This window comes from Meriones unguiculatus, chromosome 20 (genome assembly GCF_030254825.1).
Source record: "Meriones unguiculatus strain TT.TT164.6M chromosome 20, Bangor_MerUng_6.1, whole genome shotgun sequence".
NCBI lineage: Eukaryota > Metazoa > Chordata > Mammalia > Rodentia > Muridae > Meriones > Meriones unguiculatus.
Window position 1 is genome coordinate 46,768,632 of NC_083367.1, and position 288,358 is coordinate 47,056,989.

General features: G+C 44.8%; 3 protein-coding genes and 2 long non-coding RNA genes across 9 annotated transcripts; 1 reads left to right on the forward strand and 4 right to left on the reverse strand.

Annotated features, from left to right (window-relative positions):
* Nucleotides 1-9,550: 9,550 nt before the first annotated feature.
* On the reverse strand, nucleotides 9,551-160,332 carry Afg1l (AFG1 like ATPase). 3 transcript variants are annotated; one of them, XM_060373466.1, is made up of 13 exons: nucleotides 160,024-160,332; nucleotides 136,847-137,070; nucleotides 124,299-124,350; nucleotides 117,066-117,167; nucleotides 115,369-115,499; nucleotides 104,643-104,742; nucleotides 91,395-91,453; nucleotides 65,254-65,336; nucleotides 43,827-43,897; nucleotides 43,470-43,570; nucleotides 15,781-15,921; nucleotides 12,538-12,651; nucleotides 9,551-10,404 (listed from the first exon to the last, which is right to left on the reverse strand). In XM_060373466.1, the coding sequence occupies exons 1-13, from the start codon at nucleotides 160,160-160,162 to the stop codon at nucleotides 10,258-10,260; spliced, it is 1,464 nt and encodes a 487-aa protein (XP_060229449.1). In that variant the 5' UTR covers nucleotides 160,163-160,332; the 3' UTR covers nucleotides 9,551-10,257. The 3 variants fall into 3 exon arrangements, with proteins under 3 accessions (XP_060229449.1, XP_060229451.1, XP_060229450.1); XM_060373468.1 differs by lacking the exons at nucleotides 124,299-124,350; nucleotides 160,024-160,332 and having other exon boundaries at nucleotides 136,847-136,979; XM_060373467.1 differs by lacking the exons at nucleotides 124,299-124,350; nucleotides 136,847-137,070; nucleotides 160,024-160,332 and adding an exon at nucleotides 121,914-122,037.
* On the reverse strand, nucleotides 48,921-54,594 carry LOC132649533 (uncharacterized). The gene is made up of 2 exons (XR_009588020.1): nucleotides 49,537-54,594; nucleotides 48,921-49,206 (listed from the first exon to the last, which is right to left on the reverse strand). It is a non-coding gene; the product is annotated as an uncharacterized LOC132649533 (long non-coding RNA).
* Nucleotides 160,333-182,425: 22,093 nt separating the features above from the next.
* LOC132649584 (uncharacterized) lies at nucleotides 182,426-185,225 on the reverse strand. The gene is made up of 2 exons (XR_009588087.1): nucleotides 183,999-185,225; nucleotides 182,426-183,066 (listed from the first exon to the last, which is right to left on the reverse strand). It is a non-coding gene; the product is annotated as an uncharacterized LOC132649584 (long non-coding RNA).
* A 19-nt stretch (nucleotides 185,226-185,244) lies between these two features.
* Snx3 (sorting nexin 3) lies at nucleotides 185,245-223,081 on the forward strand. 2 transcript variants are annotated; one of them, XM_021644374.2, is made up of 4 exons: nucleotides 185,245-185,700; nucleotides 213,306-213,401; nucleotides 220,174-220,298; nucleotides 222,367-223,081. In XM_021644374.2, exons 1-4 carry the CDS (start codon nucleotides 185,539-185,541, stop codon nucleotides 222,470-222,472), a joined length of 489 nt encoding a protein of 162 aa, XP_021500049.1. In that variant the 5' UTR covers nucleotides 185,245-185,538; the 3' UTR covers nucleotides 222,473-223,081. The 2 variants fall into 2 exon arrangements, with proteins under 2 accessions (XP_021500049.1, XP_021500050.1); XM_021644375.2 differs by lacking the exon at nucleotides 220,174-220,298 and having other exon boundaries at nucleotides 185,276-185,700.
* A 19,780-nt stretch (nucleotides 223,082-242,861) lies between these two features.
* Nucleotides 242,862-264,228, reverse strand: Nr2e1 (nuclear receptor subfamily 2 group E member 1). Of its 2 annotated transcripts, XM_021644368.2 has the most exons (9): nucleotides 263,503-263,631; nucleotides 258,887-259,032; nucleotides 255,314-255,401; nucleotides 253,719-253,954; nucleotides 252,403-252,549; nucleotides 249,327-249,423; nucleotides 248,788-248,937; nucleotides 248,447-248,552; nucleotides 242,862-243,903 (listed from the first exon to the last, which is right to left on the reverse strand). In XM_021644368.2, the coding sequence occupies exons 1-9, from the start codon at nucleotides 263,525-263,527 to the stop codon at nucleotides 243,741-243,743; spliced, it is 1,158 nt and encodes a 385-aa protein (XP_021500043.2). In that variant the 5' UTR covers nucleotides 263,528-263,631; the 3' UTR covers nucleotides 242,862-243,740. The 2 variants fall into 2 exon arrangements, with proteins under 2 accessions (XP_021500043.2, XP_060229184.1); XM_060373201.1 differs by lacking the exons at nucleotides 242,862-243,903; nucleotides 248,447-248,552; nucleotides 248,788-248,937; nucleotides 249,327-249,423 and having other exon boundaries at nucleotides 252,409-252,549; nucleotides 263,503-264,228.
* Nucleotides 264,229-288,358: the final 24,130 nt, after the last annotated feature.

Below are 288,358 nucleotides of genomic sequence, written 5' to 3' on the forward strand. Positions count from 1 at the left end.
GGAAGGGAGCTTTGAAGGTGCGCATGGGTCACGGTACTGAAGGGTTTGTTGCTTTGTTTACCTTTAGAGACCTGGGTGTTTCCCTTCCCCTTTACCAAATGCCTGGCAAAGCTTCGGTTTGTAGTTTTCCACACTTCAATCCTTATGCCTTAATAAGCAGTGAGTGAAATCATGCCACCCTCTCCCCCGTCCCTGAGCCGTACCCTGCAGCCTTCCCGCTGAACTGAGAGGCCGCAAGCTCTTTGCCTCATTAAGACAGGTGACACCAGTTGGGGTCCGGGATATTTTGGAGAGAATAGGAGTGAAAACAAGCCCCCAAACCACACAATTCATTTTTTCTTGAACCGAACGATCCATCTGGTTGGCCAAATTCCGCTGCACTTGCACTCCTGCCGTGGGTTTGGAGTTTCCCTCCAAACGTATCCGTATCCGTATCCGTATCCGGAAAAGGAGCATGGCTTCAGTGACTCCTCCAGTGTTCTGTGAGAGGCCGGGCTGCATGTTCACCATTCAGTTGCAAACGTCAAGACAGTAGCAGGTGTGGGCCGCTGTCCCTAGGAAAGCTGCTCCTCCTGTCTGCCTGAAACTAGGTGTTGTTCTTGACCTATGGTGGCCTTGTTTCGTTGATTGGCTGAACGAAGTCTGCCTCTTTGACAGGGAGGGGTTGTGGGCAGAGGTGGGAAACACACCAGAAACAGTCTGGAGAGGGCGTCAAACTTCCTGCCTCGTTCTTGCCCCGACTGTAGTGTCTTGTCGTTTTAGTGTCTATGTATTCATTGCCGGTGGAAGGAGACATAATTGCTTTAATGTTTATTTTGTGTGCTTTGACTTTGCTCGCCTATCCACTTTATAAACTTTTTCTTTGTAGATTCTCTGGAATCTTATCCTAAGGTAATCACGGTATTTGAAAATATCAAGTTCTTCCTTTCTGGTCTGTTTTCCCTATTTACTATATTTCCTTTTTACTCTCCCTTCTGCGCGCAGAACGTCGAGAAGTCTGGAAAGTGCGGGTCCTCTCCTTTCTGATCTTAGAGTGCTATCATCAGCTATCACCCCCCACACACACACACACAGACCCCCCACAACCCCATCCACCCCCATCCCTGTGAGGAGAATAGCTACAGGCTTGCTTTCTTGTTTTAGTTGTCCTTTTTAAAGGTTCCTATCTCTTTTTTTTTTCCGTATTATTTGTGCTACGTGTTTGTGTGTATGTGAGTGTGTGTATGTGTGTGTGTGTAGGTGTGTGTGTTGTGTATGTTGTGTATGTGTGTGTGTAGGTGTGTGTGGTAGGTATGTATGTGTGTAGGTGTGTGTGTTATGTGTGTGTGAGTATGTAGGTATGTGTGTTGTGTGTGTGTGTGTGTATGTGTGGTTTCTGGAGATTGGGCCAAGAATGCTCTCTACCACCGAGAAACATGCCCAGCCCCAGAATATCCCTTTCATGAATGTATATTGAATCTTGAATTCTTCTTACGTATACATTGATTGGATTGTGCAAAACTTCTTTAACCTTAATTCTGCAGGTTACACTAATTATTTTTCAAACACTGAATTAGTTTTGCACACTGGCAACTTTTTTCTTGGCTGAGGTACCTAACTTTTTTTTACATGGCCCAGTCTAGCTTCCAACTTGTGATCCTCCTGCCTCAGCTTGGTGGTAAGATTATTAGAATGCCATCACTACACATGGGTTGTAACTCTGCTATATGTTGCTGGTTACATTTGCTAGGATTTTGTTTACAGTTTTGTGTTTACATCCATGAGGTACATTAACCTTTAGGGCTTTTTGTTTGTGTGCTATAGCTGCTGGTTTCGATGCCAGAGTAACTCCAGCTTGATGAGAATAGGGAAGTGCCCCTCCACTTCTGTTTCCTGAAAGAGAAGGTGCTGACCATGGCAGACTTCTCCAGGGAAATTGGCTGGGCCTGAAGACTTCTTTTCCAGAGAGTTTTAATTTACTGGTTCTGATCTGCTTTCTTGACTCTCTCTGCTATATGGTGTGAGTCGCAAGTCTGTGTTTTCCAAGCAATTGGCCCACTTCATTGAAGTTGTCAAATGTCAGATGAGGTCCATCTGGGGAGACTGAAGGGAGCCGTCCTTCTGTCGTTGTGTGGGATTTTTTGCCAGTGGTGCCTGACAGCATTTTTGTCTGCATATCAGACCTCGTGGTAATATGTCCAAATCTGCTAAGAACGTCCTCAGTTTCTCTCATTTTCAAAACCTGTCACCCTCACAAGGGCCTGATTTTAGAACACAGTTGTCAGTAGCAGAGCTGTGAGCACTTGTGTGGGAAAGCCAGCAAGTCGGAGCAGGTTAAGTTTCCTTTTCATGGCCTGTTTACTTCTGAAGAAAAGCACCAACTTCTTTAAGTCCAAACATACTTTGAAGCCTTTTGTGACGAGCAACTGAATACTTTAACAGGAAGCCTATGGCTCGCCTTTCCCTTGCAAATGCTCCACAGACTCTGTGACTTAAAGGTCTTGCCTGTATTGAATGACCATGCTGGTGACAAAACCATAGCATGAACCGACGCCTTGCTAGCTGGGGGCACAAACAAAGGTCAGGCCCCAGCACGGTGGGGACACATTTCCCTGGGGGTGAAGCTGTCAGACCACACCGTCTGACAACAGACCTAAAGAACGCCATGATGTTGGGGGGAAAAATTAATAAAACTGTGTGGAACAATCTTTATTTAGAAATACATCATGAGACTAAATGGAGTTTCATGTGCTTTCTTCTCCCTGCCCAGGGACCACCAAGTGCCTGTAGCATGCCCCAGCCGCTGCCCACCCTGGCACTTTCAGTGTGCCGCTGTGCTCCCCATTTGAAGGTACAGGTTCCCAGGCTCATCCATCACTGAGGTGCCTGCATTTGGAATGCAGGTACCCTAGATTCTCATCCCAGATGTACTGAGTTGGAGGACAAGGAATTAAATAACGAATTAGCCTTAACCGATCACCCAGCAAAAAGCACCCATGGCCAGCACTACTGCTTGATGGTCGATGCTAGGAGGGCCACTGCAAAGAAGCCGGGCTGTCACTCAGCTGTCATTGTGAGAGGCACATGCTTAACCCAGGTTCTCTGGGTCCAAAAAGCAAAGTAGCCCTCTCTGCAAAAATGAGGAAACCAAGTCACCAAGTCTCTAGGAGCTGAGGCCCAGACTGGTATCCCCAGCCCTAACTCAGATCTTTCTCCCACTTGCAAAACTGGAGAGGCAGCATCTTACACTCTTGCCATTGATCCCTCGAGACAGGCTCTCACTCTGCAGTCCCTGCTGGCCTGCAACCCAGCACACAGAGCAGGCTGGCCTCAGACCTGGGGGGGGGGTCCTCCTGCCTAATCCCCCTCTCCTCTAGTACAGGCATTTGGGCATTTGCCATCACATCTAGTCAACTGCAGCTCTTTCAATGGAGCAGGTACAGGCTATGGGGACAGAAAAGGTTTGGGGACCCTTCTCCACACCCACAACCTTGAAATATCATCTCCATCCTTGGAAAGAGACTGAGATGGATGTGGGAGATGGCATCTGAGGACAGGGCAGAGCCTAGGAAGGGAAGGCTCTTCCCGATATATCGTCAAGGAGGATTCGGCCCCTAAGAACCATGCCTTGCCCTTCTCCAAGCTAGTCACACTGGCTGTAGCAGAAAGGTGGGCCTGGCTGGCCTGGTTGGCCTGGCTGGCCTCAGAGCACCCTGAAGCCTCTAACTTGTGCTATGACAACAAGGAAGGCACTGTCCTTCCCTCTCTTTCACTGGTAACTCCATGGCCCTCCCAAACTGTGCCACAGGCAAGCCTTCCCATTCTGTCTTCAAGTCTGAACAGGAGACACTGAAGTGGGTGTGGCTATGCCAGGGCCTTAGCTCAGGCAAACACTGGGCCTGTTTTGTCCTAAGCTCAATATTGTCTTAGTATTGCTTGTTGCTTATTTTTGTGTTGTAAAATCTGATTATGTCAGTGCTATAAAAGTATAAGCAATTATTTTTTAATTCTACAGACTATGTTATTCTAATCAACAGAAATCAGCCGATACTTCTTTAGCAAATAAACTTAATATTCTGCATGCTACGGAGTTTGGTTAAAAATATGATAGGTTATTAGAGCAAAATGAGGGGTACATTTTGATGACAGCAGCAGTTTTTACACTCTGCACTCTGAATTTTGGATTTTAAAAGGGAATTGTTAAGTCTGAAGGACAAGTCACATCTGACTTCTCTTTAAACATTCAGAAAAATAATATTCTAGTCATTTCCCCCACCCCTTTTTCTGAGTTTCCAGGAGCAACTGGCCATTTCTCTTGGCACCAAGCGAGCACTGTGGTATACTAAACTCAACTCTCATTTAATAAGGGGGGGAGGGGCTTAGCACCTCTTCTCCCAACAGGGTCCATCCCCGTCCTTCCTCCTGTGATTCCTGCTGACTCGAGAACCCTTCACATGAATATGTAAGTCACTCTTGATGCTTACTGTATTATATGTCTGTGTGTCCTGAGGAGTCTGTGAGTCCATCTTGGACAGAGGGTTTCTCTTATGCACATGGATGTGTCTCTGCTTGGCACTTTGAGAAAGAGTGTATAAAAATAAATAATGGTGAGCGAATGCATGAGTGGGTTAGTGAGTATTTGTATACTGCTGTTAAGGACTTCATTGATATATATTCACATATCAGATTCAGTGGTCCTTGTCAATCTGTGGGCGATTTCGACCCCCCCTTCTCTGTTCACATGTGTAGAACAAACACGCTGAGCTCCAAGGGTGCCATGGTTTCTCCACTGAAGGGCCCAGTTCGCCAGATCTCAGCTTCTTTGAGTGTCTTTGGCTGTTTGTCTTTTCTTCATTCCCTCTCAGCCTCCGGTCAGGTCAAGTCCCTGCGGCTGTGCTGGCTTTGATAGCAGACAGCGCAGAACTGGAGGTGGGAGTCAGGGCAGAGATGCGTTTGGAGGACTAATTGGTCTCAGACGGACTTTGTATCTCTAGGACTCAAGAAAGAGTGTGAAGTGGCTGGAGAAATGGCAGCAGTTAAGAGCTCTTGCTGCTCTTGCAGAGGCCTCAGGTTCTATTCCCAGCACCCACGGGGTCCTTGCCTCCAGGAGGAAGAGACACAGGCACACGGAGGTACCAGAGAGGCCTTGAGATAGCTTTGTGTGTTTGTGACCCATGAGTACAGCGGTGGTTGGCGATCACTTGAAAAACACTCCACAATCAGGTACTCAGAGTTAAGGAGTCCAGGCTGCAGATTGGATGTGCCATCACCAGACAGCCCCATCCTGCCGAATGTCAGGGTCCCACAAGGAGCATTAAAAAACATGGGTGCTGGGTGCCCACTCTCCCAAGATGCCTGACTCTCTGGAGGTGGCCCTAGCCTGGGAATAAGCAGTAATGAGATTTCCTAGACTTTCCCCTGTCAGTTCATGCATGACCACAGGATGGTGCTCTCTTCATGGGAAATGCCTGAAATCCACCACCAGAGCAACAGCTTTTGTATTCAACTGAACTAAAAGAATGCATTTGGGAGGGTTGTAGTCCCCATCTCTCCTTAGTCTTGTCTGGTTACAGGAGGGGGCATTTCAGGTTCCAAATCCCCTGTCACTAGTAGTGTTAGCTAGGGTCATCCTCGCTAGGGTCATCCTCCTAGATTCCTGGGAGTTTCCCTTGTCCGAGATTTCTGCCTCATCCCACCCTCACACACCAATTTCAGTTCTCTCTCCCTCAGTCCTCCCCACAATTGATCCCTCCCATTTCCCTCCCCATGCCCTCTCCCATCCAGGTCCCTCCCTCCATCTACCTCCGAAGTCTGTTTTATTTCCCCTTCTGAGTGAGATTCAAGCACCTTCTCTTGGGCACTCCTTTTACTCCTTTGGGTAGTGCTGGGGTCTCAACCCAAGACTTCACATGCCAGTCAAGGCTCTACCACTCAGCCACACCCCAGTCCCAAAGCTTAGCTTTTGCTTTTCACATTTTGTAAAATAATTTTTTTTTAATTTGTTCTGTGGATCGTAGCATGACTGTCCTGTAATTTATGGCTCATATCTACTTACTTATGAGTACATACCATGTGTGTCTCTCTGGGCCTGGATTACCCTCACTCAGGATGAAAACCTTCAATCCAAAATTTACCCTGCCTACAAGATGCACAGGGATAAAGATGGAGCAGAGATTGAGGGAATGGCCAACCAATGACTGGCCTAACTTGAGGCCCACCCCATGACAGAAAGCCAACCCCTAGCACTATTAATGATACTCTGCTATCTTTGCAGACTTGAGCCTAGCATAACTGTCCTCTGAGAGGCCTCACCCAGCAGCTGATGGAAACAGATGCAGAGAGCCACAGCCAAACTTCAGGTGGAGCTTGAGGAGGTATCTTGTAGAAGAGGAGGAGGAAGGATTGAAGGAGCCAGGGAGGTCAAGGACACCACAAGAAAACCTACAGAATCCACTAACTTGGGCCTTTAGGGGCTCACAGAGACTGACCCACCAATCAAAGAGCATGTATGGAATGGACATAGGCTCCCTACACATATGTAACAGATGCACAGCTTGGTTTTCATGTGGGTCCCCTCACAACAGAAGCAGGGGGTGGGGAAGGGGAGGGGAGTGGGAGGGACTTGGAGGAGAAGAGGAGGGGAAGCTGTGATCCAAATGTTAATTAATTAATGAAAAAGTAAAAAGACTGGATTTGGATTTCAGGACATCCCTCCAGCATCTCAGCGGAGTCCTCTGTCCTTGGTGTACAGCCCTGTGGTCGTTGTTCCGCTGTAAGAAACCACTGGGGTGGGCTGTGTCTTCAGTTTCGAACTCCTCAAAGATAATAATGCACAAGAGCCTCAGACTGGGCATTTCTGATCATGATTGTTACCACCTTATCCAGCCAAGCCTCTACCAGCTGCCAGGAGCATTCTATTGCTTTCTTTAAAACAGTCCTTTGAAAGAAAATTGAGGCAAAGAGCATCGATGTGTTCCAGGTTCCACAGTGAAAACTGGCAGAAGAGAGCTTCCTTCCAGAATCCGTCTGCCCACCCAGCAACCCACCCATCCACCCATCCATCCATCCACCCACCCACCAACCCACCCATGCATCCATGCATCCATCCACCCACCAACCTACCCATCCACCCACCCATGCATCCATCCATCCGTCCATCTATCCATCCATGTATCTGTATGTACATGTAGACAGTTACACCACATTTAACTTTCAGAAGCCCTAATTTAGACTTCTTTTTCACATGCTTGGCTATTCTACTCATCTATCTGTTTGACATAAAAATATTAATATCTAAAATAGAACGATGCAGACAGATTATTAAATGACAAACAGCCTTAAAGAATGTATTTACATTGACAGGGTTGACTACTCTCCTGAACAGTTGATTTTTACATCATTTGGGGGTTCATAGTTTTTCTTTTCTGAAGAGGGATTAAGAGGGTCTATTAATTTTTTTTATTATGTGCATTGTGTGTGGTGAGTACAGGCATGGGTGTGACAGTCAGGACAACAGTGAGAAACCGGTTCTCTCCTTCAACTGCAGGTCCCAGGGGTTGAACTCACATTGTCAAGATTGGGCAGCAAGCCCTTTGTCTTCTGAGCCATCTTACTGGCCCAAAGTTTAAGATTCTCTTTTTCAAAGTGGGTAAGTGCCTTGAACTCACTGGCACAGGAGACAACTTCCTGAACAGAACACCAACAGCACAGGCTCTAAGAGCAATAATATTTATTTACTGATTAATAAATGGGACCTCATGAAACTGAAAAGCTTCTGTAAAGCAAAGGACACTGTCACCAGAACAAAACGACAGCCTACAGATTGGGAAAGGATCTTCACCAACCCTATATCTGACAGAGGACTAATATCCAGTATATATAAAGAACTAAAGAAGTTAAATAGCAAAAAATCAAGTAATCCAATTAAAAAAATGGAGTGCAGAGCTAAACAGAGATTTCTCAATAGAGGAATATCGAATGGCAGAGAAACACTTAAAGAAATGCTCAACCTCATTAGCCATCAGGGAAATGAAAATCAAAATAACCCTAAGATTTCACCTTATACCCATTAGAATGGCCAAGATCAAAAACTCAAGAGACAACACATGCTGGAGAGGTTGTGGAGAAAGGGGAACACTCCTCCATTGCTGGTGGGAATGTAAACTTGTACAACCACTCTGGAAATCAATCTGGCACTTTCTCAGACAACTAGGAATAGCGCTTCCTCAAGATCCAGCTATACCACTCCTAGGGATATACCCAAAAGAGTCTCAAGTACACAATAAGGATATTTGCTCAACCATGTTTGTAGCAGCCTTATTTGTAATAGCCAGAAGCTGGAAACAGCCCAGATGCCCCTCAGTGGAGGAATGGATGCACAAATTGTAGTATATCTACACAGTGGAATATTATTCAGCAATAAAAAACAAGGAAATCATGACATTTGCAGGTAAATGGTGGGATCTGGAAAAGATCATTCTGAGTGAGCTATCCCAGAAGCAGAAAGATGCACATGGTATATACTCACTCATATAGGCATATAATATAGGATAAACCTACTAAAATCTGTACACCTAAAGAAACTAATCAAGAGGGAGGACTCTTGCTAAAATGTTCAATTCCTATCCAGAAAGGCAAAGAGGATGGACATCAGAAGAAGGAGAAAAGTCAGGAGCCTGCCACAGAGGGCCTCTGAAAGGCTCTGCCCTGCAGACTATCAAAGCAGATGCTGAGACTTAAGGGCAGAGTGCAGAGACACTTAGGAAAGGAGTAGGAAGCAGCAAGATCTGGAGAGGACAGGAACTCCACAAGGAGAGCAACAGAACCAAAAAATCTGAGCACAGGGGTCTTTCCTGAGACTGATACTCTAACCAAGGACTATTCATGGAGATAACCTAAGACCCCTGCACAGATGTAGCCCATGGCAGTTCAGAATCCAAATGGGTTCCATTGTAATAGGAACAGGGACTGTCTTTGACATGAACTGATTGGCCTGCTCTTTAATTACCTCCCCCTGAGGGAGAAGCAGCATTACCAGGCCACAGAAGAAGACAATGCAGCCACTCCTGATGAGACTTAATTGAGTAGGATCAGAAGGAAGGAAAAGAAGACCTCCCCTATCAGTGAACTTGGGGAGGGGCATGCATGCAGAGAGTGGAGGAAGGGAGGGATTGGGACGGGAGGAGGGAGGGAACCACAAGGGGGATACAAAGTGAATAAAGTGTAATTAATAAAGAACTTAAAAAAAGATTCTCTTTCTCTTCTAAAAACAAGACTTATTATTTTTTAAATTTATATATATGTATGTTTGTCTATGTGGGTATATGGGCGTGTACACGTGGGTACACTGGAGGTTGGAAGAGGGTGTCGGGTCCCTTGGAGTTGGAGTTACAGGTGGTTTTGAGCTACTCAATGTGGGTGCTAAGACTAAACTCTGGTGCTTTGTGAGACCAGCAAGCATTCTTAACTGCTGAGCCATCTCCCCAGCCCTTTAAAGAACTGCAGCCCAGATTCCTTTGGTGATAAAACTTAACAAAGACAGGTTTTACTTAAATGAGTCAGACAAGTGCAGTGAAGGAGAAATCAGCTTTTATTTGCAGATTTGTCATGTGTCCTTCGTGTTTCCTACGAGGTCCAAGTTCCCGACTCAGCATCAAAGGTGTGAGTGACTGCAGTGAGGGATGTGGGTGAGCAGAGTAAGGGTGCCAGGTGATGGGGGTAGCCCACACTCCTGCTGGTGTGTGGCTGCTGCTCTGCAGCCGCCAGCACCTGGTACCTGCCCTCCTTGGCTCTCAGAGGGAGACCTGGCTGTGAGCTGGAACTTCACACTTGCTCCTTGCCTGATGGTTTTGTAATCCGTGTCCTCATGGGATCGGGTGCTGCCTGCTGAGCTGTGTCTATGGGTTAGACACAGGCAGAAATGAGGAGGCCAACGTAAAATGCTTTCCCCTTCAGTTTAAATGCCCAGAAAGCTTCCTTTCTTTTAAACTGAAATGTGGGATTCCACCTGCTTCTTATAGCAAATATATTTCTAAGGCATGACTCTGTGCAGCCGAGCCCAGAGATGCCCAGGCACCCTGTGTTCACTGTGTTTATGTTCAAGGCTCAGTCAGGAGCCGACACGTCAGGTTTTGCAGTAATCTTCAGGAGTGATGATTCCACTTTATGATGCAGAAATGAGTCCAAATAAACAGGCAAAGTGCATAAAAGGACAAAGTGCATAATTGATGATGAGGAGATGCTGCTGCCAATCTCACAGTGCCATCTCCCTGCCTTTTTTCATTCATGTGACTGTGACAATTCCTTCTTGCTTCTGTCCCCTTCAATCCAGTACTGCTCCGTCTGCATCTCTGTGAGCCGGGAAATCGTGCGGTGAAACGCGAAGATTTCCTCCTCTCCCGTAAACATGGAGAGCCCTGCTGAGTCCTGTGAGCAGAACAGACAGACAAAAGCCAGCCCCAGTGAAAACCATTTCTCTGAGGAAGACCTGCACACCAAATCCAGGTTTAAGAAAACCTCCAGGCTTAATGAGTTAGATAATATATTTTTTTCATGTATAATCTCTTCAATGGGACTAAAGTGCCAACCGATCAAAGCAATAGGTAATCAAGAGAACCAGAAGGAAAAGAAAAATATCAGATCAAAGCTGAAATAGAGAATCCAAGCACAGAATGTTCTGCTCAGAATGGAAGTTCTCTGCAAATTCTAAAGGAACATGCTAGAAAGAAATCTCTCCTCAAAAGCAGCTAATGGCAAAAATGATAGTTTTGCCAGACATGGTGACTCACTCTGTAATCCCAGAACCCCACAGGCTAAGACAGGAAGATTGTAAGTTCAGAGCAATACCTTGTCTTAAAAACCCCAAAAAAGAGAAAAAGAAAGTTAGGAAGCTCCTGAGGACCAGGCCTTAGGAGCCTTTTCTAGACCGAGTGACTGAAAGGCTCTGTGGGTCCCGGCTCTGAAGAACCTTCCTGAGACATGACGTTGCAAAGACTAGAGCTGCTTTTGGTCTTCAGGTCCCCTTGCTGAGGGGTATGTTGGGGTGCTCTTCCCTGTGAGGCCAGTCAGCTCCCTGGGCCTGGGGATAGTAACACAGGCGTATGGTCATGAGAACAGCTTTGGGTCTTCCTGTCTCTCCTTGGGAGCTTGCTCTTTAGTTCTTTCAGACCCTAATCCCATCTTCCCCACTGGGTCGCCGTGACTCTAGGACTCTGAGGTCACATTCCTTGGTTTCTCCGTGAGGGGCCGAGCACACTTGGGCCTATGTCTGAACCGTGACTCCTGCAGAAACTTTGGAGCCTCTGATGAGAAACTATTTGACTGACTAGCCCCTGAGTACAGTCCTTGAAATCCTCGAAGGCAGTGACAGTACTTAGGTGCTGCTCTTTGAGAGGCAGCATGGCTGTGCTCCCACATGGGGAGTTTAAGCAGTTACTCCCACACTACCACAGTCTAAATGTTTGTGACCTTCCAAAACATCCATATCGAAACCTTGACCCTCAGAGGTGTGGCCTCAGGGGACACAGCCTTAGAGAGTTAGTTACGTCTTGAGAGTGGGGTACTCAAGAACAGATACAGTGTCTTCATGAAAGAAGGCCCAGGGAGATCCATCCTTCCTCCCACCACATGACAAGACAACATGATCTCAGCTCGAACTGTGAGAAACAGTGTCCATGTTGGATGAGCTGTACCTTACAGTATTTGCTACAGTGTTAAAGAGAAGGACTCACAAAGTAATCATGTTTCCAAAGTTTACTGTTAAAGCATTATTGCTTTCCCCCAAACTTCAACAAGAATTTACTGTTGGGCCTAGAAGAATTCTTGGGGTTGGTGTTAGCAATTAAATATTTTGAGATTTAATTATTTTTTATTTTTATTTTACGTGTATGGGTGTCTTGCTGAATGTATATCTATGCATAGTTCATGGAAGCCTGAAAGGACATCAGATCTCCTGGAACTAGAGTTACAGACAGTTAGCTGCCCTGTATGTATGTGTGTGTGTGTGTGGGGGGGGGGGGTGCTGAGAATTGTACCCAGGTCTTCTGGAAGAACAGTCAGTTGACAATTTAACTTTTGACAGGTCAGTGGTTGATAGCTGATTAATATATCCCATAATGCTTTCACAGAGGAAGATAATCCTTACGTCTGGGATGAATCCAGAGACCATACTCCAGAACATATCAGTCCGTTTTCTCCAGAGCATCCCTGAGCCTGGCCCCAGAGGTTTGCTCAATAAAAATGTTTGCCTAATGAAAAGTCTGGGAATGAAGCGCGGTTTCTTTTTCAGGCTGGGGACTTGCTGGGCACCCTAGGGACTCTGTTTCTGCTATGTGAAAATGAAGCATTGGCCTACACACTCAACAGGGCCTCCAAGATGAGACTCTAAATGTTGCTGATACAGAGACAAAACCTGCTAGAGAGCACCAACTCCATGGGTTGTGGACATTGTATTCTACAAAATGTAGAATACATTTCTACATCTACAAAATGTAGCATGTATCAGACCCCAAGCTATCAAGCTGTTTTATAATAAAATGAAATTAAGTTAATATCACCTACCTGGCTCAGCCCCAAATCGTCCATCAATATTCTGTTTTGCTCTAGCTCACTTTCATGATGCTGATGGAAAAATAAGCGTGAGATCGGAGCCGACGCGCAGCAAATGATGCGTACCTGCACCAGGAAAAGAGCAGACGGTGGGACTCCACTCACGTTGCAAGAGAAGTCTCCCAGGAGATAAAACCTTGGGTCTCTGCCTTTAAAATCCCTGTGCGTTTTCCTAGTAGTCTGTAATTGAGTGAGGTTTGAAAACCACGTAGCATTTTTCAATGCATTTCCACACAGCTTAGACCGCGCTATGAAGCAAACAGCAGGGAACCCCAAGCCCGCAGCCAGCTCAGTCTGTACCCCCTGGTCCTACTCCAGCACTCTTGCCTTTACTGGTTTGATTTGGATGTCCACAGCCCCTCCAAAACTCACGCTGAAACACTTTCAGCGCAAGACTGTTAAGGGGCGGGGCCTCTGGGGTCATGATGGTTCCACAAAGGGCTCTCAGAACCCTTTTCTCTTTTTAAGGCTCATTTTCAATTATGGATGCCTGTGTGTGGGATGGCAGAAGAGGGTGTCGGATGCCCCTGGAGCTGGAGTTAGAGGCAGCGCTAAGTGCCCCTGGCATGGTTGAGGGTTCTCTGAAAGAGCAGACCTCCCCATTAACCATGGAGCCACCTCTCCAGACCTTTTTTCTATTAGCATCCTGCCAGGACACTCTTCAAAGGGCTTTTTATCAAATTCCTTTCACCATCTCAGTGTTCAGTGAGTGTGTAGACACAATCATAGCTTGAAAACAGTTTATATCCTTTTTTTAAAAATTTACTTTATGTACACTGGTGTTTTGTCAGGTCCCCTGGAAGTTACAGACAGGTGTGAGCTGCCATGTGGGTGCTGGGAATTGAACCCAGGTCCTCTGGAAGAGCAGCCAGTGTTCTCAGCCGCTGAGCGGCTCTCCAGCCCCCAGTTTGTATCTTTTACATATTTTATGTTCATTAGTTTAGAAACAAATCGTACTTGTTCTTCATGCCATTTTGTTCTCTCAGGCAGCTGTAGCCCAGGCTGTTCCCCAACTCATTACACTTTTGCCTCTTTGTCCCATGCACCAGGATTACAGGCATGTACGCCATGCCCAGCCCCAAACACATCCCTCCTGATGGTTAGAAACCCCAGATCTGTTGTGAGCCTTTCAAAATTCATCCTTCAAGTAAATATATCAACACTTTAAAACAACGTGTTTTCTTTAGGGACTAGCATTCCCATTTTATTTTAATAAATCCTTTCAATCACAAATGACACTTTCTTCATTACTTAAATGGAAATGTCCTATTTCACAAATCTTCATGAATACATTCGAGAATAATGTCTGCTTAATGCTCTCAATTTCTGAAATAAGATAATTTTGACTATACTTTCAACGAGAGGAAAAAATCTCTAAATGTGTGGCTCAGTTAGGATAATGTCAGGGGTTGAGAGTGCCATCACACACTGCCAGGTGAAGCTTTTATCCCTTTAAACGAGGGAAGAGGTGGGCGAGGACTGGGTGAGAGGCTGAGCAATGGGGGGCAGACTTTCTTCAACCTGAGCCCTGACCCTCCAACGCCACCTCCATGTTTTGGATGCCTTTGACTCGTAGAAAACAGCCCCCAGCCTGCTGGAGGGCACCGGTGGGTGGAGACCCACCGTGAGAATAGGGCAGGGCCTGCCGTTGGTGAGCCTGGAGCCTCAGCCCCCTGACGTCACAGTCTGCTTCTCCTGACCCCCTGCTCATCTGGCTTTCCTGAGCTGCTTTCACCAGAGCCCGCAGGCAGGCTGTCTTTCATGGCTAGCTGCACTCTTCCTGCCCTGTGCTGGAGCCAGTCTTCCATCCCTTGAACATTCATGAGGAACAGGCATGAACCTCCAGGCCCCACGCCTGGTACCATTTGCTAGGGTGGGGGTGGAGGGCTCTGGAATCTTGATTTTAAGTGGCCCTGATGGGTCTGATGCAACCAGACCACAGAGGACTTCAACTATTCCTGGATGCCAAGGCTCATAGTTCTCTTTCTGAACTGGAGACTGAACATTGTCCCCACAGACATGGGATTCATGCTGCTTGGACCCCGGGCCCTAGGCTCCATGATGGCAACCACTGCATCTCAACTGCCATTGACTCTCAGCTTAGCATCCTGCTCAGAATCACAGAGGTCATTGGATAAGTATGTGAAACATTAAACTCTCACATCTCTTCCTTGCCTCCTTCCCTATAATAATCCTTCAATATTACAATTACTGCTTAATTTTGAGCAAAGACCAGAAAGGGAAATTTTGAGTAGGTTTTTTTTTTTTTTTTTTTTTTTTTTTTTTTTTTTTTGTACTGTAGGTCTCTTTTTAGGGCGGACACTGTGAAGAGGGCTTGCCTAGGCTGTAACACTGCCTCCCCCACTAGATTTTTTTTTTTTTTGAGACATTGTTTCTCTGTGTAGCCTTGGCTGTGCTTTGTGGACCAGGCTGGCCTTGAACTCACAGAGATCCCCCTGCCTCTGCCTCTGCCTCCCTGATTGCTTGGACTATAGGCATGCACCACCCAACCCAGACCCACCTCATTCTTAGGACTTTATACAGTCACTTCATCCTCACAAAATCATACAAGTATTACTATTACCCTCCATTTCTACAGAAGGAACAGAAAGCTCAGAGGCTGAGCTAGTCTCCGGGACAGACAGCCTGGCACCAGGGCCTGCTCCTTGACCACTAGGCTATATTGTCTTCTGTGGGCAGGCAATGGCTCTGCACTGCCTGCTAAGACACAGGGATCAAAAACAGAGCAGCACGGTGTCTCTCCCTACTCAGTTCCTGGGTGGCAGCGGGGGGGGGGGCATTATAGGGAGCATTTCAACAAGGCAAAGGTGCAACCATTTGTTCAGATAGCACATGAGCACTGAACACTTGGTCTGCTACGCGAAATCTACTTGTGGGCACTGATGTAGCAGCCGAGTGGTTTGTGCTGGAGCCTGATACTAACTGTGGCTGCTTCTACCAGGAAGTCCAGAGCATTCAGCCTGGGCCAAAGGTTGTTTTAAGTATTTTACATGGATCAACTTATGTAGTCCACACAACAGCCATCTGGGGGTAGATACTGTTATCCCCTGTTTACAGATGGGGAAACAAAGGCACAGAGCAGAAAAGGAATTAGCACAGCCAGGGTGCCAACCCAGGTCATCTGACTTCACAGTCTACCGTGTTTGGTTCTGTGAGAGGAGAGTTCATCCTTACCTTGAAGTCATAGAAGTTGTCAATGAGAGTTATGAATCTTCGTGCCTGGGTCCGCTTTGCCAGCGAAAATTGTGGAATGTTTCGTATAAATACCGTATCAAAATTCTTTGATAATTCCAAATAGTCGCTTGCTCCAAGTGGCTGTAATTAAAACAAAGAAAAGGGTGTTGTTTTCTCTGGATTCATTTAATTTGAATACTTGTCACAGAGTGCTTTAGAGGGTAGCTTTGGGGTGACTGGACCGATGGCGCAGTTTTTGAGAGCTGCGTAAGGACACAGGCAGTGCAAAACAAATGGCTAGAAGGGACCCTTGCTGTTCCTCAGCCTGCCCTGGCTGGAGTCTCCATCCCCAGATCTTGTGCCCACCCCTGGCTGAGCCAGGACACTCTCTTCAGCCATGGAGGGGTTCCAGGCTTTGAGTGGGTGCATTTCCGGTTTAACCCTGATGCTCTTCCACGGGCCCCTCCTGCCGAGAAGAGCTAACTCTGCCTGCTCTGGATGCTACTTACTAACTGGGCATTTGGAGTACAGTATGTGGTCCTTCTGCTCCTCAGCTGTACCTTCTAGAAAATGGCCATTCATTTCTGCCTCACGGAATTAGGAGGTTGGGTGAAATACCACTTGGCACAGCAGCTGGGGCACGCCTCAGAGTCTACCTGTCTCCGTGTCTTCCTTGCCACCCTGGGCTCACATCCTTTGAAACTGTCAGCCACGACAGAGCCTCCTCTCTTCAGCTTACCTCTGTCTCGTAGTTTGTCACAGCTGTGAGAAGTGACCGACACAGAGAGAAGACAACAAAGAATGGACCTGGTGCATGGAAGGAATGCGCTAGGAAGGCTCTACCCAGGAAGGCTCTGCCCAGCTTGGGAAGCTCTTCTGGGGTGCTGCTGATGACCCATCGTTGTGGCTGCTTTTGAGAATAGGGTCTATGTCGACTAGGCTGGCTGGGAACTCACTATCCAGCTCAGGATGCCTTGAAACTCAGTGGTCCTCCTGCCTCAGCCTCCAGAGTGTGAGGACTGAAGGTATGCACCACTCTGGAAGGCTTGCCCATTTTCACGATTACTATTTTGAGCTCAAGTGATTTACTTGAGGCCAAATGAGTCCAGTGTGTGGAGAAATGTCGTTTCTAATGGGAACTACCCCTGCCTGCACCCCAAACCACAGTGCAGCCTTGTGCATTTGCTTGACATTGGAGTCACAGCAGGGTCCTTGGGAGGGCACGGGATCACCACTTAGGGGAAAAGAGTGCCCAGAAGGGACAGGGAAGGTGGGGGGAGGCCAAAGTGTGCTAGTGTAAGCAAGGATGGGATTCACAGCCCTGCTGCTCTTTCGGAATCAGTCAGGACCGCCTCATCTTCTGTAAATCAGAAAGCATATGCAAAAAAGAAAAAAAAAAAGTAAAGCCTCATGCTTGGTACGTGGTTTTTATAATCAGGCTGGTGCTTTGTGCGTGGATGTGATTTTTATCAGTGCAAACACACGCCCAGGGAAAGCATTAGCAGGGGTGCGCTGGAGCGCTGAAGGCAAGTGGAAATCAGAATTGTGCCCACTCAGCTGTTTCACAAATTACACACCTTTGTCAGTAGGTTCTGCGCTTGCCATTATACTAGCAAATACCCCCCTCCCTCGTATCAGAAAAACGATTATGAGCTTGCTCACATAAAGAAAATACAGCATAAAATAGGAGTGCTCTCCTTGACAAACAACAGTCACTGGGGAAAGCTGAAGTTGCTCTTTAATGCGTCTAGCCGGGGATGACGAAAATGTTCGAGAGAAGGATGCTGATGGCTGCAGGACAATGGGTCCTTGCTAAATTCTATTGAACCACCCCATGGCTACAATGGTAAAGTCAATGTTCTGTTTTATTTTACCACTTTAAAACCCCATGTCAGGCCATAGACATAGAAGATTTCTTTCTTCTTCACAAACACCAGAAAGAATAAAATGTATTAATTGGTGAAGACTTTTCCAAAATAAGCTCCAATGAAATGAATTTAAAATATAAAGGGGAAACTTGTGGGCTGGGGTGGAGCTCAGTTGGTGGAGCGAGGGCCTCACGTGGGAAAAGTCCTGAATTCCATCACAGTACTTGTTAAACCAGCGTGGTGCACATCTGGACCCCAGCACTTGGGAGGCGGAGGGAGGAGGATCAAGAAACGCTCATCTGGAGTTACAAATCAACTGAAGTCAGCCTCAAACACTTCAGACAAAAAAAAAAAAAAAAAATTAAGAAAATGAAAAAAGTCCAGGTGTGGCGGCACACACCTTTAATCCCAGTACTGGGAGGCTGAGACAGGTGGATCTCTGTGAGTTCAAGGCCAGCCTGGTCTACAGAGTGAGTTCCGGGACAACCAGGGCTACATAGAGAAACCCTCTCTTTAAAATAAAAAAGGAAATAAAGTGGGCTTTTTATTGGTAAATACTTTTTGTAGTGGCTTTGTTGTCTATAAAGTAGCACCCAAATGAAAATTCAGGACTGATGTGGTGAGCTACATGGGTGCTTATTAATTTGAAGGGCTATGTCTCATCTGCCAAGACAGTTGAGGGGCAGATGTTGGCTCCGTTCCTCGAGTCAGGCAGCCTTGAACAGATCATTCTGCAGTTTGCTTTTCACGGTGAAGGAGATTCTTTCTAGCAGGCCTGTCCTGAGGATTCAACATATGTTTGTTTTTTGAGATAGTGTCTCTCTGTGTAGCCTTGGCTGTCCCGGACTCTTTTGTAGACCAGGCTGGCCTTGAACTCACAGACATCCTCCTGCCTCTGCCTCCTGAGTGCTGGGATTACAGGAGTGTGCCTTGGTGGCTGGCTGGGTTCGACATCTTGACTGCTCAGGGAATGCTGGCTGCTTACGGATTCACTGAAGAGGGTCCAGGGAGCAAGACTTAGCTCCACATTCAGTGTAGAGGGTACCCAGTAACAATCTAGCAACCCTTTCATGGGTGATGAGGTCAGGTAGCCTCCGTGAGAACCGCTGCACAGACCCAGTCTGTCCTCCAGGAGGAGACGCTGCTCCGCCAGCTCTTCCTACCACGCTCTGTAGTCTCCGCCCATGAAGTCACATGTGGGTGACAGCCTCTACAGCAGGAGCGGAGGAGCCTAGGCCCATACTGTGTTGGCCCTAATCAGTACACAGGATGTAGGAAGTGCTTAATATCTATGAAATGAATCAGTAAGGAGAGAGACTGACAAGCCAGCCAGGGGTCAAACACACACACACACACACACACACACACACACACACACACACACACGCTGTGTTAGCCCTAATCTTGTTTCCAAACAAAGTGAGTCTTTGTTGTATATCCTAGTACACACATAGGCAAAGTCTAGAAAGAGAAAGATACAAATGTTAAAAGTGATTATCTTTGGGTAATAGAGTAAAATATGAATTTTGTTTCTTTGTTATCTTTTATTATCCCTGTTCTGAACTTGTGTAACTTTTAATAGAAAAGCATGATTTTCTTAAAAAGTGGAGATAATTTTTATAATAAGCATTCATATCTCTCTCATCTATGTCATATGGTAATGTTTTTCTTTTTTTCTGTTTTTTTTCTCCCCCTCCCTTTGTTAATTTTCTTAATCAATGGATGAAAAACTTTTTTTCAAGGACATTTCAAAAGAAAAGAAAGCATGTCCCAACTCCCAAATTGTTAGATGCATTATTTCACCTTCAAATAGGAAAACTATAAAAGGGAATTTCTAAATTATTACATATATATTATTAAACAGCCATGTTTGCCAGGATAATTATGAAATAAAAACAAATTCTATATTCAACATTCAAACGGTAAACGCTTTTGCTGTTTTATGAGAGCCTACCTCATTCTTTCTTGTTTTCTATCCCAACCTTTAAAATCACAGTCAAAACCAAGAGCTGACCATTTTTCTGCACTCAGACTTGCAGCCCTGTAATGGGACACACTGTGTGTATCTGTTGGTGGTATCATGTTTGAGTCCTTAAAAATGAAAAAAAAAAAAAAAGTTGTTTCAAAGCTCTTGAAACCCAGTGTCTCTTAGATTTCTAACGCTAATTAAAATGCTTTTATTTTTATATTAAAGAAAAGAAAGTATAAGTGAGCACATTTTTTTTTTCTTTCCAGTTGGCAGAAGGAAAGGGAACTGACATTTGAGATGATGCTGCCTTGAGTTTAGAGTTACATTCAACTAGCACCACCAGGATAAGAGAGAGTGGCAGGGTTCCCGGTAGTCAGCCCTCACGGCCCAGCATCTCATGGCTTCCAGGGACTGGACCCAGCTGCTCAGTTTGGTAGCAAATGCCTCTTTCCGTTAATCTGTCTTGCTTAACCCTCCCTCTACTGAGTTCTTAATTTGGTTCAGTTTTGGGTTATTGCATTTTGCAGTTCTAGAATTTCTACTAGGATTTTGTGTGGGTATGTGTGTGATGGGGGCTCTCTATGTAGCCCACACTGGCCTAGAAATTGTATCCTCCTGTCTCAGCCTCCCAAGAGCTGGATTACAGGTCTTTATCACCATGCTCAGATTCCAACTTCTTTTTCTTCTTCTTATTGCATTGAGATCTCTCTTTTCTTTTCATTTTTACTTTTCAGTTTTCTCTGAACTAGGTGAGAGCTCTCTCTCCCTCCCTCTCTTTTTCTGAGTCAGGGTTTCTCTGTATAACAGATCCTGGGCTGTCTTGGACTTGTTCTGTAGAACAGGTTGGCCTCATACTCACAGAGATCCTCCTGTTTCTGCCTCCCTAGTGCTGGGACTAAAGGCTTCCACCACGCCTCAGGATTTAAAGCTCCTAAATCCTTTCTAAAATTTCCAAATCCAGCTTTTCATTGTCCTAAAATGCTCCTGCATATGTAAGCCTAGCAGCTTGAGCTCCACTGTCTGTGGAGTCCCAGGTTTCATGGTCCTGCCAGCCCTCACTCACTGTTCTTTCCCCTCATGTTTGGTCACCTTGTGCTACTAATTGATACTGGGGGGGAAAAACTTGTAGAATAATGTAATCAAAGCTCAAAGCTGAGTGTCTTCTGAGGACCAGCTCACACTTCTGCTGACACCCATGGCACAGCTGAACTGCCATGGCATGACTCTCTCAAGTGAAGATGCTCCCCACCCCACCCAAAGCGGGGCAGTTAGTGAGCGAGGTCTCTTGACAGCTGTGTTCTCTCATCTCTGTCCCATCAGGCTGGGAGGCTCTCAAAAGCAAGCTTAGCTCACCTCAATTTAAACAGATTAACAGCAGCATCGACACTTTGTTCTTCCTGCACGTGTTCATGAACCATGCTCCCTGGCCCGGCTGGGAGGCAGGTCTGGTGGTGTGATCAAATTCCAGCCAGCAGAAGGGAGAGCTTCTGTGACCACCACAGCTCTGGCCCGGAAACACAAAGGGCCCACACGCCTTCACTCACCTGCTGGCTGAATAGAAAAGACTCTAACGACTTAAAGCCAGGTAGAGGACTCACAGGAAGATGGCAAAGTCACAATCTGTGAGGGACAGGATGGGCCAGCTTCAGGAAATGCATGTCGATTTCTTAATTCTTGGGTATTAGCTGTTCCAGTAGTAGTCTATCCTAATATTTCTTTCATTAGGTGTCTCCAAGTTCTAACCGGCAGAGGACAAAACTTCTATTGTTAGGACAAAACTTCCTAATGTTCTCCTTTCTTTTCTTTTTCTGTAGCTCATAGTGGGCTCGAACTCACTATGTAGTTGAAGCTGAACTCATGCTCCTCCTGCCTCCATCTCCACACTCCGGGTTTAAAAGAGTGCACACCATGCCTGGGTTATGCATTGCTGGAGGAACCCAGGGCCCGTGCACGCTAGGTAACTCTTCGCCAGTGAACTGCAGCGAACGTCTATTGGTATGAACACAGACCCTTGTTCTTGGGTATTTCTCCCCTGGAGTCTCCCAACTCCTGAGGATTCTTTTCCATTTTTCCTTAAGATATCAATACCCACTCTTCCAAGAGGGAGGAGGAAAATCAAAATTTCTCTTCAGGGCAGCGCACACACCTGTAATCCTGATTACTCCGTGGCCAAGGCAGGAGAACCACTTGAACCACCATAGGTTTGAGACTAGCCTTAGTGCAAGCCCTTGCCTCAAAATTTTTCCCTCTTTTTCTTTGGATTATCACTTAAAGAACATTTATTAGAAGTTGCATTTAGCTATGTCCAGGCTGAGGTCAATCTTAAAAGGTACTGTTTGCAGAGACAAGTTTCTCTCTGCAGAGTTGAGAGGATTTAACTTGGGACATTTTATCCAGATTCAACATTTTATGTATTTTAAAACAGATCTGTGAACTTATTTTCTTTTCTATTATAGTTTTGTTCTCATATTTTATTCAATTTTTGACTACATGTAAATATATATGCAACATATTATGAATATATTCACCCATTACCATCTTTTGTTCCCCTACTCCTACAGACCCCTTTCTTCTTAAAGTCCCTCCCAACACACACATACACACACAATGTCACTATGCAGCTCTGGTGAGTTGGAATTTGCTCTGTCAATCAGGCTGGCCTCAAACTCTCAGAGATCCTCTTGTTTCTGCCTCCCGGGTGTTGGGATTAAAGGCAGCCACCACGCCTGGCTCCCTCATAATCTTTTTTCATGATATAACATACAGAAATTAGATGTTTTCACTGAGCCAAATGTTGATGAGGGCAGTGCAGCCCACTCAAATGGCATCATTTTTATGTACGCCAACTCTCAGTGAGACTACAACAACGCTGCCGCTTGATCCTTGCCTGGAAGCCCTCAAATGTATTAATTAAAAACCTCCCAGAAAATTGTGAGGGAAAACATCTGACATGTTTTTGGAGAGATGAAGGATGCCTAGGTGGGGTGGTCTGAGCATGGAAACGGCCACAGGTGTTCTTCCTGCTTGTCTATACCTACTCTGGATTGTGACCATCCACCTGTCTTACTAAGTCATGAAGTAGATCTGTCCATTTTTTAACCTGGGTGGGCTTTGTAATCCACGGTACTAGAAAGCAGCAGCAGCCAAGACAGTTTCCAGTTCTAAGCTTAGGTCTCAGCACCTAAGGTTTTACAGACCTAGGTCAACGGCTGCTGAAGCGGGGCTCACAGAAAGGGCTGACTGTCTAGATGAGAAAGCGCCCTGGACCAGCATAAAGCTGGCAGGCCCCCAAACAGACAAGAGTCCAACTCAGATCAGCAAAACTGCAGATGCCAAAGCTAGCCCAGCAGAGGCCAAAAGAACATCCCAGCTGACCAGGACACTGCAGAGCAGGAATAAATGCTTATTGTTTTCATCCACTGAGTTTGGGGGTGATTGATTATCCAGCAATAGCTAACGAGGGAGCACTACTACAGAATTCTATATTCCCGTTGTTAACAAGATCAGCACAAGCAGAAAATATTATCTAGATATTTTAGTTCTACAGCACTGCGAAGGACATGAGAGTATAAATTCTGTGATTTAGTTGATGCCATTTACTTCTGAATTGACTTCAAATTTTTTATGCTATAGTATAGATTTTATTTCCAAAAACAAAGGTTATGATTTACTACACACAGGAGTCAGTGAAAAGAAGCTAGAGAATTATGAAGCATCCTTCTAGGATGCAGGAAGACTTAGAAATGACCGACTAAACAGCAGAGAGTCGAAAGGAAAGAACAGAATGACATGAAGAGAGCATTAGGGGAGATCAGGAATGACTGGTATTTGAAAAGCACTCCAGTGGAAATATGAATGTAGGATTTGAATTGACAATTCACAGAACAAAAAAGAAATCTAAGCGCAGTGTAAGGGCCACTAGACAAGTGAGGCAAGGTCGCTGCACACTCAGGGTCCATAACTGCTGAAGAAAGACAAATCATGCCGACAGGACATGTGTCACACATGTTTTGCGAAGGAAAGTAAACTGCCACCCCATGTACACATGCGTGTAGCCAGGCCCCCATCCCACTGTGGAGGAAGCCTGTTCACTCATCCCAGAAAACAATGTGGTGGATTAAGTGAAGAGCCCTTTCCAAGGTGTAAACCTGACCCAGCCACCACATCTCTAGAAAACAGGGCAGATCCAGCAAAAGGGTAGCGCTGTGTCACCAAATGCAACCGTGACATCTGATGGGCGACGCGAGTTAGTAACGAGACACAGGGACGGGACGGCTGCCAACAGTCACAGGGCTCACGAAAAATATTACACGATACGGAAACACACTTAGGATAAAAAACTGAGTGAAAAAAGCACACTGCAGGCTTCTGATTGTGTTAAGATGTTCGTTTTGTTCAAATATGAAAGTAGGAAAGAAGACATTAGTGAAAAGGGGTCAATCACTACCTGCAAATAGAGTAAGACTTATGTTTGAAAAGCTGCACTTAAAAACTATATATTACAAAAGTAAAATGCATTGTGACAAAAAAATAAACAGGATAATATTAAGCAACGCTAAGTATCTTTACTAATTTCTGTTTATAATTTTAACACTGTGTGTGCGTATGCGTGCATGTGTGTGTGCGGGTACATATGTGCATGTGTCTACACACCCACATGAAAGTCAGAAGACAGCTTGTGGGGCAGGTTCTCTACCTTTTCATGGGTCCCAGGATTAGTCCAGGCTCACACAGAGCCTTTGCCTGCTAACCCACCTCAGCAGCCCGAATCTTTACTAATTCTGAATGAAGAATATTATTTATTTGTCATTCATTTTCAGCTATTTAGTCCCCTGTGTATCTCCTAATACTAAAGTCAGTGTGTAAAATATCCGACACAAATGCAAACACAATCACACACCACATGATTTTTTTTTTTTTTTTTTTGTCAACAGCAGAACCTATCCAACAGTGGTTCATGACTTTATAAAGGAGCGGAAAAATCCCTCTAGCTTAGTAGCTTTTCTGTACCCCTCCCACATTTCTACACAAACACTCACTGCGGTGCCTCAAGCACCGGGCATCAATGCAGTGGAACACTGGCAGCTCAGGAACAATAGGGTCTCCCGTAGAGCCTGTGTTTTAGTGAGCACATTCTATAACATTCACTTGACAAAACGGCTTAACGCAGCGTCTCTCAGAGCCTGTACAGACATCAGGAGTGTGTGACCGCCACCTTTACTGTATCACTGCACAAGCCTGGGAGGCTTGGAGGGTCACTATGTCTTACCCACTTTAGTCCCTAGCACAAAGGAACAAAGGTGCCTATCATATTTAAGTCACAGACACAAACACCGTCAGCAAGACTTCTTCCAGCTGTGCATGGTGGCACACGTCAGTCATCTTGGCAGTAGAGGCCAGGGGATCAGGAGTTCAAGGTCACCTTTCGATACATAGTCGGTTTGAGGACAGCCTGGGTTAGGTGAGATCCTGTGTATATATATATATAATATGTATTATATATATATATATATATACACACACACACACAAATAAAAGACTTCTAAATTAATTACAACTTGGATGAAGAATAATATTAAATTCTATAAGAACTCTGAAAGTTTACTGACCTTTTGACCATAGTAACAGAAAACTGACTTGCATACACAGCTATCATGGCAGCTGCAAATACTTATGCTTTTATTTTGCATTAGCTCATCCTCCTGTGTAAGTCAGCCATAGCATATGATACTTTCTGAAGCTGTAATTGATATTGTGAATTCATGCATTGTGCCCTATGAATAATTAAAGCACATGATTACTTCTGAGTACTAAATGGCACTTTAGTTAGTACCATCCTTGAGTATGTTATTCAAGTAGCATTATCTACAGCGAATTCTTCTGATAGATAATGATGACATTCTCCGTCTTTCTACCTGAGCAATTAAAAAGTTTAATAGTCTTTGATGCGGCTAGTTATCTGAATAATTTTCTAGACAGGAACAATTAAAATCCACTTATTCGATGGTTTGTGAATTCTCCACTATTGTCTCCAACTCTTTGTTTCTGTGGAAACCTGATGGAAACTTAAGGAACTTTAAATCTATAATGAGTTTGCGAAGAGCGTTTGTTTTCCTTAATTACCGGCAGTATACAGCTGCATTATACGTAGCGGTTTCTCTGGCAAAACTTTGAGGAATAAAGAGCTCGTTCGCTGTCTTTCTCCTGTGTGAGAAAGAGCACAGCTGCCTGCTTCCGACCCTGGTGCCAGGAATGGGGACCTCCCCCATGCCCCTGCCGGTGTGGAGTGCCCCGCCCCCAGGCCGCCATCTGCCCGACAGTAAGCAGCCGTCCACTTCGGCTTCTGCCCGGGGGTTCCTTTTCCCTGGCCTTGCTATGAAGCTTGTTCTAGACCATCACTTCAGCTCAAGTAGGATGATTACCCTTTCGAGCTATGTCCAGATTATACCATCCTAAGAGTCCCTCTTCGTCTCTAGAGCCTTTTCTTTGTAAATCCCTTGCGGTGGTCCCGAGAGCAGCTCGTTCAACAACTGTGTAGCATGTTGCAGGAATGGCAGGACCTCGTTCCTAAAGTACCCCAGGAACAAATGTTGGATGCGAGGAAGACTGAATGTGCCCTTCTCAAAACAAACCAGACATACCGTATGAGTTAGTGTTAAGCAGCTTAGAGTTGTCGAACTGCAAATTTGTGATTAGAAAACAACAATGAAATGTGTTATTGAAGTAATTTCCCCAAGAGTCAAACTGGAGAAATCTCAGGAAGATGAGGCCCACAAGACCCGGTTGGGGAATACCTCACGAATTCCATCCAAAGGTGTTCCTGGGAGTGCTGAGGAAAACTCGTCCTCCTTGAATGACATTTCAAGGTCAGGAGGCAAGTTCTGCCAAGTGTGCCAGACCTATCCCCTTTAGCGCTTAAGCGGTCCTCCTGGGAGGCATCTTTTAACGGTAGGCTTGTAGACACAATGACTAGACAAAGCAGCAAGGCTGCTAAGTCAGAGACACCTCCCCTCCCTGCACTAGCCTTGCATAATGAAGAACTCTCCCACCTCTGCAGGAGCCTAGTTTCTGGAGATTCTGCAACTGACAACCCCCTCAGGACACAAGTCGCACCAGTGAGCGCCACCAAGAGGCTCCCGCGCGTGACAAGTTTAGTTGGGGGGGGGGGGGGCAACTTCAGCTTAGCTGAGGGGGAGGGAGTAGGAAGTGCCAGTGGCTGGCAGTTAAGCATTTAACTTGCACAGCCTGTAGCAGGGAGGGAAAGTAGGATATGGGGCTCATTAGGAGCAGCACTGGAGGACCATGAAGAAGGGGCTGGAGAGCTGGCTCAGCCGCAGGGCGCTTGCCGCCCTTCCCAGGGACCTGAATTCAAGTTTTTGGTGCTCATAGGAGGTGGTGCACAACCAGCTCTAACTCCAGCTCCAGGATATCTGATGCCCTCTTCTGGCCTCCTGCACACATGTGGCATACACTCACACAGATACGCATAAATAATACTTTTTCAAATACTCTTTGAAAAAGGAATGTGAAGAAATAGGAAACTGTTATCACTGCACCCATAACTACTATGAGTCTATACTAGGAGTATCACACACACACACACACACACAAATACACACGCATATATATCACATACAAATACAAACACTAGTACAACCAAAGATAATACATAAAAACTGCAGAAGCAGCCCCATGGGGTGGGCTATGGGGAAAACCTAGGATCGAGGACATCAGACTCCAGTTTCTTAAACAGTCACTGACCAGGATGGGGTATCCAGGTGCTTCACACACATCTGAAATGCAGAGGGAGGCGAGAGCTGCCCTCCTTGAAAATGTAATAAGCTGGGTTCACGCATACAACAGAACAAAGATGGTGGGTGGGGTACATGGCTCAGAGACTGCTCAAACCCTCCTCAAGCTAGAATGTCCTGCCCGGCTTCTTACGAAGCTTGAGTTTTCAGCTGCGGTATGAGGCAGCCTAGAATCCATGAGAAACATGGCTGCCTCTTCAGTTCATACATAAGGCTGGGGAGGAAGGGCCTTCCCAGATGCTGGCTCAGCGTGCCCTGGAAGCGGCCTCCCCTGGGAAGCTGTGCAGCCTGCTAGCTCTCCTGGTCTTAGGTTTATGGGTTAGGGTGTTTCCTTTCATTTTGTCAGAAGCCACCAGAACACTTTGGATCACTAGAGATTCTGTTCCTCGTGGCTCCCTGGTTCTTCAGGCCAACACTGTAAGCAAACCCACTTCTAGAGAAATGGGAGCATGTTAAATGTGCTGACCACTCAGCATTTTAAATCTGTGCTCCCACAGCCAGGAACCCAAATAAAAAGGTTTGGTTTGGTTTTGGTTTTGGTTGGTCATTTATTGCCCCCCCCCAAAGACAACATCTATGTATGTGACTGCTTCTACTATTATTCCACTGGCATGTGGGGGAATAATAGGAGAGTGGGATGTGGTGACAGGGACAAATCTAGGGCCTGGTACTTGCTAAACACATGTTCTAGCTTAGAGTTCTACCCCAGGCCTCATTGGCTAGTTGCTATGATGGCCTGGGCCGAGCTGGGGGTTACAGGAACATGCTTGCAATGCTCTACCACCCAGCAACATCTCCAGTTTAAGGGTGATGGTCTAAGGGCAGTTTAGCATGACCCTCATGAGAATTACCTCTTTAAGGCAATAAAGAACTATCATAGCTGCAGACGCAACTAGTTTTCTGGAAAAATATGAATCTGGATATTAGCAACTAAGCAGATGCCACACACAAAAAAAATAATAATACTGGAAAGGGGAAGAAAAACAGCCCAAGTGGTGCTAGAATTATTTCACAACCTTGTTTATTAAAATAACACTTTAACAATCTTCCTCCCCCCCTTTTTTTTTACATTCAGGAAGATATTTCATTAGCTGCCTCACACAGAGGACAATGGTTTCTGGCTACAGCAGATGAGAAAATGTACCCTGAAATGTTCCCATTCGCCCTGTTTTGTTTTTAAGTCAGGGTGCCGGCCAGACACCCACAGGGCAGCAGTGAAGTAACTGACCACCGCACGGCCCTGCCCAAGAGATAAGTCAGTACCTGCAGAGTAGCCACTTACATAACTGATCATCCCTCAGCAGGGGGCAGCATTTTCTGCGTCTGTGAGACGGAGGCGGAAACTGTAAATGTATCCAGCATCGAGATCTTTCCAGACATTAGGAAGAAAACTCACAGGGTGCAAGATCAGCAGCAGTGGGGTTGCTCAGGCTTGCCAACAGTGAGGGGAGCCACTGCTGCTCCTCTGGGAATCGGGGCTAAGTGGCAAGGACAGTGACATTAAAGTGCGTGGTGGTGGTGGTGGTGGTGGGGACTGAGGGAGGTTAAGGCAGCAAAAGGCTTTAGACAATGAAGAACTTATTTTAAATTCCAGGATTCTAACATCTGAACTCAGCAGAGCTGCGCAAATGCAGAAAGAATTCTCCTTCCTCCTGTTTTGTTTGTAACTAGGTGGTGTGGGGTTTGCTGTTGTTTTTGTTTGTTTGGTTTCCTTTGAGAGGGTCCACTGGGCACAACTGAATCCTCTTAGGCTTGCATACTTGAAAAGTGCAATCAGAACTGGAAATGAAGTGGATGTCTAAGAGTTATTATTCTTCCTTCCATTCTTCTGCTTCCTACGTCATGGAAGTACTGGGGAAAGATGTCCATTCATTTGAGCAAGGCTGAATGCCTCTCCATGCCAATGAGTGCACAAAGAGCCAAACCCTTCAAACCATGAATAACACTCTGGATAGAATTACTTGCTTCATCTTCTTGCTGGAGACAACCTTGAATTATCTGCAGCCCAAATTTTATCAAAAGATAAACATCCCCGGAAAGCCTGGACAGCCTTACCCTACCCAGTCTCTGACACCCAACACGTTTTCTGGCTCAAGAGATGTTCCGTGACACTAATGATGCTGCTTTGACCTCACAGCTCCCGCTTTGTGAGGGGTAAGTTAACGGAGGGGGGAAGCCCACCCAGGCCAAGGACAGCACTAGTCCATGGCTGGGGTCTGGGCTAAGTCACAGGAAGCCTGAGAATCTGCCTTCCTGCTGGGCTCACAGTCACCTGCCACCAAGCCTGTTTTTTTTTTTTTTTTTTTTTTTTTTTTTTTTTATGTATACAATGTGTGTTTGCATGTACACCTGCATGCCAGAAAAGGGCACTAGATCTCATTATAGGTGGTTGTGAGCCACCATGTAGTTGCTGGGAATTGAACTCATGACTTCTGGAAGAGTAACCTCTGAGCCAGCTCTCCAGCCCCAAGCCTGGGGTTTTTTAAGTGAGTGCTGAGAGTCAAAAAGATTCATGCTCTTGGCTGAGCTGCCTTCCTCATCCCACCTAGCTTTCAAGACTACATGTTGCTTTCTTTCTTTCTCTTTTCTTTTTGCTGTTGTTTTGTTTCTGTCTTTGGGACAGAATCTAGTGAGGCCCTGTGTAGCCCTGGCTGACTTGGAACTTGCTACGTAGACCATAGGATCCTTCAACCTCTGCCTTATGAGTGCTGGGACCACAGGCTAACTGCAGCAGACTGACCTATTGGTAATTTTCCTGAAATTTTAAATCTAGCATTAAGCATGTATCTTCTAAGGGTTTAGGTCTCTGAGTGTGCGTGAGTGTGTGTGTGCGCACCTGCGGGGGGCACACATCTCTGAGAGTGCGCACATGTGTACATGCACACACGTGGGGGTCAGAGATTGATTTTTGGCATCTTCTTCAGTCACTCTCACTGGGCTAGTCAGTCTCTTGGTGAGCCCGGGAGTCTGGCTGGCTAGCTTGTCCCGTGTCTTCTCCTCCACTGCACTAGGCCCTAGGTCTAAACTATTTTAAGGTTAACTGTTATTTTTAATTACACGTATGAGCAAGAGTGGGAGTGGGTTTAGAGTGTGTACATTGAGTGCAGTTGCGCTTGCGAGCCAAAAGGGTGTGCCAGAGCCCCTGAAGCTGGAGACAGGGGGCTGCCTGATGTGGGTGCTGGGGACTGAGCTAGGGTCCTAAGCAAGCACTCTTTTTTTTTTTTTTTAAATTTTCTTCAGTGCTGGCTCTTAACTGCCACCTCCAAATTCCAGGTCTAGATTTTTTAACTGTAGAATTTCCATTTGTTTCTGTTTCATATTTTCAATTTCTCTTTTAAGATTTCATATTTTTTACTCATTACTACTAGTGTATTTTCCCTTATACTTTCGAACATTCATCTAAAACTTGCCTCCCCCCTTTGTAGATAACTCTGGTTGGCCTGACACCTCCTATGTAGACCAGGGTGGTCTTGAGTTCACTAAAATCTGCTTGCCTCAAGTTACTTCCAAATGTTGTGGAGGGCTGGCGAGATGGCTGACAGGGTAGAGACCCGACTGGCAAACCCAACAGGCTGAGTTCGGGGACCCATGTGGTGGAAAGAGAAGGCTCACACCATTGTCCTCCAATCTCCACACACGTCATGCCATGCAGCCAAACTCTCCCTACTGGTAAATAAGTGAAATTAAAATTTTTCGCCTGTAATTCCAACATTTGTATTATTTCAGGGTAGCTCTCTGTGGCTCCCCTATCTTCTGAAAATCAGGCATTTTCTGGTGCCTGCCTACTTACCTAGGGATTTGGGGTTGTATGGCATGTGGCACACTTGGACTTATTAGATATGCTGCTATAGTTCAACTTTCCATTTTAGCAGGTAACTGGTTTAGGTAGTCTCAGACCTTCCTCCCTCCCTCCCTCCCTTCCTTCCTCTTTTTCTTTCTTTCTTCCTTCCTTCCTCCCTCTCTTTCTCTTTCTCTTTCTTTCCCTCCCTCCCTCCCTTCTTCCCTTCCTTCCTTCTTTCTTTCACGGTTTTTCGAGACGGGGTTTCTCCGTATAGCCTTGGCTATCCTAGATCAGATCTATAGACCAGGCTGGCCCAAAACTGCCTGCCCTCTGCCTCCCCGAGTGCTGGGATTAAAATGTGTATTCCACCCCCCCACCCCCCATTCAAGCTTTTGCCTTTGCTATGCATGTATAGTTCACAGGCTAGCCTAAGATTTGAGCATTGTCTATAAGAAAATTTTCCAGGCTATTCCTTTGAGATTTTTTTTTTCTCCTTTTCTAGATTGTCCGCTGCTGTGGTCACTAACTTGCTCCACTCTGGCGCCTCAAAACATGAACCCGGCTGGACTCTATTGAATTTTAGGTACAAACTGTATTTTAGAGACAAACTGTGTTCAGGCAAAAACTACACATATGAAAACCTCAGCACATCGATCCTGCACCCCAATTTCTCTGTGCCCTTGACTGGCCATGCCCTTTGGCCAGTTTTTTTGTTTTTGTTTTTTATAGACTTATTTATTTATTATTTATACAGCACACCAGCAGAGGGCACCAGATCTCACTATACATGGTTGTGAGCCACCATGTGGTTGGTGGGAATAGAGCTCAGGACCTTCGGAAGAAGAGCCAGTGTTTTTAACCTTTGAGCCATCTCTCCAGCCCAGGCCAGTTGTTCTTATGATCTTTGTCCAGGACTTAAAATGTGGTCAGGACATGGGCTGAATGAACAGAAGCTATCCCTTCGCCATGGAAGTATGGCAGCCTCCTGGCTCCAGGGTCCTCTCTATCAACACTGCCATTTCCAGCTGTCCTCCCAGCAACATAAAACCTTGGAGGGAGAAGTCATGGAGGATGAGCATTTCCTTTTATACCCACCCTGCACCGTCATCTCCAACTCTGCAACGCTCAGGGCAGGGCTCCTCCACCGCACACAGCGCTCTGCGCCTGCGCATCCTGTGGGGCTAACCTTAATCTGCTCAGTCGGCTGCCTTACGCACTCACCACATTTTCTTTTCTGAATTAAGACTGTGGAAGAGTGGAGACTGACTCTCTTCCTCCTGTACTGTGCCCAGAATCAAGCCAGCCTTCCATCACACACTCAGCAAATACTTGCTGATGGTTATGGGGGAAATTCAGACGCTGTAAGGGCAGACTCTGTCTGTTAGCTGGCATAAGGCAACGCAAACAGTATCACGCATGATGGCTGCGGTGGCCCAGGCTTCCCGAGAGAGAGACCTTCCCAGGAGGCAGTCTCTGGCGAAAGCTGCATCTCTTTGGGGGACTGCAGAGCTTGAAAAACCGTCCTGAAACTCTTGGGCTCGGAGATCCATGAGGACGTAGACAGACTCTAAGAGCCAGAGGTGGTGTGGGACTCCAATTTGGGGGCTCACTTCTCTCCTTTCAGCATTAGGTCCCAGGAACTGCTCAGGTCACTACGGTTGGCAGAAAGAGCTTCTGCCCACTGAGACGGTTCACTGGCTCTTAAAAAAAAACTTCCTGATACTTCTTTGTGTGTTCCTGATAACAAAAGCGTATGGTCACAAAAGCACTAAGGGAACAGTTGCTGACCCTTGGATGAATAAAATAATCTTGAGGTGGAAATCTTACCTACCATTCCATTCAAAAACTTAAATTAGTACAGTGGTGTGGTTTTACGACGTATGTTTGAGCATGGGCACACAGGCTGAGTTGTGGGCGTGCTCTGGCACGAATGGAATCAGAGGAAACCATTCAGAAGCTGGTTCTCTCCTTCTTCCGTAGGTTTCAAAGACTGAACCGAGCTCTTCAGGGTTGCATGGCAAATGCTTTCAGCAACTAAGCCATCTCACTGACCCTTAGACAGATTTCCTTTTAAAAAGACTTATCTTTATGTTATTGGTCTCAGTATTTTTCTGCATATCTATACATATATTATGCCTAGTGCCTACAGAGGCCAGAAAAAGACATCAGATTCCTAGAACTAGGATTACAGATATTTTTGAGGGTCCATATGGGTCCTGGGAACCCAACCCAGGTCACCTATCAAAGAGCAGAAAGTGCTCTTAACTGCTGAACCATCTCTCCAACCACCCTTAGATATATTTTTTATTAATATTAAGATACAAATCAAGTAATCTATGACCCTAAAACATGTGACATTTTTGTAATTCCTATAACATTATAATTAATTGATAGGATTTTTTTCCCTCAAAATATTCTATTTGGTTCAACATCTTCACTGTTATTTTAGGAAACAAAACAATATATTTTAACAATTGCTAAACTTTTTCCCCTAACATGTATTTTCAAAGTAATAAAACATCTAATAGCATATGCCTTATTGAAAAATCTAATTGGCAATATGCTAAATGATTTCCAGTGAACTGATCTAAAGTGCAGAGAAGGTACCTCAAATCATGTTCTCTATAGTAACAAAGATTTTTTTAATTAAAAAAATTAAAAATTGATAAAATATGAGGACTTGTATCTGCTCCCAGATTTGATCTACAGAATAATTTTTATCTCTGAGACAAAGGACACCTTGGAAGTGTGCTGCTCTGGGCACTCTTCCTTCTCCCCCTGAGACCCGCCGGATCAATCCCTGGGGTCCTCCACCACACAGGGACTGGGCCAGCTTTTAAATTAGTCAAAACAGCATGACCTCAAGTGTCCTGTTACGAAAGGAAACAAGACTGTTTTCTCTCAAAGAAGCGCTAGCAGCTGAGTTTGAGAAGTCCACAGCTTGCAGAGGTTACAGTCTATAGCCTGGCTGGAGAGGTGACTCCTTGGCTTGGAGCCCTGGCTGCTCTTGCAGAGGACCTGGTGTGGTCCCAAGCACCCACACATGGCTCACAACCACCTGTATTCCAGGAAACCTGAAACCCTCTTCTAGCCTCCAGAGGTACCAGGCATGTGCACGGTACAAGTGTGTACAAATGTACATGCAGGCAAAACACTCAGACACATAAAATAAAATAGATTAATAAAGTATTTCAGGCTACAGCCATAAACAGCAGCCACAAAGGAGCCAATCAAGTTTGGAAACAGAGGCAGGGGCAAAAGGTCCTGCCTATGGATATGCCACCCTGCAGAAATGTTTCCAAAGAAAGAACAGAGGAATATGTTTTTCTTCTTTCCTTCTGATTCTTCCCCATTTCCCCTCTCATCATAGACATGACCACTGTGACTTTATATCCAGAAAGTTTTCAAAGTTCTAATCCAGTGTCTCTTCCATGATTGTATCTCTAAGTCTTTTTTTTAACCTTTCAAAATAGTAAAACATATTTTAAAAAATTGTCAACAAACTGTAACCTAATACAGATTTTTCTTAGAAGACATAAATCAGTCAACAATTAGGAAAAAACCTACAACCTTACAGAGAATTATTTTCTCCTTATGCCCACAATTTCATAATGAAATAAAATACTAAGTTATTTGTGTGCATTTTGTCTTTTTAAATCAAACTATGGTTTAGGCCAACTGTGAGAATTTCTTCCAAAACCCTTTTCATTCTCAGAAGCCACGCGGATAACAGGTGACATTTACAGCTAACTCAACATGCCCTCCATTTCTTTCTGCAGGATAAAGTGTATCCCCAAAGTCATGCTGCGGGACAATGGAGGCCGTGGTTCCAGGAGATGTACACTGGCAAACAAGTGAGAGAGGCAGAAAAGGTGCCTTCTAACGCCACACCCACCCTCCTGACAGAGCTGACGAGGGTCGCAGCAGGAAAGACAGAGAGCACTGGGTCCAGAGTCCCACAAAGGCAGACCAGTGTCCCGCTAGGGTCTCTGTGATGTCTCTTTGGGCTTACCTGCTGCCTCCGCTTCAGGAAGGTTGGCTAGCTGCCTTTTTTAGAACACAGCTTTGTCAGGAGTCAGCATAGGTAAGAAACAAGGAATTCCTCAAGAATGGTCTTGCTGCTGGGAAGAGAAAAGGCCACAGGGATTCCTGGCCTGCCTCAGCCTGCTGATTAATGCCCCCATCCTAATGCTAATTACCACTGGGGCATCCAAAGACTACCAGCAGCAGCCTTGGCCAAACAGCATAGATAAAAGCTATTCATCGCTTCGCATTTCCTGACAGTGTGCCAAGAGAGCATACAAACCAGAAGCAGTTCCCAACCAGTGGTTTCATTAGGAATAAAAGCGAATAAAGCATGAAATAGAGTGAGGGTTCCATTCAAGGATTCTCTAGAAGATCCCATTTGGTAAGACTTGTAGTTTAACAATGCATAAGCTAATATGATTTAATTGAGACTAACAGACAGATGAAGGCCAACCCATGAATCTGATTCTGACAGACGGCTGCTATTCCTTGACCACTAAAGGCAAGAGAGTAAGAGGAAGAGAAGGAGGGAGGGAGGGAGAATAGGAGGGAGAAAGGGAGGAAGGGGGAGAGAGAGAGAGGGAGGGAAGGAAGGAGAGAGATAAAAAAAGAGAAAGAAAGAGAAAGAGAGAGAGAAAGGACAGGAAGGTGGTGGTGATTATCCACAAACAGCCATGCTTATTGCACCAGCTGATGTATTTTTTGCCCAGACTTTCTGCAAACACACCTGGCCACCTGTCATTTTAAACCACAAATAATGATGTGCTCCTGAAAACAGTTACCTGTGGATGCAGTTATTAGTTGAGGAACCAATTTTCTGCAGGTGTAAAAATTACATTTTTCAAAAGGAAAACTCAGGAATAGCCAGTTTACCCATTAAGTCTTTAGAATTTTCAGCTTTGGCTTGCTTTCTCTGAAAATGATTCTTTCATTTTGGGGTCATAAAAAATCAACTATAATGCAAGCAGATCTTGGGTGCTATGGTTCCAGGCCCTCTGTTCTTAAGGATAACCCGAGAACCCCAGGAGCTTTTTTTTCACGTGGGTTCTCACGCCTAAGCTTTGTTATTAATATATTAGAAATTCAAATGGAGGAAAATTCAAATTGTATAAATCCATTGGAATCCACAATGGTAAAACAAAACAAACAGAAAAACATTATATTAAGCTCATAACATTTAAAAACTAGTTACATTTCCCAAAATGAGAGAAATTTCATGATAAGAGTGACACTTTCATATTTGAAAAAAATCTCTAAGATGTTTTCTAGTAATCTCTTATTAGAAAATGGCTAGATTCTCATCTGTTTCTACACTTGCTCCATTGCCAAGTGAGCAGTTTTGGCGGAAGTACTTAGGGCCACTTGGTTAGATGGCTCAGTGGTCGGAAAGATACTTTTAATAGACTTTCCAGATAATTACAAGATTATTCTTTGATGCTACAAATGCGGCAGAAAGTTCTTTCTGAAGAGGGAATGCTAAGGACTTAGGGAAAGGACAACCTGTGTGTGGGAGATCTGAGCAGCACTAGGACGGGCAGGTGTGATGACGGCCTCCAGGGGGACTTGTTGAGCAGTGGTGACAGCACAGACCCTTGCGGTGATGAAACAGAAGCACCATTTGGTCCATCAGTCCTGTGTAACCATGAGAAAAACATCATTCTGTCTATCAACTGCCTACCTGGGGCTCCTCAAAACTGTCAAGATCGTCAAAAATAAGGAAAGTCTCAGAAACCGTGACAGTTAGGAACTAAGAAGATGGTAGCTTAAGATGTCAGTGGCACCCTAGAACAGAGAAAGGACATTAGGCTAAAATAAGAAAGTGTGGATAAAGTAGAAACTTAATAATACTGTATCAGAGCTCAGGAGTTAGATGTACAGACTAGCAAAATGATAACAAAATAAAAAAATGTATCCAACATTTGTTCATTAAATGTAGCAAATGTATTAATAGAAGAGTTAATAATAAAGGGAACTAGATTTGGGAACAGATGTAAACTCTGATCTCAGTTTTTCTTTTTCTTCCTCCTCTTTCCTTCCCTTCTTTTCTTTTTTCAGCTTTCTGAGACAATATTGCACTGGAGGCCAGGCTGACCTAGAACTCACTGTGTAGTCTAAACCCACCCCAAACTCACAGTGATCCTCCTGCCACAGCCTCCTAAGTGCTAGGAGCACAGGTATGAGCCGCTACTTTTTTCTCTGAACCTAAACTAGCCTAAAATGTCATCTATTTAACTTTTTCAAAGAAGTTGATAAAAGGTAGGTTTTTAAAGGTTAGTTGTTCAGTGGGAACTGAAACAGTTCTTGTGTGCATGTGCATGTGTGTGTATTTATAAAATTGCATTTATATGTCTCACACATGTGTGGAGGCTGGGAACAGCCTCTGGAGTTAGCTCTCTCTTTCCACTTTGGGAATCTGGGAAATTGAATCAGGTCACAAGGCTGCTGGCTAACTGCTGGGCCATCATGATTAGCCATGGCCCCAACTTTTTGAGGAAGAGTACACTATGTAGCCCAAGCTAGCCCCAGACCCCCAGTCCTCCTGCTCTAGCCTCCCAGATGCTGGGATTTCAGGCACGTGCCACCATACCCAGCTTATACTTTTTGAATTATTATTTTCCATTAGTCTTTCTGCATTTTTCTTCTGTCATGGTTTAATTTTACAACAATATGCACTGGTTACTGGGAAATGTTCTTTTTTTTTTGTTTTTTTTTTTTTTCAATAAACTAGACCATCCAAATGCTGAAATGTTTAATTATACAATTACCAAAACATTTAGCCAGACATGGTAGCAGACACCTGTGATCTCAGACTTCGGCAGGCTGAACAGGAGGACAAGGAGTTCAAGGCCAGCCAAGTCACAGAGACACACTGTTTGAGCCCCATTTTCCCTCCCCAAACTCCTGAAATCTTGCATTTGTTGATATCAATATCAGCCTCACTAGAAAAAAAAAATGTTCAAAAACTGGGAAGCTGTTGGGATCATGATGGCAGAGATAAGTGCCAAAATTTTAACTTTTACTCATTTGCTCAAATTGCATCACTGGTAACAAATATTGCTCATTGTTTTACTTAAAATGACAGTTTCTACTCATTTCCAAGAAATGTCTGTCAAACACTGTGAGGAAATGTCTGCCAAGCTGAATAACTGCATTCTGTCAGTCAGTCTTCTATGTGAGAACTGGTAGTCTCTGAGGGAGAGGAAAAAGAAAAAGCCACGAGCTTTCCCTCAAGACGGCCATGGTATTTGGTACATGAGAGTTGTCTCATAAAGTTCACCTCTCATTTCCTCACACACAAAAAAAATATTAAGCGTAGATGTTCTCAAAGTCGAAACTTAACAAAATCAATCATTTTGACTGCCCCGTGGAGACTCAGCTTAGGTGAGGCTCTTTCTGCTTGGTGTTTACTTCTGTGAGTGCCCTGCCATGGACAACACAGATGTCCTGGCGCCGCTGTCTTCATTCAGCGGGTTATACTCGTCACTCTTCTCACTCCGGCACTGGAAATCTCACCCAGGGAGAAGAGCAGTGGCCTAGTGTTTGCACAGTGCATGCACCTAGCTCTCAGGACTCCTGACGGCTCACAGGTACCCCACAGGCCTCTGCTTCCTCAGTGCATATCACTGACATAAATAACCAGTAGACATGCGCACCTCCGGATCCAGAAAGCGCAGCGCATCTCTGGCTTCACTTTTCTTTGGGGCAGCTGTGACAAGAAGGGAATGGCAGGAACACAGTCCCCAAAACACACTCCCCACCCTGCCCTCCAGCGTCCTCTAAGAAGGCATTTTCCCTATCAACAGGGACAGAAAGCAGCAATATTTGTATGAAGGGCCTCTCGTTCATGACTGGAGGCATCTTCACCTAACTAGCTTCCTGCTCTATCAACATCTCTTAGCTTACCTCAGATGTGGAAATGTGCAAAAAATCTGAGTGGACTTTGTGGCAGAATTTGAACTCTATTCGTGAACTGAGGCAGAATCTGCCCAGATATTCCCAGGCATAAGGGAGGGGCAAAGGATACAGCATCTAGCTCCCAAACCAGTACGGAGTTCAAGTCCTCCTTTTGCCAGCACTAGCTGCATGACCTGAGGAAAGTTACTCAACATCTAAATGCCTCCATTTCTCCATCTGTAAAATGGGACAACAGCGCCTACCTACCATGTATTAAATAAACTAACACAAAGAATGTGCAGAATGAGGCCTCCTGCATGACTCTGTTTGCTATTATTTTTACAGGGGTGCGAGGGATCTCCATATTTGGCCTTCTGAGCATGACAGTGCTGAATCAGACTTGAGAAGAGAGAGAATGCTGGAGATAGCAAGAAATTAGATGTTGATATCTGCCGGGTTACAGATGAGAGAATACGCTTGGAACTGGGAGGAGAGAGAAATGCAGAGGGTGGGAATGCCCTGGGCTTTCGTGGTGTACTTATAGAGTGTCAAGGACTTCAAGTTTAAACCTTCTAACCTCTGACAGTCACTACCCACCTAAAAGTCTATAAAAGTATTATCTCCCCCCCCCATGGCTAAAAACGAATCATTAGGATGTCAACCGTTTGCTCCTTGCAAGGTGGCATTCTCGCGATGAGGTCAGTAGAGGTAGCTGAATGTGTCTCGGGCCTTCCGGAAACCAGCTTCTGTAAGCCAAAGCCGGAACCCAACCCCCAGATGTTTACTCAAATACCTGGGTTGGATGTGCTGTTTTTATCTTTACTGAGTATCTTTTGGCAGCTACATAGTCTGGCTCATAAGATCATCATAACTAATTAAGAGTTTTAGACTAAATCTGAAGTTGAATGATTTCAAGGATCCTCTTCATGCAACTATTCAGGCTCTGAATTGCCACAATTATAAGGCTGCAAAGAAATGCAAAATCACCATAATAAGAAAATAGTAGCAAGGAACTGGCCACTTGAAAATTTAGCCCTTCCTCAGACCTCCTCCACAGTGAGCTTAACCTCTGAGGCGCTAACCATATCCCTCAGCCAATGTCTTGTCTGATGCACAAAATATCTCGGCTACAATGGAATAAATGACAAACTTACCCATGCATGTAACTGGCAAGTGAAGCCTCTATTATTAACTAGAGCGAGGAAAAACTTGATAGGCGTAATGACATCACAGACACTCCAAACAGAAACAACTGGAATGTTCATGCATTAAAAAGACACCAAGAAATACATGAAATCCTGGAATGCTTTATAGAAAGGGTTTCCCATGCCGATTGACCCACCAAGTCAGGAAGTGAAGGGTACACATTTATTGCTCTAGAATTTTGAAAAGACAGCTATGCCAAAAATAAATGGAAATCTTGTTATTGTTGATTCTGAGAGTTTTATTCAGTCCAAATTTTTGCCAAATATAAGTGAGTTATGCCGGTATTATTTTCATTTTTCAATATTAAGTCCCCTCAAACCCACTGCGCAGGAAAAAGACTGTAAGGGATTTTGGATTCTAAATGGCGTCTTTCTGAATCCAAGTGTCTGGAACTCATGAGCCTAGTAAAGAAAAAGCCTCTTAGGATCTGCTCGGTGAGGGGGCCTGGCCTCCTCCAGGACGCTGTAGCCCCGCCTCCTTGCTGGCTATTCCCTCCCCCAACCCCCCGCAGCGAGAGGAGGAGAGGCACTATTGACAAAAGAGGTTTTAGCAAAGACAGTAAAGCTTAACTGCAAGTCCAGGTAGATTTCTGTGCTGTGCACACAGGGAATTGTGACCTAAGACGGATGTGCTGGTAGAAGCAGGAAGAGCTGTGCCAGCCACCGTGGGGTCAGGGGCTGAGTCTCCATTAGAGGCTCTAATTAGCCCTAATGGCATTTCTTCTAAAGTGCTGAACAACTGCAGCTTGGACTCTTGCTTTAAAGGTGACAGATTCTTGCCTGCCAGCAGTTAAGTCAGAGGCTTTTAAATAGCAGAGAAACACTTAAAGAAATGCTCAACGCCCTTAGTCATCAGGGAAATGCAAATCAAAATGACCCTGAGATTTCACCTTACACCCATCAGAATGACTAAGATCAAAAACTCAAGTGACAACACATGCTGGAGAGGTTGTGGAGAAAGGGGAACCCTCCTCCACTGCTGGTGGGAATGTAAACTTGTACAACCACTTTGGAAATCAATCTGGTGCTTTCTCAGACAATTAGGAATAGTGCTTCCTCAAGATCAGTTATACTACTCCTAGGCATATATCCAAAATATGCTCAAGTACACAACAAGAACATTTTGCTCAACCATGTTCATAGCAGCTTTATTTGTAATAGCCAGAATCTGGAAACAACCCAGATGTCCCTCAACTGAGGAATGGATACATAAATTGTGGTACATTTACACAATGGAATACTACTCAGCAATTAAAAACAAGGAAATCATGAAATTTGCAGGCAAATGGTGGGAACTAGAAAAGATCATCCTGAGTGAGGTATCCCAGAAGCAGAAAGAGACACATGGTATATACTCACTTATAAGTGGATATTATACATAAAATATAAGATAATCATACTAAAATCTCTACACCTAAAGAAGCTAAGCAAGAAGGAGGACCCTGGGTAAGATGCTCAATCTGCATTCAGGAAGGCAAATGGGATGGACATCAGAAGAGAGTGAAAACAAGGAACAAAACAGAAGGCTACCACAGAGGGCCTCTGAAAGACTCTACCCAGCAAGGTATCAAAGCAGATATTGGGACTCATAGCCAAACCTTGGACAGAGTGCTGGGAATCTTATGAAAGAAGGAGGAGATAGAAAGACCTGGAGGGGACAGGAGCTCCACAAGGAGAACAACAGAACCAAAAAATCTAGGCCCAGGGATCTTTTTTGAGACTGATACTCCAATCAAGGACCATGCATGGAAATCACCTAGAACCCCTGCACAGATGTAGCCCATAGCAGCTCAGTGTCCAAGTGGGTTCCCTAGTAATGAGAACAGGAGCTGTCTCTGACATGAACTCAGTAGCTGGAGCTGGCTTTTTGATCACTCCCCCCCAAAGGGGGTGCAGCCTTGCCAGATCACAGAGGAAGACAATGCAGCCAGTCCTGATAAGACCTGATAGGCTAGGGTCAGAGAGAAGGGGAGGAGGACCTCCCCTATCAGTGGACTAGGGGAGGGGCATAGGGGGAGAAGAGAGAGGGAGAGTGGGATTGGGAGGGGAAGAGGGAGGGGACTACAGCTGGGATACAAAGTGAATAAATTGTAATAAAAAATTAAAAAAAGAAACATAGTCATTTAACACTGAGCTGGAATAAATGAAAAGGTTCTTCTCTTTGCTTCAAAACAGCTTTTCTTTGGTTAGCTAAAAGTGAGAGATCGGAGCCCAGGGATGATGCCCATCTGGGAACTCTGGGTAAAGTTACTTGACATTCTCAAGATTTAAACTGGGTAAATGCCATTACATATTCTGCTGGGCACTGAGAAGTCCCAAACTTTGAAAAGACAAAATTCATATCTATAGTGGATCTGTAGTCAAAGACATTCTAGTGTATGGGTGTGTGGGGCTGGGGGCGGTGTGTGTGCGTGCGTGCGTGTCATCTGTGAGATAAATTATCTACAGTATAATACCAATGTCACAGTTGAGAAGTTAACGTTCTTTCACCCGGCCCAAACAGCTCAGATGGCTCAGCAGCTGAACAAGAACGTGAAGAAAGGTGAGACTTCACGCCACACTTCCTTAGGTTACAGTAACACTGCTGAGCTTCCTTTCCCCACACACTAATCTCACATCATTGCTTTTTCTCCTTGTAAAACAGAAAATCACCCCATTTATGCACTTATTCCAGGTATTCGTGCACAGGCTAGAAGGTAACTTATGAACTTATGGGAGTAGTTCTCGTCTTCCCCCATACGGGACCAGGGGCTCGAACTCAGGTGGTCAGGCTTGCCTGCAAGTGTCCTCACCCACTGTGTGACCTCGCCAGCCCTCACGTCTTGTTTTTCTTACTTCCCTCCCATGTGACTTTTACAAAAGAGCCATGACACTTATTTTTCTTCTGCTTCCAGCAACAGTAGACAGTTGTCTCTCCATTTCTAACTTTTCTTGAAAGCCCTTCAGAGAACAGAGTTTATGCCAGTACCTATGAAATTTGCTTGGCAAATAGAAGAACATTTTTTTCTTATTGGGATGTTTATCTCAGCTCTGACTATGGATGGTGTTTTGAAATCTGAAACTGGACGAGGGGGAAATGTGAAGAGTTTTGACATGTGAAAAGGCCAATGAGTCTGGCCAGGCCTGGACACTCACCCTCTCACACAGCTCTTCAAATGTGCAGTCGGCAATGGTTCCACAGGCTTTATTCAGCCGCAGCTCTCTGCCTTGCACTTTTAGAATCCTTGGTCTAGTTACTATGGGAACATGAACAAAGACTCAATCTTGTCTGGATAATTACTATAAAATTCATCTCTTACAGATAGGAAATGCATAGCTTGATGAATAATAGCACATGATTCAACACATAAATTAGACAAAATGCTGATACAATGACTGCCACTTGAGTGTGGCATCAACCCATAGACAGCAATGGAACTTATTAATTGGTCAGTGGAGATTGGGCATTGTGTTCTAAATGTATTCTCTTTCAAGAGAAATTAACTTACGTACAATCATTTTGTTTCTGAGCCAGCTCATCAAACAACTTATCCATGACAGCCTCCGCATCAGCTTCACTTGTGCTACAGTGAAAAGAATAATAGAATATGAAATTAATAACACTTGAAGCCAACATCAAACAGCTGCCTGAGCCTGCTTAGCTTTTTGCCCGTAAAGAGGGAGAACGGGGTGTTATGCTCTAAATACAAACATTAGATTTAGAATACACTTAAAAGCAGAGAATATTAACTCTCAGGTAGACGATCCTGCCTTATTTGCATACATTGAAAGACTTCTGAGCTTCTAGATGTTTCCAGTAATGAGAAGGATCCAGGCAGAATAAATCCATTAATACTATGTGTACACAATGAGAAGAAAGCCCCTGTCTCTCTCCTGCATGCAAAACAAGAGCAGAGAGGCAAGGCAGTCGAGCATCCAGCAAGCATCCTTTGAAATCTCCACGGAGAGGGTACACGTGAAATTAAATATTGAGGGTGTTTTCAGAACAAGAAAAACCCGAGTCAAAGCTACTGGCTGAGAAGAGCGAGCACTCAGAATTAAATTACTAGCTTCCAGCTACAAGCCGCATCTGCACATCGGAAATGCTACAACACCTGTATACAGCTGAAGACATATAGGACAGACTTCTGTCAGGAGAAGGACAATTAAAGACCACAGTTTCTCTCACAAGTGTCCTTGTTGGAAATCGCCCCCCACCCCCTTCTGTGATGCCTCCAATCGCAGCAGCTATGGGGTGAGTCCTGTCGCACAATCTTTTGTATTCTAATTAGAAATCACCATATGGTTTAAGGAGCTCACATATAGAAATGTGATAGTGCTATGGCCTCTTTTCTTCTCACTTTTTTTTTTTCAAAGAAGGGTTGATAAATTAACAGTCAATAGAAGAAAATAACTGGTAGAAGAAAGGCCATTCAAAAAAAAATTTTTTTTTCAAGTGAAAAACCTAAGTTTCCTCCAATCCTTCATACAAACTTACACAAGATGACCTGCCAATATGCTTAGTTTTGACACAAATCAATCTTAACTAATTGTGGAAGTAACTGGCATCCGCTTTAATAGTGTCTTACTGAAAATTAGTCATTAAGACTAAGTTTAAACTAAACAGACTCTTCCTTAGCACATTGCTGGCATTTAACTTATAACCATGGAATTCCTCAACTGTGGCGAATGCAGCAGCTCAGTCCCCACGAAGGGGCCACCCACCTTCCCGGGCCTCAAAAATACTATTTGCCATGGTTGATTCCAGAGGGAATGCTACCTATAAGACCTTTAAATTACGCCGCATTAAAATAACTAAATGACATGACAGAAAGAATGAGTTAGAGAGATAACCATCCAAATTAAATATATATGTATATACATTACACTTGCATTGCATGTGGAGGCCAGATAAAAACTTGTGGGAGCTGAGCTTTCTCTTCTTACTGTGTGGGTTCTCAAGGTCAATCCGGGTCACAGGGCTCAGCAGCGCTTTTATCAGCTCGGCAAAGCAAATTAAATGTATCAAAAAACCACAAAGTCAATGTAAATGTCAGTGTCACAACGATTACATGGATGTTTGGATGTCATCTTGGAATTCATTTAGAACAATTTCTATCATGCAGTGGTGATACACACACACACACACACACACACACACACACACAGAGTCTTTTCGAGAAGTGGTGTATGTGTGCATGCTTGTGTGTGTGTATAGGTATGCAGTGCCTGGATGCTAGAGTTTGACATCAGATGTCCTCCTCAGTTGCTCCCCAGTTGGCTAGAATAATTGATCATGAACTCCAGGGCTCCCTGTCTGGGCCCCCAGCACCGCCCCCTCTAACACTGGATTATGTAAGTGACTCTGCACCTGGCTTTCATGTGCGTGCTGGGGATCCGAACTCAGGGCCTCATGCATGGAAAGTGCTTTACCAGCTGAGCCATCTCCCCAGACCTGATTAAAAAAAAGAAAAAGAAAAAGAAAAGTCACAGTACATAGCCCAGGCTGACCTTGAACTTACCTTCCTCCTGCTTCAGCCTCTAGAGTACCTGGTTAATGACCTACTTAAGATTGGTACAAAGTCCCAATTTACTTCTAATATCAGAGATCAGACCTCTACTCTTGCCTGATGCATCTAAAACAAAAAGGGGGAACCGTTGAGAGCTGCGGAATGCTATGCCTTAAAGATGGAGCTGGTTTCTGCCTTCTACCTTCCCGATAGTGAGTGCTCTCTGTCACAAACAATTCCACATTTGGCTAAGGCTGAGGATCTGGCTTGCTTCCATGTATGTGGACCTATCTGCATTGCCCACGTGGCACGCCTGGGTTGGCTACCCAGAGGCTATTTAAGCTGTGGGCTGGCTTTCCCCAGGGTCCGAGGATTGTTCAAGGTTTCTGAATAAACTGCATTGAAAAAAAAAAAAAAAAAGTAAAAAAAAAAAAAAAAAAGATTTATTTTATTTTATTTATTTTCACCCGTGTATATGGGGAGGCACACGTGTGCCACAGTGTGCATGTGGAGGTCAAAGGGCGGCCTTGGGGAGTCAGCTTGCCGTGGGCTCTGGGAATTACACTCAGGCCATCAGGCTTTTGCAGCAATGCTTTTCCTCACTGAGCCATCTCACTGGTCCTAATGACATACTTGTCAAGGCATACAGACAGAGCAAGCAGAATTGGGGCACAGTTCATTAGCATAGTACCTGTCTCGCAGGGCAAAAACCTGGGTTTAATCACCAGCATCTCAGACACACACATGTATGTACACACACGCACACACATGTATGTATACACACACACACACACACGCACACACACACACGAGAGTCAATTTCTTCATAACAAGGTTAGTATTTCATGTTGCATTTTATTTTGGTGTTTTGAGGGTCCTGCCACGTAGCCCATGCTGACCTATAACTTGCAATCTTCCTGCCTCTGTCTCCTGAGTGCTAAATCAGAGAACTGTACACAGTTCATACCCAGCTCTTTCACAGTTCATACAAAGCTCTTTTTACTTTAATATTGTCTCATAGGAATTGTTACCTACCACAAAAAGATACTCTCAAGTTCCAAATTAGAAGACGGTATTAGAGCTAAGTGCTCCAAAAGCAAAGCATTTTAAACAGTGGCCTGTGTGACACATGACCGTTACCATCTCCGCTAACATGCACTTGGCCATGGGAATAAGTTTTAGTGCTACAGAGGACGGGACCCTCATCTCCATACTGTCTTAAAAGCATGTAGAGTGGGTGGCTACGGCACGTTTTGGTGGTTTTCGACCTAACTGGATTGGTATAAAATAAAGGAGAGCAGGAAAGGAATTCTTACCATAAACAGACATCCCCACATTCCATAACAGATAACTGCCAGGAAGCCATTATTTCTATGTATATTATCATGCATGGACATAGGATATGTATGTGCAGGCATGAGTGGACCATGGAGCACACATGGACGACAGGGAACAGCTCTGTGGATCTGTTCTTTCCTCCCACCTTCACATGGATTTAGGGATCAAAGACTGGTTGGTCATCATGCCTGCCTTGCAAGTGCTTTACCCACTGAGCCATCTTGCCAGTCTGGATTAACTTTTTAAAAGATGAACATTAGAAAAATAGAGGAGCCGGGCAGTGGTGGCATACACCTTTAGTCCCATCACTTAGGGAGTTCTCTGTGAGTTCGAGGCCAGCCTGATCTACAGAGCAAGTTCCCCACAGCCAAAGCTACACAGAGAAACCCTGTCTCTAAACAAACAAAACAAACACCACCAACAACAAAAACTATAAAACAATCAAGCAAAATGAAGAGAAAAAAAAAATCAATTACCTGTTTATATTAGTTGAAAAGGCTCAGTTACCGATGGTCCATTTCCAAATCAAATTTAAACAGCTTGGGAGTATGTCTCGCACTTGCGACCAAAACCTTAGATGATTCTAAACTTCGCAGTGCACCTCGAGCGGAACAGGGAAAGCTATCTTTTGCTGGACCACTCCGTGGGGGTGAGCTTCCGCACTCCGCTCTCGCCTCACCATGGAGGGTGTTCTCAGAGACTCAGAACTATGTCACTTAGCTAGTCCAATGCAAAGACATAAAGAAGGCATGGCCAAAGTGGGAGTACTACGGCAATATTTATATAAAAATTTATTCCCATCTAAAAACCCCACAGAACTGTCAAGGACTCTAAGAAGCTATATAGAGAGATGGCTCAATTGGTAAAGAGCCCATCGTTCCTTCTTACCAAGTAATCAACACAAAGAAAAAGCATGCCAAGTGTGGCATTGCAGGCCTGTAATCCCAGCCCTTGGAAGCTGAGGCACGATGATGGCACTCAGGTTGGGACAGGAAATGGCCCTTGAGGACTCACTATTGGGGTATGCTGCCAGCTGCGGGGCCTCTGATGAGCACATGGACTTCATGGATGGATTAATGCATCAGTGGATTCAAAATAGGACAGGGAGTGAGAGCTGTGTTAGGATGTGGGCTTGGCTGGCCCCACCAAGTGGCTCCCACCACCACGCTTTTCTGTTTTATTCTATGGCTAAAAGCAGAAGACTCAAGAACAATGGATAGAAGCCTTCAAAACCACGGCACAAAAATAGGTCTCTCCTCCTTTCAATCATTTCTTCTGGGTATTTGGTCACAGCAAGGTGACGTCCGAGCAGCTCAGTGACTGTGCTGATGGGGTGACTGTGCTGAGAGGTGGCCTGGCCGACTGATCCATTCCTGAAGTCAGAGTTGCCGGGACAGAATCACTCTCGAGATGTCTGTGGGGCTGGGAGCCTGGTGCTGGTGTGCTAGGATCTCTTTGGATCAGGCAACAAAGAGAGAGCTCAAGGTTGAACCTGGTTAGTCTGTAACCCTTCCCCCTGCCCACAGTGGACCCCTCCTCCAGCTAGACTGTAGAAAGTGGTACAGTGTACAGTCAGCATAGCACTTCCTGAAGCCTCGTCAGCCTCCCAGCAGCCAACACTGGGACCAGACACATGAGCTCCCAGGGACATTTTACACTCAGCCTACTCCATCCATAGGTAATGCTTACAAAATAGTAATGGCTAGCTTCTGGAAGAAGCTACTCTGTGACAAAAAAATGAAAGGAGCCGAAACAGTCAGTCAGTGATGAGGAATTTTATTAACTACAGTTAGGCCCATTTACCAGCAGTTTGGGCTTCTGTTGCTGACTTGTTCATTTTCGCATCTCACAAAGTTGACAGGGCTGCTAGCTCCCCGCTCCCAAAAGGTGCCAGCAAGACTCTAATAACTGAGCCCAGCTCTTACAGCAGCACTCATCTTCCCCAAGCTATAATGTCTTCACAAAGAGGGGAAGGGGTCAGGAGTCACCTGCCTCGGTGGCCAGCAATTCCCTTTCCTTCTTCTCTCGAGAGCTGGTTATATTCCCTAAAGACAAGATGACGGGGAGGAAGCTTTGTTAAAGTAATTACTTGGAAAGAAGGCAGTAGGTCACTGCAAGAAGGCCTTGAGAGTTTAAATACTCACATCCTTTTGAGTTCACTCTCTCTGTTTCCTACTTGTGTTTCAAGATGTGAGCTCTTAGATGCTGCTCCAGCCAGCCACTGTCCTTCCCATGGACTCTAACCCTCTGGAACTATAAGCCCAAATAAATTCCTTCTCTCTAAGTTGTCTTGGCTATGGTGTTCTATCACAGCAATGGGAAAGTGGTATAGTATACAGTCAGCGTAGCAGATACTAGCAGAATTCATACTATACCTGGCAACTGGCAGTGCACAAAACGGTCCACACCTTCTCCAGCCTCACTAACGCCCACAATTCTGCAACTCCTTATCCACTGTGATGATTATGGTGCATGCATTATAAATTACGTCAATAGCAGTCGCTTCATATTATTTTTAGGTATGAGTAGAACATAAAGTAATATATAATTAAATTAATGAAATAGTTAAGCCATAACTAGTTTCTGTTTTCAGAAATATTCTCTTAATAAAATATCATGATTATAATAATGTAAAATTACATTTCAAAACATCTAAGATTCCCCTACTGTTTTTTAAGATTGATTTTTACTTTATGTATATGGATGTTCTACAGGAACAGCAATGACTTTATCGCAGTTCTGAGGTGAAACCACTTAAAGGGATAGTAACACTAACTTTCACTAAAACTCTTTATTCAGAAATACAGCCATACCCCTGCAGCTCTAATGAAGGACCAGGATTTGCTAGGCTTTTGACTGGTTAGTTTGGGGGTTTGTTAAGATTTAGTTTTTATCATTTTTATTGATATATGTGTGTGCTGGAGACACAGAATGCTACACTTGTAAAAATGCTCACAGAGGTCAGAAGAGGGCATTGAACCATTTAGAGCTGGAGTTACAGGCTGCTGTGAGCCACCCAATATGGAGGCTGGGAACCAAACTAGGGTTCTCTGGAAGGAGAGCAAATGCTCTTCAACACTGAGGCATTTCTCCAGACTCTCATAAGTGCTTTAAACAAACCTTTATGAATATATGTTATACCGTGTCTTTCCCTTAAAGACCTTGTAACAAAAGAATAGTTAGGTTATGTGAAGTAGGAGACTGTGGTCAATCTCCATGACAAAAGAGCTCAGCCTCAGAACAGACTAGTCAAGAGGTTTGGGGGGTTGGAGAGGTGGCTCAGCATCTATGCAAAAACATGAGTGTAGTGGCATACATCTGTAATCCCAAAGAAGACATGATGGTCCTTGGGGCTAACTGTAGTTAATAAAATTCCCCATCACTGACTGTCTGTTTCAGCTCCTTTCATTTTTGTGTTTATAGAAGAAGAAGAAGAAAGAAGAAGAAAAAGAAAGAGGAGGAGGAGGAGGAGGAGGAGGAGGAGGAGTGAGACCAAAGAGGCGTGTGACATGGACTTCTGGCCCTTGTGTGCACCTGTACAAACACATGTATATACACACATATACACACCTAACCATATACCCCCCAAATGAGCTTCTGAGTTTTCTCTTGGAGCTACAAAAATATTTGTGTCACACATCAATGAAGCAAACATCCCATTCAGTTTTATGCAGTTCCATTTCAATCATAAAGAGGCATAGCCTGAAGGACGGGGGGTAGCCTTAAAATGACCGGAGACAAGGGGACTGGATCCAACACTGTGAATGGCGCTCCCCTTCCTCTCCCGAGGAAGCAGGAATGAGGGGTGTCACTTAGTGGTAGAGTGGGAGAGCATGCACAAGTCCCTGGTTTGATCCCCAGCTCTGCAAGAATTTAACTGACTTGCTTCAGTTCCCTGGAGACAGCTGGACTCTGGGTAATGGCTCATGGCACGACACCACTATATACTAGGCCTTTGTGTAGATAAGATTCAAGAAAAGAAAGTCTGTCCACAACTAATCAAAAGTTGACACAGAAAGAGCATTAGGGTCGCTTCGGATTTGAGGCAAAGTCACTCTTTTCCAAAGCTGCCTGCCTCCCCTGAGGGTTGAGGCAGCCAGAGCGCAGCACAGCCTCCTTTTCATCTGCTCGGCAATGCCCTGAAACCCAGCCATCTAGTCACCTTTGTTCCTCTCAGGAACTGTGCTGAGGAGCAGCCTTCTATTTTCTGTTGAGCAGTACCCTGTGTCTTTAAGTCAGAAAAGCCCTGGAATCAACCACTGTTTAGCTGCCAGGAAATCTGGCACCAACTCCCACCGGAGTCCTGAGTACAGTACCTGGATTAAAAGCCTGATTGCTTTGGAAGTATGAGAATTGCCATTTATCTTTCCCACATTAAATCAGTAAACATAAAAGAAAATAATCAGTTATTCCAATTTTGAAAAAAAAAATTTACAGCTGAAATCAGGCATTCAACGTAAAACTTAGCCTTAAAGAAACAGAACATGTCGAAAAAGAGCTTATTATTGCTGGACCATTTGAAATTCTCAACAAAAATTCCCAAACACTTGGAGGTTGCTGGAAGAGGGTCACGCATGAATTTAAATGGAAATTAATTTTTTCAAGAACCTCCCACTTCATTAGGCCTGACTCAAGGGGACAGAATGCTAACCACACTTTGCTCCTTTGTCCCCTTTCAAAAATCAACAGCTTGTTAAGGTATCAACAAGTAGAATGGGACTAGCTTTCTCAGTCCCTCTCTCTCTGTGTTCTCTATGCCAGAGAGCCAAAGTCGATTTGACAGAGAAATTTCTCCTTCCTCTTGGGGTTTTTTGCCAAACTTTCCTGGCAGAGAGTCCTCGCACTCTCCTGATTCCCCCTGCATTCATGCTGTATGGCTCTTTGTCCTCACACCAAACATAATCTGGGGCTGGAGGCAGGTCTAAAATTAAGTTGGTTTATACTCGCCTTAATATAAAACAGACTTGGTTGCATTTCAAATCCTGTAGGTGTGTTTTACATAACGGAATCAGTTGTTCAAATGGATTTTTATCCGACTATTTATCTTCTCAATCATGCAAAGGCTTAATTGACTGCTTAAAGATCCATTTCAATCTCCACTTTCCCACCCTTCTCAATCACCTGGTGAATAATTTACCTGGTTCCATTAATCTTGACCTGTACATAATGCAGAGAGTAGGATCTCCTCTCATATTACAGAGCTTCACTCCTCTCAGCTCCACATAAAATGTCTACTGACTTTCTGCGTTGCATTTCCTTAAAAAAAGTCAGTACCTGAACATTCAGAATAGCAGTTTGATACATTTTTTTTTTAAAAATCCTTTTTGTATAATTTCAGAAAGGCGGTACGAACAAAAGATTTTGGAACAATGAAGATAAAAGAGCAGTTGAATAATGAGGGAAAATGCAGGGGAGTTTTAAGAGCATTTTTAAAAGGTCCATGGTAAGTAACTGAGGACCCAGGACTCCTGCCAGATCAGTTTTTCTTACACTGCAGACTGACTTTCAGTTCAAAGTGTGATCTATTTGAAGATGAAATAACAAGCAGATAAGAATGCTAAGCAAACCTGAGCTGGGCATGGTAGCTCACGCCTATGATCCCAAGATACAAGAGGCTGAAGCAGGCAGATATCGTGAGTTCAAAGGCAGCCTAGGCTATAGAGTGAGCCCCAGGCTGAGCAATACCCTGTCTTAAAAGCAGGGATGGGGGAGACAGCGCTAAGAAAATGGAAAAACTGCAGGCACATGAGCTGCTCACATGCGTATGCCAACACAATAGTGCCTACAACTGGGTACTTCTGCCAGTGTGGTGAAGCTGGGGATGATGGGCCAGCCGTACTCTGTGACAGCAAGCCCAAGTGTCCTGGGGTGTGGAATGCCACTGTCACATGCAGTTCAGTAGAGAAAGGAAAGAACTGTGCTGAGCACATTGGTATGGCTGCTCTGAAAGTCTGTCTGAGAGGGACAGCTTTACTGAGGCATTTTTTAGGTGGTATTTCAAACAGTTCTGCACATTTGGTTATTAATTCCTCATTCAGTAGCCCTTGAGTTAATGTGTGATTAATTACTACTTAAGTGTACATCCAAATTACGTCAAACAGAATACTTCTGTGGTTTTTAACAGCTAAAAACTTGAAAAACACTTTGTGTGATTACATCCTTCAGGATATAAAGCAGGAAGCTGCTATTTGTAATATACAGCTATACAATCGAAACGTAGACTGTATGCTTTATATACACTTACAAAGTATAGCAGGAAATCAGGAGTGAAAGACGTGGTGTTACTATCAAATAGAATGTACCATAAGATAATAAAATGAGCAATTCTAATCGGAAAGTCTAGATTTCAGCTTAGGGGTGTTCAATTATAAACTTTACACAAGCATTCCAAAACCACAACAAAACACAGACTCCAGAATCTGAAATACATCTAAGCATCTTTGGTTAAGGGGCATTCAGCCTGTACGGTGAACATACGCAATCTCACAAATGAGCTAGCCTAGCTGAAATGGATGATCTCCTAGAAAGACACAATACTGAAACTGCCTCAAGAAAAGGGGATGGGGAAGACAAGGAGGTCCCCACGCTTGCTCTGAGACCAGCATTACATGCTGTTAAAACCAGACTAAAATATCATTACCGTTTGGAGCTGAAGCATCCTCCCAAAACACCCTCTGTTAAACTTACGTTAAGGGCGTGGTCCCCAGCTTGCAGCACTATTAGGAGGTGAAGGGCCTTAGGGGCGGGCCCTAATAGAAAGCAGTTAGGTAAGAGGGAGTACCTTTGAATAAGACATGGAGACACTGACACCCTTGCGTCCTCCTTCCTGTACTCTTCCTTTCTACTGTCCAGCTGCCTTTCTCCACAGCACTCCCAGCCACACTGTCCAGCCTTGCTGGATGCTGGTCCAAGGGAGTGAGTGTCACTACCACAAAGATGGAAACCTATGCAACAATGGGCCGAAATAGGAATCTCCTCCTGCTAAGGAGCTTAACTCAGATGCTCTGCTCAGGGATGGAAAGCTGGTGGGTATGACAATATTTATTCCAGAAATGCAAGGCTAATCTAAAATCTAAAAATCAATTAGTAACATAAAGTGTGTTAATATAACAATGGACCCAAATCACACAATTATCTTAGTAAAAACAGAAAATGCATTTCACAGAATCTAACATGACAAAAATGTTCAACAAACCAAAAAAAAAAGAATATTATTAACTGGTAACAGACATCTATGAAAACCCAGAGACAATGGCATAATTAATGGTAAAACTGAAGTTGTCCCTATAAGGCCGGAACAAGATAGGGCTTGCTCTCTCTCCTCTCCCTTCAGTGCTGTATGAGAGCTCAGATCCGTGAAGGAACGTTAGATGAGAGGAATAAATAAAAGATGTCCAGCTTGCAGAGGACAAAGCAAACTGTTTCTGTGGACAACATCACCTTGCATTTAGAAAATTCTAGGACCTCCAGGCGCTAGACCAGGTCAGCAAGGTCACTATGCAAAAATCTGTTGCATTTTATGGTAGTAATAAAGACACTGAAAATGAAATTGGGGGAGAAATTCAGTGACAGAGCACAAAAAGAATAAATTACTAACAAATGAATTTAACAGAAGAACTGTAAAGCATATTGTATATTGGAAACTACAAAACACTGTTGAAAGAAATTGAAAACCAAAATAAATAGGCTTGTCTAACTGGCAAGAAAAGGTGAGATCCAAACTACAACTACCAACTTCTGGGACACAAACACCAGTAAGGTGATTGTGGGGTGTGGTGACATGGTCCCAAGATGTCCCAGACCCCTTCCAAACCAGGAAGCGGCAACCTTCCAGGTAGGAACTAGAACCTTACCAAAAAGTGGCTAGAGAGATGGTTCAGCTTTAAGAGAACATACTTCTCTTTCAGAGAACCTGAGTTGGATTGCCAGCTGGGGCAGCATACCACTGCCTGTAACTCTACAATGTCTCTGACATCCACAGGCACCACACCCATGAGAAAACACACACACACACACACACACACACACACACCTCATAATCAAAATTCAGATGGCTTAGAGGTTAAGAGCACTGGCTGCTCTTCAAGAGGACCCAGGTTCAATAACCAGGGCATCTGATACCCTCTTCTAGCCTCAAAGAAAAGCAGGCATGCACATGAGACTCAGACACACATGGAGGCAAAACACCCAAACACTTATAAAATTAATTAATTAAATTAAAAAATTTAATTCTAAAAAAAGTTACATCTTGGTTTTAGGTGTGGGAAGGTGTGGGGATGAAGCGGAGAAACATTTTTAACTTACTGATGTGGTCCTCAGTTGAAGGATGAGAGCTGTTTATACAGAACATGACAGGCAAGAAGCAGCGTGTTTTTAACCGAGGGGAAGTGGGCGCGTGGGCATGGGCTTCATTCTTAGTTTCCAGATCTTTTCCCTTAAACAGAGCTCTAGCCTTCGAGTACTGGCATGGGGAGGGGCGCTGTCTGTGCCAACTAATTGTTACCAAAGATATAGTCACCAAAATGACTCTCTTCTCGGAAGAGAAGTTTCTGGAGAGGAAAACTAAGAATGGCCATGAGAAGAAGCTTTCACTGAAAAAGCACTGAAGAAGAAACTTATTTTTGAAATCTGTTCAAAGGATGGATGTGTGTGTGATATGCCAAGTGAAAATTTGTGAATATAGATTATCTTAAAGTATTTAAGTCATATCTTCTTCATATGACCTTCTTCATATGACCTTCGTCAGTTTTTTCAGGACAGCCCATGATCCCCATGTGTATGCAGTTAAGATGGCCGAGCAACACTAGGCCGCTAACAGCGGCTTTGTCTGGGTGCTGACATAGTGTTGATGTCACCATGGTGATGACTATGATAGTTGGAAGCCAACTGGAATGGAAGTTCACAGCTCTGGGAAGTGGCCTGTCGAGACAGTCAGTCCTCTGCAAGTCATCTGCCTCCTATACACTGACAGAGACGATGTGCTGAGAATGCGATGTGACCCTTGGGACATGCTGACATGCTTCCTGTTCAAATGAGCTCAGAGCTCCCCTCACGTCATGGGACTCTAGGCCTGTTCTGGAAACATCTGGGCCTCAGGGAAACTCCCTCCCACCCCAGAAGACCCAGTCACAAAGAAGGAATAGCATATCTGAATACTCAGGCGGTTCTCTGTACCAGATTAACAAAATTCTACGTTTCTGACCTAGGTCCTGTGGGGCCAGGGAGCAGAGTGATGGGGAGCCGGGCTGGAGCCAAGAATGAGGTCGAGGTGTGTCCAAACCCCAATAATCTCGTCTTGAGACCAGCAGGAGTAGGGCCGTTCCCTCCCTGCCCAGGGCCTGCCTGTTCCAGCACATATAGCCTTACAGCCCCAACCTCTGCTATCCTTGAGGTGGTCACGTAGCCTTGTGGCCAGGTTAAACTTCTCTCCTTATAAAGTCATGTCCAGTAGCACCCGGAATTTCTTTTCATGCAAATAAGCACTCTCAACACCCCGACCCAGGCCAATGGTGTACCCTCACCTGGAGAGCCTCTATCCACTCCCCCTCAATTAATGGAGCTGTCTCACTGAGGCTGTCTCCCGAGAACATTCAGTGCTAACCGGGATCCGCACTGCACCCACCTAACCTGGCTTAGCTTCCCTCCTTCCAGTTCAGCGCGATGTGTGAGGAGCCTGGATACCCCAGGGGAGAAGCAGCCATGGGGCAGCATCTGGTCCCAATGTGGGACAATTCTTTGAACCAAAACTGTGTGATTCATCCCCAGGGGAGTAGAATATGATCCCCATGGCTCCCCTCTTCCTTCCATCAGTAAATATTGAGGGGCCCTGGTGATGGGCTTCTTTGCAAAGAGCTGGGGGCATGGGGTAACCATCGAAACAGAGGTAGGGCAAAAGCCCATCTTTACTTAGGGTAATGGTTATTAATTTGTCCCGGGAATCCTATTAGGCTCAGTAAAGTGAGAATGGTTTCTGAATAGCCACCGATCAGAGAGAAAAAGAGGTGCCAGGGTCCCAGGTTCTTTTCCTAAGGTTGCAAAGCTCTGTCCCTGTCTTTTCTGACCACAGCAGCGTGTGCATCCACCTCAGCACTCCAGGTGGACCACCCAATCAGTGCTCCCATGCGTGTAGGGGAGGAGTTAAAAATAAGGTGCTGTACAGGCATGGCTGGCTCCTAACTCACGAGTGCCATGTCTTTCAGGGCTGCATTAATGGCACCTAAAGCCCCCACTGCCTCAGAAGAGCGCTCTCGGGGAGGAGGGTTTTCTTCCCCTTTTAGGAGCTCAAAGAGAGGCTGTAGGGTGAGAGTTGGGAGGGACAGCCACAGTCGAGGCCAATGAAGGTTTCCCAAAAAGCTTTGTGGAGAGACAAGAGTTAAGGTTTGAGGAAAGGGAAGGGTGGGTTTAAGAGGGAGTACTGAAGGGAGCTGGAGAGACGGCTCAGCAGCTAAGAGCACTGGCTGTTCTTCTAGAGGATCTGAGTTCAATTCCTAGTACCCCATGGCAGCTCACAACTGTCTGTAACTATGGTTCCAGGGGATCCGACCCCCTCTTACCAATGCACGTAAAAAAAAAAAAAAAAAAAAAAAAAGGTGGGAGTACTGAGGTGAGAGGTTTTCTTTCCCAAGAATGTGATGGTTGGAATAAGCTGTATTTTGTGAGGAGCTGTTTGAAGTTCTAGGGAGGATAGGGAAGGTATTAATTGGTCTTTAAGTTGGGAAGGGGAGGGGGAAGAGTCTCACCACACCAAGATATCACCCACATAATGATAAATATTGACACCTTCCTCTAAGTTTTAATGCGGTGGCAACGGCCTCCTGGCAGGTAGTGGGACTGTTGGCCATTCCCTGAGGAAGAACTGTCCATTCATATCTCAGGCTGGCCAGAGTTGTTAGTGGGGGAATACTCAAAACACATTCACAATCATGAGGATGGAGAGGGATAGAAAAGAAAAGCAGTCTTTAATGTCTATTGCTAATAGACGGGTGTTGGTGAGAATGGCAGAGACAAGGGGTAGTTCCCTTTGTGGGGAACCCCCAAATCCACATGATTTTATTAATTGGTCTTAAATCTTGCAGCAGTCTCCATCCTCCTGAGCTCTTGCTTGTAGCAAACACAGGGGTGTTCCATGGACTGCGGGGAGGGAGAATGAGATGGAGCAGAAGGAGCTCTTTTACCAGTTATGTAAGGGCTTCAAGTTTCCTCCTTGATAAAGGCCACTGTTCAGATGGGCTGTCAGAAAGCCAGTGGGAGCGGACAGTGTTAGATTTAACAGTAGCCTTAGAATTGGGGGTAACATGGAGGAGGGTCTTCAAGGTTTTATGAGTATAATTATCATTACGGGTATAATCACGACATAATCATACTGTGATCTTCTTTTGTCTGACTGGGGAGGGTGGCTCCAGAGGCTCTCGAATGTCTCGTCCTAGAAGACTGGTGGTGTTGTCACAAGGGGGCGTATAATGCCCATGAACTGTCAGCGACCTCCCATTTGTAGGCTGGTTTGGTGGTAAAGGCATGGAAGCAGCCTTCTAAATGCCTAGAAGCTGGGGGCCAAGAATGAGTTCCCAGTTTTGTGGGACCCCCGGCTGCCTTAAAATTGTTTTAGGTGCTCCAGTATCAATGAAGCATTTTGAATTTTGCTTTGTTTTTTTGGTGAGTTTTATTATTTGGGATTTTTAAAGGGCCAATAGTTTCCTAACCTGGGGTTTCTTTTGATGTGTTGATGTGTTTCCCATAATAGAAAAGGGGAGGAAATGCCAACTCTAGAGAAGAACATTCCCAGGGGAGGGAGGTAGAGGAACTGCAGGGGATTCCTCAAAGTCCACCAAACTTTAGCCTGACAGCACACCCTAAAAGGCTTTTAACTGGTCATTGTTAACTTTTCCTTTTTTAAAGAGACAAAAAGATAGGTTGTTTGTTTTTTAGACACCCAAATGGATTGTTAGGGTCCAGGCAGAGGTTTTCAGGGCCTCCTACCAACACCAAGGAAACACCTTCTCAGAAGGTATCAGCTGTCCCTTCAACTAGCCTGAACCCAATGTGATGGCATTGACAGAAAACAAAGAAGAGAAAGACTGCCAGCCCTCAGCGTGGGGAGGGTTGGCCTCTGGGCTAATGCCAGGGGCCAGGGGCCCTCACCCATCTCTCACTTGTACCAGAGATCCTGTTACATCCACATTGGGTGCCACTTGCCTCCCCAGTGTTCCCTTCGCCCCTCAGGGAATCCTGGCTTGTGCAGTGATTTGGACTGGAAGGAGGGAAGCTTAGCTGAGGCAGGTGGATGAAATGCAGGCTCTCAGTCGATGGTGAGAGGGCAAGAAACAACCTTCTTGGGAGACAGCTTCAGAGAGCAGCTTGTTTAACTGGGGGACCAAAGGCTATTGAAAACCTTTGGGGAATGGGTAGAGGCTTTCAGGGTGAGGGTACATCATCAGCTGGGGCCAGGGTGCGGGGAATGCAATGAAGAGGAACTCCAGGTGCTTCTAGACATGACCTCATAAGGAGAAAGGAAGTTTAACCTGTACTCTGGCGGCCAGGCTATGGTGGCAGAGGTTGGGGTGTAAATGTGTATGTGTTGGGACTTGCAGGCCCGGGGGGGGGGGAGGGGGACGACAGTATTACTCCTGCTGGTCTCAAAAGGAGATTTTCAGAGTCTGGACATGTTTCAACCTCCTAGCTGTTCCAGGCCATCTCCCCTGGTCACATGGCTCCTGGGCACCACGAGGTCTTTTGTTCCTTGTGCCAGAGACGAACTCAGAGGCAGAGCACATAAGAATCCCAGGCCTGCCACATGTCCCTCTTCATTTTAAAATCTTCCTACGAGCAGTTAGGGAGCTGGCTCAGTGGGTAAGGTGTTTGCTGGGTAAGCCTAGGACCTGAGTTCAGGTGCCTGTACCCACATAACAGCCAGGTGCACTAGTATGAGCCTGAAACTGAAGCACTGGGGAGAGGGGAGCCTGAGACAGGAGGATCCCCTGGAGCTTGCCCGCCAGCCATTCTGATGGAGATGGGGCACCCTCGGTTCAATAAGGAAAATTCTAACTCAAAAATAAGGCAGAGTGTGAGTATGGGAAGAAAGCAACTTCTGTCCTCCACACACTTACACACTAACATGCAGCCATCATTAGCACCAGAGTATATGCAAATACATTACACTCAATAGACACACATACAACTTAAAAGAAGAGGAAATCAAATCCTCGTACGAGACCGGGGCTGCTGTGCTGAGAATGGAGGTTGTATGTAAATTTTGGAAAGATATGTTGTGTGAATAGGAAATATCCCATTCCACAGACTTATCAAGAAAGACAAACAAACAAGCAACAACAAAACACTACTCAGTTCCTAAAAGCAAATGAAAAACAAACTGAAAACGTGAGACTAAGGTGACCTGAAATCCTCTCTCCAGGAAACCAGTGAATCCTCCTGATGCAGAAGGGACAGCAAGATGGCCAGGACAACATCCCGTGGGGCTCCCCCCATAGCTGAGCTTCCTGCTGAGAAGACAAGCTCATCGTATATACAGAACCATACCATCTCTCTTACCAGCCCCAGGCAAAGAACTAATCTGAAGAATGTAAATTCTTGGGAAAGCATGAGACAGGTCATACTTGACAAGCTCTGTAAGGCTGAAAATAAGTCAGTGGTCGGAGTGGCCACCAAGATACAAATGGGAAATCTGAAGTTTAATGGAGCCTGGGCTGTGGGTTGTTTTTGTTTTTGTTTTTTTAATTTAAAAAAATTGTTATATTAATTACAGTTTTTTCATTGTATCCCAGCTGTAGTCCCCTCCCTCCTCCCCTTCCAATCCTATCCTTTCTCCCACTTCACCTCCCATGCCCCTCTCCAAGTCCACTGATAGGGGAGGTCCTCCTCCCTTCCATCGACCCTAGCCTATTAGGTCTCATCAGGACTGACTGCATTGTCTTCCTCTGTGGATTGGTAAGGCTGCTCCCCGCTCAGGATTGATCAGTAGACTGATCAAAGAGCAGTCTACTGAGTTTCCCTTACTAGGAAACCCACTTGGACACTTAGCTGCCATGGACTACATCTGTGCAGGAGTTATAGGTTATCTCCATGCATGGTCCTTGATTGGAGTATCAGTGTCAGAAAAGACCCTTGGGCCCAGATTTCTTGGTTATGTTGCTCTCCTTGTGGAGCTCCAGTCCCCTACAGTTCTTTCTATCTCCTCCTTCTTTCATAAGATTCCCTGCGCTCTGCCCAAAGATTGGCTATGAGCTGGAGCCTGGGTTTTAACAGACCACTTCACTGAGAATACAGGAAGAAACTGTGCCTGTCCGAGCAGCAAACATGCAGCTATTGTAGAATGAAAAACTGGACACTGATGGGATGTTTTCATCCAGATGGACATTTGAACATTCACCCTCAAACTCTCTGTGATAGCAACTTGCTAACACTGACTTCTCTAAGTTTGTCAGAGGGGAGATTGAAAACTACTTGGGATAAGTCAAAAGCCTCCAGAACTTACTTAGAAAGGTCTCTAAAGGGAGGTAGTTCAAAGGATAAGTGCTCTTCCTGCTGGTGAATTTGGATCCCTGGAAGCTAGTGTAAAGCGGTGTATGAGGATGTGTGTCTGTGATTCTGGCATTCGTGTAGCAACAGGGGAGAGGGAGACAGGACAATCTACTGGAAGCTCTAGGCCAGCTTGCCTGGAGTACGCAGGGCAGAAACAAACAAGACCCTGACTCAAACAAAGCAGAGCACAAGGACTGATACCTAAGACTGCCCTCTGACCTCCACACGAGTCATGGCATGAGCATACCTTCACACATGAAAATACTCATTGAACACGCATACACAAAAATAACTAAGTATCATACGCTGGGATTTCTGACTCAATGGGATACAAAATTCCAACTGGATTACAAGCAAACACGCCTGTGTGATTCAGGAAGCAGACAATATTCTAAACTGTAGACGTTGCTCTATGTCAGCCTTGCAGGTTGTTTTGAGTGAAATCTTTGGTAATTTTTAGTATTATTTGCATTCTAGCTGGGGGTATTTTTCATCACCTTTGGAAACTCAAAGTAGCAAAATGCTGAGCTGATGACTGTTTCTAGTGTAGGCCCCACCACCCGGAATGCACCCATCTCACCTGAATACTTCTATTTAATTAAGAGCCATGTGTGGGATTCTTTTCTCTTTGCTTGTTTCTGTAAGGAAATCTGACGGGGGTGATGTCCCTTGGAGAGAAGCCACGAGTCTGCTTTTCAGGCAGCTGGACTCTAGTGAGACTGACAGTTGTGGTCTGGACCCGAATATTCAGAAACAGATTCCAGATTTGGCCAGAGATTAAGGAAGAGAAACAGGCTTTAACAGGACTGAAGAATATCACTGCAGAGAGTCTATCACGAGCAGGAGATAGGCTGGGCCTGGGGGCACGAGCCTGAAATCTCAGCTACTCAGAAGGCTGAGGCAGGAAGTTCACACCTTCAAGACCTGCCTGATCTCAGAGTGAATTCAAGGCCGGGCCGGGCAACTGAAAGTGTCTCAAAAGAGAGGGAGAGGGGCTGAGGGCTGGAGTGTGCTGGCAAAGGCCCTGGGCTTTGCTCCTACCACCCTTTTCAGGCAGCACACAACCACCTGCTCCAAGGAGACGCACACCTCTGGCTTACCCGGTGCCTGCACCCACAATCCCATACCCCCCGCCCCACCAGACACAAATCCACACGTAATTTAAAAGAATACAGGTAAATCTTTTACAAATAATAAAATAATGAATAAAAAGTAAAATAACAGGGCTTGGGGTATAGTTTAGTGGCATAGTGTTTGCCCAGTCTATGCGAGACTCTAGGTTCAGTCTTTAACACTTTTTAAAAAGAAAGAAAAAAATCTGATTAAAGTAGAACGATCGCTATGACCTAAGGGGATTTCCTCTTGCTCTGCCACAGAGGAATTCTACTTGAGGGCTCATGCAAGGCAATAAGGGGTGCACCCCAGCCTCCTATCCTGCTGTATTTCAGGGTTCCCTTGCACACTCTGGTTCCCTGGACTCTGAGACGTTAGCGTAAGTCTGCATCTCCCACTGCACATCTTAGGCATCTCCCACTGCACATCTTAGGCATGGAACTGAGTTTCACAGCACTAGAACTGCCTTGCTCTGTGGGAGGGCAAGATGGCTCGGAGGGTAAGTGCTTGCTCTAAAAGCGCATCTGATTCTGACCCCCATAATCCACACAGCCGAGAGAGCCAACTCCCACAAGCTGCCTCCGGCCTCCACACGTGTGCCATGGGATATATATGTAAGTGCATGAAAGTGTGCATATAAACACACACACACATATGCACACAAGAAAATAAATAAACGTAATTAAAATTTAAAAATAAAATCAAAACACCTTGGTTTTATCAGGAAGAGCACTGGGTACCCCAGGGTAAGGTCAAAGGGAGAAAAATGGCTATGCTCTCAGCAAGAGCATCTTTCTCACCTCAAGAAACCCCACTGAGGGTGTGTCAGCACCATGATAGAGACTTCATGATGCAGGTGTGTGTGTGTGTGTGTGTGTGTGTGTGTGTGTGTGTGTGCCTGTGTGTAAACCAGAAGTCAGCGTCTGGTGGTTTTGTCAATCACCTCTCTCTCTCATATTTTTGAGACTGTGTCTCTCACTGAATTTAGAACCTACAGGCTGGACTACGATGGCTGGCCAGTGAGCCTCAGGTCTTCACGGTGCTAGCACTGGGATTAACGCATGCAGCCTCAGCCAGCCTTTCGTGGCTGGCAGAGATCGAATCCCGGTCCTGCTACCTGCACAGTGGGCCATTTGTCCACTGACCCATGCCCCGGCCCATTTTCTTCACTTACAAAATTCCTCACTAAGAAATATTTTAATTCTTCCATAATAGCGTACTTTGCCTAAAAAGCAGGGAGCACTCCTTTGAAAAAAGAATAAAAGAACAAATATTTGTTGATAAGTACCACATATCTGAAACAACAAGGAATAGGCAACAAGTCAGGGAAAGGTTATTAGTTAATATCAGAAAAAGAAAAGACCCAGAAAACCTCCAAAATGAAAGAAACTGGGAAGAAAGCATCCGTGTGAAAGCAGACAACAGTGTTCAGAGAACTGTTTTAAATTCTAAAGTACTCTAAAGACTAAGTGCTTAAGGGTAGATGAAGAAGCCTTATAGTAATCACCGGCATCAGAATATAAGCCGCAACAGTCCCTTCGGTATGTTGTAAAGTATGCAATTTTAATTATGCGATTTTCCTGGCTAATTTCTGCTTCAAAAACAGTAAGTACTTCTGCTTACGAGGCGGCAAAGACAAGAAGTTTTCTCAACCTCTCATATGCACGTTGTCATCAAAATTTAAATTACCAGAAACATGCCTTTTAGTTAAATTACAATTAGGCCTGTGATGTAGCTCCTGAGAGCCCACTATGTGCCAAACACTGTTGGCAGATACTGAACAACAGTTGTATCTGTAAAGCACTTTTTCCTGCCCGGGTTCTCACAAGTGACATTTTCAAACAAACTGTATTTGTTTTCTCGGCGCTAACTGCATGCGCTGAATAATCTATTATTACAAATTGCTCCTACTCAGGAGACTCTTTTAAAAGACTTCAAGATACACTCCGTTGCATTTGCATATGGGATACATTTTACATCAGTTATGCACGGGAGTCAATCAACAACGGTAAATACAGACAGATTGTCTGACAAAATACAGCAACAATTTGGGGGGGACAGGGATGGAACACTTGTCAGAAATGTCCACAAATAATTAATTCCTTTAGCACATTAAAGATACTCTCTAAATATCACAGCCTCTTTTGAGGGACACTCATTACTTCCCGACCATCTGTCATGTCCTCCCCAAAAACCTAATTAGGGTTTCACCCAATCACACAGTAGAAACGATGCAAATAAGAATGGTTAAGGCAGTATAAAAAGTTACCATCACAATGTTTTGTTTAAAAATTATGAAATTCACATTAGTCTTTCAGGTCCTAATAAAGGATTTTTTAAAATCTTTTTCCGGTAAGTCATTAAATTATAAGCTTGGAAAATTTAACACACACACACACACACACACACACACACACATACACACACACAAAGAAAACACTTACAGGTAGTAGAGTTTTCCTGCAGGAGTGAGTTCCCTTTTCCGATAATCTATCCCAGAATCCAGCTGGACCGTATTGCAGTATTCCTGTAATGGAGACACAGAAAACATCCTTCTAAACAAGGAATAGATTTGACTTCAGGCCCACTCCATGAGATGGAACCCATATCCAATACCGCCTAAGTGACCGAGTAACAGAGACTAAAGAGCCCAGAGTCCCAGGGTGAAACCAAATATCATTGGTCTTTAAAATAATAATAATCTCCTAATGACATTCTGCTATACTCATTGATCAGTGCCTTCTTCAGCCATCATCAGGGAAGCTTCTTCCTGCAGTAGATGGGAACAAATAGACCCACAGCCAGACATGAGAGAGAGAGACCTTGGAACACACAGCTCTAAATGGGATGTCTCCATCAAACCCCTCCCCTCAGAGCTCAGGGAACCCTGTGGAAGAGGAGGCAGGAAGTGTGTAAGATGCCAGAGAACTAGGGCCCCTACATCAGCTAAGCAAAGCGCATAGAGCCTGAGAGAGCAAGCCAGGGCTACCGCACAGGGCTGCCCCAGACCCTCGGCATATATACTATGGCTTTCAGTTTAGTGTTTTTTATTCGATGGCTGAGTGTGTGAATGAGTGTGTCTCTGATTCTTGTGCCTTCTTTGGGGGTCTTTTCCTTTAGTTGGTTTGCCTTGTCCAACTTCAATGTGATAGCTTTTATCTTATTATACTTTACTTTGTTGAGTTTTGTTAAAAAAAATAAATAAAATAAAATAAAATAAAATAAAATAAAATGCTTTGGGAAAACAGCTCTGACAACCAAAAAACAAACAAGCAAACAAGCAAACCTAAGGAATGTGTGTGTAGTTTCCTGAGATGCTTCCATGAAGCGATATAATGAGCTGAGAAAATAATTTAGCTCATGTAAGATTCATAACACAGAAGTTACAATATAAAATATATACAAAGACAATAAAATAATAATTTAAAAGTAAGTTTTGCACCATGTTTTCCTGAAACTTTGCTGCCAAATCTGTGTTGTCAGCAAACCTGTTCTGGCTGTACTGTTAGAACAGCAGTTTCCATTTCTCTGGAATAAGATGGCAGAGGCTCCAGAAAGACTTCAGCACGAGGGTGGAAGAAAGGCAATCTGAGAGCAGGGTCAGACGTCTGTCCCGGCCAAAAAATCACACCGATGACCACACCGAAGTGATACTCTCTGCAGAGCCACCGTCATTTCTAAATATTTGCCACCTCCCTTGTCCCTTAGACCTCCTTTTAGCCACTGTGTCTTCAGCATCCTTTCCTATACTACGTGGCTCCTTTCAACCTGAATAATCTTTTTTCCATCCTCCTGGCTACACACACACACACACACACACACACACACACACACTCCAAATATCTTACTGCAAAACTCATGAAATTTGCAACATCTACTTAAATTAATTGGGGATGGAAGGAACACGAGCACATACACACATACATAGATACATATGCACAAATGTGTTTGTACAGTGGCAGAGCAACCCAAGGTATTTCACAGATATAAAGAAACATTTATAGGACATCCTATTCGTTTGTATTAAAAATAAAAGCTGGGGGCTGGAGAGTGGCTCAGGAGTTAAGAGCACTAGCTGAGATTCTGCAGGACCTGAGTTCAATTTCCAGCACCTGTATGGCAGCTCACATCTGTCTATAACTCCAGTTCCAGGGTGTGGAACTGTGTGATGCCCTCACACAGACATACATGCAGACAAAACACCAACAAGCATAAAATAAAATTAAAATAATTAAAATAAATAATTTAGTTAAAAGTCAAAACTGCATTTTAAAGTTGATGAGCAAAAAAAAAATCTGTATGAGTTTGTTATTTTTTATTAGTAAAAATTTCATGTTCCAACTCGCTGAAGCCAAGATAGTGAGAACAGACAATACTTCCAAGATAGCTTAAAAGTTTCTCTCTCTTAACATGTTCTTACAGTGTGGTACTGATTTGTCAGCCAATAAGAAGCAGGGCCCATGACCTGTCCCTTGGATTTTATTACTTAAGATGGGTAAAAATGCTGAGCATGGTGGTGTGTGCCCACCATCCCCGCACTCAGAAGGCTAAGGCATGAGACTTGCTGTGCATTTAAGAACAAGCTGGCAGCCAGGCAGTGGTGGCATACACCTTTAGTCCCAGAACTCAGGGAGGCAGAGGCAAGTGGAGCTCTGAGTTCAAGGCCAGCCTGATCTACAGAGTGAGTTCCAAGACAGCCAAAGCTACACAGAGAAGCCCTGTGTCAAAGAAAACCAAACAAACAAACAAAAAACCCAAACAAAACTATCTGGCTCTAATGCCAAGCCAGCCAATGCTGCATACCCAAACCCCTGTTGCAAACAAACCCCAAATCATTGGGCCTGTTGACTTAGTGAGGTCCTGTCTCAAAATACAAAGTACAAAGAAGACTAAGGGATAGCTCTGTGATCGAGTGCTTGCCTAGCACGCAATGGGCTATATGCAATCTCTAATACCTCAAAGGAAACAGACCAGCAGCAGCAGCAGCAGCAAACTGGAAATGATGACAGGTACCATCAGCCACGTGACATCTGAGGCACCTTCTTGGTGGTGGTTGGGCTATTTCTTCCAGGACCCTGAAGTGCCAGGTAGCTGTCCAACCGCCCACAGGCCACTGTGCTCTGAGGAGACCTCAACTCTCCACGTGAAGACCTTGGCAGTGTTCTGCGATAGCGTGAGGACAACATGTTGACCGGTTCCCAGCTATTCCAGCCACACCCCTCGCCAGGGTGCTGAGGAAGCTGGCCGGCCAGCTGAGCCCACAGGAACTAGAGGCTGTGAGAAGTAACTGTTCTTAGTGGTTAGCTTCTTCAGGTCTGTAGATATTAGGATGGCTCTCCTATATTACACAGCTGACATCCATTATGCGTGAGTGTATACCATGCACGCATGTCTTTCTATTTCTGGGTTACCTTGCTCAGGATGAGCTTTTCTAGTTCCATCCATTTGCCTGCAAATTTCATGATTTCCTAGAGGGAAGGCACAGGGGCGGGTGGTATTAGGGTTAGACAGCCGCCATTGTAAATTTGTTCCCCGTATAATAAGCTCCAAGCAGCTGAAGGAACCTTGGCGGCACACACCCAAAAAGGACCCCTGTAACTAACAAAGTCACGGCTTGGCTCATAAGTGTCTTCCCGGGTGTCCTGGGCTCATCATTTCAAATCCTCTTCAGGCCTCATTTCAGGACTGTCACCCATCACACCGGAGAGGAGGTGTAGCATTGCTCAAACACACCATCTCACTCTCTCCTCACTTCATACGACCTGCTAAAGGCACTTGCCTTTAATCTCAGCACTTAAGAGGCAGAGGCAGTCAGATGTCTGTGAGTTCGAGGCCAGCCTGGTCTAAAGAGGAGATCCAGGAGAGTCAGGGCTACACAGAGAAATACTGTCTTGAAAAAACAGAAAGAAAAGGAAAGGAAAGGAAAGGAAAGGAAAGGAAAGGAAAGGAAAGGAAAGGAAAGGAAAGGAAAGGAGGAAAGGAAAGGAAAGGAAAGGAAAGGAAAGGAAAGGAAAGGAAAGGAAAGGAAAGGAAAAAAGAAAGGGAAAGGGAAAGGAAAAAGGAAAGGAAGGGAAAGGAAAAGGAAAAGGAAAAGGGAAAAGGAAAAGGAAAAGGGAAAAGGAAAGGAAAGGAAAGGAAAGGGAAAGGAAAAAGGAAAGGAAGGGAAAGGAAAAGGAAAAGGAAAAGGGAAAAGGAAAAGGAAAAGGGAAAAGGAAAGGAAAGGAAAGGAAAGGAAAGGAAAGGAAAGGAAAGGAAAGGAAAGGAAGAAAGAAAGAGGCCTCACCCATCTATCACTCCCCACCCCCACCTCTCTTCTACTTTGAATAATGTGGAAAACCTAAGGGAAGAGATTTATCCTCCCCTTTGTCCCTCCTGTGATAGCGAGGGCTCAGCCACCAGCTCAAAGTTAAAGAGCCAGTCTTCCTCCGCATCTCTGTGGAAGCCGTGCCGGACTCAGAGCAAGGACAGCCATTCACCTGCTCCCACCACTGTAGACAGCACGGCACAGCGAACCTGCCTGCTGCCCTGGATAGGCCAGGTTCAGTATCTCTTCTCAGCCACAGTTTATCCTGTGTGACCCAACATTCCTCATTTAGTCATAATTTCTTCTTTTCCATCTCTTTTTCTCTCTTTAATTTTTCTTCTATTAAAACTAAGGCTAATGGAAGTTATACAAGCTTCAATTTCTCTTTCTGGGTAGCTAACTTCTCAAACATGTGAGTGATTAAGCTGCAGCAAATGATTGCATTTGTACATTCAGTAATCACCACCAAGGAACACCTAATCAGCAGCTAAGAACTGTAACCAAAGCCCCTGGATGCGAGCTCCTAATTGTCTGCAAAAGACTGACTCCCAGTTTATATTTTTAGAGAAAAATAAACGTCAATTTTTCATATTGTTTGCACTTAGCCTAGCCTAGATTCTTCAAAGCACTTTGCAAAAGGGTGGAAGATGATGAAAGCTATACTATCTCCAAGTCGAGGATAAGCCTAAAGGGTCTGGTCTCTAGGAATCCCCTCACTTCCAGGTACCCCGACAAGCCCTGAGCCCTCTTCACCGGTTTTCATGCATAAGCACTATTCCAATCAGCCTCCAAGGGAAATTTATTTTCAAAGTTTGTATACTTATGCACAACAGATAAATACGGTTAGATAATCTGAAAATGCAATTAGGATGATCTGGGGGAGAAAAAAGACTACACACTTCAGGAGCGTGGGCCAAAGGCCTTTGACTTTGGAAAGAAAAATATGTAAATAGTCACTGTAGCTCAGGAACTGACACTGTCCTCTGAGGTACTGTCATAGTTGCAGCATCTCTAAATATGCCCTGAGGGAACGGCGTCCCACAGAGGACTTCCTATAGCTTCTATTTTGTTCCCAGTTTGATAATGGGGCCAGAGCCCAGGGGTCCAGCACTTGTCCAGCATCTGAGTGCCAGGAGCAAGGTCCTTCCCTGAGAATGAAAAGATAGAGACTCATGCTTTCTCAGTTTGAACGAACAAACAAACAAAGGAAAATCTTTTAAAACCACAGCGTATTAACCTCTGAAGACTAGAAAGGTGTGCCTATAATTCACATACATTTTATTTGAAAATTAATAGCTTGCTATAAAAGAGAGACAGGGACAGAGACAGAGAGAGAGAGAAAGTGCAAAAGAGGAGAAAAACGACAGCACAAGTCAAGTTTCTATGTTACCCAAGTGATTGTGAAAGAGAAAATTGAGGGATGAAACCATCAGAGCTTTTGGTTGATTTGCTAATTAGTAAGTAACCAATAAAAAGGAAAATGATTGACACTCTCCTGATCCAGAAAATAAAATATTGTAATAACTAAGTCCTATTGCTTAATTCTTCTCAAAATTGCACCTTTATGAACTAAAAATGTGATCCACTCTTACTATTAAGCACACACACACACCTATTTTTTTTTAATTTCTTTTTTTTTTAATTTTTTTTTTATTTCTTTATTTTACATATGAGTGCTCTATTTTGCATATACATCTGCATGACAGAAGAGGGCACCGAATCTCCTTATAGATGGTTGTGAGCCACCATGTAGTTGCTGGGAATTGAACTCAGGACCTCCGGAAGGGCAGACAGTGCTCTTAACCTCTGAGCCATCTCTCCAGCCCCCATACACACACACCTATTTAAAGTAAAGCATAAAAGTAAAAGTAAGTAAGCCAGGCATAGTGATGCAGGCTTTTCATAACAGCACGTAAGAATCAGAGGAAGGCAGATCTCTGAGCTCCGGGCCAGCCGGGTCTACAGAGTACGTTCCAGGCCAGCCAGGGCTACATAGTGAGATTTTTGTCTCCCTCCTTACAAAAAAAAAAAAAAAAATATTAAAGCAAGTCTCCTTCCAATCCATTAAGTCTGCTAATAATAATTCACATGCTTTAACTTTTTCCTAGATACAGAGAAACTACGGGGACTGGAAAGCTACCTCGGTGGTGAGAGATGGCTGTTCTTCCAGAGGACTGTACCCCCACCCCCACCTACACGGTGACACTCCCCACACACACCCACACCCACACCCCACACACAGAAGGATGAGATGAGATGAGAACAGGATGAGAAATGGCAAAAGCAGGCTGGGCGGGGTGTGGCCCAGTCGGTGGAGTGCTCGCCTACTGTGTGCAAAGCTCTTGGTTCTGCCTCCAGCACCACGTGGTGTCACGTGCCTGTAATCCCAGTGGTCACCCTGCAGAGGCAGCGGAACCGGAAGCTTAAACCAGCCTCGGCTTCACATGAGGCCCGGCCTTTGTCTCAAAAGGAACAGGTGAGAAAGGTGTGGATGTACACATACCCTAAGCACAATTCTTTGATATCTTAGAACTTCTATGAAGAAAAGTAGCTTAATAAATACAGCAAAGCTTCATGACACACTCTACTAGCTTTCACGCTCAGGAGAGAATCCCATGAGTAAGTGGCAAGCACGAGGGAGAAGCTGAGCCGAGAACAGAAAGGCGAGGAATGGCTATCTCTTCCATTTTTCGGAGGCAGCTTCACAGTCCAGCAGCTTAGGTCTCACCGCAGAGAGCCATGTCCTGCTATTTCTAAAGCTTAAGAGTGTGTGTGTATTGTACAAGTGTGTGTATGTACATGTATGTATGTATGTGCATGTGTCTGTGTATATGTGTGTATGCATGTGCGCACACATGTATGTATGTCTGTGTGCATGTATGTGGGTATACTGTGTGCATGTGTATCATGTGTATGTGTGTACGTATATGTGCGTGCACACACACACGTGTGTAGAGCAGGGTGTGGGGCGCACACCCATGCAGAAGCGTGGTGGAGCTCTCAGCCATCCTGCTCTGACTCTCGAGCTTACTCCATTGAGACGGTCTGTCCCTGAACCTGGAGCTCACTAGTGTGCAGGCAGTGTGTGCTGCCAGTCACCAGTCTCCACCTCCCACACTGCGGGGGTTACTACCACGTGTCCATACCTCGTTATTTATGGAGGTCTAAGGATCCAAATTCGGGTCTTTATGCATGCACACCCTTACCTGCTTGAGCTGTCTCTCCAGCAACAAAGGTTAGGAACTGAAATACATGGGCTTCTGCGCTGGCTAGTTTTGTCACTAAGACGCACTATAAACACTTGATCTAAACAAAACATCACTACAGCTCCTGCAGTCCCGGCATCACCTCCCACGTCTGCAGCGGCACCCAGGGCCCTGCTCCAGCACCAGAGCGTGGCCTCAGCGTGCAGCTTAATGCGGTGAACTGAACAGACGAGTCTTCCTTACGGGCTTCCCTTAGGTTTGTGAGATCCCTTCCGCCAACCCTGGCACTGTACGTCAGTGATTTACCTGTTGCTCTGCTGTACTTTGTGAGTCTGCCAGAACAGATTCATGCTATTGTGCACTTATTTGCTTGTTTATGGTTTTTGGTTCCTTCAGTCGGGCTCTCCTGTAGCCCAGGCTGACCTCCAAGTCATGTAATGAAGATCACAGTGACGTCCTGCTCCTCCTGCTACTGCCTCCTAAGGCTGGGCTTACAGGCATGTACCACAGCGCACAGCTACTGCTGATGGACATCTGAGGCTTCTGGTCACTTACCTTTACGATTACGCAGCAACAAGCGTGCTTGTGTGGGATTCTGCTAGGTGTGTCTGCGCTCTGGTTGGCTATACCCACAGCAGGAACTGTGTGACCAGAGTAGGGATATGTTAGCTTCAAAGGGCACTAGCAGCTTTTGAAGGTGGCTGTACTGACCTACACTCACACTAGCGGTATGTGAACACCCCCGCCCATGTAGAATTACAATTAAACCTGTGTTATTGGTTATTTCAGTCTCTCCCTATGTAGCCTGGCAGAGCGTTGAATTCATTGCTTAGCCCACATTGGCTCAAATTGGTGATCCACCTGTCTCAGCTTCCTAAGTGCTAGGATTACAGGCACATACCACCACTGGCTTACAACCAGGGTGTGTGTGTGTGTGTGTGTGTGTGTGTGTGTCTGTCTGTCTGTCTGTCTGTCTGTGTACATGTATTCATGTATGTGGTACACATGAGTGTGCCTGTGACTGTCAAGGATGAAGTTTATGTCTAGTGTCTTCCTTGACCACTTTCTACTTTGTTTTCTGAGGCAGGCCCTCTTGCTGAACCCAGAACTTGCTAGCTGCTAGCCAGATCACTCCAGGGAGTGCCTGTCTCTGCTTCACAAGGGCTGGGGTCACTGGCAGCCATCACACCTATCTGGCTTTTACAAGGTTTCTAGGGACAAACCCAGACCCTCACATTTGCACAGCTAGTACTTTATCGTCTGAACTCGCTCCCCAACCCCTCACAACTGATGTTTAAACATGGACACTGCTTCCTTGGAATCTCCCTCATGCATGTAAATTTTGTGACTGATTTTTCAGAATGTACTAAAGACTCTCCCTATATTTCACAAATATGCCACACTCCTTTTTATCAGCAAGTGTGCACTGGCAGCTCACGTCCTTGCCAACTTCAATACTTATTTCGGATCTGCCTAATAAACACAAAGGAGCTGTGCTTGCTCAGCGCTTCTTGGGTGACTAGGCAGTTAAGGGATAAGTCAGGAGCTGTTGCTTACACGGTTCGGTAGATCCAGATATTTGCCTCCAGTTACCCACCATTTTTTCCCCTCCCAACCATGGGCAAACTTTCCAATTTGATAAACTGGTTCCCCTGCCAATTACTTAGCCATGTGATTTTTCTATCTGTCTGTCTGTCTGTCTGACTATCAATCAGTCATCTATCTATCTATCTATCTACCTACCTACCTACTATCTTTTATCTTACAATATAGGAAACTGAATTTTCAATAAGCTGTTTTAGAATTTATCCTCTTTTCTAAAATAACATGGACCTCTCAATAATGGTCCAAATTCACTGAAACAAAAGACATATGCTAGCAGATTGGATTTTAAAAACAGGATCCATCTATTTTCTATCTTCAAGGAACACACCTCACAAAAGGTAGATACCACCTAAGGATAAAAGGACAGAAGGTGGTGTTCTGAGCAGATGGGGCTAGGATACAAGCAGGCGTTGTAGCACTAAAGCCAAGGAAAGGAAGGAGACTCAAACCAAAACTAGTGAGAAGAGAGTTTTAAAGTCACTGTATTATGACTGAGGAGCAACCCACGAAGAAGACACTACAATTCTAAGCACACACACACACACACACACACACACACACACAAAACACCGTTGTACCCAACTTTGTAAAACACATTCTATAAGCTATAAGGCTGCAGATTAACACAGTAATGGTGGGTGACTTCAGCGCTCTATTAGCACCAACAGATGGGCCACACAGACAAAACATAAATGGAAACATTACAGTTAAATGGCATCAGAGGTCAAAAGGACCTAACACACAGCTACAGAGTGTTCCATCCAAACACTGAAAATTACCTTTCTCAGGAGCCCACAAAACATTCTCCAAGTTAGATCATATATTAGAGTCTCAACTAATACAGGAAGAGTGAAATACCTTCTTAGAACTGCGGAGAAGGACGTCATGGGTTTCTTTTGATATAAAAGTGGAAGGGAATTGTGCAGTGGGGGTGTAAGTGGGGAGAAGAGGGGGCCAAGGAGAGCACAGCTGGGAAGGCCAACCCAAACAAATGCTGGGAAGGCCAACCCAAACAAATGCTGTGTGAAAAAAAGACATAAGGAAATCATAGGCTTGGCAATTTTTTAAAAACCGTAAACACTTTTGATGCAGGTATCCTGTGTGAGTGGACAAAGCTGCTGCAGGAAGCCTCATACTACTAAACGAAAGTCCCAGCACCCACGGCAGGGTGTGAGTGAAGACTGCCATTGTTGCTGGTCAGCAACCAGCACGAGATGGCGAGACTTCATTGCTAAAGACACAACACACTGTGGTTGCAAGACGTAGACAAGTCAAGCTGGAACTGACCTGAAAACTTCCTCCCCGTCGGCTAGCCCTCGTAGTGCTGTGCAGGCCCCTGGAACAGAACTGTCATCAACGCTATTCCTCAGCTGTGGACCCTGCTTACCTCACCAACCAGCCGGGCAAGGGATGCCCATTGGTGCGACAGTGGCACCTCTGTTTCGGAGGCAACAAACCACTTTATGATTGCAGCTGAGTCCCATTCTACATGGGGAACTCACATCTGTTCCTGTAAACCCAGTCAGAAGGCCGAAGCCAGGGACTTCACAGGCCTCAGCAGGGAAGCTACTGCAGCTGCTTCACTAAATGGACATGATATATCAGTCAAATTGCCTTCTGAATGACCGTTGATGCCCACAGATTAGCAACGCTGTCAGTTTCAGTCAGAGAAGCTTCTTTTTGCAGAGGGCAGCAGTAACTGCAGAGAACCATACAAGTTAAAGTCCTAAGAATAAAAGACTGTGGAATATCATCCATTAGTAGGATACCTATCAGGCCCAGGGACTGTCAGCAAAGGTACATAACAAATTAAGAGTGGGAAGAAATGAGGGATAAGGCTGTGAATGTCTGTGAAAGCTCTATTTAGGACTGGACTCCCCCCGACACACACACACATCCTGCCATGGACAAGGGAGGAACTCAGGAGCCCCACCCCTCCCTGAGGGTTTATGCACAGCTCCTCGTGGTGGGACAGGAGGTGTGGGATGAAAGGCATTTACTTCAGGGAGGTAGCATGGCTCCTAATTTTCGCATAAGCAACCATAGTGAAATCCATGAGAGCAAAAAAAATAAATAAAACTTAAAAGGGGTGGGACATGAAAGTCAAAGAAGACTAGCTGGGAGGAACGAGAGGGCCAGCAGGAGCTGGAGGGAAAGGCAGTGGGAGATGTGACCAGCACAGCAGGTGTGTGTGTGAGAGAGAAAGTCATCATGAGACTCAATATGAATAACTAATATGTATTAAAGAAATAGCCCAGGCCCTGAGCAGAGGCAGCCCACAAGAGGGACCACATGTGTTGCAAATGTCAGGGCCTTAGAGCTAGAGCCGTATTAGCTCACTTTATCCCAAGTCATAATTCAGTAAGCAAGCCCTGGATGCTGGATGGAGAACTGTGGGTTTACCGTTTGCCCCGTTTGGGTCTTGCTTCGTTCTGATCATTTCTTGCTGCCCTCCCATTCCTCCGTCTTGACTTTTTGAATGTTTACTCTGTATTGCAATAGATTGGGGTGTTTATAAGGACCCATGGCTGGGAGACTGCCCTGAGTCTCAGGGAAGATTTTGAACTCTTGAACAACATTAGGTCTGTTAAGGGCATGGGACTTTTGAAACTGCATTGAAGTCATTTTGCACTGAGAGAGCTCTGACCCTGTGGGCTCTGGGGGTGGCATGTGCTGATTGGGCCATGCAGTGCTTCCTCCCGGTCCATGCTCTGAGTTCTTGGAACCCAACTTGCAGCAGTTCAGAACGCTGCAGAGCCTCTAGACAGTGATGTCACTAGGAGCGGGCTTTTGAAAACTGTACCTACGTCTGGTTCAAGCCTTGTTTTGTTTCCTGGTCTACCATCAGGACTTTCTGCCAACATGAACTGAAACCCCTCTGAAAACATGAGCCAAAATAAACCTTCCCTCCCACAAGTTGTTTCAGTCAGATCTGGCCACAGTAAGTGCCTTGGACTTCCTCTTGTTACGTCTGTATCAAACAACAAGGAAACACCGCTCTTCTAAGTGGCGGCAAAGGACATGCGGCACCTGGGTTTTCACAACTATTGGAAACAATAAAGGAGAAGCGGTGCACTGATGAAGCCAGCGCGGCCCAGAGCTCGATAAAGCCGCTAGGGAAGGGTGCAGGAGGAGCGGAAGAGGCCTCGGTAATGAGCTCCTGGGACAGAAAGGGATTTCAGCAACCACACGCCAGGAGCCTCACTTAAAGAGTTGGACTGTGAGCCCCAGTACGGTGTCCAAGCACCCAATCTTCTCCTGAACCAACGGATGTTTACGCATGTCACTACAAATATTTTCAGAGGAACCACGCCCGGGCATCTAAGCACACCCCGCCGGCAGCACGGAAGCCTGCACAAACAGAGGTGGGGTCTCTCTGTCGTCAGAACTCTGAAGCCAGGCACAGTACTCGACCGCTGTCACCATCCATAGAAGGAAGAGAAACGCCAGCCTGGAGCCACTTGGCTGTCTGCCAGAAGTCCTGTTTGGAATGCTAGTGACTGGCTTTGTCTCTCTTCCGCCATAGATAAACTGGCTTCCTTTTTAATACTTAGGGGGCCAGAGAGGGGGATCAGCAGCTGAGAATGCTTGCTTGCTCTTGGAGGGGCCCCGGATTTGGTCGCCAGCACCTGTACTGACACAACCTTTATCTGGTTCCAGGGGATCTGACACCCTCTTCCGGCCTCTGAGGGTGCTGTGGTGTACTTAAATTCCTGCAGGCAAAGCATCATACATGGAAAAATTAATTAATTAAAAATATTTTAACTCATAAAATACAGCATTTATCAGCTTTGAAATATCAGTGAGAAAGAGTAGAAAGAGTAGTTGGTTTAACTATTTAAGGTCTTGAGTACCATTTAAGGCCATTTCAGTTTCCTGGGTCAAGTTGGTGATCCAGTCAGAAGTGATAAAATATTGTCCTTTTGCTGTTACAGTCTTACACTGAGCAACAGACAGATTGACTGGCTGATCCATTATGTCAGGAATTTGGGTGAATATGAAGTCACGTATAAGTGATATTTTCTTTTTATAAGTTCATTTTTTTTTTATTTGTAGAATTAGCTTAGAAAGTAACAGGGTTTTAAATGGGATTTCCATACATACTGCATTTTGTTTGATTCTTCCCTCACTGGAGCTAATCACCAACGTAAGTTCTTAAAAGATGGGAAATTAGTCCCACGAGGATACAGAGGCAGAGCTTTTGGAAGGTGAGTGTCACAAGAGTGGGGCCCCGGTGACCGGATTGACACCAGAAGACACGGAGGTACAGCGTGCACATGCATGCGTCACATATGCAGCTGTGCCACCAGTCTTGCTGTGTATACCCACACTACCTCAGGATCTCCCGCCAAAAAGACCCCCACCAAACGCTGCCCAGACCTAGATCCAGAACCCTGAACTGAAGCGAAACCTTTGATAAAAACAGTGTACGGTATTTTGTTGCTCGCAACAGGACAAGGACTGACACAAATGCCGTCCAAATTACTTGAAATGGGGTAGCAAACAGAGCAAAGACTTCTGAGGTTAATATGAAGAGCCGTTTCTGATCATCAGAAAAGTGAGAAGCCACACAGGGCTCGTCAAGTCCAATTTCAAGATGACCTCTGCAACCTCCTGGTTTTTCTGTCATACGGAAACTACACAGATATGTGGGATGGTTGGAATGGTTGTGTGGTTTATAGACACACACACATACACACACACACACACACCACACACACACACGTTACTACTTTTGGGATGTTAAGAATTTTAAAAATTACTTTAGATATTATGAAGGAGTTTAACCAGATAACCAAATTTTACTAACACATATATCCTTCCAAGCATTACAGGCTAAGGAATAACATATATAGATTACCACGCATCTTTACTGACAATTACAAAGTTCTTTTTAAATAAAAACAAAAAGCAAATTAAACACTAGCTAGTAATAGTAAGAATATACTCTAATTATGCATTAGGAAGTCCTTTCTATGGATTCTAACTTATGGGCCAATGCATAGCCTGGCTTTTGTTAATTTTATATGCATATATGTTATGAGATACAACTATCTCATGTAACACATGAGAACAACTTAAAAATGGGAAACAGACACAGACAGTCAACAGCAAATGAACACACAAATTGTTTTGTGCCAAGAACCCCTAGTATAATTATCATTTTTGACAAAGAAAAACTAAATTCACACAGTAGGAAAACAAATGTCTTAGGTATTTGAGGCCTTTAGAACTTGGCCAAACTATTGTTCACTGTGCACAGTTTGTGTCTTCATGCTCAGATGTTGTTGAAACAGCAGACTTAAAAGAAATAATGTCAATGAATCCTACTGAGCACTATACATGACCTCTGGGGTAATTAGCAATCATTCAAAAGCAACAAGACTAAAATGTTCTATTCTTTATTACTGTCAGCTCTTATCTTGATCAGCATTTTAATAAAGATGGTTCGTTTCTAAGACAGTTTCATGAATCAGTCATAATTACATTCTGACATGCAGTGAATAGTAAAGCAAAACTAAATATCACTTCATCAACCTTTCTAACCTTTATGCAAGTATTAACTGTAAATAATTTTTACACAATCCTACAACAGGAAATCTGCATATTTCTTAGCTTTGTACATACTTTACCCCAAATGAATTTCCTGTGACCTATACCTGAAAAACACAATCAGCCATAATTATCCAGTTCTGTGAGATGTTCAGGTGTTGCCTTTCAGAGTTCAAATCAACTTCAAGTATAAAAGGCTACTTTATTCTACAAATGGCACAATATGCAAAGTGGGTTAAGTAGCCGAAAGCATCTCAGAGCATTGTGGCTCGAAAGGAGTCTATCTGGAATCACAACGTCATAAGAAAGCTATCCTTAAGCAGAGTGACACTTACAAAAATTGATTTGTAGATTACACACGAAGGAAAGGATTGCTGATGACTAAATTACAACTGAGATATGCTGAAGAAAGAATATTAACTAGAATGCAATCTGGGCACGTCAGGAGCTGAAGGGTAGACTTTTCTTTTTTCATGCAACGCCAAATAGCAGGTGGAAGCGGTTAGAAAGGAATCAGAAACAGGAGACATACCTACGGACGCTGCTGTTCTGAATCACCTTAGCATTCCCTCCACCCTTGCAAAATAGATGGGTTACTTTTGAGTTTTCAGGTGACTTTTTTTTTTCTGGTGGATGAACTTGAAAATATTTTGGGCCACTAAAGAGAATATAAATCAACTCCCAAAATAAATAAACACTGGTTTTTAGGTGACTTGGTTGTTTCTGATTGTCAAAATTTTCAAAATCAATGCAGCATTTTCTCAAGAGCAAGCTCTCCTTTTGCAGGAGTGAAAAACCAGTGCACTGACCATTATGGACACATGTCCAGGCTCTCAGACCTTGCATTTCACTCAGAAATAAAAAGACCCTTTCAGTAAATATAGTGAGTAATATTTTAACCAAACTGACCTCATTTAAAAACTTAAACAATGACTGGTCAGACACTTTCCTTTTACTTAGTGTCATTTCAATTTTAAGGTAAGTTCTTTGTAAAAAGGAACCTAAAATTATTCCCGGTATGGTTTCTTATCACCTTTCTTATAAGACAATGCTACTAGAATGTTACTGATTTGAAGGCACAAATATTCACCAGATCATGAGGGATTGAAGACACAGAAATGTGCTGTCCTTTGTGTGATCAATTTTGTTTAATTTTTCTATTTGGCTTTCCAATGCAGTAAACCTTTCTTTTACTAGAGGTGCAAGTTAAGGAGTGGGAACTGAGGAAAAGTGTTGATTTAAAAACAAAAACAAAAAACAAAAACAAAAAAACAGATTTCCCAGGGGGGAAAAACTGATTAAGATTTAAACAACGCTAAAGATGGCTTCGTCTGAGCCCTGACAAGGTCCGCTACCTCATTAGGGACAACTGAAAACTTGTGATGCATTTTTGTTTCAAGAGAATCCAAAAGTCCTTGGTATAAAGCAGATGGGGGGGGGGGGAAATTGCAGGGTCCATTCAGCCTTTCTGTACCACAACCATTATGTCAAAAGTATAAAACACTGCCTTTATGCTGCCAAGCCACAATGACTCTTCCTACATCAAAGGCTTTGCACCACGAGGGGTTTTTTTCTTCAAAATTTATTCAAGCTAAGGGCAGAGAGACAACGATTCATACACCCTAATTATGCCTAATTATCTATTCCCTTTTCTGACCAGCTCCGGCCAGGGCTAAGTGCTATCTGGGTTTCTCACAACCTCCCTCTGCCCTGCCCATCCAGCCTCACAGTGAGGGCTTTGAAGAAAACAGTTGTGGCTTTTCAGAGTTCCCTCAATGTAGAGTTCAAGCAAATTAAATAATGATTCTGTTAGTTTTGACACGTTTGTGCATTAAATATGAGGACCTCTTGGTTAATTTGGCAAATTCCTTGCAACTCTTCATGGGTAGAATCATAGTAACACCCTCCTTTATAGGAACGTCTCCTCATGTTTTCTTTTCATGATCTAAATGAAATGTTTATTGGATTAAAGTTCTTCTCTGCAGACCTCCATGGTGGCCTGTGACAAAGAGCTTAAAAGTTCTTTTAATTGGCTTGCATCTTAAGGGAAAGGAAAGGGAGACTTCTATTTCACATTACATCACTAGCCAAGAAAATTGCCATGTGTAATTAAACTAATTTATCTCATGATTCAAAGAAGCACTAATTCATATTTAAGACACACTTCCTTTAAACCATTTTTGTCACCAGAGAACTGATTTCTTATAATTAAACTGAAAATAACTATTTATTCAAGGATAAAAATTCAAGTCATAAACTATATATTTTCCTGTAAGACACAGCTGCTTGTATTTTAGTTAAAAATATGTGTATAACTAATATATTTTATAGAAAATCTTTATTTTCATTTTATGAGACAGGAAAAATACTTTTTAAAAGTATACACCCCAGATTACTTCCCTATAGGCTGCCTAACACTCGCACACACACACACACACACACACACACACACACACACACAAATTTATCTGGGAATGAAGAAGGATAAGAATTATATCACAACAATTTTTAATTCTTAATCCTATTTAAACATTTCAAGAACACAGAACAAAAATACTATTACCGATGGCGCTTAATTCCTGTTGCTATCAATATATTTTTCAGGTAATTTTAAGTAGATTTTTCTTAAGCATATACAAAATAAGTTCATAGGTGACAACACTTTTGTAGAATTTTTTAATTTCCTTAGGCCTGAGAGTCACTAATTACAGAAATGCTTTATACATCAAATTATATAAATAAATAAATATATATATAATTTTTTTTTTTTTTTTTTGTCTTATAAGACATCAAACACCCTATAGGGTTCAAATGAACTCTTACCTGGTAGTTTATGGGAAGCCAGATTCTCCCGAGTCCAGGAGTCTGGCCTGCTACTTCTGTTCTGTTTCTTTCAGTCTAAGTATTAAAAAGGCCCTAAGTAAAGATGGTGTCACGCTGACAAACGGTGGTCCCTATACGGCTGGCTCGGGTGACAGCCCGGTGGAGGCCTGCGGGGTAGATACTAACCCCTGGGCTAATTCTGATGACTTAGCACACAGAGCTGTGCTAAAAGTCACCAGAAACACACCAGCAAATGAATCTCAGCAGCTGAGAAAACTGTAGCAGGAAAAAGTGCAAGATCCCTTTATTTAGCAACCCTAAAATCCTAGTGCCGATACTGGACAAAAGACGAAAGCCACAGTGGTTTGTCTACGGGCATAAATGATTTTTTAAAGTTTGTAGCAGAAGAGCACAGCACAAGAACACTCTCACAGTGTTCATTAACAGGCCAAGAGTCTTCTGGCTAAGATTCGCAGAGAACAAAATAATAAGGTCTAATATCCAGCTTTTTAAAACATTTTTGATCAAGAAAACATAACATTCCAGAAATATTACCAAGTAGAAGACATGTAGTCATTTCTGAATATTAAAATAGTAGAAACTTAGTGACAACAAAAGTGTTGCTCTCTTCACTTTGTAAGTATCTATACACTGCATATTTAAAACCAACTCATGCTAAATCAAATCAGAGTAAAATGCTTTCAAATGAGCAACATTGTGTCAGAAATGGAAAATTCCTAAGTATTAATGCTAGGACCTTACTGCTGTTCTCTGATTTCATTTTCTTTCTTTCTTTCTTTCTTTCTTTCTTTTTTTTTTTTCCTTCGGTTTTTTGAGACAAGAGTTTCTGTGTGTAGCCTTGGCTGTACTTTGTAGACCAGGCTGGCCTCTAACTCACAGAGATCCACCTGCCTCTGCCTCTGAATGCTGGGATTACAGGCATGTGTCACCATGCACAGCTTCAATTTTATTTTCTAAATGGTATTAACAAAAAAGAAAATTACACGGTAGAATGCTTTGTGGGTTGTTGTCCGACAGCTTTCAGTTATTACTCCAGTAATCAATCACCTAAGCGTTAACTTTAAGAAGAGATAAAGAACTGTGAAGGAAAGACAGCTTGCTGTCATTGTAAAATGACAATCAGAATGGTGGCTTGCTGGTGGTATCACATCTATGTAAAAAACATGGTGTGCCCTAATGCACAGGACATTTCCCAGGGGGAATGTTATTTTTGAGTTGTTCTAGAGTTAAACGAATGATGAAAGTGGAAAGCCCTAAAAAGAAAGTGAGATTCATATGGAAATTTTCAACTTTAAGATCTACAAACAGCATTCATTTCATTATGGGAAAAAAAAAAAAGCAAACAAAATGGTCTGTGAGTGATAAGCGATTGAGTGAGCAGAATTTTTACCCAAATAGAAGACAGGCCTAAGGTGTCACCTGTCTCCAGAGCATGGTCAGCTTGGAACAGAAATGACTGCTCACCAATCCAGCCCTGAAGGCTAACGTTAGTCCAGTTGGAATTAACCTTAAAAAAAAAAAAAAAAAAATATATATATATATATATATATATATATATATATCTTTCATCAAAATATCAGTTAGTCCTCTATACCTTTAATCATTATTTTAAATACTGATGATATGATAGCACAGATTATGTGGAATAAATATTGTTCAATCAATATACACTTAAGGCCTGTTATTATTTTAATTTGTATAGAATTACTGGGCAGGATGGCTCACTCCTTTCACCCCAGGACCCAAGCAAAGGCAAAAGGATTTCTGCAAGTTTGAAGCCAGCCTGGGTTACACAGTGAGATGTGGGCCAGCCTGGGTTACACAGTGAGATGTGGGCCAGCCTGGCATATAGACTAAGTAAATCTCTGTTTCTCCGTGAGAAAATAACAAAACAACCAATGTGCAAAATCGGGTGGCAGATATGGCTCATGGAATATTTTAGCAACATGTGGCAAGCTTCCAAGACTGCAAATAAATAATATATGTAAGTATGGATGTGTGTATGTATGCATGTATGTAATGACATTTTCACTTGATTCTGGCAAAGCCAATACTCTCAAGCTACTGAATTAGCTAAACCTGACCCTGCCACCCTTTCAGCTGTTGGCCCACTCTGCTCCCTCCCATCAATCGTTTAGTCCAGCTCTCGAAATAATCCTTTCTCTGAGAGCTGATACAGAACCTACCCCAGCACAGGGGGATCCTGTCACACGATCAAGTGACAGTCTATAGGGAAAATGTGCTGTTTACACATATTACCTCAAGTAGCTGTTTGTCCCTCACACGTGCCATCAATGAGGGGCCAGACACCGTCTGGAGATGGACAGAAAGTATTTCAGGCTTTCAAGACCATTAGTCTCTCCTATAGGGATTCAACTTTGTTGTTGGAGTATGAAAAGAGCTATAGACATACAAAAATGGGCATGACACTTTTCAATAAAGCTTTATTCACAAAAGTAGGTAGCAGGCCAAATTAGGCTGCCTACGTAAGCTGGCCTTGATACAGATTATGTTTCTGTAAAATGCTGTAGTGTAGAAGCAGAGACAGGTACATTTAAGGGTACAGAATGATCCTGTGCAGCTAGCAGCAATGGCCTTAACAATTTTATTAGTATAATTATACTTTTAGGCAATTTTAAACTTTTAAACAATTATACTTTAGAAGAATTACCAAATTTTTATAAATATCACAATAAAAAACCCACATTGCATCGTATGGTCAGCAGGAGGTTTCAAATTATAGACTTTAGCGATTACTATATTAATCATCTTTCTGTATGAGAGCACAAAGTGCCAACATGGTCCTTTGTATTTGCATGCACCAAATACATTTTGTTTTTATTTGGAGGCAGGGAGGGGGAAATCTAAGTTTTTATATTAATTTCAAAGCTTCAAGTAAATGGAAGAATAATGATGATTAGTTCATAAAATATTAATGAACTAAATTATCAATCACATGTTCAATCTACAGTCTTCATGGTTTCATTCTTTCCACACGCCCTTCCTCTATGATCAATGCCTTTCTGCTTCTACTAGTAACGTGTGACTTTTCAAGTCTCACTGTATGTATCATATGCTCTTTGGGAAAATCCTGACATGTGCCACTTTCTCTGCTCAAGCTGCTCATTCAGGTCAAGGCCTCTCTGCCACACACTTCAGCATCCCGTACTTAATTCAATTACAGAAGTGCTCACATGACATGATAAAAATGTTATTGCCTGAAATGTTTAATCAGATTCAATTCAACTACCACCAATTATTTTACTGTAATATCTCTATTTATAAGTTATTCACTTTGACTGGTGGTATGAAATCTTAAAAGTAATTTGCTCAGGAAATTTTATAAGGACCGTAGTTCCTACATTATCATACATCTAAAACTTCGCGTCTGTGGGGTTTTAAATTTAAGTCATTCTGAAATGTAGCAGGGATAAGTTATCTATTTATTTTGTGTCAGGGTCGCCCTATGTAGTCCAGGCTAGTCTTGAATATGCAGTCCTCCTGCCTCAGCCTCCTGAGTTCCAGGATTACAGGGGTGTGCCACACATCTGGCGTGTCTGGGCGTTTATATGTGCACAATGACCCAAATGACCTGATACCGTATGTTCTTCTAATTAGTTTATTTTTTGTAGGGGGTGTCTTTCTCGTATCTACTTGGAACGGACGAGCCTCAGGTCGGCTTAGAAAGTCACACCCCGAGTCACTGGGCTATATCCTCTCATGTGAGCATGAGCAACATTTATTAACTGGTCCTCCAAACATGTGAGACGCAGTGGGAACAAAAACGCTGTGCTCATTGCTGCTTTTACTAGTTTCCAGATTTATGCTTTTTTGTGTCTATGGTAAAACATGGCTGAGCACAGAGGCCCGGAGCGTACCCCTGGCAAGGAGGAGGGAAGGAGAGGGCAGCCAACTGAGAGCTCCTATCCTGAGCTGCAAGGGCAAGGGAAGAGCTTACACTGGGAACGGTGCATGGCGCTGGAACCTCAAAGCCCCCTAGTGACATACGATCTCCGGCAGGGCCACCCTTCCTTATCAGCCAAACAGCCCCACCACCTGGCGACCAGGGATTCCAATATCTGAGTCTGTGTGGGGTATTCTAACTTCAACCACCTCCTTCTAGTCCTTGGTCTCCACAGGCTCGCGACCATATTATAATGACAACACATTCAATCCAAATCCATACATCCTCAGAGTTGTCTCAGCAATGTTTACAAGGCCCAAGTCTCTTCTCAGCTACAAGGCTATCTCTCAACTCTAATTCCCTGTGAAATTTTTTAAAAAATCAAATTTTATACTTCCAACACATAATGGCACAAAATATACATACCTTATTCTTGGTATCAAATTCTGTATTAATTACTTTTTCATTGCTGTGATAAAACACCACGACAAAGGCAACCTACAGGAGAGGTAAGTTCTTTGGGCTTGCAGTTCCTGAGAGCTAGCTCAATAATGGCAGGAACAGCATGGCAGTGGGCTGAAGGGGATGCTGAGGGCTCAGATCTCAAACCACAAGCCCAAAACAGAGAGCGTGCACTGTACGTTGAGGTTTCAGTGAAATCATCCAACAAGGCCACGCCCAAGCTCCTCCAAACATGCCACCACCTGAGAACCAAGTATTCAAATGCCTGAGACGATGGTGCCACCACATTCAAACCCCCACAAACATGACATTGTATGTAAGGTGACTGCTAAGGATACATGATTTAGCACTAGTCACACAAAACTGCAAAATATGCAAGCACTCTGAATAGCCAAAGTAAACAAACATTCTCTGAACACAAACTGACTCATTAGAGAGCCTAAAGTCTTGATGAGCCACTCTTAGAAGTGACGAAATAGACCTGGATACCTACATCTTAACATAACTTAAAAAATAACCCTCCAATATGGTGGAGGCACACCTTTAACCCCAGCACGTGGGAGGAAGAAGCAGGCAGATCTCTTTGAGTTTGCAGCCCCTGGTCTACAGAGTGAGTTCCAGGACAGCTAGGGCTACACAGAGGAACCCTGTCTCAAAAAACAAAACATGAAAACAAACAAACAAACAAAAAAACCCTCAAAAGAATCAAGCTTAACTGCAAGAAATTTAGCCACAGTCAAAAAAAAAAAATTCTTAGCACATTTAAAGGAAATAATAGACTCAATACAAAGATCACTATGTCTAGCATCCAATCTAAATTACCAGATATGAGGAGACATACAACAACAACCAGAAATAACTGAGATGGTAGAGTTTACACATGAAGACATTTAACATGATGACTTCCACCTTAGGGGCAATGGGGATGTCAAACCCTGGTGGTTATTTACAGAGTAACTACTAAAAGAATCTGGAAAGTGTCAAGTTGGAAGACCACCCTAAGACCTAATGAACAAAAGGATGGCTTTTGTCCCCTAGAAGCCTGTTTGTCATCTTCTGCACCATGGGAAAGCCAGCCAGCAGACAGAAGCTTGTAGCTCAGTGCCAGCTTAATTTATGTTTTGTTTTGTTTGGGGTGTGTGGGCACGCATGTGTGTGAGCATGTGTGTGTGTGAGCCGTGCATGCATGTGCGTGTGCATTTATGTTGACTGGCTGTGAGGGGGTGAGGTAGGTCATGTGTGGTTTATGTGTAGGCATGTCATGGTATATAAATAGTTGTCAGGAGACAACTTCTAGGAGCTAGTTCTCTCTTTCTACCATGTGGGTTCCCAGGATTTGACTCAGGTCAATGACCTTACTCACTGAGCTATCTAGCTCGTACTTACCACGTCTTTTAAATATATATATATGCTGATACTTTCATGTGTGTGATGGAATGGGCCTCAGTAAGTTCAACTCCCTCAAGGCTGTCAGCAATGCCTCCAACAGCATCAACTGCCTAGCCCCCTGACCAAAGATATCCATGGAACTTGTGACCAGGGTCCATGTCATCACTGCCATCCAGAAAACTGTACGTGACTCTGCCAGGGAACTGTGGCACAATAGCATGAGATTGGCCGGAAAATCATCTGTGAACCTACTGACAGTGCCACAGCTGTGAGAAAGCTCAGCTCTGAACTGGCATGGCTCTCTGGGTACCCACCCACAACATATCATGGAACTTATCATGGCCTCAGACGTGGGATATCAAGAAAGTGATGAAACAGACACCCAAAGGCTCCCTGAAGGGTATTTTAATCACATGTGGTTCCCCATCTTTCCTATTATCTAATAAACATTATTTATTAAGAGCTTATGTAAGTTCCTGTTATTGAAAAATAACAAGATATGGTATAAATATGGTATAAATATGAAAAATATATAAGCAAAATATATTGGACTAGTGTACATACATATTGGAATTATATATGTGTATGTTGGAATAGTATACATGTATATTAAAATGATATATACAGAGAGATATATATGTATATATACATATATACAGATATATACAGATATACACATATATATTTATTTTTCAATACATCAAGCAATAAACTAAGATTCTGTGGTAAATTACAAATTCTGTTTATTAGGGAGGAACATAAAGAAAAATATATTTTATAGTATTCTTTTACCTCAATAAATTCCAACTTTCTCTTTATTGAACTAAGATTCTGTTATTTTTTTATTTTACATCTTTATTTGGAGAGCACGTGTGTGTGTGTGTGTGTGTGTGTGTGTGTGTGTACCTGCACACATATCATAGTACATGTGTGGAGATCAGAGAACAATTCTTAGGAAGCAGTTCTCTCCTGCCCCCAGTGTCTCTATCCATTTAGCCATGTTGTCAGCAACTCTATGTGTTTTAATTTGGTTTCTGCGATAGATTTCTCTGGGTCAAGATGAAAATCAAATGCTATCATCTGTAAATAGTCAAATGTCATTAGATTAAATATGAAGCCATCATTACTTACAAAGAAGACTTCACACATACAAACTGCCTTACTTTGCTTTCTGTTACTTTTATAAAACACTGTTCAAAAGCATCTAAGGGAAGTCAAGGGTTTGTTTGGCTTTCACGGGGAGAGGCCAAAGCAGGCACTCAAGATAAGGAGCCTGGAGACCGTAAATGAAGGAGAGGCCTGGGAATGCTGCTCACTGGCTTGCTTTCCAACCTTGCTTTTTTATACAGCCCAGGCCCCACCTGCCTAGGCATGGTGCCAACCACAGTAGGCTGAGCCCTTATATCCCTTAGCGGTTTAGACAGTGCTCCACAGGCATGCCCACAGCCCATCTGATGGAGCCGTGTGTCCCTTGATCTTCCCTCATGCCTGCACTGTACTGTCTTTGACATACACTTTAGTTGGGCTATCCTTGGTGCCTGCAATAACTCAGAAGAATTCCAACATCTGTTTCCCTGACCAAAATGGCTCTAATCTGTGTCAGACTGACCAAACACTAACCAGCTCCAGCAAAGCCAGCTCTAGTTTCTTGTCACTGAACTGTGTTCTGTTATACATGAGAAATCTTTTGAACAAACTGGATATTTTAGATATTTTCTAATGAAGTCTTTACTTTGATTCAGGCATGTAAATTCATGCTCAATTTGAAATTATGGATTATTCATCTCCAATGCTCTTCTCTCTTCAGAAAAATTAAGAGCAGACAGAGAACAAGAATGAAATTCAATTGGGCCTGTTTAGTTGTCTACTGACAGTACTGTATATTGAATTATGATAAATTACTGGCCAAAAAGGGATAAAAAGTTTAAGGTGCCCCCCAAAAAGAATACAGACCATGTTCTGTGACTCTTCTTTTTGTAAAGCTTGTGTATTAGGGCCGTATGAAGATACTATTTTAAGCACCTATTTTTCTTCATTTCTTGTTTGTATTTTGGTCTCTCTGTGGAGCAAATTACTTTGGAGTACAGCAGAAACACTGCAAATCCACCTCTCCCCATATGTGAAGCATGAAAGGGAGACATAAGTGACAGTGTGGATCTTCTGAAAGCACTTCTCACATCTATAAATATCTCAGAGAAATTAAAATCCCTGAGAACCTAAAATTGGTCAGGGAAACAGATGTTGGAATTCTTCTGAGTTATTGCAGGCACCAAGGATAGCCCAACTAAAGTGTATGTCAAAGACAGTACAGTGCAGGCACCAGCCATAACCCAGCTACCGTGTGTGTCAAAGAGATCGTCTGACCGAGTGTTTAGAGCAGTTGAAGCTATTTCAACTCCTCTTTCTTAGGAAGGTTTTTTGAAGTTTATGTTTTGTTAAATAAAACTTTACTCTTTTTCATATATATTGATATGGACCAAGAACATTTACATACCTAAAATTAGATAAATTATATGTGGCACATAATTGTGCTTCATTTGGGAACTATATACTTTGCTTTCTGCTTTAAGTAACATTTTACATTCTCAACTAGATTATAAAGACTTGAAGATAAAAACCACCTATTTCATAATTCTATTACCTGCTATGACTAGTGTGGCACTTTGCACAAAGTAGGTTTTCAAGAAATATTGATATGCTATAGAATTAGTGAATAATCATGCAAAAAATACTTAAAATTAACAGTAAAAAAGGAAGGCTATTTTATTCTTAATGATATTGTAATGAAGACTATTTTAAACTCTATGCAATGATGCACACAAATATTTAAACTATGTGCCTCAACTTGACATAATTTCATGATAACTTGATGGCAATCACATTTAAATATATTAGAATATTTTTGTAATAATGGTGTTCTAGAATAGCAACTTTAATAGCTAGGAAAACATGTTAATAATGGCTATTAGCCTGAAGGAAACAAAGAACACCAAACATTTTTTTCAGAAATAAATGTATAAGTTTAAACATTCTGCGATAATATTTATGAGCAAATCTTAAATTAAGATTTATAAAATGAAAACTATCAAATGTTCAGGTAGAGAATAATTTGAATTATATTTTGTAATTTTTCCCATGTATACATGGGGGAATATTGTCTTTAAAAAAACAAAAACTATGTATTTCTGCTCTTGTCTCTGACCATCACTATCTAAAACATGAAGGTGAATTCTGCTTGATGCAAGAGCAAAGTGTTCTTACACAATCACTCAGAGACTGCTCTCATGTCTCAGTCAAAGGTCAAACATCTTCTCTTACCTTCAGGACAGCTATAAATGGTACAAAGTTAGCCCTCTGGAGTCCATTTTTATAGAGATCTGAAACAGACAAATGTATGAGCATTTTACTTAGCTTATTGTAACATTCTATCATTTAGCCTGGCAAATGAAGCTTTCTGTTGACCAAGGGAGCACAAAAAAAAAAAATAATGACCAAAATTATTTCTATTCACGAAGTACCAAAACTCACTACATTTTTAATAGGAGAAAAAAATTAGCAGTCACAGAAGTAAGATGAGAAGATCCCAGCTAATTGGCTTTAAGTGGGAGAAGGATGCAGTGGAGAATGTAAAGAATCCTGAGTCAATCATCCAGTGTAAGAAGGTGACACATAGCCAGGGCGGGAGTGGGGGGCTGGAGAGGTGAGGGGTGGCATGTGCCCTTAGTCCCAGGCAGACACAGGTGGCTAGCCCAGTTAAGGTCACCCTGCTTCTACATGAAGAAACCCTGCTTTGAAAAAAACAAAGAAAAATGACACATCTAAAATCCCTTAGTCCTTGAACACAGAGGAGTCCATCAGGAACCCTGTAAGTTCTCAGTGATTAAATAAAAGTAACATAAGAGTAACTGTTTTAGAAAACACAGCAATAGACAAAACTACTCCTGAATTTGTATTAAGGTCACCTATTTGATCAAAAGGTAAAGAAAGAGCAGTGAAAATGAATTATCTAAAAACCCAAATGCTTTTCTTAATAACCTAAGACATAAGTGATCATATCACAGGCAGTATTTCTTACTTAGATGCTCTCCAACATTGTATGTATCACCGTGAATGTATGCTTACACAAAATACAGGTACAGAAACACTTATTTTCAAAAGCAAATAAAAAATGGCAACAGACTTTAAGAATTTTATTTTTCTTTTAAAGGAAGAAAGATTTTTGCCAAACATAGTGGCATACATATGTAACTGCGGTACTCAGGAGGCACACATATGTAGCTGTAGTACTCGGAGGTACACATATGTACATATGTAACTGCACACATATGTAACTGCAGTACTAAGGAGGTACACATATGTACATATGTAACTGCACACATATGTAACTGCAGTACTAAGGAGGTACACATATGTACATATGTAACTGTACACATATGTAACTGCAGTACTAAGGAGGCACACATATGTACATATGTAGCTGCACACATATGTAGCTGCAGTACTAAGGAGGCACACATATGTACATATGTAGCTGCACACATATGTAGCTGCAGTACTAAGGAGGCACACATATGTACATATGTAACTGCAGTACTCAGGAGGCACACGTACACACAGATGTAACTGTAGTACGCAGGAGACAAAGGCTTAGAAGATTCCAGTTGAGACTAGCCTGAGCTATATAAGAATGGCCTTGTCTTGAAAAATCAAAACAGAGGCTCACAGCATCTTGTAACTCTAGCCCCAGGGCATCCACCACATATTCTGGCCTGTTTGGACACACACATACATGTGCACACACATATACATAAATGAATAATAAAAATAAGTCTTAGAAAAAAAAAGAGGGAGTTGTAGAGATGGCTCAGTAGTTAATAGCACTTGATGCTTTCACAGAGGACCATGGTTCTAGTCCTAGCAACAAACTCAGGCATCTCACAACTGTCTGTAACAACAGGTCCAGGGGATCTGATGCCTTCTTCTAGCACCTACAGGCACTTTCATGCACATGCTCACACACACATGCAGAGACACATATGTACACATAAATTAAAATACTACTAAAACCTTAAAAGACTTCTTAGAAAAAGCCTTTCAAGAGTTAGAAAGCTATTTATTACAAACAATTTATTGCCTTTTAAAGCTATTGGATTTTTTTTAAACTATAAAAATAAAAACAGTGAAATGTTTTCCTCCATAGTAAAAGCCCACAAACTAGACTACACTGTGTCTGTTTTTTGTTTGTTTGTTTGGTTGGTTGGTTTCTTTGAGACAGGTTCTCTGTGAAGCCTTGGCTCTCCTAAACTCACTTTGTAGACCAGGCTGGTCTCGAACTCACAGAGATCTGCCTGCCTCTGCCTCCCTGAGTGCTGGGATTACAGGCATCTGCCACTATGCCCAACTGTGTCTCCATTTATACTCTGTTAAAGTATAGCATTATAGGAGCTTTTCTATATTTCCTTGTTTAGAAAAAAATGATAACTATGATAGATTTCAACTGTCATATTTTTATGAAAATAAAATGGTCATTAGAAAGCATTTATTATCCTTAGAAATACTAGTCACGGCATCATTATATTGAAGGACAGTTTGCATATCCTCTGTGGTAATTAAAGAGAGGCTTTGGTTCACTTACATCTAAAATTTTGAATTAGGGGCATCACAAGAGTTAAGATAATACTGGCCAAGCTTTGAGGAAGCCAAAGTTCAACAGGAGATCATGTCTTTACCTCCACTGAGTAAAATCGATAAAATGCAGGAAATGGATAAAATTAAGTATTTCCACAATTTTCACCAAATTGCAAAAGCTGCTGGAGAAGGTGCATAAAAATGTCGTGGGGGCTGGGGCTGCATCAGCAGGAAAGTATTTTCTTAGTGTGCATGAGGCTCTAGGTTCAATCCCCAGACTCCCACTCACAAATAATAATAATAATCACAGATAAAATTGACGAAAAGGAAGAAAAAGTGAAAACAATAATTTAAAAACTCTGTCTAAATTCCAGCAGCTTTATTCATAAAAGCAAGAAGCAAAACAAACCAGCAGAACCCCCTTAAGCTTTATCTGCAACCTCCCCAACCTGACGCAACCCAGATGTGCAGCATGTGTGAGCAGGTATCAAATCATGCACGTCTGCACAAGGAAGCAGTGTTCCTCAAGGAAAAAGATAAACCAGGTGTACACCGGGCATGGAGTTCTAGAAAGGACAAGCCTGTCTGCGGTGACAGAGCAAGTAAGCACCGCCTAGGGGAGGGAAGAAGGACTGACAATGAGTGATGACGAAAGGACACGGGCAACTTGAGGAAGAAACTTCAGAAATATTTGCTGCTTGGTTAGTGATAGTTTCAACAGTAAATTCAACTTTTAATTTTTTTAGAATGCATGAGCACTGTATTTACATGACCCCCCATGTCAGTTTTTAAAATGTACCATTTCTATTATGTGTTAGAAATGCAGTATAAAAACATATCCAACGTTAGTGAATATTTAAGAGCACAACATCTAGAACGCTAGGTATTATTTTAAGGTACTTCTGTTTCGGTTTGTTTCTGAGGCAGGGTCTAACTATGAGGTGCTGGCTGCCTGGCCTGGAACTCACCATGCAGGCAAAATTGGCCTCAGACTCACAGAGATCAGCCTACCTCTGCCTGAGCAGCACCAGGATTAAAGCGTGCGCCAATCACACCTGTTTTATCTTTTTTAAATGCTGTAGGAGGCTCCCTTGTGCGGTGGACAAGAACGCACCGTTGGGATGCGGAGGCCAGGGAACACGGTGAAGGCTCACTTGTTCTTGATTAAAAGATTTCCACTCACCAGCAAAGCTGAAGGACAATGACAGTAGCTGTTACAATTTAATGTCTAAAAGCACTAAATTGTTAAAACTCAGCCTTTACAAAGACATGTAATTCAAAACATTATGCCATGAGGGTTATTTTCTAAACAGAATTCTAAGCAGAAATTGGTTGGCTTGAAAATCTTTAGGCTTTTATGAAACATGTCATGGAAAAGGGGCTGTAGTCATTAAATTGAAGAGTTTCTCTGCAATTCAAATACCATGCTAATTACAATACAATGGATCCATCTCCTGAAGCATTATTTAGCTACGACATTTTTCACATTTAATTTTAACTTTTTTAGATGTAAAGATTTCATCTTATATTTATATCAACAGTTGCCATTATTTACTAAATACCAGTTAAAATTCACCAGTTCTTGCCTGTGATTTTTTTTAAAAAATGACTGAACAGAGCTAAATGAACTCTTGGTTGTATAAAATAGGGAGGACTGAGATTATGGGACACTGTTTTGTGGAGAATGATAGGAGGACCTCTAAATGCTCCAGAGTGAAGGAGTACAATAATACTCCGAGGCGAAATGCATGCAAAGAGGACTTTTAAAGTAATGACAGGCATATGGGTACTACAGAGATACATGTGAACAGCAGAGCCTTTCCTTAACATTCAAGTTGCAAAACCAAGAGGATGAATAACTCCTATTAGTACATGCACAAGCTGGTTTAGAGCAAGAAAGGCATTTAAGAAAGGTAATTCAAAAGAATTTTCCTAGAAAGTAGAAATAAAATATATCCCAACATAAAATATTTACATGGCTCTATGGGGTCAATATGATTTATCCTTCTAAGATATTATTATTTTATCATAGGTTTTTTAAAGGGCACCTTTAGACCTTTTAAGCAGCAACAGCAATTTAGCTTTTCTCTTTCATTATTTAGAAAATATTTTATTAGTTTCTGTAATCAACCCACAACCTTACATATTTAATACACTGCATTTCATCTGCACAAGTGGGAAAATTAACATTTCTAGACCAATCAACATGGCTGTAAATTTCTATACAATGTCGGGTCAATACAGTAAGCCAGAATCCTTCTTCCCGATGTCCACAGCATAGTATTCGGTCTCCCTCATTAATAAAGTTGAAGTGCAAACATATTTTACTAAATCTGTAAATAATATAGTAAATGAAGTTTTCCTTTTGGCTGTGAATTGTAGTTACACAGCCAGGCAGGTGGCATCCACTTGCAATCCCGGTGCTTGGGAGGGGATGGCAGGAGGAAGGAGGGTTAGGAGACAGAGTGAGGTCCTAGTGTGAGACAGAGAAGGGACAAGGGCAGAGACAGAGAGACAGAGAAGGAGAGAGATAAACTATAGCTTGATAATCAATTCAACACACAGCCATTAACTCTGACTGTGCATACCCTGAAATGAGAGCTGGAGACAGAAGCTGCAGAAACTAACAGAGCCCCAGTCCCTCCCCACACAGTCTTCAGTGCCCACACTCCTCTCCGCACTCTCAACCTCTGCGCTCTCACCCTGTCCTGCTCACTATTCTATTGCTGTGCAGAGACACCACGACCGACAATTCTGAGAAAATAAAGCATTTGACTGGGGCTTGCTTATAGTTTTAGAGGATCAGTCCATGATCATCATGGCAGAGAGCAGACAGGCATGGCTGGAGCAGGAGCTGAGAGCTTTACACCCCAATCTTCAGGCAGCAGGGAGAGAGAGACTGGGCCTGGCATGGACTTTTGAAACATCAAAGCCATCCCAGGGACAAACCTCCTCCAAGGCCACACCTCATAATCCTTCTCAAAGAGTTCCACTCCCTGGTGACTAAGCATTTCAAACATATGAGTGACTGGGGCCGTTTTCATTCAAACCACCACATACCCCAGTCGCTGTTGTTGTTATAGTGTTCTAGGACTTCTGGGACCTACATCACTGAACATTTCCAAATTCCTCACAAAAGCCGGTTCCAAAGGCTACTAGAGAACATCACCAGGCAAACTCACAGCAATGACCCCATGCTTAATACCAATGTTCTGTGTTGGACATCTCACCACTGTAACAAAACACACAGGAAAAACAACTTGAGGGAAGAGTATTTGGGCTCATATTTTAGAAGTTTCTAGAACTCCATTATGGCAAGGTGTGGCAGACCACATGAGATCTCCTCACAGCAGCTGATAATCAGAGAGCACCCAAGCTCCGAGATCGCCCTTTTCCCTGTCAGCTGGGCCTCTAGCCTGGGTTGCTGCTGCCCAAATTCAGGATGGTCTTTCCCTTTTGTTAATTATCTCTGGAAATGCCTTATAGTCAGGCTCAGAGGTGAACCCTTCTAATCTTCTGCAGATGCTTCTAGGCCAACAAAGTTGAGAATGGAAAGGAGAGCTGGGTGGTGGTGGTGCACACCTGTAATCCCAGCACTCAGGGAGGCTGAGGCCAGCCAAATCTAGAGTGAGTTCCAGGACAGCCAAGGCTACACAGAGAAACCCTGTCTCGAAAAACCAGAGAGAAAGACAGAGAGAGAATGGATACGTTATGCCACCAGGCATGGTTTTGAAGTCTCAGGTTCAGGTAGGATTTGCACACAGAACTTGAAGCTATCTCAGTCTAGTTCTCTGTGGAGCAGAACTCCTCACCTCAAACTATTTACTCTGTTTCTTTGGACCAGAAGATCTGTGGGGTTTTCAAACAACCACAGATGCCAACGCAGCAATGACTTTGCCATGCCCCAAAGCCCACCACTGGGCCCTACTCTACGTTCTGTCTTCCTCTGGAATCTGTCTGCTTTTTTCACTCTCCAGAACCATCAGATAATTGGGTTGAGTATTGTGCTTGGGGTTTCTTTCTGCTATCTGCAAAAAGGTCTCTTAGGTAGGAGCTTGCTTATCTCAAAAGAGGTTCAACAGAGAAATGCTGCCCATGGTATTTCCTGTCACTGACTCAATTAATCTTGTTGCACATATTTAAGTTTTAATTTTAATTTTATGTTATGTACATTGGTGTAAGAGTGTCAGATCCTCTGGAACTGGAGTTACAGACAGCTGTGAGCTGCCATGTGGGTGCTGAGCATTGAACCCGGGTCCTCTAGAAGCACACCTAGCGCTCTTAACCACTGGGCCATCTCTCCAGCCCCCGTTGCACCATTTTTATTTATACATTTGGATTGTTCTATAAATTTTGTTCTGAGAAGCATTCTTGAATTCCTTTTTTCCCCCCCAGTAATTTAGAAAGTAAAAGGAATATTTTAAATTCTAAAGAAAACTGGACAGTGCTGCTCAGATCTGAAACCCTAGCATCTGGGATGCAGAGGCAGGAAGATCTCAAGTGTGAAGCTGCCTCAGGCCACACAAAATGATGACATCACCACTCGGTGTCTGAGTCCCCTCAGGAGTGGTCAGAATTAGTTTCTTACCACTTCCTTGTTTGAGCGACTTTCCCCACTTCACACAGTTCTCTTTGATGAAGTCCCATCACACGCATGCTCTTTATTGTAACTTCCTTCTCCACTGTTCATTTCTCTGTTCTCTGGCCCTATATTCTACCAAACATCTTAAGTTAGTCTTCCAGACATCACTCATTTCACTTCCTATAGTTTCATGTTCACACTTCGGCGCCTCTAAGATTTAATATCCTCTTAATTCATCAGCTTTCTTTATTTCATATGATCTCTCAGTAAACAAGTAATCAGCTCAATTTGTTGCCCTTTTAAATTTAATTTTTTTTTCTTCATACAGTCTATGTTTTCCTGATTTTCCTTCCCTTGGGACAGAATCTCACTATGTAGCCCATGTGGCCTCAAACTTAGCTTCCTTCTGACTCATCCTACCTCACGCTGGCTCACAGACATGGACCACCATGCCCCACTGCTGGCATTACAGGTATGGACCACCATACCGAGCTTCTAACTTTCAAAAAACACAAAACTGAAATTTCCTTTAGCATATGTCTCTCTGCTCTGGCTGCTCATCTATTTTAAAAAGCTGTTGCTCTTGTGCCTTCAGTTGCCATATTTAATGCGGCAATATCTGCCAGTGCTCTAATGCTATGCTGTTTCCTGTTTATGTAGACCTGAACAAAGCGTTGTCTTCTGGACGGGACAGGACGGCTGCATTCATAAACTCATGGCAGCTGTGGATGCCTGCACGAAGCCTGTGCAAGATCAAGCCACTCAGCCCTCCAACATGGAGTCCAAGGGGGTTCACCAGCCACTACACCTAACTGAGGAGCCACGCACAAGTGATGGCATCCAAGGTTGGGAGAGTTGGTTTTCTTTAAGGTTGTGGCCCCTTGTGGGTCAACCACACTCCAATGAAAGGCCCTATACCCAGAAATACATGTGCAGCACAAACTGGAGTCAATCTGTTATTCTAAAAAATGACACAAAGTTGGAGATTGGTGGGAAGGAGGAGGCATATCTAAGAATAGTTAGAAAGAAGAGTTGAGGTCAATATGATCAAAATATGCTGTCTGAAATTCTCAAAGAAAATTAATTTTCAAAAATGAAAAAAGGCTATAGTTGTGGACCTTGACAAGCTCATAAAACTTCAGTAGAAATGTCCCATAATTTCACTGCTAAGTGTAATTCTGTCTTTTGAATCAAAACACATAGATCTAATATCTTATTAAAGAGATAACTCTACTCACCTTTTGTGAAATAACTCTACTGGGAAAGGCGTTAAGATTTTTCTAAATGTGTTTTTAGTCTTTGTGGTAAAGGCCACCGAATTGCTGCTGTTGTTGTTCTTTTGTTTTGTTGAGACAGGGTCTCCCTGTTTGGCTCTGAAGAGTCTAGAACTTTCTCTGTAGCCCAGCCGGTCTCAAACTCATGGAGATCTGCCTACCTCTGCCCCCCAAATTCTGGAATTAAAGCATGGGATATTAAGCCATCACACTCAGCTAATTTTTTTTCCCTCTAAGTGGTAAAATAAGTAGCGTAAATGTGATTGCGCACACACTGGTAGCCAACTCACAGTGTTATCCTGCGTTTACGATGAACACAATGGTCTGAATAAAAATCATGTAATAGTGTTGCCTGGTGATCTAAAATAAATGGATTATTCACATTATTCTAGTCCGGACACTCTAACGCTACCTAATTCATTTTTATTATAAAATGTACATAGAAAACAGAAATTTGGGCCAACAAGATGATTCAGTGGGTAATGGTACTTTCCTCCCAACCCGAACACCTGAGTTCAATTCCTGAGAACCATACAGTAGACGGAGAGGACAAATTCCCACTAGTTGCCCACAGACCTCCACATGTACGCCACAGCATGCACTCTTATGTGCCTGCATGCTCATGCACACACGCACACGGCTCAGCAGCAACAGCGCTGGCTGCTCTTGCGGAGGATTTGAGTTTGCTTCCCAACACCCACATGGTGGCTTACAACCGTCTGTAACTCCAGTTCCAGGGGATCCATCACCCTCTTCTGGCCTCCAACGGTATCAGGCATGCGGGTAGTGCACAGACACCATACACATAAAATAATACCATATATATAAAATAATAATCATGGTAATAATAATAATATATATTTTCAAGTTTTTAAAAAGCCAAAACCAAATTCTAAATGTCCTCCTCACAGCTCCAGGCTCAATCTTGGGGACAGCTTTCATGATACTGATAATGAAGAACAGTCATTCGACTCACACAGTCCATTTCCCTTTAACACTGTACTCCTGTTTTTTAAAGGAGAGTTCGCAAGTTTAATCATTAAGTTAATTCTGAATTTTTAACTAATTTGATCTACTGACCTGCTCACTTGTTCAGTCACCATCCAATTAATTCTACTTTTTTTTCTTTTTTACTGGAATATCATGAAATGAGAAAAATTTCGAGTATTATAAAAACAGAAAAGCTTCATTTCAGAACATAAAACATGGAAATTATGTACGTGAAATTTTAATTGTGGGTTTCTTTCCTCACTGTTCCCTGCAAATTCCCTGCCATTACCCTATACCAGGTTTCTTATTCTGCACGCTCCTGACATGTTGGCCCACGTGGTTCTTTGCATGAAGAATAGCTCTTTGCACTAACAATGTCTCTGGCAGCAGTCCCAGCCTCAACCCTGCTGCCTGCCAGTGTGCCCTGCACTTGGGTAGAACAGCCAGACACTGCTAAATATCCTTCAAGCCAAACAGTCCCCATCGGAGAACCACTGTCTGGTACCAAGACATAGCCACTTCCTGCCTACTATTCTACAGAAGCTTCCTAAAGGTCTACCTGGGTCTACCACATTACTACCCTGAACACAGAAACCCCTTCGTCAAATTATAGCCAATGCCGCCTCCCCGAGAGGGATCTTGTCAGTCTTGCTTGAGGCTCAGTGGCTTATGTTATCTCTTACAACAGAATCCAGAATCCTTATTGTCACTTTACAAAATCTTGCTCCAGCTTTATCCTATACTTCCCTGTCTTCTGAGCGCCTCCAATATGCTACTCTCTTTCCCGCCACTCAGCATTGCCTAGCTCCCTGCCAAGAACTGTCTTTCCCCAGCTGGTTTACAGCCATCTGAGAAATGTGCTATCTAGAGGGCTGGAAAAGGAAAAGGTCTCCTGTGTAACCCTGGCTGGCCTGGAACTTGTTATGTAACTTAGCCTCAGACTCACGGGCAACCCTCCTGTTCCCCACCACACCAGCGCTGGATCACAGCCCCAAGCTACTCTTCCCAGTGTTGGGTAGCGATCTAATCTGGGGCCCTGGACCAAGGCCATAACCTGCAGGAAAAGCTGCGTGTTTCTCAGGGTTGGAAAGAAGCACCTCCAAGTGGGGCAGTTAGATCATTCACAGCCATCAAGGAGAAACAAGCCAGAGCAGTTATTCTCTGACTTACACAGGGTAACATTAACTTTTGTGGATGGAATACAGTTGCGTGAGTTTTAACACGTATAACCACCATCGTGATCAAGATACAGAAGAATTCTAATACACCAACACATATTCTTCTGTTGCCCCTTTTTTATCAAAATCTCCCAACCCAGCCCATGAGACCATGGATCTGTTCTTTATCATTTTGTCTTTTCCTAATATCAATATTCTGTCCTTTTCTTCATCAATAAAAGTATGCACACACACAAATGAACTTACACATATCAATAAGCATATTTACATTTACATATGTGTCATATTCTTTATGTTAAAATTTTTAATTTGATGGGTTTGGGAGTATTTTGTTGTTATTTTGTTGAAATGCTGTCTCTCCCTGTGAATCAGGTTGACCTAGAACTTACTCCAAAGCCTAGGCTGGCCTTTAACTTTCACTCAGCCTTCTGGATTACAGGTGTGCACTACCATGCCTTTGCATTAAAATATTAAGATATTTGGTTCTATCACTCAAAAAACGGAGGCAGGAAGACCACAAGTTAAAAGCCAGCCTGGCACCAAGGTGGTGATGGTGCATGCCTTTAATCCCAGCACTAGGGAAGCAGAGGCAGGTGTGGATCTCAGAGTTTGAAGCCAGCCTGGTCTACAGAGTGAGTTCCAAGATAGCCAAGGGTACACAGAGAAACCCTGTCTCTTAAAACAAAGAAACAAACAAACAAAGCCAACTTAAGCTTTGTAGTGAGTTCAAGGCTAGCCAAAACTACCTAATGATAAATATAGATGATTTTTGTCCACCCTGCCAATAGGAGACAGTCTAGAGCTTGTGGAGAAAAGGCTGTCACTTGGCTAGTGTCCACCCACTGCAACTCTGCATCTTGAAGTCACTCGGGGCCTTCTCTGAATGGTAGCTCCAGCTCACCTTCAGCACACCATCTGACAGAGCAGGGGCTTTGTTCACACCTACAAAATCTGAGCTGCAAATGTCCCTTGGCCTCTCCTGACTGCCTTGCTTTACTGCATGCCTACACCACCAAGTAGGCCTTTTCCTTCGGCAATCCTCGCTAGAACTCCCTAGATTATTCTAGCACTTGCTACCTAGGAGCATAGCTCTACCATTAAACAAAGAAAGTCTGATAGCATTGCTGAGCCAGCTACAGTGAAGGCAAACATCATTTCACTTGGTTGAATGAGCTAGCATCTGTATGCATGTGTAGTGCTACCTGCACACGCACATGTGTGGGGTTGCATGTACACAATAGTACACACATGTGTGGAGGTTACAGGTCCACATCATACGTCTTCCTCTGCTTCTCTTGTCTTAGGCAGTGTTCTATTGCTGCAAAGAGACACCGTGACCAGGGCAACTCTTGGGAAGAAAAGCACTCGACTGGGGGCTTGATGACAATTTCAGAGGTTTAGGCCATTGTCATCATGGCAGGAAGTGTGATGGTGTGCAGGGAGGCATGGTGCTGGAGCAGTAGCTGAGGGTTATGTTCTGACCCGGAGGCAGCAGGTAGAGAAAAGAGACTCTAGGTCTGGTGTGTGGTGACACGTCTAATATACGAGCCTAAGAAGGGCATTCTCATTCATCCCACCCCAACTCTCAACACCTCCCCCTTTCTTTCTTTTTGTTTTTCTTTCTCTTTCTTTCTTTCCTTCTTTTTTTGTTTGTTTTCCAAGACAGGGTTTCACTGGGTATAGTTCTGGCCTGTAGTCCAGGCCAGCCTTGAACTCACAGAGCTCCTCTACCCCTCGACCCCCCTCAAGGGCTGGGATTAAAGGTTTGTACTACCATGCCAAGTAACTTAATTTTTTATAAAGCTCTTGAAGGACAGGGAGAGAGCTCAGTGGTAGACTGCTTGCTTTGTCTCTCTGTTTTCCATTCCCTAAGATCCAGTGCATCCATAAGCCCTTTTGACTGCCTATAACAGAAACAGCATCTGACCATATCTTACCACAGTCCCATCTAAGGATTGAGTCCTTCTCAGTCCTTACTCCCCGTCTCAAAAATTCAGCCCTACAATCTATGCTCCACTGCAGCCAGAGATCCTTGCAGAGACACACGAATTTCACACCCAGTCTGAGGCCTCTTACTGAAACCCATCTGTGTGCCAGGCACAGCCACACACACCCAAGTACCTAGGACACACCCACATCCATGCACGGAGATAAAAGATGCCCACCAGTGTCCTCAGAAAGCTGCATCATTCTGGGCTGACAATGAGCCGAAAACACAGTAAGTAAGTAAAATTTAAGTGTGTTGTGAAAAAAAGAGAGAGAAAGGTAAAAGAAAGTACCAGGTGATAAAGAGGGCTAGTTGTTCAATCAGCGAGACAACTCTGGAAAGGAGCGTCCGGCAAGGACCTGACAGTGCCCTGTAAAGTATTGTTTTGGATTCCTGACCTTTAACTGACCACATGATGAGCTAAAAAATAAAATAAAATACAAGATTTTAAATATGTTACTTTTGTCTAACTACTACTTGTATTTTAATTCTTAAATACTTTCCTAATAAGCCACAAGTGCCTTTTTAGAAATGATAAATTAAGTGAAGTAGTTAAAAAAAAACTACTTATGAAAGTGAGCTTCATCTTTTTCTAAAATTTAATTAAGAGTTTTTCATTTCATTGGGCTTTCTTTTATGGCATAAAAAGCAGCCACAAAGACTTGCATTTTTATACATATGTATCATGTGTCTAATGTTGGGGGACTACATCCGTCATGGGGATCAACTATGCTCAGCTTGCTAAAAAATAGAAATGTTTTCAAAGGCAAAGCCAGGCTGATTTTTTGAATTAAGCCTATTATAAAACCAAGGGTAAGTGAAGTCATCAGATTTACAAACACAAGAAAATCACTACAGAAGCGTGGGTTTCTGAAAACGTCTTAAGTCTCCATCTAACTGGCTGGGGAAACACGACGCTGGTATTACCTTCCGGGGGCCTGTTGGACGTTGCCACAACGACGACCCCGTTTTTGAACAGATTTTCAAAAAGCTGCTTCAGAATCATAGCGTCAGCAATGTCAGTGACCTGCGGACAACAACACATTTGTTTTATTTTAATTTCACTTCTGCTCTAACAAATTTGCTAATGGCTCTTTTTTTTTTTTTTTTTAAGATGGAAGTGAATTCCAAGAGGAAAATTCTAATTATCATCCAGAAGAGAAGAGTAGATAATTAAAAGCACGAAAGGCCAGAGAACGGTCTCTTAAGCTCACACTTCCTTTGCTTTAAGTCAATCATTTTTACCCAAATTATCAAATGGTTCTGTGCTAACTTCTTTATCAACTACATGTAGAAAGCATAGAAAATTGTCCTAAACATTTAGAAAATCCAATTAATTAAAACACGACCAACTCTTCTTACACCGCTACCCCTACCACCAACCCCCACGCACACAAAAGTTGGGGGAGTAAGAAAAACAACATTAAAATACACAGGCTATTTGCAATTCCTAATACCTTTCTGGCAAAGGTCCCTGGAAAGGTGACTTTTAATGGTCATGGGACTTCAGAAATAAGGACAAGTAGCCAGTGAGACATAATCAGCTGCTGTTGAAAATAGAATGATGTGACATAGATACTATTGTGCAATTGTTGCACAAAACAATTCAACAGATGGTCCATCACAGAAATAAGCAATTTCATTGTTCTTTTTAAGTGCCTTCTATTACTGTCCATGAATAATCCAAAGGCACCGCAGTCACTTCCAGCGTGCCAGCCTCTGCTAACCTCCAGAACACAAATATTCCTGCTAAAAAGAAATAAAAATAAAATAAAAATAAATCCATCCCTTACAAGGACAGTTAATATGGTGCTTTAGAACAACCCCTGGCAAAACCAAAAGTGCAGATAAAACGGCACAGTGCAGGCAAAACGACGTTAGGCGGCAGGAGCGCCACTACTCATTGCTCCTAAAATGATTTCTTGTTCAAATTCATAATCGACAAGTCCACTTAGTGGGAACTTTTTAAAGAGGCTTTTACAGTTCGCAAAGCAATCAGCAAACGAGGGGGGGAAACGCCACACACAACCTAACGATGCCCACTGACCGCCACAGCTGCAGAGTGCCAACACGGGTCTCAGACGTCCAGGAGAAAAATACTACGACTTTCTTTACTAGCAAATTTCAAAGACTTTCAGCAGCATTTGCCTTACATGTGTTCACTAATTCATCACGTTTTATTTTCCTTCTCTTACAGGATACGGAAGCTCATGGAAATCTTCCTGTTTGATTAAGAAATGACAAGTTATCGACCGACCCACTGTAACACTGCCAGTCAAACCTGAGTTGCCTAGGTCTAACCTCCTTCTCCCACCTACGGCCCGGATCTTTACTGAGACGGCGAAGCATTTTCTACCCACCTGAACAAAACCAAACCACGAGGGGCGGCGGGAGTTCTTTTTGTCTCAAGCAATGACTTAACATATTAGCTAAGAGAAACTACTGAAAATGCCTTATAAAAAGACTCCTGGAACTTCACAGATTCACCAAAGAGGAGAAAGAAGAAAGAGCTGCTGGTGGCGCTCCACTGAGCTCAGGATCACGGACAAATTTTGCTTCCACAAAAACATTCATAGAGAAGGTCCTTTTCAAACGCTTAAACACCAGTGGCATTTCTGATGAGGGGACAGAACGAGCTTGCAAAATTCAGCAGCAACTGCATTTTTCAATTCAATTTTAAAGCCAGGTCTACCCTCCCCATGCATTTACCTTAAAATAAAAATAATCAGTGAAATGCTACTCAATACTTAAAAATAAAAGCAGTCCTTTGACGATGTCCATAATGATTTTGGAACAAAAAAATGAAGAATAGCTTGTGTGAGCCGAGGTTCAGAGTAGAATATTCAGCTGGTAATACAGTGCAAAAGCTTCAACCAGAAATGGACGGAACAGACAGCCAAGGCTTGTGGTCGCCTTCCACTTGGCTCTTTTTACATTATGGAATGTTTTTGTGCTAGCTGAGAAAATTAACTTGGTGAAGCTACGACTAATTACTAAAGCAGGAGTCACTCGGTGCAGCTGGATGCCAGGGTACACTCTTTGATCTTGGCCCCACACTTGTCCAGCTTTCCTGGGGAACAGTAATTTTACAGTGTAAGTGAACAGAAGACAATTGGCCCCACATTCTTGGGAGCTGGGGTGTTCAGCACCCAGCATTTCATTACCACCAGGAACAAAAGACAAGACTACAGATTACCAATAAGGGTAGTCTGCAAGCAGAGAGCGGAGACATTTCATTAGCATTAAAGAGACGAGATCTTTATGACCTAGAGTTGCCTTCCATCGTGACTCACTTAAGTAAAAAAAGGAGGGAAAAAAGGTAATTCATTTACATGTATAAGTGCTTGAGTCTCAGTCACCCACTGATTGGTACAGTGCCACGGAATGAGTGACAAACATAAGCATGCATTATCAGTAATTAGTATTAGCACAAAAACAAGCACCTACTTTTTATTACCAGTTTTTAATAGCACTGCTTTATTAAAAACAGTTAATTGTATCTGTTGAAGGATATTGATAGTTTAAGGACAAAAATTTTACATAGCATCCTGCACAACAAAACGCTTTTTTCATACTATATTAGTAAGACATCTCTTCCCTCGGTGATCTGATGTTTTCAGAATTATAAGTGGTTTGGCAGGTAACATAAATATTCAAAAGAGACACAATAAAGATTTGAAAGAAAAATCTTAAGAATTAAGTATTGTTCTACTTCAGCCACTAAACACACTTAAGAAAAAAAATAAAACGGTTTATCTAGACACATCCCTCAACCAAACTAAGAAGCATATCTGAGATGTCCATCATGATAAAGACGGAGAGAGAATTCACCCTGCAAAATGTGAGCTGAGTGATGCCGAAATAGAACTTTAAAAAATGCCTTCAACTCAAGAGCATGGACAGAAAGTGTATGTCCTTGCTTTTATGCAGCAAGAGCTCCATTCGTCTCCCACAAAATAAAGATTATATTCGTCACCATCACACTAAAGGCCAATAATAAATATCAAAACCAGCAAGACTAATGACATGATTCCATTCTAAAAGTAAAGTGGTAGTTGCAAGCATACTGTCACTAAGACTAAAGCACCTAAAAAATCGTTTCTAATAAATCCAGCAAGTATTATAGTAGGCTTAAGGATGACTTTTAGGTTCTGTTATCAGAACACCAACATAGCTGGGTGGTGGTAGCACACGCCTCTGATCACAGCGGAGGCAGATGCAGGTGGATCTCTGTGAGTTCCAGGACAGCCAAAGCCAGACAGAGAAACCCTGTCTCGAAAAACAAACAAACAAAATAAAAACAAAAAACCTACCATTCCAAACCACCTCACTAGATATTTAAACACATAACACAAGGCTTTGTGCACTCAGGAAAATTCATAACAGCTGTTAGGATTCAGAATGCTGAAGCTAGGCTGTGTCATCTCTATGACCACAGTGAAGTTACATAACCTCTCTAACTCTCCATTTCCTCATCAAAACAATGAAAGCAGCAACAATACTTAGTTGCAAAACTTTTGTAAGGCATATCTTAAACTCTCAAGAGCCATTAACTAGAGTTATTATCTATATATAGTATATACACTCCTATAATTCCATTAGTAATGCATTGCTATATAGAATATTGATAGTAAATGGAAGGACAGATATCACAGTGCAGTGTTGAAGAACACAAGCCTTAGGGTTAACAGTTACGAGCAGCTCTCATTCTTCCAGGGGACCCTAGCTCAGTTCCCAGAACCCATGCGAGACAGCTCATAGCTGCCTATAACTCCAGCTCCAGGAATCCATGATTTCTTCTAGAGTTCACAGACAACCACATTTATATTCTCGTGTGCGCACAATTAAAAATTAAGATAAATCTTTTGTTAGAACATAGGGGCCAGACGGGATGAAGCATCCTTTTAATTCTAGCATGTGAGAGGCAGAGGCAAATGGATCTCAGTGAGTTTGAAGGAAGCCTGGTCTACAAAGCATGTTCCAGAGTAGCCGGGGCTACACAGAGAGGCCTAAACAACAAAAACACATAGGCACATAGAAAGCACCTGGTAAAAAACAGCCAACATTACAGAACATATGCAAGGAGCTGAGATGCAGCTTGAAGATGGCTTGTCGAGCATGTAAGAGGTCCTGGGAACAATCTCCAGCACACACACTCATATATATAGAATATACAGAACAGAGAGAATTAACATTCCAATAAGTAAATAAGCAACACCTCAAACATTTCTTAAAGACTAATTTACCTAGTAAATAAACAAATGAGAAAAATCTACATTAATGCATAAAATAATGCAAATTAAGTAGCAAGATATCATTTCCATCTATTATCAATTAAAAATGATCAGATAATTCAGGACATTGACAGGAGAAACCATGGGCTCAAGTTTTAGTCTTTGGGTTCTAGAAAACTGAGTTTGCTTGAGAGGTGCTATTATTATACACAAGGGGAGCAATGCTCAGTCAGGAAATGCTGTAAGCAAAGCTTAACGAACTGTTCTGGTGGGAGTCAGGAAGACCGGAATGCCAAAATATGGACAGTAGAGACTTCACGAGGTTTCAGACCAAAAGAACCCTACTGGAAAATGGGCTAACGGCCATTTGTGTTAAATTCTGGCAACAGTGGCCCGATCTTCTCATATCCTGCAAATTTTAAATGAGGCTACATTCAAAAGCCATGGATTTTTTATTTGTTGGGAGAAATTCAACGTAGCACAGCATTCAACTGTGGCATGGTTATTGCTTGATGTCAGGTTTATAGTGGGAAACCAGAGCGCGCGCACGCGCGCGCACACACACACACACACACACACAAACACATAAAAAAAAAACCAACAACAGTAGGCAGATGTTTAAAAAAAAAAAAGTTCAGTTAGGCAAAGAAAAGAACGTAAAGGAATTTAAAGCTGTGGACAAGGGTCTGGAGAGATGCTCAGCAACTAAGAGTACTCGCTGTTCTTGCAGAGGACCCAGGCTTGGTTCCTGCCACCCACATGGCAATTTACAACTGTCCATAAGCAGTGGTTCCAGGAGATCTGGTGCCCTCTGCGTGCACCGGCCACACACACACAATGGGCTTAAGAGCACGCAGGCAAACACTCATACACTTAAGATAAAAATAAAGAAATGAAGGCTGGGGACAGAGCTCAGGAGCTCTGCACAGGCCGCACTTCCAGACGACCTGGGTTTGATTCCCAGCACCCACATGAGAGCTCCAGGTCCAGGGTCTCTGACACCCTGCCTCTACGGGCACCGAGCACGCATATGGTACATAGACATACACACAGACTAACATCTATACCGAGAAAACCCAATAAATAAAACTTTAAATAAACAAATGGCCAGCTGTAGCAAGGCACTCCTTTAATCCAGTACTCAGGACACAGGTATGCAACTCTGGGTTGAGGCCAGCCTGATCTATATAGGGTCCCAAGCCAACTAGGACTACATAGTGAGACCCTGTCTCCAAACAGATAAATAAAGAAGCTTGTGGACAAAATATGTATAAAACTGCAACTATTTAAGAGAGACCATCATTAAAGAGAAACCTCAAACCCTGACTGGGACAATGGGAAAAAAGCCTTGAGGAAAGACCTCAAACCATCAAAGGTTCCAATTTATAAAAAAATAAAATATATATTAGAAAGACTTTCATTTGTAATACACTACCTAAGTAAGCAGTGCCTGAGCAGATAGCGACAAAGCGGTACCCTGGTCTAACAGGGTCTCTTATATAAGTGTTTCCCCAGTTAGATCAAATTCTTAAGAAGCATAGGTCCAAGGTTGCTAACAAGCTTGTGGGCTAGCTGCTTATAGAGAGGCACAGTCTATTTCACAGCAGGACAGAAAAGGTCCTGTGATATAGACTCAGGCATCTGGGATAACTATCAAACCAGGTTTGGACGAGGCAGGGGATGACACAGACCTCTGTAATGAGTGTTGGCAGGCAAGATTCTTTTACGAGCCTCTCTCACTCAGTGTGGTGGTTTGAATGAGAATGGTCTCCATGAGCTCATATGTTTAAATGTTTGGTCCCCAGGTGGTGGAACTGTTTGGGAAGGATTAGGAGGTGTGGCCTAGTTGAAAGAGGTGTGACACTAGGAGTGGGCTCTGAGGTTTAAAAAAGCCCACACCATTCCCAGTTAATTCTCCCTCTCTACCTCATGGTTGTTGAGGTAAGTTCTTAGATGTTGCTCCAACATCACGTCTGCCTGCCTCCATGCCCCCTGTCCCCACCACTACCATGGTGACCATGTATAACCCTGTCAAACCCTGTCAAGCCCTCCTCCCCCAACAAACTCTTTCTCCTATAAGTGGTCTTGGTCTTGATGTCTCTTCACAGCAATAGAAAAGTAACTAAGACACTCAATATGGAACAAGAAAAACTCTCTTTGCTGCCTGTGTTTCTCTTATAAGACTGGGCTTGTTTAAACAGCAACATAGACATTTATTCTTGAATCCTTCCTCCCATTAGTCAACTTTCTCAAATATGACCTTAATGGAGAGTACCCAAGAACATAAACCTTCATGGGATCCTTCATTAACCAAAAAGAACAAAAATCTATAACTGTGTTGTTATATACATATATACTATATAGAGAGAGAGTACACAAATACATACATTGCTGGAGAGATGGCTCAGTGGTTAAGAGCACTGGCTGCTCTTCCAGAGGACACAGTTTGATTCCCAGCTCCCACAGGACAGCTCACAACTGTCTGTAACTCCAGTTCCAGGTAACATGATGCCCTCTTCTGGCCTCTGTGGGTAATGCACACACATGATGCACAGATCTATGGGCAGGAAAATTACTCATACCACTAAAATTAAAATTAAAAAAGAAAGAAATTTTATATTTAGGGGCCGAGGAGATGGTTCAGTGGTTAGAGTACTTAATATTCTTGCAGAGAACCCAGGTTCACTTTTCATCACTCATGCTAAGCCACTTACAACCGCCTGTAACTCTAGTTTTAGGGGCTCTGGTGCCCTCTGGCCTTTGTGGCCATCTGCACACACGTGGTGCATATAAACTCATGTAGGCATACATACGTACACATCAACAAGAAATGAAATGAAAAGAAATATAATAGGAATATAAATATATGGACTATATTTACTTTATTCTTTGAATTTTAAAAGAAACCAAGTTAAAACACCCTTATGCATTCCCAAAGATCTCGTGGGCTCAGACGCTGCCTACTACGCCTAATAGGCACATCAGCCCTGCTTGTTATAGAGCCTTTTCAGGGACACTTGCTTTGCACATCCAAAGTATGTGCTCCTTAACTTTCTTTCTTTTTTTTATATTTTTTAAACTTTATTTTATGTACATTGATGTGAAGGTGTCAGATCTATTGGAATGGGCATTACAGACATTTGTGAGCTGCCATGTGGGTGCTGGGAATTGAACCCGAGTCCTTTGGAGGAGAGGACAGCGCTCTTAACCACTGAGCCATCTCTCCAGCCCTGCTCCTTAACTTTCTTAATGCTGTCTTTCAAATCTTTCATGCCATAAACATGTGACAATCGCCTCTCTGAATGTTTTTAACTTCATATTTTTAAAGTTAAAGGTAACAGTTCTTTTTTAAATTATACTAATTAATCTACTAATCTATTTATTTATTATTTCTTACTTACGTGTGGGTGCATGTGAGGGTCAAACTCTCCATGTGGAAATCAGAGGACAACCATATGGATCCTGGGAGCCAGATTCCAGCCACAAGGCTAGTGCAAGTAAACACTGTATTCTGTAAGTCACTTGGCCAAAACATATTATCACGGCTTTAAAAGCCCTAACTGAGCCATCTCAGCAGCCCGACAACTCTTTTTTGTAAAGTTATAAATAATCATTAATGCGTGCATGTGCGTTTAGGTGCAATGGTGGTCTGGGCGTGGCCATCATAAAACAACTGTATGGAATCAGTTCTCTCCTTCCACCCCTCTGTGAGTTCCGGGCGTTGAACCTGGGTCACCAGGCTTGAGCAGCAGGGATCTTTACCTGCAGAGCCATCTCAACAGAGCAGAGCTACAGATTCTTATATGGGATCTTGGAAATTAATGTTAAGATGAAAATAAAAGGGGCTGGAGAGATGGCTCAGCAGTTAGCAACACTTGTTATTCTTGGATAGAACCTAAGTTTGGTTCCCAGGACCCATAGGGGGCTCAAAACCATCTATAACTCAAATTTCAGAGGGTCCAATGCCCTCTTCTGGCCTCCACGGGCACTGTCTATATATGTATTTACACATATGTGATGTATTTTGCAGGCAAAACAATCATACACATAAAGTAAAATAAATACATCTTTAAAAAGAAATAAAGAATTAACTACATAGACTACCAGATTTAGAACTATGTTAGTTAAGAGGATGATACGGCAATTGAGGAGACATGGCCCTTCCTGATTATGGTAGCAGGAATGAGATATTCCCTATAAGGTCTCAGGCGCTTGAATACTGACTTAGTCCCCAGTTGGTGGCTGTGAGGGGAAGATTAGGAGATGTGGCCTTGCTGGAGAGAGTGTGTCACTTTGAGGTTTCAAAAGACTGGTGCTGCTTTGAGTTAGCTCTCTGCTTCCTGTTTGTGATTTGAAACGTGAGGTCTCGGCTGCTGCTCCAGCTGCCTGCCTCCTGCCTCCTGCCTCCTGCAATATGTCATCATGGACTACTATCCCTGTAGAACCCCAAATAAAGCCTGTCTTCTGTAAGTCACCTTGGCCATGATGCTTTCTCACAGCTTTCGAAGCCCTAGCTACACGCTAATCATCACTGACTGGCCTTCTTAGAAGCATCGTCACTGTTAACTCGGTGCCACCTTCCTAACAACTAAATGAGCCCTCTCCTTCGCATTAGTGTGCTTAACACAGCTCCTTAGAGGGGCAAGGAGCACTCGCTCTTCTGGAAGGCCTTGCCTCAGAAGACCTTTATATAGGAGTGAACGCCAAGCTGTCTCAATATGACTGAAGAGAAAAAGAAGAAAGATCCTGTAGCAGAAAGGCACCTGTGGTGCTCTTGTTTTAAACTCTACTCTATTTGGGGTGTTTAGGCCTCTACGTCCCTTTTACACACACCCCACTCTTAAATAATAGAGAGAAAAGGTTAGTGGGGAGAGGGGCCCCAAACCCCTTTACTTCTCCTGGCTAGTTAGGGTCAAGGGGTTCTTTTAGGGCTCTATACTAACTTACATCAACTGCAGACGCAGCTAGCAGGCTTCTTCACACCACTACACCCTGAAGCGGCTCTCTCTGTCTGTCGGCTCCAAACCACCATACCATCTCTGGTCTCTGGTCTCTCCAAACTGCTACACGCCACACACCAACACCGAACTCCACTAAACACCTCCCAGTCTCTTGCTCGGTCTCATGTTTATACTCTCAGAGTGTTAGACCACGCCCCTCTCTGTGCCTCATGTGGAAGGCCATTATTAGCTAGCAAAGGTCACACCTCATGGGTCACAGTTAACACGTATGGACTAACTATAGCCCAACTAAAATACCACACTTGGGATTAAAACAAAAGCATTTTTACATAACATACAAAGAACCCAAATCTTCCATTATAAGATCCCTCCTCCCCAAGTGGTTTGGGGTTCATGGTTGCAGAGGGTGACCTGGCATGGCAGCAGGCAGGCGGCTGAGAACTTACATCCTGATCTGTACGTAGGAGAGCTAACTGGGAATGGCATGGGCTTTTGAAACCTCCAAGTTCACCCCCAATAACACACTTCCTCCAACAAGAACACACCGGCTAATCCTTCCCAAACAGTTCCACCACCATATTCAAACACAGAGTCTATGAGGACAGTTATCATTCAAACCACCATACTTTATCACAAATTGTACCTCTGAGCTTAAAGTGAGAGGTGCCATCAAGCACTTGCTTTTAAAACCCAAATGCTATTTTACAATTGTATTATATTATGTCCGGTATAGGAGAAGGGAAACATGCCATTTACTGTAACTTACAAGTCGGCAAACTTCTCTTAAATAAGTTAGTGTTTCAGGCTTTGTACTTTGTAGACCCTCTGTTCTATTTCTTCCTTTTCTTCTTGTTCTTCCAGCTTCCACCTAATAAGGGGTAGCAGGAAGCTCTTGCAGAGGACTCCCATTCAGTTCCCAGCACCACTATGACCAGCAACTCCAGTTGCAGGGGATCTGATGCCCCCAGGACAACCCACAGACATGCACACAGACATATATTTACTGGCAAATGAATAACAAAATAGGTCTTAAAGCACAATTATGTAAAATGTTTCTTTTCTCAGTGGCCACACAGAAACAGGGGCCAATTTATCCTGAGTAGGCCATGGCCTGTGAAACTTTAAACGAGACAGTAAATCTGAAGTAGTAACAGAGAATCTGTGAAATTGATTCATAAAATAATGAAAACACAAGGAGCAAAAGTTAAATATTCATGCTTCATTCAATACGCCATTCTGTATCTATGAAAATTCTCTGCTTAGGGCTGGAGAGATGGTTCAGTGGCTCAGAGCACTTAGTGCTCTTGCCAAGGACCTGAGTCCTTGAACCCATGTCAGGCAGCTCACAACCACCGGTAACCACAATTCCAGGACACAGAATGCACACACACACACACACAGAGAATCTAAAATAATAAAATTATATCTTTAAAAAAAGGGGGAAAATATCTGCTTTACCTGAAATTCATCAAAACATAGGAGACAAGCTTCCTGGCTGATCTCTTCAGCGATGGGCGCTATCGGGTCATACGACTTTGCCATGAATCCTGCCTTCCTTTTTGGCAAACTCTGTTTAAGGCGATGTATCCCTTAAATGTATGAAATAAAACAGACACGATATTATATAATAGAAAAACTGAAGGAACTAGAACATACTTCTAATCTCTGAAGGCAAGTCAATTTGTACATAAAATTAAGTTTAAATTTACACACAACAGAGTTCAATCATTTTGCATTTTCTCTACTTCAAAACAAGTTACCTAAATGCTATAGTTTTGAAACTGTAAGGAAAATTCAAGGTCATTCTAGTTCACTGTTGACTCACTTTGTGGACAGCAATGACAGGTGGCTAGAGGCATCAGCAAGCTGAACGGTCCTGAGGGTGTAAGCGATGACAGTAGAGGTGGGAAAGTGGCTGGAAACTATGTACCTTGTCCAGCATATCTAATCAGAATGTCCTCTTGCCTCCAACCCAAAACACTCAAACCATTCTTGATCAGGTATCTTCAGGACTGGCTGCAAAGTCCTCCTCTGTGGCCTAGCAGGACTGCTCCTCCCTTGGGGGGTGGGCAGGTCAAAGAGCCTGCCATTGAGTTCCTGTCAGAAGTAGTCCCTGTTCCCCTTACTATGGGAAACCAATTGGTTATTGAGCTACCACGAGCTTCGTCGGAGCAAACAAACCATTCTTGGTAATTCACCATATTTACTATAAACACCGAAAGTACTTGGGGGAGGGAGCAAAGTTCCTGTTCTAGGAAGCTATAGCTGATAGGCAAACCTAAATTGAAATAATCTATAAACATCAAGACATAGGCAAGTTAGAGCACATGCATATGATCAGAGATTATATCCGGCTGTTTGAAAAATAAATAAATAAATAAACAAGAAGCCTGGTGTGGCACACGCCTTTTATCCCAGTACTCTATGAGACAGAAGCAGGCAGATCTCTGAGTTCAAGGACAGCCTAGTCTACAGATCAGGTTTCAGAACAGCCAGGGCGACAAAGAGAAACCTCATCTGAAGCAAAGGAAGAGAAGAGAAGAGAAGAGAAGAGAAGAGAAGAGAAGAGAAGAGAAGAGAAGAGAAGAGAAGAGAAGAGAAGAGAAGAGAAGAGAAGAGAAGAGAAGAGAAGAGAAGAGAAGAGAAGAGAAGAGAAGAGAAGAGAAGAGAAGAGAAGAGAAGAGAAGAGAAGAGAAGAGAAGAGAAGAGAAGAGAAGAGAAGAGAAGAGAAGAGAAGAGAAGAGAAGAGAAGAGAAGAGAAGAGAAATTTTTTTTAAAAAAACTTGAGAAGGACAGACAGACAGAAAGACCTCTAAGCAGAGCTATAAGATCTACATGCAGATACAAACTGGTGCCTCCAAGACAAGTGACACAGTTAGGAATCTAATCAAAAGAATCGTCCTGAAACAGTTGTGTCTTCACCACTTCCACCAAGCCTAACCTCTGTGTCCAGTTTCGGAGCACTGAATCAGTCTTAAGAACTAACCCCAGATACAATCCCTTTTTCCATATGCCACAAAACAAAAGATACCAAAGAAAATCTCCTATCAAGCCAAGGCCTGATTTTTTTTTTTAAGCTTATATGCTCACTTCACTGAAAAGGAAAATGATTCTGTAGTTACCACACCGCCAGCCACTTGGAGCCACCAACTTACTTTTGTGCACATCGAGCATGAAGCCGTGAAAGTGGACACGTTTCTTCCTCTCCGTTTCCACATACTTGTAAAACATGTCCATCAGCATTGTTTTCCCTGTACCTTAGAAATAAAAATTAAAAAAAAATGTTAAGAATGCCATTAAACAGCATGTGCTGATTACACTAATGATTGTTCGTTAGCTTTGAGATAATGAGAGCGCTCTTCCACAGGGAAGCTAGAGGCTGTTCCTGAGCTCAATCGGAGGCATTTGCTTTTCCCGCTGAGACGGCTTTAAAAGACTGGTGTCCCTTTTTGTCATAACTCGGTCTGTAGTCAACAGTAACAGGTATGCTCACAACCTGGCATGACTTATAGGTTGCTCTTCTGTCTTACATGGCTGAACATGACACTGTGTTAAGCTTAGTAAGTCACGCTGCAAGAGCACGTAGGAAGACTGCAATGCAATAAAAATGTTTCAAACAATCACAAGATAGAATAAATAAAATAAAAATGCTAAAGATACAAAATCATGAGAATAAACAGGAATATACAAAACAGTCTTCAGGGACTAAGAGCAGGGCAAGCAGGGCAAGCAGGCCAGTGCAGCAGGGGAAGGCACAGCTAGCCTGACAGTCAGAACAGGTCTCCCCCACACTGGACAGTAAGAACAAACTCCCATATCATGTTCTTTGACCTCTACACACATCATGGCACATGCACAAACAAAAACAAGCAAGTTAACTAATAACGCAATAAATTAATTTTAAAAACAACAACTAAGAACAAGATGGGTTTGGTAACACAGGCCTGCACTCCTAGCCCTTCAGAGGTTGAGGCAGGAGGATCGGGAGTTCAAAACCAGCTTAGGCTATAGAGTCCGAGGCCAGCCTGGGCTATATGAAACCGCATCTTAAACAAAAGCAACAGGGGGCTGGAGAATACCTAAGAAAGACCCAGACTACAAAAGTAAGATGGTAGTCTTCAATCCCATCAAACAATTAGACCATATAATCCAATAAAAAGGCTGGGATAAATTATAGAGGAATTCTAATCCAGAAACATGGCTGCTCTGGCAAGGGATCACATCTGAAGACCTAGGTCTCTGTGATCCAACTGGAATGCAGACAGGTAACAAACCTTTAATCCCTTTGGCTGGAAGACAGACACACCCTTAGATCACCACACACCTTTAATCCCAAACAATGAAGGTAATGTTAGTTTGAAGAAGGACGAATCCATGTTTTGAAAGTAATGTCTAATTTTGGGGCAAACAGTGACAGAAAGATTTGACAGAGATAGGAACCAGGGGGAAAAAAGAAAACTTAGGAGAGCAGTGCAAAGAGAAAAATAGAAGAGGCAATTTTACTGGGACAGTTTTACAGAGACAGATTGAAGTGAGAACAAGTGAGGCACAGGTGAAGACAGAACCACCCAGAGAATGTTGGGAAGGAGCCAGAAGATTAAAACAGACTGCTAGAGTTAGTTCAAAGTCAAGCAGAACAATTCGGTCAAAAGTTCAGAGAAGCCAGATTGAATCAGTCATCTTGGAGAGGAGTTTGAGCAAGAATGGCTGAGTTGAACCAGCCAGCCAGAGTTCAGAAAGAGCTATAAAGGGTGAGCTTGCTCAGCGGAAAATCTGAAAGGCTAACAATATTCTAGGCCTAGATTAGATTATATGGATTGTTCCCATACCCTCATAACTTTCTGTCTTTCTATCTTGTTTCAAACAGAATGAAAAGCCAAAGACAACACATGAACATTTGATGAGCACCGCCAAAGCAACACTTAGAGGTAACTTTGTGATTTCAAGCACTTACATTAGAAAGCAACACTTTAAAATCAACAGGAACTTACTCTATTATACAAAGTCAGAACAGGCAGCAAGTAAAAAAGTACATGTAGGGAGGGAAATAATGAAAATAAGAACTTGATAAACCAAAAGCTAAATCACTGAAAGCATTTAAAAACAAACAATAACAGCAACATAACGAGAGAAAACACAGAGTGCTGGCTGTCAGCAGCAGCACACAGCATGTCACTTGTGTGAGTTAACACATTTTTCTGCTAGATATTCAAATCTTTGATTTCAATGCCATCTCCAGCCTGGGCTCCAATGGGAACATGAGGGCCCTTTGGGAGGCCCCACAGGCACTCCGCTAGGAGGCATTGTGGCACACACATACAATCCCAGAATTCTTAGGCCAGTCTCAGCTACACACTGAGTTTGAGGCCAACTCAGATTAAATAAGACCCCATCTCAAAAAACAAAATAATTGGGGGCTAGAGAAATGGCTCAGAGTTTAAGCGCACTGACTATTCTTCCAGAGGTCCTCAGTTCAATTCCCAGCAACCACATGGTGGCTCACAACCATCTATAATGGGATCGGATACCCTCTTCTGTCATGCTTTTGTGCATGCAGGGAACTCATACATTTAAAATAAATAAATAAAATTAAAAAACAATCTTTCCCCTCTTCTACTGGGAAAATCCTAAAAAAGAAAAATAAATACCAAAATAATTTTTAAGAGTTCTCTTCCACAGCCGTGTGGTAGTAGCACATCCCTTTGATCCCAGCACTTGGAAGGCTGAGGCAGGTGGATTTCTACTAGTTTAAGACCAGCCTGGTCTACAGAGTGAGTTCCAGGACAGCCACGAAACCCTGTCTCAAGAAACCAAAAATAGACAGACGGATAGATTAAATAAATAGATAAATAAATAAATAAGAGTCCTCTTCAACGGCTTTCTGCCTAGGCTGTTACTCTCTTAGGGTGGGTGAACGCAGGAGTTGTCACAGAGGCCCTCCATGTCCCTCCTTCTCAACTGTGAGTCTTTAGTCATCAACACCATGGCAGAAGTAGCTCCCTGTCCTTTATAGAGTCAGTGGTGGAGCGCGGATCATGGACTTCCGCATGGTTTCTGGCGGGGGTGGGGGGTGGAAGGACTCTTTTTTTTTTTTTTTTTTTTTTAAGAGGCTGCCTGGTCACCAGGAGTTTGACCATGCTCCAGTGAGTATAGGGGCAACACAAATTGGACTTGGGTCTCTCTCTCAATCTTTCTTTTTTTCTTCTTCTTCTTCTTCATCATCTTCTTCTTTTTCTTCTTCTTCTTTTGGGGGGTGAGTCACAAGGGTGGAGGGATGGACCTGGGAGGACTGGGAAGGAAAGTGAGGGTGCTCAGGGTTCACGGCGTGAAATCCCCAAATAACCAATAAAAACATTATGAAAAGAAAAGTATTTGTTAAAATATAGACATCCAGTCAGGCATGGTGCTGCACACCTGTAATAGCAGAACTCTGGGAGGCAGAGGCAGGTGGATCTCTGTAAGTTTGAGGCCAGCCTGGTCTACAAAGCAAGTCCAGGACAGCCAAGGCTACACAAAGAAACCCTGTCTCAAAACACAAAACAAAACAAATCCAGAAATTAAAAAAAAAAGCAACATAAAGACTGAACTCCTGTCTTCTGCTGGCACACATTACGGTTGTGGCAGTAGTATGGCAGGCCCCAAATCAACCTCAACACGGCTGCTCAGGTTCTAACCCAGGACAAGTGGCTGGGTGCCTGCTGAACACATCAAAGCCCACCTGGCCTCCCTCGGTCCCTGCCTGTTACAGGGTGTAGCTAGCATAGCCCGCCCTGTGCCCTGAACTCTCCTGCCCAGGGGCTGGTTACCCTTCCCCCAGAGGCTCTTCCCTATAGAATCCAGACATTTTGGTTAGCCTTTCCCCTCACGCCCCTCCCCACACAGTTCAGGGTCAGGACCAGTCTGGACTCTCCCGGATGTGTCTGCCTCCAGCCATCTACAATATCCACATATCTATAATAAACTCTCTCCTCCAGAATATCGAGGCAGTCACGTCCTTTCCTTCCTTTTTATTTCCTTCATTCAATAACCATCATTTAGCAACTCCACTTTGGGGACTATATAAAATAACCTAAAGTGGGAATGCAAGCAAAGATCTATGCATTAGTGTTCATAGCAGCACTGTTTACTATATTGAAGACAGAATGACCCCAAACACACACTGATAGATAAATGACAACCTGCTTCGTGCACGTGATAGGATATTATTCAGATTTTAAGAGGAAGAAAATTCTTGTTATTAGATATTTTTTTGCCCCTGCAAAAAATATTTTTAGTTTATTCATTATACATCCTTTAAATTACCTCACTTCAAACTAACAGCTTATAAAGTTTATTTTAAACTATACTGGTGGTTTGAAAATGGGAAGATCATGAAAACAAAGGGGGGAAAAGGTGATGTATGAGACAATATAGATGAATCTTGAAAGATATTTTGCTAGGTAAAGTAAGCCAGACATGAAAGGCCGGACAGATATTTGACAATTCCCTTTCTGTAAGGCGCCTAGAGTCGTCAGACTCACAGCACAAAGAACGGTGGCCTCCAGGGACTTGAAGACGGGAGAAAACTGGGGGGAGGTTGGAACTAGGGATAAACTTTGAGTGAGCAGTGGCATGTCTGTCTATTCACCACATCCCCCAAGGCAGCACACTGCCTGGCAGTGGCTAGATGCTCAACAAACACCTGCCAAGTGGTGGCGCAAGCAAGGCCAGAGGACCTTGGGGAAACTGGATGGCGCTTGACATCCAATTCTAACAAGTTCACAATGCTGCTTTATTCTCTAGGATCACAAATCAGCTGTGGTGTTTTCTCGAGAGAGGAGTTTTGCCAGGGGATTAACTTTAAAAATCTAAGGCTTTGCGTTCTTACAGTCAAGCCCTGAGTTAGGAAGTCACAAATAACTCCTGGAGAAACCCCCTAGCAGTTCGTCTCTCAGCCTCCCCTGCAGATCAAGCTGGACGCGACGCCCTCCCCACCCCTCCAGCTACCACCGCTGTGCTCTAACCTCCAGCTCCTGGAGTTCAGAGGGTAGAACCGGACAGGATGCTCCCGGAAGGACGGGAAGTACTTCCGTTCTCTTCTAATAGTCCAGACAAATCATTAACCCTGCTGGCACCACTGCAGAGAGAACTGGAGTTCCTCCCCGCCCCCAACCAAAAAAAAAAAAAAAAAAAAAAAAAACCGGAAGAAAGGAAGGGTGGGTGGGAGGAAGGGTAGAGCTGCACCAATGTTAAAGATTCTACACGGCACATGACTAAGATTAAGGAGAGTTACAATGTTACAAAGCAGAGCCAAATTATCTCAGCTATTTTTAGTCCTTTTGAAAGCCACCCATTGCGCACACCTGTGACTGACCTAGCAACCCCGTGACTATCAAAACTTTAAAACTTATTAGCTGACCACTGATCCCAAACCTAGGAATGTTACTGTATTATCTCAAACCTGCATCGGTTCTCTTGCTTGGCTGCAACCCAAATAGCTCTGGCCACACCAATCTGTTCCTTTACAACTTCCTTTGTTCCGGGACTACCAGAATCTCAGATAAGCACTTCCACAGTGGAGTTCCATGTTTGGGAAAACCTGAATCTGTGATTCCAGGCCCTGACTCCTCATTTGGCTCCAGAATAAAAAGACTCCTTCCTCTCTTTGGGGCGAGAGCTGGGTTTTTGCCTTGACAGTAGTCTGGGCAAAGGCTTGTAACATTGTACCAGCTACATGCCAAGGGTGGAGCCATAAACCATTACCATGACACTTTGAGCATCTGGATGTAAGGAGCTAAATACTATTTCTGAAAATAGTTTTCTTGAAGGTTGAGCTACAATGTTAATCCATCAATTTAAATACCATCCCTGTGGAGGGTTCTCGGATGCAGGGTCCACCCAAGCCCCTCATTTCTACCCATTTATGAATAAAGAGTATGGCGGGCACCACAGAGCACAAGGCTGTGAAGAAATGAGGGGTAGCAGGGGCCAGCTAGGAAGCAGGTACCCTCCTTTCCAGGAAGCCGGCTTGGATTTGATACCTGTTTCTTAAGTCCAAAATGGGAGGGTGAAGAATAACAGCTCATTCTGAGGCTATTTTTCTAGTCAGAGAGTCCCCAAAATGAGAACAGAACACTATTATCCCTTTTCTGAGTATTCCAAACTGATTCTAGCCAACAAAGGTTATCTCACTTCCTTGTTCAAAATTTCTCTTCCCCTCTGTATTATAAAGGTATTTTACCCAATGCTTATGTGTCCCAGCCTACACTGAACATCCCAGATGATCTTAATATGCTCGCTCGCTCGCTCTCCCTCCCTCTCTCCCATCCCTCCCCTTCTTCCCTCCCTCTTTTGTTTGAGACAAGGCCTACCAGTACAGCCCAAGCTCACACTCCTCCTGCTCCAGCCTCCTGAGAGCTGGGATTACAGGTATGCCCCTCATTCGTGGCTGGTTTTTGGTTTTGTTTTGTTTTTTTCAAGAATTCAGATGCACTGTTCACACTCTATCTCCATTCATGATACCCATGAGGGAGCTGCCCTCATGGGTCTCCTTTGTCAAGCTCTTTTGCAGGAGTCTTTACTAACCACCTCCACTTACCGTGAAGTGGTTAAGGTGACGGGAACAAGGAACAGATTTTTGCAATGACTAAACATGAAAGTGAACGCACAGGAAGTATGATGTTTGCCCAAAGAACAAGAGCTCTCGGAACACTGACAGGCTCCGGCTCCAAGTAAAAAGGAACACCACCCATCTCAACACGCACAACCAGCCTAGGAGCTAAGAAAAGGCAAGTCCGCCCAATGTACAGAACTAGGAGAGCAAGGAACTGCGACCACAGATGCCCTAACAGTATCTACTAACTAATTTAAAGGGAACTGCAGGGCAGGGTGCTACTGAGGCAGGAGGAACCCTTGAGTGCAAAAAATTGAGACCAGCTCGGAGAGCAAGTAAGACCTGTTTCTGGGATTGGGGGATGGATAATAATGATAACCAGGTCAATCTACTCTAAGGACTCAGATTATGAGGAGGAATATGTGTGGAAATTAAAAAGTAAAAAAAAAAAGAATAAGCTAGAGGAAGAAGAAGCAGCTGAGGCAACACTGAACTGAGGTCCTGGCCGACTAGTAACCGACAACTTCCTTGCGGCAGGTTGTCTCAGTTCACTTCATGCATAATGAAACATCTCATCTGCACTCTCACATGGCACCTGATTGCGGCCTTCAATTACAGCCACAGCCTATGAGAAGCAATGGTGAAGCAGAGGTCACTGTCTCTTCCTCCCACCTCCCATCCTCACCCTGTTGTCCTGCGGGTTTGGCCTGAGAGGGGTGGACATGGAAGTTTTTATCCCTGAGGGAAAGCGGCAGGACCTCCTGACTGGCCCACCCAGCACTTACTTAACACTTACCGACATCTCCATAAACATACAGGCCCTTTGGAGGTTTGTTCCTTGAAAAAAGCTGCAAATTAAGAACAAATTACAAATTTTCTATCATGAAAATAATTACATATAATCATATACATAATGTTCCCAACTGTGCTATATATAGGACATCAAGGGGGCAATTATATACAATAAGTACAGAGAAAAAAACTTGGTATGAAATTCTGCAAAGCCAAAATATTACACAGCCTTTAAAAGGAAGGTATTTTTGATGGACCACAACAGGGATAAATCTTGAGAACATTGTATTAGTAAAATAAGCTCGTCACATAAAGGCAAAATACTTATGACCCTTATATGAAGTGTTCAGAGTAACCAAAATCATATAGACAAAGAGTAGAAAATATGGGGTGGAGGAGAGGGAAGGAGTTCCTGTTCAGGGGTGCAGAATCCCATTTGTGCCACATGCAGAGATGGGTGAGAGTAATCCACAGAATTGTGTCTGCGTTTATGACCACCGAGCTGTGTAATTAGAAGTGGTTAAAATAGCTAATATTGTGGCAGACACCTGAATCCCAGCACTCAGGAGGCTGAGGCAGGACAAGGTGTAGACTACATAACCAGACCTGTGATTTAAAAGGCAAAATCTGAAAGCTCAAACTCAGAATCCAGCCCATAATGCTGCTGTTTCTGTTTTATAAGCCATGGGCTCATTCTAACTCTACTAAACCCATCTCCCGATGTGGGCCAGGTCAGACCCAGGCTGGGCAAGCGGGTCTTCTCCACCTTCACCCCAGCATCTGCACAGCTTCCCCGGTTCCCCTACAAGGTGCTATTCTTACGACTCAGCTGAAAACAGACTTCCACTCCTGCCAGTACCATAGTTTCTCTCTCTTTCTTTTTTGTGTGAAACGCTGTGTTACTCTACTTTCAACTTTAAAAAAAAAAAAAAAGCATTACACCCTTAAACAATTTTAGAACAATATCAAGTCTGAAACCTAACATAAAAGCTAATAATGTCTACATATATTCTGCACGTCAGAGTTTTGCTTTGGTTTGTTTTCTTTTTGAAACTGGGTTTCTCTATGAATCCCTGGTTGTCCTGGAACTCACTGTGCAGACCAGGCTGGTCTCGAACTCACAGATATCCGCCAGCTTCTGCCTCCTGAGTGCTGGGCATGTGTCATCACCACCCAGCTAGAGATCTTTTGGAGGCAATTCTGTGTTAAATAACTGGAAGAGTTGTGGTAAATCATTCTGTAAGAATAATTTTGTCAGCGTTGCCGCTGTTGTTTTGGGTTTTTTGAAGATAGTAGAGCCCTATATCTGCAGAGCCCTGGCTGGCCTGGAACTCGCTATGTCGCCCAGGCTGACCTCAAACTCAAAGATGCCCGGTTCTGGGAGTAAAGGTTTGAGCCACCACGTCTGGAAGAGTTGTCCCCCTCTGGTATTGCTCACATGGGACAACCACACTCACTAAGTAAACACAATTCAAGTTAGAGAAAGACAGCAATGGTGGGATGAGGGCGGTGTTACAGCGGAGCATTTCTGAGCAGTGTGGCACTGAGGAGGGGTGAGCAGCAGGGACAGAAAACAATGGCAGATGGAGGGCTGTGTTAGAGAGCAGCATTTCTAAGAAGTGTAGCCCAGAGGGGTGAGAATCAGGGACAGAATGCTTCCTAGCAAGTACTTAAACTTCCAAGCTCAGTACTTAAACAGCCAAGAAGAAGCACTTCCCGGCCTGTCTTCTTTTTGTCCTTCCTATTCAATAATCCAATATATTTCAGAAAGAGCCCCTAGTCAGATTTTTGTATCTACAGGTACAGTTTATGTTACATTGCTTTACATATTTTTAAAATATACTTTATTAAATCTTTGAAAATTCAATACAATATATTTTGATCATATTCGCTTTCCATTTTTCTCCTTAAATTAAATTGGATTTGGGCTTGGTTTGGTGAACTTTTAGGGGGAAGTGATGTTTTGGTTTTTGAGATAGGGTCTCAGTATATAGCTCTGGCTGGCCCGGAACTTTCAGTATAGACCAGGCTGGCTTTAAAAATCACAAAAATCTGCCTGCCTCTGCCTGTGTGTCCTGGGGCTGAGGGCTTGCACCAGCAAGCCAGGTCCTACACTGGACCTGATATTTTTTTAATGGTAAAGAGATACTTCTAGGTATCCATAGCAATCCCAGCACTTGGAGGCTCAAGCAAGAGGATCGTGAGTTCAAGGCTAGCCTAGGCTACATAGTAAAACCTTGTCTCAAAAAAAAAATTTTTTTTTAATCCTCAGCACCACCAAAAAAGTTGATAAAATAGGTAACTTTTGACTACTTAATTTAAATCCTGGATACCAGGGCACAGATGGTGACACATGGCTTTTATCCCAGAATTTGGGAGGCAGGGGGATGTGGATCTCTGTGAGTTCAAGGCCAGTCTGATCTACCAAGTGAATTATGGCACAGCCAGGGCGATTATACAGAGAAACCTTGTCTTTAAAAAACAAAATTAATTAATTAACATAAAATAAAAATAAAAGCTGGATACCTTCTACCAATACAGGTTCAGAACAGTCTACCTAAGTGACATTCATCTTTTATTACAGTTATCCATTTATGCGTGTGCACTGGAGGGGCGTGTGCATTTCACAGTGTATAGGTTGAGGTCAGAGGACAACTGCTCAGAGTCAGTTCTCCCATCCACATGTGACTCTTGGAGCGCAAACTCAGGTCATCAAGCTTGGCAGCAAGTAAGCTGCCCCTGAGCTCTCACGGGCCCTTAGATGACGTCACCCTCAACAGTCCTCCCTTATTCTCAGGACACAAGGTCCTCCAGGACCACTATACTTTGACTATTCCAACCCCCATACACACCATACTTTCCTCTACACACCTACCTACAATAAGATATTAACAGCAACAGCTAATAATGAAAAGGATTATATTAAAACATACTGCCTCTGGGCAGTGGTAGCGCGCCTTTAATCCCAGCACTTGGGAGGAAGAGGCAGGCACATCTCTGTAAGCTGGAAGCCAGCCTGGTCTACAGAGCAAGTTCTAGGACAGTCAAGGCTACACAGAGAAACCTTGTCCCCAAAGACCAAGAAGAAAGAAAGAAAGAAAGAAAGAAAGAAAGAAAGAAAGAAAGAAAGAAAGAAAGGAAGGAAGAAAGAAAGAAAGAAAGAAAGAATAAAAGATTGCATGGGGATGGGAATCGATGAAGAGATGCTCAGAGGTTAAGAGCATCTTGCAGAAGACTGGGTTTGACCCCCAGTACCCACCAGGCATCACAACCACCTATTTATTCTGTTTCTCGGGGGATCCAACACCCTCTTCTGGCCTCCTCACATATCAGGTACTATGTGATATAAACACATACGTACATGCAGACAAAATACTCATGCACAGAAAAAATTAAAATAATTAACTCCAAAAAAAAAAATCTAGACAATACTGTTAATAAGCTCAAGCAATTTCAGATTTATATCTAGTCTGGGGATATAGCTCAGCAACAGAGCAACAGGCTAGCACCTAGCCTGGGGTTCAATTCCTGGCATACAAAGGAACCTATACCAGCACAGCAGTGCTTTCCAGACCTCATTAGTCAACTCTCTCTTCAATGGCTCTTTGTAGCCTTCTCAGCCGCCTTGAAACTAACCTACACTTCCCCCTTCACTTCAGATAATGGCTTCCCCCTTGCTCATACAGAGAAAGCAGAAGGTGTTATCTGGCACTGGAAACTCCCTGCCACACAAACACACACACACACACACACACACACACACACACACACACCTCTCCCCCACTCCCCTCTGCACCCCTTCCTCCCTCCCCTGTAGCTTCCCATGTGAAACTACAGTCCTGCCCCCTGCAATAATCCTTTCCTCTCCCCTGTGACAAAAGATGGCCCTGCCTATTAAAACTTCCCTGGCTGTGCCATGGCACATCAACTTGTACTTCTCATGTACACCTTTATACAAACCTTCCTGCTCATTTGTTTTCATACCATCAAAGTGCAATAAGACAAAACAAAAACAGAAGCCATAAGGGAAAAAAAAAAAGATAAATCCTGTTAAATGTTTTTAAAATTATCGGCCTTAATTCCTGGTCAAAGGGAGTCTTCTTGAGAAAGTCCCTCCCGACGCTGTACCTTTGGGGCCCTGCCTGTTTTCTTCTAGCAATTTTAACGTTTCATGTTTGACATCGAGGGTTTTTTTTTTTTATCCACCTGAGGTTAATTAATACAATTTCTAATTCCATTTCTTTCGCCATATGAACATCAAGTTTTCCCAATGCCATTTTTAAAATGCTTTCTTCTTTCTAATGTATGCTCTTGGCCTCTTTTTCAAGTATTAGATGGCTATGTTCGGTGCTTCTATTTTTGTCCATTAGTCCACATGCCTGGTTTTGTGCCAGTACCACATTGTTTTATGACTGCAACTTTCTAACATGTCCTGACATCTGGAATGGCTGTCCCTTTAGCACTGTGCCTTCTGCTCAGGGTTGTTTTGGCTGTCCAGGGTCTTCCCTGGTTCCGTATGAATTTTAGATGTCTTTTTCTATTCCAGTAGAGAATACTGTGGGTATGTCACTGGATCTGAAGTTGCTTTTGGGAGTGTGGTTGCTTTCACAATACTAATTCTACAAATCTGTGTGTTTTCTCAGTCTCTTTCTTCACAGATTTGAGACAGTCTCACTGTAGTCTGGGCTTTCCTGGAATTCACTCTGTGACGCAGGCTGGCCTCCAGTTCACAGAGCTCCTCCTCCCTCTGTTCCTGGGTGCTAGGATTAGAGTGTGGCACAATCGTGTCTATCTCTAAAGCTTTTTTCTTTTTTTTCAATCAAGCTATGAACAGTAAATCTCATCTATAGTCCTAGCACTTGAGGAAGGTAGAAGGATCAGAAATTCCAGGTCATCCTTAGCTACAAAGTGAGTTCAAGACTATCCTAAACTACTTGAAACCCTGTCTCAAAAGAAAAAAAAAAAAGAAAAAAAAGAAAAAACTAACAACAAAAATCCGACCGCTTTATTGATGTTCTAGATATTTACTTTCAAAACTACTCTTTCGTTTAAATGCTGTAAGCTCAAGGTGACGGTTCCAAATACTTATATTTAATGATTTAGATCTCATCCTTTTATTCTCTATGTCATTAAAATTTTAACATTAAAAATGATTCAAGGTGCTGGGCCCATGATGCACCCAGTACTCAGAAGGCAGAGGCAGGAAGATGTCAAATGCAAGGCTAGCTTGGGCTATACAGCAAGACATTGTCTCAAAAACAAAACAAAACAAAACAAAAAGTTAGAAAAATTGTACCAATAGTGATCCATGGTGGTTCTCATCAACATTCTAACTTAAAAGGCGTGCCCTCCGCCTCTCTGGGTTATCCGCCCTGCTACTCCAGCATAATTTCCATTAGGACAACTAGATAATAAGGGTGTTGCTGTTAAGATAAAAAGTATTGTTTTTAATTTGTTTAAAATGCAGGAATATTGCTTTTCCTGTTTCTCCCCATTTCCCCCACCACTGCACTATTATCTCCCCAAATGGCAGAACCAGAGACAATGATTCCAGCTGGAATGCTGAGCATAATTACATCTTTTAAAAACTGGCATTGCAGCATTCTCCACATGGACCACTTTTGATAAAAGTACATCCTTCAGGTTTCTACAGATCCTTAAAAACAGAAATATATATATATATATATATATATATATATATATATATATGTTAGCATGCATAAACTCTCTTTAAATAAAATGTTTTTAATGGCTTTAGCTGATTTTCAAAAAGAGCCCTCCTAACCTAAAGTACATCAATTTGCTCAGTTTACTAGTATAATTAAGCCTATTTAAGTATCTAAATAAAGGGGCTTTCAGATTCTACAACAACACATACAAGAAATGGCTTGTCGAGCAGCAGCTAGAAGCCAGCCACGAAGCTGTAGACAGAACAGGGATGTGTCAACTGCCCAAGACGCCTTTAGTGTGTATGTCCCTTGCTCAAACCCAGTCCTGTTGGCTTAATGTCATTAAAAAACGCTGCTGCAGCAGAATGACAGGAAATGGCAAATTCAGAAATCCAAACCCACACAGCCTCCTCTTGGGTAGATATAGCCCCGAGTGTGTTGATCTGTCCACTGATTCCCCATCATGTGTATTTAAATTGATTTAATAAACTGTGGGATTTAAGCATCCGATGGAAGGGAGGGAGGAAAGGAGAGGAAAGGGAGGAAAGGTGAGAGGGAGGGACTTGTTGGAATGATGGCATTCACTTAGAGTTCTAGTTACTCAGGAAACTGAAGCAAAAGGATTGGGGCCAAGAACTAGAGACCAGCCTGGCAAGCACAGAGAGACCCTACCTACACAGAGAAAACAAAACAAAACACAGCTCAATCTCTGATTGTACCAAAACATACAGATATAAACAATTTTTAACTTTTTGAAGACAAGATCTTGCTAGGTAGCCCAAGTAGCTTCACATTTTGATCCTTCTTCCTCACTCTCCCTGGCACTGGGACCTTAGGTCCAGGAACAAGTATTTTTAAGTACCCCTATGTGCACTTGGGAGGTAGAGACAGGTATGTCTAAGTTCAAGGCCAACCTGGTCTATATGGTGAGTTTCAGGGCAGCCAGGACTACACAGAGAAACCCTATCTCAAGAAAGAGGGGGAGAAGAGACAAGGAGAGGGGATGGAAGAGGAAAATGGAGAGAAGAGAAAAGAAGAGGGGAGGGGAGGGGAAAGGGGAGAGGAGGAGGGGAGGGGAAGAAAAGAGGGGGAGAGGGGAGGAGAGGAGGGGAGAAGGCAGGGAAGGGGAAGTCAAGTCATCAAGGCCTGAAAATGGCTCAGTGAATGAAGGCACCTGTCACCAAGCCTGACAAAGTTCCGTCTCCAGGAGCCACATGGTAGAAGGCGAGAACTAGCTCTCAAAGGTTGTCCCCTGAACTCCACACGTGCAGCCTGGCACACTGGTGTGCATGTTCACACATGCACACACAAAAGAAAATGTAATAAACAAACAAAGTAATTTTAAAAGAGATACTCTTTGAAGGTAAAGATCTAATTCTTAAAAAGCTTAATATTGTTAAAGGATAGTATCTTGGTGATCTCTTAAGGATACCAGCTGCATAGAAAGTCATCAGCAATAGGAAACTCAAAGACAACTGGAAAGGAGCTCAGCAGGGACATCTTTAAGCGGGAGGTGGGAATAAATGACTGCATCCTGTTACCGGCTCTGCCTGCCACGCCCTGTCCTCCACTGACTCCTCCGAACACTCCTAGCGGAAACCATCTTTAAAATGTGGCGCTTAATATTCTGTTTGGTCAGATTAATGAATGAATATATGAATCGGTAAAAATATGAACAACAGAAAAACAGTGGCTGAAAAGTGGTTGGGGAGATGTCTCAGTGGGGAAAACACAGGGATCTACGTCCAGATCCCTACAGCCCATGTAGGAAGCTGGGTGTGGAATGGAGGCAGGCACCTCCAGGGCTGGGGGGGAGCACCTCGGGGCTCACCTTCCAGCCAGTCTATCTAGTCAGTGAGTCCCAGATTCCAGGAGAGACCTTGGGTCAGAATATCAAGTGGCAGACTGGCATGACGGCTAGGTGAACAAAAGCACTTGCTGACAAATCTAATGATCTGAGTCTGGTCCTGGGACCCACATGGCAGAAGGAAAAACCAACTCCCACAAGCTGTTCTCTGACTCTACATATACCCCCCAAAATAAGCAGAGTATGAAATATATATATATATAGTATGAGTCATCTGAAACCATCATTGAACTTTACCTTCATACACACACACAACACACACACACACTTACATACCACAGACACACCACATACACAGAGGGAGGGAGGAAAGGAGGAGAATAAGCGAATAAGCTAATCGTTGGCCCATGGGAGGTCAGAATCCATCACAGCTCCCAGCTTTACATCTCTGCACAAGCGCCCCACGTGGACAAGTAACGGTTCTCCCCAGCCCTGAGAAGAAAGCACTGCCCATAGCTGTGGGTGCTACATGTTCACAGGGCTGTCTGCACAGTCGCACAAGACGCAACGTCTCAGCCAAGACCATCTCACAGAACCACGGCGGCATATGTGGCCCACTCTTGGGCAAAACACTGTTAAGTGAAATGTGACTATAGGTGGGCGGCCTGGCCTTGCTTCCTCACAAACAGGCTATGGAGTCGCCTCCCAAAGGATGAAAAAACCAACTGGGTTTCTGCACAGCCCTGATTAATGGAGAGCGAGAATCGAAGGCTGTTTAATTCTCTCCCTCCCTGACTCTAGAAATGCTTGATTTGGCTGTGTAAAAGTAATTCTAATTATAGTGATTTACATGAACTACTTATCATTTATGCCTAATTACCTCCCAGCACAATAACAATTATGCATACATTAAATGTGTTGGATTAACCTGGTTGTAAGTTTTATTTGGTAACAAAGTGTCCATAAGCTCTCATTCTTTGCAGTCCACTGCTCCTAGGGCAAAGGCAATGCTTTGAACTTTCTCAGATGTTTACTATAGATGGCATGGCCAGGTGAAACAGGGCGTTCTATTTTAGGTAATAGTGCAGAGTAAGCAAAAATTTTTGAGGACTACAATAGAAGAGAACTGCACCAATATGGACCTTTAAACATCTGCATGGAGACAAACTCAAAGTCCTCAAAATCATGAATCTAAGCCCAGAGTCAAAATGCCACAAACCTCAACTGAGAACGGAGAAGCCCAACCACTCAGATTTGCCTTTTGTGATAACTGGTTGATTATGTGCCTTTTTCCCCTTTGTGTTTAAAAAAGATAAGTCTGTAGCATCTTTAACACTCTTCGAAAAATAAGTTTTATGTGTGTTTTTCTCGGACTGTCAAATGTCTTGAGTCTTGGGCTGAAGAGAGTGCTCAGTCAGCAAAGAGTTTGTGAATTCAATTCCCCAGAACCCACAAGGGAAGCCAAGCATGGTACCCCACGTCTGTAATGGCAGTGTTCGGGAAATGGGAAGGACAGTCCCTGGGTCTTGCTGGCCAATAGTCAATAAGCAAACTCCAGCTTCATGAGAGATCTCAAAATAAAGATAAACAAATAAACGAGGTGGAAAGTTTTAGACACTGTCTACGAATCAAGTCCTGTGAGGCCAGAAGAGGGCACCAGATCTCTTTACAGATGGTTGTGAGCCACCATGTGGTTGCTGGGAATTGAACACAGGATCTTTGGAGGAGCAGTGCTCTGAACAGAGCCATCCCTCCATCCCATCCCGCCCCAAGTGAATTCTGAGCACTTGTGAGAAACTGCCAAGAAAACAAGACAAGAGTCTTGTAACCTCAGTTTTTTCCAAAGCCACGAAACTATTCTTGGAATGTGCTTGCATAGCCCTCCTACGTGTGGTGGATAGGAGTGAGTTTACTCCAGATTGTTTGTTACAACTGGCTATTTTTTATATGCCTCTATGGAAAGACATGTTTTTGCCATGTACGGCTTGTCTTTCTGATTGCACACTTTACTCATGTGACTTTAACCCTCAGAGTATAAATTCTCTGGTACTCTGAATAAAGTTGGCTATTGCATGAGACTTTAGTCTGCCTCATTTTAAGCCCCATTCTCCCAGGTCCCACTGCCAGCTAGAGTGGTACATAGAGTGATTAATGAAGACAATCAAATACTGACTGTGTCTTCTATACACATGTGTACATGCACCTTCACACAGAGAGACCATGAGGGAAAAGACAACAGAGTCAGTGCAAGCTCTATCTGGACATCTGTGTTCTATTAGATCAAGAGGAAAATTCAGGTAAAAGTCTGCCTTGCTTGCTTGTTTTTTTTTTTTTTTTTTCCATTGTTGTTTTTGTGTTTGTTGTTTGTTGAGACAATGTCTTATACAGCTGGCAGCCTAAAGCTTGCTATACTGGACAGGCTGGTCTAAAGCAGGCACAGACACACACACACAAATACCCCCCCCTCGCTTCTGCCTTTTGAGATCTAGGAGTTCCAGGTGGGTGCCACAATGTCCATTTGTAGCTGGGTTTGTTCTATAATGACGGTCCTGAGGCAAGCTAGCATTTTGTAGAGAAGAGGTCTGTTTTGCTCAGTTTTAAAGGCTGCAGATCAAATCTGCATGGTGCTGGCTCCAGTGGAAGCCTGCCTTGGCTTACTCACCACATGGTGAATGGCACCATCCCAGGAGCACCTGAGAGGCACACTTGACATTTGGAATACTGCAGCAGGGGGTGTGGTTTAGTTAAAAGAGCTCCTTCTTCGCATGCTTCAAGATCAGACTTCGATGCCCAGTAATATATAACCAGCCATAGTAGTACAAGACCAGAATGCCAGCACTCGTCAGGTAAAAGTAGGAAGATCAGAAGTAAGCCCACGGTTGTTCTCAACTACATATCGAGTTTAACGCCGGCCTGTGCGACGTAATAGCCTGTCTTGAGGCTGAGGAGATGGTTCAGTTGATCAAGTACTTCCTGAAGAAGCATGAAGCTCTGCATCCAGGACCCTACCATCCACGCAGAAGGCAGAGTATGCCTGTAATTCTAGCACTGCAGCAGCAGAAGCATGAGCAGCCTTGCTGGCTGGCCAATCTAGCCAATCAGAGAGCTCCATAGTCAGGGAGAGACACTGTCTCAAAAGTACTGTGGACGGCCAGCAAGATAGCCCAGGAGGTAAAGGCAGTTGCTGCCAACTCTAAGAACCTGAGTTAAAGCTCCAGAGCCCACAAAACAGAAGGAAATAAAAGCCTCCCATAATTTGCCTGTGATGTATGCTGTGGCCCATAGGTGCCCACATGTTCATTTGTCCTCTCTCCCATCTCTGCTCAAGTAAAACTGAGAAGGAGGGGGTGAAGGAGGAAAGTAATAGAGGAAGATACTGAGTGTTCTGATTTGACCTACAGTCTAGACACACACAGACACACACACCACAAGTGTACATACGAGGGATCCTATCTCAAAAATAGAAACAAAACAAACAAACAAAATCCAAGGCAGGGCAAGACCTGGTAGTCAGGCTCACCTTACAACTCCGCTGAGAACCTTAATCGCTTCAGAGAAAAGCATCTTCGATGACCTAAAGACCTCACCACGTCCCCCTCTCAAAAGCCCCACCACTTCCAAATTCCCAACAGACCACAGTCACAGCTCATCAGGAGTGGGATCACTCGATACCACAGAAAGAGAAACCACAGTCCAGAAGCCACAGGCAGGCCTTCGCCAGTCACCAAACTTGCCAGCACTTTCATCATGAACTTCCTAGCTTCTCAACAATAAGAAATTATTTCCTGTTTTATATTCTTCTAGCCAAAAGTACTTTGTTTAACAGCCTAAGATGCCGAAGACAGTGGACTGAATGAATGGCAAAGGCACCACAAGGCCTAGTGATGATGGAAATGTATTTTCGTATGTGGTCTTAATCTTCAATATCTATTTCTCACTTTAACACAGGGGAGTCACTATTTCTTTTAATCAAAATAGATTAGCACAACAGCAGCTTTCTTATTTATATAAAAAGCAAGACTTTGGGGCTGGGTAGGGTGGATGGCTGAGTGACAAGGGCACGTGCTGCTCTTCTAGAAGACCCTGGTTGGACTCCCAGCACCCATATGATGGTTCATATGCACAGGTAACTCCAATTCCAGGGGACTGGACGTCCTCTTCTGGCTTCCAAGGACAATCCATGCATGTGGTCTACAAACACACATACAGGCCAAACACCCACATACACAAAATAACAAAATAAAGATATTTTTAAATGACTTTTTTTGCTTTTTTTTTTCAAGACAGATTCTATGAAGCTCTGTCATAAAACTCACTCTATGTAGACTATGCTGGCCTTGAACTCATAGAGATCCACCTGCCTCTGCCTCCCAAGTACTGGGATCCAAGATGTGCCACTACACCTAGAACAAAACTTTTTTTAATATTCAGAAGTGATTTTTTTTTTTCAGTATTTGTGGGTTTATTTTTGTTTGTTCCTATGTTTTGCAGTACCGGGATAAAAGCCAGGGTCTCCAGCATGCTAGGCAAGGGCCCATTAATCTATCCGAATCCTTCAAGAACATTTTAAAAATGAAAATTACTGGCTGGGTGTTTTCCAGATCACCAGAAGGCAGTCAAAGACTGGGACACCATGGAAGTCCCCCTGGAGGCTTTTGGAACTCACCAAGGGGCACCTTAACAAAGTGCTAGCAACGTTGCCTACTATCCCAGGGCACCTAAGGCTGCTGTTCGACCTACTCTTCTGTCCTCCTAACCCACAGAAACGCAGCAAAGCAAAAGAGGAGAGGAGAAGTGGCCACACCCCCTTCCACACCACCTTCCAGGATGAAGTTTGAGGACCCCGACAGGGATGGGTTTTGGGGTAGGGGTGGGAGGCAGGGTGGAGGGAGTCTAATAGAAGCTTCTTTTAGCCAGGGCTACACGATTTAATGATTATGAAGCTGCTTGAATCTGTGATCCAGGCCAGCCTGTGGCAGACCTTCGTGTGACCTCAGGGCTGTCTGCCCCCCTTCCCTCACCCCACCCCACCCCCACCCTGAGCACCTACTAAATGCACTTTAGAAAACGCCTCACCTTTGAAAAGAGCCCTTCTTCCTCTATGCTGTATCCTTTAAGGTCCTCCTGTAACTTCTGCAGGCTCTGGATGACTCTTCTTTGATGCTCATCATCCCTCAGCTCCTGAGCTTTGATCAGAAACTCATAGTGGTCCAAAAGTCCATGGCAAACGGCCAGAGCTTTTGAATGGGCCTCGGAAGCGGCTGTTGGGCGTACACCCTCGGATGTCTGGGCTGTGTAAGCTATAAACAAAAGCATACGAGATTTTAGACTTCATTCCTTCATTTCAACAAGGTCTCGGGTAGCAGCTCAACTCCTTACACGGCTGAGAATGCCTTAAAGCTGCAGATCCTCCTGCCTTTCTCCCCCAAGTGGGATGATTACAGGCTATTTGGTCCTTTCTCCTTAAGTCTGGTCAAGAGTTCCTGAAGACAATCCTCAGACTTCCCTGAGTGGGGGCTGGAAAGATGACTTGGTGGTTAAGCATGCAGAGCAGAGCTCAGCTCCCAGCATCGATGTGGCGTGCCTCACAACTCCATCTCTAGAAAAATATGACGCCCCCTTCTGGCCTCTGGGTACTGCACTCAAGTGACTAACCCACACAGTTATACACACATACTCGTTCGTTTGTTTTGTTTTGTTTCAATTTATAGAGGCCAGAGAGCCAGGTGCGGTGGTGCACACCTGTAATCCCAGCACTCAAGGAGGCAAAGGCAGGTGGATCTCTGTGAGTTCAAGGACAGCCTGATCTACATCGTGAGTCCAGGACAGACAAGACTATACAAAGAAACCCTATCTAGAAAGATAAATAAATAAACAAACAAACAAACAAACAAATAGGCCAGAGATGATAGTACAAGCCACTAATCCCAGGACTCAAGAAGCAAACATAGGCAGAGCTCTGTGAATTTGTGGGCAGCCTGGTCTATACAGCAAGTTCCAGGCCAGCCAGAGCTATAAAGTAAGACAATGTCTCAAAGAAATTTTAAAGCGGGGAGGAAAGGTAGCTTAGCCAGGAAGAGCATTACCTGCTCTTTAGGAGGGCCAGTTCCCTGAGCCCACATTAGACACCACACAGTGATGATCTAAAGACTCCAGGGAACCCAGTACCCTCTGCCCTCCACAGACCCCTGCACACATGTGGTGCATATAAATCCACACATACATAGAAATAAAAACTGTTTGTTTGTTTATTTGGGTTTCTGAGACAGGGTTTCTCTGTGTGCCCTTGGCTGTCCTGGAACTCACTCTGTAGACCAGGCTGGCCTCAAATTCACAGACCTCCACCTGCCTCTTCCTCCCAAGTACTGGGATTAAAGGCGCGTGCCACCACCACCCGGCTAATCTTTTTATTTTTAATAACATCTTTTAATTTCCTGAGTGGTGTGCCTTCTGTTATTCATAATGACCCCCTTCTGACTTAGACAGTTCCAAGACAGAGACGGTAGTCAAAAAGATGAAGCAAGCAGAAGACTGACTTTTCAGCCCCACACACAGAACTCTCGGGGTCGGGGCAGGAGCTCTGGGGAGGTTGAGCTTCATAAGTATTCTTAAGCAAAGAGATACGAGCGCTTCCCAGTCAGTGAACAGAGCTATGTACTAGGAGGGAGGCATACCTGCCTCGTCCTCGATTCTTTCTCATTTCCTAGGGTTGTACCTTTATAGTAAAATGAGTTATAAACTTCAGTTATCTGAGCGATAGTTACCAAACCTGTGGTGGGAAAGGTTATGGAAGTCCCTGACTCCACAGTTGGCCAGGCAGAGATGTGGGTACCAGGGCATCCTACTTGCAGCCAGCATATGAAGGAAAACCACGTTCACTTGGGAATACGCTGCTCATTCCTAGTACAGTGTCAGCACTGAATTCCTGCTTGGAATTGTACCTGATATTGAAAGATTTCAGAAGCTAGGCAGTAGTGGCACATTCCTTTACTCCCAGCACTCAGGAGGCAGAGGTAGGTGGATCTCTGAGTTTGAGGCCAGCCTGGTCTACATAGTGAGGTCCAGGACAACCAGAGGACTACACAGAGAAACCCTGTTTCTAAAAACAAACAAACAAAAAGAAAAAAACAAAAATTAGAATCTCACAATCAGAGAAAAATGTTCTTTTCACTTTCTTAATTTTCTGGAGTTTAACCAAGTTAGGAAACCCTATTTCCTACAACCTCTTTCCTATGAATGCTCAATGTAAAATCCATTCCCTCCTCCCTTCCTCGAACAGGACCCTAACTCAGACTCTCATTATCTCACGTTGGGCTGCAGCACTGGTTCCCTTGCCCCTGATCCCCTCACTGTCATCCCACTACCTAGAATACCTTCCACCTGTCCAAATGTGATTCCGTCAGCATCCTGCCTGTACCAACAGACAAAACTGCAACCCATCCAATGACCTTTAATGACTTCCATTGCAACTCTAGAATCAAGTAACTCAACATTCCATAAAAATCAGTCCGTGTCCCAGTGCGCTGGGCAGAGGACATTGGTTTCATAAAGTGCTGAAGAAAACAGAAACAAAACCAAAAGCAATCTGCTATAAGCTCTGACACTCTGTTTACTGAGGGATTTTCACCATGCCAACTTGTTTATATACGGAAACCTTCCATTCAGTTTAGCCCAGCAAGAAGACTTAGTCCGTAAAGGCACTCGACTTGCAAGCCTGATGACCTGGGTTAGATCCCTAAGACCCTCATAAAGGTGGAAGGTGGATTGTCCTCTGACCTCCACGTACATAATAATAAATAAAGCTTCAAGTGCCTCAACTTATTAAGGAAAAGTGGGAAGAGAGGAGCACACCTATACCCACATAACTCCCATTTCCCACCTCCTTGGCCACTTCCCCACCTCACAGTCAGTACAAACAGCATGCAAAGGTTAATGCTGAAGGCCTGAGGCTGCTACCCATAGCAATGGCTATTTACAAGAGTGGCTCTTGACAAAAGCTGAGTTACTGGTGCATTTGTGTGTGTGCGTGTGTGTGTGTGTGTGTGTGTGTGTGTGTGATCACACCCCAGAAAAGAGTGATGTTCTACAAACAATCTCATTTCACTGAATATCTACTTTCCTTCATCCAATCGGATATTCTGATACATGCTAGGCAGTGGGCATCTATGACCATCACCATGAAACCTTATGCTGGGCCAGCAAGATACCTCACCCGGCAAGAGCACTTGCCACCAACCCTGATGATGTGTTTAATCCCTAGAGCCTGCAGAGCAGAAGGAGAGAGGGAGCCTACTCTAAGCTGTCCTCTAACCTCCACACATGTGCCTGGAACTAACTATGTAGACCAAAGTGACCTTGAACTCAGAAATCCACCTGCCTTTGTGTCCCTGGTCTGGGATCAGAAGTGTGCACCGCCATGCCTGACTAGATGGTTTTGAATCTACTTGGACCTTTTCAGATACCTTGTTCTGCATTAACAGCCACTGTATAACCTATTAGCTTTCCCCTTTCTGCTTCCTACTAGTTGCTTTTTCTCTTTTCTTTCTCGTGTGTTTTGAAACAGTGTCACTATGTAGCCCAGGCTAACCTCTAACACACAACCCTGCTCCTTCTCTCTGTCTTCTAGATTCTGGGATTCTCAGTGTGTTTCACCACACCATGATTCCTACTCATTTTTTCCTATCACTCAACTCTCATCTATTTTTAAAACATCAAAAATAACAGCAAAGTGTCCTGATCCCCATTGTGGTGGGCCATATGTCCCCCTCCCTGGTCCCATCCTGCTCACTCTTCAGCCTTGATGAGATGGCTCCTGACACGTTTTCCTAGGACTAACTGACTAGTTCAGCAGCCACTCCTTGATCTTCCTGGCCCCACTCATGTCTGTAAAGTATCTTGCTTCTAACGTAGGTCATAGGAAGCCTGGAGACAAAGCGCACCCTATCAGTCCCAGCTTAGAAAGCTTAGCATCCTTTGCTGCTTTTATTATTACTCACCAACCACCTTTATTTAGTACTATACACAGTCTCCTCTTTTCAAAAGAGAAATTGAAGGTGAACCAGGGAAGAAGCAATTGCTCTACCAGTCAGCAGACGTCAAAAGAGATTCTCACTGCAAGATGCTCAAAGCTGAGATTGGCCAGCCTAGCCCTGGATAGCAGCTGTATAAATTGAAATACAAAAGACTTCTCCAAAGCTGCACTAAATTAAATCTGTTATTACATCAGTATACACAAATTATATGATGCTGCTACCATATTATTTTGATTTGTATTAATTTGTCTTATTGTACTCCAAATGGACAGTGGGAAAATGCCATTCTGAAGTTCCACATGCTAATCTACAAATAAAAATGGAAGATTTTAGAAGCCCAAAAAGCCTGTGTTGTTCTTTTCTGACACCTCAATGTTATATACCTTATATCACTGTTTTCTGCAAACTAAGTTTCTGGAAGACTCAGCTATATGCCACAGCTCACTGGGCTAAACAACTTAGAGCTGGACATAGTGATACATGCCTGTCATCCCACCTACATGGTTGGGGAAGGTCAGAGACAGAGAGCGAGAGGAGATTAGAACTAGGGTACCACTGAAGGCTGAGTAAACTGCCAGAGACCCAGTAGTTAAGAACAGCAGCAACCACAACCACTAACCGCTACTAAGTCCCTTCTCTCTACCAACTCATTTGATCTTCACCACCGCCTATAAGGCAGACAGCTTCACTGATAAGGAAACTGCTGGGTGGAATGGGCCCAAAATCTCAGCACTTAGGACGTGGTGACAAGGGGATCAGGAATTCAAGTTCACCCTCAACTACACAGCACGTTCAAAGCTAGCCTAGACTACGCTAATCCTTGCCTCAGAAAACAAAACAACTGAGGAAACTGAAGCACAGAGAAGCTTAGTAACTGGGTCCACATTCCCAAGTCAGGAAGTGGCCTGGGCAGCACCAGTCCTCAGGAGTGCAGAATCGAGGCATGATGCTGGGGAAGGCACTCAGCCCCTGGGGTGTCCTTTGTCTCTCTAGCCTGACTCCAAGAACAGTCTGGGCTCTCAGACACAGTACTGTCCTCTTCCCTGGCAGGTAGCCCATGATCACTTCTCTCACAAGTGATGCTCACAAAAACATCCACTTCTCCCCCAGACCTTCCAAAAGCAAGAATTTGTTCCCTTCTGTCTTTGCTCTTCTCCTATGAAGTCAGGATATCTGGACTGCCATGGCAACTCAGGAACATGAAAGGAAACATGGGTGACACATACAAGACAGTCATAACCCTTACATGTACCATGAAGCATGATCGTACTGGCACTCTTTCCACAAGCTGGACTGGTAACAACAAAGGATTCATGGGGCCCTTGGAATGTGAGAAGGTATTTATAGGGTTAGATTCATTATGTCTATAGAATTTGGAACTTTAGACAAAATAGTAGACAAGAAAATCAAATAGGGAGCTGGAAAGATGACTCAGTGGTTAAAAGCACTTGGCTGCTCTTCCAAGGGAGCCAGGTTTAATTTCCAGCACACAGACGACAGTCTATAGCAGTCTGTAACTCCAGATCTAGGGAATGCAGTTCCCTGACCTCCACAGGGAGCATGCAGTTGGTGCACAGGCAAACAAGCAGACAAACCATTCATATACATAAATAAATACATTTTAAAACAAAGAAAATAAAGAAAAGCTAACAGAAAATATGCATTTTCCCTTCAAAAAATGTTGACATTGTGTCCCAACCTTGGGGTTTGGCTAGCGACTATTGGTAGCAACAGCTTTTTGGAAGCCTGAGGCAGGGTCTGACTTGAGCCAAGGAGTTTCCGGCCAGCTTGGGCAATGTGATGAGGTGCTATCTCAACAAAGGGAAAGGTGGGAGAGAGAGAGAGGGGGGAAGAGGAAAAAAGAAAGGGTGGAGGGAAAGAGAAGTGTTAGATTTAAAAAGGCCCCCCTTCTGCCATCTTTCCTCACTGTCCCCATGATGTGCACAAATGTCCCAGAAATGCTCTCAAGAGTATCCATGATGCTAAGAAGAAGCAAATGCCAGGCCATGCTCCAAGGTCATCATGGATTCTTAACTTCAATGATGAACTATGGAGACACTGGAGAATCGAAATCATTGTTGATCACAACGCTGGGAAAATTGTTGTGAACCTCACAGGAAAGTTGAAAGACTGTGGAGTGATGAGACCTAGGTTTAATATGCAGCTTAAAGACCTGTAAAAATGGCAGAAGAGTCTGCTCTAATCCAGACAATTTGGCTTTGTTGTACTGACAACCTCAGCTGTCAGCATCATGGACTATGAAGAAACAACAAAAACACACACGTCTTAGTCAGTGTCCTATCGCTGTGAAGAGACATCATGACCAACGCAGCTCTTGTAAAGGAAGGTATTTAATCGGGGCTGGCATACAGGTCAGAGATTTAGTTCGTTTTCAGTATGGTGGGAAGCATGATGGCATACGGGCAGAAGTAGCTTAAGAGTTCCACATCTGGAACTCATCCAAAGGCAGCAGGAAGAGGAAGACTCTGGGCCTGGCTTGAGCATTTGAAACCTCAAATCCCACCCCCAGTGATGCACTTCCTTCAACAAGACCAGGATTATTCCAACAAGGCCACATCTCCTAAGCCCTGTCAAGGAGCAGCACTCCCTAATGACCAAGCATTCAGATCTATGAGCCTATGGGGGCCATCCCTATTCAAACCACAACAACAGGAGGGAAAATCCTGAAAATCTCTTTTTCTAGACACATAAAACATACATAAAAAGCCTCCATGGATTGTAAAGAAGAAAAAAAAAAAAGAAGAAGAAGAAGAACACGCAAGAACTTGAAGCTAATATTTTTGGCAGTGATAAGGATCCAACCCAAGGCCCTACTAATGCTAGGCACCTGCTGTCCTACTGAGGACGCACACTCCCAGCCTTGTAAAGGTAACTGATTTTATAGTTTATACTAAAAATTAGCAAAAAACATACTCAAATACACAAAAACTTTGCATGCAGTTTGTCTATAACGTAAACTTTGGCTAGAAAACATTCTGTCCCATGTGTGATGGTGAATACCTGTAACCCCAACTCCTCAGAATCACAACTTTGAAGGTAGCTTGGGAAATTTAGCAATACCTTATCTCTAAATAAAATCAAAATGGCCTAGCTAGCCCTGGGTTCCATCCTTATTACTACATATATAGATCAAAAAGAAAAAAAAAAGAAAGAAAGAATCTATGACAATTTCTCTCATAGAGTCAGCTTGGTATGCAAGAGGGATTTCAGAGGAGCACAGAAAGATCAAGTCACCCAGTAGAAGCAAGCAGGCGGGTCTCTGTGATTTCAAGGCCAGCCTGGCCTACAAAGTGAGCTCCAGGCACCAACCAGGGATATACAGTAAAATATCCATTTGCCCCCCCACACCAAAAAAATAAAAGAAAGCAAACAAAAGTGTATCATTTTACACACTGAAGATAAGCAAGCTGTCACAGGTCTATAACAAACACAGAATATTTCCAAGGTAAAGAAAACTCTTTTTTTTTTTTTAATTTTATCTCCAATACACTCCAAGACAGGTGCACACCCTGAAACAGTCAATAGAATTCGTGATTAATCTGTCTATTTTCAAGCCAGCCATCAGCGACAGCTCATGCCTATAGTTCCTGTGTGTGTGTGTGTATGACATGTTCAGTGGGAGCATGCATGTGTCCATCATACATGTCAGGTCAGAGGACACCTTTCAGGAGTTGGCCCTGGCTTTCCACGTCACCACCTCTGGTTTCTGGGACAGCGATGGGTCCTCCAGGCCTGCTTTCTCCTCCCATTTCAAGATAGGAATGCTGGGATTTTAGGTGCATGCTACCACATCTGTTTGTCTAAAGTCAACCTCAGCTAGAAAACATTCTGTCCCAAGTGTGGTTCAAGGAATCAAACTTGTGTGCTCAGTCTTGTGTGGCTAACGCTTGTACCCACTGAGCTGTTTCCTGGGACCTCAGTCCTAATGGAATTGCTGACCAGCCTGGCTACACAATAAAATCCTGTCTCAAAAAAAGGGGTGGGGGGAGAAAGGAATCAGGGAGACAGGGAAGGAGAGAGGAGAAAATAAAAAAATGAATCAATCAACCAATCAATCAATCAATCACTCAATCAGTCAAATTCAGAGCAGACTGACAGGTGTTAGTAACCCCAGCTTCAAAAGTTAAGGCTCGTCAAAGTCTGAGGCACAAGTTCAAGGCCAGCTGGGCTACACAGTTAGACCCTTTCCCTTCCCAATGCCTTGAGGAAACAAGAAATCAACAGATTGTGAGAGGCATGCATGTACAACATAAAAGCTAAATGCCTCCTGATCATTTGAACAGCTTAAGGTTTTCTTTCCACAGTGTGGATTCCAAGCCAGGCACCATGGTAACCCCAGTACTCAGGGGACTAGAGAGGCAGGAAGGTCAGGCCAGTCTAAACTACAAGAGGCTCAGTCTCAAAAAAGGAAAAAAAAAAAAAAAGTTTTAAAGACTCAAAATTTGGAGTCATATTAAAATTCAAGGCAGGAGAGTCTGGTCTGCGGCACAGACTGTGTGCCCACGCAAGGCCCTGGGCTTGGTCCCCAACAGCAAAATAAAAACGTGTAATACTTAAAACAAAACAAAACAAAAAAAGAGCAGGAGTGATGCAGTTCTGAAGGGTGAATGAAATGAAAAGGAAGCTAACGTTAATAGTCACCAACTAAAACAATAAAACGGCCTTTTTTGTTATCATCTGACTTTTCAAAACAAAGAAAGCAACCAAACTGAGGGCGGTAGGTCTCCTCACGTGAGAAAATTAAAATAACTGAAGAGGTCAGGAAAGCAGAAGCCTAGGCAGGATGAGGGGCGGAGGGAGGGAAGCCCAGCAAGGCCATCCTGACAGACGATAGTCTTGTTTGCCACAGCAAGGCAACTGAGACTCAAACACAACACACACACACACACACACACACACACACACACACACCCCGGGGCCCTCCTGGTCAACAGGCACCTGGCTTTCTCTTTCTCTGCGCTGGAATTGCCCTCCGACATGGTAGGTTCACAACTCATCACCACTGCTGACCAAACTCTCCCAAGCCTACCAGAGCAGTCAACTAAAAGCCCAACATCAACGGGTCAGGGCATCCCTTCTCATGTGAGTCTACAAGCCCTTGTGTTTTACACAGCTGACTTTAAAAAAAAAATTGTGAGGTAAATAGATTTTTATATAATTACACGTGTTCTCTATATTGTATAGATACTAGGTGAAGAAGCTGATGCCAAGTTAGGTAGCTCACAATGGAAACTCAAAATGTCGGTGGCTACAATAAATGAAGGAACCTGCTGACACAGAATTTAACCACAGTGCATTTAAGTTTAAAACGTTAGCTGAGAGCCAGGTGCGGAACACATCTACAATCCCGACACTCAGGAGGCTAAGGGGATTGCCACAATCTTGAGACCAACCTGAGCAAGACTCAAAAAAAAAAAAAAAAAAAAAAAAAAGCGTTGGCTGGACTTGGTGGCCCTGTCCTGTAATGCTGGCATTTTAGCTACAGGACAGAACTGCCTGAGACCAGCCCTACCCTGCCACACCCTGTTTCCAAAAACTCCTTAGTTATCTGTAAAAGAATCAACCAAAAAGAACAAAACAAAACCTTAAACAGAATTTATTTAAGCCATAAATAACTGGAGAAATGCAGTGTCTACAGTACAAAGCTCTGCTGAAAATGCAATCCACACTGAGCCAGACGAGTAAGCGCACTCTCAGAAAAACACAGCCCTGGACAAAGACTCTGAGGGGACACTGGTCTCTTCAAGGGGAGAGACGGGAGGCTGTGAGATCACAGAGCCAAAGATAGCAGCCTAGGTCAGGAAGTTAAGGAAGTGGGAGAGAGGAAGGGATACTTCACTGAGATCAAAAAGACAAAGAGAATTCAGCCAGGGGAAGGAAGGGAGGAGGCGCACTGGCAAACCAGAGGGCTCAGAAACGCAAGAGTGTGGGCACATCCTCTTTAACAGAGTTCGGCATGGCTCTGGAATCACGTGGAAGGAGCTTGCCAAGACTGCGTAGTGAGATCCTATCTAAAATAATAATAATAATAATAATCTAAATAATAATGTCAATATGCAAAGTGAAAAACATTGAGGGAGGGGGCTACAGCTGGGATACAAAGTAAATGAACTATAATTAATATAAAAAATAAAAATTTAATTAAAGAAAAAAGAAAAACATCGAAAATCTCTCACAAAGGCATAAGCAAGATATGATAAAAGATGCACGTTGTAGAAAGAAAATATAAAACATTATAAATTACCAATTATTCCCAATTAATTTAAAGAAGGAACCACATGTGTCTCTAGAGCCAGACAGTCTCTAGAGATGGCTCTGCTGGCAGTGTGCCTGCCACCCACGCGTGAGGCCCTAAGTCAGGATCCTAGCAGCCGAGTACACCAGGGAGGGTAGTACAGACGGTAGCCCCGGCACTGGGAGGCACAGCCAGAGCCCACTGGCCAGCCTGGCTAGGCAATGGATGAGCTGCCTTTCAGTTAAAGACCCTGTCTGCTTAAAAACAGGGTGGAGAGGCGTAGAAGAAGCCAGCCTGCAGAACCTCCGGTGCCCCCTCGCTGGAACAGCCGTGCACACACTACAGGAACACACACACTCAGTGCACACAGCAGTACGGTGATAAAGACATGATGACTGCCAAATGAAGAACTAAACATGAAACACTCCAACAGAAAGACACGTATCTCTGCACTTGGGAGGTGGCTAAAGAATCAGGAGTTCTAGGTCATCATCAGGCACATGTTAGAGTTCAAAGCCAAGGAATGCGTAAGACTGTCTCAACCAAAACAAGATGACAGTGAAAGGTCCGTGGCTGGCACAGATATTCCAAAGAAAAATCTGGTGTTTTTTACTAAAACTTATTACATTTAGTGTATATGTGTGTGATGTGTGTGACCGTGTGAGTGTGTGTGAGCATGTGTGTATGCATACATGCCAGAGCACTCAGGCAGAGGTCAGAGGACAACCTTTGGCACTCTGTTCTTTCACCTTGTAAGTCCCAGGGATAATCAGGGCTTGGGGCAAACAACTTTACCACCATACTGGCCCATCTCGATACAGAAAAAAATTTTACCATTGCTTTTTCTTTCTTTCTTCTTTCCTTTTTCTTTCTCTTTCTTCTTTCTTCCTTTCTTTTCTTTCTTTCTCTTTCTTTCTTTCTTTTCCTTTTATCAATTTGTAGCTACACATTTGTTACTCATTGTAAGAAGGTACCATATCTGTATCTGTATTTAGCAAGTATCTACGGTGCCTAGTAGAGACGGAACACCTATGATTAGCATGCATTATCTGTCGAGTGAGTCAAGGGAGTTAAGGGAGGCAACAGATCATTCAACAAGCAGCATCTAGGTAAAACAAAAGACTCTCATTTAGATGCTACCCTACTACACAGCAGCACAGCTGACAGGTTATCTGTTTGTGGTTATCTGTTTGTGGTGGCTCGTTTGTTCTGAGACAGGCTTGTTCTCAGCCCAGGTTGACCTCAAACTCACTCTGTAGCCAGGGACAACCTTAAGCTTGCTCATTCTCCTGCCAACCACCTCCCAAGTGCTGCGATTCTAAGACCACACCACCACATCCAGATTTAATGTGAGTATTCTTAATTCAAAACAAGTAAGGCAAGTCTACAGGAGTATTTAAATAGGAGGGGTCTGCAGAGTCTGCAGGGCTCAGTCTGCCCGTGCCTGGCTTATGCACGAGATTGCCACGGCCACTTCCTGCCACAGGGATGTGGGTCGCTACACCACAGACCAAAAAGCCAAAAGGATTATCTGCCAAACAGAGTGGGTTCTGTTCTAGAATGTTCTCGCTTCAGGCCGAAGGCTGGGAAAGTTTTTTTGTAGACCCCTAAGGAAGATGAGGTTCCCCAGCCTTGACTTTCTCAACTGTGATACAAGCCTGATGATTAGGTCCCATCCCTTGGCAGAGGGACCAGGACTGGGGCACACAGGAAGCTCTGAGCCAAGAAAATAAAGATCTGTGCCTCTGACTAAGGAGCGTGTTCTCTTCAGCAGGGTGTAAAGGACCTTTTGGGGCTTTCTAACTACAACGAAACGAACAAAGGAACTCTGACAAGGCTGGATGTTGTCACACACCTGCAATCCCAGTACCCCACAGGTTAAGGTCAGAGGATCTCAAATTCCAAAACTGCAGGGGCTACATGGCAAGACCCTACAAGAAGCAGAGAGAAAGAAAGGGACGGGGTGGAGGGTAGAGGGTTCTAGACAAAGCTAAAAATTCATGTCATGAAAGGGCCTATTCAGGTGTTCAGCGTGTGTAAGCAAAGGTGTTCAACCATATCAAGTGAAATTCCCAGAGAAAAACCCATACCCATCCTTGAGATTCTGCTAAGCTGGTGACTGACTAGTGGCCATGCAGAGCTGCAATGCTGCAGACCCCGGGCCAGAGAATCCTGCATTAGCTCTAGTTCCTTTGGTACCACTTGCTGCCCTCCTCAGTGCCTGACCCGCCACACTCACGACTACTGGGTAAACCTTTTGGAATGTAGTAACAGACCATTAGCTTCCGCCAGCCCAAAAGCTAAGCAGAGGTCTCTTTGCTGTAGCCATCCTACTGTGATGGTTTGAATGAGGATGGCTCCCATAGGCTCATATATTTGGATTCTTGGTCTCTGGTTGGGAGGGTCTAGGTGTGTCCTTGTTGGAGTAGGTGTGTCACTAGAGGTGTGCTCTGAAATTTCAAAAGCCCTCACCATTCCCAGTCTTTCTCTTTCCCCCTCTCTCCCCTCTCTCCCTCTCCCTACCTTCCTTCCTTCCTTTCCCTCTCTCCCTCCCTCCCTCTCTTCTTCTCTTTCTCTCTCCCTCTGCCTTCTGCTTATGGCCTAAGCAAGTGAAAGTAACTAACACACTACCTGATTAAAATATGTCAAGAAAACAGCCGGCTTGTGAGAAGGGATAGGCTGAATTCAAAGGATCTGTTGTGCTCCAGTACAGTTAAATCTGTGTCCCTGGGCCACCATTACTCATGTTGGGCTCCTGATTAAACCATTTCTTATTTACTTTGAACTGAGGACTATGTTTTTCATCAACACAGTCATCAGGGAAAAAGAAAAAAAATTTATATATTATATATATATAATATATATATATATATATATATAATAAGTTGATATAACCATTTTGGAAAACTGGAGTTATCTACTCTAGCTAAATATATATATACTATAGCAGGGCGTAATTATATTCCTAGTTATAGATTCAACAAAAAGTATATATCTATACCAATATATATAGACACATATTCATAGCAGTACCATAACTAATATTAGCTAAAATTGTAGAAGTACCCTAGTACCTAAAAGTGGTACTGGGAAACTGGAGAGATGGCTCAACAGTTAAGAACACTTGCTGTTCTTGCAGAAGACCCAGGTTTGATTCCTGCCACCCACATGATGGCTCACAACCATATGTAACTCTAATTCCAAAGAATCAATACCCCTCTTGTGATCTCCATGGGTACCAGGCATGTACGTGATACATATACATACATGCAAGCAAAACACTCATACACACAAACCAAAATATATCTAAAAATAATTTTAATTGGCATTAGGAATTAGAGGTTTAGCCTAATGTTAGAATGTTTGCCTAAGATATCTAAAGCCCTAGGTTTGATCCCCAGTAGAGTAAAAGGGGGGAAAAGTTGTTTGCTAGGCACACTTAGGTGGGTACCTGTGTCCTACCCATTAATGAGGCTACAGCAGGAGAAATGCTTGAGTCCAAGAGTTTAAGTTATGCCTAGGTGACACAGGAGACTGTCCCAGAAGACAACAACAAAACAGCTGGGTATGGAGCTACCTGCCTGTAACCCCAGGATTCAGGAAGCTGAGTCAGGAAGACAAATATATATAAGTTCTTGGCCACTCTGTCCACATAACAAAATCAGGATAGCCAAGACTTTAGAAAGAGTGTTTGTCTCAAAAAACAAAACAGAATACTGACTACCAAACAAACAAAAACTGTGATATAGTAACTCATAGTCATTTACTTAGAAGCGAGACTGATAGATCACTACACATGAGGAAAACTATAATTCTGGATTACATCACCGACATGATGTTCTGCGGGGTAACCCAAAGTTATATTCCTATTTTAGCTGCCTTCTATTGCTATGGTAAAACACTGACCAAACAACTTCAGGAGGAAAGCATTTACTTGGCTTACAGGTCCCACTCAGAGTCCACCATCAAGGGAAGTCACAGCAGGAACTCAAACAGGAACCTGGAGGCAGGAAATGAAGCAGAGACCATGGAGGAGTGCTGCTTACTGTCTCTCTTCCCCAGTCTGCTCAACTGCATTTCTTATACAGCCCAGGACCACTTGCCTAGGGATGACGCCTCCCACAGTGGGATAATTCCCTGCTCCACTCAATTAGCCACCTAAAAAAATGCCCCAAAGGCATAACCACAGGCTAATCTAATAGACGCATCTTCTCCATCAGGGTTCTTCTCGGCTCTGTCTAGTTTGTGTCAAATTGACCATAACCAGCCAGCATATGAATCAGAAAGAGACAAGCCAATAGTACTAGAACTCAGGTGTCCAGTGCCCCTGGGATCAAAGCCTCAGGACGCATAAATGTTCTATTTCCCTGTGCTGCAGTTACCCTTAAGCGTTCTCTAGAATTCAGGCAGCTTCGCCGTTCTGCACAAGCTGAAGTAGTATACTCACTGACTGAAAGCCACCGTCCCGGGGCTTCACTACCAGAGGCTCATCACTGCTGGCACAGCCACAGTTCCTGAGAGCTTTCAAAGGACTGTCTCATATTATAGCTATTTGAGTCTCACCGATGATGGACAAGAATGACACAGGCTAACCAGCCCCATTCCAAACATGAGGAAATAGACCCAGAATGGAATCAAGATGGCAGTCAAATCTCTCCAGGTCATGTGTCAGTGGTCCCCTGCGATGACACATGACCACTGGTCCTAAGTCAGAACTAATGGAAAATTCTTCAAAATAAGTTACAAAATGAAGAAAATTCACAGGGGGAAAAAAAGACCCTGCATGCTTAGTTAAATGAAATAAAAACTCTATAAGGCATTTCGATTTCTAGTTTAAAATGTTTACCCAACTGCTGTGAGAAAAATGCACAATCAGGAAAAACACATTTAATATTTCTAAAGGGCTGGATTAAAATTTCAGCTGTAAACTTCATTACTGTAATTAGATTTTTAATGCATATTTATTAAACATCATTCAAATACTGTGTACAAATTATTCCTGAGTTATTTGTACATTTGTGTTGATTTCTGCAAACTGTCAACAGTAGCCACTGACCAGCAATGTGTCCTGTTGCAGTGGCAAACACTTCTCCTGGGGTCAGAGGCATCTCCTTCAAGTTCTCTATGGTCTAATCACACCCCAAAGGGAACTATTCAGCTTCTTTTTTGAGAAATGAAATGGTCATGAAGGACTCAAAAAGTCAAGCCTTCTCAGTGACATTAAAGACCTGTGTTTGATTTGGTGATGAGTAAACAAGGTGCAGAATAAAGAAAATCAAATCTTAATTAAACTCTTTCTTTGGAAAAACAGCATAAGCTGTCATCAAGGAGTGCATCACGCGATGATTTACTTTATTTATAAAAGGCTGATTTAGGGGCTTTAAAAAGGATGCCTTTGATTTAAATAGAAAAATTATGAAAATTAAAACTAAATGCTTCCTGGTTATCATTCTTTTCCTTTAGAAGGTAGTTAATCCTAAACGTGCCAATGTGTATAACGTTACAAGGAGTTGTGGGGGTGGGGGAGACAGTACTTTAAATTTCACGATAACAAATCAATAAAAATACTGCCGAAAAATCTGAATAGAACCACCCTGAGGTAACCACAAGCCTGGCCCAGCATGCTGAGTAACTCCTATTCACCCTGCGCCCACACTACTTGATAATGAGGTCTAAGAGATCTGTTTTCTTTCAAATGATAGAGAAAATGACTGCTCTCTTTGTTGTGTCGTTTCATTGAGGCAGGGTCTCATTGAGGCTGGCCTCGTAGCCGAGCATAACCTCAAGCTCCTGCTGTTACTACCTCCACCTTCTGAGAGCTGGGATTACAAGTGTGTACCCCCACATTTGGTTCATGATGTGCCCAACCCAGGGCATTGTGCATGCTGGATATGTACTCAACCAACTGAGCTGCATTCCCAGACAGATTCATCCACATATGGGGGGGGGGGAGGTTTAAAATGGAGTCTGCCAGACTTACAGTTAAAATATAAAGTATATGATAACCCTATGAGAGGACCACCAGAAGAATTACATATTCATGGATGGAGCTGGATGGCATCACACTAAGTGAAACAAGCCAGGCGCAGAGAGACAAATGCTGCTTATTTCACGATCTCACTTATATGTGGAAGCTAAAACTGACTTCCACAGAGGTAGAGAGCTGCATAGCTGGCAACTGATAGGCTAGAATAAAAGGCGACAGAGGAAGGCCAGGTAACGGGTATCAAAGTACAGTAGAATTGACTACAGTTTGTAACAATTTACTACGTATCTTATTGAGATGTAATATACAGGAGTCTGAAGGTGTCCAGCAGAAATTAGTGATAAATGCTGAAGGACATAGGATTGGTAATTATCTTGATATCATCATTACACACTGAATCTATGTATCCAGTCACAGTACCCTACACCATACATATGTACAGCTGAAAAGAGTTTTTTAAAGGACAAAATAGAATTGTACTTCAACTGACCAGGAAACTTCCTTCCCACCAGCTATCAGTCATTAGTGCTGGAGGCTCTACCAGTCACTGAGGAAAAAAAAAAGACACCAATAATCTCACCCACAGTGGACCCTGAATGTTACAATACTGACCTGCCAGAAAGGACATGCCTGGTGTAGTGGTGGCGCGACTGTTATGCGAATAACCAGCTACCTTCTTGCTGAGTTTAAGGCGTGCTCCACAGGAGGGAATTCAAGCCTGACACTACAAATCTAGTCCAAAAACGAGGGTGAGGGGGAAATCACCGGAGCAGGGCAGAGAGAGAACCTACTACTGGTGTTTTGTTTTGCTAGATGGTCATGTTGTCAAAATGCCTACTAAATATGTTCCCATGGGGCTTTAGGGATGGCTCGGCGGGGGCTGACTACCTTCTTTAGGTGGCCTTATTATTGTTCTTGCTATTTCCACCTTTGAGTGGTGGGGAGAGAAGTGCAAAAGCATAATATTGCATAGAGGGACTCGGGGCTGGTAGCCAAAAAGGAATGGTCATGACCATTTGTCATCCATATTGCAGAGACCTCAACACGGACGTATAACAGTCCTAAAGGGAAGTATTTGCAATATTTATTGTAATATAATTTGATATAAAAATACACAATTTCCTCTGGATGGTCAAATCTCCCTAATAGCAAGCCTGGGGAAGTCAACAGGGAACGCAGGACAGAGAAGTACAGAAAGGTTGCCACACACCAACATTTGAGAATCCTAGGCATCGCACTGGCCTACCCCCTGAAGACCTGAGCATCTTCTGTTCCACGTACTCTATTCCCAAGTCCTAGAAGTGTAGGCCACACACTGGTGGTGGTAGTATGCGGAGACATCACACAGAAGAGGCTGGGGTGCTTTGGGAGTCCACTCAGAATTTTGGAAAACTACATGTAACAAAAATGCACTGTTGATACTTAGAAAACAAGTTCAAATATGTTAAAAAAAAAAAAAAAAAGCGCTCAGTGGTTAAAAGCTCTGGCCGCTCTTCCAGAGGACCCAAGTTCAATGCCCAGCACCATCCACATGGCAGCTTACAACTGTCTGTAACTCCAGTTCTGGAGGATGCAACACAGACCCACACACGGACAAAACACCAATGTACATAAAATAAAAATAAAACCCGATTTAAAACATAAACAAATATGTTCACTTAGTGCTTGGTCAACCTTGGTCAGCGAAACTTTTTTTTTTTCTTTTTTCTTTTTTGCAGTGGGTAGTAGTTAGTGCAGAGATTGATAACTAACTGGTCAAAGTGCTAAGAATACAAGGCTGGTGAGTACTCAGGCCTTAAATGGAACATCTATGTCAACTCCTGCCCAGTCCTAAATACACATGCCCAGGGAACATCCAAGAGGGGCACAAAGAATGGAAGAGCCAGAGGGCGGGGACTAGTGGTAGGAAACGCTGTATCCTGAGTCTGCCACGGCTGCTCCATGAACGAGTTCACAGCAACGATGGTTGATGCACAAGGTCAGGCCAGCCAACGTTCCAGCACGAATGAGGAGGGAGCCCACAGGACCCTACCCCTAGCTGAGGAGTTATTAGCAGTTGGTGGATGCTGAGGAAAGGAGAATAACTTTTCTTTGGTAGCCTATCCACTGGTAGGTTGTCCATTCTCCAGTGTCTGCCCCACACCATGCTCAGATATGCAACACTTGGTGGGTTGTAAAAAAAGAAGGAAAGGAAAGAAAAGAAAAGAACCGGGCATAGTGGTCTATGAACACCAGCACTTGAGAAGCAGAGGCCAGTGATCTCTGTGAGTCCAGCTGGGTCTACATAGTGAGTTCCAGGACAGCCAGAGCTACATAGTGAGATTCTATGTTGAAAAAAACAAGAAAAGAAAAAAAAAGAAGAAGAAGAAGAAGAGGAAGAAGAGGAAGGAGAAGAAGAAGAAGAAGAAGAAGAAGAAGAAGAAGAAGAAGAAGAAGAAGAAGAAGAAGAAGAAGAAGAAGAAGGGGACAATGTAGAAGGGGGTTGTTGGAAGAGTCTTGCTTGTCAGAGAAGATCACAACACACTGTGTACATGTATTAAGTTGCCAAAGAATACATTTAAAACATGAATTTAAAAAAAGAATTGCATGGTCAGGCTCTGTAACTGTCAGAGACAGAACACATGCTGATGAGAGTAGCTTCTGGGACAAGAACATCAAGAGAAGGCATCAACAGAAGGCATTAGAAGGCAGAACCAGGGCTAGCACAATGGCTCAGCAGGTAAGGGTGCTGTCTGCACGTGCCTGACCTTCTGAGTTTGATCCTTGGAACCCATATAAAGATGGAAAGAGAACTGGCTCCACAGAGCTGTCCTCTGAGCTCCACATGTGGGCGACAGCTCGTACACCTCACACACCAGATACACATATACAACATTGATAATTCTTTTAAAAGAAGAAATAATCAATACAGTATGGTGTGGTTAAGAGATTCATACAGCACTCAGGAGGCAGGGGCAGGTGGAGCTCTGTAAGTTTGAGCCCAGCCTGGTCTATAGGGTCCCAGGACAACCAGGGACATAGGAGAAATCCTGTAGAGAAATTCTAATACAGAAACATGGCTGCTTTGACAAGGGATCACATCCAAAGACCTTCTAGGTCTGTGTGATCTGGCTCAAGGGACCAATGTCTCAGGAGACAATTTTTCAAAAAAAGCAAGTGGATAGATCCTGAGGACCAATACCCAAAGTTCCCCTCTGGCCTCCACTTTCACTCTTAAACACATTTACACACACAAGAAATAAGTCTTAAGACTTCTTTCTTAACCACTACTGTACACTATCACTAAGTCTACCAAGCCGTACGGTGGAATGGGGCTCACTCAGCTTCCACTCTGGTTGGGAAGGCTCTCTTGTGCTCATGTACTGAAGATGAGGCTGCGAGCTGAAGGTAACAGGGCGGCGTCTAGTAGCAACACCGAAAAATATAGCATGCGCTTCAAAAAGGTGCTACCACAAAGAGAAATCCTGCGACTTGACCCTCACAGTCTCTTGCCTCTATGAAACACACTTCCCTTAGGCTAGCTTACACAAAGCAGAATTTTAGGCAGGGATTTTTCTATTTTGGAAGACCCAGAGACACCCTCCTTTTTGGCGTCTACCCTGGTTCTCCTTGTCTTCCCTGCTCTTTTTGGAGACCCTCTTCCCATAACATGGGACTTGAACTTGGTTTTTCAACTTTGTACTCCAGAAACCTGCCCAATCAAGTCCTCCATTCGCCTGCTTCTCACTTCCTCCTATTTCTTCCTCCCTCTCACATCCCACAAGAAGCTGCGCTATCTGCCTAGCACCATCACAAACATCCTGAGTTTAAAGAGCCAAACTGAATCCCAGGGCTGGAGAGATGATGGTTCTAAGTGCTTGCTGCTCTTCCGCAGGACCTGCGTTGTTTTATTTACAAAACAAAAAACAAACAAACAAACAAAAACCAAAAACATGGAATCATTCCTTTGGGTTCTTTTTCTCTTTTGACTTAGTTTCCCTTTAAATAGCTCAAATTAAGAACTCCATATTGATATAACTGTCAGTTTTATCAAAAGACCCTCTCTGAGTTCCTCCCCTGGCCACCCTGTCCTTCATCACAGCAACAAATCTAGGCCTAGCAAGCTACCTTCTCAACTATTTGAACTTCTGTCCAGTGTCAGTGTTCCCACACAGGCAGGCCCGATGTTTCCAGGCAGCCCAGGAGCACATGGCCAGAGACAGATGTGGCCACACCTTCTTCAAGGAAATCTCTACTGGTATCTTACTAAGTTCACAAAGCCCCCTCAACAGCAATGACTCTTTGAACCCAAATGGCAGCTCTCCAACCCAGCTTCCTCTTCGGCTGCTCTCCCTCAGAACCATAAAAACCAGTAAGGGTCATATGCTGCTGTCTCCACACTAGGCTGAAAAAACAAAGGAAGCATCAATTGTAAGAAAGAAATTAATACAAGTCTGCCCAGAATATAGAAAAGGCTCAGCTGGGGCTAGCAGCACATGCCTGTCACAGCAGCTAGGAGGCCAAGACAAGGAGACTGCAAGTTTGAGGCCAGCCTGGTGAACCCATAGCAAGTGAGTTCCAGGCTGGCTCCTGCCAAGATCCTGTTTCTTTGTTGGTAGGTGTTGTTGGTTTGCTGAGCCTGAGCTGGACTTGAATTCACTAGTAGCCCAAGCTGGCTGCTAGTGCTGATCATCTAGCCTCAACTAGTGCTCCAACTACCACCTGAGCCCTCTAGCACAGATGGCATCTCTACCTTTTAATAAAAGTCTTTGCTTTAACTCTTTAGAGGTTTAAAACTAGCTGGGTGGTGGTGGGACAATCCTTTAATCCCAGAATTTGGTAGGTAGAAGCAGGTAGATTTCTGTGAGTTCAAGACCAGCCTAGTCTATGGAGTGAGTTCAAGGACAGCCAACACTACACCAAGATACCCTATTGAAAAAAAAATGTATTGAAATTTAAACAGGTAGTGACATCAATAGCACTTAAATTACAGAAATTACCAAAATGCCTGTAATGGAAATATACACATCCCAGAACACAATTCATAATGTGCTTCCTAAGGACCCAATGAGTAGCACTTCAGGACCCCATAAACTTTTCAAGGTTGAGTTTACAAAATGGCTGAGCCAGGCCTGGCATTAAAGTAACATAAGACATTAAAAACAAAATTAAGTGAGTTGGAGAAATGGCTCTTGCAGAGGACTCAGGCTTGGTTTTCAGCACACACACTGCATCTTGTAACCATCTGTAACTCTAGTTCCAGGGGATCTGACATCCTTCTGTCCTCTACAGGCATGACACATATATGTGGTACAAAACTACACACACATACAGGCGAACCCTCATACACACAAAGTAAATAATAAGTGTTAAAGAAATAACAAAGGCATGACCAGCCAGACCTGGCGATGCAGGCCGCAGTCCCAGCTCAAACTCAGGAGTTTGAGAAAGGAGGTCCCCCGGCATCAAGACCTGCCTGAACTACAGAGTGAATTCAGAGCCAGCCTACGACGCAATTTTAGATGCCATCTCAAAACAAAAGTGAAGAGAACTAAAGACACAGCTCAGCGGCAGAGGGGACCTTGAGTTCAAAGCATGGTACTACCCAAAACCAAGCAGAATCCTCCCTCCTTTCCTCATATTCTTTCCCATCACTTCCTTCCTTCCTTCGTCTAAAGCCAATGTTTTGGTAAATGAAACTTCAAACAAGAGGGGAAAAAATGGAGATAAAACGGAAGTGTGAATACTAAGTATGCCCCAGAGTTATTTGATTGGAGGGAGGGGAGTCAAGAAAGGGGCAGAAACTGTAAATTAAGACTCAACTGATCAGATTTAAACTTCAATATTTCTCGTTTATAAAATGGAAGTGAATATTTTTTTTTTTTACTTTAAAAAAATTGTTACTTGTGTGTGTGTATGTGTATGTGTGTACAGGTGGTGGGTGTTGGTCCTCTCCTTCCACCATATGGGTCATGGCGACTGAACTCAGGCTCGACAGCAAACCCCTTTGCCAGCTGAGCCATCTAAAGCTAATAATTCTAGTATTAACTTCAAAGATTGAGGGGAAAAAAAAACATATTGAAATGTTAGGAACCAATATTATCATATATACTTTGTTAAATTATATCAGTTTAATAAGGTATATAAAGAGGCGCTTGGAGAAGAGAAGAGGAAAAGCCCAATTGTGGATGGGTGGGGGGAGGCCATGTGAATAACTTCATTCATTTGAAGATATCTCCTCATCAGACATCAGTCACTGGCCTAAGCGGTGAGGAAACGACGACTCCGGGTTTGTTGTCTTTGAGTAACCAATTCAGTGAACCGAGAGGTAAAATTAGTACTTCTGGGAAACTGAAGCAGGAGAATCCCAACTTCCAGGCCGGCCTGCCCCACACAAGAGAGACTGCGTCTCAAACAATAAATCGGAACTCTTGTTGGCTTGATTAGTCAAAATATAATCCACTCATTCACAAACACAACAGTAGAAGGAATGAATTGAAGCCCAGTGCCCAAAAACAAAAAACAAAACCCCCCGAAACAGACACCTCTAGGAATCTGAACATTGAGAACAGGCTCCTTATTTGAGACAGCCGCTAGAACGTTGAGGTCGGGGGAGGGCAAAGAGTCCCTGACCTGACTTTTAAGGCCACTACAAACCATAAGAACCTGGATGGGGTGGGGAAGGCTCCGCAGACTCCAATCCCACTCTTCCTTACTCTGTCCCTCCAAGCCAGGCACTTGCACACCTGAGCTCTCCAGCTCCCTGCTGCCTAAGAAAGAACTGGGTTGACCTCTGACCCTCAAGTGGAAGTTACTCTGGGCAGCTGCCTGTGCTGCTCGAGCTCCTTCTGAACAACCAGGTGCAAAAGGTCAAGAAACACGATCCTTAAGGAGTCCCCAGGATCCTTAAAACCTATGCACTACGCGTGCGGCTGGGAGAGATAAGGAAGTGGGGTGACTCCAAGGGCTTGAGCGTCCCGCTCTTGACACGGTCACTGACCTTTCCAAAGGGGTTTCCCAGGGCCAGGGGCCGGAGAACGGATGGCGACGGCCCGGGCCCCGCACCCAACACCTCTCCCAGTCAGCCGGCTGCGCGCGGCGGAGCGCAGGGTAACCAAGGGCGACCAGGAGGCCGCCATCTTGAGCTCCGTATAGGGAGGAAAACTTTATTGGAAACCAGAAGACCCGACAGAGCAGCCAGGTGCCGTGGCGCTCCAGAAGGCCACGCCTGAGAACAAGGGAGCGTTAAAGAGAGGTGACCTCAAACTTAGAAAGGCAGGAACGCCTGCCCTTCACGCCTTCCGGTGGGCCTTGGGACTACCTGTCCCGACAGGCAGCGCGCCTCCAGGGGGCGGAGCCCGACAGCCGCGGGTGCGCCACGCCCCACTGCGAGCCCGCTGCGACGGACTCTCCGACCCGCCACCCCTGGAACCAGAGTTCTCAGGCTGGAGTTTCACTGTGCTTGTAGTAACAATTCCCGAATCTTCTATGAGTGCATAATATGTAGGTGGCCCAGCGGGTCCTTACCTCGTCCAATCCTGTATAATATAGCCTCAGTTTTCTTTTCTTTCGCTGTCCAACATGTGCCTCCGCAGAGTACCTGAACTGTAATTCTGCCACTTTCTTTTTGAGCTTCTGAATAATAGAAAATCACTTTCTGCATAGCACACACCCTTGTGCTTTTGAAGGAGCTTTTAAGTGAGACAGGAAAGACAGTGGTCCCAACTAATGGATGTGGTGGCGATTGTCCCCAGTTGAGGCTGGCTACCCTTAGGGGAGATGAAAACTGCAACAAATGACAAGAAGCGAAATCAAGAAGAGAGAACGGTTGTGGAGAAGTAAGGAGATTTAACTTTTGAAACAGATTGTATTTTTGTCAGAGAGAGAGAGAGAGAGAGAGTGGTTATATTGAAAGTGATTTCTCTGGAGAGCAGAAGTAGCCACTGATCCCCTGTAGCTGGCTGGAGTTAAAGGCGGCTGTGAGCCACCAGATACTGGGTATTAGGAACCAAACTCTTGTCAGCTGCAAAAGTTACTCATTCTTCTAACTGTTTGCTTTTTACAAAAGATAAAGACCTTCGAAGAGGGTGTTGGCTGTTGCTCACCTGGTAAAGTGTTTGCCTAGCATGCATGAAGCCCAAGGTTCTACTGCCAGCACATGCTTGTAATCCTAACACTTGGAAAATGGAGACAGCAGGATTAGAAGTCCAGCTATATAGTTACATAGGCCAGGCTGGGCCACATAAGAACCTTACAAGTAAATTAAAAAAAAAAAAAAAAGAGTAAACCCTTCAACCACCGATAATGTCTGAAAGACCTGAACATTTAGCCAGGAATTATGAAAAACAAGAAAGTGTGGTGTAGAGGAAGGAGAAAACAAAGTTTCAATTGTGTGTATGACCAGAAAAGAGAACACTGACACGAATTTCAGGAAGCCAGACTGTGGTCACCAGAAGAGGAATTCTAAAGAAACAGGAAAAGGAAGGTGTATTGTGGCAGAGTAACTTCAAGTCTCTGCTCTGCTGATCTGTCGAAGTCCGTGCCCTCCTGGCAGGAGAGAGGATAGTCTAAAGAGAGACACATACGTCCCTTTCTTTGGCTATTAGACCATTGAGACAATGGTCCCTAAGAGTTTGGAATGGTCCCAATAATCTCAGGCTAGGAAAAGGAAAAGTCCGAAGCCTGGTGCCAACCAGAAAAGGGAGGAGCTTGTTTTCCAGGAAGAGATGTCACACAGTTCTGACAAGTGACCGGTGGGACACAAGTGACCCTGTAGGACACTCTGGAGCCAGGACAATGGTGGGTCAGTGATGGGCAGGCAGCTTAGCTGTCCATACCTCTTTCCTACTATTTAAACGTCAGCCGCAGGTCAGGATCCCAAAGATGGATTCAGGAGGAGGAACTTCTGGGCCTCTTTGTTTCTCTTCCGAATGTGCCCGAGTTCCCTGCTTTTACTTTTACCTATTCACTCTTCCCTACCCCCCTCCCCAACTTTTTTCTGAGACAAAGTTTCTCTATCTAGTTCTGGCTGTGCTGGGACTCCCTCTGTAGACCAGGCTGGTCTCTCAGATCAAGCCTCTGCCTCCCCAGTGGTGGGATTAAAGGTGTACATTCAGTACCTGGCTAATCATTCTGGTTTTTGAATCAGGCTCTCACTCTGTAGCCCAGGGTGGCCTCGAATTCCTGGTGATCCCTTGCCCTTGCCCTTTGAGTACCAGGATTGGAAGTGTCTTTGTTTGCCCCTTTAATTTGGCCTGTGAGGACTGGTGGCTGGTTCTAATTTATTAGGGCTACCAAGCTCTGAGCTGAACAACTGTTTCTGCTGATTTACACATCCTACCTGATATTTAATAAATGTCACTGGTCTGATAGGAACATGCCACATATGTAGTCAAACCGCAGAGAACGTTTTTCCATTAGCATTACTGATTTGAGTGTGATACCTTTGTGGAATGACCTCTATTTATCTCTCTATCAGTCAATCTATCGATCTGTTTTAGTTCTGGGTAGTGAAAGACTTTTTAAAAAATTAGGTTGTGAGCTGGAGAGATGCTAAGAAGTTAAGAACACTGACTGCTGTCAGAGGACCTGGGTTCAATTCCCAGTACACACCCAGAGGCTCACAACCATCCATCTCCATTTAAGAGAGCTGATTTCCTCTACCACCCTCCGTGGGCACCAGGCACACATGTGATACATAGACATGCATGCTGGCAAAACACTCATACTCCTAAATAGAATTTATTTAAAAAGGTTGCTTCAGCCAGGCATCCATGGACACCTTTTCAATCCTAGCATTTGGGAGGCAGTAGCAAGCAGGTCTCCGAGTTCAAGTCCAACCTGATCTGCAGAGCAAATTCCAGGACAGCCAGGCCTACACAGGAAGCCCTGTTCTGGGAGGGAAAATAGGTTTCTTCTCCTTTGACTGACATAGTTATCACAATGACTCTCAGAGAGCAGTTAGGTACCACTATGACTGTTTGGGAACAGCAATTTCCTTGGCCAATGAGATTATTCCTTATTGGAGATTCTTAATAATCACAGATGAGATTGATAGTCACACATAATTTAGTGTCAAATCAGCAAGAACGCAGTGCTTGTTTTTTTAACTCTAGTTTATTTGGGGTTAATTTAAATTTAATTACTTTGATATTTTTAAAAGATTTACTTATTGTATGTACAGTGTTCTGCCTGCATATATGCCTGTACTCCAGAGGACAGCACCAGATTCATTACAGATGATTATGAGCCACCATGTGGTTGCTGGGACTTGAACTCAGGAACTCTGAAAGAACAGTCACTGTTCTTAACCTCTGAGCCATCTCTCTAGCCCCTACTTTGAATTTTAAATTCAAGCAAAATAAAATAAAATAAAAAATAAAAAACAAAGAGTTATCTTCCATGAACAACAGATCCCAGAATTCCAGGAAGTTTTCTGTCCTTGGTCAAGTTGGGCTTACAGGTTAGGGGCATTTTTGTATTATACTTTGGGTTTTATTGGGATTCCTTAAATCCTCTCCCTTCCAACCCCCCAACTCTAGGTAGGAGAGAGGTTAGTGCGGAGAGGGGATGCAGAGCCCTTTATTTCTCCCAACTGATTAGGTTTGATGGATTCTTTTAGGGATACAACAATTTTCCATCAATAGCAAAAGCAGCCAAGCAGTCTCCTCCAAGGTGCCAAGTTGAAACATTTCTCTCAGTCTGTCTCTGCCCATACCGTCCATCTCTGTCTCTCCCCAAACTGCCATTCGCCATAACCCACCACTGTATGCCATACTTTCTCTTTCTGGGCTCTCATATTTATAGCCCCAGAGCCCTGAACCACGCCCCTCTCTGTGCTGCACTAGGCAGGCCATTACCAGCTGTCAAAGACCACAGCCCTTGGGAGATGATTATCAGCTGTGGACAAACTAAAGCCGGAACTAAAATCCCATATTTGAGATTAAAACAAAAATGTATTTACATAACATAACTGAGTTTCTAAGAAAACAAAACTTCCATTACACAAGAATATCTACCAGAATTTTTTGCATGGTTGGGCAAGCAGACAGAAGTAGCAAGCTGAACCTTACTTAGGTAAGTATAATACAATTTAGAAGAAAATAAGTTTGTCATATTTTTTAAGCTAAGATTAAAAAAAAAAATACTATCCCAACAGCCTTTAATCCCAGCACTAGGGAGGAAGAGGCAGGCAGAGCTCTGAGTTCAAGACTAGCCTGCAAAGTGAATAAACTGTAATTAAAAAAAAAAAAAAAAGACTAGCCTGTTTTACATGGTAATGCCACCAGAAAAGAATAACCACTACCACAATTCTTTAGCCAAATTTGAAGCAACCTTTATTAAATACTGTCCAGGTTGATGGACACTGGCCAAATCCATACCCAGGATTCCCAGAGGATGGCTCTGAATTATATTAGTCAGAGGTTTACAAGAGCAAATTCCACAAGTCTGTGCACTGCTTACCTTGATCCAATCACTGACAAGCACACATCCTGATGTACTTCCTGCCTACATACCTCCCATCTACGTGGGATAGAGCAGTTGGGGCAACCAAGCTTCTTTACAGAAGCAAAAAACAACAAAAAGTTAGCTTCCACGAACAGCAGTCCCCAGAATTCCAGGAAGTTTTCTGTCCTTGGGCAAGTGGGGCCTACAGGTTAGACTAGGCATTTTTATATTATAGAGTAAATTTGATTTAAAATTCAAAGTAATTAAACAGTAATTTATATACAGTAATATACAGTAATTTAAACTTAAAACCTTTAGCTATCACATGCAGAGCCAGTTCCAGGACATCCAGGGCTACACAGAGAAACACTGTCTAAAAAAAATAAAATAAAATAAAAATAAAGAGAAGGAAGGAAGAAAGAGGCTGGAGAGACATGGCTCAGGAGTTAAGAGCACTGGCTGCTTTTCCAGAAGACCAGACTCAATTCCTAGCTCCCACACAGTGGCTCACAACCATCTGTAACTCCAGTTTCAGGGGATCTGACACCCTCTTCTGGCCTCTTTGAGTACTGGGCAAGCATGACAGACATACAGGCAGGCAACACATCCATACACATAAACTGTTGTAAGAAATTTAATGTCAGTCCTGCTATTGCTGAAACAACAAAGAGAAACCTAAAAGTTTTAAGCATTTTTCAGAACAATTATTACAAGTGAAACAGGAAATCATAAAGCATTGTCTTGCCTTTATTTCAAACTGGCCCCCAAAAGGACCTAGTGTTGTTTATTCATGCTGACTCAAGCCTCAGGGAAAGGATTCTGTGCCTTGGACTCCCTTTGTAAACTTTGTATACTCTCCAAACATTGTTAACTTTGTATTCTTTGTAAACCCTGAAGAAGGCAGGAAAGCCACCAGGCCCCTCCCCCAGACCTCTGGATCATAACAGCAGTTCCAGTCTCTGTAACTGTCACAGAGGTCATCTCTAGCTTCTCAATAAGACCCTTCCCAGATTATGCTAATTTTAGGTGAAAAGTCTAAACAAAACAAAAACAAAAACAAAAAAAAACAAAAAAACAAACAAACAAAAAAAACCCCACCAATCCCTGAGCTCCCCCCCAAACTCAGGACTTGAAATCCCATCAATCGCCTTCTTGCTCAGGTGGAAAGGTATGGTGAGCCCAGGAACCATCCAGCAAAGGCCCCTCAACCAAAGCATTGCAGCTCCCAGGGGAGGGTATCCCCAGCTGAGCTCAGCAGCCTCAGCTCTGCTCCACTTTGCTGCTTCAGCTGAGCTCAGGAGCCTCAGCTCTGCTCCACTTTGCTGCTTCTACACTTCTCTTCGTTGCTTCCTGGCTTCTGATCACACCAGGCAGCAAATCTCATGAGAGATTTATTGAGAGGAACAAATTCTCAGTTGGCTGCCCCTGCTCCTGGGAGAAGACAGCAGGGAACTGAGCAGACTCAGCCTTTATATAGGATTTCTTAAGGAGTGTGGGGGGTTGAACTGTCTAGGGCAGAGATTTTTCAGGGTGAAGATTGGTGGAATTTCAAGTCCTGGAAGCTCAGGAATTGGTGGGTTTTCCTGTTCAGGGATTGGTGGGTTTTCCTGCCCAGGGATTGGTGCCTTTTGTTCAGACTTTTAACCTAAAATTATCATAATCTGGGAAGGGTCCTATTAAAGCACTGGAGATGATCTCTGTGACAATTACAGAGTCTGGAACTGCTGTTATTACAGAGAGGTCTGGGGGAGAGGCCTGGCTGTTATAGCGACTCAGGCTAGGCAGGGACACTTACCTACCTTAAGGGTTTACAAAGTTTACAAAGTATTTTAAGTTTACAATGTTTACAAAGTATACAAAAGTTTATAAAGGGTGTTCATAGCAGGGAATGCTTTGCCTGCCTCTTTAATCAGCATGAATAGCCAACAGCCTGTTCAAAAGAAAACTGGAGGGGGCTGGAGAGATGGTCCAGAGCACTGGCTCTTTTTCTTAAAGGTCCTGGGTTCAATTCCCAGCAACCACATGGTGGCTCATAACCATCTATAATGAGATCTGGTGCTCTCTTCTGGCATACCGGCAGAACACTGTATAAATAATATATATATATATATACATATATATATATTTAAAGAAAACTGGAGGAAGCAAAGAGGGATTCTCTTCATAGTTCTTGATCCATCTAGGCGCTGTAAAACTAGGCCTACTTAGTCTTCACTAGTATGAGAAAGAAATGATAGCTCAATGCCTATAATTCTATAATTCTAGCATCCTGGTGACATTGGCAGGAGGGTTGCCATGGAATGGAAGCTAGCCTAGGCTACAGAGTCTCAAAAAAAGAGAAAAAAGAATCAAATAAATAAATTGATTACCCATAACATATGGATCATTTGAATATTGCACTTTTCTCTGGGTCTGGCACACTATCATTTTCTTTCTCCAAGGTGACGAAGTTGCCATTTGATATGTGCCATGGGGCTGCTGGCAGGGACTGGCTGAGGGTCAGGCCACCAGCATGAACCAGGCAGCAGACCACTTCCTTATGCTGTTGTTATTCATCTTCTTATGAGGGTTTCCCAGAGCCAAAGCACATGTCCTAATACTGATTTCTGCTTCTGTAGTGAGAATTTTGGTTTCTTTTAAAACCCTGGTTAGGTGACTTTTTTGTTGTTGTTGTTTTGATCCCAGGTGTGGGATATGGGGCTGATTCAGATTGTCCACAGCAGCCAACTATGCGTGTCATGCTCTGGCAAGGATGTGATTTTGCCAGCTGAGGATAGTTTACTTGGCTTCTTATAAATGCCAGCGGCGGGAGAGGCTCCAACGAGGTGGGGCCTGCTCCCGCTGCTGCTGGTCCCTGATGCTGTGCTTGCTGTTGCTGGTTTGCTGGATGGCTGGACAAAGACTGGACTTGCCCTTAAGAATCCAACGGCCCTAATCAACAGGAAGTAGTTCAAAGAGATCTATGCTCCCTCTCCCCTCTAACCTTCTTTCTCTCCTACCTAGTGTTGTGGGGTTGGAAGGGCTTGGGATGGAGAAGGGTGGTAGATATAAGAACCCAAATAAAATAGCTTTAAAAAAGTCTGCCTGCATACTCCCATTACCCATTTGTAGCTTTCAAATCTCATGGAGCTACCCCTGTGCTTTTTCTCTCCAACCCTGAGCAATCTTTCAGTTTTGTTGGTACTATATTCAAAATTATTCAGAATCTCCCTATTTTTACCACCAACGTTATGACTACAAACCCTGACCTAGGTCACCATCATCTCCCTTCTGGGTTCCTGAGACTGCTTTTGTTGGGCATACCACCATTACTGAGGCCAATGAGACAGTTTCCACTGTCACCGCACTTGTGCTTTCCATGTTCCATACTGCCTATGAAACCCGCCACCACAGCCTGGCCCGTCACTATTTCCATTCTGGCTCAGAGGCAGTTATTTTTCATGCCCACCCCCATCTTCAATAAATCCATTGCATGGGGTCTGTTTCACGGTGTGCCTTTTGTGGTATTCCTTGGCTCTTGAGCACAGATCCTGGACTCATGAGCCCAGGAACCATGCAGCTCCGAGTGGGAAGGAGGGGCTCTGACAGTCCTGGCACCGCCGAGCTTAAAGCTTATGCTGCGTGATGTTTAGGGACTACGTGGACAGCTGGGTGAGAGATGGAGGGGTTGGGGGGGTGCGGTGCAGAGGCACTCTTTCCCTGCAAAACCCTTCCAGCCTTCTCACTGGTCTCCTTGAGTCTTTTCATAACCCAAAGACTGTCCCCTGCACAACAGGAACCTACATTTTCTAAACTTCTGACTGAACCATGCTTTCCAAGATGCCTTCCTAGGTCACCATCACAACATGCTCTCTGAGCTCATTTCATGCCACTTTGCTTTTCTTTCTGTGTCACCCCTGCTGGCTCTCTGGAATTCACCAGGCCTGCCTTCTAACCCTACATCTTTTGCACGACCTGGTCATCCTACCTGAAATGCTCTATACTTCAATACCCATCATCTATACCCATCAGGGAGGGGTGGCAAGATGGCTCAGAGGATGGAGGCAGCCACTTCCAAGCCTGACACTGAGTTCCATCCCTGGGACCCTCATGGTGGAAGGTGACAACCACCTCCTGAAAGTTGTCCTCTGACCTCTGTACACCTGCCACAGTACACGGACACAGACGCACACAACACAACACCTATCAAAATAATAAAACATGTCCCAAAAAGATGTCTGCTAGGTGCAATGTCTCTGTCTAAATAAATAAAATGAATTAAAAAAAAAAACTTCTTGGCTCACTTCCCCATGTTCTTACTTCCTTATGATCCCCAGTTAGGACTTTCCCTGACTACTACCTCTCATATAAAACTATAATCGCATAAACACTCACCACCATATGGTACCCTACTTTACACTCTGGACACTAGAGACTGAACTCAGGGCTCCGCACTGTAGGCAAGCAATGGCACTTCAGCCCAGACCACAATACTGTGCATGCTTTGCTAATTTCTAAGCTTATTGTCTGTTCTTCCTAGAACTTAAGCTCCTTGTGTCTGTTATGGTCACAGCTGTGTCCCCAGACCTGGAATCATGTCTCGTTTATAAGAATTTTTTTTTTTAACTGAAGGAGTAATTTCAGTGAAAATACAAGGGGCACTGTTGAAAGACCCTGACCATGTTTAGTTGTCGGGGAAACTGCCAAGGGTTGCAGTCACCCACAGTCTCTGCCACTGCTGGGAAGGATGCGTGGAGGAAGCTCAGTGTCTGTGCTGGAGAGTGCAGGGTGAGTGGTGTCTTTCTAGCATGACCCAGGGCCCAGCATCTCAGAGGTGCTGGTGTCCTCTGAGCTTTCTGTGCTGGTTTCTGGCCTCCTGTTCAGAAAAGCTGCCCGCCTTCCCAGTCCCTCTGGTTCCGGCAGCTTGTGGCGCACATCTTACAGAACCAGGGGACGAGAGGCAGTGGGATTCCCATGGTGCTGACATTGTAAAGGCTCACTGTGACCAACGCCATGGAGAAGGAGCCGTGACAGCAGGGAACAGGCAATTTAAGCTGTGACATTCCATCAGCCATGACCCCACAGGCCCTGCACCTGTCCACCCACTCATCAGCTGCCTCCTATTATTCCAACCACTGTGGAGCCTTGGCTGACTGGGTACTGTGTAGCCTGACACGGCCTTAAACTAGCAGTAATTCTCCTGCCTCATTCTCCAGAGGAGGGGCATTACATGCATGCTTCATCACACCCAGCTACAAACTTGGAACCACTTTCAATTAATATCTGATCCTCAGCCCTCCCATCCATCCTCTCTTATACATGATTGGCCCTATTGTCTTAAAATACCTTAACTCCATCCATTTTCACTTGGTCAGAACTAAAGTAGTTTCTTTCCTCTCCAAATCACTCTATATTTATTTTTCAAAGTTGTAGCCTAAATGAGGAAAACCCTTCCAACTATCTAAATTAGAAGGATATTTTTAAGGACTAAAAAATGAAAGAATGACACACAATTTCATTCTTTTCTCTCTTTTTTGTTTTCTCTCTCGTTCTTTTTCTCTTTCTTTCTTCTTTCTTTCTTTCTCTTCTTCCTTTCTTTCTTTTCTTTCTTTCCAGACAGGGTCCCACTATGTAGCTCTGGATGTCCTAGAACTCACTATGTAGACGAGGCTAGCCTCCACAGAGATCCACCTGCCTCTGCCTTTCCCAAGTGCTGGGATTAAATGCGTGCGCCACCACAACTGACACAATTCTTTTGTTAACAAATCTTGAGAAAAATCAAGATATGGCTCCTGACTCTGTTCATATCACCCAAATGCTTTGGGCTTGAAAATGTCATCAGTGATTTATCAAGTACTCTCTATTTATTTTTATAAGCCTTTATATATTTATAATTCCAGAAAAACTAGGATAGTAATCCAAGCCACCAATAAACCCTGCTTATTTCCTAAGCGTGTATTTTGATGCTATTTCTGGGTTATTGTGTTCTTAGTAAGAAAAAAATTTTTAAGTCAAGTATGGTGACACACACACACCCCTGTCATCCCAACATTCCAGTCACAGAGGCAGGAAGATCACCACAAATCTGGGCAGGTGGAGCTGTATGGCCTTTATATATATAAAATCATTAAAACAACTGGATTTTAAATTTCCAGAAAAGTTCTATTTGCCGATGTCCCGTGTTTAATACTACATATGCAATTATTATCTATATTCTAATTAAAGCTCAGAAACCTGGGAATCTCTGAAATAAAAGAGTTTAATACGTTATTATATCTGCTTTCCATAAGCTGGGCTCATGGTCCCATGGCCACAGTGCTAGTGGCTTGAGAGGCAAGGCAGGAAATCATTTGGACCCAGGAGTTCTAGATTAGCCTGGGCTGTCTGGGAGAATTTATTAAGAGGGAACAGAACAAATGTAACCAGAAAAGGGTCAGGTCCCAGGGTGAGTTTCTAAACCCTACTGACAGTGAAACTAATAGAACTGGAAGGAATGTGTACTAGGCCAGACTAAAGAATCCCTTTTCAGGGCCTGGAGAGTTGATTTGTTGGTTAAGAGCACTTGTTGACCTTGCAAAGGACCCAGGTTCAATTCCCAGCACCTACTTGGTGGCTCACAACCACCTGTAACTCCATTTCTAGCATTCCAATGCTTTCTTTGTCTTCCATTGGCACTAGGCTTGTGGTACACACATGTACATGCAGGCAAAACATTCATACACATAAAAAAATGAATCTAAAACTTTTTTGTGTATTTTTTTTTTGAGACAGGGTTTCTCCGTGTAGCCTTGGCTGTCCTGGAATTTGTCCTCGACCAAGCTGGCCTCAAACTCAGAGATCTTCCTGCCTCTGCCTCCCAGTGCTGTGCACCACCACTTGTCTAGCAATAAAAAAAAAAAAAAAAAAAAAAAAAAAAAAAAAAAACCAAAAAAAAAACTTTTCATAATGAAAATTTGGGGACAGAACACATACGATACATATTATTGTTTGTATATCTATATTAGTCATAGGTAAGAGGTGAAGGTGGGGAATGCTTTGGGATGGGACAGCATCCAGGAGAACTAATTGTCCCTCCTGAATGCTTTAGGTTAACAGTGTTGAAAATGTATCTACAAACAGGCTGAAGTGACACAGGTGGTGGGATTTTAGGCTCAGGCCTTTTTCCTTTAAAAACATCTGTTTGTTTATTTGTGTACAGTTGACACGCTTGCTTGTGTATGTGGGTCCCCAGGCTCCCGTGTGCTCTTGCCAGAGGGGTCACTTGCCAGAGTTGGTTCTCCCCTTCCACCGAATGGGTTGTGGACGTAAGCACCTTGAACTATGGGACCATCTCACCAGGCCTGTGGTGCAGGTTCAGGGGTAGTGGCACCCATTTCCAATTACAAGCACTTAGAAGGCTAAGACAAGAGGATCATGAGTTCAAGATAGCCAGGGCTATACAGCAAGATGGACAAGATACCAGAATAACTTTAAAAAGGGTGGACTCATTTTGGTTCATGTTTTTGGAAATTTCTGCTTATGGTAGCAGAGAAAGCGAGGTGGCAGGCTCTCTCAATAGCGGCCAGATCATGTGGCCTTGCTGTTCACGTGACAGTAGGCCAAAGAGAAGAGCTCAGTGCAGAGCCTAGCGGTAAGCAGAAGCCAGGTGACAGTCTTCCAAGGCTTGCCCCTGGGATCTACTTCCAACAGCCAAGTCCTATACCCTCAGGCCCCACAGATCCCAGGAGAGTGCCGCCAACAGCTGGGCAGCAAGACTCAAAACCTGAGCACTTCAGGTTCAAACCCCAACAGAGCCCTTCCCTCAAAACAAACACAACAATCCATGCAATGTAGGAACGCATTACTGCTCCCTGATAATCTTTTTTTTGGGGGGGGTTCTTGCTTGGGTTTTTGTTGCTGTTATTTGTTTGTTTTTGAGACAACGTTTCTCTGTGTAACAGCCCTGGCTGTCCAGGAACTTGCTTTGTAGACCAGGTTAGCCTTGAACTCTCAGAGATCCACCTGATTCTGCCTCTCAAATGCTGGGGTTAAAGGTGTGTTCCACAACCGGTGATCCCTGATAACCTAACCTGATAATCTGTTTTTGTTTTGTTTTGTTTTGTTTTTGTTTTTTTATTGAATGGATGCACCCAGGCAATAAGAAGAACTGAGTGTTTTTCCGATAGCCCATTTATCCAGAGGAACTGAAGCTGGCCTGCAGTGCAGTCAATCTTCATAACCCTTTATAAACAATGGTCATAAACCAATTGTACTACTTGCTCTAGGTGGCTACATTCCCAATTAGCAGGGAGGAAACAATCAGACAGGTTTGGCTTGCTCATGGATGTCTGAGATGACATAGACAAGATTAAGATCAGGTCAGTCTTATTTATCCATCTTTACTGATAATGGAGAAGTTCTCAGCTGACACTCTAAGAAGACAAACTTTCAATGGATGATAATATCTTATCCAAGGAATGTTCATTCCAAAGCTGAGTATCTTCTGCCAAAACCAAGACTGGAGAAAATTGAGGGACCAGATCAGGAAAGTGTCATGCGACTGCTAATGTCTACACACACCAATGTAAGGACCCAATTTTCCCAGCGTGTATCTCACTTAGCACAAGCAATTCTCATCAGCTTCAAAGGGCGAGATGGGCACCCACAGCCCGCAGTTTGGAGTATCCAGGCTCACTCAGCGGGAATGCAGGCTGTAAAATTACAAGAGCGGGCTTCACTTTTTTTTTTTTCCAGATAAATCAACCCAGCTGGATTTGGAACTGTTCGTTCTTGGAAATAATCAAAAGTCCCTTGTAATATCAAATCCACTTGGTTTGATTTCACACAGTAGTCCTATTGCTTACCTAAGTCAAACCACAGTTTACATTTATAGGTTGAGATGGAAAACTTGTCACATGGCTGCAGGAAGTATTCTCATGAGGCTTCTTGGTATCAAAACACCAAAATTTATTTTGGGATAATTTTGTGCACAGCAAGGAGAAAAGAAGTAGGAGAGATATAATTTCATGTTGCTGTTCAACAATTTTAAAATATATATATTTAATTCTGTTTATAAGTAGTGCTTTTTCAGCTTTAATTTGATACTTTACTACCAAGGAAATTATCTTTTAATGTAATTACTTTTATGTAATAATTATGATCTTGAAAGTCTGCAAAGTGATTAAAGGGCACCTTCTAAGAAACAGATTTCTGGATTTAAATTACACATTTTTTTTCCTGCTTATGGTTTTAGAATTAGACCTAGTTTATTATTATCATTATTATTATTACTGTTATTAAATACTTACAAGGTGGCAGGTATAGCATTAGACCTTGGTAAACATGCAAGACTCTAAAAGGTCTAAAATGTTTTTGGCCCCAGATTTGAAAAGTTGCCACAGTAAGTCTCTAGCCCATCTCTCTCTCTCTCTCTCTCTCTCTCTCTCTCTCTCTCTGCATGCGGGTTTTGACTCACTCCATCATGGTCTACCCGTCAGCACCTGTGCCCATTTAGCAAAGATTTCAGTACAAATCACTCTGAATTGAATAGGCATCTCTAAGAAGCATTACAATTGTTGCAATATTTTTAGAAACTGAAACAAGGAAATAAACAACTTCAGTAAAAGTGATTTAAATAACAAATAACGTGTCTTTATAAACAGCTTATCTCCTTGAGAACAAAGAATAAACAAGGAGACAAGGTTTTCCCCCCTTCCACTATTAAAGCAGATCACAATATGAATGGGTGAAATGTCATGAATAATTGGAGAAAATCACAGAGTAATCTTCCACAAAAACATCTGATTTATTTAAATTGTCACTGTTTGTCTTATTAGAACCTTTATTTAACCTTGTTACCCACAATGCAGTATTCAAGTTGGTTTATCAAAAAATTACTTTGAAACTAACCACATTTAGAAAATTTTTGGCTTTTTAAAAAATAAACTATGGTAACATAAAATAACCCTTTATGGACACTACTTCGTATAAGGTCTCGATGACTGACGCTGCATTCAATTGATATGCTTATGAAAACCCGTGTTTTGAACCTACAAAATCACAGTAAATAAATCAAGGTAAATAATTCAAACATTCTGTAGGATTAAAGCTCAGGTTTGTTAGGGTCAAAAGAAGGCAACACTGTGGCCCACTATGATTCGGTTAGACTCTGCCTTCCTCCTAGGGCCCCATCAAACTCCACTGCAGTTACTCCCAATCATGGCAGTCCCTGCCTCAACATATGACCTCAAAATCATATTCTTTGTACAAAAACCCGTTTCCTTGTTGACTTTTATACAGCTCTCAGGAGTCTGACACTGTTCCAAATGTTTTCAAGTCATACCTCTTTTGGCATTCTGTAAAGTAGTACTATTATCATTCTTATCTTTATTTGTCATTTAATTTTAGTTGTGTTCATGTGTGTGTGTTCGTGTGTGTGTGTGTGTGTGTGTGTGTGCATCTGTGTGTGTGCATCTGTGTGTGGAGGTCAGTCTTTTAATGTGTGTATGAGCATTTTGCTTGCATGTATATATGTTCATAGTGTGCATGCATGATGCCCGAAGAGTCCAGAAGAGTGGGTCACATACCCCGGAATTGCAGTTGACAGACAGTTGTGTGCTGCCATCTAGGAACCCAGCCTAGGTCCTTTGTGAGAGCAGTAAGTGCTGTTAACTGCTGAGCCACCTCCCCAGCCCTCCTCCTTTTAACGCAGAGGTTAAAAGACAATTTAAAGGATCCAGTTCATTCCACCATGCAGGTCCCAGGGATCCAACCCAGGTCTTCAGACTTAACAGCAAGAGCCTTTACCTACTGAGCTCTCTCTCTGGTCCTGGGTGTCTTTTCTTCAATCATCACCTTACTTTTTAAGGCAAAGTTTCTCATTGAGCTTGGAATTCACAATTTAGCCTGGCTGGCTGGCTGACAAGCCTCAGAGCCTCCTGCTTGGTGTGCTCTGTCATGCCATATCATGTCATATCATGTGATGTCATATCATATTATGCCATGTGACGTCATGCCATGCCATATGGGTGCTGAGCATGAAATGGAGTCCTCATGCTCATGCAGCAAGCACTTTACTGACTGGGCTATGTGCAAGGCCCCTACCTATCTGTCTATCTATTAGTCTTGGTATATAGCCATGGTTGGCCTCAAGCTTACTACTAGAATGCATGCTGGCCTTAAACTCCTACCACAGCCTCCTGAATTCTGGGATTACGGGCCTGAGGCACCCATGCTCTGAGCATCCCCATTTTATATGTGAAGAAATGGAGACTCAGCCTGTGTGGTGTTGCACACCTGTTATCCAAGCCCTTTAGAGGCTGAAACAAGAGTGTCACAGATTGGAGACCACCGGCACACACCTTTAATCGCAGCAATCAGGAGGGAGAGGCAGGTGAGTGTCTGTGAACTCCAGGCTAGCCTGGTGTACAGAGAGAGTTTGTTTGTTTGCTTTTGTAGAGCTGAAGATCAAGCCTGGAGCCTTGTGCATGCTAGGCAAGCATCCTACCAACCAGCTCCATATCCCCAGCCCAGTTTAAAGGTTTTTTTTAAACCTTACTTATTATTATTACTATTGTCACTGTGTATGCTGCATGTATGATGGAGGGGAGCACCTGTATACACACATGGCGACCAGAGGGCAGCTCCTTGCCATCGACACTCTCCTTCCACTTTTACTTGCGTCAGGGGGTCAAAGGCTGGTGGGGGTAAATGCCTTTATCTTGTGTGCCATCTCTCTGCCCCTAAAGGTCTTGACTGACTTTCCTTTTCATTATAGAACTGGCAGTACTTCATCCCATAACACAGAATTAAAGAAAAGTTCAGTTTTATAGACAGAAAAAGACAAGAAGACAAACAGACAAAAAGTAGATTGGTCATTGCAAAATTACTTTCCTCCGAAAGTATGGCTGGGAGACAGGGCCAGAAGAAAATGACTATTAGTTATCTGGGATAGCTTATTTTATTGAAGGACTATGGTATAGAGAATGTTGTTCCTGAGATGTTTCAGTGGATATAAGCCCTTGCTGGACAACCATGAGGACCTAAGTTTAAATCCCAGCTCCCTGTTACATGCTAGACATAGACCTAGGTGTACCTGTAACTGGAATTAGCATTTTTTTTTTCCTTTTAACGTCCTCCATCCTCCCAGACAGGGTTTCTCTGTGTAGCCTTGGCTCTCCTGGACTCACTCTGTTGATCGGGCTGGTCTCAGGCTCAGAGATCGGCCTGCCTCTGCCTCCCGAGTGCTGGGACTAAAGGCATATGACACCACTGCCTGGCTTCCTTTTAATTTTGACTATTTTATTTCTTCTGGTTTATTATTTTTTTTTCCAAAGACAGGGTTTCTGGTGAGGTGACTTTCTTTTGAGACATACACCAACATTCCCAGGTGTATCTTTCACCTTGATCTTTCACTTTCAAATTGAGTACCCTTTTTCTCTTAATTCCAGTGCTTAGAACCTGTCTCTTTACAAAAACAGCCACTCAACTGTTGGTATAATGTTCTTGTGGAACATAAACAATTCATCCTTGTTCATTCAAATGCTGATTTTCTCTACCCCACTATCTGGTTTCAATCCGGACATTTCATTGTGATGTTTCTCTTTCTAAGCATCACCTGTCTTAAGTTTGTGTGAACATGCCACCATCTGTTCTCTGTATTTTCAATTAAACATCCAGCCAGTGCTGAGCAATGGAGAGAATAGGGAGGGACATCCTGGTCCAGAGAGGGGAAGAAAGAAGCAAGTGTGAGGAGTTGGAGGAGATCTGCAGGAGAGGACTTGGAACCATGAGCAGAGATGAACTGGACCTAAGATATGATTAAAAGCAAGTTTAATGTGAGAAATCTGAATGGGAGGGCTTGAATATGTGGGCTTGGAGTTTTAGGATGGAATAAATATTGCCCAGCATTGTGCTCTAGGTTAATTAAATAAATCCTAGTCTCTGTGTGGTGATTTGGGTATAAAGCTGGTTTAGGAATAACCACTGCTTAACTAAAAGATAAATCAATATTAAATATTCATAATCAACAACACTCAACTTAAAAAAAAATTACAGGGTTTCAGCTCAGTATGTTAGTCAGGTTGGCCTTGAACTTGCAGGATGCTTTGTCCCAGCTTCCCAAATGCCTAGGTCTGACCTTTTTCCTAGTTCTTTAAAAGGTCAGATAAGCAGATTAATTTGATTTTGGTTACTATGGTACTTTAGAATAATGACTCCATGGTTATTTTAGCCTGTTTTTTTTTTTTTTTTTTTTGGTGGCCTACTGCATGTACTTAGCCTTGTAGTTTTTGTTGCTATTTATTTGGTTTGGTTGGTTTAGTTTTTATTGCACTCGTTGACCTATAGGAATGTATGTATGCATGGTTCGTGTGTGGAAGTGAGAAGACAGCTTGCAGGAGTTGGTTCTCTCCCTCCACCATACAGGCAGGGCCTGGGAATTGAACTCAGGTTATCAGGCTTCAACCTTTATCTGCTGAGCCATGTCAGTTGTTATGGTTTGATCTTTTGAGAGAGAGTCTCATGTAACCCATGCTGCCTGTATGTAACTGTATATAACCATGTTATTCTTAACTGTATGTAACCCATGTTGATTGTATGTAACTGTATGTAGCATGACAATGACTACTAGATTCTTAGTGTGAGCCACCAAGCCAGCTCAAGCCAGCTTCCTGTGATTTTTTTTTTTTTTTTTCTTTTTAGACAGGCTCTCTCTACAGAGCCCTGGCTGTCCTGGAACTCACTATGTGGAGATCAAGCCGACCTCAGACTCACAGAGATCATTTTTCTCTGCCTCCCAGACACTGGCATGAAAGGTGTGCACCATTACACTCTGGACTATTTACCCCTACTATTGGAATGTATCTCCCAGGAATACCCAAATCATGGGCAATTTGCCAGTCAGTCATCAACTCTAGGGATAGGGAATAGTAAGCACTCAAGCATGTAGAAAGCTTTAGTTTCAGTCCTTGGAACACACACACACACGAGATCCACACCAATTTCATGTTTCTGTTTCACTCTTTACTTCTGACCTTTCCCCCCCTTCCCCAAGAATGTACTGTGTGGCTCTTATCACAGTCCTGACATGACTTGTATTGTTTTATTGTTCTTTTGAAACATGTTCTCAGGTAGCCCAGGAAGGCCTCCAGCTCACTCTATAACAAGACTGGCCTTGGGCTCCTGATCCTCATGCTTCAATCTCCCAAGCACTGGGATTATGGTGGCGGTGGTGTTCTGTCTCTGTGATCAGCTGTGTGCCATTTCTCCTCCCCTAGTTGCCCACACCTATTCCAGACTATATAAGTACAGTCTGCTTAATACATATGTTTTTAAAAAATGGCCAAAGGGACCCAAAAGTTCTAGAGAGAACCTTTTTTTTGTTTGTTCATTTTGTTTGGTTTCTCTGTGTAGCCCTGGCTGTCCTGGACCGATCTTTACAGACCACGCTGGCATCACACTTACAGAGGTCAGCCTGTCTCTGCCTCCCAAACGCCTCACCAATTAACCAAACATATCTGCCCTTGCTTTTCCTTTGAGACAGGGATTTACTGTGCAGCTCTAGCCTGGCCTCAAACTCATGATTCTCCAGCTGCAGCCTCCTGAGTACTGGGATCATTGGCATGTGCTCCCCGGACCCTTCCCTCAAAGGTTGTTTTATGTAGATAAAAACCTCTCAGGTTATCTCCTGGAGACACTCTTTAAAAAAAAAAAAAAGACCTTTAGCCTTTTCTCTTTCTGGTGGCTAATCTTTCTTCTTAAATGGATTTCCTGAGAATCACCTTCCTCCTGGGAAGTTCAGACCCTTTATCTCCCTGTGCTTTGGGAATGATTAAGATACAGGAAGGGCCGGTCAGAGAAACCCCTGAGCTTGCTCTTTAAATTCACTGTTCTTTGGGGTAGCCTCTGACGGCGAGCAAACCACAGAGAGATCCTGCTGAACTCTCCCGAGAGCTTATCTGGAAGTAGAGGAACAAAGATAATCACATACTGTCAACTGAGGAAAGGTCCTCCTCTGTCAGAGAAGGCCATTCTCTTCCACCCAACACGCAACTTGAGGAGGGATGCTAGCAATGAAGGAGGAAGGGACGTCTGCCTTGCCAGCCAGGTCAGCCAAGTCAGTCTGGGTGATCAAGTGGGGTGACAAATGTCAAACAGATACGCTCACACCCTTGAGCTCTCTTCTCTGCTAGTCCTCATCTTGGCTTTCCATGCCACTCCTCAATCAACCCATTCTAAGTCAGTTTGGAGAGAAGTCTTGATACCAGATGAGTTTCACCATCCATTAAGATGTAGAACTCTTGGCTTAATGATAGCAAGAATTCTGTTGGTTCAGCTTAGCAAGAATCTCCGTATCATCATGTCTCCTCTCTCAGTACTTTTCCATGCGCTGACACCCTTATTCTAGTTCCCGTACTGTAAATTCCCTGTCTTTACTATATTTTAGTTTGACTGCACCCTGACATATCTATTGCCACAGTAATTGCCTCTTGCCATTTTTCACGATTCAAAAGCTATAAAATAAAAGATTGCAGGGCAATAGCCCACACCTTTAATCTCACCATTCAGGAGGCAGAGGCAGGTGGATCTTTGTGAGTTACAGGCCAACAAGGGCTACGAAAATAAATCCTGTCCCAGTAAACAAACAAACAAATATTATAATAAAGATAAAATAAAATAAATGAGTGTTAAAAACCATCATTATCAGGATGAATTTTACTGTGCAGACTAGTAAAGGTTTAAAAAATTAAGCCTGGTCTACACAGCCAGGGCTACATAGAAAAACCCTGTCTTGAAAAACAAAACAAAACAAACAAACAAAAAACAAAAAAAAACAAAATTTAAAAATTGATAATACACTGTTTGTGAAGCTTTAAACAAACATGTACTTTCCATGCATTGTTAAACAAAAGTCAAGAACTGGAGAGATGGCTCATCAGTTAGGAGCACTGGTTGCTCTTTCAGAGGACTGGAGTTTGGTTCCTAATACCAAAACTCCAGGTCAAGGGGATCCACTGTCCTCTTTTGACCCCTTTTGGCACCACATACACACACAGTGCACATAAATATGTTCAGACGAAATACTCTTACACATAAGATAAACAAAGTCAGCATTTTTTAATTTAAAAAATTTAAACAGCTGGGCAGTGGTGGCACACACCTTTAATCCCAGCATTTGGAAGTCAGAGGAGGCAGATCTCTGTTTAAAAACAAAAACAAAACAAACAAAAATGTTTTAACCAAATGTCAACTTTAGAAAGAAAGGGAGAAGGGCTGAAGAGATGAGTCAGATGGGTCGGCCTTAAAGAAAAAGGCTGGAGAGGTGGCTCAGAGGTTATGAGCACTGGCTGCTCTTCTAAAGGTCCTGAGTTCAATTCCCAGCAACCATATGGTGGCTCATAACCATCTATAATGAGATCTACTGCCCTCTTCTGGCATGCCTACACATGCAGGCAGAGTACTCTATAAATAATAAATCTTTAAAAAAAGGAAGTGAGGGGGACTTTAGATTTTACAGGATCTCCCAATTATAAATGCACATGTCCTCTCTGGCTCAATCACTCCCCTACACAAATTTATCCTACAAACCTACCCAGTATGGGATATCCACCACACTGAAGGCTGTGCCCTGTAGCGTTATAAAAGTGAAAAGAAAGGACTGCATCGTACTTAGTTTTGTTGTCAACGTGACGTAAGCTAGAGCTATCAGAAAGGGCGATTTTGATTGAGAAAATGCCTTTCACCGAACTTCATCAGATCACCTTTAGGCAAGTCCTGAGCTCCCACACGGTGGCTCACAGCCATCTCTGTAACTCCAGTCCTAGCAGATTTGGCCTCCACAGGTAGCAACCATTCACATGGTGCACATACATAAAGGCAGGCAAAACACTTATACATATGAGGAAATCCTCTTTAAAGATTATGTTTAAGAAAGAAAAGCAGGCTGAGCAAGCCATGGGAAGCAAGTCTGTTACCTCCGCAGTCTCTACTTTAGTTCCTGAATTGGCCTTTAAGCCAATTATACCCTTTCCTCATAGCAATGGCAACCCTAAGACAGGCTGAACCACCACATACATCTGTCAGCAGAGGGCAAGTTAAATCCGGCATATATCACGATACAAAGCACCGTTCTTATCATTTCTATAATACTGTAGTAAGAAAAAAAAGGTGCTGAGAGTCTCAAAAGATCCACATGGTTGAAGATGGTCTCATAGTCTGAGAAGCTCTGGGAGAAACTTGTCCTGTAACAGAGATGCGCTGGGCTCCATATTTTCACTTTTCTTTCTGATTTTTAAATCTTATTATTGTTACTGCATCTGTGATGTCTGTGCAGGTGTACCTGTGCCAGAGCAGGTGTGTGGAGGTCAGAGGTTACCCAGGCTTGCAGAACAAGCACTTTCTCTGCTGGGCTTTGTTTGTTTTGAGAGAGGGTATAATAGTCTTAGTAGTTTGGGCTGTCCTCTAACTCCTAATGTAGGTGAAGATGACCTTGAATTCCTGATCCCCCTACCTCTGCCTTCCAGGTGCTGGGATGACAGCTCTGGGCTGTCATAACTGGCTTTTTTTTTTCTTTAATTTTTCTGTGTACATAAAGAAAGAAGAGATTACTTTCTTACTTTTAGGATCAAGAAAGCACCAATGTAAGAGGGTAAAATAAGAGATTTCTTGGGTGTATTGAAGTCTCCAATGAAACTATGAATTTGATAAGGTGCAATTCAGTATGGAATTTCTTCAGGAATGCTCATCAGCCTGGAGATAGGCAGGAGTGTGAAGACTAGGGTACTTTGGACTCGGTAAATGATCTAGAGGAGACTGAACTGATCTTTTGGTCTTTTTAAGTGTGCTATGACTACAGATCCTGACTCTCTGGAGGTCCAGTTACTCACTTTTGTTTCCCTCAAATTTCTGGGTTTGGGGAAGTGACATTCTAATCAAACAAGAAAGCAGTTGATAAAACAAATCCTTAACTGACATTTAAGATGAAAGCTATAAACTGGTTATGGTGGTACAGGCCTCTACCAGCTGCATTTATTTGATTAAAACATTAGGACACACTCTTTATGCTTACTGTCCATTTGAATTTCCTTTCTTAAGAGGCTACATGAAATACTGATAAGCAGAGTCTTGTTGTAGTTCTGGCTGGCCTGGAACTTGCTATTTAGACCAGGCTGGCCTTGAACTCTTGGAGATCCACCTGCCTCTGCCTCCAGAGTGCTGGGAGTTAAAGGCGAGTGCTACGGCACCTGGCTCCCCCCATTTTTCATTTGAGCACTTTTTGCTGTATATTTTTTATTCAGCTAGGTCGGCACTTACATGACTGGGTTTGGAATCACTAAGGACATTCGCCACTTTCTGAGTGTGTGAGGGTGCTTCCCAAGAGGTTGAACTGAAGAACTACTCACAACGTCAGCATCATCATCCCATGGATTAGCAGCCAGGGCTGAATAAAAATCGAAGAAGGAATGGCAGCATATCCTGCTCTCTGCCTCCCAGTCTTTCCAGCTGTGAGTCCCAGCTGTGTGTTCTGCCTCCACGAACTCTGCCATGTCTTCCCACGGTGATGGACTGTGCTCTCTTAAACCATGAGCCAAGACAAATCCTTTTCTCCTTAAGTTGTTTCCTGTTGAGTATTTTGTCACTGTAAAAATCAGAGAAACCAATACAGTTGTTTCCCACATTGTTTAAGATATATACTCTTCTTTTGGTGTTCTACAACTTTTCAGTTTTCTCTAAATTTTTTTTTTTTTTTTTTGAGAATGGTCTTGATATGAATCTCAAGCTGGTCTCCAATGAAGAGTGTCATGCCTCACTCTTCTGGCTTTTAGAATATCAGGCATGCATCTCCATACCCACCATCTATTATTTCTAGACAGAGTCTCAGGTGCTCAAGCTGGCCTTGAACTCTTGATTCTCCTTCCTCCAGTGAGTGCTAAGATTACAGCCATTTGCCATCCCAGCCTTTTCATGTGTGTGGTGCTGGGATCAATCCCTGGGCCTCCATTGCATGCTAGGCAGGTATCCCACCCACCAACTAAGCTGTTATCTCATACCCTACCTTTAACTTTTTCACATTTAAATCTTGAACTTATGTTTTCGAGGCAAAGATCTCATGTAAACCTATAAATTTGGTATGTACCCCAAGTTGGCTGTAAAGTCCGGATACTTTTGCTTTCCCACTAAGTTCTTGAGATTTGGTTATTTTGGTCATTGTTATGAATAGGGCTTATTTTCTTTCTCATTTTTTGTTTGCTTCCCTAAAATATTTTCCATCTCTATTATAACTAGGCATTTGTCTAGACTCCCCCCCCAAAAAAAATTACTGTTCCTTTCATCCAGCCATTGTATCCTAATTCTAGGTTAGTGTGTGTGTGTGTGTGTGTGTGTGTGTTTGTGTTATACAGGTATCTTGTGCAGAAGCCAACGTCAATGTCTTTTTCTATCACCCTTGCTTATTTCTTTGAGGTATGGTCTCTCCCTGTAACTGGAGCTCATTTTTTTATCTTTCTCCCCCACCCTCACCCCACCAGACTGAGAGCTATCAAACCCCAGATTTTTTTGTTTCCTCCATACCCCCATTCTGCCTCCAACAGTGTTGCAGTTACTGGCAAGCCTTGTTTGTCGCATGAGTCCTGGGGTCCAAGTTCAGGTCCTGATGCTTGTACGGCAGGCATTCTTAATCAGTAAGCCATGTCTCCAACTCTTTAGTTTATCCTTTTCAGATCTGTAGTCTCCTGTGCTCCGGAAATAAAGTGCTAGCTCCGGGACTTGCTAGCTTTATGACTGTGCCACAGTGCTGACTTTGTAGGCTACCCTGAAGGGTCTCTAAGGAACCTATGAGAAGCTGCCTATGACTCATGATGGCTTTGTTCAGGCGTCATGGATGACAACACAATGCAGCAGCTCCTGGTGTCCGAGTTCTCAGCATTCTGCTATCTTCCAGTCTCCCTTTCCCCCCAGAGTCCTTCTGTGCTCCTTTTTTCCGTTTTTATTCCAAGTGTAATTCAGACACATTTACCACCTAAAAACAAAACAAACTCACCAGGATTGGTGGGAAACAAGAATGGCAGCTTATCTTGGATTCTTGAGGGGGCTTTCAGCTTGTCCACTCTGACTGTAGACACAGTTTGACCTTAGTTTGATCTTATCGGGTTTCAAAAATTCCACTCCTTTATTTTATTGCTTTAAATTTATCCGTGTAGAACAGGATCACCTTGAAACTACTGCTCCTCAGGCCTCCACTACCTTCTGAGTGCTGCCATTACATTAACGTTATGTCCCTCCTGGGCGCTGAACCCAGGACTTCATGAATCCTAGGCAATCAATCTACCAACCGAGCTACAAAACCAGCTCCTTTGTTTTTCGAGGTAGGTCTCATATAGCCCAGGCGGGCCTCGAACTCCTGATTTTCCTGGTCTCCATTTCCCAAAAGTCAGGATTACAGATATGTACTGATTCATTTGAGATGTTCATTAAAGATTTCTAGAAGAATATTAAAGATTTCTAGAGTTTATTAAAGATTTCTAGAAGATTATTAAAGATTTCTAGAGTTTCCAGGAATCACAGTCAGGCAGTATATGCAGTTTCATCTCCTTCCTGCTGTTCCAACTACTGCCTTCAAAGTGCCAAACAGCTAAAATCGTTTCCGGGGTCCCTCCCGGCGGAGGCTGAGTCAGAAAAACCGGAAACTCACACCCCTTCCCCAGCGTCCCCTCCCTGCCGCGCCTGCGCGTCACTCGGCGGCGGCGCGCTCGCCCGAGGCATTATGGTAGTTGTAGTCCCGCCACGGTGAGACTTTGGCGCCCACAGTCCCGTGACCCCGCTGCGCCTCAGCCCCACCCCTCAGTGTCCCTCCAGGGCCGCCGCGGGGCCTGCGTACCGGGGCGCGGCGTTCGGGTCAAGTCAGCTGTCTCTCTGTGGGCAAAGGGCGGAAGCCGGAGCAGCCTGGGGCGGAGCTTCGCACGGAGCGAACGCCCGCCCGCCCGTCCTACGTGCTCGTTCGCCTCCGTCCGCTGCGCGCGAGCCGTGAGTCCCCGCGGCGGGCGGCGGCGGCGGCGTTGGCCGAAGGCGGAGGCGGTGGAGGAGAGCCCGCGGCTGCCGCGGCGACAGCGAGATGGCGGAGACCGTAGCGGACACCCGGCGGCTGATCACCAAGCCGCAGAACCTGAACGACGCCTACGGGCCGCCCAGCAACTTCCTCGAGATCGATGTGAGCAACCCGCAGACCGTGGGGGTCGGCCGGGGCCGCTTCACCACCTACGAGATCAGGGTCAAGGTGAGGCACCCGCCCCGCTCCCGCCACCCTCGGGTCGCGGCCGTTCGCCCCCGCCGTTCCCGGGTGGGGGTCCCCGAGTTGTCAGCGGCTGCCCAGGCCAGACCGTGCTGCAGACGCCCTGGGCAGCCTGTCTACGGACGGAGGCAAGAGCCTGGCTCTCTCCCTCCTTGGACGGTTTGTATGGGGACCAGCCCGCTGGCTCTGGCAGAAGGTGCTGGAAGAGGAGGGCGTGGGTTGATCTCTGCTCGCCTCTCGAGCAGCTCAGCTGGGCATGACATTTGAGTTGAAGAGGTAGATCTTTCGAGAACACTAGTCTCCGAAAAAGGCAGCTAGGTGTGACTGGGGGAAAGGGAGCTGTGCAAAGTTGAAGCCCTCCCTCCTTCCCTCTGCCTCTCTCTTTTTCCTGGACGCTAACCAAGACGTGGCCAAGCCAAGCTTAGCTGGTCTTTCCAGGCCTTTCTCAAGCTACAAGACTAACCTGGGTCTCACGCTTCTCTGAGCAGAACTTGACGGGAGTTCGCAAGAGCCTGACAAATATTTTGGTAGGGCCGAACCAAGCCATAACAGTGGTGGGGAATGGTTGACCTTAGTGTTCAGGGCTGTAGTCCTGCTGAAGGCCTAGGTGTGGGGAATGTCACCTACCTCCGTATCCAAGATAACAACTTGCCTAGGAAGGACATACTTACTCATTTAAATACCTTGCCCTCTTAATTTGTAGATTTTCACTTCACTTAAATGAAGGAATCAGCTGAAATAGAAACATACATTTAAAATTTCATAACTAGTATTTTTTTTTTGGCAAAAAGTAATTAAGATTATTTGAAAGATGTTAATGAAAACACTGCCTTTTACTCTGCAAGTTCAGGAATAAAGGTTTTGTCCACATTTGAAAAAATTTTATTTTACCAATTCATTACTAAAAACTAAATACTAAAAATAACTGTAAGATAGTTTTGGCCTCAGAGGAATCATAACAAGTAATAATTACTGTTACTGTTAGCACTTAAATAAAGACATTTCTCATTAACTGTGTGTGTTAAACAAAATTTGCCATACTAGTCATTTTTAAGTTGTGTGGCTCAGCATTGCTACTTAGGTTGTGAAACTTAAACACTTCTTAAGAATGATTCTTATGTAATTAATGACTTGGGAAAAAGTTAATCATCAAACTTTTTTTTTTTTTTTTTGAGACAGAATCTCACATGCAGGCCCTGGCTGGCCTTGAACTTGCTATATAGACCAGGCGCTGGCCCCAACTGCTACAGTTAAAGCCACGTGTCTCCACGTCTGTTGAATCTTTTAAGATAGTAATAGCTTGATCTTTCAAGCTATTCTTTGAACTGTATAGATCTGTAAAACATGAGCCAAATAAGTATCTTGTTATCCAAAAACTGCGAAATTCAGGCTCTAGTACACCTAGGGAGATACATTCTTATACAAGCCAGTTTTTAAAGGAGAGTTTGTATGTTTATTTGTGTGTTTGTTTGTTTATGGTTTCCCAGGATTTCTCTGTGTAGCCTTGACTGTCCTGGAATTTTGTAGGCCAGGCTGGCCTCCAACTCACAGAGATTGACCTGCTTCTGCCTCCTGAGTCCTGGTATTACAGGAATGCGACACCACCTCCTGGCAGTAAATGGCGATAATTTTAAGGGCTAGAGAGAGGGCTCAATGATTAAGAACACTTACTGCTCTGGCAGAGGATGTGAGTTCAGTTCCCAGCATGCACATCTGATGGATGACACCTCCAGTAACCCCAGCTCCAGGGAATCCAATGCCCTCTTCTGGTCTCCTTGAGCACCTTCACACACATGGCACACACAGACATACATAAAATTTGTTTTACTAATAATTTTTTTTTTAAACTTTTTTGGGAATAGTTTTTTTTTGTCTTTAGCATATGGTCTGTCACTAAGAAGAACTTCCTCTTTTCCCTTCATTCACCAGCATGTTTTTTCCTTGTGCTAGCATGAAACTAAGTATTCCTGTTTCTAAACTTCCATAGCTAGTGCTTCCTGTCACACAGTTGGGCTTGATCGGCCTCCACTTCCTCCACTTAATAGCTTAGTGCCTTTCTTGCTGAGTACATTGTTAAATAGATCCTAGTGTGATGATTCTCATTCCAAAAATACATGAGACCTTATTACCAAATAGTGAGTATGCATGTAATTATTAACGGCCTGGCATGTACATAGAAAACAGTCCTTTTTAAGAGTGATTAGTGAGTTAGATAATTAAATAAATTGTATACCTCCTCTGGTTTATTTTTATTATAAGCCAGTTGGTTGTGTGTTAATGACTGTTACAGTCAGAAATACTGGTACCCAATAATAACGTAATTGAGGTTTTAATGTGTACAAAATATTGATGTAGTTTCTCTTAGTATGTAATGTAGTAACTGGAAACTCAGGACACCATGTAGGTTTGCTTTATTTGTTTGTTTGTTTGAGACAGGGTTTCTCTGTGTAGCCTTGGCGGGGGGTCTGGACTTACTCTGTAGACCAGGCTGGCCTTGAACTCACAGATCTGCCTGCCTCTGCCTCCCTGAGTGCTGGGATTACAGGCGTGAGCCACCATACCCAGCCAAGAGGCTTTATTTAAGCAGCATATGATTTTTTGAGAGTAATCATGATTTGTATTAAGGTAGAATGAGCTGGATGTGCTAGCACATATCTTTAATCCCAGTACTTGGGTGGCAGAGGCAGGCAGATCTCTGAGTTCGAGGCCAGCCTGGACTACATAGTTCCAGCATGGGGGAGGGGGGGAAGAGTAGAATGGCCATGAGATGAATACATTTATCATTTTGTAATTTTATTTATTACTATTCTAAACTGTTGATATTCTCCCTAGTTCTACTGCTTGCCTTTTGCTATTGAATTTATCATGTAGGAAGCCATTTTATTATCTCAGAGTTTGGGCCCTTAAACTATCTTATAGTTACTCTCTAATTCTAGTCTTGAGAAAAATGTCCAATTTCACAGGGTCTGATTGAAATTGCTCCAATTCACAGGGTAATTTTATCTAGATGGTGGCACTTTAGAATACAAGTTTCCCAATCTCCATTTATCTTTCTCGTTTGAGAATGGTGTTTAAGACTATTAGGATCACTTGATTAGTATCTCTCAGCTTCTGAAAATAATTGGCACAGTGTTAATGTTTTTTTAAATTGTTGTAATGGGTAGGTAGGGCAGAGAGCACCATACATGATTAAAGGTCTGGGAAAGCTCAGTGTCTACATTATTTGGCATATTAAAGAGAAGGCTGAAAAGGAAATTGAGCCATTGCTTATGAAGTTTGTGTTAATATGTTGTCTGGGGATTTTCAGTTACCCTCAGATCTGCTATTTTACCTGGAGACAATTGAGATGCTTTCCTGAGGTTTGAGCTAGCATTGGGTATAAAGAATATGTACCATTTCCTGACAGGATGAGGTACAAAAAAAGTAAAATTCTTTCTTTTCAAGAAATGGATCCTTGGTAGTCACCCCTACCTCCCAGGATTGGATAATGTAGTGACTGGCACCCATTACTCAAAGTCTGGCCCTTTTTAGATATAAATATATTTTCAATGAAAAGTCAACAGGCAGTTACGTGTGTGTGTGTATGTATGTTGCAGTTGACTTACTAAAATGGATTCCTTATCAAAAGACTATTTGATATGGAAGTATTCTTTCCTTGAGGCAAGTCTGATATAAGAAAAGAAGCCATGTTGTTTAGTACCTTACTAAATAGCCATTTGAAATTTACATTCAAGGTTAAAGCCTAATACTAATGCAGGTTGAGAAAAGTTTTATCAAGGGAGATGCTTCGTAGAAATAGAGTGGCTGGTTTTCCAACGAACCTTTCCCCAGCACTTAGGAGGCAGAGGCCAGCCTGGGCTACCCAAAGAGACCCTGTGTCAAGTAGCAGCTTGATGCCTTCACCATTCTAAAGATGTATAGGTTGTTTTCTTTGGGGTCAGACCTCCGATACTAAATTTGGAAATCAATTATTTAAGACTTGAAAATATTTTATTAAAGGGTCAAAATAGTATTTATTCTGATTTTTGAGGAAGGGTTGGCCTCCAGCTCACTAGTAGCTGAAGATGGCTTTTAGTTCCTGATCCTTCATTTCTGAAGTGCTATATTATAGGCTTGTACCACCATGCCTGGCCAAAATAGTATTTTAGCTCGTAGAGTTCCACTGCCTCTATCTTTAAAGTACTGAGATTGAGGACGTGTGCCACTATGTCCAACTGAAACTCGGGTCATTAAAAAAATACATTTATTTTATTTGTATGAATGACTGTGGTCCACATTCATGTTGGGTGCCTTCAGAGGTCAGAAGATGTTAGATCTTCTGGTACTGAAGTTAAGGTGTTCGTAAGCCACTTATGTGGATGCTAAGAATTGAACCCAGGTTCTCTGCAAGAGCAAGTACTCTAGACTCCTGAGCCCAGATCAGGTTATTTTGATGCCAGAGGATAGTTGCCCAATCTAAGTAGCTCTTTTCACTTAGTCAGTTAGCCCTGACTTTGTTTTCTTTTTTGAGACAGGGTCTTCACTGGCCTTGAACTCCCAGAGGTCCTGCCTCTGCTTCCTGAGTGGTGGGATTAAAGGGGTGTACCATGATACCCAGCTGAAATATTTTCTAGTATACGTTTGAAATCAGATGTAATCAACTTCTGAAGAATACATTTTTTTAGATTTAATTTTTATGTGTGTGAATATTCTGTGTGTGTCTGGTGGTACCCACAGAAGTCAGAAGAGACCACTGGGTCTCCTAGAACTGGAGTTTTGGATGGTTGTGAACCACCATGTGGGTGCTGGGAACTGAATCTGGGTCAGCTACAAGAACAGCAAGTGCTCTTAACTACTGAGCCATCGCGCCTGAGCCCTGCACTTGACTTTTTTGCATCTCCATTAAGTGGAGTCACTTATATTCATGGCAGAAGAGTCTAGTTTAACACCAGCCTTAGAGAACGTGATGAAAGTGGGCATTTAAAAAGGAGCCCTTTTGCTTTCTATTGGATAATTAGAAACTCAGATCTATATTATTCAACTTAAAGTTTTTAGAAACAAAGGCATAAAACTTGTCTCCCACCCAGAGGAAATTGTCTTGTTTAATGCCCAAGAGATGTTGTGGTTATAACCTAAGTATTTTGGTTTGGGCTACAATTTTTTTTTTTATTCAAAAATACATTAAATTTGTTGTATCTACACCCTAATTTTGGTGTGTTGAGATGTTTGAACCCTTTGAAGGACATTCCAGTGTTGGCATGCTTGAGATGTAGAAGTTGGCATCAGTAGATGAGATGTGCCTAGGAAAGCAGCTGGAAGGATGAACAAATTCTGTGCTGTGAAGAGGGGACCCGAAGGAGAGGGTTAAAGCTGCAAAGTGGAGGGATTTCTCACTTGATAACCTATTATGTAAGTCAACCTCTGATTCAGGCAAGCAGAGGAGATAAAAGCCCAGTTTTGCAGATGTAAAGGCTGAGACCGATTCCCTGTTGCTTTTCATCTCTGTAGTGCCTTTATCTTTGTTGTTTTTTATTTCTGTGTGCTTCTTTGTACATCGGTATGTACATGGCTATGGAGACCAGAGGGTCACCTCCAGTGGGTGTTGTTTCTCAGGAGCTGTATACCTTATCTTGTTTTGTTGGTTTTGTGAGACAGCATCCTTCTTGCTAGCCTGGAACATGCTGAGCTTGAAGTCACAGAGATCCTCCTGCCTCTGTCTCCAAGTGCAGGGATTACAAGTGTGCAAAAACACCCAGCTCAGCCACTGGGCTTTTTTGAGAAGGTAAATTTCCTTTGTACCTAGAGCTTGAGTCCCCGAGGCTGGCTGCCCATGGCTCTCCCTGTCCTGCTTCCCCAGCCCCAGGATTACAGCATTTACTCTGCTCATCTTTTCACCTGTGTTCCAGGGGTCCAGTATGGGTCTTTGCATGGCAGACACTTTACTGACTGAGCTATTTCCCTGGCCTCCCTTTTTGCTTTTTTGCAGTAAGTCAGTGTCTTACTGTGTAGCACAATCTGAGCTTGAACTGTTTCTCCTACCGCGTCTTGGGTGCTGGGCAATAGGTGTTCCCCATGCCTGTGCTAGAAAACAGAATCTTATTGTGTGAACCAGGCTGGCCAGTACCTCACAGCTATCCACCTGCTTTTGCTACCCTGGTACTGGAATGAAAGGCATGCTCCACCATGGCTAGCAGCTTTCTCAGCCTTACTAAAAGCCTCTGCCCCAGTGTACTTGCATCGAGTGAGTGGAGTTCTGTTGTAGTCAGGCCTTTCATGTACTTCCTCTTTGCAAGAGCAGTTGTCCTTTAGCAGCCTCATCTGGCTATCCTAACTTACTCCATAGCACTCAGCTTTAATGTCCCCTTTGTAGAGATTTTGCTGATCCTGCCATCGTAGACTGGCTTTACTTCCTGTGTGCCTTAGTTGCCCTGTTTCATGTTTGTGGCTTTCTCTGGTTCCTGTATCTTATACTAGAAGCTCTACCCTTGCTCCACAACACTGCTTGGCACATAAAGGCACCTGGATTCAATGAAGGTTCAGGATATTAACTTGCTGAAGGTCATAACTATTAGTGGTGAAAGTGGGATTTAAATTTAGATTTTTCTGATAGAATCTATACCGGTTCTCTCACACTCACACATTCATGTCATGGAGAGCTTTTAAGCCCCATGAGAGATACTCTTAATTGGCTAGATGAGGTTTAGGCAGTGGTTGTTTTAACAAGCACCCCAGCAAGGCACTTAGGAGACCTAAAACGAGGAATTTTCTTAGTGTGCTCTGTGCTGTCTCACTGAGGAATACACAGCTACAATTGTTGGTAGCCTTGATGGGCTTGAAAGGGTTCTGAAATAGTAATAAATGCACTAAACAATAATGGCAGACCCTAATAACAACAAAAACCCATGGATAATTTTCAAAGATAGAAAACTTGTTCTGAAGGAGAGGCAAATTAGTAGGGTAAATAATGTCAGCTTCTACAGCCTGAGTATTTGAAAGGAAAGACCCAGACTGTATTCACCTAAGCCAGGTGTTTTTGCCTCTAGGCATGTCTAGTCTGTGTCATGAAAGTAAGCCAGAAATTAAGAAAAGACAGATGTGTGTTTAAGAAAACAATCTTAGAGTAGTTTTTGTGGACCAGCTGCTTGATTGACTGCTTAGAATACTGAGTTTAATAAAACATGAGTCCTTCATTAAATTTATACCCATTCTTGGACTTGAATCCAAGAATCTGTAATCCTAGCTTTTGGGAGGTTCACAGGAGGATTGATAGGAGTTTGAAGCCAGCCTGGGCTACATAGTGAATTCCAGGCATGCTGGGCTGTTCAGTGAGACTCTCAAAAAACAAAAACAAAAATAAAACAAGGTTATACCATCCTAAAACAGGACTAGATTTTTCCATCAGAGTTTTTGTTTGTTTGTTTTTGTTTTTCACAACCATCCCATACATGAGCGTTTATAAACTTCTGTGTGACAAGTACTGTACTGGTTAGGTGCCTGAGTAAAGATCAGGGGACCTGAAAAGCTTAGATTGGGGCCTGGGTATACTGGTGCACACTTTTATTCCAGCATAGGCACCTGTGCCAGCCACTCCTGAACACATGTACAAAGCTAGTCACGATGGCAGTGGGGAAGTGCAGATGGAAGAGCCCTAGAGCTTGCTGGCGAGCCTCCCTTCCCCCCAATCTAAGAGGCCTAGGTCCTGGGAGAGACTGTTTCCAACATGGATAGATCCTGACAAACAGTACTCAAGATTGACCTCTGGCCTCCACGAGCATCTGAGTGTGTATGTGTGTGTGTGTGCAAGCATATAGACGAGGTGAGGAGAAGGAAAGAGGTAAGTTCAGTTCCAGCTTGGTGCACACCTTGTAAAAATGTGTAGTGAGAACCCACGTCCAGCCAGGAGTCTGAGTCTGAGTGCAGTAGATGGGCCAGTAGAGGGAGCACCCATGTTTGCTGTCCTGCCCTCCAGCATCTTGGTTTATAGACCTGCCTGGGTCATGTCAATACTAAGAGTGGATTCTGACCACTTGATTGCCCCAGCACCCCTTGTCTGAGTGAAACAGTTCTCTACTGTCTTTTGGCTCCTCCTCCTCCTCCTCCCTGATCCCTTTTCATTTTTTCATTTTTCTTCCCTTTAGTCTGCCCTTCTGCCTCATCACATATGCTCTGTTACCCTCTTGTTTGTTTCTCCCCCTTTACACCTTTTTCGTCTTGTTCATAGTCCCTTTTCCACTTCCGTATCTCCCCACATAGGTACACATAAATCAGTTTTCAGTGGTACGTGAGGGAATGTAGTATTTGTCTTTCCAAATCCAGCTTACCATTATTTCCATTTATTCTATTTGCCATTTCCATTTATTTTCCTGCAGTGTCATAGTTATATTCTTTACAGCTACAGCGAATAAACTTCCATGTCATGTGATTACCACATTTTTTTTAATTAATTAATCTGTTACTGTACACCTAGGCTGGTTCTGCACACGAGCAGTCATGCATAGTGCAGCTGCCTCTGTGGTGCGCTGGTGGAGAATCTTAGACTTGAAGAGTGGGATAGCTAGATCACAGAATCAGTGACCCTCCATACTAGCAACTGTCCGTGTTGTGACACCCACACAGCTGCACCACCTTTATTTTATTTTTGGCAATGGTAGCCATTCTGACTGGGGTGAGATAGACATTTCATTTGTTTATTGTGTTTGTTTGTTTTTGTGTGAAGGTGTCAGTGCACACATACCATGGTTTACTTGTAGGTTCCAGAGGGTAACTTCCGGGGGTGTGTGTCTGTTTTCTTCTTTCACCATTTGGTCCTGAGGATGAAGTCAGGTTGTCAGATGTTAGGGCAGGTAACATTATCTGCGGAGCCCTCTCCTTGCCCTCAGAAAGAGCACTTTAAATTTGCATTCTCCTGATGGCTAAAGGTATTGAACGCTTTTCATTAGCCTTTTGTGTGTCTTCTTTGAGAACTGTCTTTTCCATTTATGGATGGTTGAGTTGGCTTTTGGTGTTTAATTATTGGAGTTCCTATGCCAGGTGAAGGGAGGTGACATATGACATGTATATGACATGTGCCCACTGCAGCTGCTTTCTGTGCTCCTGATGCTGCCTGGAAGACTGCTTCAGGGTAGACCAGTTGGACGTTGCTGAAGATTCACACAGGGTCTGATGCTTGTTGGGGATGATGAAAGCTGAAGGAAAAGAGCCCAGACTAAAGGAGGGTTATGTGAATTTGAAGGTGGAGGGGCACATGTTTCTGTAGTGCTCTTTAAGATTAAGAGGCATGCTGGGTGTGATGCTGCACAACTTTAATCCCAGCACTCTGGAGGCAGAGGCAGGCCGAGCTCTGTGAGTTAAAAGGCCACTGGTCTACAAAGCGAGTTCAGGATAGCCAAGGCTACACGGTGAAACCCTTTCTTGAAAAACAAAACAAACAAATCAAGATTAAGAGCCACTTAGTGAACTAATGAAGGCCAGTTGTGAACAGCAGGCTTTGTCAGTGAGACAGGCTGAGTTCCAGTTTAATGGACAGTCAGTGAGTGAGCCAGACAGACCTGCGCGGCTAGAAATGGAGGATGAAGCTAGAACTGATGGGTTTCCAGAAGCACACAAGAGGTGAAGGGAACCTGAACTGTCCAGAATTTTGTTACACAGGAAGAATGCATCCACAGTTAGAAATTGCAGTTTGGTTTCCATCACCCTTACTGCAGAATAGCTTTCTATTTTTCATTTCCCCTTCCCTATCCTTTCTTGGACATAAAACAACGTGTGTGTGTGTGTGTGTGTGTGTGTGTGTGTGTACAAGCATGCTATACTTTTCTTTAAGTTCTGTTCGGGCTGGCATCAAAGGGAGATGGTGGTCTGAGGGACAACCAGTGCCTTTCCCCATTTAGTGGCTTGCTCATTCAGCTCTTTATGTTCTAGTGGTTATTTTGTTCTTGTTTTGTTTTGTTCTTGTTTTCTAGTGTTATTTTGTTTTTGTTTGTTTAATCCAGCAACATAAAAAATCCTTGCATACCTTGTTCCTAGAGGATATTACATGTTTAGTGTTTATTATTGTAAAACCAATGATATTCTGTAACTTTTATATATAGCTCTTACATGTACAGCAATTTGGTTTCTGTTTTGTTTTTAGTTTTTTGAGACAGGGTTTCTCTGTGTAGCCCTTGGCTATTCTGAAACTCATTCTGTAGACCAGGCTGACCTCAAACTCAGAGATCCACCTCCTGAGTGCTGAGACTAAAGGGGTGCGCCACCACACCCAGCAAAATGGGAAAAAAATGGAGCTTTTTAATATATATTCCAAGTGAAATGTATAGTTGGCATAGGTTTTTCTTCTGTTCTATAGGTTGTCTTTTCACGGTGGTGATTGTTTTTGTTGCTGAGGGGAAGCTATTTATTTGTGATATGGGAGATTAAATAAAAGGCCTCAAGTACACTAAGACAAGCACCTTCTTGGCTGGGGTCAAGAAGCTTTTTAAGGTAGTAGAGAGATGGCTCAATGCTTAAGAGCACCTGCTCCTGCAGAGGACCCAGGTACATTTTCCACGTGGCTGCTGACAACCATGTGGAACTCCATTTCCATGGCTTCATTCATGCTAGGCAAGTAACCTCTACCACTGAGTACACTCCCTAGTGGGAGCAGTCTTCTTTTCCGAGACAGTGTCTCAGTTGTATAGCCCCAGCTCCCTTCACACTCACTCTCCTCCTGCTCCACTTTCCCAAGTGCTAGGCACACAGCACCACACCTAGTTAATTTCAGATTCTTAAGCGACTATAATTATTTTCTGTTTCAGCATAATTGTTCTCTAAGATAGTGTAGTCTGCTCTTTTTTCAAATTTAACCCTAGTCCTTAGCCTGTGTTGCTTATTTTCTCAGAAAGGAACCCAGATAGATACTCTACCTATTCCCTCTAAGTGTTATGTAGCAATGCACAGCAAACCACCCTCAAACTGCTGCTTTCACTGGTTTACAACAGCGACCTAGTCCAGCCACTACCGTGGTAGTGTCTCTGTCACTTCTGTGACTGTTAGCTGAGTGACTGACATGTTTGACAGTTGATGCTGTCTTCCACGTGGCTTCTCGTTATCTAGTAGGCTTCCATGTATGACAGTCCCCATGAGAACATTACAAGAAAGTAAAGGTAGGCACTGCGCTATCCTCTCTACCATATTGGAGGGGACTTGAGAAAGTTTGTGACAGAATGTATCTCCTTCCAATTCTGTGGTTGTGGCAGCAGTGACTTGAGTGTTGGTTAGTGAGTGATTCTCCAAAGATGATGTTGATCTGTATGTATGTAGCACACAGAATCTGAATGTGTTTCCATACTGGAGAAAAAGGAATTTGCAGATGTGACAAAGTGAAGTGTGTGTGTGTGTGTGTGTGTGTGTGTGTGTGTGGATGCCTCTATGCGTATGCGTATATATGCACGCGTGCAAGTGCACACAGATACGCTCTTGCTAGTTACGCGTGCAGCAGAGGACAGCTTTGTGAGTCTCTTCTCACCTTTCTTTGTTTCTTTGTCGATGAGTGAGCACCACGTCTTTCTTGTTGGTGGGATAGCTGGTCTGTAGACCTATGTAGGCAGTTCTCCTGTTTATTTCTGCTTTCTATCCAGCTCTAGGATCTCTGGTATTGTAATGTGTGATGCTGTATCTGGCTTTTGTTTTTGTTTATGTGGTTCTGGGGGTTAGTTGGCTAGCAGTTTACCTATTGAACCATGTCCATGGTCCTGAAAATTCTTGAGCTGGAGATTGTTCTTAATTATCCAGGTAGGACCCAGTATAATTACAAAGGCTTTTAGAAGTGAAACCGGGAGGCAAGAAAGTCACAGAAGGAGAGAGGACATAGTGGCAGAAGTTGAAGTAATGGAATTGCTGATCTGAGAGCTAAGGGATACACTCAGGCTCTAGAAGCTGAAAAGGTAAAACAGATTTTTCTCTGTGTTATCCAAAGGAAATTCACTGATACTGATTTTTGTAACTAACTTATTTAAAGAGAGCAAATTTAAATTGTCTGAAGGTGTTAAGACTCTTGTAAAATTGTTTCAGAGCAGCAGAAAGCTATTAACAGTGGCCGCACCTCTGTCATAGAGATGGTTTCCAACAGGAAGTGCTTCAAGTCATAGGGACTGAGTGGCCTGAGTCTGACTCTGCACCTTGATCATAAGGGCAGAGCTTTGTGCGACTTCTTTTCCATCTGTCTAACACCATAGGCCTTTGTCCCTGTCCTTATGTTAAGACAGCGTATATGGCCAGGGTTTCTAAAATGCTTTTCTTTGGAAGGCTGGAGATGGGCCTCAGGAGGTATAGTGTACAAAGGTGATCTCATGTAGCACATTAACCAGGCTGAATCTGTAATCGCAGTGGAACAGGATGAGAAGTTCAAGTTTGGGGCTGGAAAGCTAGGTCAGTTGGCAATCCTGGGTACAGTCCTGAGTATCATCTGAAAAGATCAAGCCATCTTCAGCAGTATAGTAACTTTGCGACCAGTCTAGAATACATGAGACCCTGTCTTGGTATTTATTTCTCCCTTGGGCTGAGGATATAGCTCAGTGATAGAGCACTTGCCCAGCATATGTAAATGCAATCTGCAAAAGCAACCTTTTTTTTCTCTAATTAAAAAAACAAGTTGAGTATTGGGCTGGAGAGATGGCTCAGCAGTTGAGAGCACTGGCTGCTCTTCCAGAGGACTAGAGATCAGTTCCTAGCACTCATGTAGTGGCTTGCTGCTTGAATTGCCAGCTCCAAGGGATCCAGTGCCCTCCTCGCCTCCTACACACCTACCCACATGATACATACACATTCATACTACAGAGAAAGAAAAAAAAAACTTAAAAAATGCTAGTTGTGGTGGCCTATGCCTTGAACTCACTTTGTAGCCTGTTCTACAAAATGAGTTCCAGGACAGCCAGGACTCTTACAAAGAACAACTCTGTCTTGAGGGGAAAAAAAGAAAAAAAGTTGAGTGTCAAGACATGGGAGATGGCTCAGTGGATAAAGTACTTGCTATACAGGCGTAAGGATAAGAAGATGGAAAAATGACTACAGCAGCTGGAGAAAGATGGTTCAGTGGTTAAGAGCACTGGCTGCTCTTCCAGAGGACCTAGGTTTGATTCTCAGCACCCACGTGGTGGCTCAGAACCATCATTAATTTCAGTTGCAGGGGATCTAGTGCTCTCTTCAGGTCTTCCCAGGCACACAACATACATACATACAGACAGACATACATACGTAACACTCATACACATAATTTTAAAAATTTAAGTGACTGAAAAAGACATCCTAATTAATGTCACCCTATGGCTTTAGGCCCCGTGGCACAGTAAACACACTTGTGCATGCACATATACTTGGCATGCACACATGTTGGAAAGAAAAAAAGTTGAGTGTCCATCTTGGTGATGAGTCAGTAAATGGTTAAAATAAAACATGAAAGTTTCTCCAAGACAAACCACTTAAGCGATCCAAGTCAAGAGTTATGCTTCTGTGATAGAGCAGTGCATGCCTGTAACCCTGACTAATCTGAAGACTGATGCGCCTCCAGGTTACTTGGTCCAAGGGCAGTCCAAGCAACAGACAGACACCCCATCTTAAAAATCAACAGGGAAGGGGAGAAAAATGAGAATTATAGAATGTTATTTCAAGCACTTATTTACTGGGGGTGGGGTTGTATGCACGTGTGTGCACCTGTCTGTGCAGATACACGTGCCGCAGTGTGACCTGTTAGTGCCACAGGTCAGCATCAGGCGTCTTCTGTGGTTTGTTCCCTTTTTTGTAAGGCAGAGTTGTTTCATTGAAGCCAAAGTTCCTGACTTGAGGAGCCTGGCTGCTCAGCAAGTCCCTAAGGCTTTCCTGTCTCAGTGTTCGGGTGCTGGGACCGCAGGTGTGCACCACACCCAGCTCCTTGTGTGGGCATGGCAAGCTCTGAACCCTCTGAACGTCGCCCCAGGCTTCTGTAAACTTTTTTCCGATGCACACACATAAGCAATCTTTATAGGGTTTTAATCTTTGCTGATGAGGTTTTATGTGTCTTATACGAGAGGAAGTTGATCTCTGAGAAAAGACAGGTGTAAAGTTTTGAATATTAATTAGGTGATGAATAGTTTAGAGTATTTTAAATTAAAATTTAACTTTGACATGAATTCAAACTTTATTGTCAGGCCTTTGAATCACCAAAATTCTATTGAGATTTTAGAATAGGAGTGTCACTTTTTTTTTTTTTTTTTGCATATATTAGGAGAAAAGTCATTTTGCAACATGTGGATCTAAGTATCAAAGTACAAAATAATACTTAAGTTTTTTAGCTAATAAATGTGTAACTGCACAATTTTCCCTAACTTTCAAATGAACAAGAATGATATTTTCATGGGACCATGCGAAGGCTGAATGTGTACAAGGTGCTTGCCCCTGATGCTGCAAGATTAACCATCTGAGTTCAGTCTCCAGACCCATTTTAAGCTGAGGAGAGCCAGTTCCATTGTCCTTGACTTCGCATGCATTAGCCCACATCTTCAGCGTATGTACATACAAGGAGCCTCTTTTGTTTTTCAAGATAGGGCTTTGTTTGTTTGTTTTAAGTAACATTGGCTGTCCTGGAACTTGCTCTTTGGGCCAGGCTGTCTTTGAACTCATAGATCTGCTTGCCTTTACTTTCCAGATGCAGTGATTTAAAGCCATGTACAACCACACTCAGCTTAATTTTTTTTAATACCATATCATGTCAGTGGTTCACACATGCAGTCCCAGAATTTGATAGAAACAGGAGGTTCAGTGATTTGGTGTCTATTTTTTGGTTTACATCCTGATCTACATAATGAGTTCCAGGACTGCCAGGCTATATAGTGAGACCCTGACTAAAAAAAAAGGAAAGAAAGAAAAGAAAAAAGGGAAGCTGTAGATGTTGACATAGGCCATCAACTGATGAATACAGTTAGTTCTTCAGTGAATTACTTAGAAGTATGTTCTTTGGTCTTCTCTGCTCTAGAATTTTCCTAATACAGAACCCAGAAATCATTTAAATTTGCCAGAGGGTATTTATTTTATTTGTTTGCCTTAATGTATCTCTGTGCAGTGCCTGCAGAGGCCAGAAGAGGGAGTCAGATGCACTAGAGTTACGGATGGTTGTGAGCGTCCCTGTGGATGCTGGGAATTGAACTCAGGTCCTCCAGAAGAGCAGCTCCTCCTCTTAGCCCCTAGCAGTCATTTCAGTTGTTATGTTAAACTGAATTTGGCTTGTTCAGTTTGTGTTTATTTGATCACAAGTGATGGTGGCCCCTGAGATGTACAGGATGGTTCTTAGTGAAAGAACTTGGCTCCCCGACTTTCATTGACCTCCAGTCTGCTTTTAGTTACTTGTCTCTCTGTCTGGTCACTTTTACTTTTGTGCTAAACTCTAGGTGTGGATTGACATCACATCCCATTCACGGAGACTATAAACATGTACCACCATCCCTGGCGTAATAAGGATTTTCTTTAAAGCTTTCTTTTTAACTGGGAATGGTGGCACATACCTACAATCAGAGCCATGTTCCATTCCAAACCTTTTCTCTTCATTAGTTGCCTCTGCTGTTTCATTATAGTAATGAGAAACTGAGTAGTAAGTCTCAAGCTTATTACTTTAGAGGACTCACCAATAGATTTGGGGGCGGGGTTTTATATTCAAGCTAGTATCAAACCCAAGATCTTGCTCAGGCTAGCTGCTTACCACTGAGCTGCATTTCTGACCCTCACCAATATTTTTTATTTTTAAGACAAGGTCTCACTGTGTAGCCCAGGCAGACTTGAAACTTATTATGTAGATCACACTGACCTGGAACTCACAGAAATTCACCTGCCTCTGCTTCTCAAGTGCTAGGATTAAAGTCAGGTGCTACCACACTCAATTATTTTTAAACTTTTTCTTGGCATATATTAATTTTCCTTAGTAATGGGTTTGATGATACTTTATACATGTATGTAATATATTTTGATCATATTCCCTTCCCATTACCCTCTTGCCCCCCTTTTCCCAAAAACTTTGATGTTTTTTGGTTTGTTTTTTTAGCTTGATTAGTTTTTTACAAGCTCATGGATAAGGGATTCTTTATAGGAACATGGATGACATAGCATTGGCTACCCACTGAGAAAATGTCTGCCTTCCCCAGCAGCCATTAATCAACTGCCTGTAGATCCTTGGGGAGTAATGGAGCTTCAAGAACCTTCCCCGTCCACCAGCAATTGTTAACCACCTATACATCCTCAGAGAATTCGGGGGTCTCGTCAGCTCTTTGCCTTCCATGAGTATTGGTGAACCCAATTTTGTACATGTTGATAATCATACCTGCTGAGAATACAGTGCCCATTGGTGCCAGCAAGGCAGTGTTCCACAGCACTCCATCCCTTCCTGTGCTCTTTATTCTCCCCAAATCCCTCTTCCAAGGTGTTCCTGAGCCTTCCGGTGATACATTTAGGGCTGAGAATTCTTGTATGTTAGTAAGTACCCCACCAATGAGCTTCATTCCCCCACCGTGAGCACTCAGTAGTCACTTCCTGTTTGTTTGTTTGTTTGTTTGTTTGTTTGTTTGTGTATTTATTTGTTGAGACAGGATTTCTCAGTGTAACCCTCCCTGGCTGTCCTGGAACTTCACTGTGTAGACCAGGCTGACCTAGAACTCACTGTGTAGACCACACTTGCTGTGCCTTCCAAGCTCTGCGATTACAGGTGTGCGCTGCCGCCGCCGCCACAGCAGCCACTTGTTCTTAATACTTTGACCAATGAGCCTGCAGTATATACCACCCACTGCAAAAACAACCTCTGATTAACGTTAAGAGCATTGCCAGTCTGTGGGAAACAAAACAAAACACTAAACATATTTTGAAGACAATTTGACAGAGACATATCATGCTTAGTGTTTCTGTTCATTACTTGTTTTAGGGATTTGTTTTTCTTCAAGAGGGTTTTATCCTGGTCTCCTGGGGGTCACCCTGGATCATCTTACACTCATGATTAGTTACTGGTCAAAGGTTGTACGTAAATACCTTAAGCTAGGAAAACTGCCTTTGGAAGAGATCAGTGTGTAGGTTGGGGAATGTATTCAACTTTTAGGTAATTTCTGAGTTTGCCCTAGCCTTTACATAACAAGAGTGTTGTGTCTGTTTCTCTTCTTCATCTATGGAAGGCGTCATATTCAAGTGTAGGTCTGTAGATAACCAACGTCCCTAGCACCCAGTCTTTCTCAATCGTGTAGCTCTATGCAAGCACACACAGCCTGTCAAGCCACCCAAGATAAGTTAGAAGCTTATCAAGGCTCACCATGCCTGTGTAATTCCCGTTTCTCTGATGTTCGTCAGGTCTGTTGGTTTGTTGCTTACCATAGAATCGCAGCCCTGGTTTCCCTCAGTGTTGGCCCTCCCCAGTTTTCTGTTCTCAAGACACGTAACAGTATACCTGCAAATGCAACCTTATTCTCCCTATCATTGCTGGCTTCAGGTGGGGCCTGGTATGATAGTAACAGTCCTAGTCTAAAATACCATACTTCTCTCTTCTTACCCGTAGTTTACTTTAGCATGTTGTTTTGAAATAGGTTCTCACGTAGCGTGCTCTGCCTCAAACTCAAACATCCTCCTCTCAGCCTTCGAAGGACAAGGATCTTAGGCCTTCTGCCTGCCCAGCCAGTAGTTTTTGTTACTAAATGGTTTGTAGTTTGTTTTATGCCGTTAGCCAACTCCCAGCTGCCAGATGTAGCTGACTCTGACTGGTGTGTCTAGTTTTATTGTTAACTTTGGGAAGAGGCCTTATTGAGCTGTTGCAGTTGCAGACCTCGCCTGCTTCTTTGTGACACTAGAGGTCAAACCCACGGCCTCCTGCTAGCGAAGCACCTCACCACGAGAGTTCCCAACCTGCCTTTTGTCTTACACATTTCTTCTGTGCTCCTTATTTTGAAGATAAAAGATCTTACTCATATTGTTTTTGTTGGGTGGGTGCATGGCGTGGTGTATGTGCAACTGTATGAAGATTTGTGTGCCCAAGTGTGTGAGCGGGAGCCGGAGAACTGTCTGCCATGTATGTAGGAGCATGCACATGCCGTGGTTCACATGTGGAGGGCAAAGGAATTTAGTAGAATCTGTTCCCTCCTTCTGGGACTTTTATGTCAGAGTTCCAGAAACTGAACTCAGTTCATCAGGCCTGGGTTGCGAGTGCTTTACCTACTGAATAGTCTTGTCAGGCAAGTTTTACTCTTTTTAATAAACATCCAATTTTCCTAGCATAGTTTATTAAAGAGACTTCTTTCCCTTTTGTATCTATTTTTTGCCCTTTGTAAAAATTAGTTGACCATATTTTAAAATTTATTTCTGGGCTCTATTTACTGGGCTGTCCCCTCTCTTTCTCTTCCCCCCTTTCATTTTTAAAAATATTTATGTATTTGTGTGTGTGAGTGTGTGTGCACCTGAGCTGTGGCACAGATGTGGAGGTCTAAGGACAACTTACTGAATTGGTTCTCTCCTGCCACGTGGGTCCTGATGATCAAATTCCCCTGCTCAGGTGTTGACAGCAAGTGCCTTTACCCACTGAGTTTTTGGTTAGCCCACACGATTTGGATTACTTAAATCAGAAAGTGTGATGTCTCCAACATATTAAGTATCAATTTTAAAGTTTTGTACATATAAAATGTGAAAAAAAACAAACGATGTTAGACTACTAACTGATATCAATTAGTAGGCCCATTTTTTTTCCACCAGAAGTGTAGAATTATGTGATTGTTTATAAACTCACACTTGATTTTCTCTTACAGTGGAATTTTTATACATTTCTGTTAAAAGTTATTCATCAAAAACCTTCCATGTTCTCACAAATGAATGTTCTTGGCAATTAACAAATGAAGAATATGAACAAAGTGGGAAGAATTTATGGAATTTTTAGGTTTATACATTAAACGAGTTTAAATAACTCTTTGCCTATTTTGGAAATATAGCATAAAGGATACTTCCTTAAAATAATGAGGAATTGTATCATTGGAAGGCCATGTCCTTAGTTTTTAAAAAAGAAGAAAGAAACTAAAAACCTTGGCTTAGTCACAATCTCCATTTCAAAGGTTCTTCAGACTAAAAGTTTATTCTTTGCTTAAGTGACTTCTCTGCAGCCATATTTAGGAGTTCATCTAGGTTATAAACCATATCTCTGGTTTTCCATGCCGTTCCAGATTGGGTGAAGCAAGCATCAAAAGTACCGGAGGGAACGGCAGTAGCTTAGTGCTTAGGATTATTATCCTTTATCTCTAGATGCGGATATTTGAAGAAATGCAAGTGCTGAATGAGAGCCTGGAGAGGGCATCCACTTACACCTCTTAGGATTGACTGAATAGAGCGTGGTCTATTTAGTGTACTTTTGATGTTGTTGCCAGTCTTTTCCAAATGTACACGTGACACTATCTGAAGAAATACTAGAAACACCTGGTAAACATTTTTCTCCTATCTGTTGTTAAGCTATATTCAGCCCATTGCATTTTCAGGCTTGGTTTTCTGCCTGTATCAATGATAATCAGGTTACATATAGAGTGTATGTGAGCTGCTGACTTTGCTAGGTCAGCCTGTGTAAGTGGGTAGACTGCTAATGGACAGCTTACTTGTGAGACATGAAGGGAATGCTTGTTTTAGATCGCTGTACTACAGGTTCAAAAATGCTGTCCTCTCCCTGTCCATTTGGAGCCCTGATGATTTTACTGTGTGATTAATAATACAGCTTCTGGGAAGAAACAAATGGTTAGTCCTTTTTCTTCTAAGTAGCGAAGTAAGAGTTCAGGGCACACAGATCTCGCCTAACATTGGTACCGTTTTGTTTCTGGTGTGTTTAGAGAATACAGCAATAGTAAGGCAGCGCTGCACAACTCACTTCCTTTTTTGCACTTTCAGTCTTTGAGACCAGTCAAATGCAGCCCATACTGACCTCAAACTTCCTTTGTATCCTAGGGTCACCTTGAACTTTCATCCTCCTGCCTCTCCTTCCCATGCGCTCTGTCTGTAGGGATGCACCAGCGTGCCCTACTTTCTTTTCTAGTTTTCTCTGTGTTCCATGATTTTGTAATCTAGTGAGCTAAGAAGAATTCAGTTATCAATGGTAAATGAATAGGCAAGAATGATACAAAGAAGCTTAACCACCCAGATTTCTTCTAGAACAGGGCAGATAGCCATTTCTTCTTTCTACAGACTCGACTGTGAAACTTCTTCGCGTTCTGGGTGCCCAGTCATGAACATGCAGCACAGTTTATTTATATTTTATTTATATTTGGAAATGAATAGCTCCGTTCTACAGTAAAAACTAGTCTCTTTCTTAGTGGTAAAATCAGTCACATGGATTTGGTGGTGTAGCTAAGTGGAATGCATGCTTAGCATGTAGGGGCTTGTGTTCAATCCTAAGTACTGATAAAAATAAAACCCAAATTCACCCAAATATGTGGATTCCCAAGAAGCAGAATTCCTCTGTTGGTTTTGTAAGTCTTGAACTATTAGAAAGGACAGATTTTAGAGGAGGGGGAAAAAGATGCTTAAAAGAGAAGAAAGAACTTGGTGATGAACCATGTTTTTTAGTGCTTATGTTCAGCACTGGGCTCAAGCCCCAGCTCTGGAAAAAAGTAATAAAGGCAAAGATCGGGGGACTAGAGAAAAGACCGGGGAAGGAGACTGAAAGTTAAACTACATTGGCGAAATCTGGCAAGACAGAGATTGTCCGTTAATAAAGTGAGCCAAGTGCATTTCTGAGCTCATCACAAGTGGAGTCCTCAGATAGCATCCCTGCCAGAACTCATGACATGGAACTAGTCATGATGGAACAAAACAAAATGTAGGTTATAGCTGAAATGGCTCCCTTTAACTTTTTGCTCTTTTGATAAGGAGGGCTGAAGAGATAGCCCAGCAGTTAAGAGCATATACTGCTCTTACAGAGGACCTGCATTTGGATCCCAGCACTCATATCAGGGCAGCTTAGAACTGATCTGTAATTTAAGATCCAGGGGAATCTATCACCTTCTTCTGACCTCTGGAGGCACCTGCACGCATGGATACTTGCATACATACACATTAAAAGTGGCTTTTTCCCCCTCTATTTTGAGACAGGATTTTGCTGTGTAGCCCTGCCTCTTCTGGAACTCATTCTGTAGAACAGGCTGGCCTCAAACTCACATATATATGCTTGCCTTTGCAAGTGCTGGGATTAAAGGCCCGCACCACCACCCAAATTTTTTTAATCTTAAAAAATATAGTAAAGGTCTTGAAGGTGTAGTTCAAATTCATTTTGTAGCTCAGGTTTACCTGAAACCCATTATCCCATCCTTCTGAGTGCTGGACTTACAGGTATGTCACCACACTGCCATACTCAGTTTTTTAAACCATTATGTTTTATGTTTGTGAGTGTTTAGCCTATATGTATGACTCTGTGTGTAGTGCCTGTGGAGGCCAGAAGATGGTGTTGTATCCCCTGGACTGAAGATGCAGACAGTTGTGGTCTTCCGTGTTAGTGCTGCAGCTCTAATGTGGTTTCCCTGTGCTCTTCACCAAGCCACGGGCCCAGCCCTTAATTAGGAATCCAGATTCTTGAATGCAGTCTAGTTACCAGCTTTGTTATAGGCTTGCTTGTTTTAGTAAGGCACTGTCAACACATGAACTCCAGTGGTCTTTTTCCTCTTACCTTACAGAGACTCTTACAACATGGAAATTACTGCCTTTAGGCTATTACAAAAGGCTTATGAAATATGTTGCTAACTTAGAAAAATAGAGGGAAACAGAAAATATAGGGTACTGGTTATTCTGTAACTTTGTCTCATTTTAAAAAGTACAAGTAAGCAAGTAAGAGGGGTTCACAGGCAGCCTTCCTCTTGCCCCTCCCGTCTCTTCTCCCAACTACTGAGCTACATCATCCGTTCCCAGGAATCTTCTATTCAGACACACTGGGACTGAGGGATGGCTCAGTGGATGGAGCACTTGCTGAAGAGCTTGCTGAAGGTCCATTGAAGTCACATCCCAGCAGCTACGTAAGAGCTGGACATGGTGGCACAGTCCTATAACCCCAGCACTGACTGCATAGAAGCGGGCAGATCTTGGAGGTTTTCTGCCCCAGTGTAGCCAGTCAGTAATCTCCAGGCCTCAATAAAAGACTGTGTCTCAATAAATATGATTGAGATGAACGGAAGTGGGTAACTGAAGTTGACTTCTGGTCTCCACTTGCAAGGCGAATGACCACACATACATGCACTCAAAAACAAAGGCACGTGTGTCTCCACCACTGACTTCAGATGAAAAGACATAAGGGCACTTAGAAACCCCATAGGGTTCTTTAGGTAATAGAAAAATATATTTAGAACACAAAGCAAGACAGATGTTTACAAAAATAACACTTTTAAAAAGATAGCTAGCCTTTCATTAAAGATAGATACTATATAAAACGGGCAGATTTATTATTAAGTCATTGTGTTGATGTGTAAATTTTTATGCAGCTATAACCCATCTTTGTATTCATCTTTAAAAAATGTAGTTACATTTTTATTTAGTCTGCACACATGCATGTATGCATGAACATGTGTCCTCACATGTGACATGTCACAAATGTGGAGATCGAATGACAGCCGGTGGGACTCAGTTCTCTCTTCTCTGACCGTCATGTGGGTCGCGGGAACCATCGTCAGGACATTAGGCTTGTCTGGCAGCAGGTGCCCCTTCCTGCTGAGCCGTCTTGTCCATCCATCTTGTTGTTTATTTTCTCTGGTACTTAAAAAGTTGCACATATTAAGGTCAAGTGTGTGTGTACACCTGTAATCTTAGCTCGCAGGAGACTGCTGCAGTAGTATCAGAATTCAGAGGCAGCCCAGGGCTGCAGAGTGGTTTGAGACTAGCCTGGGCAAGGTAGGGAGTGTCTGAGAACAACAAACATTTTTACATAATGAAATATTATTAGCTCAATATGGTGTTTGGATACATGTCAGTATGAAGTCTTCAGCTCCATTTAAATAGATCTCAAATGTACATTAATCTTTTGTTGCTAGTAACAATATTCAGAATCATGTGTAGCTCTTTGAAGTGCTGCAATTTGTTACTTAGTCACCCTGCCATGGAACAGCACAGCAGAACTTCCTGCTCCTTCCCAGCTGTCACATTATGCACAGAGAGCTTTCCCACACTTGTTTCTGAGGTTGTCTTCATTAAACTTCTCAAGATCATCTTCACCAAACAATAGGACTTTTAATTCACAACCACAACAGGTCTTCCAGCTTTCCTTCAGATTCACTGTAATCTCATCCCTAGAGAGTTCTGTCTTTAAGTCACCCTGTCATTGAGAGCATATGTGCTCTTTCAGAGACTAGAGTTTGGTTCCCTATACCCATATTGGGCAGCTCACAGCTAACTACCTGTACCTCCAGGGAATCTAATACCTCTAGCCTCTGGGCACATGCACTCACATGTACATACACATATATACACATAATCAAAAAGAAAATCCTTTTTTAAAAAACAATCCCAGCACTAGGGAGCTGAGGGTTCAAAGAACTCTGAAGGGGAGACTCAGCTTGGGCTATATAGTGAGTCCCTGTTACAGTTGGCATCATTCTGGACAAATTGCTCAGTCTCCTGTTTCTGTTATTTGTTTCCCTTTATTTGTGGGGGGTGGGGAAGTTGTGTATAGTTAGTTTAGTGTATGTAGGAGGGATGTAGGGGTCTAGTGAGTGCTGGGATCAACCCCAGGACATTGCATAAACTAGGCAAGGCTCCATTAGTGAACTAACCAGATCCTATTTGTGGTGTTTTAACCATACAAATTCAGATTTTTATAATAATGCTATTTTCCTTGGTGTTTCATAAGCTTTATGAGGGATGGGATTATGTTTTTTCCCTTAGTTTAAATGATTTCATATTTAGCACTGTTGTCTTATAGATGCTTGGTAAACAATACACGAGTCTTCCAAAGCTGGGAGGTGGGGGAATATCCAGCCTCAGGCCATTTATAGATAAGCATTAAATAAACAGCAAAAGGCCAAACATGAGTTTGCAATCAAGTAGCTCAGTGGTTCAGACAAAAACATGACAGTCCTTCTCCCATCCCCTTTTTGGTCAGGTAAGTTAAAGCGATCTTATAATGATTTTATTTAATTATGTGTATGAGTGTTTTGCCTCTATGTGTGTGTGTGTGCGTGTATGTGTGTGTGTGCGTGTATGTGTGTGTGTGCTTTGGGTCCCCTGGAACTGGAGTTATAGACTGCCTTGAGCCACTATGTGGGTGAGGGGACCAAAGCTGGGTCCTCTGGAAGAGCAGCCAGTGCTCTCCAATGCTGAGCCATCTCTCCAGCCCCAGGAGTCATTCAGCACAGGCTGGCTTCACTTTCTGTGTAGCTGAGGATGACTTTCTAACCCTCCTGCCTCGACCTCTCTAATGCTGGGATTGCTAGATTGCCTTCCACACTTAACTCAGGAAAAATGTTGGCAGGCACCCACACTCGAGCTCAGTATTCTAAATGTAGTGGGGAAATAATGTCCAACTGTTTGCTTGTTCTTACTGTGCTAGAGGGTCTGGTGCTCACCGGGCAAGGATGTGCTCTCCCAGACATCTGTGGTCACACCCTAGCCCATGGTTTCCTGCTAGGCCTTGTCAGAACTCCAGGGTAGCCATGAAACAAGAAGAGAAATCATCGCCAGCTGAGTAAATCTACAAGATCCTTTTTCACATAGATAAACTACTAGCTAAAGGAGAGGGGAAGAGCCTTTCCCCTCGATCCTCACTCAATTAGAGAGGATCAGATGTAATCATGGTTGTGTCAAAAGTTCAAAAGGGAAAATGGAAGGTAAAATGAGCTGAGTTGGCTCCCTTCCCTCAACATTGTACCTGTAAGCTTGATATGTTGTTTCAGAGATTAACTTTACAGACTTCCGTACCCAGAAGGATGAAAATTCTTGGGGACCTCTTTTCACAGGCTTGATCTTAACATACTGAATAAAGAGAGCAGTTAATCCCTTTTGTAAAGTAATTTGAGAGGAGGGAATTCAGAGTGTAAAATCTCACCTGCAGAAAATACTCAGCTCTGTAAAGACCTTTCTATCTTTAGACACTTACAAAGACTTAATATTTTAATGCGGAAGGGTGAACCTGGTTAAAAAGCCAATGGGTGAAATTAGAGAGAAGTAATCCAGTGCTTTCTTTCTGGGAATTATCATCCTGCTCTCCAGGGGACCTGCTTTTTTTTTTTTTTCTTCTGAGGAATGAGAATGCTCCTGTATAGCAAGCCAGCATGTCTAAATACAAGTTTGACTTTTAGTATAATAAGAGTCTTGTTAGGTCCAATTTTGCTCCTGGTCATTAATACAATGAACAAATGTTGTGGTTACCTGGGAAAGAAAACTCAAGTGCTTTTAAACCTCTTCTGAGATTTGGTTTCATGCTTGAAACCTATACGCTTTATGCCCACTAGCGTCTGTAGTAGGTTCCACGCTCTTAAGCTGTACAACATAGAAGTTAATACACTTTGGAAAAAATTGACACCACTACAAAATGAACTTAGGGTTCTGAATAGAAAGCCTTTCTTCTGCTGAATGACAGCTCTTTACTGGTGGCATTAAGGTTAGCAAATGAGCAGAGATTTCGTAGCAGTGCATAGTGTCTTGATCTACAAAACAGAAAATGTGTTTTTCCTCCTGGTGGCTTTTAACTTTTTTTTTTTTTCCTTAGCTTTAAAACAGTTTACAAATTCCCCAAGTGCAAATATTGAATTAAGAACAAAATTCACCAAAGAAAGTAGGTAGCATTAATCGGAATTTTGATAGAGCTTGGCTTTTGCTGCATGAAAGAATTTCTGGGCTCTGCAGACTTTGTGACAGGATCTCTGGAACCCAGGCTGGCCTTACATTTGATATCCTACTTCACTTCTGGTCTACAAGGACTATATAATTTCATTTGCATATTAAAATATTTTCTTCTGCTAATGTTTTTAATCCTAAAACACTTATAAGAGTTTTAGTGGCCTTTCTATATAGCCCCGGCCATCATGACCTTCTTGTTATTGGGTCAGGCATAGTGGCACACACCTTTAATCTCTAAATGCTTTTAGGAGGCAGAGACAGGCAGATATCTGTGAATTCAAAGGCTAACCTGGTCTACATAGTAAGTTTCAGGATAACCAGGGCTACATAAAAGTCTTATCTCAACCTCCTCTCCCACCCCAATGCCCAGGCAACCCCCAAAAGTTGGCAGAAATAGCAACAAGTAGCCTTTTTCAGTCCAAAAACTAGGCAAGATGTTAGCATTATGACTAACCTCAGCATTCTAAACATCGTGTTTTCAGTTCTTAAATATGCTCTCTTCCTATAAAGATCTGGCTCTGTTAGCCTAGTTTATAATTTAATTTTATTTAACTATAATTTAACCTCACTAGGTGAAGAACATATTCTTCCACTGAGCTATGGCTCTTCATAACCGTTTGTAAAGGTGTGTATAAATCTAGTTATGTGCCAATGAGTTCAATGCCCAGAGAGACCAAAAGAAGGTATTGGATTGCTTGGAGCCTCATTACAGGTGGTTGTGAGCCATCTAGCTTGGTTGCTGAGAACTGAACTTGAGTTCTCTGAGAGTAATACTTGCTCTTAGCTGCTGAGCCATCTCTCCAGCTCCCTTATTGCCTTTTTTATGTTGGGGTGGGGGCTGTTTGTTTTGTTTGACTGGTTTTTGTTATTGTTATGTTTTTTTGTTTTTTTCAAGACAGGATTTCTCTGTATGGCCCTGGCTGTCCCTAGAACTCACTCTGTAGAAAGGGCTGGCCTCCAACTAAATGAGATCTGCCTGCTTCTGCCTCCCAAGTCCTGGGATTAACGCGCCACCATGCACAGCTTCTTAATTTTCTACTAGTGATACAGAAGATACACTTTCTCTGGCCTTTTTTGGCATTTTTAAAGAAACCAATTAAGGGTAATATTTAAGGTTCAGAGAGATGGCTCAGCAAATAAAAAGGCTTGCCATGCAAGCCTGATGACATGAATTCAGCCTCCTAGAACCCATGCTAAAAAGTTGAATGACATGGTGGCAGGCTTCTATAATCCCAACATTTCTACAGCAAAATGAGAGGTGGAGCCAGAAGAATCTCTCAGAACTTGCAGGCCAGACAGCCAGGATTACACATCTTAGTAGGCAGAACAAGAGACCCTACTTCAGAACAGGGTAGACAGAAAGAACCAGCTAGAATGTTGTGCTTAGACCTCCACAATACACTCTTACACACACGCTGTCTCTCTTGCAAGATCAATGAATTTCAAAGGAAAAAAAACAAAGGAAGTTGTAGTTTTGGACTAGAGGTGTGGCTCAGCCTAGTGTGCAAAGCTGTTGGTTCAGTCCCCAGCACTGCAAAAAAAAAAAAGTTACCACCTGGCCGGGGCAAGATGTTAGCAGGTTCAAGGCCTGCTGGACTACACAATTGGTGGTACTCAAGGCTCAGCCTGGGTAACTTAGTGGATCCTGTCTCAAAATTAACTAAAAGGAGGGCTGGAGACAGAGCTCAGGGGTAATGTGCCTTGTAAGGTGACCACGTTTGTCATGTTATCAATGTGGCAGATATCTTCCTTTCTGAATGCCTTAATGTGCTTCAACTTAGGAGTAACTGTTTTGGTTTCAGACAAATCTTCCTATATTCAAGCTGAAGGAATCTACTGTTAGAAGAAGATACAGTGACTTTGAGTGGCTTCGAAGTGAACTAGAAAGAGAGAGCAAGGTAAGAATTATTTATACTGGAGCTATTCTTTTATGACTTACAGTGTAACTTTAAAGCAAAAACATGGACAGTTCTAGCTTAAGATCTCCAGAGCATATTTTCAGCCAATGTAGGTCTTACTGCACATGGGTCCATTTCCTGCTGTGCTCTGAGAGAAGAGGACTAGTCATCCTCATTGTTCAGAAGAGCTCTTCCCTTTTCTGCTCAGTAGTGCAGTTGAGCCTTTGCTCATTGACATTTGAGTAACATTTCTCAGCCTTGTGTTCTTCCTTCCTCATCCTCAATGTCAGTACAATTTTCAGTTTTGTTTGACTCGTGGAATTTTTTTTTTTTTTAAAGATTTATTTATATGTATACACAAGATCTCATTATGCACCAGATCTCCTCATAGGTCACTGTGAGCCACCGTGTGGGTGCTTGGAATTGAACTCCGGACCTTTAGGGAGGACAGACAGTGCTCTTAACCTCTGAGCCATCTCTCCAGCCCGGAATTTTTTTTTTTATTATCCCACATGTATGTAGAAGTCTCATAAAATGATGACCTTATTGTTTGACACAATGATATTCTTCAGATAAGCTTGTGGGTGGGTATAGGTGACTGACGTACACGTGTGCGCTCACATGAAGACCAGAGGTTGACTTCATTTGTTTTCCTCTATCACTTTCCACCTTAGGTCTCTCACTGAACCTGGAGTTTGACATTTCATCTAAGCTGGCTGGCTAGCAAGCCCCGCCAGATCCACTTCATGCAGCCCCAAGTTCTGAGGCTGTAGGCACTGTCATTCCAGGTTTAATATGGGTGCTAGGAATCTGAACTCAGGTTCTCATGCTACACTCCAGCCCTCAGAATGGCCTCTATGTAGCTGAAGATGACACCGACCTCTTTGTCTCCTCTCTGCCTCCTGAGTACTGGAGTACAGCCATGTGTCATCGCCCCGAGTCACATCTGGTGTTGGGGATCAAGTCCAAGGCATTGTGTGTATGAGGGGTTCACTCTACAAACTGAGCTATATCCCCAGCCTAGATTTTCAGTGGTGACCATGATCCACTATTGCCTTGCTGGGGTATACCTTGCTAAGAATTTCCTTCTCTTAGAAGAAAAATTTAAGGTTGTTTTGTAAATAGAATATAGTAGAAAGAAGTTGACTTCAATAGACTGTGTTATTTTCTGAAGCTCTGCAAAGTAGAAAATGGAAAGAAAACAACTTTAGCCAAGTAAAGATGGCCAGATATGAGACAAGCATCATGCATAAGTCATAACATTCCTCAAAACTATTCAAATATCCATACTCCACAGAATATCAAACTACTCATGAATAGAGGTAGACTTACTAAACGCATGTAAGGAAAAGCCTGGAAGTGGGGGAGGGAGATAGGACGCAGAGGCAGTCCAGTGTGCAGTGTTTACATCTGATGACCGAATGACTCTGAACATGTGAGACTCACCCTGTTGTTCTAGGAGTCGCAGGTGAATGAATCAAGTTCTGACTAAATGAAGATCCCCTTTAAGGCAGTCATTCTATTAGACAAGTTGCAGTGGTGGAGACAAGGTCAAGGCCTTGCCTTAACAGTAGCACATTATCTCCTGACTTAATTACAATCCATAAAATTCTGATAGGAATCTCAACAGGAGGTCTCCATGCACTAAGTTGATCGACACATGAGCTTTAGAGTTCAAAAGTGGTTTACAATAGATTGAGCATGCATTATTTGTTCTGCATACCAAGAACATATTTTAAGGGTGCAGCGGTTTAAGGGGGCTGGAGTGTATGGTCCAGTGACACTTGTTCACAAGGCTTTAAGGTTGCTCTCCCACGTCTGAGAAGCTTTACGCATTGTATTGCCTTAGGGCTTCACATACAGACTAGCAGAGTGTGATGAGTTTAAAAGTTTAGCCATGTTTTTATAGGAGATTAGTTTATAACACAGAGCATGATTAGAGACCAGGGGTGTATCTCAGTGGCAGAGTACATGTTTACCATGTACTAAGCCAATGTAATCTTTACCAGAACCACACAATAATACCCACCAATGGATAAGTGAACTTAGTAAAAGACTGAAAAATCTGGATGAGTATTAAGGAAAGAATATATGGCTGCTGTTATTTGCAGATAGAAGATCTAAGTGTATAAAACAAGTTGGAAATTAAACACACACACACACATATACATATACACATTAATCCAAGCGTGGTGGTGCACACCTTTAGTTCCAGGAGGTAGAAGAAGGAAAATCTCTTGAGTTCAGGCTAGCCAGTTCAGAGACAGCCAGGGCTGCAGAGAGAAACCCTGTCTCAAAAAGCAAACGTGTGTGTGTGTGTGTGTGTGTGTGTGTGTGTGTATGTTAAAAAATTGAACAGTTTAGGAACATAAAGAAAAATTTAATGGCCATAAAGAAGTATTTTGCTAGACTGCATTTTTTTAACTTAGCTTATGTTACACTTGAATGTTTAGAATGATATACTTATTTTTGCATTCATCGGTGTTTTTCTTGCATGTTTGCATGCATGAGGGTGTTGAATCCTCTGGAACTAGAACTGGACAGTTGTGAGCTACCGTGTGGGTGCTGGGAATTGAACCTGGATCCCCTGGAAGAGTGGTCAGTGCTCTTAACCGTTGAGCATCTCTCTAGTCCCTGGAATGTTTAACAAATGTGTGCTGACTATATGCTTTTCTCCCCCAGCAACTGCTTTTTATTAAGAGATAATTTGCATGCTATACAATTGAAGTGACGTAATTCACCTAAAATGTTCAGAATTACACAGCCACAACCACAGTCAATTTAGGAACTCATGATCAGCAATCACCCTTCTAAAAGAAACTTGCTAGGTATGGTAGATCATACCCGCAATTAATCCCAGCTCTCAGGTAGCAGAGGAAGGATTGCTCCAAGTGACAGTCCAGAGCAACACAGCAAAACCATTTCCAGAAAAAAGAAAAAGTAAATGAAACCCTGTGTTTCTGGGTAGTGATAACAGTTTCTTCCCAGCTCCTGCCCGCCTTCCCCTGAGTGATCATTGATGTACTTTATGGCCTTGCCTGTATAAATGGGAACACAGAACACCTATTGTTTTTGTGTGTAGCTTCTCTCACTTTGCATGTTTTCAAGGTTTTATTTTAACACATATCATACTTGTAAAGAAGATTTTGTGTGTATTTTATTTTGCCTACATACATACACATATCTGGCACTTAGGAAGCCAGAGCAGGGTGTTAGGTTTGCTGGAGTTACGGATGGTTGCGAGCTGCTGTGTAGGTGGTAGGAGCAGAACCTGGGTTCTCTACAAGAGCTGCATGTGCTTTTAACTGCTGAACTACCTCTCTAGCTCCTTTATCTATTTATTTACTTACTTGTTTGTTTATGTTTCTTTTTTTCTTAAGACAGGGTTTTTCTGTGTAGCGTTGGCTGTCCTGGACTCACATTGTAGACCATGCTACCCTTGAACTCACAGAGATCCACCTGCATCTACCTCCCATAGTGCTGGGATTAAAGGCATGCACCACCTCACTTGGCCCCTTTATTTATAAATAATAGCCTGTTGTATAGAAATACCACTTTTATTTGTCCAATTGTTTTTTTAAGATTTATTTATTATTTTGTGTGTATGGATGTTTAGCTGTATGTATTTGTGCAAGTGTATGTGGTTATATGTGCTCTGTGTGTGTACAGTGTGCAGGGAGACTGGAGGTGTCAGCTGTCCTGAACTGGAATTACAGACAGCTGTGAGCTGTGGATTCTGGAAATGGAACCTGGGTCCTCTGGAAGAGCAGTCAGTACCCTGAGCCACTGAGCCATTTCTCCAGCCCCCATTATTTTTCTTCATTTGCTGTCCTAGGAATGGAAGCCAGGGCCTCACACATTAGAAGGATGCCCTTTCACAAAGATAGATTCCTATCTCTATCAATTCATCATTTGATAGACATTTAGGTTGCTACTGTTCTTGAATAAACACCTTGGATTATGTTGCTGAATTGCATAACAACTTTTTTTATTACACATGGTTATGTATGAGTGTAGTCATGAGTGCCACAGAGGTCATAGGACAGCTTTCAGGAGTGAGTTCTCTTTTCACCATGTAGATGAAAGGAGACTCAGGTCATCAAGGCTAGCAGCCTCTACCTCCTGATCCGCCTTGCCAGCTCACAGCTGCCCCTGCTCTCCTTGAGAGCAAAGTCAGACTAGCCTCCAGCTCACCTTGTGGCCCAACTCCTGAGTACAATCTATCCTCTTCACTTATCCCATGTAAAACTGCATGTGCGCCAGTACATACGTAAGAACACACAGACTGTAGATGTGCACCATTACATCTGTATAGTAACACATGGACTGTGGATATACACCAGTGTGTTTGCGGCATTTCCCATTCCTGCCAGCAGTGTGAGCATTCTGCGTCTCTCCATGTCCATGTCTGTACTTACCCTTGTTTATTACAGATGGAGTCGTATCATTGTGCTCTTGGTTTTCATTGGGTGGCTAATATTGCTGCTGATCTTTTTAAAAAGCCTGTTTAATTGGGTTGCCTTTTTATTACAGTATTCTAAAATGTAAAAAAACACTATTCCTAATTGCCTGAGAAAGCACCAGATTGATTTCCAAAGTGGTTGTACAAGGTTACATTCCCACCAGCAATGAAGGAGGGTTCCCCTTTCTCCACATCCTGTCCAGCATGTGTTGTCACTTGAGTTTTTGATCTTAGCCATTCTGGTGGGTGTGAGGTGAAATCTCAGGGTCGTTTTGATTTGTATTTCCATGATGACTAAGGATGTTGACTCCAACCAAGGACCATGCATGGAGAGGACCTAGACCCCCTGTTCAAAGGAAGCCAATTGACTGCTCAGTTTCCAAGTGGGTTCCCTAGCAGAGACAGTGGCTGTCTCTGACATGAACTCAGTGGCTGGCTCTTTGATCACCTACCCCTGAGGGGGGATGCAGCCTTACAAGGCCACAGTGGAAGATGATCCAGCCGTCCTGAGACCTGATAGGCTAGGATCAGATAGAAGGGGAGGAGGTCCTCCACTATAAAGGGAATAGGAAAGTGCATAGGGGGAGAAGAGGAGGGGCCTGAAGCGGGGATACAAAGTGAATAGATTGTAATAAATAAATATATTAAGTTAAGTTAAAAAAAAAAAACCAATGGATCAAAATAGTAAAGTTAGAACTAAAATAAAACTAAAATTTCAACCTGAAAAAAAAAAAAGTAAAAACCAAACAAGCCAAGGTTTCTTATCATGTACCTGCTCTGCAGTCTTTCTTTGTGGGCTATTTTACTTTTACTTGTGGATCACATAAGCATCTTGGGAGTCCAGCCTCTTTGGAAATTTTACTCCCATTATTGCTAAGAGCAGCGCATGTGGGTTATTCCGTTATTTATTTGTACTTTAGGCCTAAGCTGGAAACTAAGTGACATTCAGTGTCTGCGTTTGTCTTCATGGCTTGAATTTTTGGCTTTTGTCTTAACATACTTTAGCTTTCAGCCTTATACGCACCAGACACCCTCCTTTTACTCACAGGCATGAACATACTCTTCGATTCACAGATTTCGATGGAGGAAGTATTTATTCCAGACAGGGTTTCATGCAGTCCAGGTTGGCCTCAAACTCCCTGTGTAACCAAAGATAACCTTGAGGTCTTCCCTCAACACGTGCCTCTACATGTTGCACAGAGTCCCAGGCCCTTTCCCACACTGCGCAAACCCAGCATGGTAGCACACGCAGGTAGTCCCAGCACAGGAGGACCAGATGCATAAGGTCATTCTTAGCTACAAAATGAATACCCTGGGCTGGCTACCTGAGACCCTGTCTCAAAAAGAAAGGACCTCTAATGAAATCTTTAAAATGACTGGGTATGATGCTGGTGAGATGCCTAACAGGTAAAGGCACTTGCCTGATGACCTGAGTTCAATCTTGGGAGCTCACACAATGGAAAAGATCGGATTCCTGTAAGCTGTCCACATGTGCTCTTTGGTACTACACACCCAGGTACATATATACCCAAAATAAAGAAATGAATACAGGGAGCGAAGTTTTCTTAATTTCTTTGATATTTAAGGGGATCTTGGCTAGATAAACCATTCATGACTTTTGTAGGTTTTTAAACCTCTTGCCTATAACAGTCTTAGGGTCCATTCTAATGGCTATTTTGACCATTGTTAGGAGGAATATGTATGGACTGAAAACAAAGCATAAACATGGTGGCTAAGCCTATATAATCTCAGGTAGAGGCGGGAGGGAGGTCATAAATGCAGGATTATCCTCAGCTACGTAACAGGTGCAAGGGTAGCCTGGGCTATATGAGACCTTATCTCAAAAACAGAGAGCAAAGCAAAGTAACCTCATCTGTGTCTTTTATCTTGGATTAAAGATGATTGTTTAGTATATTGATTCTAATGTTACTGGTTTGTGGGGGTAGGGTGTTTTGTTTTGTTTTCAAATTTTATTTGTATGCCAGGGAAGGTGTCGGGTCCCTTGGAGCTAAAGCTACAAGACTTGTGAGCTGCTAAGTGGTGCTGGGAATCAAACCTGGGTTCTCTGGAAGAGCAGCCACTGCTCTTAGCTGCTGAGCCATCTCTCCAGCTCCTTTCTTTTTTTCCTTTCATAGATTTTGTAAGTGGAGATGTTCTTCCCTTCCTGCTAGGTGGCACTGTTAGAACCTGTGGATCCTTCCACCATGTGGGTCCAGGGCAGCCATGCTCGGGCGGATGGACTGCCACTTCACCACAGAGCATTTTCTGGGTTGGCAGCATCAGGGATTCACTTTGTTCCTACTGTCGTAGGTGGTGGTCCCTCCACTCCCTGGGAAAGCGTTTCTGCGGCAGCTCCCTTTTAGAGGGGACGACGGGATATTTGATGACAGTTTCATCGAGGAGAGGAAACAAGGGCTAGAGCAGTTTATAAACAAGTAAGTTCTTTCTGTCCCTCAAGGATGGAGGTCAGTGCTGTGAGGCATCAGCTGACTAGTCAGCCCTCATTGATTTAGTACTTTATTGTGTGTATTTGGATGTTTTGCCTGCATGTGTGTCTGTGCCCGTGCATGCTGGGAATCAGCCCCAGGTCCTCTATGAGAGCAGGCAGGGCTCTTAACTGCTGAGCCATCTCCAGCCCTGACTGCTTGTCATTTAAATGTTAAGCTAAGTCCATGCTGCCTTTCCTTTTGGCCATTTCCTGACTTCTGAGCCATTTAAACAAAGTGAAAATGTCTCTAAGTTCGACAGCCTGTGGTAAATGCCAATACTCTTAAGTGGCTGACGTGAGGGAATCTATGTTGACCTAAGCTTTTTATTTGTTGTTCTTGGATAATTTATGCAAATTGCATTTAAAATTGCATCATTCAGAAAATATTTTTACTCATGATTCTGATTTAAGGTATGTTCTCATGTGAATAATAAAATGCACAATATATTTGCAATCATTTTGTTTGATTGCAGGTAGCAATATTATCAGCATGTTTTATGTAAAATTGTACATAAAAATTGTTTTCATGACAAAATGTTTTTTTAATGTAAGAAAATTTAGGATTGTTTGTATTTTAGTAACTGTTGGTTGCTAAGCTCAAACCAGTATTACATCTTTCCATCTCTTTTCTTTTTCTCTCTTTCTCCCTTTAAGAAAGGAAGCTTTCGGTGGCCCGTGCTGGGAAAGCTGACAGGAAGTGTTGCAGGTCACACTCAGCTGGGGCTGCAGGGAGCAGGAAGAAGGGGAGAGTGAGACAGCCAGAGAGATGGCTAGACAGATGTTCAGACACTGCTCATTGTCCCTGAACTGGGCTATAGCAATCCTCCAGTCTTAGCCTTTTGAGTAGCCGAGCTGCAGGCATTGGACTGTACCCACTGTAATTATGTATCAGTCTTAAGTCCTACCACATTAGTGAAATCTTAGACAGTGTGGTTGTGTGAACGCATACAGGGATTTTTAACTAATAATTTGCTATCTGTGAGAGGTAAACAAAAGCCTCTAACTTGGGTATCTACCGTAGCAGCACACAACCTTCAAGTGTGGCTGTGGTTTTCTTTTAGGCAGAGGGTGTACACAAGGTCTCACTTGTAGCCCAGGCTGGCCTTGAGCCCTCCACGAGGTGCTGAGGTGGCAGGTGTTCACCGCAGGCCCCTGCCCTTACCTTTCTGCGGACACATACTCAGAGAAAGAAAGCAAAGCGGAACTTGGTCTGGAACGCAAGTCTGACTGCCAGTTACAGAGGAAAACTCAGGTGGGGAAGGGGAGAGAAAAAGAGAAAAGCGGAACACCTAAACATTGGTGTGTTTCTTCCTGTTTATTATGGAGCTTCCTGTATTTCTAACTTAAAATCTATCCCTGTTATGTTTTGTTTTATCTCTTTATATTTGCCCAAACTGGCCTCAAACAAAGAGCCTCCCTTCTTAGCCTCTGCTGTTCTGGGATTACAGGCAGGGACTAACATTCCTGGTTTAGATCCTGTATGTTTAAAATAGATTATTAAAATCCAGTGAACTATTTCACATGGAACAATAAAATGGTAAGTGTCTTAGGCAGGTACCAACTAATTAAGCTAATTAAATACACATTCCAGAAACTACAGAGTTTTAAAAGTCATTTTTATTTTCTTATGATTACATTTGTGTATATGTGTGTGCCTGTGTGTGCGTGCACATGCACATACGTAAAGCATAGAAGATAATTGGCAGAGTCATTTCTTTCCTTCTACCATTTGAGGTCCTGGGGATCAAACTTAGGACATCAGAGTTGGCCAGAAGTACCCTTACTTGCTGAGCCATCTCACAGTCTCTAAAATGTCACTTCTATGAACCAAAAGAAAAGACCGTTATTTGATAGCACAGCTTATGAGTAGTTCAGAATAATGCTTGCATTTAATAAATAGTACAAATCTCCTAGCCTTAAAACGTGTGTGTTTTGACCCCATCCTACCACTAATAAACATCCTACCATAAGTAAACAATGGACTAGAAAATTGTTTTTGTTCTTTTTTTCTCCAGGGTCGCTGGTCATCCTCTGGCCCAGAATGAACGTTGTCTTCACATGTTTTTACAGGATGAGACAATAGATAAAAGCTATACTCCATCTAAAATAAGACATGCCTGAGTTTGGCAGGAAGAAGCAAAATGAGACCATTACTGATTCCTCCACACACTGAAGACATTGTAACTAACATAGCATGCTGCACAGACACTGCTGTAACACGCCCTGGCTCGACTAACGCTCACATGCTCCCCTTTCCTTCGGTTTTGTTTTGGCAGTTGACAAGAAGTTAATTTGCTTTAGTGAACACTCCCTTGCTTCAGCCTCTAAGTAGCTCTTCCCTGCTGTGTCCATGCGCACACTGTGATGTCACAAGCCCGTAGAACCTGCAGTGTCCTGACTAAAGTTGCCAACTTGGTCTTATTTGCAGTTTCTGTGTCATGTTTGCTTCTTGAATCTGATTGACTAGACTGTTTCTCCCCCACCCCCACGTGTGAAGTCACCTCTTGGTCCTAATTTATGTGCAGGAGCATGACACCATTTGTCTCCAGCGCCACACATACAAGGTATACTTTGTGTGCAGAGCGTGTCTTCCTTCTGGCCTGTAATCCCCTTCACATGGAAGATTAATGAGGGAAATCTTTATATTCTGTATAAAAACAAAATCAAATTTATATACTAAAATCATTTGTCTAAAAATTTAAGTTGTTTTCAAATAAAAGTTGAAATGCATTTCTGGTGTGCACTGATTGCACGGCCTCCAGAGCCCGTCCTTTCTTCTGTCCTTTATACTTACCTTCCCTACTGAAAGGGATTCCATACCAATTACACACTCCTCATTCCCGTAACCCCATTCGTCTTTAAAGGCCAGTGATAACAAGTACGCCAGCACCTTTTGAATGGGGCATTTGCTTTAAACAGCAGCAGAGTGAAGCCCTGGGAAAGCTTCCGCAAGGCCCGCTGCCTTGTTGGGAAGGACTATGTTTGAGAACAGCTCTGTTTCCAGTCCCTCCGTCGCAGCCTTTGAGATGTCAGTGTCCAGCCTCCTGTTCTCAGCAGCTGTTCCCCAAGCATCTGAATGACTTGCTGGAACTTAGTGAGGGTATGGTGGCAGCTATGAGCTCTCTCTAATTCTGCTTGGACTAGTGGCACACTTGATTCTTTTTGGAGAGAAGAGCACCTGATGACGTAAATGACAAGGCAAAACACACAACTTCTTGCTGCCTAACTTTTCTGACCAGACCTATGCAACTGGAATATGAGGTTTCTGGTTTGACTCTGTACAGTAAGTGGTTTGGGACCCCATGTTGATTAGGTGTTAAGTTCTAGGAAGAGGGGATGTCATCCTCCAACTCCAGAACATCTCTCTGGAGACAAGGGGGTAGCCCAGACTGACTTCAAACTCCTCCTGCCTCAGCCTCCCAAGTGCTGGAGTCGCAGGCATGTGCCAGCCCACATGAACCTGCAGCAATGTATTTGAGAGGAAACAATCTTGGGATATCCACAGAGCAGACTGCAAAGGGCTCTCATTCATACCCTCTCCAAAGTCCCCAGAATTAAACTATTTGCAGCTGGCAAAGACCACGCCTCCTCCTAGAGAACCAGATAATCATATTTGTGGACAGTCCGAAGCAGCCCCGTATCCTGCTCCTGGCATTAAAACAATATTCACATGCCGTAACTGGGTTTTTAAATAAACCAAACTTCTCACTACAGGTGATTGTAAGGAATTTCAGGCCTGGCCTGCTCAGTAATTCCTTGGGTCCACTTCTGCCCGCCTCGCTCAGTCTCAGCAGGGCCTTTAATAACTCACAGGTCTGTTGGGGACTGTGGTTTCAGAGGTTCCTGACAAGCTAATGTTTTGAGCATTTGTTTGAGCAGCTGTCAGCGTTGTTATTGTGGTTTTTGTGTTTGCTTGTTTGTTTTGGTCGGGTAGGAGGACAGTAGAGACAGTAGAAGTGGCTCCCTAGCTGTCGAGAGGAGGGGCTTGCTCTTGAAGGTTATTGGGCCAGCCTCTAATTTTAGGAGCCCTCTGCTCCCTGAGCCACTGCCATGTGGGTGGTCACTGCCACTGTGAGGTCTCTGCTACCACAACACCATTGTGCCCCCCTCAACGGTGACAACAGCCCCTGAAACCACAAGTCAATTAAAGTTATTTCTCTGATGTACTTCGCTCCTGCAGACACAAGAGTAATTAGCAGGATTAACTGTGAAAGTCGATAGAACCTCGGCTTCCGGGATATGGAGAAGCTTCCATGTTGTCACCTAATTCCGAGCCTAGATTTGACGCTCAGTTGGCAGTGTTGACCCAGCATTTGGGAAGCCCCGGAGTCCATCCTAGTAGCTGGCCTCAGAGCCATTTGCTCTGTAGCAAGTATAGTTGGCACTTGGCTTCTTGGGTGTTTTCTCACAAGGACCCTGTGGTCGTGACCTAGGTCATTTTGCTGTGTGCCACTCTGAAGGAATCTCCTCCCTCTGTAGGAGCAGAAGAAAAGCTTGTGAGGAGGCCCAAGGCCGCTGGACCAGTACAGATAGATAGTTCACCATGCTGGGGCCTGAAGGTTACATAGCCAGCGTTTGCTAGCGTTGGCTACCACAATGTATTGGAAAGGAGTTTGAAACCATTCTAAGATCGTGTCAGCCCCAGTGTTTTGAGTGTGCTCTCTCTCTGATTGTGCGGAACGCCGTGCAGGTAGCATTCACCTTGACAGATGAAAAGACAGGCTCCCAAAGTTCATGAGCTGGGCTCAGGGTTACTCAGGATGGATGACTGAAGACGACTGGATCAAAAGGTTCCCACACGACTGTACTTCGGACAGGGACGGTGGCTTTCCATTCAGCTGTTGGCAGAACAAAGGGCTTGGTTTCCAGGAAGCATGTCCTATCTTGACTTACGGCCCTCAGTCTGCCTTGGTGGGGAAGGCACAGCGGTAACCAAACAAGAGGACAGGAATGCATGGGTTTGGATGTAGGTTTGGCCTCAAGTCAGGGGCCTTTTTTTCTAAACGTCCCAGGAAATCCTGGAAAGGCTGGGCACTCAGCTGAAAGAGTCCCTGTGACGAATTTGGTCATATTTGAACCTTGTTGACCAACTTCATCTTTTTGAGACAGAGTTTTTCTGTGTAACAGCCCTTGGCTGTTCTGGAACTCACTCTGTAGACCAGGCCGGCCTTGAACACACAGAGGTCCACCTGCCTCTGCCTCTTGAGTGCTGGGTTTAAAGGCATGTTTCACCACACCTGGCTCAACTTCAGGTTTAAAATCAGGTAATTAAGAAAAAGGTATTATCAGATCTTGAGAGATTATTTTTGTTAATGTGTAGGGGGTGAAATTTCTTCTAGCTTTGATCTGGAAGCTAGGAAGCCACTTTACAACCCCAACGGGCATTTAGAGCTGCCTTCACCACCAGAGGCAGTACTTCGATGCAAATGGTCCTGTAAACTTGGCCAGTGACACCGAGTACTGCAGAGGTGTGGGCAAGAGAGGACGAACCCCAGCCCTTTCCTCAAAGCCAGGCTTGGGTCACTGTCAGTCAAAACCTACCACAGCCAAAGCGTAAACAGCAGATGTGAGGACAAGAAAAGAGCACGGGATTCAGGTGGGAGGGACAAGGGTGGCCATTCAGGGTCAAGCTGGGAGTTGGCACTCTTCCAAACACACACACGCACACACCCCAAAAAGTAGACCATATCAGTCCTTTCTTGGACCCCTCAGAATTACCGTTACAGAGCAAGCTTTCGCCCCATATCACACAGGGCTCATCTGACAGCATCAACTACTGCCAGATTTCTGGGAGAAGTCACTGGAGCTACAACCTGGTTAGGAAAGGCATGCAGATGATTTCCGGCTGGCGAGAAGATGGCTCAGCCAAAATAGAGAAGCCTGCTGTCAAGCCTGGCTATGAGAGTTCAATCCCTCAGACTCACACGGTGGAGGGGAGAACTGGTCCCCAAAATGATCCTCCAAGTTCCACACCTGTACCACAGCATGTGTGTGTGTTTAGTAGAGAATGCAGTTGATTCGGTGGAGGCCGAGTACGCATTGACACGAGACTAAGAAATCCCTGGAGATCTCTTTTACGGAAGCTCCTCCGGGAATCCACCAGATACAGTGAGGATGTGAAGCAAAATAAAACTGATGAATCACGAAAGAACAGCCAGGCCCTCCTTGCTTTCCCTACCCTTCAGAGTAAGACTTCCACAGCCAAGAAGGGAGAGGTGCTCTTTCCCTCCCAGCCTGCAGGAGCTCCCTTCCTGTCACCAGGGGCTTAGAACTAAATGAGCAGCCGGGGGAAGGGGCTACAGGACACAGAGCTAAGAGCCATAACCCTTCGAGATGCATGTGTGTATGCCAAGCCCAGGAAACGCTGAGATTTGATCTGGATATTATACTGTTCCACTACACCAGATGGTCCCAGGGGCTCTAGCTGACAGCCCTTCTCTGAGGAGAAATCAGGTAAGCCTAAACAGAGGGGCAGAAACCAAAAACACCAAAAGAAGGTGAAGCCTCCAGCAGGTGAGAAAAAAAAAAAAAAAAAAAAAAAAAAGCAGCCAAGAAGAAAACTACCACAAATAATAAACACTCCAATTCTGGCCATATTGCTATGCATCGTTCCTCTTAAGGCCTGTCTTCAGTTTGTGTTACCCAGTGCGGTGTGTCTGACAAACAAAATCGTGCCTGCATGGAAGAAAAAGAAGTCTGAAGAGGTAAAGCAGTCAGGGCCAGAGAGACATACAGCACAGGTGTGTAGAATTCTCCGCCAGAAGCAGCTGGTAATTTAAATGTTTCCGTGGACAAGCTTGCTAACACACACGTATGTGCGGGTAACGTAAAGTAGAATCCTCATTCTACCAAGAGCTGGGACAAAGTTTACTTTGCCCAACGTCACATGGCCAGTAAAAACTGAAACCTCGGCTCTGTAACCCCGCCCCGCCCCTGTGCTGTGCAGCAGGCGCTGCCTCTAACACAGGCGCGGGGTGGCCTGCCAGCGATGCCCCTCAGCCTTGTAACTGAGCCTTAAGGACAGACCAGCCATTTGGCGACAGTTTATTTTCTAGAGAGCGTTGTGTGCTCATGGTCAGAAAGGAGGGACAAGCTCTCGAGATTCCAGGTTGTTCTGACCTGGAATGGCGGTTCCTGCCCGGTGGAGGGCAACACTGGCCTCATCGTTACTGAGCTTTGTTGGTACATTTCCTTTCCTTTCCAGCCAGATTATACTTTAATCCAGTTGTTTTCATGTTCAGTAAATCCAAACCATGTTTAACCGGTTTATTCATTGAAGTGTCCCTGAGGTGTAGAAAGTTTTGTCCTTTCAGCTGCACTGGGGATTTGCTGTTGTCTCTCTGCAAAGGGATTTTCTTGGGTGTAATCTGAACACTTTGACCTGTGGGGCTTTTTTTTTTTTTTTTTTCATCTCCACAAGGCACAGATCTGGGAGGCTTGACCCTTTATGTGCTGTGGATCGGACACAAAGGCCTTCTGCCGCTCTGAGGGTCATTGATGAGGCAGTGGTCATTGATGTTGGGAATGTTAATCGTGCGTAGCTGCCTCTTCTTCAGGATATCTTTACTCCTGGCCACTGCAGCCAGCTTTCTTGTTTGCACTGCTACCTCCTTAGGGACAGGCCCACTCTTGGGGGATGGTATGTGAGAGAGGTTTTGCTTGAGAGAATTTTGAGGGGTGATAGTCTGGCTTCAGCTGATGTGAGGGACACAGTCCCAGGATTGGTGAGCTTGCTGGTCCTTCAGATGGACTGGGGCGGGGTGGGGTGGGGTGTATTGTCATAACCTCCATGGGGAGAAACTTGTCAATAAATGTAAAGTGACATTCATAGGACACACATATGTTCTTTCAGTGTTAGTTGAATATCTCTGTATTATGTCCGAAACTTGCACACTGGCTCTCACTGTAGCCCTGGCTGTCCTTGAACTAGCTCTGTAGACCAGGCTGGTCTCAAACTTACAGAGATCTGCCTGCCTCTGCCTCCCTGAGTGCTGGGACTAAAGGCGTGGGCCACCATGCCCATAGCAGTCCACTTTTAAAGAAAACAGCAGGTTGGGGAGCACGCCTTTAATCCCAGCTCAGGAGGCAAACTCTGTGAGTTTGTGAGTTCGAGGCCAGCCTGCTCTACAGAGCTAGTTCTAGAACTGCCAAGTCTACACAAGAAACCAATCTTGAAAAAGAAAACAAAACAAACAAACAAAAACAAGAAGGAAGGAGGAGGAAGGGGAGGGGAAACACTTTTTACTCTGGATGATTTTGACTTGCAGAAACATTGTAAAGATATCTCGACAGAGAATTCCCAAAGACCTCCTCCCCCAGTTTCCTCTCATGTTATGGCATGACCATGGCACATCTGTTAAGAAGTAGGAAACTTGTACTGGTGTGTTGTTAACTAATTCCAGACTTTGCCTTTTGCTGGTTCTTCTGACAGGCTTGCTCTGCTTGAGTCTGTTGCAGGTCCCGCATTTCACTGGTGTGCTGTCTCTTTAGCCTCCTGTAATCCTTGACAGGTAGAGCGGGCGCAGCTTTGTACTGTGAATATGAACTATCCAAAAATAAGTACAAATGTAAGAAGAAAGCCTCATGAGAATCACAAGGACTCTTAGAAACAACCCAGTTGAGCGTCTCTTTCAAATATGAAAAGGAATTCTCAGAGCGCCACCCCCAACAGCCCCAGAACCTGGGCTAGAAACCAATAGGGCAGAGGAGGCTGCCGGGCAGGGAGGGGTGCTGAGAGGAGGTCCTGTGGACCATCAGGCCTGAGTTCAGACCTCAGCTGTTTCCAGGATTATTTCTGTCTGGCTTCTTCCATGCATCCTAAGTTCATCTAACATAGTCTTTTAAGATCCATCTATTGTGTACATCAGCAGTTTGCTTTAAAAACCAAACAGTTAGGGGCTAGAGAGATGGCTCAGAAAAGACCCCGGTTCAGTTCCCAGCACCTTCTATCACTCACAACCCTCTAGAACTCCAGATCCAAGGGAGCTGACATCTGGACCCAGTGGACACATATACTCACGCGCCCACACAGAGACACATTATTTGAAAATAAATCTTTTTTTTTTAATTGGAAAATCAAATTTAAAAAGAAAATCTTTGTGGCACTATGAAAGATGCCTAAAACCCCATTCACAAACGCAAGTTTTTTTCCATGTGACCTGTACTTAATCTGAAATGCAATAGCAACTATCTCTTTTCAGATTGGTCTAATTTCACACCGAATGGAAATTGCTTCGTACCCTTACTTCTGCCCAGGTGCTCCTGATGGGGAGAGTATGAGGGTGAAGTGCAGACTGGGGCACAGTGAGAGGATGCCCTCATTTCTCTCCAAAGTAGCTAGAAGGCTCCTAAAGGCGAGGGCCAATAAGCATGCCTCTCATCTGCTAAGCCAGGGACCGGTGGTGTGTCTATGGATCTTTGCCTTCCCTCTTCTCTCCCTCCTAGACTCTCCTCTCTTTTTTTTTTTTAATTTATTTTTTTTTATTTTTCATCAATTACACTTTATTCATTCTGCATCCCCCCATAAGCCCCTCCCTCCTCCCCTCTCTCCTCCCTCTGCATGCATGCCACTCCCCAAGTCCACTGATAGGGGAGGTTCTCCTCTCCCGACTCTCCTCTTTAGCTGCCAACCCAATATTTCCGGGAGGTATAACTATGGACAGGTGACTTTTCCTAGGACTTGCCCTGGGCTTTCCAAAAGGGAAGGAGCTTCCTTTTTCCTCAAGCAAGGACTATACAAATCTCCTCAGATGCTCCAACACCCGGAAAATTCACCGAGCACAAGACTAAATCAGCTAGTGCTTCAGCCTTGGAAATTTTCAATAAATTGATTTTAAGTATTACAATTTAAATTATCTCAAATATGAATGCAATAAATATGTCAAGCTATTAAATTAATAAAAATAAATATGATTGATGGCTTGGGCCCCGGATCTCTGGCAAGAGTGGTGAGGGAGTACAGAAAAGATGGATGCCTGAAACTAGGAACCTCAGGTACATACTAGGCACAGCACAGAGAGGGACCTTCAAGTCTCCTTAGGAGGTCACTGTAGGCGAGCAGGCTTAGGTTATGCATAAGAGAAGACGAAACCGCTTGATAGTCCTTGTACACATGCATCAGTCATCCACAAATTCTGAAACTCTCAAGAAAGCTTTGCCGTTCTTGAGGCTGGACCATATGGGTAGCAATGTTGTTATGTCCTGTGGGTCTAGGGCCTTGAAGTTCTCTTCATGGCCTTTTCTATGTCAGCAATCTGCATTCACTCCGGACTTCACTCACTCATGGTTTCTCCTCACACCCTCCTCATGGTGAATTGTTTGGAAAATAGACAAGAAAAAAACCCAAACCACCCATGATCTCACTATTTTTACCTATACGTATTTATTTGACAATAGCTATTTTGATTTGTGGGGTTCTCGGTTTCTTTGTTTGGCTTTTGTTTTTGAGGCAGGGTCTCACTCCCTTCGTAGACCAGGCTGGTCACAAAGCTCCTCCAGGGTTCCTGCACTGTTGTCTCCAAGGATGAGGAGGGACAGAGTTTCCTAGTGCACCCTCTCCTCTCCTGATGTCCCCATTCAGAAGCCTGAGTCCTCACCGCCATAGACCACGTGGTCTTCACACAGAACTCAGGGAGGTATATTCTCCGAGTTCCTTCTGTGAGGAAGGACAAAAAAAGAAAAAAAAATGAGCTTTTTAAACAATAACCTGACTTCATAGTTAAGCCAGTGTTTTTGCTTGTTTGTTTTGTTTTGAGACAGAGTTTCTCCTGCTTCCTTTTCCTGCGTGCTGGAATCACAGGCATGTGCTGTCACGCTTCTTAAGCCAATCTCCCTCCCCCTCCCTTGCTGTGTGTGTGGTGGGGAGCTGGGGATGTGAATGAGAATGGATCCCATAGACGCGTGTGTTTTACCGCCTGGCTGCTGTGCTGGCTCATTTTATGTCAGCTCGACACAGGACACAGGCTGGAGTCATTTGAGAGGAGGGAACCTCAACGGAGAAGATGCATCCATAAGACTGGGCTGTAGAGGAGCCCATCAAGCATTTTCCTAGTTAGTGATGGATGGGGAGAGCTCAGCCCGTTGCGGGCTAGGTTGGTTGTCCTGGGTTCTACAGGAAAGTAGGCTATGAAAGCTGTGGGAACAGGCCACTAAGCAGCAGTCCTCCCTGGCTTCTGCAACAGCTGCTGCCTCAGGTTCCCACTCGGTTTCAGCTCTCGTCTTGACTCCCCTCAGTGGGCTGTGACTTGGGACTTATGAGCCGAATAAACTCTTCTCCAAGTTGCCTTTGGTCTGGATGTTCCGTCCCAACAGTAACAACCCTAACCTAGAGGCTTCGGTTAGGGGAACTGTTTGGGAAGGCTTAGGAGGTGTGGGCTTGGTGGAGGTATGTCCCCAGATGTGGGCTTTTTGGTTTCAAAAGGTTCCCGCAACTCCCAGTGCTCTCCCTCTGTCTCCTGCTTTTAGATCAAGACCTTAGCTACTTTTAGCTCTTAGCTGTTCCTGGCACTGTCATGAATTCTAACGCTCTGAAACCACAAGTCCAAATGAAACTCTTTCTCTTGAAGTTGCCTTGCTTGGTCATGGCCCTTTGTCACAACAATAGGAAAGTAACTAATACAGGACCCAACCCAGGAGAGCATGCCAAGCACTCACTGGTCCCCTGGGTCTTTCACCTAGTTCCTAACCAGTTTTTAATGTTCGAATCAAACCTCCCCCTCCCTCTTTTTGTAGCAAACCCTATGTTTATGTGGAGCAGACAGACGCACAGGCCAGACAATGACTAGAATGAAATACCCAGAAAGGCATGCAGACGTTAAAGCTTGCTGAATCTTTTTCAAAACTGTCAAGGTTCCAACAACAAACAGCTGGCCACTCAGAGTCAAACTATATAATCTGAGAAGCGTTTGAGAAAAAGGATCAACTACAAAAAACGAGGGTAAGATGTAAAGATGACAACTGGATAGGATGCTCCCTGAGGCTGGACCTATGGGGACAATTGCCACCAACGTTAGACAAGGGGGTTCTGAATGAGAGCTGTACTTAGGGCTGGCAGGAGGTAGGGCCTGCAATAAAAAAAAAAAAATGTAGGTTGGGGCTGGAGAGATGGCTCAGTGGTCAAGAGCACTGATTGTTCTTCCGGAGGACCGGGGTTCAATTCCCAGCACCCTCTTCTGGCCTTCATAGGCACCAAGTGTGCAAGCGGTGTACAGCCATACCTGCAAGCAAAACTCTCATACAAGTCAAATAAAATGAAAAAAACATGGTGACCTGTAGAGGAGCCGTGTTCCTCCGGTTTCTGCAGGAGTGCAACCAATGAGACACTTCTCTGAGACCACAAAGGCCAGACGCAGACAGAACACAACTGAGAAGAACAAGACTATGGCTCTCACACGACAAAAGCCAAGTGGTCTAATCCAGCATGGCTTACCCAGCCGGTAGAAATGTTCACCATTTAAAAATAATTTCGTACATGAGTATTCTATTTACATCCTTTCTAACTCCTCCCTGTCCCTCTTCCTTCCTCTCAAATTCATGACCTCTTCTCTAATTATTATAGTTATTCACACACACGTGTGTGTATATAAATATTACCTGCTGAATCAAGCTAGTGTTTCCTGTGTGTACGTGTATGTGTTTAGGGCTGACCACTTGGGGTTAGATAAACTTTGAGGGATCTCATCCCTGGAGAAAACTGATTTCTTTCCCTCTCAGCAGCCATTAGTTGGCTATAGCTCTTCACCTTAAGGTGGGCCCTGTGAGAGTTCTCCCATCAACAATGGCACATCCGCTGGGGTTGTCATGTAGAGGTCATGCGTAGGTGACCGTGGTGTTGAGATATCATGAGTGTGGCTCTCCTATCACATAGAAGGTAATATCTCACAGTAGACTTCCTGGTCCTCTGGCTCTTAGTCATGATGCCCACTCTCCCAAGATGCTCGCTGAGCTGAAGGTATAGGGGTTGCGTCATATAGCTATCAACCGGGGCTGGGCACCCCCCAGTCAGCTGTGGATTTCTGCAAAGGGCTCCATCTGATGAAAAAAAAAAAAAAAAAAAAAGGAAACTGCATTGATGAGGGGTGAGCTCTACGCTTATGGGACTGAAACAGCACAGGATTGTGACGGGCCAGGCCTGGGGATTAGGGATGCTGCATATTGGCAAGGTTTTGGGGACCCAGCAGACTCAGATGTCACCAGAATATGTGCTTTTCTTTTTAAGAGTTTTATTTCAAATGGAAGGTCTAGGTGGCAAAATGTTGGGGCAAGCCAGCTGTGTAGAATTTCTCCTACCTAGTTCATGAAGGAAGAAGTTAGGGTGCTTTACCCTTCAATTTAAATTGGCTAACCTTGTTTTCGGGGCTTGTTGGCCTGCCCTACCTTCTTCTGAGGAAGGAAGTAGCAATAAAGGACCAGCTCTGCCTCCCCGGAACTCCTACCTCTCTCATGATGTTCACTGTGTTTTCCTGGACACACCCCAGCACCCAGAGACTAGCAAAGCATCTCAGGAAAGTGGGCATGTGTGAAATGATATTTTACATTATTTATTGGTGGGAGCATGCACGAGCCATGGTGCACTGGCAGTGTTCAGAGAACAACCCACGGAGGAAGGTTCCCTCCTACCTGTGAGTCCCAGGAATCAAACCCGAGTCAGCAGGCACTTCTCCCCATGGAGCCATCTTGCTGGCCCCACGATGTAGCACTTTATTCAAAGCCAGTGTAGATTTTAGGCAAGATACCAGTTCTGTTAAAATATGCGTTTGAGAATCCTTTTCGAAAATAAAGACCCAAAGAGATCCTGTGACTTCTCTGAGATGGTGTGCCTAGTTGCAGGCTTTCAGATGTTGTGACAGTTCGTCGTTGAACTCTCCTGGGCCTTGAAGTTGCAATAATGAGCAATTAAGAAAGAGTGAAAACTGAAAGTAGGTGAAAATTAAGACAATGAGAGGGACATGGTGCTGATTGGGAAACGGGTTCATTTCCTATCTTTAGAAACCAACTGATAGATATACATGTTTAAAGCCTAGAAATAATGTTTATCACCATTTATACATTTTCCTATGGCTTGTACTTGAAAAGCCAAGGAAATTCGAGGTAGGCGATTAGGGTTAGCTTGCCAGGTCATGGGCTGGCTTACTTCTTCAGAGGATCTCCTCTTCGGAAAGCTGCCTGCCGGGCATGGCTGGGTTAGAGCACTGCTCCCATGTGACCACATTATCTGCTCATGGTGTGTCCGGGTTTCCAGAGCCTTCCTTGGAACCCAGGATCAGTCCTGTCTCCTTACTTACAGACACGCTAATTCCAGACTTGGGGGTGTCATGGCTTGACTTTGATGTCTCCCCCACAGCCTCCTGGTTTGAAAGCTTAATCCTCCACAGGGTAGCACTATTGTGAGAGGTGGTGGAAGTCCATCCATAGGACCATCTTTTTGAAACCCAGTCCCTTCCATTTTCTGTACTTCCTGAACTCCTGTTACCATTGTGTTCTGCCTCACCACAGCCCCATGGACCAAGGACTAAGGACTATGAGCTCAAAACAAACCCTTTCTCCCTTGAGTTCATTCTGGCATTTTGTTACAGCAGCAAAACAGCTTCACACAGCATTTAGTGCAAACAATGGGAAATGAGGCAGCCATTTTTCCTGGACCCTCAAGACCTATTGTTAAGGAAAGGCCATGAGATGTCTTACTTATAGTTCCCATTGCTTGATGAACTCCATGACTAGCCAGGCAGTGGTGGAGCAAGCTTTTAATCCCAGCACTTGGGAGGCAGAGACAGGTGGATCTCTGTTCAAGGCCAGCCTGGTCTGCAGAGCAAGTTCCAGGACAATCACAGCTACACAGAGAAACCCTGTATCAAAACAAGAACAACGAAAGAAAGAAAGAAAGGAAGAAAGAAAGAAAGAAAGAAAGAAAGAAAGAAAGAAAGAAAGAAAGAAAGAAAGGAAGGAAGGAAGGAAGGATGAAAGGAAGGATGAAAGGAAAAAAGGAAGGACGGTAGGAAGAAAAAAGGAAAAAAGAAAGAAAGAAAAGAAAAGAAAGGAAACAACGACTAAAGCAACTTGGGGAGGAAAGGGTTTATTTGGCTTATGTATCCTGAATCACAGTCCAAGGTTGGCCCTGAACTCCTGTTCCTCTCATGCCCACTTCCCAAGTGGTGGGGTTACAGGTCTACAGCCACACCCAACATGGTCCACACTTTTTCTCATAGATGTGTGGGCATGTGTGTGCAAAGACAACTGTTGGAGTTGGTCCTTACTTTCTACCATGAGGACCCTGAGGATCATGCCCTGGTGGCCAGGCTTCATGGCAAGCACCTTTATGCTCTGAGCTGTCTCATCAACCATGACCCACCTATCTGAAGATTTATTCTCTTGTGCCCAGCATTGGTACTGATTGGAAGAGCTCAAAATGAAAGAAATGTCTCTTGGAGTCACTTGTGGCCCCAGAAGAAACTCAGACCAAGGACCAAGCAGTGTTTAAGGGAAGCATGGACCCAAGGCCAGCTGTTAGAGGGTTGCTAAATGCAGATTCCCAGAGGTCACCTTCCGCCTGAGTCCAGAGTCCATGGGTTTGTTTGTTTGTTTTTTAAGACTTTTTAATTTTTATTTTATGTGTATTTTGCTTTCATGTATGTCTTTGTACCACATGTATACCTGGTACCCATGAGTCAGAAGAAAGTGACATTCCCCTGGAACTGGAGGTACAACTGACTATGAACTACCAGGTGGGTGCTGGGAATCCAGCCCAAGGCCTCTGGAGGAGCAGCCAGTGCCCGGAACCTCTGAGCTGTCTCTACATCCCAAGTCCACCATTTAAACCCCATCCAGGGTAGGATTTGTTCATGCTATTTCATATACTTTGCATTTATTTTATTAAGCATTTTTTTTTGTTAATCCTAATTATCCAAACAACGAATGGCAAGTACATCCTGGCACACACGGAGTGACGGAATTATTATTCAAACAGTGGAAGCAAGTCTGAAAGTCGGTAGCTACAAAGTAGGAAATGCTAGTGCTAGACTGGTAAGGGCATCAGCATGCAGAGCATGTTCACTGATTGCAGCGATGGTAAAGACAAAGGTGTGTGAGCAGCAACTGAAAAAAAAAATAAGCAAAAACTGTATTAAGGAGGTGCAATCAGTGGCTTTCCTTGCCTTCAGATTTTTCTGTGTTGTTGTTGTTGTTTAATTGTGCGTGTTGTTATAATGTTGTATTTGATTTCTTTTTAAATTTCTTTTTTATTTATTGCAGTTTATTCACTTTGTATGCTGGCTGTAGCCCCCTCCCTCGCCCCCTCCTTGTGTTTGATTTCTTATTGCTGTCATTGTTTGTTTGGTTTTTTGAGAGTAGGTCCTCCTCTGTAGCCCAGGTTGGCCTTGAACTTGCTGGGTAGCTGAGGGTGGCCTTGAACTCCTGATCTTCTTGCCTCTACTTACCTATTACAGCATCATGTCGTATTTGAAATAGCTATCCCCTCACCTCTGGCCTACAGCCACCTACCCTGTATGTGTCGAGTGCTCTGTGAGGCACTGCACAGGTAGGATTGGAATCAGACACCTGTTCCCACGAAGAACTCGGCTTTTGTCCCAGGGCTGGTCTGATCATGGTTTCCCGCATACAGAGGCAGCTTGGAGTAACCTGGGTGGTGGGGAGGGGGCACACGTGAGGAGGCATTCATTGCCTTGGGCTCAGCTGGAGTGCCTGAGGTCCTTAGGTGTCCCTAAACAACAAAAGCAGGCAAGAACGCGCCAGCCTTTGGATATGGCGGCTTCAGCTCCACTTTGAACTACGGAGAGTCTACACTAACTGTTCCCCCCCCATCGAGACTTGAGCTCTCTGTCTTGTATAAAGAATCCTCTCATCTTCCTTATGTCAGGGGTGCTGGGGACGCCTATGCTACAGAGAGACACTGGGAAAAGCTGGCTTCCTCATTTCGACATCCATAGAAGGTGGAGACTGAAGCTTACTAGCTTCAGGGGGCAAGCAAGCTTTGGGAGTCAGTTCAGGGATGCAGCTGTGTTCTGCATACCAGCCCCCCCCTTGCCTTCAGCCTCCCCACAGACCATGAATGCTCTGCTCAGGATTCCAGGCTGCTGCCAATTACAAAAGGACTCTTAACTCCGCTTTCGCAGCCCCTTGATTGATAGCACTGGTGAGTGAAATTATAAGCCTTAATGATCACGTTAATTTTGGGGGAAAGGGAATCGGTCAGAAGAGGTCCTCAATCACAGGCTCCGCAATCAGCTGGGTGAGCTCAATGACAGGCCAGAGCAAGAGAAGAGGGGGGGAAGAATTAACTTTTTAAAAGGTCACGGGAGAGCAGGGGGAGAGCAACCAGATACAGGGGATGAGACCCACCAACCGTCCTGGAGCCTGAAGATGCACCCTTCCCATGCTGGGGCATCCGGCCTTAGCTACAGTGGGGGTCACTTGGTAGTTTGACACTTGTAGCAGACTGGCCTCTAGCTCCATGGCTGGTCACCTGCCACAAAGCCCTGGCTTCAACACACAGCACACATACACACAGAACACACAACATACATACACACAGCACAAACATACAATACACACACGACACACACATGTATAACACAGACACACATAACACACACAAAACACATAACACACAATACATAACGTACATACACATACACACACATAACACATACTTGCACAATACACACACAACACACAAAACACACAGAGAACACATTCACACACAATACATATACACACACACACCTGATGCCTAGGCCCTCCCTCCAGGGGGGCTGATATAATTGGCCTGGGCTACAGCCAGGATATTGAGCTTTTAAAGCTCCCCAGGTGATCTCGTGAGCAGCCAAGATAGAGATGGACTTGTCTGAATGGAAGGATTTGGGAGGCCGGGAGCCAAGGTTAAGCACATTTGGAAATGGGTTTAATCTGATTAGTCTAACCACCAAGGAGAACTTCTCCTGGTGGCCTCCTGGGCCCACTTGAAGATAATGATGATGGGTTATTAGGCCAGAAGGAAGGCAGTTAGGCTTGCTGAGCTGAATATCCCTTTTCACAGACAAAACCCAGAGGAGCAGAGAGGGCAGCTGAGGGCCCAGCATCACATGGCCATAACTAGATGTCCAGCCTTTGACCTTTGCCCATGCTCCTTCCCCCAGGCTCATGGCTGAGGAGACACCCAGACCAGTCAGGGTGGACAGGTTCTGTCTGTCTTCTAGCCTTCGTGAAGAAGGAATAGGGATCTCTCCTGACACTAGCTCAGTGTCCTGGAACACAGAAACCAGAAGATATTAGTGACAGTGGTACCACGTACGGAATAAGGCCACCCAGCTGGTCTAAAGAGCAAAGCTGGGACCTTGGTGTCCTCATGATGTTGACTCCGCTGGCAGTTTCCAGCTAGAGCATTGTAGCACCTCGGCATGATGCGGAGAAGCCGGAACGTGCGGCAGCGCTGTGGTTTCTCCTCTGAGTGCTTGGTGTCACACTTGTGATGGGCCAGCTGGCTGTGTGCAGCTGAGCACTCGCGTCCTTCCCCGGCAGGCCCCGCGGAGGTTAGCAGCATTTGGAGAAAAAAAGAGCTAGCGCATGTTCCAGAGACCTACAAACGCTGCTAAAAATGCAGACCACGTGGACAACAAGCCATTTGTCATTTGTGGTAAGGGTACTGGAGTTAACTCAGTTTAGGGCAAGTGACTGCCCAGCCTGCTGTCCCTGCAGTCTACCCAATAATTCCATTCCCTCTCCCTCTCTCTGAGAGAGGAGAGACAGAGAGAGAGAGAGAGGGAGGGAGGGACGGAGGGAGAGCGAAAGAGAAAGAGATTGTTATTTCAGAAGTGATTTTTTTTTAATGCTCTTCTAAAATGAGAACCTGTCCTCTTGATGTGTCGGGGTTTGGTTGTTTTTGTTGCTGAGGGCTGAGCCTAGGACCTTCTGGGTGTGTGTTTTACCACTAACTGACACTCCAGCCCCAGGAAGCTTGGCTTGTGCAACAAGACCCTTAACAGTAGAGCACATTAGCCAAATTGCTTCTTCGTCTTTGTGCACCCACTTTCTCCTGACCTTCCTTGTGACATGGAAGTTTCTCAGGTTCACAGAAGTGGCCTTGAAGTGCAGTCCGACCATGGGGGCTGGGCAGGACCTACTTACTTGGAGCCATAGCATCATATGGGAGGCATATTAATGATAGAAACATATGCATTTTTTTTTTTTATTTTTCTAACAGCCTCTGAAGTGTTCATCAGGCCTTTGTCTGATTAAGCACTTTCAAATTCTGAGCAGTGAAATGGGCCCTCTCAGACCCTCTCGGCAACAGTGCAAATTGATACAGCCCTTTTGGAGAGCCATTTGGCTGTACCCATCGAAATTAAAAAAATGCATGTAATCTTTGACCCAGAAACACCACCAGAAGACTTTAGCCTATGGAAATACCCCTGGCAAGGCCACAAAAAGTATACCTAGAAGTTTGGTTCTTTGCAGTTTAGTTTGGTGTAGTGGGAAGCTAAAAAAGCTAACAGAGAGGCAGCCGGAGAGGCACCCATAATGTAAGATCCCCAGTGTGTTTGCTATTTTATGGCAGCTTGTGTCATTTGGGAAGAGGGGAACTCAGTTGAGAAAATGCCCCCACCGGATGGCCTATGCGGCATTTTCTTGATTGGTGATTGATGTGGGAGGGCCCAGCTCACTGTGGGCAGTGCCACTTCTGGGCAAGTGGTCCTGGGTACCAGTAAGTATGGTTCCTTCATGGCCTCTACGTCAGTTCCTGCCTTGAGTTCCTGCTCTGACTTCCTTCAGTGTTGGAACGGAACCTGCCAGTTGTAGGATGAGACGGGCCCTTTTCTCCCCAGGTTTCTTTTGGTGTTGGTGATTCATCATGGGAATAGAAACCTAAGACATCAAAGCCAAAGGGGCTCCTTTGGATGAGACCCAACCAGGTGTACAGCCGGGAGACAGTCGGGGGACAGCCAGGCATGGAGAAAGTAAAGTGTTTCCATTTTAATAAAAATAGTTAAGGACCAGGAATGGCAGGACAGGGCTTCAAGAAGGTGAGAAAGAAGGACTAGAAGTTTGAGGCCAGCCTGAACTATATAGGAAGCCCTCTTGAAAACAAAGAAACAGAGACGGAAGACAGTCATGAGGCAAGTCTCTGGCTAATGGGTTCAATTCATGGTATCCTAAATGTGATTACAAACTTTGAGCTATCAATGAAGTAAGTTGAGAATCATGAGCCAGTTTTCTCTCCACTGGACCTGTGATCAGCTCTAACCTCAGTGGGAGGAGTTCCCTCCCAGATGGGGTGAAGGGTGACTGACAGGGACCATAGTAATACCTAGTACAAGTGTAATCTATTTTAATCTCCCCGTGTTCTCAGTGACATCAAAAGGAAACGGAATTCTTGTTGACAAGCCACAGAAACCAGTTCTCAGTGGAATATCTTTGGTCATCTCTGCTATTACAAATGAGACTCAAATCAGGCTCTCAGCTTTGCAAAGTCCCGAACTAAAACATCAGTAGCAGCCTCTTCGGGATACAGGATTGAAAAGTGGGTTTCCCTCCTGAGAATTCCATGTGCTGAGATTTCCCTAATGCTGAGATTTCATGTGCTGAACCACTTCTGGCTTATGTAACACTGGGGATCAAATCCAGGACTTCATACATTCTAAGCAACCACTCTATGACCTGAGCCCCAGGCCCAACCTTTTGGTGCATGGTGGCACATGCCTTTGAACACAGTACTGGGGAGGCAAAGGCAGGAGGATTGTGACTTTGACGCTAGCCAGGGCTACACAGCAAGGCCTTGTCTCAAACAAACAAACAAACAACAGAACCGCAGCTCAAATCAGACCCCAAAGGCTGCAATGTTCTCAATTGACAGATGGGTTTTTCTAAATCTGGGAAGGTTATTTTGTTTTAGACTCATTACTTACATCCAATGACAGAGGCGGAACCTTTGATTTATTTGTGCATTGGTAATTGTTACCCAGCAGCAATGAAGCAAAAACTTGACTAATACACAGGTCAACAGCCCTGGACTCATCAGCCAGTATTATCAGCTCTTGCCTTTGATCTTGCAGGGGCTTTTGATTTTCTTTCTTAGTAATTAAGCCATTACACACATGTTTTAAGGTCCTCTTGTTACCCCTTACCGGCCTTACCATTTCCCAGATCTGACCTCTGTCTATGAGGAGTTAGTACTTACGCTCATCATTCTGGCATGAACCGTTCACTCTGACATTTGAACGGTTACAAGGAGTATCTGGTCTGTAGGTTACAGAACTATATAGATGATACCAAGTCACATATACACCGTGCAATTCATTTCTCCCTCCTCCAAAATTCTTATCCTCCCCCTGCCCCACTGCAACATGGGGCCTTGTCATTCTTTATCTGCCATGCTATGTCTATTCTCTGCTGAAGGAAATTTTTTCAGTTTTGAAATATAAACAGTTGAAGGAATGTTCTTACAAACATAGTTGAGTACCTTTTGTTCTTGTATAGTCCTGGGTCTAGAACCCCATAGCCTTGGGCACAACAAACAAATCTTCTACCACGGAGATGGACTTCCCATTCTCTGTAGAGTCAGCAGATGGGGCATGGATGATTGAACTTCTGTGCATTCTATCTGCAAGGTCATTTCAGCCAAGAACAGGGGCATACCAGCTTTTGCTTGGCCTGCCACCCACAAGCCAAAGCTGTTCCTGCCGGGGCTCCACAGAGGGACCACCTCCCTCAGATCTCCTGGGGACAGCTGTGTGGCCTTCCTGTGGCTCCCTCCCCGATTTTAGTCACAGTTCAGTGATTGGGAGCTGCTGGTCAGGACTGGTAAGGGCTGAAAACCAAGTGAAATGAAGACGGTTCACTGGCCTTGTTCTTCCTCACACAGCAATTTTCCTAACGGGTGCAATTATATCTAAGAGCCGTACAGAATGGGATCTTATGTTTTATTTCTTTATTCATCGTTTTACAAGTGGGATTCACTGTAAGAAGGAAATTGCCTTTGTAGCTCAGTTCTTTCTGCTCTGTGAGGGACAGCTCTGAGCTTTGGGTTTTTCACACCAGCTGGGGCCGCCACCACCTTGTCTCTGATGGGAAAGAGCAAGCCAGAGAGACAGGCGAGAAACCAGGCAGCATTTACTTAAATTCAATATATTTTTATTCTTTGTAAATACAATGAGTACAACCTTTTAACTTCACAAATCAGTTAATTCACTTTGTACAAGAGAAGTTTGACTCATCCTATGCTAGTCCAAGTGCTGAATTCCCCCCCCCTCCATCCGTGCTAGTACCTAACAAATCAAAATGTGAAAAGTACAGCAGCTATTTAAAAATGTTTGTTCCTACATTTCCCTAAGTATAGATTCATACCCAAGGAGCAGCTTAGAGTGTACGGCGATGTGGGTGTTTGTGTGTGCATTCGAGGCTTTAGTAGAAACCCGATTTTTCTGAAAGGCATTCAAGAGTCCCAGGCTGTTAGCAATGGCATGTTCAGGAATCTGTTTAGCACGCATCTCCTAGTAGTTCCTTCTGGCTTGCATCCTTGCCTTCGTACCATTGGGCGTGACTCGCTGACCCTGTTGCCTTTGGCTTTAGCACTGTGATGGCCGGACAGCGAGCAGCCTCACCCAGTCACCTGGCTCCACTGTATTTGGTTTTGCTGTTTTGGACTCACCCTCCCTGGACCAAGGTTCTTTCAGCAGAGCGCTTCTGGTTTGAGATGCTATCCAACCTGAAATCTTGGTGAGAAGTTCCTTTTTGTCGTCAGTTCCTTTGACAGGGGTTGCCTGGCCTGTGGTATTAAGGAAAAACAAAACAAAACAAAACAACAGAACAGAAAAGGGGCTGGGGTGGGGGAGGAATAGGAAATTACACAGCTACATTTTCACTTACTCACTTGGTTCTGAAGGCCACTTAATGTAGATTTATGATAGAAGAAAAACTTTTGATAATACTTTTGATTTAAAACCTAAGCATTATTTTTTATGTAAATGCTCCAACCCAACCCGAAGGCTGTGGTATACGATGATGTTGTTGATCAACTGACTTTATGTGCTACAAAGGAAAAGAACGCATGACTTGTCTTTCAGCTTTGAACAGTTCGGCTGGCTCTTCCAGGTCAGAGGCAGAATGGCTGTCTCAGCCTGTGGTGGTGACCCCAGCTCACCCCATCCCAGGGCATGGCAACAGCCGCTGTGGTTCCACTTGGCCTTTCCAGCTGCCCCACTTCAAGGGAGCAGAAGGTCATAGTTGTTGTTCTGTGTCCACTGGCATTTATTTTTTTTTTCCTGAAGGCAACTCATTCCCAGGTTTCTCCTTCCAGAAAGGTTTGTTAGTCGAGGCTTTGTCCCACGTGGTAGAAGTCCATCTGACATTGCCCCATCTTGGAAAGTGGGAGCTGGGGAGCTTAGATGTCGCTGGATTTGTACATGTCTGAAAGCAGTCTTGTAATTGGCACGTTGCCGATGGTTTTTTTGAAAAACACTTCTTCTATGGTGGAGGGGCTAATTGAACGTAAAGCTGGCAAAAGCAACAGCAGCTTCCCGAAGCGGCAGGGCTGCGTGGGGTATCTGCAGCAGGAGAAACCACGAGAGCAATGTCAGAGCCCCACACAAGCCAGGGTTCACATCATCCCCAGGGTAACCTCCTGACTTGGACCTCTTCAGTAATATGTTGTCCCCACAATAGACTCCAGGACAGATACCTCTGTCCCTGTTTCACAGGTAGACCACTGGAGTCTTCCAAAACAGGAATAACATTGCCCAAATGACATGTGTTCTCTGTCTGTCTGTCTATTATGACATTAATAAAGGAAATAAATTTTTATTTCTAGAAAAATCAGCTTTAAGACACCTGATGCTAATTTTAAACCAAATAATAAACATAATGTTATCACTGTAGGGAATGACCATAGGATTGATGATTATGAAGCTGGCAGTGGAATTCATATTTTTAAATTCTCAACGCTCTTGAGCAGACTATTTCTTTCAAATAAAATGGCTTCTTTCTCTAAGCAATTCTCCGAATTATTATTCAGGCATTATACTTTGTCACTCTCAGGAATAATTCCACCCTTATTACACTGCAAATTAAAGACTAAGTTCTGTTGGGTGGCAATGCCACCCAACTTTCATGTCAATGAAATTGGCATATAATTAAAGATGTGAGGAATTGCTTAACAATTTCCTTACTTGATGTCCAACATACATTTGTGCTCAGATGTGCGTGTTCAAGCTCCCCCTGTCTTCAGATGCTTGTGCCCCACCTCTCATACCCCGATCCTGCTCCAGCCACTGTTTTAGAGTCAGGTATCAATATCCTCTATGGGAAAGCATTCCTCCACTGAGAAAAAAAAACCCACCTAAACTGAGCTCCAGACACCTGTGTGACTGAGCCATGCTCCACGCCGGCCACAGGTGCCAGAAACTGAGGGACATCAAATTCCTTCGAAGGACACTGTTAACTGTGCTTACGCAACCAATAGCCCTGCTCTGCAGAGGGAGTGTAGGAGAATAGCTTCCACGCTTATCTCTTAGCTCTAGACAAAGAAGAACTCCATGCAGCCAGACATAAAGCTAACACTTCACTCTGACTCCTGTTTGGCTCTCATATTAGTTTCATAGGGACTCATGAACAGGGCACCAGACCACACTTAATCAATAAGGTGGGGTGGAAATGATGACATTTATCTACAGTTTAAAAAAAAAAAGGTGGATGTGGTGGTTCATATCTGTAATCTCAGGACTCAGAGACAGGAGGATTGCCATGAGTTCAAAACTAGCCTGGACAACATAGAGATAGTGAATCCAGGCCAGCCTGGCTTATAGAATGAGACCATCAAACAAACAAATGAACAAACAAACAACAACACTGACCGAAAAAAAGAAAAAAGCCCCAACCACACGAAAATGCCAACCAACCACATTAATAAGTAGAGCAGCAAAACACCTGAGTTTCACCGTTTGCTAGAGGTTCCTTTAGCTCCCTTTACCTTCAGCTTTGGGCCCTTCTCTCTCCAGAGGCTCTGTTTCCTTTCCCAGGATTGGACAGAGAGAGCTCTGCAGAGCTGAGGTGTCTGGGATGCCCAGACAGTCTCTGTGTCTGTGGCATCCACCCAACATGCTAAACCTTTCCCGAGGTGAGAAGCTGCTGCAGGAAATGACACTTTCTGGAAAGGATGGCTTTGGGAGGATCCGGAAACCCCAGACAACCTTGTGACTGTGCTGGGAGGGACGCAGAGCCTCGTGTGTGCGAGGCTGCGGAGTACTCTGCCCCTGAGCTGCACCCAAGCCCGAGGGTTAACTCCTGATTGTCTGCAACGGATTATCCACTCATCCATTCCACCTCTTTTATTCTCTAGCTGGGAAAGAGCTGGTCACTCAGTCAACAAGAAAAGCATGTTGTACGTGAAGAAGAGTGCCGCCTAGAAAGAATAACGTGTGTGTGTGTGTGTGTGTGTGTGTGTGTGTGTGTGTGTGTCTGGCTCCTCAAGATTATTTTGTAGTGGGCTTAAGGACCACTCCACAAGATGAACTCATGGCTGGTACTGTTAACCGGACTAAGAACGTGTGGCTGAGTAGGTCCTAGGCCTCAGGGAAGAGCCTGGTATTTGTGTTGCTACACGGACACAGTATCAACCTGCTCCCTAAGTACTTATATGTACACCCATAAATTAATACACGCCTCATCAGGATGCTGCTTTTCCCCGTGGATGATGCTTTGACACACACAACTGGTCAAACTGCAGGGAATAAGAGACCGTGGGTCACGCAGCCATAAATGGGACATCTGTATCACATGTCCTCTCCCCAGGGCTCAGGACTCATCTTAGAAGTGGGGTGATAGAGTGATAGTAAGAGCCAGAGGTGGCAGCAGACAGACTGCTTTGAAGCAGGGTTTTGCTTCAAACACGCGGGCCTGTTGAGCACATGAGCTCACAGTGGCTGGGGCTGCACGAACAAGACCAGAGTAAGATCAAGTCAGCCAAAATTCCCCTGTGGATGGGGAAGGGCCAGTGAGGACTCACCCCTCGATGGGGTGCTTTTGGCAGTGGATGGTCGCTGGGGGACAGGGCATCAGCTTACTGCAGGGAGGTAGCCCCCAGCAGGTTCCCTAGGCACTAGTGGATGCTGCTACCATGTGCAGGCAGCACCAATTGGACTCAGTGGCTTAAAAAAAAAATACACATGAAGTTGGGAGGGAGATTCGGGGTTTGAATCTGGGAGGAGCTGAGGTGGATTTGAAACTCTCGAATAATAAAGAAACATTTTTAACTTAATTTGTAGAATATGGACCCCTGACTTTAATTCATTGGTGTGAATAATCAAAAGTTTCTTTCTTTCTTTTTTTTCAGTTCTAAATGTTTTGTGCCTATTACAGATTCAGGATCTTCAGTTCTTATATGGCAATGTGACATGCCAGTTCCTAGCCAGCTCCATATGTCCTGGAGGAATTGCTTATAGGACAATATGAAAGAGAGTTAATTGATTTGAACTAAGCTAAGACAAGAGGAAATAGTTATTTTGACCCATGTCTGTCTCAGCATTAAGTTATAATGCCAGCTGATATCTCCTGCTAGGAATCCCTTTCCTAGCAGAGCATGACAGAGCAGATGCCTTTCAGCCACAGAGAACTTTCTTATTGAGAGTAGAGAGAGAGACAGTGTCCTTGCCATGTCTCCAAAACAGACTGTGGCCAGCTGTGGTGGAATACTCCAAGGCCACCCTACCAGCAGCTTCTGGCGTACTGGGCTGTCTCTGAGGTTCCTCGGCTCATCTTCAGACCTCACACAACACCTCCAGCTGCCCCAACCCCAGGAACTGCACCCACACTTCCCTACTGAGACCCCTCCACCAGGCAAGGCCCCTCCCATGTGTCTTCTCCTTCCTTAGCCAAGCTTTCTGGACCTTCCTCACTCCTTCCCAATTCACACCTTCTCTCCTCTCCGGTGTGAACTAAAAGTGAGGCTTCTGCCCACTTCCCGCAGTGGGAAGGGCGGTCTGATAGCCTGCATCCCCCAACTGTGCATAGTGCCTACCTAGCAAAAGCCGGGCTGAGCCAATACCTAATTCCGTGTTCCCTGCCTACTGTCCTAAATCTGCTCCTGGCCTCCAGTGTCAGAGGTCAGTTGAGATACACAAGTGAGCTTCTAATGGGAGAAGCATGCCCAGGCTGTGTTCTGTTCCATTTTATGATTCCGAGTTACAGGATCAAATGCTTATAATTTATATTCCAGCCGTGGCAATGTCCTTTCAATGGCTTTTCATAAATGCAGAACGGTTTTATTCACCCAGCCTCCAAAGTGTGACTTATGACATAAGTAAGGAGATCCTAGCATTTAAATGGCTACTGCTGAGTTGGGATTTCTTTGACCCCTTAGGTTAGGGGGAGGGCATTGATGCCCTCTGCTCATATGCTTATCTCTACCGAGCTGTCTACGGTCAATGTTAAGATGGCGGAAACAGGCTTCCATGGGTCCCCTCTAGACGCTATTCCAAACTCAGCTCCACCACCCTCCCAACTCAGGAAGCTAACGAGGTTTCATTATGCTCTTAAAAGCCTGCCTCGTGGCTTCTCAAAATAGACTGAGAAGGAGGGCCGACTTTATGGATCCTACCAACATCCTACCCACATCGGCCAGAGGGCCCTGCTTAGACAAAAGTGACATGGCGCGTGCTGAGACCCCAGATAACTCCGCAGACACCAACCACCAAAAGCAAGCACCAGAGTAAAGATGGCCCGTGCGGCAGGCTCGGCGCTTCTCAAACTTGGGGCTGGCTGCTGAAGACGAGCACCTGTCCAAAGATGACCTAATGTCTCAGACCTCATTGCTTTTTGACTCTCTCCGTGCCCGGACTCATAAAATGGGCACAGCCCATCCCGCCAGCACAGCATACCCTGTCTGGCAGCGCTCTTCACTCCTGTCACCTAATTCAATTTGCCCTCCTCACCCTCCCCCGCTAGAGACAGGTGAGGACTTGGATTCTACCTAAATTAACTGGCTGGCAACAGGATAATTAGTCACGACGTTTGAACTGGCTTCTTACTGCCTGCTGGAGCGCTCACAATGGAGGCAATTTTCTTAAGTGCACATTCACAGCAAATAGCGGTCACCTGGTATGAATGTAGCTGTTGAGCGTCAGCTGAGCTTCATCCTGAAGCGCTGCAATGGCGGCAGCATTCCGGAAACTTCTCAGCTCGGAACCACTGTGTGTGGGAACTGGAAAGGAAGACCAGGAAACGGTGAGAGCCAGCACAAGGAGGACTGTGGGCGCATAGGGCTCCGGATGTGGACAACCGAGGGCAGAGTCGTCGTCCCCCTCCCCCCTCCCCCCCCCCCCCCCCCCCGCCTCCCTATCCCCACAGGTCAGTCCAGAGCTAGGCTTTGAAGTAGCTGAATTAATGGGGTGGCGAGATACGGCAGGAGGAAGAGATAGGGGTCTGTGTCTGCTTACCAGCTTTGAAAGTGACAATGCATTTCAGACAGGCGAATTCAGTGGCATCTAATCGGAGCTGTCTGAACCGAGCCACCACCTCCTGCAAAGCCTGTATTTCAGATATGATCTTGTTCAGCTTCTGGGAGTCTGTGTTGTCACTATTCATGCCTAGAATTGAAATATGGGATAAATACTCTAATATGAAGGCATTTTTTTACATTTTAATATTGATTTTTGACAAAATCCTGCATATCAATATCTATTCAATTGTCACTCTGGGATATCTGATTCCATGTAAACTGGCTATATTGTATGAAAGTTAATATAAAATCTTCTCTTGGATGATAACAAACACAGTAATTTGCATTTAAATAACAATGCAAGCAGTCATGAATACAACAAAACAACATTATTTGCATTTAAATATAGATTTATAAATGACAGGTATACTCTATTGTTCAGCAGGAATTTGTTATTCTTTACATGTTGTTCTTTTTTCAGTAATGTATTTTTATGGTAATTTCTACAACAAAGTCATTAAATTGTGCAATTCTTACCAGATACAGCCAGTAGAGTGTTAGCGTCAACCGGAATGGCCCATTGTGCTATTCCTAGAACAAACAGTTCTCTCCAAGCGTCTTCCAAAAGCGTCAGCTGTCATACAATAGATGTATAATATAATATAGTGTGTAATTTATAAATTTATAAACAATTTCCATATGTAAATTTCCTTTAAAGTGTTTTTAAATGCCCGTCTTGGTAATTTTTTTTCCCCCAAATAATCTATTTTCCCCTTACTTCCCACATTTTCTTTTTGGAAGTGGTGCTTACAGACACACACATGCATTTCAGAGTCAGCCATTCCAGATCCCCAAAGTTCACTTCCCTCCGGAAAGGGTTAACCCCTCCTGTCCTTGCTGCTACCCATATCTGGCCACCTGGACCCCTCTCTAGAGACCTGAGCTTCTCTCTAAATGCCACCAGCAGCTGAGCAGGTGGACAGCACTGCTGTGAAACACTGGAGACTCCTAAGCTCGTCGGTCAGGGTTCCATCTTCCTGGGGAGTTGAGGGGGCTGGGAGAGGGGGAGAGGGAGAAATCACTAATTCCCAAGAGCCATGAGGGAAAATCAGGGTGTAATTATGTTAATCAGGTTTTGCTGAGTTTACCTCGTCTCCCTGCCTGATTTTTCTGAGACTCATAAGTGGACAGCATCAAGGTGCTTGTCATTTTCATTCTAATAAAATGTGCTATTGAATATTTAAAATGAAAATCTGGCTCCTTTTCCAAATTAATATACTGAATTCCACTTCACTGGAGTTTGCTTATTGTTGAAGGGTTTCCAGCAAAAGGCTAAGTGGCAGACAGGAAGTGAATTTTATTTGGATTACAGTCTACAAATTCTTGTTTTCAGGGGGAAAAAAAGTCAATTTATACATACTCGCATGTGTGCACACACACAGACACACACACACACACACACGGGTGGGTAAGGTGGGGGATGGGGTCAAAGATTAAAGGCAGCCAGTAAATCTGGTCAAAGAAAGGCCCTACAACCTTGAAAAGAATTCTCTGTTTAAAAATCTGTCGAAAACCAGCCAGTTTTGGATGATTTATATGAAATAATTTACTTCTGAAGCTAAGAATCATGAAGGTTTGTAACTAAATTCACAATTAAACCAAAATGCTTAATGTTTTAAATGCTTTATTTTTGTGTTATTGCATTGAGTACAGGAAATAATTTTAAAATTAGAGGTAAACGATAATTGTGGCCATATCTCGTGCCGGGAGAGCATGTGTATTTGGCACATTGTCGTCCTCAAGTATCTGGAAGGATGTGCTTTCAGGTATGGAAAGAATTAAACCCTCTGCATTAGAACTATGGATGAAGGCTACACGTGTGACTCAATGACAGAGCATTAACTCACTGAGCACATGCAAGGCCCATGCTTGACCTATGGTATAAAAACAAAACAAAAAGAAGAAGGAGAAAGAAAGAAAGAAAGAAAGAAAGAAAGAAAGAAAGAAAGAAAGAAGGAAAGAAAGAAGGAAAGAAGGAAGGAAGGAAGGAAGGAAGGAAGGAAAGAAAGAAAGAAAGAAAGAAAGAAAGAAAGAAGAAATTGCTTATTAGCCTTTTGGGGGAAAATTGTCATTAATTTTCTTAACAGCAATTGCTGTGATTACTCTGTTTCTTTCCTCCTCCTTTAAAAATAATTTATTTTATTTTATGTGCATCGGTGTTCTGCCTAATGTACATCTCTGAGAGGGTGCTGGGTCCCCTGGAATTGGAGCTACCGGCAGTTGTGAGCTCCCATGTGGGTGTTGAGAATCGAATCCAGGACTTTTGGGAGACGAGTCAGTGTTCCTAACCACTGAACCATCTCTCCAGTACTTCTTTCTTCATCTTAATATTAAAAATATATTGACAAGAACATATCTATCTATGGAATCATTAGTTAGAAATGCAACTATGGCCAGGCAGTGGTGGCAGACACCTTTAATCCCAGCACTCAGGAAGGCAGAGGCAGGTGGGATCTCCATGAGTTCAAGGCCAGCCGGTCCACAAAGCAAGTTCCAGGACAGCCAGGGCTACACAGAGAAACTGTGTCTCAAAAAAATGTAATTATATTATGATTATATTTTTAGTATTTTTAATATTCCTAACAACAAAATATATGGGGTTTTCTATAATGCAAGGTTTTAGCTGTACATAATTTTTCTTACTTTTGAACATCACTTATAACTAAAGAAATACAAAATTGTTTTTTTGTTTCTAAAAGCTCTAAAAGCAGTGAAAGAATCAAGAAAGCAATTTGGGGATGTCATCCAGCAATAGCATGCTTCTCTCTCACATGAGGCCCTGATCTGATCCACAGCGATGCCCCCAAAAGGACCAACAAGAATAAACCAAACAACTAGTCAACAAGTCAAGGCATCTCTTGGCTCTACATGGTGAGAAATCAGTAGATCAAAATATACACATTATGGTTGAGAGTAAAAAGTTGAAGATACAAAATCTCACACATGAATAAACACTTTCTCTCAGCTTAAGTGTTTGTAAGAAAACAGCATTTTATCAAGAGTTTTCCTTGTAGCCCAGGCTGGATTCAGACTCAAAGTTTTCCTGTCTCAGCCTCCTAAGTGCTAGGAGTATAGTTGTGGGTCTTCACCCCTGGCTTGTCACTGCTAAAGAAAATTAAGATGTTTCAATTAAACTTTAAAAAAAGATATAATGTACTTCTACATGCGTTTTACATAAAGCACATCAACCTACCTTGAAAGTAACAATTACTTTTCTGTTTTGTTTTTCAAGACAGGGTTTCTGTGTAGCTCTGTCTGTCCTGGAACTTTCTCTGTAGACCAGGCTGGCCTTTAACTCATGGAGATCCACCTGCCTCTGCCTCCCAAGCGCTGGGATTAAAGGTATGCACCACCACTGCCTGGACATAATTACATGTCTAACTAACGATTCCATAGATATTCCAAACCTCTAGAGTGATGTTGGTAGAGATAAGTGGGTTCTCCATCATTCAGCACGCAAGCCTGCCTTGCCGATTTATGCTGGGGACATCCGGCTGTTAAGGCTGAGCACTGCCGCTTCCTTCCCAACCCCTCCATGCCCTGCTGGCCATACCTGATCTTGCAAAGACAATGTGGAAAAGGCTGGCACACTCTTTGCCCACTTGATGCTCATAAAGAGAAGCCTGGCAGCTGATTCACACACTGACTCAGTGGCCACTTCATAGAGATACATTGGGGTCCCATTCACTTCATGGGGATACTGGGAGGAGGGAGAAAAGAAAAAAAAAAAAAAACATCTGCAAGTTAGAAGACCACAGCTTTTGTAGGACAGCTGACATTTCATGGTGTCGGCTAAGCAGAGGCGGGGATGCTCTGCTCAGACATTCCGTTGCCTGCAAACATCTCTACCTACAGAATTTGGGGAATGATGTCTTTTGGGGGAGGCGCATTTGCTTTCCTTGGGGGCTTCTGTCTTCCTCAGGGGTGTCTGGCTATTCTGTCCCCTGCAGTAAATACTTCTCCGGCTGAGCCAAGTCCCAGGCCTGGCTGTCAATTTAGACAAGAACTGCTTGCATTTGTGTAAATAAAAATAGATACGAAAAAAGTATAAATTAATAGGCATCCCAAACACAAATATGCATATGAGTATTTTTAGAAAGGATTAGTATATTATGGAAATATTTCAATTAGACATCTTAATCATTCACAGAGCATTCCCATTCATAACTGACAACATATTCATAACACTACTTTCCAGAGCTTATTATACACATCAAGGGTAAGAAAGCAATATTAAATATTGTACGTGTGTGTGCCCAGGTGTCTGGCTTCCCAGCAGTGTGAGGCTGCAGCTGGCCTCCTCTGGGGGAAAATCCTAGGTTCTTCTCCCTCAACGGGGGGCCTTGGGAGGAGTCGGCTGGCTTGAAGTGCAGTCCCTAGGTGGCAGCCTTCCCAGGTACGACCCTGGCTGCTAATAACCCTTCCCGGGCTGTGAGCCCTCTGCGTAGGAGTGGTTTCCAGTGGGTCAGGGCAGTACGAAAAACGCAGCCCTTCTACCTGTGATTTCTGCAGTTTTCTCCAAGATTAGAGATCCCGGGGCACCTCAGAAGATTCCTTCCCCCAGGGTGGAGACAACTTCTGATCCAGTCCCTCCTGGCCTTCTGGGAGCACCTTAGAGAGCTTTACCCAATAACCCTGGCCGAGTTGGCAGCCCCTGGTCCCTTGAAGGTGCAGGTTTCTGGCCTCCACCCCGCGTCCCCGGGAGTGTGAGCTTGCAGCTGCCCGGAGCGCAGGAGGAGGAGGAGGCGGTGTCTACCGTGCGTTAAAACATCAGCATCTTCGGCTCAACCCCTCCATCTCCCCCTGACTGCATCTCGGCTCGGACCTTGGCTTAAGAGGAGCCTCCTTGGACCCAGCGAAGCCACCGACCTTGGGCGTGGGCTGAGCAAGGCTCACGAGGGTCTGGCGCTCTGGTGTGGCGGACACGGCGGCCAACTCCAGGCTGTGCGGCTCCAGCTGCGTGACCGCCGTGAAGAAGGCGGGAGCCGGGAGCGCCGCCGAGGGGAAGTGCGCGGCCGCCCCGTTGTCTTCCTTGTGGCCGCGGAAGTAGAGGGCCACCTGTTTGCGGATGGTGGACGTCCGAGGCCCCCGCTCGTGCTGCACGGCTGCAGAGACAAACAGAGAACACGGGCCTGGGATCACCGGCGCGGTGACGCTAGGCTGCGGGGGGGCCCATGGTCACCTCTGTCCCCACCCCCGCCCCACGATAGGGCACGGTTCACGGCCACAGGTGGGAGGCAGGTGGCTAATAGTGAGGAGGGTGCCCAGTGGTCCCTGCCCACCCAGAGATCTCAGGGAACGCAGGGACTCCCTGGGCCTGGGGAACAACAGGGCGCCTTGCTCCCAACCACCAAGAGAGCCAGCACCAAATACAACCAGGTCCGCGGAAATCGTCTCCCTCCACCTCCTGGTTTCCCTTACAAGTGGCTTTAGCCTCCAAGGCCCCAGACAAAAGAGAGAGAGAGAGAGAGAGAGAGAGAGAGAGAGAGAGAGAGAGAGAGAGAGAGAGAGAGAGAAAGAGACCCCAGCCCAAGGAACGCTAGGGGGGGATGGGACAAGGGAGAGCCGTCTCCAAACGTGTTAGGGGAAGGCATGGGAGACGTGACAATTACCACCGACAGTTTAAACAAACAAATTAATTCAGGGCAATCTTCCGCCCGCAGAGCGTGACAATTTGTCAATACACAAGGTCAACAGGTTGGAAGCTCCCTCTTGCTTCCTGAGCAGAGAGAGAGAGAGAGAGAGAGAGAGAGAGAGAGAGAGAGAGAGAGAGGCTCTGTGCCTCAGACCAGTTGAGGGGCGAGGAGTACAGCTTGGACCGTTATCTAAGCCCTGAACTTTTTGAAGACCCAGGTATAGCTCGAATTTGGGCCTCAGGGGAGCGCGGTGTCGGCGGCACCCCTAGGGATGTGTCCTCCTTCCTCTCTACACCCCTTTCCCTCAGTTCTGGTCCACCGACAAAAGGCTCTTGAAGGGCTTAGGGCCAACTCAATGCCCATACTGAATTTGCCAATGGGGACTTGAAATCTCCCATTGGGGGGGGGGGGGAGGGAGAAAAAAAATATCTGCGCTTGGAGAGTTCCAGAGGGACTTAAGTGATCTGAGATCTTAGGGAGGCTCCTTAGACCGCAAGAAGCAGTCCCCAAGCAGGACCCCAAGCAGGAAATATGCAACTGGGCTTGGGATTTCTGCCCCAAAGCATTGCCTTAGTGAGTGTGGTTTGGGGCGCAGGTTTCCCACGTGGGCATGGGACTTCTTCCTGGAACACAGTGGGGTCAGCTGGGGACGGCTGCAGAGTCTCTGAGAGGCTGCCACTGGCAGCCGGAGGCCAATTCCCAGCATCTGGAGAGGAGAGTTCTGTTGGGGAAATGATTTACATGCATAGGAGTACCATCTATTTTCTGTACATATAATTTACTTACTACTCAATCAACATTAGAAGAATAAAGGCGTATACTGATTACCATCTTTGTTCATGTTGACTTCCAAACACTTCTTCAGCCGGCACGCCCTGCACTGGTTTCTGTGGGTCTTGTCGACGGGGCATCCTCCCTGAAACAGATCCGCAAGCTGTCAGAGGTCCCCAGGGCCCTTAGGTGGGGACCGAAACCCGGTCCTGGGGTGTGAGACCCAGCGTGGGGACCAGCCACCGACCCAGGGCCGATAGCCAGACCTAGTGAGATGGGAGAACCTTGGGCAATGGCAGGACCAGGTAAGTAAGGGGCTGGGATTCCAGGGTTGGGACAAGAAGACCAGCCCTTGACTTCAGGTAGATGGACAAAGAGAAAGGTCTTTTCCTGATTTTTGAGATCTCTTCTGGCTAACAGAAGAAGCTCAAAATGGAAGCAAGTCAGGGACCTCAGGAGTGGTGCCCAAATGATGTTTTTCAGGATGGAGACAAGGGCCTGGTGGCCTGGCCCTGAGCACCATCCGAAGAGGGGCCTGGCCACTTTGGCTGCCTTTGGTGGTTGTGTCTTGAGTCTATTGCTTGCTGCCATCTTCTGAGCCAGCCCAAGGATCTGAGAGATAAACTTTGATCCCTTACTCTTCTCTCCTCTGTGTCCTTTCCCTTTGCAGTAAAACCATCCTTACACAACCTCAAAGCAGAGACACCCCTGAAGTCCTAAGAACTAGTCTCAGCCTAGATCCCAGAAAGCAGCCACACCTAGAATGTGAGGTGACATCCAGGGTGTTCAGAAGGGCAAGGCCTACAGAAAGAGGGTGTGTGGGCATGGAGCTGAAGGCCTAAGGAGGAAAACTCAGGAAGTTGTGGGAGATACTGCCTGAGAAGAGGTTAACAGAGAGAGTAATTAGCAAGATAATGGGGGAGGGAAGGAAAGACAGTTGCTGCCTTACAAATATTTATCTGACAGCGATGAGCAAACAGATGTCTAATGTAATTTTCTGTGTGGAAAAAAAGAGTGTATAAAAAGCAAATCTAGCTGAGTATGATGGTACACAACTCTAATTTCAGCACCTAGGGAGCAGAGGCAGGTAGATCTTGGTGAGACCCGGGCAGCCAGGACTGCAGAGTGAGTCCTTGTCTACAAAATAGGCATGGGGCAGGGGAGGGGCATTGACTTTTCCTTCTTTCCCTCCATAGTGCTGGGTTTGAATACAGGACCTTACATCTACCATTGAGCTGTTTCCCAGATTGTGGGTTTTGGATACAGAGACTTCCTGCTCTATAGTCCAGGCTGACCTAGAATTTACTGTGTAGCCCAGGCTGGCTTTAAATCCCTGGTTCTCCTGCTTCCCCCAAACACCACAGCCAGCTTGTTTCTTTCAGTGTTTGTTTGAGTTAGTGTCTTTAGGGAGGGGGCATGAGTATGGATACCTGCTGTGTGAACGTTTTTTTGTTTGTTTGTTTTTTGTTTTGAAGCACTTGGGGTAGAACCCAGGGCTGCAGGCATTCTTCCACAGAGTGGAACGCCTAGCCTTCTGCATGAGGATTTTATACGCAGGAAAAGATGATTTTGCATCACAATTTTAAATATTTATAAGCACTGAAGTTGGGATGATTATACTTCCTCTCTGAAATATCCCATAAGGAAAATTACACACAACAACTTATTTAATCTTCCTCACCAATTAAAAATATGTTGACTTGGGCTGGGGATGTAATTCACAACAGATACCCAGCATGGATACACACCCAACTCAACCCAAAGCAAGCTTAGTTAATTAGTTTACAGTTAAGGCAGAAAGATGCTCATAATGACTTCTAAATGTCATCGGTGCTGTTAATAAGAAATTGAAACGGTGTTCGCTTAGTCTTACTTAGAACGAGAGAAAAAATGACTTGAGTTCCTAGGGGGGTCCATCAGAGAGTCTTCAGCCAGCAGCAAAATAGTTCAATGTAAGGAGTTTCAAATGACTGATTAGTAAATGGAGTTGGGTGTCCAATCATAATGCTATCTTCTGGATTTTGATGAACATGCAAAGGCAAAATGTCTCAAGTGGGGTTTCAGTCACATCAAATGTATACAGGTATCTGGAACCCGAGAGAAGGAAGGAGAGCCTCAAATTGACACCTTTTATTCTTTTTGCCTGGGAAGAGACACAGGCCTGGTGGGTTTGCTGTGACTCTTTTGCAAGCACTGCGGACTGATATAGATGTCTTTGAATTGATGATCATCTCCTTAAAAGCACAACGCCCCAGATTCTGTCTGATTCCCAATTCAGTCTGTGACATAAGCATCTAAGATACGTGGCCTGGTGTGGTGACCCACCCCTGAGCTTGAGAGAAGATCATGAGTTTCAAGCCAGCCTAGGCTACAGCCAAGACCTTCCTACAACAAGAACAGCAGTATTCTGGGTAGACGGCTGTTCAGATCTGGCACCCTACAGGATCTCAGACCTGTGGAATGTCTGGGATACAGTCCCGTGTGTGTGTGTGTGTGTGTGTGTGTGTGTGTGTGTATTATGATATTGACATAGACATTGAGAACCCAAGAAAGGGGGTGAGAGGGTTGCAGAGATCAAAATAACTCATCCAAATGCATATGTCTTCTTGTATGTGCTGCCAATCAGAACTGATCAGAAGTGGATAAGATCACAATTCACTAGTACCCCTATGATGTGTGTCCGATATGTTAATTAGTGGGTGTTGTTCACCCTTAGTTTGCCAGAGGGTGGCTCCTGACTAAGGCACTCTTGGGATTCTTCCCAGGGGATAAAGGTGAGGCTTCTGTATAGAAGGTGAGCAAAGTGTGGGACTGGAAGGCTGACCTCCTAGGTTGACAAGAACCACAGATTTGGGAATGGTGTGTGTGTGTGGGGGTGTTAGCTCTGGTTGGAGGTTATAGCCGGTTTCAGCTCACTCCCTGATTGCCTGTCTCTGTGTGAGATGGGTGAGCCTGTGCTGTACTGAAATACAGCTGGACAGGCTCATCCTGTAAGCAGGAAAGGTTAGAACCCTAACTTCCTTTGAGCCTTCCCTTCTCGCTCACCCGGCCCTTTCCTGAGTCCTTACACTTGCCTAGCCCCAGGGCGCCCCTGTATCTACAGAGCCGGAAGGACTCAGCACCTAGCAAGCCCACGTCCACTTTGGAGTCTTAGCTAGAGGTAGTGGTTAGTGAGTCTGGCTGAGAAACCCCAGCCAGGCTTTTAGACTGAGCTTGGCTGCTGCTAAGAATGGGAATGTGGAGGGCAGACAGCCCAACAGGATGCTTGCTTGCCGCCTTCTGCTTGCTTCTTGTGCCTCAGATTCTAACCTTCCTTGAGTTCTCTGAGCAGGCTTTCAGACTGGCTGTGGGCCTTACTCAGTGTCAAAATGTGACCAAGGAATTAAAAAAAAAAAGTGTAGAAAAACCGTGGGAGTTCTGACTCTCTCCTGTAAAGTCATTGGCTTTCCCTAACCTTATCTGGCCTTTGCAGAGCCAAAGGGCCACCCAAAGTCGAGGCGGGGGAGGGAGGGAAGAGGACGAGCGGTCGGGGAATCCAGAGGAAGCTTTGGCCGGAGGGGGTGGGGGGAGGATGGGGAGGACAGGAGACCGGCGCAGAGGGGAGCCGGGCATCTCAACCCTGGCGAGTACCTGGTTTCCAGACTTGCAGACGTAGGTTCGGTTCCTCCGGATGCTCCTCTTGAAGAACCCGGAGCAGCCGTCGCAAGCGTAGACCCCGTAGTGCTTCCCGGAGCTGCGGTCCCCACATACTTTGCACGGGATGTCTAAAATGCGGCCTGAAGTGGCGGGAGAGACCGGGAAGAGGGGGGAGAGGGTGAGAGGGGGCACGGGGAGGAGCAGAGGGGCGAGGGGGAGAAAGATGCTAAGCAATCTGACCTCTGAGGGGATTAGCCTGGGCGCTGCGGTAAAAGCAAATAATGAAGAGATTTTATAGCCAAACTTTTTTTCCTTGAGCAAGTGTCAGCTTCCTACAATGACCATTATTCATGCCCGGCTACATGTATTTGGGTCTCCTCTAATCGCCCAGACCCATTTTGGAATAAAAGATTACAGCAGGCCCGGGCAGCAGCTCGGCCCGCCGCTGCCTTTCTGCTCCGCCGAAAGTTTGGCCGCCTCCCTCCTCCGTTCTTGCATTTAACAGGGGAAAAAAAAAAAAGTTGTTAGTGAACGCGCAAGGAGACAAACTTGAAATGTAAAAAAGGAAAAAAAAAAAAAAAAGCAGAAAAACAAACACGGCTGGAACCGGGGCTGGCAGCTGGAAGGCAATCGAGTTTTCTCCGAGCTGGGCCCGGCGCTTGTTATTATTGGGATTATTATTGTGATGCTAATACTCAGATTATTAATGATAATAAGGGTAGTGGTAATTGCCCAACTTTCTCTTTACCTATGGAAAAAAAATGCCTAGTGCCTCGAGTTTGGGAAATTATTTCTTTTAGGGAAAAAAAAAAAAAACTGACGGGGAGGGAAGTAACCGGCGGGTCTGGGAGTTGGAGCAAAGTTAGTTCACCGATTTGTGGCTGTCTCCACTGGGTAGCGAGAGGCAGTCCCCTCCATCCCCAAGGCCTGTCCCCTCAGCACTGTCCCTTCCCCGGCCCCGGCGTGTCCTCTGTGTCTCCCTGCTGCTGGAGGAAGGGAGGAAGAGGGAGTTGTTTTCGTGTTTCTGAATTGCTCTGGTTTTGCCTGGATCGCTACCGCGCACATGAGAGGACTCCGCCTGGACGCCGCGGGCCCGGGGAGAGCTGGGCTCCGGGAGGGAGGAGTGTTTGTTAGGTAGGGGGCGATAGGAGGAGGGACGCGTGCATTTCCTCTGGGGTTCGAGCCCAACAAGTGCCCCAAGCAACTCACAGGCTAAGAAGAGACCCATTTCCGCAAGCGGGGAATGTTTGTGAGAAGTGTTAACATCGTCCTTTAAAAAAAAATAATAATCGTTGGTGACAATCAACACCCCACTTCCCCGCAGCTCCGGGTCAGGGGCGTCCGGAGCCGGGCCCAGGCGGTTCCGGGCCTGGCGGGGACCCCGGGTCGGGGGGCGGGAGAGGCGGCGGCGAGGAGCCGAGCGAGCCGGCGGGGCCGCGGAGGCCGGGAGGCCGGGGAGGCCGGTTGGCACGGCCTCAGGTGGAGGGGTGGGGTGGTGGGGACGGTATGTGTGTGTGTGTGTGTGTGTGTGTGTGTGTGTGTGTGTGTGTGTGTTGGGGGGGGAGGACCCGGCAGGGGGAGGTCCGCGAGGACCCCGGCTCAGCCCGGGGTAATTACGAGCCCGCCGCGGCACCTGCCTATAGAGCCACCAGTGACCCGTCAAAAAGAGTAGCATGGGAATCCGGGACGGCGACAAAGGGCCCGCGGCCACCGCTCCGGCGCCCCCTCTCCCGCAGGGCCGGAGCGGAGGTGGTGCTGGGGGGGGGGGGTAGCGGGGGTAGGGAGGGAGGGGCCGGAGCGGACCCAGCGTGGGACCTGTCACCACTCCCCCCCCATCCCCATCCCTCCCCCGACCTCTCCCGCTCGCGCCCGGACCGCGCTCACCCCGGGAGCACCGGTGGGTGATGCCGAGGGAGCCCGCAGGGGAAGGCGCGGCGGGGCCCTCTCCAGCCGGGAGCCTTCCACCCGGACCCGCACGTTCCTGGGGGACCCGAGGGGAGCGACGAGGCCGGCGCGGAGTGGGGCGACCTTCTCCCGGCCCGTCGCTCGGGACGGCCGCCGGTCACCCACCGCTCGGGCCCTTGCGGATGGGCCTTGTCTAAGGATGGACCTCCCGGGCACAGGGGAGCCGTGGAGCTGGCTGGCTGGGCCCGGGGCGGGGCGCAGAGGGGAGGGAGGCGAACATTCCAGGGCAAGGGGAGGCTCGACGCCTCGGACCCCGCCACCCAGCCACGTTAGGGTGACTCGGGGTCACGGGCAAGCAGGCTGGCTGCTGAGAGGCTCCCCTTCTTCTTTCAGCCAGCCGGGCGGGCTCAGACGGGAGTCCAGCCGGGAGTTTCCCGAGGCTGGAAAACGGTTCTTAACTCCCCTCCCCAGGGGGTCCCTCGGGGCTTTTTGTGTGTCATAATTGCCTAAAGATATATGGCAGCTTCGATTACTGTAATTACCATCAGAGGTTGTTGAAAGAAGTTAGTCTGGGTTGCAGGGGTGACTGGCCAGGGTCTCGGTACCACCCAGGCGGGGATCCGGGTGACCACGCTCTGCTCCCCAGCCGCGCCGAGCCGGCGGAGGAGGGCGGGGACCTCCCTGCCCCGCGGGGCTCAGCCCCACCCCGCTGTGGCGGACCCCCTTCCCGCCTGGGCCTCCGGACCCGAGCTTCCCCGCCGGCGGCCGCCGGGCTCTGGAACGGTGGGGGAGAGCGGCTCTGGCGGGGACTGGCCGCCTCGGCCCGGGAGCGACGGCTCCCAGAGCCACCGAGCCCTCCGGAATGCTGGCCCGAGGCCTCGCACGCCAGACCCCGGCCCGGCGAGCGGGAAAAGTCAAGTTTGCCCGCGGAGTGCCTCCGCGCATCCTGAGCCCATCCCGGCTTCCGAAGCCCGGCTCTGCTCGCTCCTGTCTAGTCCGCGGAGCCTGGGCCAGAGCTGAGAGCTGAGCCCAGCATGCACTCCTTCCCCCCGCCTCGGACACCCCACTTCTGGACGCTTCGGGCTCTAAAAAGGGCAAAACCACCTTGACTCTCGGAGACGGGTTAGGGCGCGTGCCCAGGCCCTTCCACCCCGGTTTTTTTTTTTTTTTCTTTTTCTTTTTGCAGTGGAGATTTATTTTTGCAACGAGAAGGCGCCTCCTCCGCCTGCTTCTCTTGAGAAAGACGCTCAACCAGAATAATAATAATGATTTTTTTTTTTTTTTTTGAGCCTGCACTCCTTCCCGGAGGTCCGAACAGCTAGGGCCAGGATTAGGCCGAGGCTGACGGGAACCGCGGTCCTGACAGCAGCTGGCTGTGCACGGAGGCGGTGGTGACGGTTCCTCCTCAGGTCCCTAACTCTGAACGTCCCCCCCCCCCCGGTTTTGTTGGCTTTCCCTTCACTCTGATTTTTAAACTCAGTACCCACATCCAAACAAACGCACAAAATGCAAAACACAACCTACTTCTTACGGGGGAGGGAGATGGAGGCGGGAATCGCATCCATCCTGAGTGAGACTTCATTATCAGTCCTCAGAAGTACCCAGGACTCCAGCAACTTTCAAAGACCCGGGACAATGTAGGCGCGTGAAGGGGGAGGGGGCGGGCAGGAGCTCAGAGAGCGCCAAAAAAAAAAAAAAATGCTATAGGGGAAGACAAGGCCAGCGGCTGGGGGGCTCCGGGGCTCGGGCCCCACGCGCGGCCCCGAGAGCTCGGAGCCTCCGGCCTGGGGAAGGCGGGAACGGGAGAGCCCCGGGGAGAGCGGAGCGCGGCGGGCGCCTTCCTCGCCGGCTCAGGGCCTGCGCCTTCTGGGGTTCGGCAGAGCCTGGGCTCGCGGATGCCCTGGCCCGTCCGAGCGGCCCCGCACCCCCGCCTCGGGGAGCCAGCAGGGGTCAGCGGCCCGCAGGGAGCTCGGCCTCAGAAGTTGGGAGAAGCGGCCGGGGCGAGCAGGCCGCGGAGTCCTGGCCCGGCTGGGGCCCGGCTCCCCAAAGTCCTCCGGCTTAGGGATTTGGTCCCCTCCTGGCTGGAGCGGCTCGCCATACTTCACATTCCCCAGTTGTGACCGACGCGGATTTAGGATTAAGGGAAATGTGACTTTTGAGTGGTCTCCGCTCCCCGGTTCGGCAGGATTACTGGCGAGGGCTGGAAACGGGGCGCAGAGCATTCCAGTCGCAATCCGCTTTGCCCGGCCGCCCGCGCGCGCCGGGGGCTGCCAGCGCCGGGCGGCCGCGATGCTGGGCCGCCGCCCCGGACCCTCGGCCGGGCTCCCGGCCCCGCCGCCGCCCTCCCACCCCGCACCCGGAGGCCCAACGGAAACAGCCCGCTGCACCGGGATGGGGGGGGCGCGGCGGATGGGCTCCGTGACCTCCCCAGCCCTCCGGGGGAGACCCCGGGAGAAGCCGGCCTCCAGCAGCAACGAATTCGCTCTCCCCGTTTCACCAAAGGCTCCCACGCCGCAGCCGGGGCAGAGCCAGGCCCACGGACGCGCACCCCCCCATCCCCGCCGGAGTCCCCCTCCGGGCTCCGGTTCCCAGACCTCCCCCCGCCCACGGAGGACCCCCCGACCCCCCCAGCTCGCCCTCCCCCACGGGCCACACGCCGGGGACACCCCCCCCCCCCGCCGCGGCCGACCCCGAGAGGTACCCACTTGTTGATCCGGCCGGCTTGCTCATGCTGGCGGCCCCGGGGCGCAGCGCCTGGTGGGCACCGCCGGCCTCCCGGGCCGCCGCGCCCACGTCTCCGCCGCCGCCGGGGCCGGGCGCCGCGGCTCGCCAGCCGCCCTCCAGCCTGCGGGGGTGGGGGTGGGAGGGAGCCCGGGCCGGACCGGTGGCCGCGGGGCCCGCGCGCTGGCCCTGCCCGCCGGGCGCTCAGAAGCCGTGGCGCGGAGGAGGCGTGAGCATCCTCAAAGTTTCTTCCCGGCTCGGGCAAAAACGGCAGCCGCTGGGGACGTGGGGGAGACGCGGGACTCGGCCTCGGACGGACAGACGGACGGACGAACGAGAGAGGGAGCACCGGACCCGGGGGGGGAGATGTCGCGGGGAGGTGATGGAGACGCGGGGACGCGGAGGCGAGCTTCCTTACGGGGCAGCCGGGGCGGGATGCCCGTCCGCGCCCATGCCCGCTCCTCGGTGTCCGGCCTCGCCCTGCTCGCCGAGCGGCCGGGGCTGTGCCCGCCGCCGCCGCCGATCTGCCCCGCGGGGAGGCGGAAAGCCACAGCTCGGAGGCGGGGACGCCGCGGGCGCCCGCGCGGGCCGCTAGAGCTCCGGCACGGCTCCCCCGGGGACGGGCGTCCGGGTCCGAGCGTCCGGGGAGGCCGGGGGGGGCCCAGAAGTTCATTCCCCCCGTGACTCTGTGCCGGGGGCTGCGGGCCGGGCCTCTGGTAATATCCCCGGCGGAGCTCTGACAGGCAGCCGCGGGGAGGGGAGGAGGGCGTCCCCTGCCCACTTAGCTTTTCCCCCAACTCCTGGCGGGGTCTGACGTCAGCCATGTGCGGGGAGGAGGTGGGGAAGGGGGAGGGGGTTAAATGCTAATGATATTAATGAACCTCCCAGCGGCTTCCCGGGAAAATGCAGGCGCTCCGGGAGCTGGCGAGTCGGAGCGGTGGAGGCGGGAGGGCGGCTCGGTGCGTGCGGGATGGAGAGGACCGAACCGCTCTTGGGATAATAATTAAAAAAAAAAAAATGAATTTTTTTTAATATTTCACGGCAAGGGAGGAGGGGCGGGGTGACGGGGCTCCCTCAAGGCGCTCTCTCTCTCCCTTCACCCCAGCGTGCCCGGCAGCCGGATCGCTGGAAGAAACCGGGTGGCTGTGTGTGGGTGCGATTGCGCGCTCCCGGACGCGGCCGTGTGAGTTGGTTCGTTGTCGGTCCCTCGGCCTCCTCCACCCCCTCCGTTGGGGGAAAACTTGGATCTCTCCCCGAGGTGAGTAATTTATTCATTTTGCAACCATCCGTGGCCAGCCGGAGCCGAGGATGCGCGGTGCGTGGGCCCGGGGGGCTGGGCTGGGGGCCTGACGGTTCCTTGGCCTGGGCTTGCGGGGTCTGGGCAGCGCCGAGGGGGGAGAGGGCCGCGCCGGAGAAGCCGGCCCACCGGGGGCTGGCATGGCCCTCCTGCCTCCATCGGGCGCCCTGGGGCCGCTGGAAGGCCAAGCCTCTCCCCCGGGGACCCGGGAGAGCCCCGCCACCTTCCCCGCCACCCGGCTGGTCTGGAGCTCCGGAGGCCCCGGGCGCGGGGACAGCGCGCGCCGAGGGGGCGCTGAGCTCCGATCCCCGGGAGATTAATTCCCTTTAAGCCCCCTCGGCGGCTTGAACTTGTCGAACAAGGGCCCTGCGGGCCTCTCCTCGGGGCGTGGGGCTCGGTGAGGGGTCAGGGGTCACGCCTCCCGCTCTCCAGACGGAGTTGGGGGCGGGTGGGGGGGCGGGGGCCAGCGGCCCTCGCTCATCGCTGGCTCCCCCCCCCCCGCATCTCCTCTCCCCCACCTCCCCGCCGTGAGCTGGCACTACTACTCGCTGGCGTCCCCCGGGTGCCCGCCCTGAGCTGCGGGTCGGCGGCTCAGGTCCCAGCCCGCTAGGGCCGTGCGCTCCGGGTCGCGGGCCTCAGCACGTGATCGCAACCCTCCCCCCCCACTCCCGGCTGTCCGTCTCCCCCCCTCACCAGGCCCATCACACAGCAGCCACCCACCCGGGGTCCGTCCCCTGCCACCTCCCCTCTATGGCCTTTCCAACTAGGCCGAGTTTAGGGTATGGTGGGAGTGTTTAGGTGACAAGGAGAGAGCGTTAACATTTTTTATTTTTGGGGGAGGGGGCAGACAGTTTGGGCACAGCTTAAATTCGAACTCGGTGCCCGGTGGGGGGGGCATTTCCGGCTAGGGTTTTAGAGAGAGCGTGCCGGGCTCGGCTCTGGGTCCTGGGGTCTAGCTCTTGCCGGAAAGCCAATTGTTGCTGCGGCCGCCAGCAGCACCGGCGCGATGTCGAGGCAGAAGGGGCCCTCGGTCAAGGACAAAAGACTTCAAGTGGACCTAATTTGTCTCGGGCAAAGAGGAGGGCAAGGGGGTGGTGGGAGCTAGCCCCGGGCCTGTCTTCAGGGAGAAGCTTAAGGGTGTGTTGGGCAGGAAGAGAACCGGGTGGTTTTTTTTGTTTTGTTTTGTTTTGTGTTTTTTTTTTTTTTTTTTTTTTTTTTTTGGTTTGTTTGGTTGTTTGTTTTTAATTTTTCCCCAGGTGCCCAGCTTTGGTCGTGGAAGGACACACGGCCGCCCTGGATTCCAAACGAGCCCTCTTGCAAAGCCTGGACCTGAGCCTGCTGACTCCTATACAGACGCCAATACTTGTGAAAATACTCCCGAGCTCCGCACGGTTGTCCCCCAATCAAAACCGGAATGTTCTTTCTCCAGCCGCTAACTCTCGATCGAACTGGGTGCCAAGAAGGCCACCACGGGACAGTCACGGGCGCGTGCACCCCCACCCCGCACGGAGAGGACTTGTTCAGTTCTGGCAGAAGCCGCAGGGGCTACCCGGCCCCGCAGCAGCGGCATATGCGGTCTGCGTTCTGGGCGCCCGACTGTAATTATCCGCGCGCTTTGCATAATTCACAATACAGTTTCTGAAACCGTCGTGATGACTTTCTGGCATGATTGGTTCGGTGGGAAAGGCAAGCAACCAGCTCCAGAAGAGGCTGGCGGGCCTGAGAGTGTGCAGCCCCAGATCCGCAGAGAAGCCTGGAGCCCAAGGGCGGGCTGGCCTCTGCTCACGTGCCAACCCGCTGAAGGCCACAGGGACCCTGGCTCTAGACTTTGGAAATCTGGAGCTAATTGGGGCACAGCTCAAAAGGGGGGGGGGAATCTTTAGCGGAGCAAAGACTGACTTCATTTCCCATCCGTTGGCCTCAGCCGCCTCACTGGAGGTGTCACAGAATGTGGGAAAGAAAGGGGTCCTTGGCAGACTTCCCGAGGGACCTGCTGGAGGCACAGCGAGGAAATCAGGAGGTGGGAATTCAGACCCTGTCTCACGAACTACCTGTGCAGCCTCAGGGAAAATCATTAGACCTCTCTGGCCTCCAGATTGTCATTTATAAAAAAGATCGTGACTTTGTTCGACTCTCAGCTTCAAAAAAAAAAAAAAAAAAAAAAAAAAGTTTCCCTCTGAGACTCTTAAAAGTTCTGAAAACGTTTGAAAAAGGCAAGTGCAGCCGATCTCAGAAACATCTTTAACAGGGACAAAGATCAACTTGGAGGTCGGCAAAGGGGGAAAGCCAAATTTAGAGGACCTCCAGGACCAGGTCCAAAGCTAGACTCTCATTTCCTCTTTCACTTCTATTTTATTTGTTTGTTTGTTTGTTTTCGAAACAGGGTCTTGCCGTGTAACTAACTGGCTGCCCTGGAACTCAAGATGTAAAACAGGCTGGCTTCGAACTCACAGAGATCTGATTGTCTCTGTCACCCAAGTCCTGGGATCAAAAGTGTGCGCCACTATGCCCTTCCTTACTTTCTCAACTCTCGTGAGTCTTCAGCTCTCAACATACACTAAACCCTGCGTCTGCGGGCTGGGCTTCATTCATTGAAGGATGATTGCATTTTGGTTCAGGGGAAATTCTTATCCAACAAATAATTAGCACCCACCATGTGCCGCCTGGGGAGGTAGGAGATTAATGGCATGGCTCCTTTCTTACCCAGAGAGACTGGGGGTGGGGGCCAGATGCATAGAAATGGCGTCTGGGGGACAAGGCTGGAGGTTTGGCTCAGCGGTAAAGAGTGTTTGTTGCTCTTGCAGAGGACCTGAGTTTGAGTCCTGGAACTCAAGGAAGTCCCTGAAGGCAGAAGCTCACAACCCTTTGTAACTCCAGTCCCAGGGGATCTGACCCCCTCTTCTGGCCTCCACGGACACCAGCTGTATATGCGTGGTGCACACAAATATTCAAGCAACACACACACACACACACACACACACACACACACAGAGAGAGAGAGAGAGAGAGAGAGAGAGAGAGAGAGAGAGAGAGAGAGATGTGGTGGGTTCTCTGTGTAGCCCTGGCTGTTCTGGGACTCTCTCTGTAGACCAGGCTGGCCTCAGACTCATAGAGATCCACCTGCCTCTGCCTCCCAAGTGCTGGGATTAAAGGCACACGCTGCCATCGCCTGGATAAAACTGTTTTAGATTGAGGTAAATGCAGGAAACAAGCCCCCAGGTCAGCGGAGAGCACTGTGGGCAAACACTGATCCTGAAGAGCTGGCCTTCAGCTCAGCACGGGCTCTGAATTGCTTCTTCTGAGAGAGGCTGTAACAGCTCTTTCCTCCATTGGAGAGCCCTGGCTAGCTAGTTTAAAGCAGGGCTCCACTCCCTGTTAAGCAGGCGGTGTGAGGAGACCCTTCTGAGACCCGAGGGCCAGCTGGGTGTAATTCACCGGTTCCCCCGCCCCCCAAACGGTGCCATGTCTCCATTCCCTGCCTCTCTCCCATGCTTCGAAATGAAAAGGACCTGAAGAAGGCGGAAAGGCGCCAAGCAGCAAGCCACCCGCTGGTGTCCCTGCGGGCTGCAGGGCCCTTTCCTTCCTAGCTGCTTATTTGCATGGAGCAGGTGCTTTTTGCTTACTTCTAAGTGATAGTTGCTCCTGGCTGTGACTTGCCCAGTGGGTGGGTCGTGGAGCAGAGCCCAGGAAGTAGGAGGTGCCCGGTAAGGCTCTGCTAAGTGGCAGGCTGAAAGGACTGTTACCACCCTTGCTTCCAATTCTTCGAGGCTTCCATGCTTCGAGGGCATCTTCACTCTCTGGTGCTAAGGCTGCTCTGAGAAGGAACACGGAGAACCATCCAGAAGGCCGCTCCAGCTCCTCCGGAACACAGTGAACACTGTCCGTGATGTCTCCTGCCTCTGAATTTACACCACACACACACAACATACACTCCACAGACACACACGCACACCACCTGGCGGAAGAAATCCAGTTCTAGAGTCAGTTAATGAGGAAAGGCTTCTAGGGTCTCGCTGCACCTCGCATTCACAGTACTCATTTAGAAGTGTGTGCCCTGCAGGGCGGTGGTAGCAGCCACTTCTAATCTCATCCCTCAGGAGGCAGAGGCAGAGGCAGGTGGATCTCTGAGTTCCAAGACAGTCGGGGCTACACAAAGAAGATCCAACAAACAAACAAGAAGAAGAAGGAAGAAGGAGGAGGAAGAAGAAGAGAGGAGGCGTAAGAGTCTGGTCCTATCGGAGCTTACAGAAGGGAGATACGTGAGTAAGCCTGCTTGGTGGGAGTCACAAAGCCCCACAGTGGGACAGGGTTAGGCGAAAAGTTGTAGGAACAAGTTTAGGGTCCCCAAGCCTAGGGAGGCACAGCAAAGTTTGACTCTAGGACAAAAGACTGACTAAGAGAGGCTGGCTATCCATCCTCCTTCAGCCTCTTCAGTTTCTAGACTCTACCAGTCAGTTTGGTTTTCTTGTAACCCCATATTATCAGAACACACCATCTGAAAGGGTAGTAGTATTCCTTCATTTTACTGCTAAGGAAACTGAGACCCTTCCAAAGACAAACCCTGTCCTAATAGTCACCCATCTGAAAACATAGACCACACAGAATTCTTGTGGACTCTTCTTGCTCCTTGAACAGGAGCAGGAAGTCACCTCACATCTCCCAGAATGGCTTCTGGAAGCTCCAATTCAAGCTGTGCCACTGGGTTCCCACTGAAGCCCCAGGAATGAGGAGCCCTGTCCTGTGCACCTTGTATAGCTCAGCCTACTTTATCTGACCCTTTCCTTCACATTTCCTCTCTACCAATATTTAATTTGTTGTGTCCTAAGGGATAGTAAGCCTGGGATGTCTTTTCCTGTTTTTCAAGATGGACTGATGTGATCTGCAAGAGAAACACTGAAAGGCACCATACATGGGAAAAGCCAATAATTAGAATAAACAATCAATCACTAAATCTGATCCACGTAGATTGACAAACTGGGCCTCTTAGCTTAAAAAAAATCTCATTTTCAGCACTAACAGAAATAATTATTATGTTAAAACCCTACCCTGGTTTAAACGTGGCTAACACATTGGAGGATACTTACAGTCTTTAGTGTCAATCTCTGCCAACACAGGGAAACATCCAGCATCCTAGTATGCTTTGTTTCCAAGAGATGTAGTTCACAGTGCTCTGTTGTCCTCAGTAATTTCAGAATTCACATCACTTACAAAGATGCACAGTGGCTATTTAAGGCAGTCTGCTTTAAAACACACACACACACACACACACACACACACACACACACACACACAGAGAGAGAGAGAAATAGGGAAAAAAAACCACTCTCCAAAACAAAGCAAACCTCCCCCTCTCCTCTCCCTCCCCCTAAACCCAAGTGCTTTGTGCGAGGAGGAGTCAACCATTGGGATTCACAGGAGGTCCCTAAGTCAAACGCTGCAGCTGCGTTTTTAAAGAGGGTTGGATAAACTACAGCCGTTAGTAACATCTGTATCGTACAAGCTAAGATGATGATAGGGGTAATCAGATCTCATGCTTCAGGGCATAAGATGATTGCTTGCTGGGGGCGCAGGATCTGCCCTTTCAGGTACAGGAGTTCACAGCTCAAGAACCAGGCTGCAGGAATGTCTCCTCTCTCTCTCTCCGGAAAAGTTCACATGGCATGGACACGACATTTGGGGTAGGTGAAACTAGTAATCTGAAGTCTGACAGATCAGAATATTAACTGTATCTTTCCACCCCCCCACCCTCAACATATACAATTCATGTGTAGATTCGGGTGCCCTTTTTTTAAGGTTGAAGCTCTTTGACGTTTTCATTCCTTTTACTGCTGAGTGGGTGCCAAATAAATATGGAAAAGAGCAGTGAAAACCATGAAGATACTCAGACTTCAGCCCCTGACTTTACACTGTTCCAGTTACATGTACTTGGCTGATTTTGTATTTTTGTTTGCAACACATATTTAAAACCCTACACACAGGCATTTCCACTTGAATTGGTTAAATAATGGTTCGAATGATACGTATAGGTGGGGTGTACAAGGGATGGACTCATGCCAAAGGCCCTCATCCCTCAAATAGTTTTTGTGGGTCGATTGCCATGCTGGAGAGCAAACGCAGGGCCCAGCGTCCTCTGCCACTCAGCCAAGACCTCAGCTCTCACGCCATCTTTTCAACTTAGTCTCTGGAAGGGGAAGGAAGAACGCAAAAATAATCTTTTCTTCTTCTTCTTCTTCTTCTTCTTCTCCTCCTCCTCCTCCTCCTCCTCCTCCTCCTCCTCCTCCTCCTCCTCCTCCTCCTCCTTCTTCTTCAGTATCTTCTGACTCCTGGAGGCTCATGCTTTAGTACAGTTACACAGTTTACACAGTTTTGAAAACAAACAAACAAACAAACAAACAAACAAACCCAAAACACCTGTGCAAGTGTCTGCAGGGCAGAGCCGCTTCTGTACAGCCATGTCAACCTGCACTGGAGGTCAGAGGCCGACAGGCAACTGTGAGCACCGCAGAGATGAGTCCTCTTCCCCAGCAGAGCACTTGCAGCCTTCTGGGCACGGAAGACGTCCCTGCCTCTGGTTCCATCACTTTTACTAAAACCGTTCAGTTTGGTGGCGCTGAAAAGGGGGCCGTCCCGGAACCTATGACTGCTAATAAGATGTTTAAAAGATGAACTGAACCAGGTTTGGCTTTTTTTTTTTTTTTTTTTTTTTTGGGGGGGGGTGGTGGTGGTGCTTGCAGCTGTTGGGCTGCAGACAGCCATGGGAAATTTGTCAGGAGCTCAAAGCACCATCGTTAATAACCATTATTCTGTTGTCTGGGATGTTTGTTTAAATAGTGTTGACATTGTGCGCGCATTGTCATCGTCTCTAAATTGTAGCTCTTAACCGCCCGAGAAACGCTGTCGGAGACCACCTAGGGTCCCTCCGCGTGGTGCTGAGGCCTGCCTTCACCTGAAGGGTAAACAAATACCAGATTTCTCTTGGGTTCACGTCCCCCCCCCACCTCACGTGCAACAAGCAAGCAATTTTGTGGCAGAGAGGGAGGACGATCGCTTGGGCATAGCCTGTAGGTAACACGCCGCGGAGAACCCACAGGGCGGCAGGAAAAAAAAAAAAACCGCACAAATAAACGCAGACCCCGGACGAATGGGGCCCAGGCCTTTGGGCCACGCGCGGCTCTGCGTGGCGGGAAGGCGCGGAGGGAGGACACCAGCGAGCCACCCCCCCGCCCCCACTGAAGTTTTGCTTAGTAGGTGAGGTCGCTGCGGAGGGGAACGTTTTTGGGGTGGGGTGGGGTGGGGGTGGAAAAGCCAGACAGCCCGACCGACCCCCAAGTCAAGAGCTGGGGATCACGGACGGCCGAGCAGGACAAAGCGTGTCCCAAGCTTACAAAGGCGCCACCTGTGACCCGACTCGGTTGACGTCTCTGTTAGGAAGGGCCAAAGAGGGGGACCCACCTTTCGGCCGGTGGCGCAGCCGCAGAAGGAGGGCTGGGTCGGGGGGAGGGGGCGGACACCCGGGCGCCCGCGGCCCCATTTCGCAGATGGGTAAGGGCTCGGGGGTGGGGGTTGGGGGGAGGCGGCCACCGGCCGCGGGCAAGCGGGGGTCCCGGGTGGGAGGAGACGGACCCCGGCCCCGGGGGCCCCCAACCTCCAGGCCTCTGGCTTTCTGCTTCCCTCCCGAAGGTCGCTGCTGACAAATCTATCTATTTGGGGCAAATTGTCAGTGAGAAACTTCCGCTCGAACGGCGCCGGACAAAACGGGCCGCCTGAAAGGGGGGGACCCCGCGGCCGGCGCGGCCGAACAATGCCGCGGCCCGAGCGCCGGGGGCCGCACAAAGGCCGGATTAATTGGGGCCGCGGCGGAGCGCGGCGCTGCAGCCCCGCTCGGCCCGCGCCGCGGGGCGCCCCATTGACTGGGCCCCGAGCCCCACTTTTCACCAACTCCAAACAAAAGTCAATTTCTTTTTGATAAGGCGGGGGAGGGGGGGAGGCCCTCCACCCGCTTCTCGCTGAGCTCTTGCCTTGGCTGGGGGTGGAGGATTGTGTGCGTGTGTGTGTGTGTGTGTGTGTGTGTGTGTGTGTGTGTGTGTGTGATGTTGGAAGGACGGGGGATCCTGGAGGGACCGGGGCCCCCCTAGAGCATGGGAACCCAAGAAGGATGGGGGAACCCTAACGGGTCGAGGCGCGTGGAGCCCAGGGAGGAAGAGGAGAGGGGTCTCGGGGCACCGGGACCCTGGAGGGAAGGGGACCGAGGGCACGGAGCGGCCCCGGGGTGGCCGCCAGCCCGCTGTCCCCGCCCCTCCTGCCCCGTCTGGACGGGAGGCGTGGTGCAGCTTCCCTGCCACACCCACTGGGCGGGATAGGACCCGGGGTACCAGGTCTTGAGGGTGGCTGAGGGGAGGTGTGGGGCAGTGGCGCCAGGGCCCTGACGAGGGGTGGCCCTCTGGGTTGGGGGAGTGCAGACAGGGGAGTTGGGAGACACAGAGAAACGCCCCCGGCTGGTGCTCTATCCCTGGCAGATTTGATCATCCTTGTGGCCGCTGTATCCAGCAGCTACTGTGCTCCTGACTGGAGAACAGGGACCACAGACCGACAGCATCCTAAGAGTTCAAAGCCACACTAAGCGTACCAAAAGTTCAAAGCCAGCCTGCGCTACCGAGAGACACTGTCTAACTGAGAGAGTGGGGCAGGAGGGGAGGAGGGGCGGAGACGGGGGAGGAGGGGAGGAGATAAGGGAGGAGAGGAGGGAAGGGGGAGAGGGAAGGGGGGACTACCGGATGCTGGGGGGTTAAAGGGGAAATCATAATCCTCTGTAACCGATGACACTGACTGGAGGGAGCGACATAAGAGAAAAGATACCGAATTACTCCGTGGACACCCGGACTTGGAGAAGTGATCACGATTTAAAACAAACATAAATTATTATAGACTCAACACCGTCAGTGGTTTAAATACCGCAGACGGAGGAAAGCCCAGGTCGGGAGTCTCCGCATCCTGGCCTTTGAGGATGAGCGATCAAGGAGGAGGGCAGAGGCCTCTTCAGCCGACACTGAGAATCCCTTTAACAGTGGGTGTCCCCCGCCCCCCAGCTTGCAGGGCTCTGCAGTGTAGGAAGGTGGGAGCTGCCTTTAAGATTACCCCAGGTCCTGGCCCAGAGGCAAAGGCCTCCTTCCTCAGCCAGAGCTGACTCCCAGCTGAGCTGGGAAGAGGCAAGTGGATCAAAGGCTGAAGCCAGCAGCTGACAGGAGGGGCCGGCTGAGGGGACTGCTTCCCCCCTCCCCGCCCTGTCTGCTCTGCTGTGACTGTTTGATTTAGGAGTCTTTAACTGTCCGGCTCCCCTCCTAAGACCTCTACCATCTTGGCACTCCTCTGGGTGGACACAGTGGGAGAGTTCTGCCGCCAGGTACCAAACCATGGCATTAAGGGCATAAGAAGGAGTCTTCAGGAACAGCCTGAAGGGGGCAGGAGGCAGAGACCTGGACCTGGTGCTGTCAAAGCAAGAGTGGCAGGCAAACCTGCAGGCGGAACCCAGCCTAGGCTCCATTTCAAGCACTGTTGATTTAAAAACGATCCTGTCTGGACCAGACAGTGAGCCCTTCCAGATTTCTGTTGAATCCAAGGCTGTGAAGAATCAAGGACAAATATTTATCTAAAGATGTCACAACTTTGAATTTCAATGATAACTTCTCGGCTAATTTCTGGTCGGCATCTAGAGCAGCTGTTACTATTGTATATTTTGAATTCCCAAAAGAGGAATCTGGGAATCGATTTTTTTTCCCCTCCACCAGTCCTCAGTCTGCTTTCTGTTGGTTTGTTGGTGCCTCGTGAAAGTGCAAACAAATAAACTCCAAGGCCCCCAGCTGACGGTGAAAGTTATTAACTCCGGCCCCCAAATTAATAACGTATTCGACCCTCTATCGACAAGTGTGGCCATGCTGCAGTCTCCCCTCCGGGAGGAAGCAGAGGGAGGGTATATAGCGCGTGCAGTTGTGCATTGCAGGATGTAAGAACACACCCAAGTGGTGAAACCTCCAAACTGTCAGACGGTGTGCGCTGGCTCCCAGGCGCAGCCTCTAAGAGGACCCAGAACTCTTGCTCACCTTACTATTTTACAGATGGAGGTCTGCCGGGTGATTCCGGAGGTCCAGTCACACAGAGGGTGAGCGGCATACCCCTACCAGACCTTCCCAAGACTCCCTCGTTACCGTTTTCTTTTAAAATTTGTTTTATTATTTTTAAATTATGTGTATGTGTGTGGGCCTGTGTGCAGGTTTCTGTGTGTGTATGTGTGTGGGTCTGTGTGTTTGTGGAGGCTGAAGGTGTCAGATCAGCCCAGCGGTTGGGGTTACAGGCAGTTGTAGCCACCTGAAATGGGCGCTGGGAATCACACCCAGGCCTCAGGTCTCCTCTCTTTTTGTTGTTGGTTCTCCCCTGCCCACCCCCACCCCTGCCAACCTCCCAGGCAGGGCTTCTCTGTGTAGCCCTGGCTGTCCTGGAACTCACTCTGTAGCCCAGGCTGGCCAAGAACTCAGAGATGGGACCTGCCTCTGCTTCCCCGGGGATCAAAGACATGTGCCTGCTCAGCTGCTGTGCAGCCGCCGCCCCTAGCACCCAGGGCACCAGCTGAGCCATGTCTCCATCCTCCTTGGTGAATCTGAAGTACTTTGTCTTTTAGAAAATATTAAATTATTTTAATATTTAAATAATTTAAATAATGTTTAAAATTATTAAACAAATACATTACTTTGGAGTTACTCCGTGTGGAGCACAGAAGGTCCTCAGAGTCCGAAGCCTGCTGGAAAGAGAGAAGGAGAGTCTTGTTGCTCAGGCTCAGGTCGCCAGAAAGTACTGAAATGTCAGGGGAGGGGCAGGCACAGCCCCAGGTGGGGAATCTGTCGTCAGGAGCCAAAAAGAAAGCACACATCTCAAGGTACTCTAGACTGAAGCAGTCACAGAATGGAAAGATGGTTGTGGGGTCAGACTGTAATCCTAGCCGTTGGGAGGAGGAGACAGGAAGACCATCAGTTGGTGGTCAGCTTCAGCTACAGAGTGAGTGTGAGGACAGCCCAGCCTACATGTATGAAGACCAAACAAAGGTAAGAGGGAGACAGTTTGAGAGAGAGAGACAGACAGACAGAGAGACAGAGACAGAGAGACAGAGATAGAGGAGAGAGAGGGAGAGGGAGGCAGGGAAGAGGAGCGAGATAGGGAAGGAGGGAGGGAGGGAGGAAGGGAGGAAAGGAGAGACAGAGAAAGAGAGAGAAAGAAAGAGAGAAAGAGACAGAGAGGGAGGAAGGGAGGAAGACAGAAAGATTAGAGTTTTGTATTTCCAAGGCCTTGGACTTTTGAAGCAATCAATCTGTCTACCTCTGAGCTCCTGCCCAAGAGTGAAGCTTTAATTGTCTAGTCCTCCAAGAAGCAAAGCAGAGGAGACAGTCTGAGCCTCGGTACACTCACGAGCCGAGATCATAAAAATAAGATATAGTGAGCGTTTGATAGTGAAATGTACCAAACCCATAAAATGCTTTCTGATTATCTGCACAACTAAAATAATGAAAATTTTAAAAATGAAATAGAAGAGTAAAGGGGGAAATGAAATAAAATGCATGGTCACATCTTAGCAGCTATGTTAAAAATGAGAATTTTAGTGTCTACAAGGAGTCCTCTTTAGGACAGCATCACCCCTGCCCAGCACGTGTTGCTTGGATTATAATTATACTTATATACATGTCCCTAAGCACTGTGAAGTTTGTTTTCTATCAGCTACATATGAAGAGAAGCAAACGTTGTGTAGTCTTCAGTGAACTGTGTTTTCCTCCCTCCCAGCAGTTTAATGTTGCTATCAGGCTAACTGTGGGGGTTCCCTGCCTTTTCCACTGTTGTAAAGATGTCTCCTCTGGAGTAGGACAGTGATGAACTCTCACTAGCTACTGTGAATACCCATTGGGGTTCTGCCTTCCCCAGCTCCTCTTCATCTTCTTGGTTCATCTCTTCCTCTCTTCCCCCAGCTCCTCTCTTCCCTGCTTCTCTTCTTGTTTGCCCTCCTCCAATTCCTCCTCTTGTTACTGCTTCTCCACCTATTTTGGTCTCAGAGAACTTGTCAACTTTTTCCTTGTTTAACTGGTATTTTTGTACTTATTTTTATTTACTTATTTCTATTTGAGACAGAGCCTCGCTATGTAGCTCTAGCTGTCCTGGAACTTATGTAGACCAGGCTAGCCTCGAACTCATGAAAATCTGCCTGTCTGTGCCCACCAATGCTGGAACTAAAGGCAAGCACCACCATGCTTGGCTTTTGTCTTGTTTTTCGTTCTCCTAAATTGTTTGCTGAGTTTTATAGTTTCCCCACCATCTACCTTTGAGCCTTCGTCCTCATTAAACTTGGTCCTGCAAATGGTGTGAAGTGTATTTGTTCGGGGTAGGGCATCTTTTCGGTGATATTGATGGAATCTTTTTTCTTGATTATTACATTATTTATGGGGGTGTCATGTGCATGGCATGGGTGTGGGGACAACTTGGGGGAGCTGTTCTCAACTCTCCCTACGAGGGTTTAGGAGTGGAACTCAGGTTCACGGGCTTGGTGGCAAGATCCTTTCCTTACTGAGCCAACCCAGCTGACTCCAATTTTCAATCTTCTTAAGGATTTCTTTGGTGTTTTCTAATAAAATATATTTTTTTCTCTAAGCTGGTAGTGTACAATCTTGGTTAGATTAGATGAATATTTGGTCATTATAATGACATTTCTTCCTCCTCTTCCTTCTTCTTCCTCTTTGTTTTTTTTTTTGAGATAAGGTTTCTCTGTGTAGCTCTGGATGTCCTGCAAATCACTCTGTAGCCCAGGCTGGCCTTGAACTCACAGATCCACCTGCCTCTGCCTCCTGAGTGCTGGGATCAAAGGCATGCGCCACCTGGCTATAATACCATTTTTCTAAACATTACATATTTTTATCATTTTTTTACTAATTTGCTAATTATGTGTTGATTAATAAATTCTCTTATGGATCATAATAATTTGCCTTAGTTTCCTACAAGGTCACTGACATCATTTGCATACAGCACGTTTGGATCTTTCTCATTTCTTCTAACATTTGACTTGGTTTTGTTTCTGGCCAAGCTGTCAGGCTAGGACTCTGGTAGAAAAGGGGGCATAGCAACTCTGTGTTCTCTGATGTTAAGGAGAGTAGGATTTAGGGTGCATATGGGTGTAGAATCTGTATATCTTTTTAGCGAATTAGGTAACAATTTTTCATTTCTAGTAATTCTTCAGCTTTATCTTTTAGCTACACTGGCTTTCTTTTTGAACAATATTGTCCTTACATCATTAGACTGTTTCATATACAACCACTCTTTTTTTTTTTGATACAGGTGTCTCTGTGTAGCCCTGGCTGTTCTGGAACTCACTTTGTATAAACCAGGCTGGCCTTGAACTCACAGAGACCTGCCTGCCTCTGCTTCATGAGTGCTGCGATTAAGGCGTATGTCACCACATCTGGCTCTTTTTTTCCTTAAGTGTCAGTTATTATTAGATTATATTATTATAGTCTATACACATGTGGGGCACTCATTGCTGAGTTTAGATTTCCTCTGCTTTTGCAGTTCTGCACTTTTGCAGTCATAACTCTGCCTGTCTGTTTCTTCCTATTTGCCTGCTTGGTGTGTTCTTAGCCTCTTAGATCTGAGGACTGGTGTCTGTAACAGCTTTGAGAAAGTATCGACTGTTATCCCTTTGAAAAATGCCTCCTCTCCAATTTGCTAATCCTTTCTGGAATCTGATTAGGTTAAAACTAAACGTCTTTTAAGTAATGTACTTTGTGAATAGATAGAAAGCCATATCCCATGTCTTTAAATGCATACCATTTATGGTTACACACCCTTTCTGCTTGTGGGTTCTTATCCTCATACCCAGGACCCTGGAAATGCAAGTATTGCTTATAAGTTCAGCGTAAGCAGAACAAAGAGGTATAAAGGCAATCGCTATTTTATTTTTAGTTTTAAAGGACTATGTTGTTATCAAGTTACCATATGTGAATTTGTGCTACCTTTTACAATACATTTAATGTAGAAAAAAAAAAAACCTGAACATCTTTTTTTTTTCTCACATTTTAAAACTATTTCTAAACTGCTTTCTGGAAAATGCTTTTGGACTCTTTGCTTCTGAATTGTATCCTGGAAATTGTCTCTACCTATTTTCCAGTTCCCCAACTTCCCCTTCTGTCTAAACGGGAGATGACTTCCCATTTAATGGGGGGACTTTAACTTCCGGGAGTGTTGTTTGGATCCACTCCAGAGCTGAGGAGATGCCCCTTAGAGACTGTTTCTCCCTAATAAGATGTTTTCTTTTCTATGCATGTTCGCCTGCGTGCATACATGCGTGTATACCGTGTGTGTGTGTGCCAGTGCCCTCTGAGGGTTGGGCTCCTTGAAGCTTGAGTTGTGAACTGTCACGTGGGGGCTGGGCACTGAAGCCAGGTCTCCAAGAGAGCAATAAGTGCTCAACTGCTGAGCAGTTTCTCTAGCCCCATCTTGCTGAGATTATTGCTATTATTATTATTATTATTATTATTATTATTTGTAGTAGTGATGGTGTGCCTGCAAGCACACTATGGTATACCTGGGAAGGTCAATGAACAGCTTTACGGTGTCAGGTCTCTCCTTCTGCCTTTATGTGGGTTCTGGGAATTGAACCCAGGTCCTCAGGCTTGTACAACAAGAGACCTACTCAATAAGTGCTCTTGCTGGCCCTATTCACTAATGCTTCTGAGCTCCTACTTGGTTTTATTAAGCAAGTAGCACTTGTATTTGGTACCTATTAATGCCTTTGTTGTGAGGGAGTTCTTGCTTTATGGTCTAGGCTGGTCTTGAACTCTCCCTCCATCCTCTGTCTTCTCCCTTCTGAGAGCTACGGTTACAGGCACACAGGCACCAACCTGGCTATAATGTCGGGACTGTTTTTGTTGACACACTTTCCCTCCTTGTGCCATCCCCGCCCCCCACCTCCCGCCCACCTCCCCTCCCCTCCCACTAGTTAGTCTCTTTCCTTTTCCCAGTCTGTCTTCTAATTTCTTATCATAGATCATTCCTTCTCTCAAGGGCTTGAGTAGGTGAGACTCACCCACATAATGGAGGGAACCTGTTATCCTCAGTCTTTTTGCAGCAAAGCCTGTTTAAATGTTTAAATATTGGCCTCATCCAAAGGTGCTGTGGGCGCCTGTGTGAAGAGTCAGCTATGGACTTACCGTAAGCTGTGAAGTGGAACAGAGTACAGAGTGTTCTTACAAGGTGGCCTTCTTAATGAAATTACATAAACTCTGATAAGTGGACACACTTAAAAACAAAAACGTAGCGGGCGATGGTGGTGCACACCTTGAATCCCAGCACTTGGGAGGAGGAGGCAGGCATAATACCCTGCCGGAGAGGCAAACACCTAACAAAAATATTCTTGGCACTTTCCATATGACGAGTGATGATATCCTGTAATACCGGGTACATTCCCTTGCTGCACCTATACTCGCTTAAGCTAACTGCAAACGTCACCTCCTGTTCTGCTTGCTAAAGGCGTGGAGTCCCCTGGCACCCTCCAGCCCTCCGTCCTGGAGACTCACTAGCCACGAGGTGCCTTCCCAGCAACACTCAAATCAGTGTTCGACCAAAGGACGGGGTGCTGTAACCTGGCCAAGCTGGCACACAGCATTAACCGTTGTTGTATTAATCGACCAGGGTACTGGAAGCTGAAGATGAAGGGACGGTGTGACCATGGCCAGAACACCATCTTGTTTAGAGATGATGTCTTGGGTAAAGGCACTGCCAACACAGACAACTTGAGCTGGAGTACTGGAGCCTGCAGTGTGTGGAGAAAGAGCAGACACCCCCGAGGTGTCCTTGTCTCTGGATCTCCACACATACAACACATGGCAGTGAAATAAGTAAATAATGTGAGAACCTAGCGCAGCTCCGAACCACTGAGCCCCTCCCCCTGCACCGCCCCCTGCACACGCTCTTGTGGTTGCACTGCTTTTTCAGTCTCAGGAGCTCACGTTGCTTGCCACAGGAGCTGCAGGTCATGCACTGTGCTCTTCCTGCAGAACTGCAAGAAGAGGCAGGTACACACCATGGCCTTCAGTTCTGGCGCACAGTGATTCGAGGCTAGAAAGCTGTGTCTTCTCCTCACACGTGTCCTGGTCTTTGGTGTACGGTCCCGTGAGTGGGCTAGGGTAGTAGCTTGGCCATTGAATACCAAGAATGAGGCTTCTAGACTGCACTCCTAATGCTGAAACCAACCAAACCACAGAACATACAGTCTTTAATCTCAGCACTTGGGAGGTAAAGGCAGGCAGAATTCTGTGAGTTCAAAGCCAGCCTGGTATACAAAGTGAGTTCAAGGACAGCTAGGGCTACGCAGAGTAACAAACCAAACCAAATAAATAGACAAAAAACAACAACAACAAACCAAAATGTTGAACCATTAAGACTGAATGTCTAAACAAGTAATTTATATATATATAAATTATATATATATATAATATATAATGTATATTATATATATATAATCAAGGGGTTGGAAGAAACTATTAGAAACTATTAGCAATGCTTGTCTGGTTGTGGGATTATTGATTATTTTCTTCTTTATATGTTTTATGTGCTTTTCAACTTTCCTATAATAATCATAAAATTCTTTAAATTTTTATTTTTTTTCTCATTTATTTATTTTATTCACTTTATGTCCTTGTAGCCCCTTTCCTCCTCCCTTCCCAGTACCATCCTCTACCCACCCCTTCCCCTTTCCCATCCCCCCCAGCTCATCAAGTTGCAGGACTGAACATGTCTTCTCCCCCTGTGGCCTGGCAAGGCAGTCCCACCAGGGGAAAGTGATCAAAAAGCTGGCAAGTGAGTCCATGCCCAATGTAGTCCCCACTTCCCTTACTAGAGGACCCACGTGAAGCCTAGGCTGCCCATCTGCTACATCTTTTTAGGGGGCCTAGGTCCAGTTCATGCATGGTCCTCGGTTGGTGCTTCAGTCTCAGCAAGCCCTTCTGGGCCCTGGTTAGTTGGCTCTGTTGTTTTTCTTGTGGAGCTCCTGTCCCCTCCAGGTCCTTTTCTCTTTCCTCCCACTGTTCCACAAGACTTCCTAAGCATCAACCGATGTTTGGCTGTGAGTCTCAGCATCTGTCTTGAGGCGCTGCTCAGTAGAGTCTCTCAGAGGACAACTCTGACAAGGCTCCTGTCTGCAAGCTCAGCAGGGTATCGTTCATAGTGTCAGGGGTGGGCACTCTCCCATAGGGTAGCTCTTTGGTTGGGCCAGGCATCAGTTGGGCATATCTTTAAATTTTTAAAGTTTATTTCATGTTTAAGAGCATCTTGGCTCTGGGTATGGATGTGTGGCACGTGGGTGCCTAGTGCCCAAGTTGATCAGAGCACTGGGATGCCCTGGAACTGGAGGATGGTGCTGTGTGGGTATTCGGAATGGAAGCTGGTCGTCTGCGGGATCCGTAAGTGCTTGTAACTGCTGAGACATCACTCAGAATCTGCCCTTTAAAGCCCGGGGCTGTCTTTACAGTCACAAAGCAAAGAAGCAAAACGTTGAGGAATTTTCATTTTATCAAATTAACCTTTATATTTTATGAAATTACATTCAAACAAATGATTTCCATTTCAAGAAGCAAGCAAGCAAGCAAACTTGCTTTCAGCCTAGCGGTGTTGCTCAGTGGTGGAATTCTTGCCTAGTGTCCACAATGCCCTGAGTTCAACTCCCAGCACAAACCACAAACACAAACCGCAAAACCTCTCAGGTTAACAAAACTTACTAAGTAGTAACACATTTCCATACTTCCATAAACTTCAGAATTTTTGTTGTGTAATCTATACAACCATTAAAGCATCACATTTTGCTAAAAATTTTTAAGGTCCTAAATTTAGCTGCAGTTTGTCTGTCAGTTAGATGCGCTCCCAGAGCTGAGAGGATGGAGTCTGTGAAGTGCCGGCCTCAGAAGCACAAGGACCTGAGTCTGGATCCCAGCAACCCCTTAAAAAGCAGGGTGCGTTGGGAATCATCTGTCAAAAAACCAAAGCCGAGCACAAGGATCTCACAGGCAGATCTCTGAGTTCGAGGCCAGCCTGGTTTGCGTAGGACAGCCAGGGCTACAGCACAATGGGTGAAGCCTAGGGCCTGCTGAGCCACTGAGCACAAGGTTCAGTGAAAGACCTCGCCCCCCACATACGGTAAAGAACGGTTGAGAAAGACAATCTATGTTGACCTCTGCCTTACACACAGATACACACACTTGCTCACACATGCACATACACACATACACATTTGCATACACACATGCACACACAGGTACACACACATGTAATGCACATGCACACACATACACACAGATGCACATGTATGCACACACACATGAATATGCAAGCACACACACAGTTGCACACAGTCATACACACATGGACACACATGCATGCACATGCACAGACAGATACACATAGATACATAGATACACAGACACACACACACTGCAGCTTTGTCGACAATTTTCATGACTTCTTTCAAATCCCCAGTGTCTTCACGGAGGCTGGCTGTCGTTTGGGTTTGGGAACCCAGAGTCAGGAGGCGAACCCGCCTGTGAAAACTGTGACACTTTGGAGTAACTGCTGAGAGGTCAGAAGTGCTTGTCCGGGAAAGGAGACTCCAGGTGGGCAGCGCCTGCCGCAGGGGAATGAGTGGCTTACAAGGGAGGTGTGCACAGCCTTGAACACAGGAAGGTGACTTCGGAAGGGTGAGGACTGACTCTGTGTGTGTGTGTGTGTGTGTGTGTGTGTGTTAAGACTTCCTAGGACTTGACTGACTTTCTCCTTTCTGTTTCTTTCCTGTTCTTCCTTCCTTTCTTTTTCCTCCTCTTCTGCTTCCTCCTCCGTCTTCTTTACACTGGCTTCTCCGGGAATGTGAAAAAGAATGCTAAATGGTTCGGTAAGAAGCAGCAGGAGGAGAGGAGGGGAGGGGGAGAGGAAGAGGAGGTCTGCCTGACATCCCATTGGTCTCTGGCAGGTTATCGGGATGGAGCTCACTGCCCCTAATGTCACAAAGAACAAGCAGCATCCGCACCAGCAGAGAAATTAGCATGCAGGAGGAATCCAGAGACTGGTACCCACAGCCAGAGCATGAGTTCATGTGTCTGTACTCATTCACATGTCTATATCATGATCATATCATAACCGTGTATATACATCAAGATCAGCTCTATAGACTCGCTCTAGAGGCCAGGTATAGTGGCCCACTCATGAAATCCCAGAACTTGGGAGACAGAGGCAGGCTGATCTCTGTGAGTTCAAGGATGGGAAAGTGCTCAGCGATTAAGAGCACTGGCTGATCTTCCAGAGGACCCAGGTTCAACTTCCAGCAGCTCACAACTCTCTGTAACTCAAGTTCCAAGGGATCCACTACCCTCACACAGACAAACATGCAGACAAAACACCAATGCACATGAAATAAGAATAAACAAATCATTAGAGAGAGAGAGAGAGAGAGAGAGAGAGAGAGAGAGAGAGCGCACTGGTTGCTCTTCCATAGGACCCAGGTTGGATTCCTATCAACCCACATGGCCCATAGCCCCTGTAAGTCCAGACTGGGTGGATCTGACCACCTGTCTGGCCTCCACAGGCGCTGCATATTCGGTGATGTCTAACCCCACACATGTCCAAAATTAGAAGGTGAGCCTCTAACTCTGTTTTCTGGTCTCTGTCACATATAGTGAGGTGAGGGACAGTAATGGCACGAGTACATCAACTCAGTTCCAACAGGGCTCTGTTCCCCGGGCTCTCAGCTCATCCCTGCCTCTTGCTGGGCACTCCATTCTCCCTAAGGGCAGGTAGGAAGATGAATTCAAACACTGATCTAGAAACCCACGGAGACCCAAATGGCCCCAACCTGGAAGAATGTTCTTCAAGGTTACTGTGTTCTCTCCCTTCTGCCTGCCGGTTTCCCGATGGCTGCTGGAAGTGCTATTCATTCACACCACGGAGAAATTCGTGCTTTGTATTCTGACGGGGCCTTCTTTTCTAAGTCCGTCAGCAAGAAGGACCGAGCTTCAGCCTTGGGCACATTCTTCCTACCCTCATACAACACTTGCCTTAATCCAGAGCCATGCAGTAAGTGATGAATTTCACAGGTAAAAAGTTTTGCACTTGCATGCTGTGGTGGCACACGCCTGTAATCCCAGCATTCAGGAGGCAGAGGCAGACAAGCCAGTCTGATCTACAAATCGAGTCCCACACAGCCAGGGAAGCCCTGTCTTGAAAAAGCTAAAAAAAAAAGAGTTTTACACTCAAATCAAGTATGTTTGTAAGCTCATAAGTGGGGACAGAAAGGGAAAGTGATAGAGGGACAAAAAGACTGAAACTTTCAGCAATTTTTATTTATTTTAAATCTACTATTCAAATTCAGTATTACAATTTGCTTCTTTACATGTAAATATTTTCATTGGAACAAATATACAGTAGTTTAACTGGTTGCCTATCTTGCTATTTCAATTTAAATTTCTTTTTTCCCCCTGTGGCATGTGTGTACAGGCAAGATACATTAACATTTTAGAAAAGGCAAAAAGCTCTATAAGATTCCATCCTAATTCTAACACAAATTACTATCCCAAGTCATAGTAATTCAGTATATTTGAAAACATGAATGGTTTAGAATCAGATTTAAATCTACTTTGCCACATTATCTAGGCCACTGTGTCTTAGTTGCAAAAAAACAAAACCAAAACTTGCTTTACGGGTATCTTGCTCAGTAAAGAACAATGACTCTTACTATGTTGTTTTGTTGTTGTTTTATTTTTTTCAAGACAAGTTTTCTCTGTGTAGCCTTGGCTGTCCTGCACTTGCTTTGTAGACCAGGCTGGCCTCGAACTCGGTGATCCCTGTACCTCTGCCTCCCAGAGGGCTGGGATTAAAGGCGTGAGCCACCAAGTCTGCAGGGTTCTTTCCATCTTAAGTATGTGAGCCGGGTCCTGGTTAGCTTCCTGCCGTGTTGCTGTGATAAACCACTAAGGAAAGCAAAACAAAACAAAACAACCCACCCCCAAAACAACAACAATCTGGAGAGGAACCGGACTATTTCACCTTATTGGTTTCATCAAAAAACGGGAACCCAAGGCAGAAACAGAGCAGAGACCTTGGAGGAATGCTGCTTCCTGGCTTGCTCCCAGGCTCACATTAGTTATTTTTTTTTTATATATAGCTCAAGCCCACCTGCTTGGAGACGATTCTGCCCACAGTGGGCGGGCCCTTCTACCTGGTCGAGCAGCCAAGAAAGTGCTCCCTGGTCATGCCCATCTGCCCATCTGATGGAGTCAGTTCTTCAGCTGAGGGTCCTCTTCCCAGGTGTGTCGAGCTGAAGACTAAGAATGTGCGTGTGTGCGCGCACACACACACATACACACATACACACATTGAGAGAGAGAGAGAGAAAGAGAGAGAGACTATACCACTTTGGGGAAACAGGTTTTAAAGGACTTATAAACTAAGTAGGGATTGTACGCTAAGAGAACTAGAGTTACCCAACCTCAAGACTCTTGTCAGCTAAATTCTGTAGACTCCATGCTGGTTGTGAGTTTAAACAGAATTGTCATTTCTGTTGCCAGTAAGAGTAATCAAAAATTGATCTCATTTTTTTTATTCTACAGATTGTCTTTAATCTACATATTTTCATTAATTTTTAATGTCAAGCTCTAACTATTGACAGTCATTACACCTGAAATTAATGGCATCGCACTAATCAATTAGTAGCTTACAGTCCAGCCATTATGGCGTGTATCTTGAGTCTACTTTTTAATATTAGCATTGTTTAAAGTACAGCATCCTTAAAGATCTTAGTATTTTAATTTTAAATCCTTTTAAAATTCATTCATTCATTCTCTCTCTCTCTCTCTCTCTCTCTCTCTGTGTGTGTGTGTGTGTGTGTGAGAAAGAGAGAGACAGAGAGACAGAGAGACAGGATCTCGATGTGTAGCCCTGGCTAGCCTGGAACTTGATATGATGGCTGAGATGGCCTCCACCTCAGCATCTGCCTGAGGGCTGAGACTCAAGGTGTGGGCCGTGATGCCCACAACTCTCACCGATTCTTGCTGTGTGCTAGGAACAGTGCAGAGCTTTAAGCTGTTATACACTAACCCACACATCCCCCTGGGAGGAAACTACTTCTTTAACCCATTTTGCAGATAAAAGAATACAGGCTTGTGTGAGAGAGCAAACCCAGAATGCTCGTTAAGATATATCAAGGCCCTCTGGCTCACTTAGTATACAAAATGTGTAAGGCAACGCATAGAACATTTAGGACACTTTTTCAAGGCAGAGATGAACACTGTTCTTATGAAACATATGGTCTGCTGAGGGTTGGCATCTTTTTGTTTATTTTTGCCTAAATGACTGCACACATGAAAATTAAATTAGGGGAATATGGTGTGTGTGTGGTGTCGGGGATAAACCCAGGGGATGGCACATATGTTAGCATGTTCCTGCTGAGCTACATCCTTTCTCTTTCCGAGATGGGCATCTGTCTGTGTTGTTCTGGCTGGCCTCAGAGTAATAATCCCCTCTCTCGGCCTCCCAGTCAGCCCGGATCGCAGGCACACACCTACAAGGCTTGCAAAGAAACAAAAACAAAACATTCTTTTATCTAATTGCCCAGCATTATTTCTGAAGGCATGCTCTTGATGGTTTCTTCTGCTCATCCTCTTCTGCACCCGCCTTCATGCCTGGTTTATGCGGTTCTGGGATTGCTCCACTTCAGGCAACTATTCTGGAAACAGAGCCTTATCCACAGCTAATTATCAAGCCAACTTTAGAGGCATAACCTTAAAAACAATCTTTAATTTAAAAAAAATTGTTATTGTCAGGGTTTCTCTCTGTAACCCTGTCTGGCCTGGAATTTGCTATGTACGCCAGGCTGGTCTTGAACTCCCAAATACCCACCCACCTCTGCCTCCTGAGTGCTGAGATTAAAGGAAGGGACTGTCATGCCTGGCCCTAGACAATTTTCCCCCTTGTATATTACTTACATGTTTGTATGAGTGTGTGCTGAGGAGAGGGAGATGCTCTTGGAAGGCTGTCAGATTTCCTGGAGCTGGAGTGACAGGCAGCTGTGAGCCATCAGTGTGGGTGCTGGGAGATGCTAGCTCTTAACTGATGAGCCATCTCTCCGGCCCCTTAAAAAACTAACACTGAAGCATTTTGTGTGTGATAGGTCGATGCTTTAGGGAAGAACTCCATCTTCAGCCCTTCTTTGCAAGTCATGGTTTCACTATTTAGAATAATGCTTGTCTGAACACCCCTGACCGGTTCTCTTGGGGGTGGAGGGCGGGTGTTCATTTTTTTTTTTTAGAGCATACTGCTGGGTTCCAGGAAAACCCTGTGTTGAACTTTTGGGGGAAACTGCCAAACTATTTTCAAAGTGACTGCACCATTTTTTAATTTAATTTAATTTTTTATTTTCAAGCAACAAAATACGAGCAGACTAGGTAGTCACCTATCCCCAGCACTGGCCATTGCTTACTTCC

What these genes read in the sequence shown, in the direction of transcription:
- Nr2e1 (XM_060373201.1), bottom strand. Translation starts at nt 264,191, where the DNA reads ATGAACTTCTGGGCCCCCCCCGGCCTCCCCGGACGCTCGGACCCGGAC. An exon ending in CAAGCCGGCCGGATCAACAA is followed by an intron (nt 259,033 to 263,502) that starts GTGGGTACCTCT and finishes CCGCCACTTCAG; the next exon opens with GCCGCATTTTAGACATCCCG. An exon ending in AGTCAACATGAACAAAGATG is followed by an intron (nt 253,955 to 255,313) that starts GTAATCAGTATA and finishes TTGTCTCTGCAG; the next exon opens with CCGTGCAGCACGAGCGGGGG.
- Snx3 (XM_021644374.2), top strand. Translation starts at nt 185,539, where the DNA reads ATGGCGGAGACCGTAGCGGACACCCGGCGGCTGATCACCAAGCCGCAG. An exon ending in AACTAGAAAGAGAGAGCAAG is followed by an intron (nt 213,402 to 220,173) that starts GTAAGAATTATT and finishes CTACTGTCGTAG; the next exon opens with GTGGTGGTCCCTCCACTCCC. An exon ending in CTAGAGCAGTTTATAAACAA is followed by an intron (nt 220,299 to 222,366) that starts GTAAGTTCTTTC and finishes TTTTTTCTCCAG; the next exon opens with GGTCGCTGGTCATCCTCTGG.
- Afg1l (XM_060373466.1), bottom strand. Translation starts at nt 160,162, where the DNA reads ATGGCGGCCTCCTGGTCGCCCTTGGTTACCCTGCGCTCCGCCGCGCGC. An exon ending in GTATGTTTATGGAGATGTCG is followed by an intron (nt 117,168 to 124,298) that starts GTAAGTGTTAAG and finishes TTTATTTCTAAG; the next exon opens with GTACAGGGAAAACAATGCTG. An exon ending in TTGAAGAGCTGTGTGAGAGG is followed by an intron (nt 15,922 to 43,469) that starts GTGAGTGTCCAG and finishes TTTTAATTACAG; the next exon opens with CCACTTGGAGCAAGCGACTA.